This window comes from Haliotis rufescens, unplaced genomic scaffold (genome assembly GCF_023055435.1).
Source record: "Haliotis rufescens isolate VD_foot unplaced genomic scaffold, xgHalRufe1.0.p SCAF_4, whole genome shotgun sequence".
NCBI classification, from domain to species: domain Eukaryota; kingdom Metazoa; phylum Mollusca; class Gastropoda; order Lepetellida; family Haliotidae; genus Haliotis; species Haliotis rufescens.
In genome coordinates, this window is record NW_025964112.1 from 12,526,339 (window position 1) to 12,814,696 (window position 288,358).

General features: G+C 40.6%; 8 protein-coding genes across 15 annotated transcripts; 2 read left to right on the forward strand and 6 right to left on the reverse strand.

The window, feature by feature from the left end:
• Positions 1-18,765: 18,765 nt before the first annotated feature.
• Positions 18,766-20,260, reverse strand: LOC125372427 (carbohydrate sulfotransferase 11-like). Its single transcript, XM_048382446.1, has one exon. It carries the CDS (start codon positions 20,153-20,155, stop codon positions 19,076-19,078), a length of 1,080 nt encoding a protein of 359 aa, XP_048238403.1. The 5' UTR covers positions 20,156-20,260; the 3' UTR covers positions 18,766-19,075.
• A 16,911-nt stretch (positions 20,261-37,171) lies between these two features.
• LOC124111364 (adiponectin-like) lies at positions 37,172-39,210 on the reverse strand. Its single transcript, XM_046471030.2, has 2 exons — positions 38,993-39,210; positions 37,172-37,635 (listed from the first exon to the last, which is right to left on the reverse strand). The coding sequence occupies exons 1-2, from the start codon at positions 39,177-39,179 to the stop codon at positions 37,241-37,243; spliced, it is 582 nt and encodes a 193-aa protein (XP_046326986.1). The 5' UTR covers positions 39,180-39,210; the 3' UTR covers positions 37,172-37,240.
• A 9,855-nt stretch (positions 39,211-49,065) lies between these two features.
• Positions 49,066-72,997, reverse strand: LOC124111362 (heavy metal-binding protein HIP-like). Of its 2 annotated transcripts, XM_048382096.1 has the most exons (3): positions 72,693-72,992; positions 71,103-71,212; positions 49,066-49,416 (listed from the first exon to the last, which is right to left on the reverse strand). In XM_048382096.1, the coding sequence occupies exons 1-3, from the start codon at positions 72,952-72,954 to the stop codon at positions 49,132-49,134; spliced, it is 657 nt and encodes a 218-aa protein (XP_048238053.1). In that variant the 5' UTR covers positions 72,955-72,992; the 3' UTR covers positions 49,066-49,131. The 2 variants fall into 2 exon arrangements, with proteins under 2 accessions (XP_048238053.1, XP_046326984.2); XM_046471028.2 differs by lacking the exon at positions 49,066-49,416 and having other exon boundaries at positions 70,746-71,212; positions 72,693-72,997.
• LOC124111363 (heavy metal-binding protein HIP-like) lies at positions 50,815-52,507 on the reverse strand. Its single transcript, XM_046471029.2, has 2 exons — positions 52,205-52,507; positions 50,815-51,288 (listed from the first exon to the last, which is right to left on the reverse strand). The coding sequence occupies exons 1-2, from the start codon at positions 52,443-52,445 to the stop codon at positions 50,885-50,887; spliced, it is 645 nt and encodes a 214-aa protein (XP_046326985.2). The 5' UTR covers positions 52,446-52,507; the 3' UTR covers positions 50,815-50,884.
• Positions 72,998-79,446: 6,449 nt separating the features above from the next.
• LOC125372339 (adiponectin-like) lies at positions 79,447-118,283 on the reverse strand. 4 transcript variants are annotated; one of them, XM_048381976.1, is made up of 3 exons: positions 117,988-118,278; positions 100,287-100,378; positions 79,447-79,821 (listed from the first exon to the last, which is right to left on the reverse strand). In XM_048381976.1, exons 1-3 carry the CDS (start codon positions 118,247-118,249, stop codon positions 79,516-79,518), a joined length of 660 nt encoding a protein of 219 aa, XP_048237933.1. In that variant the 5' UTR covers positions 118,250-118,278; the 3' UTR covers positions 79,447-79,515. The 4 variants fall into 4 exon arrangements, with proteins under 4 accessions (XP_048237933.1, XP_048237935.1, XP_048237934.1 ...); XM_048381978.1 differs by lacking the exon at positions 117,988-118,278 and adding an exon at positions 101,698-101,999; XM_048381977.1 differs by lacking the exons at positions 100,287-100,378; positions 117,988-118,278 and adding exons at positions 81,637-81,728; positions 83,048-83,346.
• An 18,970-nt stretch (positions 118,284-137,253) lies between these two features.
• Positions 137,254-218,382, forward strand: LOC124111365 (cys-loop ligand-gated ion channel-like). Of its 4 annotated transcripts, XM_046471032.2 has the most exons (11): positions 137,254-138,436; positions 143,238-143,715; positions 147,436-147,489; positions 190,145-190,273; positions 195,576-195,773; positions 202,784-203,041; positions 204,839-204,994; positions 206,158-206,337; positions 207,224-207,271; positions 209,152-209,213; positions 214,544-218,382. In XM_046471032.2, exons 2-10 carry the CDS (start codon positions 143,527-143,529, stop codon positions 209,170-209,172), a joined length of 1,233 nt encoding a protein of 410 aa, XP_046326988.1. In that variant the 5' UTR covers positions 137,254-138,436; positions 143,238-143,526; the 3' UTR covers positions 209,173-209,213; positions 214,544-218,382. The 4 variants fall into 4 exon arrangements, with proteins under 4 accessions (XP_046326988.1, XP_046326987.1, XP_046326990.1 ...); XM_046471031.2 differs by lacking the exon at positions 209,152-209,213; XM_046471034.2 differs by lacking the exons at positions 147,436-147,489; positions 209,152-209,213.
• A 13,468-nt stretch (positions 218,383-231,850) lies between these two features.
• LOC124111366 (E3 ubiquitin-protein ligase TRIM71-like) lies at positions 231,851-243,667 on the forward strand. Its single transcript, XM_046471036.2, has 2 exons — positions 231,851-231,969; positions 239,251-243,667. Exon 2 carries the CDS (start codon positions 239,290-239,292, stop codon positions 241,249-241,251), a length of 1,962 nt encoding a protein of 653 aa, XP_046326992.2. The 5' UTR covers positions 231,851-231,969; positions 239,251-239,289; the 3' UTR covers positions 241,252-243,667.
• Positions 243,668-247,036: 3,369 nt separating this feature from the next.
• LOC124111367 lies at positions 247,037-260,959 on the reverse strand. The gene is made up of 5 exons (XM_046471037.2): positions 260,738-260,959; positions 256,602-257,393; positions 251,946-252,666; positions 249,774-250,429; positions 247,037-247,175 (listed from the first exon to the last, which is right to left on the reverse strand). The coding sequence occupies exons 2-5, from the start codon at positions 257,362-257,364 to the stop codon at positions 247,171-247,173; spliced, it is 2,145 nt and encodes a 714-aa protein (XP_046326993.2). The 5' UTR covers positions 257,365-257,393; positions 260,738-260,959; the 3' UTR covers positions 247,037-247,170.
• Between the last annotated feature and the right edge of the window lie 27,399 nt (positions 260,960-288,358).

Genomic DNA, 288,358 nt, shown 5'->3' on the forward strand with positions numbered 1-288,358 from the left:
AATTTGTTTTGTACATGTCTTGACACTGTAAATGCAGTCAGACAAATCAGTTTCTAGTCTCGATGTCTAGTCTCACAGTGAAAAGTCCATTCCCAAAAGATGTTAAAACATGGTAGTTGTTGTTACCCTCGTCATTAAAGGAATACAACCAGGATTGGTGTGCTCGGAATCAGTGTAATGTGTCTGAGTGGGGTATCCTTGTTAAACTGTATGGTATTTCAGGGGGCTAGCACTACAAACCGTATAGTACAAGCAGCCACACACACAAACGTGCATGCAGGTCGCTACAGAAGTGAAACCATCTTGGAGGCGCCGTTTAACCCCATTTCACCTCACAACAGCAAGTTGACTTTCATAGTTCGTGCATCGCGGTAATGTTTCCACTGATTTGTCTTCAGACTCAGTGTAATGTGTATGATTCAGGGTTTTACGCTTTATAGCGATGTTCTTACTATTCCTTGTGAGTTAAACCACGTTTATTTATGCATTTTGTGACAATTTTCAAATCAAAATGAGCTTGTTATTTTATTATGTCACTTATATACATTTTGAAAATGCATTTGATGAAGTGTCCGAGACTCCTTCAAGTTATTTTGATGATAAAATGGTTGGTGTGTTCAGTAGAAATCTCTATGTGTCATTACACAGACTTGAAAAGGACTGATTTCATGTAATGATGGATGTCCGTGTTATTTCACTTGAATTCATGTGGACAATTTGTATTCGTGACATAGCTTGTCATTTGAATTTAAAGTGTACAGTAAACTACGGTTATAACGAACACGCTTATAACGAACTGACGGATATAACGAACTTACTTTTTTTGTCCCTACTATTTGCTGTAGTTATGCTGTATATATGCTTATAACGAACTACGGTTATAACGAACCAAAATTAGTAGTCCTTTTGAGTTCGTTATAACCGTAGTTTACTGCATATGGAATTCGGGGATGTATGTATTCAAAACCGGCATCCCTGAAACAGAATTTGTAAACACTTTCCAAAATTGCGGAATGTTCACTTTGGCGTTCGTGTTTGCGTAACCACTAATCCAGTCTAAGCAATAGTAGGGGCATTAGCCACGTTGGTGTCTTGATTTCAAAACACTCATGATATAATGCTGGGAGTGATTTAGAGGAGATATTTACCGTTAAACTAATTTCCAGAGGTCGTTTCTAGAAATGTCCCTGTGCCTAAAATGACTGCGTACGATATGACATAATACACAATCTCCTGCTAAATCTATCACCGTGAACTGTTATAAGTGCGTGATGTAGTGTTAGAGTTATTCGACACAGACAATGTGCTGGTTGAAAAGCAATGTCATACATATATTTAGATGAGTTAAACGACGTTGTTGACGCTATGCAGACAATATTGTTGACGTTATGTAGGTATTATTTTTCTTACACACCTGTTGGTGAGAAACCCAAACATATGTGTGAGATCGCTTTCCAGGCCCGTGATTGGTTACTTCATGGTGATGACCTGAGGTCAGATGATGACGGACTACTTTCCTGAGTGTAAGTCATTCAATCGAATGTTCACCATCACCTGTATTGAAAAACAGGACCGTGTAATTAATAATTAAAATAAACAAACTCGTCCTCGTCTGCGAGTTTGTTTGTTATTATTATCAGTTACAGTATCTGTTGTTATGTCAACATTATCGTTTTTCAGAATGTAAACACCCTGGATGCCACAGCGACACATATGTCCCTCCTCTTCAACCCCCACTTCGAAGTCGACTAAAATTCAAAATACATCACGCAAACTAATACACTTAAGAGTTTTGAATTCCCCCTTCTGTTTATGATTAACTGTTATTTTAGGCAAAGCAAAATTACTAATAGTGACAATTACTGAAAATTAGGTACATTGTAAATCTCGCCAAATCACAATTCACGGCGTTATTTACTGTGTGTTAAGAAATCTAAATATCGGATATGTACTCGAATGATTAAAGTAAAAAATTAGCATATTAGTGATCACGGGTATCAAATCACTAATGATAATTCTGAAACGTCGCTGATAAGCCTAGAATAGTTTAGAATGTTTTGGAAAATACACATACACGAACGCCGAAGTGTACGTTCCGACATATTGGATTGCGTTTACAAAATGCCGGTTATTAGACGCCTATTCGATCAGGTATTTTTCAAACTCAGCTGCTATAAATGCATCATTTTAGAAACAAATGACAAGTGGTCTTTGTCACAAATGCAAATTATCTAGAAGAAATCATGCGAAATAAATTATGTATGGAAAGGAAAACTGTGCTCGGAAAACTGTACTTGCTGAAATGTAAACAAAGCAAAATTCAGATTTTATACTGTGTAGCATTTTTAGAGGTACTTTCGTCTAATTGTTGCATACATTGGCTCAATCACGCATTTGAGAATATTCATGGGAAGAGTATTGTTGCACTAATTATGGCATTACTCATATATACATTACAATGATGTGTGACGCCATGTCTGACGCTAAATCACGCACAACTATGACGGTAGTTATCTGCATTTCTGACTAATTCTCTTTGTTACATTGAAAAACATGGTAAACAAATAACAGTACACAGATTGTCAGAACGTTTCTGATTACTTACGTGACACATTTATGTATATACGATGCCTCAATCAACGAAAGTCATCCTCTGGAAATCCCGCGTACTGTTGTCAGTGAACACGCCATTTTGTAAAGGTCGGTCACCGGTAGTGATGTTATACGGAAGTAAACATTGTTGTACATATTTGGTAATTTCTTTGAGGTGTCAACTTTTAACTCCGCACCAAGCGTGTTCTTTGTTCTTGTCTAGTATGCATTATCATCACCTTCTTGATAATCCACAGATATGGCGGAAACCTTTTTGTGTAAGGTCACATTATTTATGATTAGTAAGCAGTACATAGAATGACGTCACTTATGACACTGGTGTTATGTGTTAATGCGCTACTGCAATCATGAGAATAGACAAAATGCATCGGTTCGATGCTAAAAAGGTGCGATTTTAGGGTGTGTAAGAAACAGATTACTGCACTCGTGCCTGTCAAATACCACTGATCTTTCAACTCGTTGTTACAAAGCGTATCTAAATCGCTTACACTCGTCAGATGCATGGTATCTGACAGACACTCGTGTACTAATCTCTATCGACGTGATATTTAATACCCCGTATCTGGTGAACTCACCAGTTTCATTCGGCAGAATTACCTCACAGTGCTTCGTTATGTTTCAAAATGACATTATTAGAATAACGCCATGACGTCACGTGAATTCTATCGAGAGCAGGTAAGGACGCTTGTAGACTTCTACCCCGTGAACATCCGGGTCTTGGTCTTGGTCTTCAGCAACCCATGCTAGTCGTAACGGGGTAGGATTCAAACATTGGTTCATGTCAAATAGGAATTTGCATCAGGCATAGTTTCTGTCACTGATGCCTCGAAAATGGCAATGTCCTCCATATGTCAAACATAAAACGTTTTGAAAATTGTACTAAAGCCTTGAATGTTGTAACCTGATCAAATAACGTTTATCGCCCTTTGAAATCTTCGCAGTGAGAGCGTTCGAGATTGTACCCCAAAAGTTGTGAAATATAGACAACAAAGGCTGGAGCCGCTGCAATATTGCTCGAAATATAGGGAAAGTTGACTATTGGAAAGTTGAAGTCATCCATCTTATCATACTGTCTCGTCGATAGTGTTTTGCCACCCTGAATCTTTATGCATAGAATTAAGTATGAAACATGTATATATGCGGTGGTTTCACTTGTAGCTTGTATTTCTGAGGTTGGAAATCAATGGAAGGGAATCGCCTATTTGACCATTATTGAAAGCTATCATATTATCTATGTACCTGAAGCTTCAGTTAAACAAATTCCCTTGTTTTATGTTTTCAATCCGAGAAACAATTCTGACTCGTATGCATAAAGAATCAGACCACGGTTGGTGCCCATAGGAATGTTTATCCTGGCTTATATGTCCTATCCTCACATTACACATAGAGATTATCAATGAGGATATACAGGATTTCATATACGTATTGTTTTCTCAGTGTGACTACAGCCGCGTCATACCAAAAGACGTTAAAAGATGGTAAACTTGTTGTAACAAAGACTGGTCGGCTCGGAGTCGGTATACTGATTCTAAGTGGGGTATTCATGTTAAACTGCCACACACACACACACACACACACACACACACACACACACACACGTGCATGCACGTCGCTATATAGGTGCAATAATCTTGGACCCCATTTCACCTCACCTCACCACATATGGTTACCAGGTTCAGTGACAAATGCCCCAATAATTTTTTTAGACGATAGTCGTGAGGGATAGTGGAGTACAAGGTTGAGAAATCAAATGTTTTGACATAATAGAACTTGATGTACTTTTCTGAAATTGCAGACAATCAACCAAATCCTCGAATTGTTTGTTCGGCATTACTTACAAGTTGGCGGATGACTAAGTAGAGATACTTAATGGATAACAACGTCTTTATGTACGTTTCGCCTTGCTTGACAACGGAATAAGGAGCTATACCGAAAAAGAAAATAAAGAAGTTGTTATCCATAAATTATCTCTACTTTGCAAATCATTGTAGCGCCTTGCATCTCATAAGTGTTATATTTACTTCTTGTTTACCTCACTTATATTATCTTTTTGTATGACTCATATCTTTTTTTCAAGTATAAGACAGAAAAAAACATTCAAGAAAATATCGAAATGCACGATAAACATTCCGTATGTCTCATATGAACTTCTCGCAGGTGTCATATCTTATATACCTATTATCTTCTGACACCAGTATGTTCCATGTTATCCCCTCTTGTGTTTCATAGCAAATTACGTATTCCTCATAGCATATACACGTTATACCATGTCTCATAGCATATTTGACCCATGACCATCCGGGTTAGAATTGGTCTTCAGCAATCCATTCTTCTCGTGCTCGTAAGAGGCGACTACCGGGATCGGATGGCCAGGCTCGCCTACTTGGTCGATGCATGTCATTGCAATACTATCTCCGAAGACGTGATATCGAGATTACACGTCAACTTACGCAGTAACTGAAACAACTACAGCCGGGAGTGCAACAACAACTACAGCCGAGAGTGCAGCAACAACTACAGCCGGGAGTGCAGCAACAACTACAGCCGGGAGTGCAGCAACACCTACAGCCGAGAGTGCAGCAACAACTACAGCCGAGAGTGCAGCAAAATAATCCATGAAACTGGTATTACAAGATGGGGCAACTGTGTTGTTGTATTTCTGAAATAAATTCAGTTTCTTATGTGTCTCCGTTTCATTTACCTCAGAGGACAGAAATCATGGTAGTTTTATAGTGTCAACACAAATAGAGGACGGTTCGTGTATTTGGGGTTTAGCGCCCTTTTCACAAACAGAATTTCAGTGATATCACGGCGGCATGTTCATTGCAAAAGAAAAGCCTGCAAAACCACTGTGGTTATGTGTTGCAGGGTAACGTGCGAACGTCGACTGGTACATGCAAGCCAATGGTGAGCGTTGTTCCTTAAATGATTGAGAGGGCGCGTTTCCAAGCACTGTCTATCAAAGATCACAAACACGGTTCGACTGACATGATCGGCTCTTGGAGGGTGAACATTAGTTGATAACTATTGGAGGGTGAACATTAGTTGTTAACTATATTGGAGAGTTTATCTGCAATACACCGACTACTGGAGGATTACAGCATGAATGCGCACGAACCAGTTCACACAAACATTCATGTGACTTCGTTTTAAAGTATATTTACTTTTAATTGTTAATGTCTCAAATCGTCTCCCTAATATTAGGGGTATGAGTGTCCAAGTGTCTAAAGTGCCGTATTCGGCTGTGCAGAGTTGCGTCTCTTGGATGTGCAAGCATCCTGTCATTCGCCCTGTATTGAACCAGAGTGGCAATCGTTTAGGACCTGAATCACCTCGCTCTTCGTCCAACATGATTCGGGGGTCACGGGGGGGCCAAGTCGTCTAAGACGCCGCGATTCGCTGCGCAGAGTTGCGTCCCTTGGGCACGCCAGAAACGTATGATTGTCGGTTCGAATCCCGGTTCGCCCCGATTATGTTTCTAGGTTTGTCAGCACCATACCCGTGCTCGCCGTGCCCGTGGGTTTCACCGAAGTGGTAAACGTCTAAGACCTGCATCACTTACGGCTTTCCTCCCACATTAAGCTGACACGCCGTCATATAACTGGAATACTGTTAAAAGCGGCGTTAAACCCAACTCACTCACTCACTCACTCCAACATGATTCTAGCTTGCCTTGATACAAGTGACGAAGATTTCTAAGCGGCGTAAAATCTAACTCAGTCACTGCTTCATGTAGCATCATTGGAATTAGTCTCTGAATATTTCTAATTTGGAAACCGCTTCCATTTACCCATGTGGTGTCAAGTAATATGCCTTTATCTTAAATGTTCAGTTCTTTTCTTGGCTACATTTGCAACCGTTGCTGCGGGGTTCGCCCTGATTATGACCCAAGATCTGCCAAGAAAACATCGGTATTCATGGACTTCACCACTGTTGTGACTCGCAGTAATAATACTGAAATGATGATCAAAGCAACGTTACACCCAACCCACCCATTCGCTTTCGGAATCACTTCTCATTTACAAGTCACCAAAAGTGAGTGAGTGAGTGACTATGGTTTTACGCCGCTTTTAGCAATTTTCAAGTTATATCAGGGCGGGGGACACCAGAAATGGGCTTCACACATTGTACCCATGTCTGGGATCGAACCCGGGTCTTCGGCGTGACGAGCGAACGCTTTGACCACTAAACCAAAAGACAAACCGAAGCATCGTTAAATCTGCTGATCATAGTTGACATGAACAAAGTCACACGATATTGATGTTGCCACCTAGTTGTTTGACCATGCGAACTGAAATATGTATCTGAATCTAGACCCCCATATGATTATTAAAGAACAGCTGTAAAACACTGACTACGTTCATAAGCGTCTATTTTTTTGCCGTTCATAGCCGTGCTACTCCCCACAAGGATCGAAAAAACATTGATCTAATCGTGTGCGCCACAGGCTTCTAGAGACTGTAAAAACCTGGCCACCACAACCTATCAATGGGAACATCTGTATTCCCACATCTCCTGATTTGGCTGTATCCCAATTCTCAAAACATTCAGACCGCCTCCGTGGTCTAATGGTAGAGCGTCCGCCCGGAGAGCGGAAGGTCCGGGTTTCGATCCCCGGCCGCGTCATACCAAAAGACGTTAAAAGATGGTACTTGTTGTTACCCTGTCTGACGCTCGGCATTTAGGGGCTAAAACAAGGAGTGCTCGGCTCGGTGTCAGTATACTGTGTCTGAGTGGGGTATTCATGTTAAACTGCGGCATGGTATCTCAGTGTGCTAGCACTATAAATCGGCATCAGTCTGGACTAGTACAAGCAGCCACACACACAGATACACGTGCATGCACGTCGCTATATAAGTGCAATAATCTTGGACGCGACGTTAAACCCCATTTTACCTCACCTCATCTCAAAACATTCACTGCACCCATTGACAAAGTATTCGTTGTAAGACGCACTTAATATTCGCCAACAACTGTAATTATTTGCATGATTTTCAAAAAGGTATCATTAACTTCTGTTATTTTTTTACAAAAATATGTGTTGTTTTTTTAATTGTTTTAACGACTTCGCTTAGTGAAGAATTGCAGGCTGGCAAAGAGTGTTGCATGGTTTATGCTGACAAAGGCCATGGAAAAATCAATGAAAAGGCAGTAAAATCGTCCATGTTTTTTATAAATATTTCTGTGCCATAGGCTGTAATACAAATAAAAAGATATTATCAATTGTTTAATAATTTTGCATAAAGCCAGCTTGTGATTCGTACAAAATATTGTTAGACTCATGCCATGTATTAATTCTATTGTTTACAATTGCTGTAAACAGTTTGCATATTGAGTTGATTAAAGATATTCCCCTGTAAATGTTGGGGTTATTGGTCACACCTCATTTGTGGATTGGACACATAATACTTTTTCCCCAGTCATCTTGGACAAAATATACTGAACCGCAAAAGAAACGTCACCATGAAAACCTTATTTGTCCGAACACTGTTAACATACTTTGAGACATATTAAAAAGATGAAACTCGGCAAAACTGATCATCAAGGTTGAAATTAAAGTGTCAAATGTTCTTCAAGTGAAACACAACACTAGTCTCTGAGAAAATGGCATCACAAGTCAGTATCTCGTATGTCCGCCATGTGCATTGATGACTGCCGTGCAACGTTGATACATGGAATGGATGAGGCGGTTGATGAAGGCCATAGGCACTTGAGCCCACACTCTGAGGAACGCCTGACGTAGTTCAGCTGCAGTTGTCGGCCTTGGTCGGACGTCATTCAGCCGTCTCTGAATCTCGTCCCACATGTGCTCAATGGAATTTAAATCGGGACTGAGGGCAGTCCACTGCATGGTTCTTATGCCATTCTGCTGGAGGAAGTCTCTTGCTGCTCTCGCAGTGTGGGCACGGGTGTTATCATGCTGAAACTCGTGGTTGCGGCGACGTGCCAAATGAGGTATGGCGTGTGGTCTCAAGACTTGATGAATGTACCGAGCTGCTGTGACACCATATTTGCCTCTCCCTGGACCGATGTTCTGGAAGACAACAGGGCGGACCCTCTGTGCATGACCAATTCGACCCCACAAAATGATACTCGGACCACCCAACGAGTCTCTCTCAACAACACAAGCATCCGAATAACGTTCCCCACGCCGTCGCCAGACTCTCTCTCTCTCTCTCTGCCATCTGCTGTTGAGATACAGTAACGGCTCTCATCTGACAAGAGGGCTCTTTTCCACTGCTGGTGGCGCCAATGCTAGTGCTGTGTTGCCCACTGAAGACGGTCCCGGCGATGACGTGTTTCAGAATGGGTCCTCGGTGTGGCCTGTGACAGTTGAGGTGTCTGCTCGTCAATCGTCGACCCACGGAGTCCGCACTAATGGGCCGCTAGTGTGTCCCCAGTGTCTGTCGAGCAGTTTCCGCAGCAGTAACAAAGCGATCTTGAAGATGCTGTCGCACAGTCTGACGATCCTGACGTCGGGTGGCTGCTTGGTCTTCCACTACGTTGTCGGTCATCTGTAGTGTTGGTGGTCTGGTACCGCTGCTGGAGCCTGTATATGGTCCTTACGTGGACTTGAAATGCATTGGCTACTCGCCGGGCAATTTGTCTAGCTTGCAATCGTCCAAGGGCTTGGTGTCGCTGATTTCTTGTCAATCTTGGCATGTGGTAGCAATTCAATATTCGAATGAATGTTATCCGATCTGTGTGGATTTTTCGAGCAAGAAATGGGGGTACGCATGTGCATTTCAGTTTGCACGGAACTCACGTGCATCGGGTTACCATGGCCGTTGCCGTGATGCGTTTGGGCGATCGGTTTTATTGTCATCTTCTTTGTTTTTTAATTATCAAGTTTCATTTTTTCGGACAAGGTAATGTTAAATTTTAGAAACTTTGACAAAAATTACCCGGATATCTAAATGACAACTTTTCATGCAATGTTACTTGGGGAGACGTTTCTTTTGCGGTTCAGTATAGTACAAGAGCACTGTCTGTTTCTCCAGATGGTCGCAAATAATGAGTCATATTTTGCAGAGAGGCAGAGTAACCTCTGTCTTTGAAGAATTCCTCTATTCATGCTTAGCCTGAGTTACAACTGACAAATGTTTATTATGTAAAAACTGATGATATCTTCTACCATGTTGATACTTAAATTAAAATGTGGGTAAAGTTTTTGTTTGTTTGCTTGTTGTTTAAAGCTGCACTCAGCAATATTCTAGCTACATGACGGCGGTCCGTAAATAATCGGGTCTGGATCAGACACTCCAGTGATTAACATCATGAGCCTCGATCCATGCAATTGGGATACGATAACATGCAGCGAGCCTATCCCCCGATCCCGTTGGTCGCCTCTTACGACAAGTGTAGTCGCCTTTTACAGCAAGTATGGGTTGCTGAAAACCTATTCTTATTTATACATATTTTTATTAAATGAATCTGCATCTTTAAACAAGCGAAAAGGCTTATGTTAATACCTCTCCAGTCCAAGTTATATTCATGAAGGCATTGAACAAACCAATACATGATGATAAACTAAATACGTTAACAAGAGCAAATGGTCATTGACAACAGTTTGGCGTAATGAGTAGAATAAATAATATGTACGCGGGATTTATAGTATCACGTCAGTTTAAACCTTTTGGAATGAGGTATGTATGAATGTACCGATTTAAAGATGTCTAGATTGGTATTCTTTTGTTAAATTAGTATTACCATTCAATATATTAACATCAACTCCCTCAGAGTAACTTGCTCGTAATCAGCCCATTGTGAAATATTATCTGGGTCATTATTAAGTACATTTGCAGTGGTATTTGGATCTTCTACTATTATACTAGTATAATCAGAGGTATCATCAGCAAAAAGAAGAATATTACTATCAATACCATCAACTATATTATTAATGTACACTAGGAATAGAAATGGTGCTAAAACTGACCCTTGAGGGACACCAGCCATTATAGATTTTGACCCAGATCTATTGCCCTGAATAGTTACTCCTTTTTCGAGGTAGCTGCTAAACCACGTTTATATATTTCTACCGATACCACATGATTTCAGCTTCAACAATATACCTTTAAGCCATACTTTTTCGAAAGCCTTGCGAACATCACAAAAGACAGCTCTTACTTCTTTGCCGCTATCTAAAGCATTAGAAATAAAACCACACAGATGTGTTAGCTGATAAACAGTAATGTCTCCAGGCCTGAATCCAGATTGTAAATTAGTCAAAACATTATTATCGTTGAAAAAGATAAACACCTACTAAAGAACACACTTTTCGGTGACTTTCGCCAAACAACTATTGAGAGAAACCGGTCAGTAGTCTGAACATTCATTAACACTCCCTTTTTTATAAATAGGTATTACAAAAGTTTCCTTCCATACAAGTGGAATAACTGAATAACTTAGGTCATATAAAAAAGTAGCGTAAGAGGGTAAGGGTAGCTTTAGTAGTATCGACTGACATAAGAACATCTTGGACTTCTTTCCTAGTTAATGTGATGTCACTGAGTGTAACATAATTATGGATAATATGGTGAGGTAGTTCTCTGTCTGGATGTAGAACTTGTGACTAGTCTGTGTTTAGTCATTAAGTACATCAGCTATAATTGATCCAGCTTCATTATGAAGTATACTACTGTAATGTATAGGTGGAAAGATGCAATTTGCATTTGTTTTAGTTTTCATATAATATATAATAAGCCGCCATGTTTAAGGATTACAGTTGATTATTTGTGCATCTATCCTAGATGAAAAATCTCTTTTTGCCTGCTGCAGTTACTGTTTCTTAGTGATCTGAACTTGGCCCAGTCTGTGATTAATTTTCTCATTTTAAACTTCTTATGTTGGCGATTGCTCTGCCGAAAAAGTCTACGGATGTTGGAAGTAATCCATGCTTCATTAGTGGATCTAATGTTACTAAGGTATTAGGTATGAAAGTATCACCTATAATCACCTATTTGAAGAAACAATCTTTTCGACCGAGTCTACATTAAAAATGATTATATTTATACTTTCAACTTTGGCTAAAGCACAGTAATCAGTAATGCACTTTTCTTTCATATGATAACATTGGGGGGATATTTTCTTTGATCGTTACACATACTGGGCTCTGGTCACGGCAAATGGGATCCAGCACACCTGATTCACGTACCAAATCAAATTTAGACACAAATATTACATCAATTAATGTGCTGGATGTTTGCGTGATTCTAGTTGGTTCAGTAATTATTTGTTAAAGTCCAAAAAGGGTTTCTAGATGTCTAATCTATCGACAAATCGACATACGTGTTCAATGGGTGCCATATCAGGAGAATATGCTGGCCATTCCATGCGAGTAACATTGTTTTGTCCCAGAAGGTCAGTGACTATGCGTGCACGATGAGGTCTAGCATTGTCATCCTTCGATGAAGACAAGGAATCACCATTGGTCTAAGAATCTCATCCCTGTAGCGAACAGCATTCAAATTCCCGTTGATAACGTACAGATTGGTTCTGTGATGAAATGAGAAGGCGGCCCACACCATGACACTACCACCACCAAAACGATTGTGCTCACGGACGTTGACGTCAGCACAACGTTCCCCGCGCCGTCTGTAGACAAGAACACGACCGTCATCATGCTGCAGTGAGAACCGAGATTCGTCAGAAAAAAGAACTGCTGACCACTGTTGTCTTGTCCACTGTCGGTGTTGCCGTGCCCATGCGTCTCTGGCTGCTCTGTGACGCGGAAGAAGAAGCTGTCTAACGGCTTGACATCGGGGCCTGATGTTTCTTTCCCTCATACGGTTTCTTATTGTTTGGTCACTGACATTTGTTCCTGTAGCAGCAATCAGATGCCTTTGAAGATGGTTTGCTGTGACTGTTCTCCTCCTCCATTCTTCAACAACGACGTACCGGTCTTCTCTTCCTGTTGTCACACGAGGGCGACTTGACCTTGGTCTATCACTACTATCTGTGTTTGTTGGAATCGCTGACGCTATCTGCAAATGACGGACGGACTAACATTTAACCTTCGAGCAGCTTCCCGCTGTGAAACATTCTCATTTAGCCACCCAATAGCTCTGGCTCGTTCTTCAAACGTGAGGAGTCGACGTTGTGGCATGTTGAACACAGTGATGCAGTTTCATAGCGACTAGCCTTTATCAACCCAAATTTCGCACAAAAATTCCTTCTGGCTCGTGCTACATGAGAATAAGTGAGCAAATGCACGATCTCCATTTTTGCGGCAGCTGTGAGGAGGAGATTACAACAAAGATTTCCAAAGATTTTTTGAAAATGAGTGCTGGTCAAAATGAACGTTGACGATTCAAATATGATTCAAATTCTTTGTTCTGGTCATGAAGTCACTTGAGTAAGGGAAGTCTTCAATATCAGTACATAAGCCGTCGATCAGGAGGCCATTTACCAAATTTAAAAGGAATCGAATGAACAGTGCTACAAAATATCAGTGTTCCCTAAATTGTTTTGACGAGCATACATTCGACTTGTACCCATATCGCCTCAAGCCCAGTTGAATGTAGCTGGTCAAGAACCTCAACATGAAGATATTATTTCGCAATATACGGCAACACCCTCGCCTCTTGTCCTATCTTTCATAAAAGGTAAATGGTAACCTTGGAGACTAATGTCGCTATCGACGATTCCGGTATGTAACCAGGTTTCTGTTTTACAAATATTATCATACGAACTGCTGCGCACATTAAGTGTATTATTTTCAGATCGGTAGGATACATACATGTAGGTCCTGAGTTAGAGTGAACATCCTCACAACAAAGAAGATAAGCTGATAAAAAAGATAGTGAATATAGTCAGGGCGTTCCAAAGAAGTGAGTAATGTAAATTATATTCCGCATATGGTGAGCGAGTAAACAAACTCAAAAGGACCCTCCGCCAGCCTGTACTAAATACTATCTATCGACATCGTCAATGTAAAATGTAAAGAGAATTGTTACATTAAGGCTGGCAATGAGACCTTGACAAGTACCATAGTCTTACTGAATAACACACACAAACCGTTGTTGGATATCAATGACTACACAGTGGGACGGAACATGAATAGACATGTGAATTTGGACATATTCCAATGCCCCAAAATACGGAAAATCGAAAAACACAAATGAGTCGCCAACAATACATGTGAAAAAGAGGGAGTAGATAATACCGAGCTGGAGCCTGTTGCAAGAGTTATTTGAATAACATATTGTATAAAGTGTACAGAATTAAATAAAATTGTCTGAAGTTTTAAGAAATAAATAAATGATTACAAGGACAAGCAAACAATGAGAGAGAAAATAAAGCGAAATACATACTACTTGAAATAAGAGAAGCCCTCATCCACAGTAGGGGCGGTCGGGTAGCCTAGTGGTTAAAGCGTTCGCTCGTCACGCCGAAGACCCGGGTTTGATTCCCGACATGGGTACAATGTGTGAAGCCCATTTCTGGTGTGCCCCGCCGTGATATTGCTGGAATATTGCTAAAAGCGGCGTAAAACCAAACTCACTCACTCACTCATCCTCACTAACCTAAGTGACCAGATTGTAGGCCGGTCACGGTGACATAGATGCCATAATACTGACGTAGCTACACGAGAGTATGCTGGCCTGGGATGCTGTTTCAGCTGACCAGGAAACAGTCGATTAGGAAGAAAATGTTCAGTATTTAACACAAGTAAAGTATATCTGAATATATTAACTATCTTTCAAATGAATTTAGATTAAAATAATATAAGTTGATTTGAACAATGCATTGTAGTGATAGGTTACAGTACCAGGACGTCCTCGTGCAAGGAGCGAGTGCAATGGTACATGTGCAATGGAGCGTGTGCAATGGGACGTGTGCAAGGAGCGTGGGCAATGGTACGTGTGCAAGGTGCGTGTGCAATGGTACGTGTGCAATGGAGCGTGTGCAATGGTACGTGTGCAATGGAGCGTGTGCAAAGGGGTGTGTGCAATGGTACGTGTGCAAGGAGCGTGTGCAATAGAGCGTGTGCAATGGTACGTGTGCAATGGAGCGTGTGCAATGGTACATGTGCAATGGTACATGTGCAATGGGACGTGTGCAAGGAGCGTGGGCAATGGTACGTGGGCAATGGTACGTGTGCAATGGTACGTGTGCAATGGAGCGTGTGCAATGGTACGTGTGCAATAGAGCGTGTGCAAAGGGATGTGTGCAATGGTACGTGTGCAAGGAGCGTGTGCAATAGAGCGTGTGCAATGGTACGTGTGCAATAGAGCGTGTGCAATAGAGCGTGTACAATGGTACGTGTGCAAGGAGCGTGTGCAATAGAGCGTGTGCAATGGTACGTGTGCAAGGAGCGTGTGCAATGGAGCGTGTGCAACAGAGCGTGAGCAATGGTACGTGTGAGAGGAGCGTGTGCAATGGTACGTGTGCAATGGAGCGTGTGCAATGGAGCGTGTGCAAGGAGCGTGTGCAATGGTACGTGTGCAATAGAGCGTGTGCAATGGAGCGTGTGCAAGGAGCGTGTGCAATGGAGCGTGTATAATGGTACGTGTGCAAGGCGCTTTTGCAATAGAGCGTGTGCAATGGTACATGTGCAAGGAGCGTGTGCAATGGTACGCGTGCAAGGAGCATGTGCAATGGAGCGTGTGAAATGGTACGTGTGCAATGGAGCGTGTGAAATGGTACGTGTGCAAGGAGCGTGTGCAATGGTACGTGTGCAAGGAGCGTGTGCAATGTAGCGTGTGCAATGGTACGTGTGCAAGGAGCGTGTGCAATGGAGCGTGTGTAATGGTACGTGTGCAATTGAGCGTGTGCAATGGAGCGTGTGCAAGGAGCGTGTGTAATGGTACGTGTGCAATGGAGCGTGTGCAATGGTACGTGTGCAAGGAGCGTGTGCAATGGTAAAACATGCATGTAAAGCCAAAAGTCAGTCACAATACATGTGAAAAGGAGAGAGTAAATAACCATGCGTTGGGGCCTGTTGCAATATATATGTTCATGACATATTATAGGAAGAGACGAGAAGTAAATCAAATAAATGTCTGAAGTTTAAGAAATAAATTGAGGTCAACTGACAGATAAACAAAGCAAACCCTTGTCAACAGTATCCTAAGTGACCCGGTTTCCCGTTTATGGCTTTAGGTGTGTCGGCCGGTCATGCTGACAGATAATATAATACTAACGCAGCTACATGAGAAGCACGCACTGACCAGTGACATTGGTTAAGTGAGTAAGTATGGTTTTACGCCGCTTTTAGCAATATTCCAGCAATATGACAGCTAACCCAAAAAACAGTCGATAAGGGGAGGCATGTTCAGCTTTTCGCACAAGTAAAACTATCTGAATATATCAACAACCTTTTTCATTACGCTGATAATGTGACAAAAGGACTGGGATATTAGGGTGAGAATGTTCAGTATTTAACACAAGTAAAGTATATCTGAATATATAAACAACCTTTCAAATGAATTTAGCTTCAAATAATATACGTATGATTTGAATAATGCAGTGTAGCGATAGGTAACATTACCGGGCTTCCTTGTGCAAGGAGCGTGTGCAATGGTACAGGTGCAATGGAGCGTGTACACGTATGCTGGGTCACACCCAAAAATACAGAAAATGGATAAATCAAAAGATGCTTGTGAAAAGGAGGAAGTAAACAGAGTTAAACCCTGTTGCAATGTACATGTGCATTATAGGAAGATATTGCAGGAATAAGTGTCTGAAGTTTAAGGAAATAAAATTAAGATCACACAAGCAAACAAACACATAAACAAAGCAAACCGTTATCTCCAGTAACCTAAGTGACCCGGATTCCCGTTAGGTGTGCAGGCGGTGTCCTCCCATTAGTTAGACAGCCAGTTGTTAGACACCTTAAAATAACAACTTTTCTGGTTGAGTGCACAACAAAGTGCAATGCTGTTACCTTGATTGATAATGGAATGACCCATAGCTAAACATCAAGATATAAGAAAACAAAAAGACGTGTTAAGTCAGATGTACTGATTTTATGAACGTTCATAAAATCAACATCAACAAGATCAACATCTGAGAGATTCCTGGGGAGAGCAGGCATGGTGTTGCGGTGCTGACTGTAAAGGGCACTGCTGACGCTGGAGAAGGAAGGCAGAAGGGGTATCTCGTTGTCATCTTCTTGTGCTAGCTAGTCATTGTAGAGGGAGTGCATCTTGGTTGTTTCTTCACGGGCGCGCTTTCGAAGTGTGCTGAGGAACTTTATTTTGTTGACATGTTCTGGTGGATGGTTGTGCTCAGTCTGGTTCCGGAGGAAGTCGTCACTTGTTGTGCATCTACCAGTGCAGGTCTTGATAACACACCTCCAATGGGTGCTGGTCTGTCTTTCTCGATTTCGGTTGTAGAGATATCCATCCAGAAGAATCTGAGGTGTGCCTCTCTGTGACATAATATATTCCACTTTCCTTAACCCAGCCATTCTGATAATGCTCCATGATCTGCCAGTAATGATATGTATATCACAGTTGGTTAAACTGAGTAGACTCTGACAAATTGATAGTAAAAGATTAGTTGTTTTATATTAAGAATGTTATTATCACAAGCAGCTAAGTGCAAGTGTAACTTGAGCAGTAGTCTAGTTGAGAAGTTCTTCATTTTCCACAAGTTTTAAAGATTAAACACTACATATTGGATTAACATAATAACTGATAATCAGAGTACAACATGCAACTGGAGCAGCAAATGGAGTAGCAATCTAGTAAATAACTATGATAATAAATAAGTAGAAAATAAGTAGAGAAAGATCAAACAATGAACCTTGAGACATGCCTAATAAGTTCACTGAGGACTGTACCAGTGTACCATTGTTGTGGGTACTGCCCTAATTAATGCCCTACTTCAGTGTCTGACAACTGGCTGTCTAACAACTGGCTGGATAACTAAGGGGAGATAACCGTGCAGGCGGGTCAAGGTGACATAGATTAGATTTGCTATCGTGGCTACACGAGAAACACTTGCTGGCCTGTGACGTTGATAATGTGTAAAAAAGGACTTGGATACTATAACAGCCAACCAAGAAACAGTTGACTGGGGAAAGAATGTTCGATATTAAGCACGATATCTGAATATATGAACAATCTTTCAAATGAATTTCGCTTCCAAACATTGTACGTTTAATTTGAACAATGCATTGTAGTGAAAGCAAACATTAGCGGGGGTTTCTCGTGCAATGGATTGTGTCCATGTATGCTGGGTCGTGGTGACATTGAGTGACATAGCGCATCACCTTCTAAAAAACCGATTTTAACGGAAACAAAATGTAAGATAAGACAATGCAGTTTGTTGCAGGTTGTTTATAATCAGTGCAAACGTATATGTCTTATACGACACTCTTCCTTCATGCAAATTCACATCATACAAGAACCTTTGTTTCGGATGCGACATTAATGGATCCAGTGATACACAGTGTCAATTGTTGAAAAGAAAATAACACATTTAACAAGATATATGAATCATTAAGCAGATATTTCGAGAGTACATAAGTCCGATACACAGGAACTGCATGACATCGTTCATTTTTAATTTCCCGATTACGTTTCTAGTTTTGTCAGCACCATATCCGTGTTCGATGGTTACACCGAAGTGGTAAACATCTGAGACCTGCATCACTTGGGCTTTCCTCCCACATTACGCTGACACGCCGTGATATAACTGGAAGATTGTTAAAAGCGGCGTTAAACCGAAGTTACTCATTTATAATTCCAGGCTGTGTCGTCGACGTGGTCGTTGTTGTCTTCGTTGATGTATCCCAGAAGGCCTGTAGTTCCCTGGGATAGGTTAATCCTCATCTTCAGATTCAGAGATTCTATCACTTTGATACATTGGGATCGTTTAGTGGTCAGTTTGACTCTGCCGTCGTGCGTCTTGACAAAGATGATCCCATCACGAGCCCAGGTACCAGCTAGCTATTCTATCATCTGCTGCCAGTTTCCGAGCCTCAGTTGCTTGTCTAGCTCGTTCCTTTGTCATATCGTCGTTGACGAAGATTCTCGATGTTCTGTTCTTTTATTTGGATAGGTTCATCATGACACCTCTCTCACTCCTGACACACACTTGAGGATATGATTGTGTATATTGATGAAGATATAGACGCAATAAAACAACAATACTCACTCGAGTTACATACGAGTTCAGTCCCTCACAGTTCAATTTGGCGTCATTAGTGATCCATCGAAAGTTTGTCACTAGATCCAATAGATAGTCCACAAATATCATCCCGACAATGCGTATTTTATTCCCCACAAGGGATTTATTTGACTAAGAAATTTTGAACTGGAGCTCATCAGCCCTACGTCTACTCGTTTTTCGCATCATTTTCCACTGCTATTCTACCCCGGATCTTCACAGGTCTCCTCTCATATTAGGCTCAAATGCGATGATATAGGTGAAACACTGTTCAAAGCAACCTTCATACCAACTCCTCTCCTTAATTTGAAATAACTCTCGCAAAATACGATTTCGAGACTAGTTATTCTCTCATTAGATCAAAAAAGTCAAAATTATATTTATCAGATCGGTTTTGTTCAAACAGTTCTCTGGGTCTATCATCATACCCAAAAAGCTTAATGTCATTAAGGTATACCATCCTTAAATGATCCAGATTCTCGATAGATAGTTGACTGTAAGCTTGCAGGTAGGCTTCGTGTTTATTTTCCTTTGCGTGGTGAGACGACCTCTGAAAGGCTTCAAGAGCCATATTAATATATTCTGCCACAGCAACCTTCTCACTCTCAGAGCTTGTAAGATAGTAACCATCATGTTTGTCAATAAGACCCGAAATTTGAAGTTGTCTCCACAGCCTTTTCATACCAGTGTGTTTAGTAAGACACCTACGCCATTCCTCATGGAGCATGAATGCTCTTTGCACTTGGTAGAGTATTGTATCGACAGCTGTTTCAATTTGAAAGTCCTTAAATTGTATTGCATTTCCCAAAGACCCAGTTTTTTGTAGTATATACCGGACGTCTTGTTCAAACGTTTCCACCTTCCCCACGATGTCGTACCGCACTTGGCAAACCTCACATAATGTTGAAATTGGTTTGAGATGTCTATCTTTTCGATAAATCAGGACCATTTTTATGAATTCATCAAATGTTATATCATGGCCACAGGTTGGATCTCCAGGGAATTGAGCTGAACCACGGGCATAACCTTCCCTAAATTTATATTTCGCAACTGCTCCGAAGTCCCAGAAAAAGGGATTTGGTGCGAGCAGTTTATCAACATAAACTGAGAAAACTCTGTGAAAAGGATTGCGTACAAAAAGAAATTTTAACGGTTCCTCTAAAATCTTATTTATATCCTTATACTTCGACGCGTTCATTAACATTTCGCTTGACCACAGATATTGTTTTTGTAATTCATAGTTATCAAAAACCTGAAAGGGAGAGCAGATATTCGGATCTTTCCTTCTCAAAACGTCCATTGTTTTTCCCCAGAAAGTAGTTCCGGTTTTGTAGGAAGGACAAAAGAACAGTGGCGGTTCCTGCAACATCCACATATTGTTCTTTGTAAGCAGCTGATTGACAACTTGGGATTTCTGTAGCATCTCCGTTTTGTTCTCTGTAAACAGTTGATTGGCGTATTTCTTTTCTTGTAACAAGCTGCATCCGTTCCTTAAGTGGCGTCGTCTTTCAGCATAAACCGAAGGGATTATTTCCTGGGAAAAGAAAACATGCGCAAACATGATTACTATCAGGTCATTCAACATTGAATGTTACTTTCGTTAAACGAAAAACCATATCTAATTTAATACCAGTAATGTTGCATTGACGTGAGCCAGATTATCTGGTCAGTGAGTTCACTCATTCCTGCAACAGTTTGTAAAAAGTAATCTGTTGCAGGGTTATTTTGTGTAAGTACACAATAGTTTAATGAAGATAGGAGTAAGAAATAAATGTGTATCCACATGACCCCTACCAATTTATTGATTTTCAAAGATGAGATGTCTAAAGACCCATCAGCATTTTTTTAGATATTTTTAAAATCAAAATATAAAACCTTGCAGAAGTATTCCCTGAGTGCAGACTAAGCGTCAGCACAGTTCATTTTTTGGATATAATTTTGCTGACGATATCAAACCTATGATACACTCAACTGAGAGGTATAGTTTCTTTTGCCCGTCCATTTACTATGATGACATATGCGTATATTATCTACTCCGTTCTTCTACGTTTAAGTCCCGACATGGGTACAATGCGTGAAGCTCATTTCTGGTGTCCCCCGCCGTGATATTGCTGGAATATTGCTAAAAGCAGCGTAAAACCATGCTCACTCACACTCACACTCACTCTACGTTTAAGCCTTCTCTGAGGACCGCCTCCGCGGTGTAGTGGATAGAGTGTCTGCCTGGAGAGCAAGCAGGTATATATCTTCTCGCAGCTGTAGGCTTAAAATGTATGCTTTCCCCAAACTGTTACAGGTATGCCTTCTACCAACTGATAAATATGTGCTTCTTCCAAATGTTATATGTATGTCTTCTACCAACTGATAAATATGTGCTTCTTCCAAATATTATATGTATGTCTTCTACCAACTGATAAATATGTGCTTCTTCCAAATGTTATATGTATGTCTTCTCTAACGGTGATATGCACAATGTATGTCCTCTCCATCTGTTATGGGGGCGGTCGGGTAGCCTAGTGGTTAAAGCGTTCGCTCGTCACGCCGAAGACCCGGGTTCGATTCCCGACATGGGTACATTGTGTGAAGCCCATTTCTGGTGTCCCCCGCCGTGATATTGCTGGAATATTGCTAAAAGCGGCGTAAAACAATACTCACTCACTCACTCCATCTGTTATGTGCGGGGCGGTCGGGTAGCCTAGTGGTAAAAGCGTTCGCTCGTCACGCTGAAGACCCGGGTTCGAATCCCGACATGGGTACATTGTGTGAAGCCCATTTCTGGTGTCCCCCGCCGTGATATTGGTGGAATAATGCTAAAAGCCGCGTAAAACAATACTCACTCACTCACTCCATCTGTTATGTGCATTCCTTCTACAAACTGTTGGACGTATACATTCTCCCAACTCCAAATCTGTTGATGTACATGTATGCCTTCCCTTTCGCTGACCACACCGAATGACCGGTTTTGATTCCCCTAAAGGGTACAATATGTGAAACCGTTTTCTGACCTGTTAACAGCCCATGGTGTCGTTGAAATATTGCTAAAAGCGGCATAAATCCATACTCACTCACAACAATTATATTACGTGTTTCAATTTTCTACTGTAAAATTTATGCCTACTCTTTACCATAATATATTCATTGTATGCCAACTACCTACCTTGTATTCTTTCTTTCTCAGCTGTTTTTGCAGCTGATGGATATACAGCCGCGTAAGGATATTCTTATCTGACAGTCCAACAGGCAAGTCAAGGGTCAAGGTCAAGGACCTGGAGGCATTGTCAGTCCGTAACAGTTCCGAAACAACTGAGCCATGAAACAGACAGTTTATGAAGTAGTTATCATATATGACATAATTATGAGTGAGTGAGTTGGGTTTTAACGCCGCTTTTAACTTTATTCCAGTTATATCACGGCGTGTCAGCTTAAAGTGGGAGATAAGCCCGAAATGATGCAGGTCTCAGACGTTTACCACTTCGGTGAAACCCACGAGCACGGGTATGGTGCTGACAAACCTAGAAACATATTTGGGGCGAACCGGGATTCGAACCCACAATCATAGGTTTCTGGCGTGCCCAAGGGATGCAACTCTGCACAGCGAATCGCGGCGCCTTAGACGACTGGGAGACCCGTGCGCCATATATGACATAACATGTGTAGGGATAACTGGAAAACATGAGGAAATGCTCAACTGAACGGATTGAATTTGCTTCGAGAATGTAATAGATAGATTCTTCTGTATACAGAATTCATATTTGCACACAAAATTATGGATTCGTTTGTGTACGTTCATGCTGTGAGTAAGGGAAGGTGAACGTCATCTTTATATGAATTCGAACTCTTACAGAAAAAAAACACCAGTTGTGTCATTTCCACTCAACAGAGGTGAGGTGAAATGGGGTTTAACGTCGCGTCCAAGATTATTGCACTTATATAGCGACGTGCATGCACGTGTGTGTGTGGTTGTGTGTGGCTGCTTGTACTAGTCCGGACTGATGCCGATATATAGTGCTAGCTCACTGAGATACCATGCCGAAGTTTAACATGAATACCCCTCTCAGACACAGTATACCGACTCCGAGCCGACCAGTCCTTGTTTTAGCCCCTTAATGCCGAGCACCAGACAGGGTAACAATAAGTACCATCTTTTAACGTCTTTTGGTATGACGCGCCCGGGGATCGAACCCTGGACCTTCCGCTCTCCAGGCGGACGCTCTTCCACGGAGGCGGTCCCACTCAACATTAGCTACATGACAAACCATTACATTGTCCAATGGATTTAATTTCACATAAAATGTTTGTGAAAACATAGAAAACTCAGTTTCATAGATTTTCAGAATAATCATTCCAGTGAATCGATTTTGCTGTAGTAATTGTGCCTGTATAGTTCTTTGATACTTAAAAAGAGGATTAAATGATTATTTTTAAAGGAGGGGTAACTATAGGTCCGGGTTGTTTGGCAATCACAACAGATCATATTTACGCCCTTACCATCCCGCGTTGTCCGTCTTCCGATTCATCTTTAATGATATGGAGAACTTTTTCTGTAAATAATTACTCCAACTACTCAGAGACTATTTCTTAATTTCACATATCGGACTTATTACAATATACCTACACGTTGATCTACACTGAAGATGGCCAAACATCCGTGGAGCGTATGTAGTCTCCCAGAAATAGAATATCTTACATAGGACAGCTAGCCCGAGAACCGTGACAACCAGAACGACGTGAAGGGAAGTCATCTTGATTCGTCCTTTGAAAGTTCTTCTTCTGGACGACAGGTTCATCAAACAGCGCATTTTCTCAGGTTTCTAAAAACATCAAGTACTTCAAATTTACATGTGAACCTGCATATACTGCTGATAATAATATTGAGTTGTTCGTTAATAACCGTACATTGACAGGCAAATCTAAACACTGTTCCATTTTGGGAAAGAAATGATATGTCATCATACTGCTGCATTGTTAAGAACAATGCTTTATGTGACCACATCCATTGGTCGTTATCACGTAATCATTATTGATAACATTACGTCAGTAGAATAACAGGTGGACTTCATTGAAACGTATTTGCAGGATTGATACTTCAATGTCTTTCTTGACTCTGGATAAAAGGGGTTATCTTGCCTTCGAAACTCATGGCGTATCCCAGCCATTGGCTGGGGACAGACAATCCGTTCTTCCTCAAAGTTCGAGGGGGTTACATTTATGTACCAGCCAGTCATTCACTCGGGACAGATTATCCGTACTTCCTTAACGTTCGTTGGGGAAATATGCCAGTCATTCACTAGAGCTCTAACATCGAGTCTCTTATGTTCGAGGGGGCACGGGTGGCCCAGTCGTCTAAGGCGCCGCGATTCGCTGTGCAGAGTTGCGTCCCTTGGGCACGCCAGAAAATGATTGTGGGTTCGAATCCCGGTTCGCCCCGATTATGTTTCTAGGTTTGTCAGCACCATACCCGTGCTCGTGGGTTTCACCGAAGTGGTAAACGTCTGAGACCTGCATCACTTCGGGCTTTCCTCCCACTTTAAGCTGACACGCTGCGATATAACTGGAATACTGTTAAAAGCGGCGTTAAACCCAACTCACTCACTCTTATGTTAGAAACTGTATGAAGAAGAAATAACTTGTTATCTGTTACGAGTCAATGACTGGTACGTCTCGAAATACATGAGTCAGGCTTTTGCTAGTCTTGTAAGTATTTGGAATTATTCTTTAGGCAAATCTGGATAAGTTTTCCTTACATGACAGATAGTTCCGGATGAATTACCCATAGATAATTATCTCTTCCAATGACACTTGCCCTCCTTGAGTTAATTTAAAGGACTCAGTTTGGCAGGCAAGTCCTTTACATCAGACACCGACTCGTATTGTACATTATATGGTGTATATAATATTAATTTGTTTTTACTCTGGAAATGATTTTGGCTTATACAGTGTTTAGTCAATACAAATTCGAGATCCCGTAACCAATGTTTAATAGGATATAAATATGAAAAAAACGTGTAAATTTAGCAGAAGAAAAATGTCACGTAAGGAACCACCATTTTCAACTTTGCAGAAGTCACACATGCACAATAACCATAATTTCACCAGCGATTTCTTCTGACCGGCGGGTCAGGATACGTAACCTTTTCTCGAACACCAGGCATCATCACTACTTGATAGTATTTCATAACCACATGCTCATGGAAATATCGGAATCGTACAATGGACTCGGCAATGTGCGGGGACTTCTTGTGATTATTGATTTTGTCGCTTCTATTTACAAACAAAAGCCCTTATTATCTGATAGAATAAAAGGAATATGACACTGCATCGTATGTAGATTCGCATTAAGTATACCCGCTCTACGTCAACGACGATTGTCAATGATTCACCCTATGTTTTGTCTCTGGCAAAATTGTTACGGGTGTCCGCGATTCGTTAACAACGACGTGCCATATGTTGTGTATGTGACAGCATTGTTGAGTATACTCACTCTACATTAACAAGGATGGCCAACGACGTGCCATATGTTGTGTATGTGACAGCATTGTTGAGTATACTCACTCTACATTAACAAGGATGGCCAATGACATACCCTATGTCGTGTCTGTAACAGCCTTGTTAAGTGTACCAGCGCTACGTTAACAAGGATGGTCAATGGCCTCCCCTATGTCGTGTCTGTGACAGCATTGTTAAGTATACCAGCTCTTCGTTAACAAGGATGGCCAATGACTGACCCTATATCGTGTCTGTGACAGCATTGTTAAGTATATCAGCTCTTCGTTAACAAGGATGGCCAATGACTGACCCTATGTCGTGTCTGTGACAGCCTTGTTAAGTATACCAGCTCTACGTTAACAAGGAGGGTCAATGACATACCCTATGTCGTGTCTTTGACAGCCTGTTAAGTATATCAGCTCTACGTTAACAAGGATGGCCAATAACATATCCTATGTCGTGTCAGTGACAGCTTTGTTAAGTATATCAGCTCTACGTTAACAAGGAGGGTCAATAACATATCCTGTGTCGTGTCTGTGACAGCCTTGTTAAGTATACCAGCTCTACGTTAACAAGGATGGCCAATGACTGCCCCTATATCGTGTCCGTGACAGCCTTGTTAAGTATACCAGCTCTTCGTTAACAAGGATGGCCAATGACATATCCTATGTCGGGTCTGTGGCAGCCTTGTTAAGTGTACCAGCTCGAGTGCACTGCGCAGATGCCTTCTGTTGTCGTTGACGTGGACGTTGTTCAGTCAATATATTGATGTTTGAGCGTAAGGGTCAATTAGTGGACCATGTCATGTCAGGTATTGTGATATACTAGTTCGTCTCCTTGGTAGCCATTTCACCTTTAATGTGACACATGTATGTGCAATTTGACTGGTGGATTTATTAATGATATTGCACTATACTGTTTTCGCGTTCTGACTTTCGGTGTTAAAAACCTGGTGTCACTATTGTAATACAGTTAATGCATTCATGCATTCATGTTTTCCTGTTTGAAATTGGCATATCATTTGTCATTACAATTACATATTTTGAGTACGAATACCCGAAAAGCGCAGATTTTATCTTTGATATCTGAAATCGCAAGGCCAAGGAAATATTTATTACAATAGTGTGTCATTAAAACGACAAACGGGAATCATCGTGTTTGTGAGGTTGTGTTGTACTCATTCCCCAAATGGAATTGCCTTAGCGGAGCGAGCGCCTCCGTGGTCTAGTGGTAGAGCGTCCGCCCGGAGAGCGGAAGGTCCGGGGCTCGATCCCCGACCGCGTCATACTAAAAGACGTTGAAACCTGGTATGTGTTGTTACCCTGTCTGGCGCTCGGCCAAAAGGGGCTAAAACAAAGACTGGTCGGCTCGGAGTCGGTATACTGTGTCTGAGTGGGGTCATGTTAAACTTCGGCATGGTATCTCAGTGAGCTAGCACTATTAATCGGGATCAGTCCGGATTAGTACAAGTAGCCACACAAACACACACACGTGCATGCACGTCGCTATATATATAAGTGCAATAATCTTGGACGCGACATTAAACCCAAACTCACCTCACCTCACCTCACCTCACCCCACCTCACCTCACCTCACCTCACCTCACCTCACCTCACCTCACCTCACCTCACCTCACCTCACTTCACCTCACCTCACCTCACCTCACCTCACCTCACCTCACCTCACCTCACCTCACCTCACCTCACCTCACCTCACCTCACCTCACCTCACCTCACCTCACCTCACCTCACCTCACCTCACCTCACCTCACCTCACCTCACCTCACCTCACCTCACCTCACCTGAGCGGAGCTTGGGTAATTATATAACGTGTACCCAGTCGGCGACACCCGTCAAAACAGCTGTCGCATCGAAAATGTATTTTGTATATGAAATATTTCTTAATCCAAAAATAAAATAACAATACTGGCCATGATAAAGAAAGGTAGATCTTCAAAGTAGCTGCTCTTATTGTTATCATTTGCACTTTCAATTGTCTCTCAATGGGTTTTATTACAAAATGCAATATAATCAACTTTGTTAAAATGCCATGCACAGATGATCTCATTACCGATGTTTACATTAACGTTGAAAAAGTATTTGAAGAGAATATCTCTCGTAGGAAAAGATCTATTGTCAGACAAAAGAAGAAGACACAGCAATTGACATAAATGTATATTTAAAGTATAAATACTCACTGTCGCTGTATATTAGGTCACAATAATATGATTGCTAATAATCCAAATGTTGAGAAAGCAATCCACTAAACTGCCCTGGTAAATGAAGGCACATGAATAAAATGAATGGTAATCAATATGATCTCTGAACAGTGTCAGACCAACCTCAATATCAACATCTACACAATGTGCAGCAGGTGCTGTCTGAAAGTGACTATTTCTATGCTAACAGAAGCAGGCTTATATATAGGCGAGACAATACATTGTGTTGAATACATTCCTTTGTGTACACGAACTACACACAGCAGCACAAAACCCAATTGTTCAAATTTACTTTGAAGCAAAATCAAGTGTTCGTGCCTTTCTGATGATGACAGTACCAGACTGCACTTTTCACTCCAAATCGCTTTGCCCTCCAGCCCGCATTTCAACAAAGTAATATTCTAAATGGCAAACATCAACTTTGTAGAACCAACAACACTCCCTATCCCAATGGATCTCGGATAATTTTTACATAAAGCATCAATTAATTAGCATACTTTCCATTTGTTGGCATGTATTAAGCATAGCTAATCTCATAATATAGGACCCGTGAAGATCCGGGGTAGAATAGCTCTTCAGGAACCCATGCTTGCCGTAAAAGGCGACTAACGGGATCGGGCGGTCAGGCTTCGCCGACTTGGTTGATGCATGCATCATATCCCAATTGCATGGATCGATTCTCATGATGTTCGGCATTAGTTCGGACAAGTACAAGCAGCCACACACATACACACTAAATAAGTGCAATAATCTTGAACGCAACGTCAGAACCCATTTCAACCTCCCTCACCTTCACTGCCGACCACTTAGTTGAGTAGTGAGCACGGGTGTCCCATTCGCTTAGAGCGTCTAAATTCGCTCTGCATAGTTGCGCCCCTTAGGCGTACCCGAATCCTATGATCGCGGCCTTGGAGCCCAGATTCGTCCAGATAACATGTCAAGGCTTGTCAGCACCACATTAAGATGACACGAGGTGATAGAATTAAAATACTGTTCAAACTTCCGTTAAACAAGTCTTTGACTAGTCGAGTCACACCATTATATTTTAATGTATGATCGACTTATATTGTACTTAAATTCGTTTGATTATCGAATTTCCGTTTCCCGTGAGCCACATGCAATTTTGGCAGTCGTATTTCTCTTAGAAATAGCCGCTTATGTAAACAGCAATCACAAAACAGTTAATACCGACGTGTAGAGCGCAAGGACTCTTAACGGGACGAGTAATTAATATTAATGGCAATAAGCTAAATAAGTTTATATTTCAAGGGAAGATAACTACAATCTGAAACAAAATTGGAAAAATTCGAATTATACCGTCCGTCTTTGTTTGATTCACCACATGTGTAAACAATGCAATATTTAACAAAATCGATTGAAACACTTGATGATTTGATGAAACTATCGGCTGTTCAGCAGGCGGTTCCTGGGCAGAAAGGTTATCGAGTGAACACATAATGTACATATTGTATACAATTCCAGTAATGTAACCATCTCTATACGAGTTGTCACCATGTTACCGAAACAGTTAAGAATCATGGCCTGGCGCGCTGAAATTATCTCTATTAAAAATCATGAGAATGACTACCAAAGTCATTGTCACAACTCGTGACTGGCACTAAGGAAAAACATCAGAACGAGTAACTTTCCAAAATTTTATTGCATATAAAACTACACGATGTTTATGGATTACTGGAACTGTGGCGACAGGCGCTGGAGATACCTGGAAATATGAAAACAGATATTTGTTTGCTAGCCGGGTGCTGTGCGTGCCATGCCTGCATCTGCAAGTGCGAGGTGAATATTAGTATGTATAAGTAATTATGGCAGCTGCCAATCAAATACTGAAGGTTGGTTTGTTGTTTAACGCCGAACTCAGCAATATTCCAGCTATATGACGGCGGTCTGTAAATAATCGAGTATGGACCAGACAATTCAGTGATTGATATAATGAGCATCGATCCACGCAATTTGGATCGATGATATGCATCAACCTAGTCAGCGAGCCTGACCACCCGATTCCGTTAGTCGCCTTTTACGACAAGCATGGGTTGCTGAAGACCTATTCTACCCCGGATCTTCACGGGTCAAATTCTGAAGCTGGCAACTTAAGAACACGAACCAAACACGCCTACGTCAGTACATGTCCGTTACGTAACCCATAATTTAGAAATACGTGTACAAATGTAAATTCAATAGAGTTTTGGAATTGTTCGGGAAATTATACACTACCAAACCATATGAGTTACAATATGATGAGGTTTTGTTTTACAAACTACTGAACCATGAATGTCATGTCTATTCCATTAGACGAATATGTCCTCTCGAGTCAAAAGAATAGAACGTAATCAAAACATTCTCACAGTAAAACGATTATGAATCACAACACATCTGGAGGGCACTGAACTAACTTTCAGACAAACATTAAACTTGTGACAGTCTCTGAATTAGCACGAACTTATTTTTGGACGCACATTAACTACCGGGCAAAAGAAAGTTTTCACTTTAAAAATAGTTGTATAAAAAGCAAAAAAGCTGGTACAGGTTTGAACCCCCGCAGAAAACATTCGCCCAAATGCAACATGACCACAACCCCATCGCAGATTTTCAAACGGAGCTTTCCAAATCATGCATTGTTGAAAACGTGCAAAAACGTGATTTTGAGACATTGGTCCAAATGCACGTGCGTGGTTGTGGCATAAATACCGACGTTGGACAGAGCAGGCATTCAGTAAGCAAAAAAACACCAAGAATATGCCCAGACTTACACAAGCGCAACGAGACAGAGCGATCGGTATGGCCAATATGGGGGCTACCAGATAGCCAGAACCTTCAACTGCTCCCAGACCACCATCAGCAAGTTGATAATCCGCTACCAACAGACAGGACAGACTCAAGACCGGCCAAGATCGGGAAGACCGAGAATGACAACACCGGCCGAAGACCGCTACATCCGGCAGATTCACCTCCGAAACAGATTTGTGACGGCGGCGTCAACAGCGGCAACAGCACTAGGGGATGCCATCAGCAGACGAACAGTCCTTCGACGTCTTCGTACGGCTGGTATATGAGCCTACCGACCCTTCCGTGGAATGGCCTTGACCCGTCTACACCGTCAACGCAGACTGCAATGGGCACGAACTGTACGTCGGTGGCAGCGACGTGACTGGGCGAGAGTGCTCTTTACAGATGAAAGTCTGTTCTGTCTGTTCAGGAACGATGGCAAAGTTCGAGTTTTTCGACGAAGGGGAGAGCGACTGGCGCCAACTTGCATTAGAGAAGTTCACCCGTTTGGAGGTGGAGGCGTCATGGTATGGGGTGGCATTTGTGGCCAGATTACAACACGGCTGGTTATCATCCGAGGAAAACTGAATGCTCAGCGATACAGGGATGAAGTGTTGAGACCTGTTGTGGTGCCCTTTATTCAACATCAGCCAAGAGGATCAATTTTGCAACAAGACAACGCAAGGCCTCACACCGCCCGAATTGTTCAAGACTACCTGAACAACGTTAACGTCAACGTATTGCCCTGGCGACCTTGTTCTCCAGACATGAACCCCATTGAACATCTCTTGGATCATCTTGATCGTCAGCTGAGACAACATGTACCGCCTCCAGCGAACCGACAGGAACTTGAACAGGCTCTATTGAATTTATGGAACAGGATTCCTGTTGACGTTATCCGCCGACTGACGACGTCAATGAGGAGGCTGTGTTGGCGTGCATGGATGCCCAGGGTGGTCAAACTCGCTATTGATGACGTGTTACTACTGTGTCATTAATGGACTCTTCATGCACTTTTTCAATGAACTCTGATTTGTGTAATTTTTAATTTGGACCCCTTGACTCTTTCTTTGTGTATTGCGGAGAATGCAATATCGGCATGACAATGCATGTTCATTCTAACTCATGGAAAATGATTTCTGTTTATAAATTAATCATCATAAATCTCACATATGCCTTTGTTTTTGGGTATTTGGTCAAGTGAAGTCGGTGAAAACTTTTTTTTGCCCGGTAGTTTAGAACTAAATGCCTTGCATGTCAAAGTACACATGAACTTACATCAATACAACCAGGAACAATGGCCTCACCACGTCACACAGACGTAAATACACACAAAACAATGTTCATTCCGAACAACAGGAGCAATATCTCCAAAACACCGGGATTCAGTCCCGAACACCAGCAGTTCACATCCAAGCAAACACCAGCTCTGAACGTAACTTCCGTATTCACAGGAAATGGGCGTTTCTCTAATAGAAACCAACGAACAAAACACCAAATATCATTGAATACCACAAACCAACGCCAGCTCAAGCGTACACCCACACGCGACTTAAAAACCATAACTACACTTTCGCTGTGCAGAGTTGCGTCCCTTGGGCACGCCAGAAACCTATGATTGTGAGTTCGAATCCAGGTTCGCCCCGGTTTGTCAGCCCCATACCCGTGCTCGTGGGTTTCACCGAAGTGGTAAACGTCTGAGACCTGCATCACTTCGGGCTTTCCTCCCACATTAAGCTGACACGCTGCGATATAACTGGAATACTGACGTGTGAAAAGCGGCGTTAAACACAACTCACTCATTCACTCTTATGTTAGAAACTGTATGAAGGAGAAATAACTTATTATCTGTTACGAGTCAATGACTGGTACGTCTCGAAATACATGAGTCAGGCTTTTGCTAGTCTTATAAGTATTTGGAATTATTCTTCACTCACTTCAATATCATGCAATCGTTTTGCGTCATCAGTCACTAAACAATCATAGCAACGTATGTAACATTGCCCAGGGTGGTTATCTCTTTATTCAACAGTGTATTGAGATGATTCGTCAGTGAAAATAAATTCAGCCATTGCATAGAGCAACAACCAAAGGTCCCATGTGTCCGATGCATTTATAACTATGACACTGATTTGGAAGGATAGCACTGTTTTGCACACTTGTGGTCGAGGAGAACACCAGGTTACAGTTGAATTTGCTATCTGACTTGTTTGTCTCCATATCAAACCAGTAAATAATTTGTATTTCTGAACAGTTCCATATTTTTATGCCATTTCCACAAAAATCAGATCCCGGTTTAATGTATGTACAATGTTTTATATTTTAGCTAGAGAGAATTTAGGAAACAATATATGCTGTTGTTGTTGTTTTTTTCAGGCGAGCACTGACTTTAGGATGAGAGTATTTCAAACAATCTTGGAATAAAGTAATTAATTCCAAACCAAAGCAATGTTTCGTCAAAGGAATAAAACAATAGAATTTTCTGTGATCTTTGACAATTTCATAAGTTAAATTTTTTTTTTTTCAATATCAGTACCCCACCTTTTCTCCTAGCTGATATTCCACTGTTACATATTGTCTCTGCAATTTTAAATATGTTTTCATAATCTAGTAATGCATCATTTCAGTTACCAGCCCATGTTTCAGTAATACCAGACATATTCCAAAAGGTGAAATTCTTGTTATGGTCTCTATCACTGACATCGATTGGAAGCGTCCTTCTGTTGTTATTTCGTCTGGCTCCTTCGAGATAGGCGGGCGTGAACTCGACCCAGCTGGTTAACGTGGGACATCATTCCACAGACGATCCCCTCCGTTATTGTCATGATCATGTGTCCTGTGACTTTGAGGCGATAGAGTGTCTGCTTCTGGCTCATATCCAAGTATGTTACCTTCGTAGCTGAACTGTGCCCAATTTGCTCCTGTTTCGGGGTAACTGTGAACTTATTTGTTATGTCCACTTTAAGTGAGTGAGTATGGTTTTACGCCGCTTTTTGAAATATTCCAGCAATATCACGGCGGGGCACACCAGAAATGGGCTTCACACATTGTACCCATGTCGGGAATCGAACCCGGGGTTTCGGCGTGACGAGCGAATGCTTTAACCATTAGACTCACCACCGCCCGTCAAGTTTAAGGATATCTTTCATCTTAACTGAATTCCGTTTGTCCTCACAGAGACTTGTTCTAACAAGAACAGGCCCAGCTGTCTATCGAACGGTATGCAGCCTCTATTTCTGCTGGTTGTAATTAAATGAACACTCGCGTATGCATATGGTTGTGTATATACGAATCAGATCAGCCGTGTTATGTTCAGTTTTATGATGTGGAACTGGTTGAGATGATAAATTTTGAACATATTAATTGACTTATATTTCATTTGCCTACCCATGAGGATTCAGGGGAGAATAGGCCTCCAGTTCCCCATACTTGTCGTACTGGACATCTAAAGGGGACCAGACTCTGGGCCGGGATGATGATGTGTTATCCTGCCCAGATGCTGATGATCGTTGCTCGTGTTTCCAGTCACTGGATTATTTGGTCCAGGTAATGACTTTGTATAGGCCGCCATAGTATGGCAGGAATACTGCTGATTGCGGCACTGAACGTCACTCAATCATTTAATCAGTTAGGCTTCGACAGTGTAGTTTAGATTTCTAATAGACATGTGTTCATTGATCTACTGATCTGTAAGATTTAAGGCAAACACTTCTCAGTGTTCACTAATACCCCCATTCCGCTAGGCGGCGATCCACGGCGCTCCGTGAGAGCGCCATAGAGCGCCATACAGAGCGCCAAGATCGCCAAAAGCGCTAACGGATCGCTAACAGATCTCCATGATCGCCAAGGTCGCCGCCGGTTGACTCCCCTGCACAAAGATCCGCGGCGCTCCGCCCAGAGCGCCATCAGATCGCTAATTAATCGCCTAGATCGCCATCGGAGCGCTACTTGATCGCCATAGAGCGCCGCCGATCGCCACAAAAGCTGGCCTACCGATCTTCGGCGCTCCATGGCGATCTGATGACGCTCCTCGGAGATGCATTGGCGCTCCGTTTGCGCTCCGATGGCGCTCTCATTGTGCTTCACTGTTTGGTTCACGATTTGGAGCGCCACCCTGTGGCGCTCTGTGGCGCTCCAATGGCGCTCTAGGGTTTCACCCAAAAAGCCTTCCTTCTCCTTCTTCTTCGAGGCTGCTGGGCCAGAATAGCAATCTGCTGGTTCACGATGGCATGGTTCACGAGATTGTAAATCACTTGTAATATGGCAGCATCTCTATGGTTCATTGTGATACCCGTCTGCTGCCAAGCACAGAACTTAAGAGCGCGGCTGAACGCCACAGGTTTTTATAGGATCGGGCCCCTTTGCGGCGATCAGGTCGCAATCGGTTCGCCTAGAGCGCTACTTGAGCTCTAACGGATCTTCATAGATCGAACTCGATCGCTATCGGATCAGAGAAGAGCGCCATAGATCACAATGATCGCCATCGGATCGCCAATAGAGCGCCATTGGAGCGCATCCTGATCACATCGGATCGCGAATGGAGCGGGAACTGATCGTGCAAGATCGACACATTTTGGGGTGGTAGGGTGGCGATCAAGCGCCATCAAGTCGCTATCGGATCACATAGATCGCTATTGGATCGCTATTGGATCGCTATTGGATCGCTCTCTGATCGCAATCGGATCACAAGTACCCCGATATCGGCTCATTATATGGCGATCTATGGCGCTCCTTCAGATCGCGTAGATCACCGTGGATCGCCGCCTAGTGGAATGGGGGTATAAATTTATTTGAAAAGCAAATGGAAACCATGAATCAAGTAGCACCCACGGCTTCTAAGTGCAAACTGAGCAGATAACGAACCAGGAACGATATGTAAACACTAAATATTGCTAGTTGATCTAACCGACTGATATAAGATTCTCAATTGTATTTTAAAATAAACGCGTTCAATTTAGTTTAATTATTGATTAGATGTATGGGTCGTGTCATTTCAATTCTACTTTGAAAGCAAAGTCACATAACTGTGTGTCATATGCTCGTTTTTTAAAGTGCGAAATCGATGTTGATGACCTTCACTGGTAAGTCAATGCGTCCTTTCGTCAAACACTCTTCAATACCTACTCAGCAATCACACTCCAACTATTGAGGAAGCGCACTAACACACCCATAAATGGAGAGAAATGTAGTGCACATGAATTATCTTGTATCAGTTGATTATTTCCATTTATTGTATACTGACAAAGATACTACATCAATTTTTTATTAAAGTCATTACGAATCATCAGAGTAACACGGGGAACTTTAACCCTGTCATTGATTAAGGCTCAAGTGCACCAACTGGATTGTATTAGTGGGTGACATCAAACATGAAAAATCAAACACACAAGCAGCTTTGAAAGAGTTAACGGAAGGATTTGAACGAGGATATATGTAAAGGGAAGCAACTCCGCAGTACTCTATACTGCCCGAAGTGACGTAAAAGCAGCTCTGCTGATGTAATATATAAACAGCCTTTTCATTCAGGTTTCTCGATGGCTGAAACTTGAATGAATAAAGTAATGTAATGGTGTGTAAGTGTAAATGCTTCCTGGTGTATTCGGCACTTGTACTGTCTTAAATTCGAGTTAGTTAAGTCTCAACTGCAATTTCGTTCTTCTCTTTTTTTTTCAGTTCGTTATAGCCAACTGGTCATGCGTCGGACGTGCTTTGATCAACAAGGTTTCATCTTTTGGAAATAGGTTACTCTGATGAAGGATATTTTACTCTACTCAACCAGCAACAAACTTTGTCTGGATGAACGAGCGACTTCCTGAAGTCACTACTAAAAAGTGTTAAACTGCAGTAAAGAAAGGTTATTTGGTGCAAGGAACTATCATCTAACGAAGAAATAGTTGTGAGTTGTGTCACTGTGTCAAATTCAAAGTTTTATGTGATGATGCTGACTGAATTAATTAAATCTGATATAAATGTAATGAGTGGCATAACAAATTATAGTACATACAAATTTCCATTGAAGTGACTCAGCCGTGGTTTTGACGAATCATAATCGGGACGAATATTATATTATATTTCACGCCCAGATCAGTGGACCTTGACAAGGAAGGGTCCAGCATTTTTACTAAAATATCAAAATCCTCACTCAATGAGGGGTGGGGGGATTGTCTACAACTTGCTACATTTGGTTTTCAAAAGAGGGGTGCTAGTCCACTCACTGAGATACCATGCCGCAGTTCAACATGGATACCCCACTCAGACACAGTATACTGACTCAGAGCCGACCAGTCCTCATTTTATCCCAGAGCCAGACAGGGTAACAACAAGTACCATCTTTTAACGTCTTTTTGGTATGACGCGTCCGGGGATTGATCCGGTGTAAGCAACGTTTAACCTGGCTGATTGTGTATCACTGTATCCTTACAACATGCACCTTGTCCGGGCTGTATTACTTACGTGCTGTACCCGTGAAGATCCGGGTTAGAAGACGTCTCCAAAATTATCGCGTTGTCGCACTGTCGCGCTTTGGTTAATTTTGACACATTTTGCTTGTTTTTGGAAGGTCGGCAAAAGGACAACGCGACAGTGTCCCTTCTAGTATTCCGAAGAAAAAGTTTTATTATTGACTTACTTTCCTCTTATGCCATAACAATATAACAATATTGTTTACTGAAGTACTGAGAAGAATAGGTGTTCAGCAACCAATGCTTGCCATAAAAGAAGACTATCCTTGTCGTAGGAGGTGACCAACGGGATCGGATGGCCACGTTCGCTGACTTGGTTGATGCATGTCATCACATCCCAATTGCGTGGATCGATGCTCATGATATCAATCACTGGATTGTCTGGTCCAGACCGCCGTTGTATTGCTGGAATATTGCTGAGTGCGGCAAACAAACAAACAAACCTCACTCACTCACTATTATTAATGATCAGAAGTCAGAAAAAAACACCTTCATGCGGTATGTTTATTCATGTTTGTGCATCAGTGTACACTGCAATGGCATTGGAATGCCACTTTCATTAATTGACGTGTGTGAGCATTCCTCCATAACTTGAACATGCTGCTCCTCTCATCGGAATGGTTGTTGCCCTGGCATAAGCATCCATCCAGACCTGGTCTCCTTGGTTCAAGTGTGTAGTAGTGGTGATGGATGCTACGCCATGTACCTGCCCAGTGATATAACCACGAGCAATCATCGAACGTCCTCTGAAAATGCGGAGACCCATGTAGGCGCTAGATCTTACCATCACATTTGCCCAGAAGAGGTATGTGCCAGACACGGGGGCCGTGAATATGCCAGTAGCCTTATTATAAGCATTCCCCTTGTTATATAAGACGGTGTCAAATTTCAAAGCCTTTCCTTTAATTTGGTTGATGTCTGACTGAAGGGAAACGCTGTACGCCACGTCGGTTGCTTTATTGGAAAACAAAAATTGAAAACGTATATGTATACATTTCGATGTAGGAGTACCCCTCTATCATTCAACTTTTGAAAAATGATTGAAATGATTCTGTCAATAGGATTTACTGGAGATTATGATAGGTACTTTTTGTTCAAAGGAGTCACCATCGCTGTGTTGAGAGAAGTCATTCACTGCCAGGTTTACATAACATGGGTTAATTATGTAAATGTGTGAATGTAATGTTCACTATTGGAGATGTACCGTAACGACATTTCATATTAGACATTTTCAAATTATCTTTCAGACCTATTTTGAATCAAACGGTTTAGTAAGAATGGTTATGATATGATTGATTCATGTACGAACGTTCACCATAGTATCACATGCATAATTACAAATATTTTAACAATTAGTGTGCAAAAGATAAGACAATTAATATGGCTATGTCTAAATCCAGAGGGGCCACGGGTGACCCAGTCGTCTGAGGCGCCGTGTTTCGCTGTGCAGAGTTGCGTCCCTTGGGCACGCCAGAAACCTGTGATTGTGGGTTCCAATCCCGGTTCACCACGATTGTCTTTCTAGGTTTGTCAGCACCATACCCGTGCTCGTGTGTTTCACCGAAGTGGTAAACGTCTGAGACCTGCATCACTTTGGGCTTTCCTCCCACATTAAGCTGAAACGCCGCGATATAACTGGATTACTGTTAAAAGCGGCGTTAAACCCAACTCACTCACCAAATCCAGAGACCGTTTCTTCGGATGTTATAAAACGTTTATCATCACAGTCCATATACCGTACATATTACAAACGACTCTCTTATAAACTGTGATTTGATGAGGAATATAATATAAGTTGTCAACCGATCTCGAGGGGCATATAGGGGACCCCTGACGGCTCGGGGTACATAGGGTACATCACACTATATGCCCCGAGAGATCGGTTGACAGTGAATATATCTCACCGACATTCATTCATACAGACCCTGAATATATGTCCGAAGTTTCACCGAGTAAAACGTTTTGATTCAGCCATTTTCACAGCTACCAGACGAGGCAAATCGAGTTACTTCCCTTTACCCAATGCATTCGGATAAACACTGGTTCATTTCAGGTCAGCGATATTTATGCGAGACAAGCAAGTTACCTTCGGTGTGTTCCAATTGATTTCTCAGGGGGTATATGAGCGGCCGACATGTTAATTAATTGCCCTCTCCTTAACCAATCAGAACCTAGCAGTTAAATGTATGATGAGACAAGTAGGGTTTTCTACCTCTCAAGAACGAGAGTATGGAATTTCCTCAGTTTATAAATTTTACGATGATGGGGGATAATTTCGGTGATTCTAACGGGTCAACATTTCAGTACTTACCAATCTTCCTTTCACTCTTTTGTTGACTAGATTCTATGGCCTTCAGTTTTGTTGACATCACATCTACGGTACGTTGAAGTCGAAGCAAACTATCAAAAACACTTCCCTGTCTGTTGTGTACTGCAGGGCTGCTGGAGGCAGAGGCAGCAACAACAAACAACGCCAGCACAAACATACAACGCATCATGATCACTGGGCTGGGTAAGCATGGTACAGTAGAAGCCCCGTGTGTTTTATACCCTAGCTTGACGGAAGTGTCAATGTAAATATTGATTATCATCCACCAGGCATCATGATCTCTTTCTGCATGGTCAGCATCAAAATATGAACAGCTGGCGGGCCGTCTATCAGGTACGGACTTTGTTTTTTCTCCTCCATGTGAGCGGATATTGGATCGTTCCAAACAACGAGTGTGAGAATAGTATTTAACGCCGCAGTCATCGACATACCAGCTGTGTTGGATCCGGGTAAGAATAGGTTTTCAGCAACCCATGCTTGCGGTAAAAGTGACTATGCTTGTCGTAAGAGGTGACTAACGGGATCGGGTGGTCAGGTTCGCTGACTTGGTTGTTATAATAATAAAACGTTTATCACCAATGTCCATATATGCGTCCCTCGTTAGGTTTTATACCTAACTCAGGAAGCATACAACCCACATGTACATGTACCCCTCGTGATACTGCTGAAACATATATTATTATCTGAGATTGTATGAGGAATATAAGAAGGAAATATACCCCAGTCTCAAGAACGAGAGTTTATGTAAGCCACATGTAATTTCCTCAGCTTATAAATTGAACTCTCATGGGAGATGAGTTTTGCGATTCTATCGGGTCAACATTTCTGTAATTAAGTGATCATGTAACATTGGCCAGCAGTGCATCTTTGTCCCGTAGAGCGAATTGCATTGATTCTTAACCTGATGCGACGGACAAGTTGTCTGTACTTACCGAGAGCTCGTGTAATATTGGCGAGCAGTGCGTCTTTGCCGTTTAGATTAGATGTCATTGATAACATCTTCCTTTCACTCCTCTGTTGACGTGATTCTATGGCCTTCAGTTCTGTTGACATCATAGCTACAGTGCGTTCCAGTCGAAGCATGGCGGTGAACAAACCATCTAAATTGCTACTCGGTCTGTTGTGTACCGCAGGGCTGCTGGAGGCAGAGGCAGCAACAACAAACAACGCCAGCACAAACATACAACGCATCATGATCACTGGGCTGGGTAAGCATAGTATAGTAGAAGCCCGGTGTGTTTTATACCCTAGCTTGATGGAAGTGTCAATGTTATCATCCGCTTGTTTTACAATTTGGTTCAGAATTTGAAGCATCGTTATCTCAATTTGAGTAGCCAGCAATAAAATATGAACCGCTGACGGGCCATATATCACTTCCGATAACATGTCCAATTCCTGACATAGCTTATGATTTTGGACGTCCACAGTATATCAAAAGCCAACCCTAATGGTAATCACTATAACTTATAAGTTGGAAACACAGCACTGATGTTTTATTTTACATTTGTGCATATGATTCTGAAAATGAGCGAGTGTGAGAATATTGTTCAACGCCACTGTCAGTTATACTACTTGCTCAACTCACCACATATTGTATGACATGTGACCAGTGAAGATCCGGGTTGGAATAGGTCTTCAGCAACCCATGCGTGCCGTTAAAGGCGACTATACTTGTCGATAGAGCGACTAACGGGATCGGATGGTCAGGTTCATTGACTTGGTTGATGCAATACATCGTATCCCAATTGCATGGATCGATGCTCAGATGTCAATCACTGTATTGTCGGATTCAGACTCAATTATTTACGGACTGCCGTCATATAGCTGGATTTTGCTGAGTGCGGCGTTTAACAACAAACAAACAAAGCGTGACATGTTTTAATAAACCGTATCCATAATCTTAAGAAATCACTGCTAGACGCGGAATCCGTTGTACTATTCTGACTATATCATAATCATGTGTTCATAAATAACATTCAAATAGTGACGATGCCAAATGTTGAAAAGGTGAGCGTATCCTGCCCAACTGATGGCATCAGTCACAAACACATGCAAAGGCGAAAACGAGAATATACGGTACAAGTCAAACCGGGAATTGCATCGGACATCGCCTTTGTCACTGATGCGTTAAATTTGGAAATGTCCTGCGCATGTCTACAATAAAACATTTTGAAAACTTCAACGGGGCCTTGGAAAGTTTAAATCACTCATATTGTCATACAGGGGTTAGTCACTCTGAATCTCTATGCGTACATCTAAATATCATTAGCTATTTGACCATTATTGAACATACAGGTATTGTTTTTGTACCATTAAATCACCAGTTGATTTATCCCACGGTCGTGTATGTACTGTAGACGTATGTAATAAATGTGTTGTGTCGTTTGTTTCCAATCAGAAAGTATAACCTGTGAAGGTTGGGGAACCTCATGTCTTTGATATCTTACACTTGCGCACTTGCACATGATCGGCGATACACAAATTATGTAATTGGTTATTGGTTTGTCAAATGCATATTGGGAGTCTGTGCTTCTCTATCTTTAGTCATATCTTTTATCTTTTTCATTTGTGTGTGTGTGTGTGTGACGGGGCGGTATCTGTATTAGTAAGCCTCAAGGATTATTTTTAAACATCACGTGGGGCACTATGGATCTGAGCATAGAGAATAGCGCATCAAAACACCTGAAAACATTTCTCATGCCACCCTGCAGGATATGTGGTATACCTTACACCTAGGTGTGTAGCACGTGGAGAAGCGATGTCAGACAGATACCAACTGTTTCAAATCGCCTACAATAATGACTACACACCTATATCATTGTGACAGATGGTGGGTGTTTATTTCCACTTGATCGCCAGAGATAATTACTTGACACCTTAACAATTGTGCATGTACTTGTATGGTAACACAAGTGATTGTTGCATATGTTCACCACACGATTTCATTTTAATGTACTGACGATTCTCCGTAGTACTGGTGGGGGCGGTCGGGTAGCCTAGTGGTTAAAGCGTTCGCTCGTCACGCCGAAGACCCGGATTCGATTCCCGACATGGGTACAATGTGTGAAGCCCATTTCTGGTGTCCCCCGCCCTGATATTGCTAAACTATTGCTAAAAGCGGCGTAAAACCATACTCACTCGCTCACTCACTGTAGTACTGGTCCGTCTGAGTTCGTACATTCGAACATATACTCCTCAACAAAAGAAGGAGATACGCGCAAATAACTTAAAATTTCAGAAAATGTAAGAGAGAAATTAGTTTCTAGTTATATTACAAACGGTAGGGAAGTGTGACAGCAGATGTTATGACAGCGAACGATCTTGACAAGTGAATAATTTCATTTTTTTCCGAAAACATGTGTCGCCAGCGGGATTCGAACCCGCATCGTTTGATTTGATAACGTGTAATTGTCAACCTCAGCTACGGCGGCACATGAAGGTATGGTGTGAAATTAACTATTAAATATTTTCATAATTTTGCATTTGCTCAACAGCTCAAAATAATATTATATATTTTGTGTTAGAGCAGGTTACCTACAACAATATTCCTATTTATAGCAATTATATAAACCTTTTGCGAGAAATAACAAATAAGGTAATATATATATATATATATATCCCTTCTTCGGGGCTCTATATTATGGCCCAACGAAATTATGAAGAGCCGTGTACCATGCATTGTAAATGTCAGCTCGCGACGGAGCTTGGCGCACTTGCAACAGCAGTAGAGAACACATTCCTCGTGCATCACGCAAGGGCGACTCGTGCAGTAGAAATACAGACAACAAAGAGTCCTGGTGTATTTTTCGAATATTTTCAACAAAAGAATATTTTGTCAAAGTGTAAAAGTAGGGATGAGTTTTATTCAGGGGATTGTACTAGTAACTCTCCATTCCTTAAAAATAATGGGCCTCTGCTTATTTTTAAAGAATGGAGAGTTACTCGGACATTCCCCTCTAAGTAACCCTTCCTTGCACAACATGGAGTGGGGTTCGGTCAGTAATAGTGATGCCACCCAGCACCATAACCGATCCCGTAGGCTACGCATGTTGCAGACGCCGCATCGCTAGTTCATACACAAATGTATTAGGCGCCCTCTAAAACCTGTAGAAAGGCGCCCAGTGACAGTAGAATTATAGATATATTTGACAAAAGGTCAGATGTTATACTACGGTATTTTGCGTTGTGTTCTCTTCTCCCTTGGAAGTATTCTTATGTCTCTACATTCTAGGAGGCTCCTGACCGGGTTATTAATTCTAGTTAGAAAGAAAACACAAAGAAAAGAGTTAGGTTTAAATTTTATTTGACAAAACAAAACAACAGGGGCAAAATCCTAACCTTTTCTATTCCCTACGTAATTTTCCCCCTTCCCTACCTACTTAAACCTATTCAACCGTATAACTTAAACTTGTACTATTAACCACCCGTCTAACTTAACTCCCAAAAGTAAAACGTCTATAAACAAACCTATTCAATCACTACTCTACTTTTCCCCCACCTATACATCTTAATCTAACACCTCAATGAAAGCCCTAAAATAATAATGAATGATCCTGATTCACGACGCTGGAGTCGACCGTGCTTACCAGGTACTGGTGAGTGACGACTGACGATTCCCTTACTTACTTATTTACTTATATTGGAGATTTTACGTGCGCTTTCCGACTGCAACGTATTTCGCACACGAGTCCGGCCAAGCCATTTAATGTGTTTCCGAAAAGGGGAAAAAGTTGTTTGGCAATCCAGTAGGGGTGTTTTAGTGGTTGCTTATATAGAATTTTGGAAATTTTGAAATTTTGAAAAAATGCCAAGAGGGTTTGGGGGACGAACTAAGGGACCTGAGTATGGAAGTTTGTTAGTTTGATTATGTGGTCTGGTTTTGGTAGTTTATTGGGGTTTCAATGCGATTTGACGATTCCCTACCCAGGGTAGGCTTATAAAGCCAACACGCGGACCATGTGACCAGGAAAACGGACACAACCAATGAACACGCTCCTTACATCTCAGCTCTCTCAATCATGGCTTCCGCCTAGCCGAGCATACAAGAAGCGTGCCATCGTCACGTCTTCCCAGCCACTACGCCCGCGTGGGCATAAGCCACTACGCGAGGACTACAAAGATAGGTACTACGTCAGCCATTCAACTCACCCTTAAACTAACCCACCCACTCCGTTCTTAAATATATATATTTACCCACAATAACCCCCGGTCGACTACACAAACAATGAATGAAATTAAATAAATTAAAACTGTATGACTCAAGACGATTGACAGAAATATCACACAGAGATTGATATACCTTCTTTGAAAGAGAAGAGGCGACTACCGGGTTCGAGTGGTCAGGCTCGCTGACTTGGTTAATGCATATCGTCGTATCCCAATTGCGTGGATTGATGGGCATGATGTCAATCAATGGATTGCCTGGTCCAGACTCGATTATTTACAGACCGCAGTCATATAGTTGGAATATTGCTGAGTGCGGCGTTAAACAAACAAACAAATGGCTACTAAGCAATCCCTGTACAGTTGAGCATGGAATGCACGTACACTTACATGGGATGTCCATGGATTACCACTATCCACACAATGATCTATGGTGAGTAATATGAAGGTTTGTCATCATGCATTCACATAACAGGTTTTAATATTCATATATCACAGACAGTCTCTTCTGTACCTGTTGTCTTGTGATATGCCTTGTTTCCGCTAGCACATGGCATTAATATTTTGAGGATTGTTCAGCCAATGTGCCTGAACTGCTTGGTCTGCTAATTGTGAATAAACAAGCATATTGGGCCGGCCGTAGGAGTGGATCCAGGATTTTTCAAAATGGGAACCTTTCAACATAATTATATTTACAGACATGTATGTTTAGCTCTATCTTACCGCATGACCTTTAAACATTGAAAACGAAACAATTTCACACTTAGGCCTTAACATTTCCCATCATTATTTTCAAATATTAGAATTGAAAATCAATCCGTTGTTTTAGGCTCGACCATGAATCCATCAACTGAAACCTTCATGTTTATTTCGGATGACGGATTTCCCAGTCGTTCAAACGCAGTTCGCTGGACAGAATGAGACTGCCTGGATACGATGATTGTGGGTTCGAATCTTAGATTACCCCTGATTATTATCCTTGGTTTGTTAAAACCATACCCGTCCTCCTGGTTTTCACCAATGGTGTAAACTACTAATGTCACTTTGGGCTTTCCTCCGATATCTAGCTGACACAAGCATATGTGGACATTGCTAATATGTCAAATTTGCAACCAACTTTTATGCAGGGCTAGGTTCCTTTGCCATGTCGGGATCCGCTGATTTTGAGTTCGAATCGTAGAGTCGTCCTGATTAAGATCATTTGCTGCAAACACCTTTACCCTTATCCTTGATTCTCCACTTTTACATTTCCATTGTATCACGTTAAATACCCAAGCCCATCACCTAACAAAACCTCGTCTGGATAGTGACGTCATCACCTCCATCTTCATCAGCATTTTCGTCATTTTCCGACGACTTTCTTTCGTACGTGATTGAATTTGATAAGACAGCTTTCGAGAGGCCTGTCACTTTGAATTCGACTTTGAAAGTAAAGGTGCATGTATGTATGGTCTATGCTCGTGTGTAATGGCCTACACATGTACGTCACCCTGTCTATTCGTCAACCATTAATGTGATATGCAGTGATAAAAACCGAAACACTTTAAAACTCACTCTTACTCAAACATATCAGCGCCCACACTCAACATATTGACGACATATTGTCGAGGAGACGCTAAATACTAATGCAAGCCACTGGTTTGGGAGATGAAGTGCACATGAATTTGTCAGTTGATTATGGAATACTGTAAGGGACATTCTCGTGACCTCGCATTCTCGCGATCTCGACCTTTGGAAACGAGGAAAATATGCCCAAACCACGAGAATGCGAGATCGCGAGAATGTCCCTTGGCCAAAATCTCGGGTTCTCGCGATCTCAACTTTAAGGATATCTTTCATCTTAACTGAATTCCGTTTGTCCTCACAGAGACTTGTTCTGACAAGAACAGGCCCAGCTGTCTATCGAACGGTATGCAGCCTCTATTTCTGCTGGTTGTAATTAAATGAACACTGGCGAATGGTTATGTATATACGAATCGGATCAGCCGTGTTATGTTCAGTTATATGATGTGGAACTGGTTGAGATGATAAATTTTGAACATATTAATTGACTTATATTTCATTTGCCTACCCATGAGGATACGGGGGAGAATAGGCCTCCAGTTCCCCATACTTGTCGTACTGGACATCTAAAGGGGACCAGACTCTGTGTCGGGATGATGATGTGTTATCCTGCCCGGATGCTGAAGATCGTTGCTCGTGTTTCCAGTCACTGGATTATCTTGTCCAGGTAATGACTTTGTATAGGCCGCCATAGTATGGCTGGAATACTGCTGATTGCGGAATTGAACGTCACTCAATCATTTAATCAGTTAGGCTTCGACAGTGTAGTTTAGATTTCTAATGGACAAGTGTTCTTTGATATACTGATCTGTAAGGCGAACACTGATCACTAAATATATTTGAAAATCAAATGGAAACCATGAATCAATGGCTTCTAAATGCAAACTTAGCATATAACGAACCGGGAACGATATGTAAACACTAAATATTGCTAGTTGATCTAACCGAATGATATATGATTCTCAATTGTATTTCAAAATAAACACGTTCAATTTTGGAGTTTAATTATTGAATATATGTATGGGTCGTGTCATTTTGCTGTGAAAGCAAAGTCACATACATGTGTGATATATGCTCGATTGTTTTAGTGCCAGTGCGTCCTTTCGTCAAACAATGCACTCTTCAATACTTACTCAGCAATCACACTCGAACTATTGAGGAAGCGACACCAAATACTAATACACCCATAAATGGAGAGAAATGTAGTGCACACGAATTATCTTGTATTAGTTGATGATTTCCTTTTATTGTATAGTGTTTGTTTGTTTGTTTGTTTCATAAGCTATATGACGGCGGTCTGTAAATAATCGAGTCTGGACCAGACAATCCAGTGATTGATATCATGAACATCGATCCACGCAACTGGGATCGATGACAGGCATCAACCAAGTCAACGAGTCTGACCACCTAACTTCGTTTGTCGCCTTACGGCAAGCATGGGTTGCTCATTGTATACTGACAAAGATACTGCATCATTTTTTTTATTATCACAAGATTATATTTTAAGTCATTATGAATCATTAGAGTAACACGGGGAACTTTAACCCTGTCTTTGATTAAGGCTCAAATGCACCAATTGGATTGTATTAGTGGGTGACATAAAACATGAAAAATCAAACACAGAAGCAGCTTTGCAAGAGTCAACAGAAGGATGTAAACGAGGGTGTATGTAAAGGGAAGCAACTCCGGTCGTACTCTATACTGCCCGAGGTGACGTAAAAGCAGCTCTGCTGATGTAATATATAAACAGCCTGTTTCATTCAGGTTTCTCGATGGCTGAAACTTGAATGACTAAAGTAATGTAATGGTGTGTAAGTGTAAATGCTTCCTGGTGTATTCGGCACTTGTACTGTCTTAAATTCGGGTTACTTAAGTCTCAACTGCAATTTCGCTCTTCTCTTTTTTCAGTTCGTTATAACCAACTGGTCATGCGTCGGACGTGTTTTGATCATCAAGGCTCCATCTTTATGGAAATAGGTTACTCTGATGAATGATATTTTACTCTACTCAACCAGCAACAAAGCTTTGTCTGGATCAACGAGCAACTTCCTTAAGTCACTACTTTAATAACTCATAAAAAGTGTTAAACTGCAGTAAAGAAAGGTTATTTGGTGCAAGGAACTATCATCTAACGAAGGAATAGTTGTGAGTTGTGTCACTGTGTCAAATTCAAAGTTTTATGTGATGATGCTGACAGAATAAATAACATACAAATTTCCATTGAAGTGACTCAGCCGTGGTTTTGACGAATCACAATCGGGACGAATATTATATTTCACGCCCAGATCAGTGGACCCTGACAAGGGCGGGTCCAGCATTTTTTTTTAAATATCTAAATCCTCACTCAGTGAGGGGTGGGGGATTGTCTAAAACTTACTACAAGAACCATCTTTTAACGTCGTTTGGTATGAGGCGTCCAGGTATTGATCTGGTGTAAGCAATGTTTAACCTGGCTGATTGTGTATCACTGTATACTTACACCCTGGACCATTATCCGGGCTGTATTACTTACGTGCTGTACCCGTGAAGATCCGGGTTAGAGGAGGTCTCCAAGCAAACCACATTGTCATTGCTACTTTGGTTTTAGAACGATTGGAACTGGACCATTAGACCACTGGAGTTTGAAAAGGAGTATAACCATTTCGGCGCATGCGTAGATGAATTCACTTACTTCGCATGCGCACCATTAATCGAAAAGGGCGACAACGCGACAATGCAACATTATGAAAATAGTCACGTTGTCGCGCATTTTAACGCCTTTTTTCACACATTTTTGATGGGGCGCCAATGTGATAACGCGACATATTTTGACCTTGAAAAATGTCGCGTTGTCGCATTGTCGTGCTTTGGTTTATTTTGACACTTTTTGCTTGTTTTTGGAAGGTCGACAAAACGACAATGCGACAACGTGACAATGTCCCTTCTGGTATTCCAAAGGAAACGTTTTATAACTGACTTACCTTCGTCTAATTCCATAACAATATAACAATACTGTTTACTGAAACGTTACTCACTCACTCTTTCCACTTTTGTGCTCAGTCATGAAGATCCGGGGTAGAATAGGTCTTCATCAACCAATGCTTGCCATAAAAGAAAACTACGCTTGTCGTAAGAGGTGACCAACGGAATCGGGTGGTCACGCTCGCTGACTTGGTTGATGTATGTCATCGCATCCCAGTTGTGTGGCTCGATGCTCATGATATCAATCACTGGATTGTCTGGTCCAGACCGCCGTAGTATTGCTGGAATATTGCTGAGTGCGGCAAACAAACAAACAAACCTCACTCACTCACTATTATTAATGATCAGAAGTCAGAAAAAACTCCTTTATGTGGTATGTTTATTCATGTTTGTGCATCAGTGTACACTGCAAGGGCATTGGAATCCCAGCTTCATTAATTGACGTGTGTGAGCATTCCTCCATAACTTGAACATGCTGCTCCTCTCATCGGAATGGTTGTTGCCCTGGCATAAGCATCCATCCAGACCTGGTCTCCTTGGTTCAAGTGTGTAGAAGTGGTGATGGATGCTACGCCATGTACCTGCCCAGTGATATAACCACGAGCAATCATCGTGCTTCCTCTGAAGATGCGGAGACCCATGTAGGCGCCAGATCTTACCATCACATTTGCCCAGAAGAGGTATGTGCCAGACACGGGGGCCGTGAATATGCCAGTAGCCTTATTATAAGCATTCCCCTTGTTATATAAGACGGTGTCAAATTTCAAAGGCTTTCCTCCAATTTGATTGATTCTGTCAATAGGATTTACTGGAGATTATGATACGTACTTTTTGTTCAAAGGAGACACCATCGCTGTGTTGAGAGAAGTCATTTACTGCCAGGTTGACATAACATGGAAATGGGTTAATTATGTGAATGTGTGAATGTGTGAATGTGTGAATGTAATGATCACTATTGGAGATGTACCGTAACGACAGTTCAGATTAGACATTTTCAGCTTATCTTGCAGACCTATTCGAAAAATAGAACTTTTGAATCAAACAGTTTAGTAACAATGGTTATGATATGATTGATACATGTAAGAACGTTCATTATAGTATCACATGCATAATTACAAATACTTTAACAATAAGGGTTCAAAAGATAACACAATTAATATGGCTATGTCTAAATCCAGAGGGGGCACGAGTGGCCCAATCGTCGGAGGCGCCGTGATTCGCTGTGCAGAGTTGCGTCCCTTTGGCACGCCAGAAAGCTATGATTGTGGGTTCGAATCCCGGTTCACCCCGATTGTGTTTCTAGGTTTGTCAGCACCATACCCGTGCTCGTTGGTTTCACCGAAGTGTAAACGTCTGAGACCTGCATCACTTTGGGCTTTCCTCCCACATTAAGCTGACACGCCGCGATATTACTGTAAAACTGTTAAAAGCGGCGTTAAACCAAGCTCACTCACTCACTCACTCACTCACTCACTCACACACTAAATAGAGACGAAACTTGTATAAATGGATCACTGAAAATCAGTGATGAAAAGGGGTGTGACGAAAAGGGTACGCAGTTCTGTCGATAGCACCCTCCAATAACACGACTTTCAGAATCACATTTTTTTCGAACAGCTGGTATTTTTACTCTTTTATAGTATTGCATGAACACGTACTATAGTTGGAATCGGACAATCGATTTCTCAAGCATATGGAAATAGTTTTGTCGCTTTTAATTACAACGTAACACAGACTCAGATTACCGTTTTGATTCTCACTTGTTTGCCGCCAATTGATACAACTTTATACAGTTTACAGGGGAGTTAAACCCACTCGCTCGCCCCACCTTTATCGCATTGTGCCACGAGCTGACGCACAATGACGTAACTGTGTTAAACACAACCTCACGCACTAATGGGATCGGGTGGTCAGGCTCGCTGACTTGGTTGATGCATGTTATCGTATCCCAATTGCGTTGATTGATGCTCATGATGTCAATCACAGGATTTCAGATCCAGACTCGATTATTTACAGACCGCTTGAAGTGCTTGTGTGCTGAGTGCGGCGTTAAACAACAAACACACATACAAACATGCAAACACTCACTAATGATAAGCAGAGAGAGAAAACAACAATTGAATAAAACATATGTATTCATGTACAGGTAACAGTGTACAACGCGCTGACACTGAAATCCCAGCTCCATTAATCAGCATGTATGAGCGTTCCTCCATAACCTGAAAGTGCGATTCCCCTCAGAGGAATGGTGTTTGAACCGATGTGAGCATGCATCCAGACCTGATCTCCTTGGTTCAGATGGGTAGTAGTTGTGGTGGATGCCACGCCATGCATCTTTCCCTCGATATAACCCTGACCAAACATCGTGTCTCCTTTAAAGATGCGGATAGCCATAAAGGCGCTAGATTTTACCATCACGTTTGCCCAGAAGACATATGTGCCAGACACGGGGGCTGTGAATATACCAGTAGCCTTGCTGTAAGCATCACCTTTGTTGTACAGCACGGTGTCAAATGTAAGAGGCTTTTTTACAATCTGGTCGATGTCTGTCTGTAGGGACACGCTGTATGCTACGTCAGTTGCTTGAGCCGCTGAAAACAAAGTATTTATGCAATTTAGCAGTCTAGTTCATCCTTGAATCTCAAAACTTGTTTGAGGCTCAAACGAATATTGTGAATTGGTTGAATGTATCTTATGTACATAGAATGTATCTGATACGAACTAAATATATATTTATTAATGTAATATTCATATTCATATCTACATTTACGTAAATTCCCCCAATGCTATAATAGTCAATGTTATGAGGAACGTGTTTGATGAATTCGTTGTTTAGATGTATCTGATGCGGACATCCGAACATGTCCTCAAGAACGATGGCATTACATCCATAAATATAAATGTGAAAGTTTGTCTGTCTACACTGATCAAGGAAACGGTCTGAGGTCTTGAGGCTGCTGCATAAGGACAGGCACACACCTTCCGCTCCCTGGGCAGACGCTCTATCCACCAGGCTGCCGCTGTACAAAGCGATCATAGCCCTGAGGTGATCATAACTCCCAGGCCTTAACACAGTGAGTGAGTTTGATTTTACGCCGCTTTTAGCAATATTCAAGCAATATCACGGCGGGGGAAATGGGCTTCTCACATTGTACCAATGTCGGGAATCGAACCCGGGTCTTCAGCGTGACGAGTGAACGCTTTTACCACCAGGCTAGCCGACCGCCCCACCTTAACATAGACTTACGATAGCTGTAGCACTAAGGTTGTTTTGCACAACGGCACCAAGACCACGGTTGCGAACCATGACTGCAATGATTACTATAAGAAATGTCACCGTATCACAAGTTAAGCTTCGACTTATGTACAGGTTTGCTTTATTGCATTACCGTTCATACCTGCAGACGATTCTATCCATTTCCAACAAATAGTACTTTCGGATAGTTCTCAGAACTTTCACCCTGGTCAGTTCATGCGATTCTAGCGGGTCAACATTTCTATACTTACCAAGTGATCGTGTAATATTGGCCAGCAATGCGTCTTTGTCCTGAAGAGCAGATTTCATTGATTCTTGCATTGATGCCATGTTCTTCAGTTCTGTTGACATGATTGCCACAGTGCGTTCCAGTCGTAGCATGTTGTTGAACAAACTGTCTACAATACTACTCGGTCTCTTGTCATCTTCAGGGATGCTGGTGGCACAGGCAGCAAAAACAAATAACCACGACACAAACAGACAACGCATCATGATCACTGCTCATGAAAAGTGTCACACTGCAGATAGACGTGGTTTATAACCTAGTTTGAACGCGTCAGTGTAATTGTGGATATCATTCTTCCGTTTTCACAATGACGTGCATCCGGCATTAGTGCCTCTTCCTCTTTAGAATTGAATAAACACTTGAAATATGTGTAAAGTGGAAGTGTCACTACTCAAACATATCTGATTACGTGACATACTTAACCCGACTTATCGTGGTCCACAGGGTAGCCACAGCTACAATCTGGTCGCAAAGTAAAATACTCTAGCACTGAAAGGACTTCTTGTTTCAAAGTTTCAGTTTACTGGTTTTGATCATAACTTATTTGAAGACAGGGTAGAGATACCTGATGCAATTCGGTTCTTTCACAGAAATATTGCCCTTTGCGGTAATGCAATGTGTTTCTTCGGATAATCAAGACTGGTTATTTCTCTTGTACTGGCGTTTTATATTTACAATGATTGTTTAGTTGTTATGAACTTGTTGCGGAGTGGACTGTTTCATTGCGATTCTTTAATATGGACACGCACATGTCAAACTCCTCTTTATGGTGGTGGAGTAGCCAGCCGTTTGTCATTCTGAAGGTCCAGGTTCGATTCCCAATATGGGTATATTGCATGAGACCAATTTCTGGTATCCGTCACACTGACACTGCTGGAATATTGCTAAACGCAGAGATAGAACATTCTCAATGTATATATATTTATATATATGATGACTATGGGTTGATGACCGAACATTTTGTAACGCGCTTAATTTATTTATCAACATTTTCCCATTGCAGTTCAGTACACTTGTTCCATCTATCAGGTCCGTTATTCCGTCAAATCCTGTCTGTCAACCAGCTCCCTAAAGCAGCAACAAATACCTAGTCTATCTTAATTATGTCTTAATTTGAAAAACAAGCGGCAGTCAATCGGAGCCAGATCTGCTTGATAGGTTGAAGCTCGTCACAGTGGATGAGTAGAAGCCCGTCAAGGTTCGTTGGGTAGAACCTCCTCAAGGTGGCTGAGTAGAAGCTCGACGAGGTGGATGGGGTAGAAGCTCGTCAAGATGGATAGAGTAGAAGCTCGTCAAGGGGGTTGGGATAGAAGCTCGACAAGATGGATAGAGTAGAATACCGACAAGGCACATGAGATAGAAACTCGTCAAGTCGGATGGGGTAGAATCTCGTCAAGCTGGATGGGGTAGAAGCTCGACGAGGGGGATGGGTTAGAAGATTGCCCAGGTGGATGGGAAGACGCTCGCCAAGATGGATGGGTTAGAAGATCGTCAAGGTAGATGGGAAGACGCTCGCCAAGGTGGATGGGTTAGAAGATCGTGAAGGTGGATGGGATTAGAAGCTTGTCAACGTGCATGAATAGACGCTCGACAAGGTCGATGGGTAGAAGCTCGACAAGGTGGATGTAGTAGAGGCTCGACAAGGTCGATGGGGTAGATGCTCGTCATGGTGGATGGGGTGAAAGCTCGTCAAGGTGGATGGGTAGAAGCTCGTCACTGTTGATGGGGTAGAAGGTTGTCACGACGGATGGGTAGAAGCTCGTCATGGTGGATGGGGTGGAAGCTCGACAAGGTCGATGGGGTAGAAGCTCGACAAGGTCGATGGGTAGAAGACCGTCAAGGTCGATGGGTAGAAGCTCGACAAGGTGGATGGGGTGGAAGCTCGACAAGGTCGATGGGGTAGAAGCTCGTCATTGTGGATGGGGTGGAAGCTCGACAAGGTCGATGGTGTAGAAGCTCGACAAGGTCGATGGGGTTGAAGCTCGTCATGGTGGATAGGGTGAAAGCTTGTCAAGGTGGATGGGGTAGAAGCTCGTCAAGGTTGATGGGTAGAAGCTCGACAAGGTCGATGGGGTAGAAGCTCGACAAGGTAGATGGGGTGGAACCTCGACAAGGTCGATGGGGTATAAGCTCGTCATGGTGGATTGGGTGGAAGCTCGTCAAGGTGGATGGGCAGAAGCTCGTCTCGGTTGATGGGTTAGAAGCTCGTCACGACGGATGGGTAGAAGCTCGACGAGGTGGATGAGTTAGAAGATCGTTAAGGTGGATGGGTAGCCGCTCGCCAAGGTTGATGGGGTAGAAGATCGTCGCGGTGGATGGAAAGAAGCTCGACAAGATGGATGGTGTAGAAGCTCAACAAGGTTCACGGGATAGAAGCTCGTCAAAGTGGACGGGATAAAAGCTCGTCATTGTTTGTGGGGTAGAAGCTCGTCAAGGTAGATGGGTAGAAGCTCCACAAGGTGAATTGGGTAGAAGCTCGACAAGGTTGATGAGTTAGATGCTCGATAAGGTGGATGGGTTAGAAGATCGTCACGGTGGATGGATAGAAGCTCGACAAGATGGATGGTGTAGAAGCGTGTGGTAGAAGCTCATCAAGGCGAATGAGTTCGATGCTCGAAGAGGTTGATGGGTTAGAAGATCGTCAAGGTGGATGGGTAGACGGTGGATAGGATAGAATCTCAAAAAGATGGATGGGGTAGAAGCTCGTCAAGGTGGATGACCTATGTTATGCGCATTTACCTGATTCTGCTCTTTCAATTATCCGAGATCTAAATATATGTTGGGACTGTTCCTGAAGTCTGGACACCTGCCATCATTGTTAAAGTTCCAAAACCAGGGAAAGACCCAACTATGCCTGCATCATACAGACCAGTTTAACTAACTTCAAATCCATGTAAAATTGGGGAAAGATTAGTCACAAATCGATTGAATTATTTTCTTGAAAAGAACAGGCTTATCTCAAGAATACAGTCACGCTTTAAACTGGGACGTTCATGTACTGACCATCATGTACGACTCCAGGCTGAAGCACAAAGAGCTTCATGCAATCAAGAGTATATGTTGTGCGTCTTCCTCGATGTTGAAAAAGCATTTCGTGACTTGTAAGGCCGGCGATTAGGAACCTTACTCTGGCAGTTAGGGTTCGAAACCCGGATGGGACTCAACCCCCAAAAGTATTAGAATCTGTACTTTACTCAGAAGTAACATGTGTTACCTTTGACCACTTTATAAATGGCATGTTCAGGTGGATTCGCTCGTCTAATAGGGCTATTCAAATTCGCACTGGTCAAGACTTTTCTGGTATGCATGGGACTGAAAATGGTACTCTACATGGTAGTGTTATTAACAATGTGATTTTAATATTATGATTACAGATTAACCATAAAATGTAGATGCAGCACTGTTCGCTGATGATGGTTCATTTTAGAGACCATTTTGAAAATTAAGTTTGCTATTGAATTGATTTAGAAATGCTTAGATATCATTACTGTGTGGTATTCTAAGTGAGTGATGATACGGAGGCGTGATATTCCTCAAACTATAGATCTAGCCCTTGATGACCACAAAATAGAAATTGTACGCGAGTTTTAATTTCATGGTGTTTATTTTCATCGGAGTCCAATATGGGGTTCTCGTAAATCTCATGTTGAGAGCAAATGTAATAAGTTTCTAAAATTGCTGAAATGCATTGCCAAAACGAAGTGGGGAGCTGATAAATCATTTATGGTATTGCTTCATAAAGCATTAATATTATCAAGCCTTGACTGTAGCTGCCAAGTATTTCAGTCTGCCTCAAAATGTCATCATTCCAAACCTGACCGCATTCAGTCAACGGCTTTGCGAATCTGCACGGGTGCCTTTGCAACTACACCAGATTACAGATTTTTACATCTGAATTAAGTGTGTCAGGCTAAATGACCATCTCTCAGTATTTTCGGCTGAAGCCCTAAGGTGGGTTAATGAATATGATTATGAGGCAGTTATATTTACTGACTCAATGGCAGCTGTTAAGGCAATGAAATCTGATATCAATGTTTCACAAAGTGACATTGTTTATGAAATGTTAAAGCTTGATACATTGTTTAACTCAAAGTATATTATCTGTGATATTGTGTGGATTCCAGCTCATGTTGGGCTGCATGGAAATAAGATGACCAACTTGCGAAATCTGGCTTTCAAATTCCTGAGGTAACGATATCAGAATTCAGACCTCAACCAAATGATTTCGACTCCATTTTAGTCAAATCATTCATTCACCTCAAGCTTGCAACAGTTGTAGGGTGCTGGGACTGCTGGTCGACACATGAACACAGTTTGTCCTTCTGTAAAATCAAATTGGACAATTCGTCGACGAAAGAAACGTGAGGAAGTCATAATTCCAGGACTTCGTCTTGGACACTGTGGGTAAAAAGCTTACCGCAATGTCATTGATAAAGAGGTCTCCCCTGAAGGTGTGCGCTGGGATAACCATACTCCCGAGACAGTGAAACATTATTTAATTTAATTCACAAGCCACAATCATATCATGTCAGACTAAATTTAAGAAGTAGAGTACAGGCCAAAACATATCTTATTGGTCATTTCAATAATTTTGGTCATATTAAATTTCGGGACTGCATCGGGAAAATTATATATATTATAAAAATATTCTCATTTCCGTTACTACTCACTTTGCTCGTGTTAGAAGACATGTGATGTGTTAGGCGCAAATAGACCTTTAATGGTCCAAGTCGCCCTAAAACCCAAATACCATTCCATACCAATATGCTCTTACTGCCCGAAGTGCCGTAAAATTAGCCGTGGTGACGTAATGAACAGCCCTGTTTTCTTTCAGTTTTCGCTGACTGAAACTTGAATGAATAAAGTAATGTAATGATGTGTAAGTATGAATGCTTTCTGGTGTATCCGGTACTTGTACCAAGTTTTAAGTAGGATACACAGGACCTCGTAATGATAGAAAGAGTTTCCTTCGGAGCAACTATTCAAAGCTTTAAAAATATTTCAATTCTTCAATTTTGCTGATTTGTTATTCTCTTTTTTAGGTTCGTTATTCGAAATGATCTTGGGTCGCACGTGTTTGGATTAACAAGGTTCTATTTTTAGGAAATACATTGTTCAGTTAAACGATATTTTACTCAATTTAACCACCAACAATGCTTTGTCTGAATGAACGAGTGACTCCCCTTAGTCACTTTTGAACAGCAACTCATAAATCGTGTTAAACTGCAATTAAGAAAGAATTTTATGTACAAGGAACTATCGGAAACTATCCTCCCAAGTAGACGTTCCCATTGTAGTGATTCCTCCGTGGTTTTGACGTGGTTTAAGGACGAATATTATATCCCACGCCATGATCAATGGACCACGACATGGTTAAGGGACACCACACTGTATTGTGAAATTAGGTACCTCAGACCAAGGTGCGGTCAATATTGAGATCCAGTGTAACTAGTATGTAACCTGGCTGATTGTGTGTCACGGTATCCTGACAGCATGGATCGTTGTCTGTGCTCTTCTATTTACTTGCTGACCCGTGAAGATCCGGGGTGAATAGGTCTTCAGCAGTCCCTGCGTGCCGCAAAAGGCGACTATGCTTGTCGATAGAGGCGACCAACGGGATCGGGTGGTCAGGCTCGCTGACTTGGTTGATGCATGTCATCGATCCCGATTGCGTGGATCGATGCTCATGTTGTCAATCACTGGATTGTCTGGTCCATACTCGATTATTTACAGACCGCCGGAATATTGCTGAGTGCGGCGTTAAACAACAAACAAACAAACAAAACTAACTTGCTGCCAACACAGTGTATACTGTCACGTGTAACAACACTCATACATATACTCAGTTTTATAAAGTTTTTAATTCCCATGCAATGCCCTTGTAAGACACAGCCATTTCTGGGGGGCACGGGTGGCCCAGTCGTCTAAGGCGCCGCGATTCGCTGTGCAGAGTTGCGTCCCTTTGGCACGCCAGAAACCTATGATTGTGGGTTCGAATCCCGGTTCGCCACGATTATGTTTCTAGGTTTGTCAGCACCATACCCGTGCTCGTGGGTTTCACCGAACTGGTAAACGTCTGAGACCTGCATCACTTCGGGCTTTCCTCCCACATTAAGCTGACACGCCGTGATATGACTGGAATACTGTTAAAAGCGGCGTTAAACCCAACTCACTCACTCACTCACTCACTCACTCACCCACAGTGTCTGGTGGTTGTTCCCGGTGAGAGACGGAACATAGATATTTGAAACAAATTATCTGTTTACCGTCATGTCAATGCCAGCGCCGTTTATGGGATCTAATATCTATTCCTGATTGTGTATCGCCTCGTAGCATATGAAATTGACTTAAATGGTCCTTTACACGTCTCATTGAAAATATCATGACAATACCATTTAGACCTGCTTTCCTCTAATGCTGTAACTATTCTGTGTACTGAAGCTTTACCACTCACTCACTAATTCCACTATTGTGGCATTCTACCTTGGGCTGACACACAGTGTCGTAACTGCGTTAAATATCTCACTCACTGTTGTCAATCAACCATAAAGATGTTAGAACAGGCCTTCAACAACCCATGCTTGCCGTAAAAGGCGACTGTGCTGGCGTAAGAGGCGACTAACGGGATCGGGTGGTCAGGTTCGCTGACTTGGTTGATGCATGTCATCGTATCAAAATTGCGTAGATCGATGCTCATGATGGCAATCGCTCGATTATTTACAGACCCCGGCCATACAGCTAAACAACAGTCAACATCAACACTATTTGTTAATCAAAAGCAGTGAGAACAGACAATAATTTGCTGTGATATTTTATTCATGCATGTACATCGGTGTACACTGCATGGACATTGGAATCCCAGTTTCAGTAATCGATATGTGTGATCGTTCCTCCATAACTTGAACTTGTTTCTCCTTGAATCGGAATGGTTGGTTGTCTGAAGGTACAATACGCATCCATCCAGACTTGGTCTCCTTTGTTCAGATGCGTAAGAGTGGTGATGGATGCTACACCATATTGCTGCCCAAGGATATAACCACGATCAATCAACGACCCTTCTCTGAAGATGCGGAGACCCATGTAGGCGCTAGATCTTACCATCACATTTGCCCAGAAGACATATGTGCAAGACACGGGGGCCGTGAATATGCCAGTAGACTTGTTATAAGCACCCCCTTGGTTATATAAGACGGTGTCAAATTTGAGGATATTATTTCTTGGGTGTTTGATATGTGACCGAAGGGATACGCTGTACGCCACGTTGGTTGCTTCATGTGAAAAGAAAGAAAAGAAAATAGCTGTGCATTTGTTACGTGTCGATTCCCAAATTGAAACAATATGTCAGCCCAAAAATCTGTATGTAAACAAATTTAGTCTGAAACCAACAAACAAACAACAAATGTTATATAATCAGCAAATGTATCACAACATTCACTAGATTTACGAATCAGTGCAAATTGCCATCAAATTACTACACAGCAGTTATAATGGCAGTGTACAAGTACACACAAGAGTGTAGTAGTACAATATTCAATGATAATAAATAATATGATGGCAGGGATCAGTTTCAAATACAAATATACAGTGGTTTCATTGTTTAACTGCCACACATTATACACATTATATTTCGATGTAGGCGGGGCGGTCGGGTAGCCTGGTGGTTAAAGCGTTCGCTCGTCACGCCGAAGACCCGGGTTCGATTCCCGACATGGGTACGATGTGTGAAGCCCATTTCTGGTGTGCCCCGCTGTGGGAATTTTGCTGGAATATTGCTAAAAGCGGCGTAAAATCATACTCACTCACTCGATGTAGGAGCTCATTTGTCATGCTTGTTCAAAATCGATTGAAATGATTCTGTCTGTAGGATTTATTGGAGAGTATGATACGTACTCTTTGTGCAACAGAGAAATCCTCACTGTGTTGAGAAGTCATTTACTACCAGGTTCATCATACATGTCATGGAATGAGTTAGCAGACAAAACAAATTGAAGTTTGAACGACTTGAATCAAACTCGAGGATTGACACTTTGTCAGAGCCCACTTGACTTATTTGCAGAATTAATTTATGCTCTGTATGTGAGCAGATTGTATTTACCTTTAATTGTCAACTTTTAGTACAATTAGTAGTTATTTAATATACCCGTGAACTCCCAGAGCTTACCTGACTCCTTGGTGTAGAACTCTGGTGTCAAAAATAGTTTAGACATATCGATTTATCGTTCTTTTTTATTCTATTTTTAAGTAAATATAATTATTATTTTCATACATGATCGATGTTCAGGGTTTGAGATCAAATGTCAACCGAAAGTGATGCACTGTAAAACATGTGTTTAGATATGTGTTAACATGTGTTAACATATACAAGACATGTTCAGATCTAAAAGGGGTTAGGAATCATAACTGAGCATGAAGTATCCGGAAGATACGTTCGGTGATTCTAACGGGTCAACATTTCTGTACTTACCATGTGATAACGTGTCACGGAGCTGTGCTCAAATGATCAGGGGTGTTATAAAACAAGAATAAAGTGAAAAAGAAAACTTTGTAATAGGTTCACAGGTTTATCATATAACTAGTAATTGTACTAATAGTGGACAATTAAAGACAAATCCAATCTCTGCTCACACAGATCGTAAATTTATTCTATCAGCGCAAATACACAACTAAGTTTTAGCCAAACAAGTGCGTTACAGCTTTAAAGGAGAGCTGCTCAAAACAACACTTTGACAAGGTACGGACAAGATGTGTAGACGGCAAATTAAGTCGGCTGTGACCAGTTAACAGACAGACAGACAGACAGATTGTTTATTTGAGTCTCACCTCACAGACATAAATACATAAATACATATAAAAGGACATAAAAGTGAGCCATCCGTTAAGGGTTACGAGAGACTTAAAATGTATCACAGTATGTACAGCATAAATATATTGGTGTGAAAGGGGTATGAAAATATACAACCCGTAACTAGCCATATAAAATATTTTTTCTTCGTTGGAGAATTAAAAAGCAGGTTTTGGCTGTAAAATATACATAGTATTTAAAAAGTACAATAAGTTTATCCGTATTGCATAACTGTAGAAAGTTGGGATAGCTAAAACTCACCTTTTGGTATAAACTTTCACGCAAAGCATCGTACACAGGGCAATCAAGTAATAAATGACATTCATCTTCAATACTTTCCTTACACTGAAAACATACTCTTTCATTCAAATTAATATTCGTATATCTGCCTGTTTCCAACTTCAGAGGAGCAGTACCTGATCAAAATTCACACCTGAGTCAATTAACTCCACACTCTAATGAGTGAATAGCCTCAGCTCAGAAACATAAGAGGAAATAAACACCGAGAGCTTATCCCTAAAATGAGTCTACAAAACAGACCATTGTGTCTGAATTTCAACTAGTCTTAATCGACTAAAGATTCTGTCACTTTGACTGAACAGGGAAATTCTAAAGTTCCCAATAGTTAGTTATCCACGGATTGCTAGAAAAAACTGAGTATTACAAACCCTAGTAACTAAGATTAGTTCAGTACAACCTGACTAAGTCAGAATCTAGATCGACATAGCCCCGAACCCAACTACTGACGAAACCTGAGTTTCGACCGTGACCACTCAAGTAGTGAGACAATCGTGAACGATTTAACGGAGCCTGGAAGGCCAAGACACCAGATTTTGCAAAGTTTGTAATAATTATATACACTGCGCGCGGTCGTTGGAGGGGAACATCCTCTCCTGGACCGTAGGAGAATACAACTGACGGGCACACCTAGCTATCGCGTGTTTCTAAACATGGGGAAATGACGAATAGCAAAATACTTAATCTACACTGAAGATGTGAGTCCTTTCACATCTCTCTTGACGTGATTTTATGGTCTTCAGTTCTGTTGACATAACAGCTACAGTGCGTTCCAGTCGAAGCATAGCGGTGAACACACTATTTAAAACACAGTTCGGTGTGTTGCCCGGTGCTGGGCTGCTGGAGGTAGAGGCAGCAACAACAAACAACGCCAGCGCAAACATACAACGCATCATGATCACTGGGAAGGGTAAACGCGATAAAGTAAAAGCTCGGTGTGTTCTATACCCTAGCTTGACAGAAGTGTCAATGTTAATATTGATTATCATCCACCAGGCATCATGATCTCATTGTGCATGGTCAGCATCAAAATATGAACAGCTGACGGACCATCTATCAGGTACGGATTTTGTTTTTTCTCCTCCATGTGAGCGGATATTGGATCGTTCCAAACAACGAGTGTGAGAATATTATTTCATGCCGAAGTCAGCGATGTTCAAGCTGTGTGAGATCGGCCTAAATATTCGAGTGTAGTTCCGGCAAACGAGTGATTGACAGCACGAGCATCGAGTCGAATATGATCACATGTAATATTCGACAATGACATTGAAGAAACAAGACATTGATTCTGATTGGTTGAAAAGAGATACCCGTTTTCCTACTTAAACTTATTTTAAATATAATAAGCCTTTTCTAAAAAAATCAGTGCATATGGATACATCGATAACCTACATATAAATCCATTTAAAAAATGGCTGTCCATCATGATCCGAATTGTAGACCGTACTTCCTCTATTAGACGCATCAATAATAAACGCTGGCCTCGAATACAGGACGGGTCAACGGCTCTCGCAGAAATTAAGTGAGTGAGTGAGTAAGTGAATATGGTTTTACACTGCTTTTCGCAATATTCCATCAATATTCCGGCGGGGGACACCAGAAATGGGCTTCACACATTGTACCCATGTCGGGAATCGAACTCGGGTCTTCGGCGTGACGAGCGAACGTTTTAACCACTAGGCCACCCGACCACCCCTAGAAATTAATAGAGCGCCTAATAGAGGAAATACGGTACGTTTGATATCGGATGTTTTCAGCAACGATCGTGACGTCCTAGGCCGTAACCCTGATTGGGTCGGGGATGAGATGACAACACTAAACAAATGCTAAATTTTATAACAGATGTATAGTTTTCTCGACTGCTTGTAAAATATTTGACAGTACAATCGCTCCAATATTGTTGTACCCCTTCCAAAGTTATGTGATGCTTAAAGTATTATATGAGAATGGAAACGCCAATTGGGCATCGTATGTGAGACAAATGTTATTTAATAGCGGTTTTGCATATGTGTGGTTATTCCAAGATGTTGATGATAGGAACATGTTTTTATCTGCATTTAGAAGCCCTTAAGAGATATACATTTCCAATCATGGTACCACAGTTTAGAGTCGTCTACGTTTTTAGTGCATTATGCTTATACAAAATCTCCCCTGCAACCCGAATTATACATAACAGTACTCAGAGACAAACGATTGGTTAGAGCATTGTGAAAATTTCGAATATCTCAACATGATTCGTAAAAGTTCATAGCTAAATATACCTCATACAGAAACTATATGTAAAGAATGTGACCTTCATTTAGTAGATGATGAATACCATGTCTTTTTTGTAGGTAAGAAATATATTCACTTGAGAAATACTTTTTTACCTCATTACAGAAATATTATAAAGGTAATAATACGTTTGCAAATTTATCTAAATCATGTGATATTAATTTACTACGCTTGATAGCTTTATATATATGTAAATTATTTAAAATGAGATCGACAGATGTAACACTCTTGGCATGTGACCTAAAATGTGGCCTGAAATACGAAATAAACTTGATTGATATATTGCTGTCAGTTTAAACACGAATAAGTGAGTATGGTTGTACGCCGCTTTAGCAATATTCCAGCAATATCATGGCGGGGGCACCAGAAATGGGCTTCACACATTGTACTCATGTCGGGAATCGAACCCGTGTCTTCGGCGTGACAAGCGAACGCTTAAACCGACCGCCCCAGTGTAAACATGAAGTCACACGTACTGAATATAATTGTCTTTAGAACTACATCATTCGTAAATAATCGCGATATAAAAAATTATAGAAATTGACTTTCACTTTTGTGAGTTCATCAAAGCATGAACCTTCATAGATTGAGGGCCAAACAGAACATATATTCATCCGGTTCCCGATAAAACTTGCTGAGCCAGGGTGCACTTTGGATTTGTGCATAAAAAGTAACGTGGAAAATATCTAAAATAACGTTTTCCTCATGCCACCCTTCAGGATACGGGGCGTACCTGACAGCGAGGTGTGCAGCTAAAGGTGTAGCGTTGTTGGGACAATGGATACTGGTCGAATGCTTCATCACCTGGCCTAAGTGCTTCACACGTTTCTTATTTTTACAAACACCCACTGCACGATCTAATTATTTATGCTGTTTCCCCATGGAGACAGATGTCATTATTTTCGTACATTTGTATACTTGCGGAATACACCTGAAATATTGACTTCACATTATGCACCATGGCTGATAAGATCTTTTGAAACAACGAGGTGTTCTAGGTGCATTAATGCTAAAAGCGCGGACAATCATGCAAATGTGACAGCTGGTTCTACGTGCAACTCTGGACATTTTAGTCTAGACTTTAAACGGGAAATACGTTAAATTGGATGTATTAAATTTCGTTGCCATGCCACACAATGCCAACAAAAAGAACATGTAAATCACGAAACTTCACGACAATTCATTGTCCAAACAAAAAGAAATCTCGCGAAACAGTATCGCGATTCATCAGTGAAAATGACTTGAGTCCAGTCCTGGTCTGTCAAATTGACGTGATCTGCAACCCATCCAAATATCTTTGTCTGTGATGTCTGGTCAGTGGGGTGCGAAGGCCTCCATGACAGGAGACTAGCCCAAAGAAGGCGATTACGCACAGTCTGAGTAGAAACGTCAACGCCACTGCATGGCGTTCCCCAGGTCATTTCTGAGTGAGATGGCAGTCTCGAAGTGATGACGTCTCGAAGTGATGACGTCTTGTTGCATTCAAGAGAAACCTGTCTCCCCGCTATGTGTTGGAACGCTGTCGACCCGCTGCATATCGCTGGGTACGTGATCCATACGTCTGGTATCGATTCCTGGTCCTGACCTTCCTGGTCACACTTTGGCTGACACAAAAAGACGTTTGCAACGTGACGTTGTGTTCATCCAGTTTCAAGCATTCCCAGGCATCTTCCTAATTCTTTGGTCGTCAAACGATGTCTTTGACGCTTAGGGGCCATAGGTGCATCCAGTTGTTGCAATCCTTAGCAGCCAATGTTGTGCTCTCTGATAATGATTTGCAACGATTCTGACAGGATACATCCAAGCACAGGTCTGCCTCTCTCCGTTCATCACGAAATTGAGGTCCTATAGGGTTTACCCAGTCTTTATGACCAGGATATTTCAATCTTTATTTGTTGGATGATTTTTTATATCATCAAAACTTGATCCTCAGCAAACTTTGGGTAGTATACCCCAGTCCTTTGGTCACATTTATCAACATCACAGGCCAGTAAATGTTTCTCGTGTAGCTACGATAGCAAATATAATCTATGTCACCATGACCGGCCTACAAAACTAACGGGAAACCGGGTCACTTAGGTTACTGGAGATAAGGATTTGCTTTGTTTATCTGTTTGTTTGCTTGTGTGATCTTAATATATACTGAACAACAAAAGTTCCTGTGACATTGAATAAGATTTAATGCGAAGTTATGTTTTTTACCAAATCTGAAACAATTTCGGTTTACAACAGATAAAAGACTCCTTTAAGTGTGCTAATGGTTTAATTTGCCATACTGACTTCAGAAAATGCGTGATTTCATTTTTAAAAAATATGAACATGAAAAATGTCAATTTACAAATCAATAGCGTGTGTGTCCAACTCTGGTTGCGATGCAAGCAACACATCTTCGTCTCATGGAATGGACCAGGCGTCGCACAAAGTCCTTTGGGACATCTGTCCATATCTGCTGGATCATGTTTCGAAGTTCATGGAGTGTCTGTGGAACAGGTGGTTGACGTCGAAGGCACCGATCCATCTCATCCCACATGTGCTCGATAAGTGAGCGATCAGGGGAGCGAGCCGACCAGGGGATGGCATTCACGTTGGTTTGTTGAAGAGAATCCTGAACAAGTCGAGCAATATGAGGCCGGGCGTTGTCATGTTGAAAGGTAATGCCTGGGGCATGACGACGCAAAAACGGTAGATAAACAGGGCCGATGATCTCGTCGCGGTGGCGCTGTCCATTGAGATTTCCCTCTACAACTATCAAACGGGTCCTCTGTCTTGCTGTAATCCCACCCCATACCATAACACTGCCGCCCCCGAACCGATCTTCTTCCATGACACACTGATTGACGTAACGTTCGCCTCGACGTCGGTACAGTCGAATCCGTCCTTCGCTGTGGCTGAGGTGAATAGAACTTGTCTCCACTGCATGGCCGTCCAGCGTAGATGCTGTCTGCACCACTGTAGACGTGCTTGACGGTGGTTTCCTGTCAAAAGAGGACTTCTGGGGGGTCTTCTGGCGACAATCCCTGCACATCTGAGGCGGCGACGTACAGTTTGTAAAGATATTCGTCGGAGGCCAGGAATACAGTCACTGTTGCTGGCTGGAATCGATTTCGTAGGTGTGTTGTTCGAATCCAGTTTTCTTGTCGATCATTGGTTACGCGTGGCCTTCCACTCCGAGGATGGTCTTTGACTGCTCCGTCTGTTGCCAACGTTGCCATAAGCACCAAATGGTGTTTCTGTGGACGTTAAATTGTCTTGCAACATACGTTGACTCGATCCTGCTTCAAGCATACCAATCACTAGCAGACGCTCATTTTCGGACAGGCGTGGCATTTCGTAATGTTGAATAATTGCGTAATTTTGTTGTTTTTCTGAGTGGTTGTTGTCAGCACGATGCTAAACAATGCACATGAAATCCCGTTAACGCACATGTTTTTATACCCATTCTTGGGTAGTGAAATACATGGGGCTTGCATAAAAGTCAACTTTTGCATGGAATGCACGCTTTTCTGTAGCAGTTGCGTTTTTGTGACTTGATTCCATACATGTACTACAGTATTGAAAACCAAACTTTACTTGTTTGAAAAATTCACTAAAATATTGGTGTCACCGAAACTTTTGTTGTTGAGTATAATATAAACGGCCTGTTTCATTCAGGTTTCTCGATGGCTGAAACTTGAATGAGTAAAATAATGTAATGGTGTGTAAGTGTTAATGCTTCCTGGTGTATTTGGCACTTGTACTGTCTTTTATTCGGGTTAGTTAAGTCTCAACTACAATTTCGTTCTTCACTTTTTCAGTTCGATATAGCCAACTGGTCTTGAATCGGACGTGTTTTGATCATCAAGGTCATTCGTCCCCACTCGCCCCTTTCCGTAACCTGCAAGAAGACTCGTCCCCCTAAATCCATGTGCGAAAATACGACAAACCAGAATGCGCGTATAATTTTAAGTTCTTTGTAAAAAAATCCCTCAGAAATAATTTTTGATTTTACATATGTCTTGCATCTCAGAATATACCAAAGACATGGTTAAATGTGTTCAATCATACTTTATAATTCCGCACGTCCCGACGTGCTTTAAATTGCATCTGAAATATATATAATATATGGGGAAAATGTGAGAACCATTACGCTAAGACGGAACCCGGCCATGAGAAGGGCACGATTCGCTATTCGGCTTGTCCCGGAATAACACGAGTTGGTCACGAATGCATCAAGGCTCCATCTTTTGGAAATAGGTTACTCTGATGAATGGTATTTTACTCCACTCAACCAGCGACAAAGCTTTGTCTGGATGAACGAGTGACTTCCTTGAGTCACAACTTTAATAACTCATAAAAAGTGTTAGACCGCAGTAAAGAAAGGTTATTTGGTGCAAGGAACTATCATCTAACGAAGGAACAGTTGTGAGTTGTGTCACTGTGTCAAATTCAAAGTTTTATGTGATGATGCTGACAGAATAAATTAAATCTGATATAAATGTAATGAGGTGGCATAACAAATTATAGTACATACAAATTTCCATTGAAGTGACTCCGCCGTGGTTTTGACGAATCATGATCGGGACGAATATTATATTATATTTCACGCCTAGATCAATGGACCCTGACAAGGGCGGGTCCAGCATATTTTTTTTTAAATATCTAAATCCTCACTCAGTGAGGGGTGGGGGGATTGTCTACAACTTACTACATTTCGTTTTCAAAAAGGATGCAAGCCCACTGATATACCATGCCGCAGATCAACATGAATACCCCACTCAGGCACAGTATACTGACTCAGAGCCGACCAGTCCTTATTTTATCCCAGACCCAGACAGGGTAACAACAAGTACCATCTTTTAACGTCTTTTAGTATGACGCGTCCAGGGATTCATCCGGTGTAAGCAATGTTTAACCTGGCTGATTGTGTATCACTGTATACTTACACCCTGCACCATTATCCGGGCTGTATCACTTACATGTTGTACCCGTGAAGATCCGGGTTAGAAGACGTCTCCAAGCTGTCAAAATAGTGTTGACTGTCACCTGTAGCAGCACTCATACACTTACTTAGTTTATATATAGGTTAGAGCACGGGAACCGGGTGACCAACAGTTTTAACGATAAGAAACCATGTTTCGAGTCCTCTAACCTATTTGAACCATGGCCAACATTCAGAGAACCCTGGTACAAAAATGCTGAAACAGCAGTGTTTTCATAGGCGTATTTCAAAACATATTCAAGAACTCTATGCTAAAACTCTGATGCACGTGAAGTATGTTCCCTGGGTCTTTCACACGTGCATCTCGCTCTTTGGCGATTCGGGTTATGAAATGCATGTCCCGGGGCTCGTAAACATTTCAGATAGGACCAACTCGAGAATATTTATCAATCAGTTAAATATTACTTGCCCGTCTAGCCTGGCCCATTATGAGCAAATACAGCCCTGATCAATATAAGAGTAGTTTCTTTCTATCTGTTTATTTATTTAGGGGAACAGCCACCAAATCACACGTACGTATGATGCATAGAATAACATTAAAACCTACTGCATAAAGCACATATTTCACGGTTCATGAACGTATAAACTATAAGTCCTGATGTAAGTAAATATATATTTAGTTGTTAATGTTATAACATTTCTTCCATGTCGCCGTGACAGACGACTACATTTGTGAGCCTTTCGTGCGGACTTCGCCGGCTCGAATACCGCTGGCGACACACTTTTTTCGTGAAATTGTTGTGTCATCAAGGGAAACGGTACGGAAAGAAAGAAACTCCGTCACTGCTAAGTGGTGTTTAACTATCGATGTACTCCGGTAGTTAATGCAGGGTCAAAGACAAAGGAAAAAAGTTTTATTTCCACCACAATGTGCTTGCCAGACAGAGCCAGTTGACATGACTCCACATTTTCCCTTTCTGAGGGGTATGCCAAACGTACCGTAACAGGTGGCTATTAACAGTGAGAGACGGCCTGCTTCGGGGAACATATATATTTGACATAAATTAGGTGTTTCGTCGTGTCAATTCCTGAGCCGTTGACGGAATCTAATATCTATTCCTAATTGTGTGTCGCCTCGTAGCATATGAAATTGACTTCACACATTGTCGCATTGTCGCCCTTAAAAAAACAAGCAAAAAGTGTCAAAACACGATCTTTTGGCCACAATGCGACAACCGACATATTTTGACCTTGAAAAAATGTCGCGTTGTCGTATTGTCGCGTTTTACATAATCTTTTTGATTTATCAAAACGCGACATTGCGACAAAGCGACATTTTTTCAAGGTCAAAATATTTAGCGTTGTCGCATTGTCGTCTCATTAAAAAAGTGTGAAGAAGGCGTTAAAATGCGCAACGATGCGACATTGCGACATTCCAGTGGTCTTTAGTTAGTTCCAATGGTTCTAAAACCAGAGTAGCAATGACAATATGGTTTGCATTTCTCAAACTGATAATGCGCATGCGCGCCATTAATCGAATAGGGCGACAACGTGACAATGCGACATTATCAAAATGTTGCAATGTCGTAGGTCGCGTTGTCGCGCATTTTAACGCCTTCTTCACACATTTTGTATGAGGCGACAATACGACAACGCGACATATTTTGACCTTGAAAAATGTCCCATTGTCGCATTGTCACAATAAATTGGCTAATTTTGACACCTTTTTGCTTGTTTTTGGAAGGTCGACAAAACGACAATGCGACAACGCGACAATGTCCCTTCTAGTATTCCACAGAAAACGTACTTTCCTCTAATACCATAAGAATATAACAATACTGTTTACTGAAACGTTAAAATCACTCTTTCCACTTCTGTGCTCAGCCATGAAGATCCGGGTTAGAATAGGTGTTCAGCAACCAATGCTTGCCATAAAAGAAGACTATGCTTGTCGTAAGAGGTGACCAACAGGATCGGGTGGTCACGCTCACTGACTTGGTTGATGCATGTCATCGCATCCCAATTGCGTGGATCGATGCTCATGATGTTAATCACTGGATTGTCTGGTCCAGACCGCCGTCGTATAGCTGCAAAATTGCTGAGTGCGGCAAACAAACAAACCTCACTCACTCACTATTATAATAGTATTAATGATCAGAAGTCAGAAAAAACACCTTCATGTGGTATGTTTATTCATGTTTGAGCATCAGTGTACACTGCAATGGCATTGGAATGCCAGCTTCATTAATTGACGTGTGTGAGCATTCCTCCATAACTTGAAAATGCCTGTCCTTTCAACGGAATGGTTGCTGTTGGGCTGTCATAAGCATCCATCCAGACCTGGTCTCCTTGGTTCAAGTGTGTGGTAGTGGTGATGGATGCTACGCCATATTGCTTCCAAGTGATATAACCACGAGCAATCACCGAGCTTCCTCTGTAGATGCGGAGAATCATGTGGGCGACAGATGTTACCATCACATTTGCCCAGAAGAGGTATGTGCCAGAAACGGGGGCCGTGAATATGCCAGTAGCCTTGTTATAAGCATTCCCCTTGTTATATGAGACGGTGTCAAATTTCAAAGGCTTTCCTCCAATTTGGTTGATGTCTGACGGAAGGGAAACGCTGTACGCCACGTCCGTTCCTTTAGTTTTTAAAAAAATTGAAAATATGTATGTATATATTGCGATGTAGTATTACCGCTCTATTATTATTAAATTGAATGAAATGATTCTGTCAATAGGATTTACTGGAGATTATGATAGGTACTATTTGTTCAAATGAGTCACCATCGCTGTGTTAAGAGAAGTCATTTACTGCCAGGTTGACATAACATGGGTTAATTATGTGAATGTGGGAATATAATGATCACTTTTGGAGATGTACCGTAACGACATTTCAGATCAGACATTTTCAGATTATCTTTCAGACCTATTCGAAAAAATGAACATTTGAATCAAACGGTTTAGTAACAATGGTTATGCTATGATTGATTCATGTACGAACGTTCACCATAGTATCACATGCGTAATAACAAATACTTTAACAATTAGTGTTCAAAAGATAACACAACTGATATGGCTATGTCTAAATCCAGAGGGGGCACGGGTGGCCCAGTCGTCTGAGGCGCCGTGATTCGCTGTGCAGAGTTGCGTCCCTTGGGCACGCCAAAAACCAATGATTGTGGGTTCTAATCCCGGTTCACCACGATTGTGTTTCTAGGTTTGTCAGCACCATACCCGTGCTCGTGGGTTTCACCGAAGTGGTAAACGTCTGAGACCTGCATCACTTCGGGCTTTCCTGTCACATTAAGCTGACACGCCGCGATATTACTGTAATACTGTTAAAAGCGGTGTTAAACCCAACTCACTCACTCACTCACTCACACACTAAATCCAGAGACCGTTTCTTCGGACGTTATAAAACGTTTATCACAGTCCATACACCGTACATATTAGAAAAGAACTGTGATTTGATGAGGAATATAATATACGTTGTCAACCGATCTTAAGCTTAAGGGGCATATAGGGCAACCCTGACGGCTCGGGGTACATCACACTATATGCCCCGAGTGATCGGTTGACAACTTATATTATATTTACCGAGTAAAACGTTTTGATTCAGCCATTTTCACAGCTAGCAGACGAGGCAAACCGAATCACTTCCTTTTACCCAATGCATTCGGATAAACGCCGGTTCATTTCAGGTCAACGATATTTATGCGAGACAAGCAAGTAACCTTAGGTGTGTTCTAAGTGACTTCTCAGGGGGTATATGAGCGGGCGACATGTTGATTAATTGCCCGTTCCTTAACCAATCAGAAGCTAGTAGTTTAATGTATGGTGAAACAAGTAGGGTTATCAACCTCTCAAGAACGAGGGTATGGAATTTCCTCAGTTTATAAATCTTACGATCATGGGAGATAAGTTCGGTGATTCTAACGGGTCAACATTCAGTACTTACCAATCTTCCTTTCACTCCTCTCTTGACGTGAGTCTATGGCCTTCAGTTTTATTGACATAACAGTTACGGAGCGTTCCAGTAGAAGCATGGCGGTTAACATACTATAAAAAACACTTTCCGATTCTTAACCTGATGCGACGGACTGGTAAGTCTATACTTACCGAGAGCTCTTGTAATTTTGGCGAGCAGTGCGTCTTTGCCTTGAAGATTAGATGTCATTGATAAAATCTTCCTTTCACTCCTCTGTTGACGTGATTCTAAGGCCTTCAGTTTTGTTGACATCACAGCTACAGTGCGTTCCAGTCGAAGCATGGCGGTGAACAAAACATGTAAATTGGTATTTGGTCTGTTGTGTACTGTAGGGCTGCTGGAGGCAGAGGCAGCAACAACAAACAACGCCAGCACAAACATACAACGCATCATGATCACTGGGCTGGGTAAGCGTGATAAAGTTAAAGCTCGGTGTGTTTTATACCCTAGCTTGACGGAAGTGTCAATGTAAATATTGATTATCATCCACCAGGCATCATGATCTCTTTCTGCGTGGTCAGCATCAAAATATGAACAGCTGGCGGGACATCTATCAGGTACGGATTTTTTTCTCCTCCATCTGAGCTGATATTGGATCTTTGCAATCAATGAGTGTGAGAATATTATTTAACGCCGCAATCATCGACATACCAGCTGTGTTGGATCCGTGTAAGAATAGGTTTTCAGCAACCCATGCTTGCTGTAAAAGCGACTATGCTTGTCGTAAGAGGCGACTAACGGGATCATGTGGTCAGGTTCGCTGACTTGGTTGATGCAATACATCGTATCCCAATTGCGTGGATCGATGCTCATGATGTCATAGTCACTGGATTGTCTGGTCCAGACTCGAGTATTTACAGACTGCTGCCATATAGCTGGAATATTGCTGAGGGCGGCGTTAAACAACAAACAAACATACATACATACATACATACATACATAACTAAATATGAATGAACAATGAATGTGCATAAGAAAAAACAGGATATATAGCCATGTTTTCGGCCGTGGTGTTATAATAAGTTAACGTTTATCACCAATGTCCATATATGCGTCCCTCGTTAGGTTTTATACCTAACTCAGGAAGCATACAACCCACATGTACCCGTCTTGATACTGCTACAACATATATTATTATCTGAGACTTTATGAGGAGTATAAGAAGGAAACATACCTCAGTCTCAAGAACGAGAGTTTATGTAAGCCACATGTAATTTCCTCAGCTTATAAATTGAACTCTCATTGGAGATGAGTTTTGTGATTCTATCGGGTCAACATTTCTGTAATTAAGTGATCATGTAACATTGGTCAGCAGTGCATCTTTGTCCCGTAGAGCGAATTTCATTGATTCTTAACCTGATGCGACTAGAGCTCTTGTAATGTTCGCGAGCAGTTCGTCTTTGCCTTGAAGATTAGATGTCATTGATAACATCTTCCTTTCACTCCTCTGTTGACGTGATTCTATGGCCTTCAGTTTTGTTGACATCATAGCTACAGTGCGTTCCAGTCGAAGCATGGCGGTGAACAAACCATCTAAATTGGTACTCGGTCTGTTGTGTACTGCAGGGCTACTGGAGGCAGAGGCAGCAACAACAAACAACGCCAGCACAAACATACAACGCATCATGATCACTGGGCTGGGTAAGCATGGTACAGTAGAAGCCTGGTGTGTTTTATACCCTAGCTTGACGGAAGTGTCAATGTTATCATCCGCTTGTTTTACAATTTGGTTCAAAACGTGAAGCATCATTCTCTCATTCTGAGTAGCCAGTAATAAAATATGAACCGCTGACGGGCCATATATCACTTCCGATAACATGTCCAATTCCTGACATAGCTTATGCCTTTGACGTCCACAGTATATCAATAGCCAACCTTAATGGTAATGACTATAACTTATACGTTGGAAACACAGCACTGATGTTTTATCTTACATTTGAGCATAGGATTCTGAAAATGAGCGAGTGTGAGAATATTGTTCAACGCTACTGTCAGTTATACTATTTGCTCTACTCACCACATATTGTATGACATGAAGACCCGGGGTAGAATAGGTCTTCAGCAACCCATGCTTGCCGTAAAAGGCGACTTTGCTTGTCGTAAAAGGCGACTAACGGGATCGGGTGGTCAGGCTCGCTGACTTGGTTGATGCATGTCATCGATCCCAATTGCGTGGATCGATGCTCATGATATTGATCACTGGATTTTCTGGTCCAGACTCGATTATTTACAGACCGCCGTCATATAGCTGGAATATTGCTTAGTGCGGCGTTTAACAACAAACCAACCAATACTGTAAGGGACATTCTCGCGATCTCGCATTTTCGCGATTTCGACCTTTGGAAACGAGGTAAATATGCCCAAAACACGAGAATGCGAGATCGCGAGAATGTCCCTTACAGTATTCCATAATTAACTGACAAAGTCATGCGCACTTTATCTCCCAAACCAGTGGGTGCGTTAGTATTTAGCGTCTCCTCGACAATATGTCGTCAATATGTTGGCCAAAATCTCGCGTTCTCGCGATCTCAACTTCAAGGATATCTTTCATCTTAACTGAATTCCGTTTGTCCTCATAGAGACTTGTTCTGACAAGAACGGCCCATCTGTCTATCGAACGGTATGCGGCCTCTATATCTGCTCGTTGTAATTAGAAGAACACCGGCGAATGGTTATGTATATACGAATCGGATCAGCCGTGTTATGTTCAGTGATATGATGTGGAACAGGTTGAGATGATAAATTTTGAACATATTAATTGACTTATATTTCATTTGCCTACCCATGAGGATACGGTGGAGAATAGGCCTCCAGATCCCCATACTTGTCGTACTGGACATCTAAAGGGGACCAGACTCTGTGCCGGGATGATGATGTGTTATCCTGCCCGGATGCTGATGATCGTTGCTCGTGTTTCCAGTCACTGGATTATCTGGCCCAGGTAATGACTTTGTATAGGCCGCCATAGTATGGCTGGAATACTGCTGATTGCGGAATTGAACGTCACTCAATCATTTAATCAGTTAGGCTTCGACAGTGTAGTTTAGATTTCTAATAGACACGTGTTCATTGATCTATTGATCTGTAAGATTTAAGGCGGACACTGATCACTAAATATATTTGAAAAGCAAATGGAAGCCATGAATCAATGGCTTCTAAATGCAAACTGAGCAGATAACGAACCGGGAACGATATGTAAACTCTAAATATTGCTAGTTGATCTAACCGAATGATATATGATTCTCAATTGTATTTCAAAATAAACACGTTCAATTTTGGAGTTTAATTATTGAATATATGTATGGGTCGTGTCATTTTGCTGTGAAAGCAAAGTCACATATATGTGTGATATATGCTCGGGTGTTTGTTAGTGCCAGTGCGTCCTTTCGTCAAACAATACACTCTTTAATACTTACTCGGCAATCACACTCGAACTATTGAGGAAGCGACACTAAATACTAATACACCCATAAATGGAGAGAAATGTAGTGCACACGAATTATCTTGTATTAGTTGATGATTTCCTTTTATTGTATACTGTTTGTTTGTTTGTTTGTTTGTTTCATAAGCTATATGACGGCGGTCTGTAAATAATCGAGTCTGGACCAGACAATCCAGTGCTGGATATCATGAACGTCGATCCACGCAATTGGGATCGATGACAAGCATCAACCAAGTCAACGGATCTGACCACCCAACCCCGTTAGTCGCCTTACGGCAAGCATGGGTTGTTCATTGTATACTGACAAAGATACTGCATGATTTTTATTATAACAAGATTGTATTTTAAATCGTTACGAATCATTAGCGTAACACGGGGAACTTTAACCCTGTCTTTTATTAAGGCTCAAATGCACCAATTTAAATGTATTAGTGGGTGACATCAAACATGAAAAATCAAACAGACAAGCAGCTTTGCAAGAGTCAACAGAAGGATGTAAACGAGGGTGTATGTAAAGGGAAGCAACTCCGGCCGTAATCTAGACTGCCCGAAGTGACGTAAAAGCAGCTCTGTTGATGTAATTTACAAACAGCCCGTTTTCATTCAGGTTTCTCTATGACTGAAACTTAAATGAATAAAGTAATGTAATGGTGTGTAAGTGTAAATGCTTCCTGGTGTATTTGGTACCTGTACTGTCTTTTATTCCGGTTAATTAAGTCTCAACTGCAATTCGTCCTTCTCTTTCTCAGTTCGTTATATCCAAGTGGTCCTGAGTCGGGCGTGTTTGATCATCAAGGCTCCATCTTTATGGAAATAGGTTACTCTGATGAATGATATTTTACTCTACTCAACAAGCAACAAAGCTTTGTTTGGATGAACGCGCGACTTCCTTAAGTCACTACTTTAGTGACTCATAAAAACTGCAGAAAAGAAAAGTTATTTGGTGCAAGGAAATATCATCTAACGAAGAAACATTTGTGAGTTGTGTCACTGTGTCAAATTTAAAGTTTTATGTGATGATTTGGACAAAATTAATTAAATCTGATATAAATGTAATGAGGTGGCATAACAAATTATAGTACATACAAATTTCCATTGAAGTGACTCCGCCGTGGTTTTGACGAATCATAATCGGGACGAATATTATATTATATTTCACGCCCAGATCAGTGGATCCTGACAAGAGGGGGCCCCTTTTTTTTGAAATATCTAAATCCTCACTCAGTGAGGGATTGGGGGATTGTCTACAACTTACTACATTTTGTTTTCAAAAGGGATGCTAGCCCACTGATATACCATGCCGCAGATCAACATACCCCTCTCAGGCACAGTATACTTGCTCAGAGCCGACCAGTCCTTATTTGATCCAAGACCTAGACAGGGTAACAACAAGTACCATCTTTTAACGTCTTTTGGTATGACGCGTCCGGGGATTGATCCGGTGTAAGCAATGTTTAACCTGGCTGATTGTGTATCACTGTATACTTTCACCCTGTACCATTATCCGGGCTGTATTACTTACATGTTGTACCCGTGAAGATCCGGGTTAGAGGAGGTCTCCAAGCTGTCAAAATAGTGTTGACTGTCACATGTAGCAGCACTCATACACTTACTTAGTTTATATATAGGTTAGAGCACGGGGACCGACAGTTTTAACGATAAGACATAAGAAATGCATGTCCCGGGGCTCGTAAACATTTCAGATAGAACCAACTCGAGAATATTTATCAATCAGTTAAATATTACTTGCCCGTGTAGCCGGGCCCATTATGAGCAAATACAGCCCTGATCAATATAAGAGTAGTTTTGAGTACGTATGATGCATAGAATAACATTAAAACCTACTGCATAAAGCACATATTTCAAGGTTCATGTACGTATAAACTGTTAGTCCTGATGTAAGTAAATATTTAGTTGTTAATGTCATAACATTTCTTCCATTTCGCCGTGACAGACGACTACATTTGTGAGCCTTTCGTGCGGACTTCGCCGGCTCGAATACCGCTGGTGACACACATTTTTTGTAAAATTGTTCTGTCGTCAAGGGAAACGGTATGGAAAGAAAGAAACTCCATCACTGCCAATTGGTGTTTAACTAACGATGTACTCCGGTAGTTAATGCAGGGTCAAAGACAAAGGAAAAAAAGATTTATTTCCATTACAACGTGCTTGCCAGACAGAGCCAGTTGACATGACTCCACATTTTCCCTTTCTGAGGGGTATGCCAAACGTACCGTAAAAGGTGCCTATAAACAGTGAGAGACGGCCTGCTTCGGGGAACATGGATATTTGACATAAATTAGGTGTGTCGTCGTGTCAATTCCTGAGCCGTTGACGGAATCTAATATCTATTCCTAATTGTGTGTCGCCTCGTAGCATGTGAAATTGACTTTACACATTGTCTCCTTGTCGCCCTTCCAAAAACAAGCAAAAAGTGTCAAAAGTAACCAAAGCGCGACATTGCGACACCACAATCTTTTTATCCACAATGCGACAACGCAACATATTTTGACCTTGAAAAAATGTCGCGTTGTCGCATTGTCGCGCTTTACATCTTCTTTTTTATTTTACCAAAGCGCGACAATGCAACAATGCGACATTTTTTCAAGGTCAAAATATGTTGCGTTGTCGCATTGTCTTCTCATAAAAAATGTGTGAAGAAGGCGTTAAAATGTGCGACGATGGGACATCGCGACATTCCAGGGGTCTTAAGTTAGTTCCAATGGTTCTAAAACCAGAGTAGCAATGACAATGTGGTTTGCATTTCTCAAACTGATAATGCGCATGCGCACCATTAATCGACTAGGGCGACAACGCGACAATGCGACATTATCAAAATGTTGCAATGTCGCATGGTCGCGTTGTCGCGCATTTTAACGCCTTCTTCACACATTTTGTATGAGGCGACAATACGACAACGCGACATATTTTCACCTTGAAAAATGTCACATTGTCACATTGTCGCAATAAATTGGCTAATTTTGACACTTTTTGCTTGTTTTTGGAAGGTCGACAAAACGACAATGCGACAACGCGACAATGTCCCTTCTAGTATTCCATAGAAAACGTACTTTCCTCTAATACCATAAGAATATAACAATACTGTTTACTGAAACGTTAAAATCACTCTTTCCACTTCTGTGCTCAGCCATGAAGATCCGGGTTAGAATAGGTGTTCAGCAACCAATGCTTGCCATAAAAGAAGACTATGCTTGTCGTAAGAGGTGACCAACAGGATCGGGTGGTCACGCTCACTGACTTGGTTGATGCATGTCATCGCATCACAATTGCGTGGATCGATGCTCATGATGTCAATCACTGGATTGTCTGGTCCAGACCGCCGTCGTATAGCTGCAATATTGCTGAGTGCGGCAAACAAACAAACAAACCTCACTCACTCACTATTATAATAGTATTAATGATCAGAAGTCAGAAAAAACACCTTCAAGTGGTATGTTTATTTATGTTTGTGCATCAGTGTACACTGCAATGGCATTGGAATGCCAGCTTCATTAATCTACGTGTGTAAGCATTCCTCCATAACTTGAAAATGTGTCTCCTCTCAGCGGAATGGTTGCTGTTGGGCTGTTATAAGCATCCATCCAGACCTGGTCTCCTTGGTTCAAGTGTGTAGTAGTGGTGATGGATGCTACACCATATTGCTGCCCAGTGATATAACCACGAGCAATCATCGAGCTTTCTCTGAAGATGCGGAGATCCATGTCGGCGCTAGATCTTACCATCACATTTGCCAAGAAGAGGTATGTGCCAGAAACGGGGGCCGTGAATATGCCAGTAGCCTTGTTATAAGCATTCCCCTTGTTATAATTATAGGGGTATTACACTTAGTGATGTATTGGGTAAAATATTTACTTTTATTCTTAATAAACGGCTTACTATGTTTTGTGACATTTACGATAAGATACCAGAGTCTCAGGCAGGTTTTAGGGCTGGATACAGCACCGTTGATAATATATTTGTGTTGCAAAGTCTAATACAGAAATACTTATCTAAAGCTAATGGCAGATTTTACTGTTTATTTGTTGATTTTAGAAAAGCCTTTGATTGTGTAAATAGGAAATTGTTGTGGTATGTCATGTTAAATAAGGGTATACATGGAAAGTTATTTTATGTCATTAAAGATATGTATTTAAAAGTGAAATCGGCTGTAAAGTTATCAAATAGCACAGCAACTTGCTACTTTGAAACGCTAAGTGGTGTACGCCAAGGCTGCACCCTTAGCCCTATATTGTTCTCTTTGCTTATTGTTGAATTAGAATCAATGTTGCACTCCTCCGGCGAGAGGGGAATATTTGTGAGTCAAGAATCTCTAGACATTCTGTTGTTACTATATGCCGATGATTTGTGCATAATTGATGATACTGTAGTTGGTCTCCAACGAAAACTTAATATCCTTAAATCTTTCTGTACTAAATGGGGTTTAGAAGTTAACCATAGTAAGACTGAAATTTTAGTTTTCAGAAATGGTGGAAAACTTAGGAGTACTGAGAAATGGAGGTTTGGAGATGTTAATGTTAAAGTATCTACCTATTATAATTATCTAGGTTTGTTATTTTCAAATCGGCTGTGTTGGACGACTGGTATCAACTCTCTTGTTCAGAAGGCAAATAAGGCTCTGTTCGTCGTTAAGAAATTACAGCATTGTTTAAAGAACATACCCGTACATATACTTTTTAAAATATTTGACATTCAAATTAAGCCTGTATTATTATACACTTCAGAAATATGGGGCTATTCAAAAATTGCAGCTATTGAAAAATTTCAGATTAAATTCTGTAAATTTACTATTGGAATTGGAAGTCATGTTACAAATGTTGCTGCCCTTGGCGAATGTGGTAGATATGGCTTATTTATTGATTATCACAAGAGATGTATTAAATATTGGTTGAAATTGTTATCTTTACCCAGTTATAGATACCCTAAGCAATGTTATTTAATGCTGAAATCTTTAGATGAAGTTAATCGCACTACATGGGTAACTTGTGTCAAAAGACTATTATTCAGTTATGGATTTGGCCACGTGTGGATTTCGCAGGAAGTTGGTAATGAGAACCTCTTTATTAATGCATTTATTCAAAGGTTAAAAGACTGTAACCAACAGGACTGGTATTGTAAAGTTTGTGAAATACGTAAATTATCAATGTATAAGGAATATAAGTCATTGCTAACAGTTGAAAAGTATCTCTGTGAAATCACAAGCCGTCATTATAGACGTATGTTTTGTTTGTTAAGAATTGGCGAGTTGCCATTGATGGTAAATTTAGGTAGAAGATGCGGTATAGAGTACTGTAATAGGCAGTGCAGATATTGTAATTTACAGGAAATTGAAGATGAGTTTCATTTTATGCTTGTCTGCCCATGTTACAGATATTTAAGAAATAAGTATTTACCTATTTATTACTCTTCCAATCCTACCTTATTTAAATATAATACTCTATTATCTTGTAACCGCACTAGTATTGTAACTAATTGTGTTAAGTATATACTGGAAGCACTTGCAATCCGAAATACTGTCACTTAATACCCTCTGTCATCTGCCTCATACTGTATTTTTCAATGAGTATTTGTACGTGGGCCTATGGCCTTTATACTGAAATAAAGAATTGAATCCCCTTGTTATATGAGACGGTGTCAAATTTCAAAGGCTTTCCTCCAATTTGGTTGATGTCTGACGGAAGGGAAACGCTGTACGCCACGTCGGTTGCTTTATTGGAAAACAAAAATTGAAAACGTATATGTATATATTTCGATGTAGGAGTACCACTCTATTATTCAACTTAAATCTTTTGAAAAATGATTGAAATGATTCTGTCAATAGGATTTACTGGAGATTATGATAGGTACTATTTGTGCAAAGGAGATACCATCGCTGTGTTGAGAGAAGTCATTCACTGCCAGGTTGACATAACATGGGTTAATTATGTGAATGTGTGAATGTAATGATTACTATTGGAGATGTACCGTAACGACATTTCAGATTAGACATTTTCAGATTATCTTTCAGACCTATTCGAAAAAAAGAACTTTTGATTCAAACGGTTTAGTAACAATGGTTATGCTAGGATTGATACATGTATGAACGTTCACCATAGTATCACATGCATAATTACAAATTTTAATACTTTAACAATTAGTGTTCAAAAGATAACACAATTATTATGGCAATGACTAAATCCAGAGGGGGCACGAGGGGCCTAGTCGTCTGAGGTGTCACGATTCGCTGTGCAGAGTTGCGTCCCTTGGGCACGCCAGTAAGCTATGATTGTGGGTTCTAATCCCGGTTCACCCCAATTGTGTTTCTAGGTTTGTCAGTACCCGTGCTCGTGGGTTTCACCGAAGTGGTAAACGTCTGAGACATGCATGACTTCGGGTGTTCCTCCCACATTAAGCCGACACGACGGCTCGGGGTACATAGGGTACATCTCACTATATGCCCCGAGAGATTAGTTGACAACGAATATATCTCACCGAAATTTATTCATACAGACCCGGAATACATGTCCGAGTAAAACGTTTTGATTCAGCCATTTTCACAGCGAGCAGACGAGGCAAACCGAATTACTTCCCTTTACCCAATGCATTCGGATAAACACCGGTTCGTTTCAGGTCAACGATATTTATGCGAGGCAAGCAAGTTACCTTAGGTGTGTTCCAATTGACTTCTCAGGGTATATGAGCGGGTTACATGTCAATTAATTGCCCGTTCCTTAACTAATCAGAAGCTAGTAGTTTAATGTATGATGCGACAAGTAGGGTTTTCTACCTCTCAAGAACGACAGTATGGAATTTCCTCAGTTTATAAATCTCACGATCATGGGAGATAAGTTCGGTGATTCTAACGGGTCAACATTTCAGTACTTACCAATCTTCCTTTCACTCCTCTCTTGACGTGAGTCTATGGCCTTCAGTTTTGTTGCCATGACAATTACAGTGCGTTCCAGTCGAAGCATGGCGGTTAACAAACTATCAAAAACTCTTTCCGATTCTTAACCTGATGCGACGGACTTGTAAGTCTATACTTACCGAGAGCTCTTGTAATGTTGGCGAGCAGTGCGTCTTTGCCTTGAAGATTAGATGTCATTGATAAAATCTTCCTTTCACTCCTCTGTTGACGTGATTCCATGGCCTTCAGTTTTGTTGACATCACAGCTACAGTGCGTTCCAGTCGAAGCATAGCGGTGAACACACTATTTATAACACAGCTCGATGTGTTACCCGACGCTGGGCTGCTGGAGGTAGAGGCAGCAACAACAAACAACGCCAGCACAAACATACAACGCATCATGATCATTGGGCTGGGTAAGCATGGTACAGTAAAAGCTCGGTGTGTTTTATACCCTAGCCTGACGGAAGTGTCAATGTTAATATTGATTATCATCCACCAGGCATCATGATCTCTTTCTGCGTGGTCAGCATCAAAATATGAACAGCTGGCGGGCCATCTATCAGGTACGGACTTTTTTTCTCCTCCATGTGAGCTGATATTGGATCTTTGCAATCAATGAGTGTGAGAATATTATTTAACGCCGCAATCATCGACATTCCAGCTGTGTTGGATCCGGGTAAGAATCGGTCTTCAGCAACCCATGCTTGCTGTAAAAGCGACTATGCTTGTCTTGTCGTAAAAGGCGACTAACGGAATCATGTGGTCAGGTTCGCTGACTTGGTTGATGCAATACATCGTATCCCAATTGCGTGGATCGATGCTCATGATGTCACAGTCACTGGATTGTCTGGTCCAGACTCGAGTATTAACAGACTGCCGTCATATAGCTGGACTATTGCTGAGGGCGGCGTTAAACAACAAACAAACATACATACATATGTATGCACCCTTAGCCCTATATTGTTCTCTTTGCTTATTGTTGAATTAGAATCAATGTTGCACTCCTCCGGCGAGAGGGGAATATTTGTGAGTCAAGAATCTCTAGACATTCTGTTGTTACTATATGCCGATGATTTGTGCATAATTGATGATACTGTAGTTGGTCTCCAACGAAAACTTAATATCCTTAAATCTTTCTGTACTAAATGGGGTTTAGAAGTTAACCATAGTAAGACTGAAATTTTAGTTTTCAGAAATGGTGGAAAACTTAGGAGTACTGAGAAATGGAGGTTTGGAGATGTTAATGTTAAAGTATCTACCTATTATAATTATCTAGGTTTGTTATTTTCAAATCGGCTGTGTTGGACGACTGGTATCAACTCTCTTGTTCAGAAGGCAAATAAGGCTCTGTTCGTCGTTAAGAAATTACAGCATTGTTTAAAGAACATACCCGTACATATACTTTTTAAAATATTTGACATTCAAATTAAGCCTGTATTATTATACACTTCAGAAATATGGGGCTATTCAAAAATTGCAGCTATTGAAAAATTTCAGATTAAATTCTGTAAATTTACTATTGGAATTGGAAGTCATGTTACAAATGTTGCTGCCCTTGGCGAATGTGGTAGATATGGCTTATTTATTGATTATCACAAGAGATGTATTAAGTATTGGTTGAAATTGTTATCTTTACCCAGTTATAGATACCCTAAGCAATGTTATTTAATGCTGAAATCTTTAGATGAAGTTAATCGCACTACATGGGTAACTTGTGTCAAAAGACTATTATTCAGTTATGGATTTGGCCACGTGTGGATTTCGCAGGAAGTTGGTAATGAGAACCTCTTTATTAATGCATTTATTCAAAGGTTAAAAGACTGTAACCAACAGGACTGGTATTGTAAAGTTTGTGAAATACGTAAATTATCAATGTATAAGGAATATAAGTCATTGCTAACAGTTGAAAAGTATCTCTGTGAAATCACAAGCCGTCATTATAGACGTATGTTTTGTTTGTTAAGAATTGGCGAGTTGCCATTGATGGTAAATTTAGGTAGAAGATGCGGTATAGAGTACTGTAATAGGCAGTGCAGATATTGTAATTTACAGGAAATTGAAGATGAGTTTCATTTTATGCTTGTCTGCCCATGTTACAGATATTTAAGAAATAAGTATTTACCTATTTATTACTCTTCCAATCCTACCTTATTTAAATATAATACTATATTATCTTGTAACCGCACTAGTATTGTAACTAATTGTGTTAAGTATATACTGGAAGCACTTGCAATCCGAAATACTGTCACTTAATACCCTCTGTCATCTGCCTCATACTGTATTTTTCAATGAGTATTTGTACGTGGGCCTATGGCCTTTATACTGAAATAAAGAATTGAATCCCCTTGTTATATGAGACGGTGTCAAATTTCAAAGGCTTTCCTCCAATTTGGTTGATGTCTGACGGAAGGGAAACGCTGTACGCCACGTCGGTTGCTTTATTGGAAAACAAAAATTGAAAACGTATATGTATATATTTCGATGTAGGAGTACCACTCTATTATTCAACTTAAATCTTTTGAAAAATGATTGAAATGATTCTGTCAATAGGATTTACTGGAGATTATGATAGGTACTATTTGTGCAAAGGAGATACCATCGCTGTGTTGAGAGAAGTCATTCACTGCCAGGTTGACATAACATGGGTTAATTATGTGAATGTGTGAATGTAATGATTACTATTGGAGATGTACCGTAACGACATTTCAGATTAGACATTTTCAGATTATCTTTCAGACCTATTCGAAAAAAAGAACTTTTGAATCAAACGGTTTAGTAACAATGGTTATGCTAGGATTGATACATGTATGAACGTTCACCATAGTATCACATGCATAATTACAAATTTTAATACTTTAACAATTAGTGTTCAAAAGATAACACAATTATTATGGCAATGACTAAATCCAGAGGGGGCACGAGGGGCCTAGTCGTCTGAGGTGTCACGATTCGCTGTGCAGAGTTGCGTCCCTTGGGCACGCCAGTAAGCTATGATTGTGGGTTCTAATCCCGGTTCACCCCAATTGTGTTTCTAGGTTTGTCAGTACCCGTGCTCGTGGGTTTCACCGAAGTGGTAAACGTCTGAGACATGCATGACTTCGGGTGTTCCTCCCACATTAAGCCGACACGACGGCTCGGGGTACATAGGGTACATCTCACTATATGCCCCGAGAGATTAGTTGACAACGAATATATCTCACCGACATTTATTCATACAGACCCGGAATACATGTCCGAGTAAAACGTTTTGATTCAGCCATTTTCACAGCGAGCAGACGAGGCAAACCGAATTACTTCCCTTTACCCAATGCATTCGGATAAACACCGGTTCGTTTCAGGTCAACGATATTTATGCGAGGCAAGCAAGTTACCTTAGGTGTGTTCCAATTGACTTCTCAGGGTATATGAGTGGGTTACATGTCAATTAATTGCCCGTTCCTTAACTAATCAGAAGCTAGTAGTTTAATGTATGATGCGACAAGTAGGGTTTTCTACCTCTCAAGAACGACAGTATGGAATTTCCTCAGTTTATAAATCTCACGATCATGGGAGATAAGTTCGGTGATTCTAACGGGTCAACATTTCAGTACTTACCAATCTTCCTTTCACTCCTCTCTTGACGTGAGTCTATGGCCTTCAGTTTTGTTGCCATGACAATTACAGTGCGTTCCAGTCGAAGCATGGCGGTTAACAAACTATCAAAAACTCTTTCCGATTCTTAACCTGATGCGACGGACTTGTAAGTCTATACTTACCGAGAGCTCTTGTAATGTTGGCGAGCAGTGCGTCTTTGCCTTGAAGATTAGATGTCATTGATAAAATCTTCCTTTCACTCCTCTGTTGACGTGATTCCATGGCCTTCAGTTTTGTTGACATCACAGCTACAGTGCGTTCCAGTCGAAGCATAGCGGTGAACACACTATTTAAAACACAGCTCGATGTGTTACCCGACGCTGGGCTGCTGGAGGTAGAGGCAGCAACAACAAACAACGCCAGCACAAACATACAACGCATCATGATCATTGGGCTGGGTAAGCATGGTACAGTAAAAGCTCGGTGTGTTTTATACCCTAGCCTGACGGAAGTGTCAATGTTAATATTGATTATCATCCACCAGGCATCATGATCTCTTTCTGCGTGGTCAGCATCAAAATATGAACAGCTGGCGGGCCATCTATCAGGTACGGACTTTTTTTCTCCTCCATGTGAGCTGATATTGGATCTTTGCAATCAATGAGTGTGAGAATATTATTTAACGCCGCAATCATCGACATACCAGCTGTGTTGGATCCGGGTAAGAATCGGTCTTCAGCAACCCATGCTTGCTGTAAAAGCGACTATGCTTGTCTTGTCGTAAAAGGCGACTAACGGAATCATGTGGTCAGGTTCGCTGACTTGGTTGATGCAATACATCGTATCCCAATTGCGTGGATCGATGCTCATGATGTCACAGTCACTGGATTGTCTGGTCCAGACTCGAGTATTAACAGACTGCCGTCATATAGCTGGACTATTGCTGAGGGCGGCATTAAACAACAAACAAACATACATACATATGTATGCACCCTTAGCCCTATATTGTTCTCTTTGCTTATTGTTGAATTAGAATCAATGTTGCACTCCTCCGGCGAGAGGGGAATATTTGTGAGTCAAGAATCTCTAGACATTCTGTTGTTACTATATGCCGATGATTTGTGCATAATTGATGATACTGTAGTTGGTCTCCAACGAAAACTTAATATCCTTAAATCTTTCTGTACTAAATGGGGTTTAGAAGTTAACCATAGTAAGACTGAAATTTTAGTTTTCAGAAATGGTGGAAAACTTAGGAGTACTGAGAAATGGAGGTTTGGAGATGTTAATGTTAAAGTATCTACCTATTATAATTATCTAGGTTTGTTATTTTCAAATCGGCTGTGTTGGACGACTGGTATCAACTCTCTTGTTCAGAAGGCAAATAAGGCTCTGTTCGTCGTTAAGAAATTACAGCATTGTTTAAAGAACATACCCGTACATATACTTTTTAAAATATTTGACATTCAAATTAAGCCTGTATTATTATACACTTCAGAAATATGGGGCTATTCAAAAATTGCAGCTATTGAAAAATTTCAGATTAAATTCTGTAAATTTACTATTGGAATTGGAAGTCATGTTACAAATGTTGCTGCCCTTGGCGAATGTGGTAGATATGGCTTATTTATTGATTATCACAAGAGATGTATTAAATATTGGTTGAAATTGTTATCTTTACCCAGTTATAGATACCCTAAGCAATGTTATTTAATGCTGAAATCTTTAGATGAAGTTAATCGCACTACATGGGTAACTTGTGTCAAAAGACTATTATTCAGTTATGGATTTGGCCACGTGTGGATTTCGCAGGAAGTTGGTAATGAGAACCTCTTTATTAATGCATTTATTCAAAGGTTAAAAGACTGTAACCAACAGGACTGGTATTGTAAAGTTTGTGAAATACGTAAATTATCAATGTATAAGGAATATAAGTCATTGCTAACAGTTGAAAAGTATCTCTGTGAAATCACAAGCCGTCATTATAGACGTATGTTTTGTTTGTTAAGAATTGGCGAGTTGCCATTGATGGTAAATTTAGGTAGAAGATGCGGTATAGAGTACTGTAATAGGCAGTGCAGATATTGTAATTTACAGGAAATTGAAGATGAGTTTCATTTTATGCTTGTCTGCCCATGTTACAGATATTTAAGAAATAAGTATTTACCTATTTATTACTCTTCCAATCCTACCTTATTTAAATATAATACTCTATTATCTTGTAACCGCACTAGTATTGTAACTAATTGTGTTAAGTATATACTGGAAGCACTTGCAATCCGAAATACTGTCACTTAATACCCTCTGTCATCTGCCTCATACTGTATTTTTCAATGAGTATTTGTACGTGGGCCTATGGCCTTTATACTGAAATAAAGAATTGAATCCCCTTGTTATATGAGACGGTGTCAAATTTCAAAGGCTTTCCTCCAATTTGGTTGATGTCTGACGGAAGGGAAACGCTGTACGCCACGTCGGTTGCTTTATTGGAAAACAAAAATTGAAAACGTATATGTATATATTTCGATGTAGGAGTACCACTCTATTATTCAACTTAAATCTTTTGAAAAATGATTGAAATGATTCTGTCAATAGGATTTACTGGAGATTATGATAGGTACTATTTGTGCAAAGGAGATACCATCGCTGTGTTGAGAGAAGTCATTCACTGCCAGGTTGACATAACATGGGTTAATTATGTGAATGTGTGAATGTAATGATTACTATTGGAGATGTACCGTAACGACATTTCAGATTAGACATTTTCAGATTATCTTTCAGACCTATTCGAAAAAAAGAACTTTTGAATCAAACGGTTTAGTAACAATGGTTATGCTAGGATTGATACATGTATGAACGTTCACCATAGTATCACATGCATAATTACAAATTTTAATACTTTAACAATTAGTGTTCAAAAGATAACACAATTATTATGGCAATGACTAAATCCAGAGGGGGCACGAGGGGCCTAGTCGTCTGAGGTGTCACGATTCGCTGTGCAGAGTTGCGTCCCTTGGGCACGCCAGTAAGCTATGATTGTGGGTTCTAATCCCGGTTCACCCCAATTGTGTTTCTAGGTTTGTCAGTACCCGTGCTCGTGGGTTTCACCGAAGTGGTAAACGTCTGAGACATGCATGACTTCGGGTGTTCCTCCCACATTAAGCCGACACGACGGCTCGGGGTACATAGGGTACATCTCACTATATGCCCCGAGAGATTAGTTGACAACGAATATATCTCACCGACATTTATTCATACAGACCCGGAATACATGTCCGAGTAAAACGTTTTGATTCAGCCATTTTCACAGCGAGCAGACGAGGCAAACCGAATTACTTCCCTTTACCCAATGCATTCGGATAAACACCGGTTCGTTTCAGGTCAACGATATTTATGCGAGGCAAGCAAGTTACCTTAGGTGTGTTCCAATTGACTTCTCAGGGTATATGAGTGGGTTACATGTCAATTAATTGCCCGTTCCTTAACTAATCAGAAGCTAGTAGTTTAATGTATGATGCGACAAGTAGGGTTTTCTACCTCTCAAGAACGACAGTATGGAATTTCCTCAGTTTATAAATCTCACGATCATGGGAGATAAGTTCGGTGATTCTAACGGGTCAACATTTCAGTACTTACCAATCTTCCTTTCACTCCTCTCTTGACGTGAGTCTATGGCCTTCAGTTTTGTTGCCATGACAATTACAGTGCGTTCCAGTCGAAGCATGGCGGTTAACAAACTATCAAAAACTCTTTCCGATTCTTAACCTGATGCGACGGACTTGTAAGTCTATACTTACCGAGAGCTCTTGTAATGTTGGCGAGCAGTGCGTCTTTGCCTTGAAGATTAGATGTCATTGATAAAATCTTCCTTTCACTCCTCTGTTGACGTGATTCCATGGCCTTCAGTTTTGTTGACATCACAGCTACAGTGCGTTCCAGTCGAAGCATAGCGGTGAACACACTATTTAAAACACAGCTCGATGTGTTACCCGACGCTGGGCTGCTGGAGGTAGAGGCAGCAACAACAAACAACGCCAGCACAAACATACAACGCATCATGATCATTGGGCTGGGTAAGCATGGTACAGTAAAAGCTCGGTGTGTTTTATACCCTAGCCTGACGGAAGTGTCAATGTTAATATTGATTATCATCCACCAGGCATCATGATCTCTTTCTGCGTGGTCAGCATCAAAATATGAACAGCTGGCGGGCCATCTATCAGGTACGGACTTTTTTTCTCCTCCATGTGAGCTGATATTGGATCTTTGCAATCAATGAGTGTGAGAATATTATTTAACGCCGCAATCATCGACATACCAGCTGTGTTGGATCCGGGTAAGAATCGGTCTTCAGCAACCCATGCTTGCTGTAAAAGCGACTATGCTTGTCTTGTCGTAAAAGGCGACTAACGGAATCATGTGGTCAGGTTCGCTGACTTGGTTGATGCAATACATCGTATCCCAATTGCGTGGATCGATGCTCATGATGTCACAGTCACTGGATTGTCTGGTCCAGACTCGAGTATTAACAGACTGCCGTCATATAGCTGGACTATTGCTGAGGGCGGCATTAAACAACAAACAAACATACATACATATGTATGCACCCTTAGCCCTATATTGTTCTCTTTGCTTATTGTTGAATTAGAATCAATGTTGCACTCCTCCGGCGAGAGGGGAATATTTGTGAGTCAAGAATCTCTAGACATTCTGTTGTTACTATATGCCGATGATTTGTGCATAATTGATGATACTGTAGTTGGTCTCCAACGAAAACTTAATATCCTTAAATCTTTCTGTACTAAATGGGGTTTAGAAGTTAACCATAGTAAGACTGAAATTTTAGTTTTCAGAAATGGTGGAAAACTTAGGAGTACTGAGAAATGGAGGTTTGGAGATGTTAATGTTAAAGTATCTACCTATTATAATTATCTAGGTTTGTTATTTTCAAATCGGCTGTGTTGGACGACTGGTATCAACTCTCTTGTTCAGAAGGCAAATAAGGCTCTGTTCGTCGTTAAGAAATTACAGCATTGTTTAAAGAACATACCCGTACATATACTTTTTAAAATATTTGACATTCAAATTAAGCCTGTATTATTATACACTTCAGAAATATGGGGCTATTCAAAAATTGCAGCTATTGAAAAATTTCAGATTAAATTCTGTAAATTTACTATTGGAATTGGAAGTCATGTTACAAATGTTGCTGCCCTTGGCGAATGTGGTAGATATGGCTTATTTATTGATTATCACAAGAGATGTATTAAATATTGGTTGAAATTGTTATCTTTACCCAGTTATAGATACCCTAAGCAATGTTATTTAATGCTGAAATCTTTAGATGAAGTTAATCGCACTACATGGGTAACTTGTGTCAAAAGACTATTATTCAGTTATGGATTTGGCCACGTGTGGATTTCGCAGGAAGTTGGTAATGAGAACCTCTTTATTAATGCATTTATTCAAAGGTTAAAAGACTGTAACCAACAGGACTGGTATTGTAAAGTTTGTGAAATACGTAAATTATCAATGTATAAGGAATATAAGTCATTGCTAACAGTTGAAAAGTATCTCTGTGAAATCACAAGCCGTCATTATAGACGTATGTTTTGTTTGTTAAGAATTGGCGAGTTGCCATTGATGGTAAATTTAGGTAGAAGATGCGGTATAGAGTACTGTAATAGGCAGTGCAGATATTGTAATTTACAGGAAATTGAAGATGAGTTTCATTTTATGCTTGTCTGCCCATGTTACAGATATTTAAGAAATAAGTATTTACCTATTTATTACTCTTCCAATCCTACCTTATTTAAATATAATACTCTATTATCTTGTAACCGCACTAGTATTGTAACTAATTGTGTTAAGTATATACTGGAAGCACTTGCAATCCGAAATACTGTCACTTAATACCCTCTGTCATCTGCCTCATACTGTATTTTTCAATGAGTATTTGTACGTGGGCCTATGGCCTTTATACTGAAATAAAGAATTGAATCCCCTTGTTATATGAGACGGTGTCAAATTTCAAAGGCTTTCCTCCAATTTGGTTGATGTCTGACGGAAGGGAAACGCTGTACGCCACGTCGGTTGCTTTATTGGAAAACAAAAATTGAAAACGTATATGTATATATTTCGATGTAGGAGTACCACTCTATTATTCAACTTAAATCTTTTGAAAAATGATTGAAATGATTCTGTCAATAGGATTTACTGGAGATTATGATAGGTACTATTTGTGCAAAGGAGATACCATCGCTGTGTTGAGAGAAGTCATTCACTGCCAGGTTGACATAACATGGGTTAATTATGTGAATGTGTGAATGTAATGATTACTATTGGAGATGTACCGTAACGACATTTCAGATTAGACATTTTCAGATTATCTTTCAGACCTATTCGAAAAAAAGAACTTTTGAATCAAACGGTTTAGTAACAATGGTTATGCTAGGATTGATACATGTATGAACGTTCACCATAGTATCACATGCATAATTACAAATTTTAATACTTTAACAATTAGTGTTCAAAAGATAACACAATTATTATGGCAATGACTAAATCCAGAGGGGGCACGAGGGGCCTAGTCGTCTGAGGTGTCACGATTCGCTGTGCAGAGTTGCGTCCCTTGGGCACGCCAGTAAGCTATGATTGTGGGTTCTAATCCCGGTTCACCCCAATTGTGTTTCTAGGTTTGTCAGTACCCGTGCTCGTGGGTTTCACCGAAGTGGTAAACGTCTGAGACATGCATGACTTCGGGTGTTCCTCCCACATTAAGCCGACACGACGGCTCGGGGTACATAGGGTACATCTCACTATATGCCCCGAGAGATTAGTTGACAACGAATATATCTCACCGACATTTATTCATACAGACCCGGAATACATGTCCGAGTAAAACGTTTTGATTCAGCCATTTTCACAGCGAGCAGACGAGGCAAACCGAATTACTTCCCTTTACCCAATGCATTCGGATAAACACCGGTTCGTTTCAGGTCAACGATATTTATGCGAGGCAAGCAAGTTACCTTAGGTGTGTTCCAATTGACTTCTCAGGGTATATGAGTGGGTTACATGTCAATTAATTGCCCGTTCCTTAACTAATCAGAAGCTAGTAGTTTAATGTATGATGCGACAAGTAGGGTTTTCTACCTCTCAAGAACGACAGTATGGAATTTCCTCAGTTTATAAATCTCACGATCATGGGAGATAAGTTCGGTGATTCTAACGGGTCAACATTTCAGTACTTACCAATCTTCCTTTCACTCCTCTCTTGACGTGAGTCTATGGCCTTCAGTTTTGTTGCCATGACAATTACAGTGCGTTCCAGTCGAAGCATGGCGGTTAACAAACTATCAAAAACTCTTTCCGATTCTTAACCTGATGCGACGGACTTGTAAGTCTATACTTACCGAGAGCTCTTGTAATGTTGGCGAGCAGTGCGTCTTTGCCTTGAAGATTAGATGTCATTGATAAAATCTTCCTTTCACTCCTCTGTTGACGTGATTCCATGGCCTTCAGTTTTGTTGACATCACAGCTACAGTGCGTTCCAGTCGAAGCATAGCGGTGAACACACTATTTAAAACACAGCTCGATGTGTTACCCGACGCTGGGCTGCTGGAGGTAGAGGCAGCAACAACAAACAACGCCAGCACAAACATACAACGCATCATGATCATTGGGCTGGGTAAGCATGGTACAGTAAAAGCTCGGTGTGTTTTATACCCTAGCCTGACGGAAGTGTCAATGTTAATATTGATTATCATCCACCAGGCATCATGATCTCTTTCTGCGTGGTCAGCATCAAAATATGAACAGCTGGCGGGCCATCTATCAGGTACGGACTTTTTTTCTCCTCCATGTGAGCTGATATTGGATCTTTGCAATCAATGAGTGTGAGAATATTATTTAACGCCGCAATCATCGACATACCAGCTGTGTTGGATCCGGGTAAGAATCGGTCTTCAGCAACCCATGCTTGCTGTAAAAGCGACTATGCTTGTCTTGTCGTAAAAGGCGACTAACGGAATCATGTGGTCAGGTTCGCTGACTTGGTTGATGCAATACATCGTATCCCAATTGCGTGGATCGATGCTCATGATGTCACAGTCACTGGATTGTCTGGTCCAGACTCGAGTATTAACAGACTGCCGTCATATAGCTGGACTATTGCTGAGGGCGGCGTTAAACAACAAACAAACATACATACATAATTACAAATAAATGAACAATGAATGTGCATAAGAAAAAAACCCAGTATATATAGCCATGTTTTCGGCCGTGGTGTTATAATAATTTAACGTTTATCACCAATGTCCATATATGCGTCCCTCATTAGGTTTTATACCATCATGATCACTGGGCTGGGTAAGCATGGTACAGTAGAAGCCTGGTGTGTTTTATACCCTAGCTTGACGGAAGTGTCAATGTTATCATCCGCTTGTTTTACAATTTGGTTCAAAACTTGAAGCATCATTATCTCATTCTGAGTAGCCAGCAATAAAATATGAACCGCTGACGGGCCATATATCACTTCCGATAACATGTCCAATTCCTGACATAGCTTATGATTTTGGACGTCCACAGTATATCAATAGCCAACCTTAATGGTTATCACTATAACTTATACGTTGGAAACACAGCGCTGATGTTTTATCTTACATTTGTGCATAGGATTCTGAAAATGAGCGAGTGTGAGAATATTGTTCAACGCCACTGTCAGTTATACTACTTGCTCAACTCACTCAATGTGACCAGTTAAGATCCGGGTTGGAATAGGTTTTCAGCAACCCATGCTTGTCGTAAAAGGCGACTATGCTTGTCGATAGAGGCGACTAACGGGATCGGATGGTCAGGTTCACTGACTTGGTTGATGCAATACATCGTATCCCAATTGCATGGATCGATGCTAAGATGTCAATCACTGAATTGTCGGATTCAGACTCAATTATTTACGGACTGCCGTCATATAGCTGGATTTTGCTGAGTGCGGCGTTAAACAACAAACAAACAAAGCGTGTCATGTTTTAATAAACCGTCTCCATAATCTTAAGAAATCACTGCTAGACGCGGAATCCGTTGTACGATTCTGACTATATCATAATCATGTGTTCATAAATAACATTCAAAAAGTGACGATGCCAAATGTTGAAAAGGTGAGCGTATCCTGCCCCACTGATGGCATCAGTCACAAACACATGCAAAGGCGAAAACGAGAATATATGGTACAAATCAAACCGGGAATTGCATCGGACATCGCCTTTGTCACTGATGCCTTAAATTTGGAAATGTCCTGCGCATGTCTGCAATAAAACATTTTGAAAACTTCACCGGGGCCTTGGAAAGTTTAAATCACTCATATTGTCATACAGGGGTTAGTCACTCTGAATCTCTATGCGTACATCTAAATATCATTAGCTATTTGACCATTATTGAACATACAGGTATTGTTTTTGTACCATTAAATCACTAGTTGATTTATCCCACGATCGTGTATGTACTGTAGACGTATGTAATAAATGTGTTGTGTCGTTTCTGTCCAATCAGAAAGTATAACCTGCGAAGGCGCAAGGTTGGGGAACCCCATGTCTTTGATATCTTACACTTGCACATTTGCACATGATCGGCGATACACAAATTATGTATTTTGTTATTGGTTTGTCAAATGCATATTGGGAATCTGTGCTTCTCTATCTTTAGTCATATCTTTTATAATTTTCATTTGTGTGTGTGTGTGTGTGTGTGTGTGTGTGTGTGTGTGTGTGTGTGTGTGTGTGTGTGTGTGTGTGTGTGAGGGGGCGGTTTCTGTATTAGTAAACCTCAAGGATTATTTTTAAACATCATGTTGGGCACTGTGGATCTGAGCATACAGAATAGCGCATCAAAACACCTCAAACATTTCTCATGCCACACTGCAGGATATGTGGTATACCTTAGACCTAGGTGTGTAGCACGTGGAAAAGCGATGTCAGACAGATATCAAATGTTTCAAATCGCCTGCAACAATCACTTAACACCTCTATCATTGTGACAGATGGTGGGTGTTTATTTCCAATTGATCGCCAGAGATAATTACTTGACACCTTTACAATTGTGCATGTACTTGTATGGTAACACAAGTGATTGTTGCATATGTTCACCACACGATTTCATTTTAATGTACTGACGATTCTCTTTAGTACTGGTGGGGGCGGTCGGGTAGCCTATTGGTTAAAGCGTTCGCTCGTCGCGCCGAAGACTCGGGTTCGATTCCCGACATGGGTACACTGTGTGAAGCCCATTTGTGGTGTCCCCCGCCCTGATATTGCTGGAATATTGCTAAAAGCGGCGTAAAACCGTACTCATACACTCACTCACTGTTGTACTGGTCCGTCTGAGTTCGTACATTCGAACATATACTCTTCAATAAAGGAAGGAGATACGCGCAAATAACTTAAAATTTCAGAAAATGTAAGAGAGAAATTAGTGTCTTGTAACATTACAAACGGTAGGGAAGTGTGACAGTAGATGTTATGACAGCGAACGACCTAGAAAGACGATAGGGGTAAGATGGGAAATGAAAAAATACGTTTTTTGATCAGTATTGGGTAAACCGCTTCGATTTGTCAAACATTAATTCACTCGACGAGACATACTCCATATGTGTCTCCTAATGGCGATTTAAGGGAATCTGCCCCACTCCTCTTGCAGCGCCTGCCAAGTTCAGCCAATGTGGTCGACCTCATATCTCCCATCATGTCCCAGGCGTGTTCAATGGGGGAAAGATTTGGGTTCATTAATGACCATGGCATTCTACGGATGTTGTTTTGTCGGAAGTGACGATTGACGATTCATGCACGGTGAGCACAGGCGTTGTCGCCCTGAAAGACAAACGTCGACCTACACGCATTGCAAATGGGACAACAAAAGCGTGTCAGTATGTTGTCCCGAGAGTACTGTCAATAAAAAAATAATCTGTGACGTCATTCTATTATTTCAAAGCTCCATTATTTTTCAGGAATGGAGAGTTGTTTGTCAACTGTACATTATCTTGAAGCAACATTTGAATTAATTTCCACTTGGAACAGACGGAAGTATTGTTTAGATTCATTGACAAGAGAATAATTTCATTTTTTCCGAAAACGTGTCGCCAGCGGGATTCGAACCCGCATCGTTTGTTTTGATAACGTGTAATTGTCAACCTCAGCTACGGCGGCACATGAAGGTGTGGTGTGAAATTAACTATTAAATATTTTCATAATTTTGCATAATGCTTAACAGCTCAAAATAATATTATATATTTTGTGTTAGAGCAGGTTACCCACAACAATGTTCCTATTTATAGCAATTAAATAAACCTTTTGCGAGAAAAAACAAATAAGGTAATATAAATATCCCTTCTTCGTGGCTCTATATTTCATATTATTCCCGTCAGCATGTATTAACAATGTGCAAGCGATAAATACTGGTTTATGGCCCAACGAAATTATGAAGAGCCGTGTACCATGCATTGTAAATGTCAGCTCGCGACGGAGCTTGGCGCACTTGCAACAGGAGTAGAGAACACATTCCTCGTGCATCACGCAAGGGCGACTCACGCAGTAGAAATACAGACAACAAAGAGTTCTGGTTTATTTTTCGAATATTTTCAACAAAAGAATATTTTGTCAAAGTGTAAAAGTAGGGATGAGTTTTAAGCAGGGGATTATACTCGTAACTCACCATTCCTTAAACATATTTGGCCGCAGCCCCTGCGGGGCCTCTGCTCCATTATTTTGAATGAGTGAGTATGGTTTTACGCCGCTTTTAGCAATATTCCAGCAATATCACGGCGGGGGACACCAGATATTGGGCTTCACACATTGTGCCCATGTCGGGAATCGAACCCGGGTCTTCGGCGTGACGAGCGAACGCTTTAACCACAAGGCTACCCGACCGCCCCCCATTATTTTGAAGGAATGGAGAGTTACTCGGACATTGCCCTCCTCGTTACCCTTCCTTGCACAACATGGAGTGGGGTTCGATCAGTGATAGTGATGCCACCCAGCACCATAACGTACGTTAACCGATCCCGTAGGCTACACATGTTGCAGACGCCGCATCGCTAGTTCATACACAAACAATGAATGAAATAAAGTAAATCAAAACTGTATGACTCGAGACGATTGACAGAAATAATATCACACAGAGATTAATATACCTTCCTTGAAAGTAAGAGGCGACTACCTGGATCGAGTGGTCAGGCTCGCTGACTTGGTTAATGCATATCGTCGTATCCAAATTGCGTGGATTGATGGGCATGATGTCAATCAACGGATTGTCTTGTCCAGACTCGAGTATTAACAGACTGCCGTCATATAGCTGGACTATTGCTGAGGGCGGCATTAAACAACAAACAAACATACATACATATGTATGCACCCTTAGCCCTATATTGTTCTCTTTGCTTATTGTTGAATTAGAATCAATGTTGCACTCCTCCGGCGAGAGGGGAATATTTGTGAGTCAAGAATCTCTAGACATTCTGTTGTTACTATATGCCGATGATTTGTGCATAATTGATGATACTGTAGTTGGTCTCCAACGAAAACTTAATATCCTTAAATCTTTCTGTACTAAATGGGGTTTAGAAGTTAACCATAGTAAGACTGAAATTTTAGTTTTCAGAAATGGTGGAAAACTTAGGAGTACTGAGAAATGGAGGTTTGGAGATGTTAATGTTAAAGTATCTACCTATTATAATTATCTAGGTTTGTTATTTTCAAATCGGCTGTGTTGGACGACTGGTATCAACTCTCTTGTTCAGAAGGCAAATAAGGCTCTGTTCGTCGTTAAGAAATTACAGCATTGTTTAAAGAACATACCCGTACATATACTTTTTAAAATATTTGACATTCAAATTAAGCCTGTATTATTATACACTTCAGAAATATGGGGCTATTCAAAAATTGCAGCTATTGAAAAATTTCAGATTAAATTCTGTAAATTTACTATTGGAATTGGAAGTCATGTTACAAATGTTGCTGCCCTTGGCGAATGTGGTAGATATGGCTTATTTATTGATTATCACAAGAGATGTATTAAATATTGGTTGAAATTGTTATCTTTACCCAGTTATAGATACCCTAAGCAATGTTATTTAATGCTGAAATCTTTAGATGAAGTTAATCGCACTACATGGGTAACTTGTGTCAAAAGACTATTATTCAGTTATGGATTTGGCCACGTGTGGATTTCGCAGGAAGTTGGTAATGAGAACCTCTTTATTAATGCATTTATTCAAAGGTTAAAAGACTGTAACCAACAGGACTGGTATTGTAAAGTTTGTGAAATACGTAAATTATCAATGTATAAGGAATATAAGTCATTGCTAACAGTTGAAAAGTATCTCTGTGAAATCACAAGCCGTCATTATAGACGTATGTTTTGTTTGTTAAGAATTGGCGAGTTGCCATTGATGGTAAATTTAGGTAGAAGATGCGGTATAGAGTACTGTAATAGGCAGTGCAGATATTGTAATTTACAGGAAATTGAAGATGAGTTTCATTTTATGCTTGTCTGCCCATGTTACAGATATTTAAGAAATAAGTATTTACCTATTTATTACTCTTCCAATCCTACCTTATTTAAATATAATACTCTATTATCTTGTAACCGCACTAGTATTGTAACTAATTGTGTTAAGTATATACTGGAAGCACTTGCAATCCGAAATACTGTCACTTAATACCCTCTGTCATCTGCCTCATACTGTATTTTTCAATGAGTATTTGTACGTGGGCCTATGGCCTTTATACTGAAATAAAGAATTGAATCCCCTTGTTATATGAGACGGTGTCAAATTTCAAAGGCTTTCCTCCAATTTGGTTGATGTCTGACGGAAGGGAAACGCTGTACGCCACGTCGGTTGCTTTATTGGAAAACAAAAATTGAAAACGTATATGTATATATTTCGATGTAGGAGTACCACTCTATTATTCAACTTAAATCTTTTGAAAAATGATTGAAATGATTCTGTCAATAGGATTTACTGGAGATTATGATAGGTACTATTTGTGCAAAGGAGATACCATCGCTGTGTTGAGAGAAGTCATTCACTGCCAGGTTGACATAACATGGGTTAATTATGTGAATGTGTGAATGTAATGATTACTATTGGAGATGTACCGTAACGACATTTCAGATTAGACATTTTCAGATTATCTTTCAGACCTATTCGAAAAAAAGAACTTTTGAATCAAACGGTTTAGTAACAATGGTTATGCTAGGATTGATACATGTATGAACGTTCACCATAGTATCACATGCATAATTACAAATTTTAATACTTTAACAATTAGTGTTCAAAAGATAACACAATTATTATGGCAATGACTAAATCCAGAGGGGGCACGAGGGGCCTAGTCGTCTGAGGTGTCACGATTCGCTGTGCAGAGTTGCGTCCCTTGGGCACGCCAGTAAGCTATGATTGTGGGTTCTAATCCCGGTTCACCCCAATTGTGTTTCTAGGTTTGTCAGTACCCGTGCTCGTGGGTTTCACCGAAGTGGTAAACGTCTGAGACATGCATGACTTCGGGTGTTCCTCCCACATTAAGCCGACACGACGGCTCGGGGTACATAGGGTACATCTCACTATATGCCCCGAGAGATTAGTTGACAACGAATATATCTCACCGACATTTATTCATACAGACCCGGAATACATGTCCGAGTAAAACGTTTTGATTCAGCCATTTTCACAGCGAGCAGACGAGGCAAACCGAATTACTTCCCTTTACCCAATGCATTCGGATAAACACCGGTTCGTTTCAGGTCAACGATATTTATGCGAGGCAAGCAAGTTACCTTAGGTGTGTTCCAATTGACTTCTCAGGGTATATGAGTGGGTTACATGTCAATTAATTGCCCGTTCCTTAACTAATCAGAAGCTAGTAGTTTAATGTATGATGCGACAAGTAGGGTTTTCTACCTCTCAAGAACGACAGTATGGAATTTCCTCAGTTTATAAATCTCACGATCATGGGAGATAAGTTCGGTGATTCTAACGGGTCAACATTTCAGTACTTACCAATCTTCCTTTCACTCCTCTCTTGACGTGAGTCTATGGCCTTCAGTTTTGTTGCCATGACAATTACAGTGCGTTCCAGTCGAAGCATGGCGGTTAACAAACTATCAAAAACTCTTTCCGATTCTTAACCTGATGCGACGGACTTGTAAGTCTATACTTACCGAGAGCTCTTGTAATGTTGGCGAGCAGTGCGTCTTTGCCTTGAAGATTAGATGTCATTGATAAAATCTTCCTTTCACTCCTCTGTTGACGTGATTCCATGGCCTTCAGTTTTGTTGACATCACAGCTACAGTGCGTTCCAGTCGAAGCATAGCGGTGAACACACTATTTAAAACACAGCTCGATGTGTTACCCGACGCTGGGCTGCTGGAGGTAGAGGCAGCAACAACAAACAACGCCAGCACAAACATACAACGCATCATGATCATTGGGCTGGGTAAGCATGGTACAGTAAAAGCTCGGTGTGTTTTATACCCTAGCCTGACGGAAGTGTCAATGTTAATATTGATTATCATCCACCAGGCATCATGATCTCTTTCTGCGTGGTCAGCATCAAAATATGAACAGCTGGCGGGCCATCTATCAGGTACGGACTTTTTTTCTCCTCCATGTGAGCTGATATTGGATCTTTGCAATCAATGAGTGTGAGAATATTATTTAACGCCGCAATCATCGACATACCAGCTGTGTTGGATCCGGGTAAGAATCGGTCTTCAGCAACCCATGCTTGCTGTAAAAGCGACTATGCTTGTCTTGTCGTAAAAGGCGACTAACGGAATCATGTGGTCAGGTTCGCTGACTTGGTTGATGCAATACATCGTATCCCAATTGCGTGGATCGATGCTCATGATGTCACAGTCACTGGATTGTCTGGTCCAGACTCGAGTATTAACAGACTGCCGTCATATAGCTGGACTATTGCTGAGGGCGGCGTTAAACAACAAACAAACATACATACATAATTACAAATAAATGAACAATGAATGTGCATAAGAAAAAAACCCAGTATATATAGCCATGTTTTCGGCCGTGGTGTTATAATAATTTAACGTTTATCACCAATGTCCATATATGCGTCCCTCATTAGGTTTTATACCATCATGATCACTGGGCTGGGTAAGCATGGTACAGTAGAAGCCTGGTGTGTTTTATACCCTAGCTTGACGGAAGTGTCAATGTTATCATCCGCTTGTTTTACAATTTGGTTCAAAACTTGAAGCATCATTATCTCATTCTGAGTAGCCAGCAATAAAATATGAACCGCTGACGGGCCATATATCACTTCCGATAACATGTCCAATTCCTGACATAGCTTATGATTTTGGACGTCCACAGTATATCAATAGCCAACCTTAATGGTTATCACTATAACTTATACGTTGGAAACACAGCGCTGATGTTTTATCTTACATTTGTGCATAGGATTCTGAAAATGAGCGAGTGTGAGAATATTGTTCAACGCCACTGTCAGTTATACTACTTGCTCAACTCACTCAATGTGACCAGTTAAGATCCGGGTTGGAATAGGTTTTCAGCAACCCATGCTTGTCGTAAAAGGCGACTATGCTTGTCGATAGAGGCGACTAACGGGATCGGATGGTCAGGTTCACTGACTTGGTTGATGCAATACATCGTATCCCAATTGCATGGATCGATGCTAAGATGTCAATCACTGAATTGTCGGATTCAGACTCAATTATTTACGGACTGCCGTCATATAGCTGGATTTTGCTGAGTGCGGCGTTAAACAACAAACAAACAAAGCGTGTCATGTTTTAATAAACCGTCTCCATAATCTTAAGAAATCACTGCTAGACGCGGAATCCGTTGTACGATTCTGACTATATCATAATCATGTGTTCATAAATAACATTCAAAAAGTGACGATGCCAAATGTTGAAAAGGTGAGCGTATCCTGCCCCACTGATGGCATCAGTCACAAACACATGCAAAGGCGAAAACGAGAATATATGGTACAAATCAAACCGGGAATTGCATCGGACATCGCCTTTGTCACTGATGCCTTAAATTTGGAAATGTCCTGCGCATGTCTGCAATAAAACATTTTGAAAACTTCACCGGGGCCTTGGAAAGTTTAAATCACTCATATTGTCATACAGGGGTTAGTCACTCTGAATCTCTATGCGTACATCTAAATATCATTAGCTATTTGACCATTATTGAACATACAGGTATTGTTTTTGTACCATTAAATCACTAGTTGATTTATCCCACGATCGTGTATGTACTGTAGACGTATGTAATAAATGTGTTGTGTCGTTTCTGTCCAATCAGAAAGTATAACCTGCGAAGGCGCAAGGTTGGGGAACCCCATGTCTTTGATATCTTACACTTGCACATTTGCACATGATCGGCGATACACAAATTATGTATTTTGTTATTGGTTTGTCAAATGCATATTGGGAATCTGTGCTTCTCTATCTTTAGTCATATCTTTTATAATTTTCATTTGTGTGTGTGTGTGTGTGTGTGTGTGTGTGTGTGTGTGTGTGTGTGTGTGTGTGTGTGTGTGTGTGTGTGAGGGGGCGGTTTCTGTATTAGTAAACCTCAAGGATTATTTTTAAACATCATGTTGGGCACTGTGGATCTGAGCATACAGAATAGCGCATCAAAACACCTCAAACATTTCTCATGCCACACTGCAGGATATGTGGTATACCTTAGACCTAGGTGTGTAGCACGTGGAAAAGCGATGTCAGACAGATATCAAATGTTTCAAATCGCCTGCAACAATCACTTAACACCTCTATCATTGTGACAGATGGTGGGTGTTTATTTCCAATTGATCGCCAGAGATAATTACTTGACACCTTTACAATTGTGCATGTACTTGTATGGTAACACAAGTGATTGTTGCATATGTTCACCACACGATTTCATTTTAATGTACTGACGATTCTCTTTAGTACTGGTGGGGGCGGTCGGGTAGCCTATTGGTTAAAGCGTTCGCTCGTCGCGCCGAAGACTCGGGTTCGATTCCCGACATGGGTACACTGTGTGAAGCCCATTTGTGGTGTCCCCCGCCCTGATATTGCTGGAATATTGCTAAAAGCGGCGTAAAACCGTACTCATACACTCACTCACTGTTGTACTGGTCCGTCTGAGTTCGTACATTCGAACATATACTCTTCAATAAAGGAAGGAGATACGCGCAAATAACTTAAAATTTCAGAAAATGTAAGAGAGAAATTAGTGTCTTGTAACATTACAAACGGTAGGGAAGTGTGACAGTAGATGTTATGACAGCGAACGACCTAGAAAGACGATAGGGGTAAGATGGGAAATGAAAAAATACGTTTTTTGATCAGTATTGGGTAAACCGCTTCGATTTGTCAAACATTAATTCACTCGACGAGACATACTCCATATGTGTCTCCTAATGGCGATTTAAGGGAATCTGCCCCACTCCTCTTGCAGCGCCTGCCAAGTTCAGCCAATGTGGTCGACCTCATATCTCCCATCATGTCCCAGGCGTGTTCAATGGGGGAAAGATTTGGGTTCATTAATGACCATGGCATTCTACGGATGTTGTTTTGTCGGAAGTGACGATTGACGATTCATGCACGGTGAGCACAGGCGTTGTCGCCCTGAAAGACAAACGTCGACCTACACGCATTGCAAATGGGACAACAAAAGCGTGTCAGTATGTTGTCCCGAGAGTACTGTCAATAAAAAAATAATCTGTGACGTCATTCTATTATTTCAAAGCTCCATTATTTTTCAGGAATGGAGAGTTGTTTGTCAACTGTACATTATCTTGAAGCAACATTTGAATTAATTTCCACTTGGAACAGACGGAAGTATTGTTTAGATTCATTGACAAGAGAATAATTTCATTTTTTCCGAAAACGTGTCGCCAGCGGGATTCGAACCCGCATCGTTTGTTTTGATAACGTGTAATTGTCAACCTCAGCTACGGCGGCACATGAAGGTGTGGTGTGAAATTAACTATTAAATATTTTCATAATTTTGCATAATGCTTAACAGCTCAAAATAATATTATATATTTTGTGTTAGAGCAGGTTACCCACAACAATGTTCCTATTTATAGCAATTAAATAAACCTTTTGCGAGAAAAAACAAATAAGGTAATATAAATATCCCTTCTTCGTGGCTCTATATTTCATATTATTCCCGTCAGCATGTATTAACAATGTGCAAGCGATAAATACTGGTTTATGGCCCAACGAAATTATGAAGAGCCGTGTACCATGCATTGTAAATGTCAGCTCGCGACGGAGCTTGGCGCACTTGCAACAGGAGTAGAGAACACATTCCTCGTGCATCACGCAAGGGCGACTCACGCAGTAGAAATACAGACAACAAAGAGTTCTGGTTTATTTTTCGAATATTTTCAACAAAAGAATATTTTGTCAAAGTGTAAAAGTAGGGATGAGTTTTAAGCAGGGGATTATACTCGTAACTCACCATTCCTTAAACATATTTGGCCGCAGCCCCTGCGGGGCCTCTGCTCCATTATTTTGAATGAGTGAGTATGGTTTTACGCCGCTTTTAGCAATATTCCAGCAATATCACGGCGGGGGACACCAGATATTGGGCTTCACACATTGTGCCCATGTCGGGAATCGAACCCGGGTCTTCGGCGTGACGAGCGAACGCTTTAACCACAAGGCTACCCGACCGCCCCCCATTATTTTGAAGGAATGGAGAGTTACTCGGACATTGCCCTCCTCGTTACCCTTCCTTGCACAACATGGAGTGGGGTTCGATCAGTGATAGTGATGCCACCCAGCACCATAACGTACGTTAACCGATCCCGTAGGCTACACATGTTGCAGACGCCGCATCGCTAGTTCATACACAAACAATGAATGAAATAAAGTAAATCAAAACTGTATGACTCGAGACGATTGACAGAAATAATATCACACAGAGATTAATATACCTTCCTTGAAAGTAAGAGGCGACTACCTGGATCGAGTGGTCAGGCTCGCTGACTTGGTTAATGCATATCGTCGTATCCAAATTGCGTGGATTGATGGGCATGATGTCAATCAACGGATTGTCTGGTCCAGACTCGATTATTTACAGACCGCAGTCATATAGTTGGAATATTGCTGGGTGTGGCGTTAAACAACAAACAAACAAACAAATGGCTACTCAGCCATCCCTGTACAGTGGAGCATGTAATGCACGTGCACTTACATGTAGTCGAGGTCAGAATGTTTGTGCTCCTGAACTGATACGAGATGTACTTGATGCGAGCAGTTTGGGTCGGAAGTATCACTGTTCCCTTAATCTCGGGATTACCGCGGCCCCTACTTATAGACATTGCTAAGGTTTCCACTGTCCCCACCTGTCAGGATTACCATGGCTTACCACTGTCCATACATACCGGGATAACTATGGATTACAACTGTTCCAACACAAAATGGATTACCATCGATAAACACTGTGCCTACAGACCCGTGAAGATCCGGGTTAGAATAGGTCTTCAGCAACCCATGCTTGCCGTAAAAGGCGCCTAACGGAATTGGGTGGTCAGGCTCGCTGACTTGGTTGATGCATGTCATCGATCCCAATTGCGTGGATCGATGCTCATTATGTCAATCACTGGATTGTCTGGTCCATACTCGATTATTTACAGACTGCCGTCATATAGCTGGATTATTGCTGAGTGCAATGGCCTTTAAACATTGAAAACGAAACAATTTCACACTTAATCCTTAACATTTCCCATCTTTATTTTCAAAGATTAGAATAGAAAACCAATCCGTTGTTTTAGGCTCGTCCATGAATCCATCAACTGAAACCTTCATGTTTATTTCGGATGACGGATTTCCCAGTCGTTCAAACGCAATTGGCTGTGCAGACTTAGACCACCTGAATATGATGATCGTGGGTTCAAATCATAGATTACCCCTGATTATTATCCTTGGTTTGTTAAAACCATACCCGTCCTCCTGGTTTTCACCAATGGTGTAAACTACTAATGTCACTTTGGGCTCTCCTCCGATATCAAGCTGACACAAGCATATGTGGACATTGCTAATAGACCCGTGAAGGTTCCGGGGTAGAATAGGTCTTCAGCAACCCATACTTGCCGTAAAAGGCGACTAGGCTGGTCGTAAAAGGCGACTAACGGGATCGGGGGGTCAGGCTCGCTGACTTAGTTGATACATGTCATCGATCCCAATTGCGTAGATCGATGCTCATGATGTCAATCACTGGATTGTCTGGTCCAGACTCGATTATTTTACAGACCGCCGTCATATAGCTGGAATATTGCTGAGTACGGCGTTAAACAACAAACAAACAAACAACATTGCTAATAGGTCAAATTTGCAACCAAGTTTTTTAAGAGCTGCAATACCTCTACAGGGTTAGCTTCCTTTGCCATGTCGGGATCCGCTGATTTTGGGTTCCAATCGTAGAGTCGTCCTGATTAAGATCATATGCTGCAAACACCTTTACCCTTATCCTTGATTCTCCACTTTTACATTTCCATTGTATGATGCTAAATACCTAAGCCCATTATCTAACAAAACTTCGTCTGGAAAGTGACGTCATCATCTCCATCTCCATCAGCGTTTTAGTAACTTTCCGACGACTTTCTTTCGTACGTGATTGAATTTGATAAGACAGCTTTCGAGAGGCGTGTCAATTTGAATTCGACTTTGAGAGCAAAGGTACATGTATGTATGGTCTATCCTCTCGGTAATGGCCTACACATGTACGTCACCTTGTCCATTCGTCAACCATTAAAGTGATATGCAGTGATAAAAACACTTTAAAACTCACTCTTACTCAAACATATCAGCGACCATCTCAACATATTGACGACATATTGTCGAGGAGACGCTAAATACTAACGCACCCACTGGTTTGGGAGATGAAGTGCACATGAATTTGTCAGTTGATTACTTCCATTCATTGTGTAATGATCAAGAAGTTTCATCAAGTCCTTGAGATAACACCATTGTCACTGATTAAGGCGCAAATGAACCGAAGGAATGCATTACTGGGTGACATCAAATATGAAAAATTTAGACACATAAACAATCTGGCTGGAGCCAACGGTGACAATGTGAACAAGAATATACACAAAGGGAAGCAACTCCGACCGATCGAAGTGTCATAAAATCGGCTATGTTGACGACATTTACGGACAGGGATCGATGAATGTAATATGAAAATAGGAATGTTTCCCATCGAATACGGGATTTGTCTTTTATTCAGGGAAGCTATGGCTGAACGCACCAAGGTTAATGCTTGTTTTGTTTTTTTTAAAAGGCGATTTCGAAAACCTTTGTCAAAAGATATCAACTAACGCCGTTTTCAAACATATGCAGATCCAAGTAAGGTTGGTGTTTCCTTGGGGCAACTGTTAACGTCTTTATTAAAACAATATTTATTTACGGATGATCCTAGTCATTTCGTCACCGACATTTTGTTGACTGTCACGTATAACAAAATTCACCCACTCACTCAGTTAAACTCGTCAAGATGGAAATGGGATAGAAGCTCGTCAAGGTTGTCAGGGTATAAGCTCGTCAAAGTATCTGGATAGAAGCTCGTCACGGTGGATGAGTTAGAAACCCATGAAGGTGGGTAGAAGCTTAACAAGGCGAATGGGCTAGAAGCTCGTCACAGTGGCGCAGGTGGATGTTTGTCATGGTGGATGGGTTGAAGATCGACAAGGTAGATGAGGTAGAAGCTCGTCATGGTGGATAGGTAGAAGATCGACAAGGTAGATGAGCTAGTAGCTCGTCAAGGTGGATGGGCAGAAGTTCGTCAAAGTGGATAAGGTAGAAGCTCGTCAAGGTGGCTAGATAGAAGCTCAACAAGGTGAATTGGGTAGAAGCTCGTCACGGTGGATGAGGTAGAGGCTCGTCAAGGTGGATTGGGTAGAAACTCGTCAAGCTGGATTGGGTAGAAACTCTTCAAGGTTGGTCGGGTAGAAGCTCGACAAGGTGGATGGGGTAGAAACTCGTCACGGTGGATGAGGTAGAAGCTCGTCACGGTGGATGAGGTAGAAACTCGTCACGGTGGATGAGGTAGAAGCTCGTCACGATGGATGAGGTAGAAGCTCGTCAAGGTGGTTGAGGTAGAAACTCGTCAAGCTGGATTGGGTAGAAACTCTTCAAGGGTGGTCGCGTAGAAGCTCGTCACGGTGGATGGGGTAGAAACTCGTCAAGCTGGATTGGGTAGAAACTCTTCAAGGGTGGTCGCGTAGAAGCTCGTCACGGTGGATGGGGTAGAAGCTTGTCAAAGTGGATGGAGTAGAATCTCGTCAAGGTTTATCAGGTAGAAGCTAGATGGGATAGACGCTCAATGAGTTGGATGGACAGAAGCTCGTCACAGTGGATGTGGTAGAAGCTCTTCAAACTAGATGGGGTAGAAGCTTGTCATGGTTCGTCGGGTAGAAACTCGCCCAGACGGATGTGGTAGAAGCTCGTCAAGGTGGATGGGGTAGAAGCTCGTCAAGGTTGTCGGGGTAGAAGCTCGTCAAGGTTGTCGGGGTAGAAGCTCGTGAAGGTGGATGGGGTAGAAGCTCGTCAAGGTGGATGGGGTAGAAGCTCGTCAAGGTGGATGGGGTAGAAGCTCGTCAAGGTGGATGGGGTAGAAGCTCGACAAGGTCGATGGGGTAGAAGCTCGTCAAGGTTGCCGGGGTAGAAGCTCGTCAAGGTGGATGGGGTAGAAGCTCGTCAAGGTAAATGAGATAGAAGCTCGTCAAGGTTGTCGGGGTAGAAGCTCGTCAAGGTGGATGGGGTAGAGGCTCGTCAAGGTGGATGGGGTAGAAGCTCGTCACGGTGGATGGGGTAGAAGCTCGACAAGGTCGATGGGGTAGAAGCTCGTCAAGGTTGTCGGGGTAGAAGCTCGTCAAGGTGGATGGGGTAGAAGCTCGTCAAGGTAAATGAGATAGAAGCTCGACAAGGTGAATGGGTAAAAGATCGACAAGGTAGATCAAATAGAAGCTCAACAAGATGAACAGGTGTGGTTCAAGCTCGTATCCACACTCAATTACATCAGCCAATGCAACCTGACTGGAATAGTGAATAGTAGCTGTTTCCTGGTGGAAATGAACACAACGTCAGAGTTTGCCGCGATGTTTTCGCCTAATGTTTTCAATAAGTTGGCTTAGTATTTACCATTCATACATATCCCCTGTGGTAGATAATCTGTGTATATTTCCTTTGTCGTCCCAAAGTAAGTAGGCCAGAACGTTCTCAGTGGCTCTGGTTGCTTTATACTTCTTGTGGACGGCATCAATGTCTTTTGAGATGCTGATGCAGAAACCTATGATCGTGGTTTCTGGGTTTGCCGGGTTTCTAGATGCACTATGCGTTATTTCTGGACTAAAGCCGGGCGATGTGTTGTTCGCGACTATTCAAGAGTACCTCCGTAATTCCCATACTTGTAGCACGATTACGACATTCCCACGGCCGTTATAGCATTTTGATTCACCAAAGTGGTGAACCTCTGAGATCTGCATCACTTCGGGATTTCCTCCCACATTAAGCTGACACGCCGTGATATGACTGGAACACTGTTAAAAAAGGCGCAAAACTCAACTCACTCATCCACTCAAACAGAAGTGTAAACTGTAAATGAATTAGTAGCAAACACACAAAATGGTAAACATGTATCAAGAAAAGCTATCAAAGAAAGATTTAAAGATATGGAAACACTATATATTATTAGTTGAGGGATTTTAACTTACAGATATAAGATTGTCAATTAATTAAACATAAAGACATGAGAATACCTATGTACCTAATTAACTTGTGACTTATATACTGAACTTGCCCAGTGCGACCGGGATGCCTATCTGAAAACGCCGACCTTTCTGCTCCTAGCACTGTTTGCAGTGTTTCCCGGGTTCAAGAACGGAGGGCGTGCATCATTCAACTGTGACAAAATTCTGGACGTCCTTGATTGCACTAACGTATCCACATGAGGCATGTTATGTATTGCTGCTGCTGCAACATATTTGACCCATTGTATTGCCTCTTGTGAGTGTAAACCTCATCTGTGTGTTTCAATATAATTTGTTTTTTATTCATTGATCTTGCATGGTTATTAAGTCCTGTAAATACCGCTTCTGTGTTAACCTTCGCGTTACAACTTGGGAATCAACTCAACCACTTTACACATATTCCAGTATCATCAGTTAGGGATTATTTTGTATTAAAGATCCTTTATATATAGATTTTTTTTAAATAGTGAGTTTGATTTTACGCCGCTTTTAGCAACATTCCAGCAATATCACGGCGGGAGACACCAGAAATGGGCTTCACACATTGTACCCATGTCGGGAATCGAACCCGGGTCTTTTGCGTGACGATCGAACGCTTTAACCACTGGGCTACCCGACCGCCTCTTTAAAAAATAGAACCATGTAGAAGTATTCTTTGAGTGCTGAATTAGCTCCAGTACATTTCATTTTTGTAAATTACATATCGCTTACTTAAGATATTTTCAATTGAAAATCACACTTAATATGTTAAAATCAATTTAGAGGTATGGTTTCCATTGCTACTCAGCTTAAATGGTAAGAAGTAAGAAGTCGGATTTACTGATCATATAACACGGCCAAAGTACTGATAGATATATTGCTAGTAGGATACGTGAGTCATTAAAAGGAATGAATTATAAAACGTCGCTTTATTTTATCTAATTTCAAGTCGTCAATATTCGTTTATCTTGGGAGAGAATGTGAACGAGGAAATAAAACCTAAAGGGAAGCAACTCCTGTAATACTATTTACACGTACTGAACAAAGTGCCATTCAATCATCTAGGGAGACGAAATGAGCAGCCCTGTTTTTATTGTTTTCTTTAATTGGAAAAAAGGAGTAATGTATAAGTGTAGGATTACCATTATAGCTGGAAGAATTATGCAATGTAGTAGAAGTGTAGATTTGTCCTGCTGAGATTATCTTGTCTTTATCCCGGATGGAAATGTCTGAACTGCACCCGGTGCTCGCTATCAACACGGGTCTTTCGAACTCTCTTGACAGCTAAACCTGACACAAACCTTAAAACAAGTTGCATAGAACCCCGCAATGCTGGAAGTGTTTCCTTGGGGCCGCTGTACGAATCATGTACAGGACGAATATTATATTCCACGCCATGATCAATGGACCACGACATGGTTAAGGGACACCACACTGTATTGTGAAATTAGGTACCTCAGACCAAGGTGCGGTCAATATTGAGATCCACTGTAACTAGTATGTAATGTGGCTGATTGTGTGTCACGGTATCCTTTCAGCATGGATCGTTATCTGTGCTCTATTATTTACTTGTTGATCCGTGAAGATCCGGGGTAGAATAGGTCTTCAGCAACCCATGCGTGCCGTAAAAGGCGACTTTGCTTGTCGTTAGAGGCGACCAACGGGATTGGGTGGTCAGGCTCGCTTACTTGGTTGATGCATGTCATCGATCCCGATTGCGTGGATCGATGCTCATGTTGTCAATCACCGGAATGTCTGCAACAACACTCATACACATACTCAGTTTTGTAAAGTTTTTAATGTAAGACACAGCCATTTCTATATTATTCCACTGTTACGGGTGGCTGTTCAGTGAGGGTCCGTCTTCTCGAGGGAACATAGGTATTTGAAACAAATTATCTGTTCATTGTCATGTCAATTCCTGCGCCGTTTATGGGATCTCATATCTATTCCTTATTGTGTATCGTCTAGTAGCATATGAAACTGACTTGAAGGGTCTTTTACACGTATGAATGAAAACGGCATGACAGTACCGTTTAAACTTGCTTTCCTCTAATGCTAGAACTATAGCAGCCTTGTTCCCTGGGTGTGCTGCGCTGGCGCTAAACTGACCAAGGCAATGACTGCACAATGGCCGCCTCCACAAGACACGCGGACACGCCATGTTTGTACTATAGAAAACTCTAGAACGGGTGGTTAAATTTTTTTCTTAGCATTTTCATGAATGCTCTTGCAATGTATATGTCATTATTTAAGCTGTTTCGAGACTCGAATGTGGCCGTCACATCGGTGAAATGTAAACAATGACATACACCATTTTCAACAGTGATATGTTCGTTAATATTTCGTGTCAGCTCACTGTTATCACGAAATCGTATACATAATACATGGAATTAAACGACCACGTCAATGAAGTACCATTGGCATCTTTATTTCAGCAAATTTGATGAAGTAAATGTCGCCGATTATGTGCCGTTTTCTCCCATTGTGAAATGGTGGTTTATTGAACGCCCAGTAACCTCAATAATGGTGTTTAATGATAGGGTCTGTCATTGGTTCCGATATTTGGCCTCTGGATTTTATTCACACGAAAAGCCATTTAATTTTCATTTGTTTTCTTATTACACAATGAAATTAATCATAAATATATCTAATAATTTTGGATCCATGTGTGTGCTTATTAAAATGTCGGGTCTGAAAGGGATAATAAGAAAGAATATGATCATAATTAATTTGGTACTGTCATACGTGATACACATCCATGGGCATTCTATATAATGCAATATAGCCACTGGGGAATCCATGTACAGAACAACATAAAGAAGAGTGCTTACCATTATTATTGAAAAATAGTTATGATTATATAATCATCATGTTAGATGAAATATCTGTGTACGAAATTATCTACAAATAAACAACTCAATAAAAGTAGTTAAGTTCCATTATTGTTCAAGCAAAGGAAAAAAACAGTATATCATGACGGTAATATATTACATTAAAAGCGCACATAAATTGTAATATTTGAGGATGAAAGCTGGCGACACATGTATACATGCCACTATTTATTTGTGAACAGTTTAACTAGGGGTGATGATTACCGGTACCAATGAAACCTGTCTTGACTATGAGTACCATAGTTTTGGGGGCTTATAATTAAAGCCAGTAACAAAGCATATACTGACATCATTCAGAGCATGATATACATGTAGATCTGACAGAAGTAATAAATCACATACATGTAATATGATATCATTTATTCAGCCAGTGGATAAAATGATGCATTGGTTCACTTTCTTATGCTTTAACAGTAGTGCTTCCATACCAAGATCAACACACAATCAGTGATGTTGCTTTGAATTCAGGAGAATTCAAACTGAACTTGTTGACCGATTTTGCTTTGTAAATTACATACTAACAAGTTCCAAACTGATTATGTCAATTTTTGTTTTTGCTTTTATTCAGGACATCATGTTCATCAGCTTTGCAAGTTTTAAGATTGTTTAATCTGTAATTAAAAAAACAAGAAGGAATTTTCTCAGATGTCTGATTGTTGAAAACCCTTTGGAGTTAATGTTGATTGGTCAGTAGATACATGTTAAATTACAATTATTTTTAATCTGCTTAAAAGGTATGGTTATTTCTTGCTTGCATGTGTCTTCCTTAGAATGCATCATTTGAAATTTGATAATAAATAATATGTATCATCATAACTTGGTGACAACCCCCCTCTCCACGGTATTTCATTGACGTTGTCGTTTAATTCCATGTATTATGTATACGATTTCGTGATAACAGTGAGCTGACACGAAATATTAACACACATATCACTGTTGAAAATGGTGTGCGTGTCATTGTTTACATTTCACCGATGTGACGGCCACTTTCGAGTATCGAAATAATGTTTTCCTTCACTAAAAGTAACAACGGACGTTATTCTCGTGACATTTACATTGCAAGAGCATTCATGAAAATGCTAAGAAAACATTTTTAACCACCCGTTCTAGAGTTTTTCTATAGTAAATACATGGCGTGTCCGCCATGTTTGTTCGTGTAGTGGAGGCGGCCATTGTGCAGTCATTGCCTGGGTCAGTGTAGCGCCAGCGCAGCATACCCAGGGAACCAGGCTGTAACTATAGTAATTACTGAAGCGTTAAAACCACACACTCGCTCACTCATTCCACTATTGTGGCATTCTACTTTAAGCTGACACCCAATGTCTTAACTGCGTTAAATAGAACCTCACTCGCTCACTGCTGTTAGTCACCCGTGAAGATCCGGGTTAGAATAAGACTTCAGCAAACGTATGTTTGCCGTAAATGTCACTATGCTGTCGTTAGTGGCGACTAAGGGATCGGGTGGTCAGGCTCGCTGAATCGGTTAATGCATGTCATCGTATCCCAGTTCTGCAGATCGATGCTCATGATGTAATCACTTGATTATTTACCGACCGCCGTCATATAGCTGGAATATTGCTGAGTGCGACGTTAAACAACAAACAACATCAACACTATTGGTAATCATAAGAGAACAACTTTATGTGATCTTTTTATTCATGTGCGTAAATCAGTGTACGCTGCACGGACATTGGAATCCCAGTTTCAGTAATCGACATGTGTGATCGTTCCTCCATAACTTGAACATGCTACTCCTCTAATCGGAATGGTTGGTTGGCTTGAGGTAGAATACGCATCCATCCAGGCCTGCTCTCCTTTGTTCAGATGCGTCGTTGTGGTGATGGATGCTACACCACCTACTTGCCCAACGATATAACCACGACCAATCAACGACCCTTCTCTGAAGATGCGCAAACCCATGTAGGCAGTCGATTTTACCATTACATTTGCCCAGAAGATATATGTGCCAGACACGGGGGCCGTGAATCTGCCAGTGGCCTTGTTATAAGCACCCCCTTGGTTATATAAGACGGTGTCAAATTTGAGGATCCTCAGTCTATTGTGGTTGATATCTGACTGAAGGGATACGCTGTACGCCACGTTGGTTGCTTCATGTGAAAAGAAATGAAAATATGTATGTATATATTTCGCTGTGGTCGATTGAAATGATTCTGTCAATAGGATTTACTGGAGATCAGGTACTATTTATGCAGCGAAGACATCATCAATGTGTTGAGAGAAGTCATTTACTGCTTGGTTGATATATATCATGGCAATGAGTTTGGAATTTAAACACATCCAAGACATGTTTAGATCTAAAAGGGTTATGGAATTTGTTGACATCATAAACGGAATGCAAAATAAGTGGGGAAATCTACCTCATGGAACAGCCACATGGAACTTCCTCGGGGCTCTCACGAGAGATAGGTTTGGTGATTCTAACGGGTCAACATTTCTGTACTTACCATGTGATAACGTGTCACGGAGCTGTGCTCCAATGATCAGGGGTGTTATAAAATAAGAATAAAGTGAAAAAGAAAACGTAGTAAAAGGTTTTCAGGCTTCTCAAATAACTAGTAATTGTACTAATAGTTGACACTTAAAGATAAATCCAATCTGCGCCCACGCATCGTAAATTATTTCTATCAGCGCAAATATACAACCAAGTTTTAGCCAAACAAGTGCATTACAGCTATAAAAAGGAGAACAGCTTAAACAACACTTTGACAAAGTACGGACCAGATGCTTAGACTGCCAATTTAGTCAGCTGCAACCAGTTAACACCTGCGTCAATTAACTCCACACTCTAATGAGTGAATAGCCTCGGCTCATTAAAATAAGAGGAAATAAACACCGAGAGCTTATCCCTAAAATGAGTCGCTTAGACTACAAAACAGACCATTGTGTCTGAAATTCAACTAGTCTTAATCGAATAAAAATTCTGTCACTTTGACTGAACAGGGAAATACTAAAGTTCCTAACAGTTAGTTAATCATGGGAAAGTTGGTTATCCACGGATTACTAGAAAAACTGAGTATTACAAAGCCTAGTAACTAAGATTAGTTCAGTACAACCAGACTAAGTCAGAATCTAGATCGACATGGCCCTGAACCCACTTACTGGCGAAACCTGAGTTTCGACCATGACCAACGATTTAACGGAGCCTGGAGGGTCAAAACACAAGTTAATTTATACATGTACACTGCGCGCGGACGTTGGAGGTGAACATCCTCTCCTGGGCCGCCGGGGAATACAACTGATGGGCACACCTAGCTATCGCGTGTTTCTAAAAATGGGAAAATCACGAACTACATCTACACTGACGATGTGAGTACCAACATAAAGTGCTGAACATAAGCTATCCAACGGTACCGTTAAAGATTTACAACAAGCTACGTAAATCATTGATGAGGCAAAAATGACCATAAATACATGAGAAATATCTGAACGTATATATAAATTCCCCTAATGTTTGCAAATCATAATTACCCCCACAAAATATTTTCAATGCAAGAATATGGTAGCGAACAAATAAGAGATAACAGACGTCCAATCAATACATGGTTTGAGAGGGACATTAGATCACAAAAGAATGAAATAGTCCGGCCATTAATTCTGTAACACAAATGATTTGACGCAGTAAGATTGCAACCGCGCGAGTTTGCCGAGCGGTACCGGAAATAAAGACAGCGAACGGAGTGGCACGAGACCGTGACATGGGAAAACACGAACTACGGTGGCATAATGTAATATTAGCATGCAATGCATCTTTGTTCCGAAGAGACAATGTCATTGATTCTTGGCATCATGCAACCAACTGGTTGTCTATACTTACCAAGAGTTCGTGTAATGTTGGCGAGCAGTGCGTCGTTGCCTTGAGGATTATTACATGACATCTTCCTTTCACATCTCTCTTGACGTGATTTTATGGCCTTCAGTTCTGTTGACATCACAGCTACAGTGCGTTCCAGTCGAAGCATAGCGGTGAACACACTATTTAAAACACAGCTCGGTGCGTTGCCCGGTGCTGGGCTGCTGGAGGTAGAGGCAGCAACAACAAACAACGCCAGCACAAACATACAACGCATCATGATCATTGGGCTGGGTAAGAGTGATAAAGTAAAAGCTCGGTGTGTTTTATACCCTAGCTTGACGGAAGTGTCAATGTAAATATTGATTATCATCCACCAGGCATCATGATCTCTTTCTGCGTGGTCAGCATCAAAATATGAACAGCTGGCGGGCCATCTATCAGGTACGGATTTTTTCTTCTCCATGTGAGCTGATATTGGATCTTTGCAATCAATGAGTGTGAGAATATTATTAAACGCCGCAACCATCGACATACCAGCTGTGTTGGATCCGGGTAAGAATAGGTCATCAGCAACCCATGCTTGCTGTAAAAGCGACTATGCTTGTCGTAAGAGGCGACTAACGGGATCATGTGGTCAGGTTCGCTGACTTGGTTGATGCAATACATCGTATCCCAATTGCGTGGATCGATGCTCATGATGTCACAGTCACTGGATTGTCTGGTCCAGACTCGAGTATTTACAGACTGCCGCCATATAGCTGGAATATTGCTGAGGGCGGCGTTAAACAACAAACATACATACATACATACATACATACATACATACATACATACATACATACATACATACATACATACATACATACATACATACATACATACCTACATACATACATACATACATACATACATACATACATACATACATAATTACAAATAAATGAACAATGAATGTGCATAAGAAAAAAACCCAGTATATATAGCCATGTTTTCGGCCGTGGTGTTATAATAAGTTGACGTTTATCACCAATGTCCATATATGCGTCCCTCGTTAGGTTTTATACCTAACTCAGGAAGCATACAACCCACATGTACATGTACCCCTCGTGATACTGCTGCAACATATATTATTATCTGAGATTTTTATGAGGAATATAAGAAGGAAATATACCTTAGTCTCAAGAACGAGAGTTTATGTAAGCCACATGTAATTTCCTCAGCTTATGAATTGAAGTCTCATGGGAGATGAGTTTTGCGGTTCTATCGGGTCAATATTTCTGCAATAAAGTAATCATGTAAAATTGACCAGCAGTGTAACTTTGTCCCGTAGAACGGATTTAATTGATTCTTGACCTGATGCGACGAGAGCTCTTGTAATGTTGGCGAGAAGTGCGTCTTTGCCGTTTAGATAAGATGTCATTGATAACATCTACCTTTCACTCCTCTGTTGACGTGATCCTATGGCCTTCAATTTTGTTGATATCACAGCTACAGTGCGTTCCAGTCGAAACAGCGGTGAACAAACCATCTAAATTGCTACTCGGTTTTTTGTGTACTGTAGGGCTACTGGAGGCAACAACAAACAACGCCAGCACAAACATACAACGCATCATGATCACTGGGCGGGGTAAGCATGGTACAGTAGAAGCCCGCTGTGTTTTATACCCTAGCCTGACGGAAGTGTCAGTGTTATCATCCGCTTGTTTTACAATTTCGGTTCAAAACTTGAACCATCATTATCTCATTCTGAGTAGCCAGCAATAAAATATGAACCGCTGACGGGCCATATATCACTTCCGATAACATGTCCAATTCGTGACATAGCTTATGATTTTGGACGTCCACAGTATATCAATAGCCAACCTCAATGGTAATCACTATAACTTATACGTTGGAAACACAGTACTGATGTTTTATCTTACATTTGTGCATAGGATTCTGAAAATGAGCGAGTGTGAGAATATTGTTCAACGCCACTGTCAGTTATACTACTTGCTCAACTCACCAGATATTGTATGACATGTGACCAGTGAAGATCCGGGTTGGAATAGGTCTTCAGCAACCCATGCGTGCCGTAAAAGGCGACTATACTTGTCGATAGAGCGACTAACGGGATTGGATGGTCAGGTTCACTGACTTGGTTGATGCAATACATCGTATCCCAATTGCATGGATCGATGCTCAGATGTCAATCACTGGATTGTCGGATTCAGATTCAATTATTTACGGACTGCCGTCATATAGCTGGATTTTGCTGAGAGCGGCGTTTGTCACTGATGCCTTAAATTTGGAAATGTCCTGCGCATGTCTACAATGAAACATTTTGAAAACTTCAACGGGGCCTTGGAAAGTTTAAATCACTCATATTGTCATACAGGGGTTAGTCACTCTGAATCTCTATGCGTACATCTAAATATCATTAGCTATTTGACCATTATTGAACATACAGGTATTGTTTTTGTACCATTAAATCACTAGTTGATTTATCCCACGATCGTGTATGTACTGTAGACGTATGTAATAAATGTGTTGTGTCCAATCAGAAAGTATAACCTGTGAAGGCGCAAGGTTGGGAAAACTCATGTCTTTGATATCGTACACTTGCACGTTTGCACATGTTTTTGGTTATTAGTTTATCGAATGCACATTGGGAGTCTGTGCTTCTCTATCTTAAGCATATCTTTTATCATTTTCATTTTTGTGTGTGTGTGTGAGGGGGCGGTATCTGTATTAGTAAACCTCAAGGATTATTTTTAAACATCATGTGGGGCACTATGGATCTGAGCATACAGAATAGCGTATCAAAACACCTCAAACATTTCTCATGCCACCCTGCAGGATATCTTACACCTAGGTGTGTAGCACGTGGAAAAGCGATGTCAGACAGATATCAAATGTTTCAAATCGACTGCAATAATTACTTCACACCTCTATCATTGTGACAGATGGTGGATGTTTATTTCCACTTGATCGCCAGAGATAATTACTTGACACCTTTACAATTGTGCATGTACATGTATGGTAACACAAGTGATTGTTGCATATGTTCACCACACGATTTCATTTTAATGTACTGACGATTCTCTTTAGTACTGGTGGAGGCTGTCGGGTAGCCTAGTGGTTAAAGCGTTCGCTCGTCACGCCGAAGACCCGGATTCGATTCCCGACATGGGTACACTGTGTGAAGCCCATGTGTGTGTCCCCCGCCCTGATATTGCTGGACTATTGCTAAAAGCGGCGTAAAACCGTACTCATACACTCACTCACTGTTGTACTGGTCCTTCTTAGTTCGTACATTCGAACATATACTCTTCAATAAAGGAAGGAGATACGCGCAAATAACTTAAAATTTCAGAAAATGTAAGAGAGAAATTAGTGTCTTGTAACATTACAAACGGTAGGGAAGTGTGACAGTAGATGTTATGACAGCGAACGACCTTGAAAGACGATAGGGGTAAGATGGGAAATGAAAAAAAAAGTCTTTTGATCAGTATTGGGTATACCGCTTCGATTTGTCAAACATTCATTCACTCGACGAGACATACTCCGTATGTGTCTCGCAATGGGGATTTAAGGGAATCTGCCCCACTCCTCTTGCAGCACCTGCCAAGTTCAGCCAATGTGGTCGACCTCATATCTCCCATCATGTCCCTGACGTGTTCAATGGGGGAAAGATTTGGGTTCATTAATGACCATGGCATTCTACGGATGTTGTTTTGTCGGAAGTGACGATTGACGATTCATGCACGGTGAGCACAGGCGTTGTCGCCCTGAAAGACAAACGTCGACCCACACGCATTGCAAACGGGACAACAAAAGCGTGTCAGTATGTTGTCCCGGGAGTACTGTCCATAAAAAAATAAAATCTGTGACGTCATTCTATTATTTCAAAGCTCCATTATTTTTCAGGAATGGAGAGTTGTTTGTCAACTGTACATTATCTTGAAGCAACATTGAATTAATTTCCACTTGGAACAGACGGAAGTATTTTTTAGATTCATTGACAAGAGAATAATTTCATTTTTTTCCGAAAACGTGTCCCCAGCGGGATTCGAACCCGCATCGTTTGTTTTGATAACTTGTAATTGTCAACCTCAGCTACGGCGGCACATGAAGGTATGGTGTGAAATTTACTATTAAATATTTTCATAATTTTGCATAATGCTTAACAGCTCAAAATAATATTATATATTTTGTGTTAGAGCAGGTTACCTACAACAATGTTCCTATTTATAGCAATTAAATAAACCTTTTGCGAGAAAAAACAAATAAGGTAATATAAATATCCCTTCTTCGGGGCTCTATATTTCCTATTATTTCCGTCAGCATGTATGAACAATGTACAAGCGATAAATACTGGTTTATGGCCCAACGAAATTATGAAGAGCCGTGTACCATGCATTGTAAATGTCAGCTCGCGACGGAGCTTGGCGCACTTGCAACAGCAGTCGAGAACACATTCCTCGTGCATCACGCAAGGGCGACTCACGCAGTAAAAATACAGACAACAAAGAGTTCTGGTTTATTTTTCTAATATTTTCAACAAAAGAATATTTTGTCAAAGTGTAAAAGTAGGGACGAGTTTTAAGCAGGGGATTATACTCGTAACTCACCATTCCTTAAAAATATTGGGCCCCTGCGGCGCCTCTGCTCCATTATTTTGAATGAGTGAATATGGTTTTACGCCGCTTTTAGCATTATTCCAGCAATATCACGGCGGGGGACACCAGAAAATGGGCTTCACATATTGTGCCCATGTAGGGAATCGAACCCGGGTCTTCGGCGTGACGAGCGAACGCTTTAACCACAAGGCTACCCGACCGCCCCCCATTATTTTGAAGGAATGGAGAGTTACTCGGACATTGCCCTCCTCGTTACCCTTCCTTGCACAACATGGAGTGGGGTTCGGTCAGTGATAGTGATGCCACCCAGCACCATAACCGATCCCGTAGGCTACACATGTTGCAGACGCCGCATCGCTAGTTCATACACAAACAATGAATGAAATAAAGTAAATCAAAACTGTATGACTCAAGACGATTGACAGAAATAATATCACATAGAGATTAATATAACTTCCTTAAAAGTAAGAGGCGACTACCTGGATCGGGTGGTCAGGCTCGCTGACTTGGTTAATGCATATCGTCGTATCCAAATTGCGTGAATTGATGGGCATGATGTCAATCAACGGATTGTCTTGTCCAGACTCGATTATTTACAGACCGCAGTCATATAGTTGGAATATTGCTGAGTGTGGCGTTAAACAACAATCAAACAAACAAATGGCTACTCAGCCATCCCTGTACAGTGGAGCATGTAATGCACGTGCACTTACATGTAGTCGAGGTCAGAATGTTTGTGCTCCTGAACTGATACGAGATGTACTTGATGCGAGCAGTTTGGGTCGGAAGTATCACTGTTCCCTTAATCTCGGGATTACCGCGGCCCCTACTTATAGACATTGCTAAGGATTTCCACTGTCCCCACCTGTCAGGATTACCATGGCTTACTACTGTCCATACATACCGGGATAACTAAGGATTACAACTGTTCCAACACAAAATGGATTACCATCGATAAACACTGTGCCTACAGACCCGTGAAGATCCGGGTTAGAATAGGTCTTCAGCAACCCATGCTTGCCGTAAAAGGCGCCTAACGGAATTGGGTGGTCAGGCTCGCTGACTTGGTTGATGCATGTCATCGATCCCAATTGCGTGGATCGATGCTCATTATGTCAATCACTGGATTGTCTGGTCCATACTCGATTATTTACAGACTGCCGTCATATAGCTGGATTATTGCTGAGTGCAATGGCCTTTAAACATTGAAAGCGAAACAATTTCACACTTAATCCTTAACATTTCCCATCTTTATTTTCAAAGATTAGAATAGAAAACCAATCCGTTGTTTTAGGCTCGTCCATGAATCCATCAACTGAAACTTTCATGTTTATTTCGGATGACGGATTTCCCAGTCGTTCAAACGCAATTGGCTGTGCAGACTTAGACCACCTGAATATGATGATCGTGGGTTCAAATCATAGATTACCCCTGATTATTATCCTTGGTTTGTTAAAACCATACCCGTCCTCCTGGTTTTCACCAATGGTGTAAACTACTAATGTCACTTTGGGCTCTCCTCCGATATCAAGCTGACACAAGCATATGTGGACATTGCTAATAGACCCGTGAAGGTTCCGGGGTAGAATAGGTCTTCAGCAACCCATACTTGCCGTAAAAGGCGACTAGGCTGGTCGTAAAAGGCGACTAACGGGATCGGGGGGTCAGGCTCGCTGACTTAGTTGATACATGTCATCGATCCCAATTGCGTAGATCGATGCTCATGATGTCAATCACTGGATTGTCTGGTCCAGACTCGATTATTTTACAGACCGCCGTCATATAGCTGGAATATTGCTGAGTACGGCGTTAAACAACAAACAAACAAACAACATTGCTAATAGGTCAAATTTGCAACCAAGTTTTTTAAGAGCTGCAATACCTCTACAGGGTTAGCTTCCTTTGCCATGTCGGGATCCGCTGATTTTGGGTTCCAATCGTAGAGTCGTCCTGATTAAGATCATATGCTGCAAACACCTTTACCCTTATCCTTGATTCTCCACTTTTACATTTCCATTGTATGATGCTAAATACCTAAGCCCATTATCTAACAAAACTTCGTCTGGAAAGTGACGTCATCATCTCCATCTCAATCAGCGTTTTAGTAACTTTCCGACGACTTTCTTTCGTACGTGATTGAATTTGATAAGACAGCTTTCGAGAGGCGTGTCAATTTGAATTCGACTTTGAGAGCAAAGGTACATGTATGTATGGTCTATCCTCTCGGTAATGGCCTACACATGTACGTCACCTTGTCCATTCGTCAACCATTAAAGTGATATGCAGTGATAAAAACACTTTAAAACTCACTCTTACTCAAACATATCAGCGACCATCTCAACATATTGACGACATATTGTCGAGGAGACGCTAAATACTAACGCACCCACTGGTTTGGGAGATGAAGTGCACATGAATTTGTCAGTTGATTACTTCCATTCATTGTGTAATGATCAAGAAGTTTCATCAAGTCCTTGAGATAACACCATTGTCACTGATTAAGGCGCAAATGAACCGAAGGAATGCATTACTGGGTGACATCAAATATGAAAAATTTAGACACATAAACAATCTGGCTGGAGCCAACGGTGACAATGTGAACAAGAATATACACAAAGGGAAGCAACTCCGACCGATCGAAGTGTCATAAAATCGGCTATGTTGACGACATTTACGGACAGGGATCGATGAATGTAATATGAAAATAGGAATGTTTCCCATCGAATACGGGATTTGTCTTTTATTCAGGGAAGCTATGGCTGAACGCACCAAGGTTAATGCTTGTTTTGTTTTTTTTAAAAGGCGATTTCGAAAACCTTTGTCAAAAGATATCAACTAACGCCGTTTTCAAACATATGCAGATCCAAGTAAGGTTGGTGTTTCCTTGGGGCAACTGTTAACGTCTTTATTAAAACAATATTTATTTACGGATGATCCTAGTCATTTCGTCACCGACATTTTGTTGACTGTCACGTATAACAAAATTCACCCACTCACTCAGTTAAACTCATCAAGACGGAAATAGGGTAGAAGCTCGTCAAGGTTGTCAGGGTATAAGCTCGTCAAAGTATATGGATAGAAGCTCGTCACGGTGGATGAGTTAGAAACCCATCAAGGTAGGTAGAAGCTTAACAAGGCGAATGGGCTAGAAGCTCGTCACAGTGGAGCAGGTGGAAGTTCGTCATGGTGGATGGGTTGAAGATCGACAAGGTAGATGAGGTAGAAGCTCGTCATGGTGGATAGGTAGAAGATCAACAAGGTAGATGAGCTAGTAGCTCGTCAAGGTGGATGGGTAGAAGTTCGTCAAAGTGGATAAGGTAGAAGCTCGTCAAGGTGGCTAGATAGAAGCTCAACAAGGTGAATTGGGTAGAAGCTCGTCACGGTGGATGAGGTAGAGGCTCGTCACGGTGGATGAGGTAGAGGCTCGTCAAGGTGGATGAGGTAGAGGCTCGTCAAGGTGGATTGGGTAGACACTCGTCAAGCTGGATTGGGTAGAAACTCTTCAAGGTTGGTCGGGTAGAAGCTCGACAAGGTGGACGGGGTAGAAACTCGTCACGGTTGATGAGGTAGAAGCTCGTCACGGTGGATGAGGTAGAAACTCGTCACGGTGGATGAGGTAGAAGCTCGTCACGATGGATGAGGTAGAAGCTCGTCAAGGTGGATGAGGTAGAAACTCGTCAAGCTGGATTGGGTAGAAACTCTTCAAGGGTGGTCGTGTAGAAGCTCGTCACGGTGGATGGGGTAGAAGCTTGTCAAAGTGGATGGGGTAGAATTTTGTCAAAGTGGATGGAGTAGAATCTCGTCAAGGTTTATGAGGTAGAAGCTAGATGGGATAGACGCTCAATGAGGTGGATGGACAGAAGCTCGTCACAGTGGATGAGGTAGAAGCTCTGCAAACTAGATGAGGTAGAAACTTTTCAAGGTTCGTCGGGTAGAAACTCGCACAGGCGGATGTGGTAGAAGCTCGTCAAGGTGGATGGGGTAGAAGCTCGTCACGATGGATGAGATAGAAGCTCGTCAAGGTTGTCGGGGTAGAACCTCGTGAAGGTGGATGGGGTAGAACCTCGTGAAGGTGGATGGGGTAGAAGCTCGTCAAGGTGGATGGGGTAGAAGCTCGTGAAGGTGGATGTAGTAGAAGCTGGACAAGGTGGACGGGGTAGAAGCTCGTCAAGGTTGTCGGGGTAGAAGCTCGTCAAGGTGGATGGGGTAGAAGCTCGTCAAGGTGGATGGGGTAGAAGCTCGTCAAGGTGGATGGGGTAGAAGCTCGTGAAGGTGGACGGGGTAGAAGCTGGACAAGGTGGACGGGGTAGAAGCTCGTCAAGGTTGTCGGGGTAGAAGCTCGTCAAGGTGGATGGGGTAGAAGCTCGTCAAGGTGGATGGGGTAGAAGCTCGACAAGGTGGATGGGGTAGAAGCTCGTCAAGGTTGTCGGGGTAGAAGCTCGTCAAGGTGGATGGGGTAGAAGCTCGTCAAGGTTGTCGGGGTAGAAGCTCGTCAAGGTGGATGGGGTAGAAGCTCGTCAAGGTTGTCGGGGTAGAACCTCGTGAAGGTGGATGGGGTAGAAGCTCGTCAAGGTGGATGGGGTAGAAGCTCGACAAGGTGGATGGGGTAGAAGCTCGTCAAGGTTGTCGGGGTAGAAGCTCGTCAAGGTGGATGGGGTAGAAGCTCGTCAAGGTTGTCGGGGTAGAAGCTCGTCAAGGTGGATGGGGTAGAAGCTCGTCAAGGTTGTCGGGGTAGAACCTCGTGAAGGTGGATGTAGTAGAAGCTCGTCAAGGTGGATGGGGTAGAACCTCGTCAAGGTAAATGAGATAGAAGCTCGACAAGGTGAATGGGTAAAAGATCGACAAGGTAGATGAAATAGAAGCTCAACAAGATGAACAGGTGTGGTTCAAGCTCGTATCCACACTCAATTACATCAGCCAATGCAACCTGACTGGAGTGAATAGTAGCTTTTTCCTGGTGGAAATGAACACAACGTCAGAGTTTGCCGCGATGTTTTCGCCTAATGTTTTCAATAAGTTGGCTTAGTATTTACCATTCATAACATCCCCTGTGGTAGATAATCTGTGTATATTCCTTTGTCGTCCCAAAGTAAGTAGGCCAGAACGTTCTCAGTGGCTCTGGTTGCTTTATACTTCTTGTGGACGGCATCAATGTCTTTTGAGATGCTGATGCAGAAACCTGTGATCGTGATTTCTGGGTTTGCCGGGTTTCTAGATGCACTATGGGTTATTTCTGGACTAAAGCCGGGCGATGTGTTGTTCGCGACTATTCAAGAGTACCTTCGTAATTCCCATACTTGTAGCACGAATACGACATTCCCACGGCCGTTATAGCATTTTGATTCACGAAAGTGGTGAACTTCTGAGATCTGCATCACTTCGGGATTTCCTCCCACATTAAGCTGACACGCCATGATATAACTGGAACACTGTTAAAAAAGGCGCAAAACTCAACTCACTCATCATCTCAAACAGAAGTGTAAACTGTAAATGAATTAGTAGCAAACACAGAAAATGGTAAACATGTATCAAGAAAAGCTATCAAAGAAAGATTTAAAGATATGGAAACACTATATATTATTAGTTGAGGGATTTTAACTTACAGATATAAGATTGTCAATTATTAAACATAAAGACATGAGAATACCTATGTACCTAACTTGTGACTTATATACTGAACTTGCCCAGTGCGACCGGGATGCCTATCTGAAAACGCCGACCTTTCTGCTCCTAGCACTGTTTGCAGTGTTTCCCGGGTTCAAGAACGGAGGGCGTGCATCATTCAACTGTGACAAAATTCTGGACGTCCTTGATTGCACTAACGTATCCACATGAGGCATGTTATGTATTGCTGCTGCTGCAACATATTTGACCCATTGTATTGCCTCTTGTGAGTGTAAACCTCATCTGTGTGTTTCAATATAATTTGTTTTTTATTCATTGATCTTGCATGCTTATTAAGTCCTGTACATACCGCTTCTGTGTTAACCTTCGCGTTACAACTTGGGAATCAACTCAACCACTTTACACATATTCCAGTATCATCAGTTAGGGACTATTTTGTATTAAAGATCCTTTATATATAGATTTTTTTTCAAATAGTGAGTTTGATTTTACGCCGCTTTTAGCAACATTCCAGCAATATCACGGCGGGAGACACCAGAAATGGGCTTCACACATTGTACCCATGTCGGGAATCGAACCCGGGTCTTCGGCGTGACGATCGAACGCTTTAACCACTGGGCTACCCGACCGCCTCTTTAAAAAATAGAACCATGTAGAAGTATTCTTTGAGTGCTGACTTAGCTCCAGTACATTTCATTTTTGTAAATAACATATCGCTTACTTAAGATATTTTCAATTGAAAATCAAACTTAATATGTTAAAATCAATTTAGAGGTATGGTTTCCATTGCTACTCAGCTTAAATGGTAAGAAGTAAGAAGTGGGATTTACTGATCATATAACACAGACAAAGTACTGATAGATATATTGCTAGTAGGATACGTGAGTCATTTGAAGGAATGAATTATAAAACGACGCTTTATTTTATCTAATTTCAAGTCGTCAATATTCGTTTATCTTGGGAGAGAATGTGAACGAGGAAATAAAACATAAAGGGAAGCAACTCCTGTAATACTCTTTACACGTACTGAACAAAGTGCCATTAAATCATCTAGGGAGACGAAATGAGCAGCCCTGTTTTTAGTGTTTTCTTTAATTGGAAAAAAGGAGTAATGTATAAGTGTAGGATTACCATTATAGCTGGAAGAATTATGCAATGTAGTAGAAGTGTAGATTCGTCCTGCTGAGATTATCTTGCCTTTATCCCGGATGGAAATGTCTGAACTGCACCCGGTGCTCGCTATCAACACGGGTCTTTCGAACTCTCTTGACAGCTAAACCTGACACTTCCAAGTTTAAAACAGGTTGCATAGAACCCCGTAATGCTGGAAGTGTTAAACTTTCCTTGGGGCCGCTGTTTACAGCTTCATAAATAATTCTTTTCTCCTTTATTATCAATTTTTCTGAATAATGTCAAATGTTCTTTAATCCAAATGCTAGTGTTTGGATTAACAAGGTTCCTTCATTCGGAAATACGATGTTCTGATTTACGAGATTTTACTCAAATTAACTACCAGACATGCTTTATCTCGACTAATGAGCTTCTTATGTCATTCCGAATGGAAACTAAATAGTCAATAAAGCAGCCTCAAGTGCAAACAAGACATGAATATGTATAGGTAGCTGACGTCTGCCAGGGTAATTGTTCATTCACTTGTAGCATACCAACGTGTATAGGCTTCTATTTGACTTTTCAGTATTGATTATATTTGATAACCTGACGACGAACTGTGGAATAACATAGTATAGAGCATGGAAATACAGTGCATGAAACATTACACTATGAGGTTTCGAAAACTATCCTCTTTTAAAGACATTTGTGGGGAATCATACGAACAAGGGCGAGGTTCACACAGATCGAAGTCAGTCGAACTCGCCTCGAATGTTGGATACCATTGCTAGACGCGGCATCTTTTTCAGACATGTTGGTCACTCGTGTCTGGTTATTATATTGTGTGTCTGTTTGTTGTTTAACGCCGCACTCAGAAATATTACAGCTATATGACGGCGGTAAATAATCGATCCTGGACCAGACAGTCCAGTGATTGATATAATGAGCATCGATCTACCCACATGGGATACCATGACATGCATCAACCAAGTCAGAGAGCCTGACAATTCGATCCGGTCAGTTGCCTCTTACGAGAAGCATAGTCGCCTTTTACGGTAAGCATAGGTTGCTGAAGACCCATTCTAACCAGGATCTTCACGGGTTCTGGTCATTATAGATCTGTGAGGCTACAATGTGTGACCTGCCTTGTTCTGTGCCTTCGTATCCATACGGCGTAGATAGTTGCTCACCTTATCAACCTCTGGCCTGCCTGGTCTAGCCGCCGTTACTTTAATGCCGCTTGAATATATATATATATATATATATATATATATATATATATATATATATATATATAGATATATAGATATATAGATATATATATTAACATATATATATATAGATAGATATATATATATATAGATATATATATATATATATATATATATTTCAAAGCAATGTCATTGTTCCACGCTGTTAAGTGCACATGATTCCAAATTTTCTTTTCGGCAGAGCATGCCAAAACACCAGGTGACAGACCGCCTTTAAAAGTGACAGACGAAGGCAGATGGACATTTGATACATATTTTGTGTCTGCCGTCAACTCAGCTATCTCAGACATACATAATCTATCGCAAGCTGTCATATTGGCGCATGGTAACATCGTATTACGTCATCCTACATTTGTTTCCATGGCAACGCAGCTATCTACTGAAAAAGAACGTTTTAATTATATGGAAGTTCATCTATTAATATCTGTTTACATAGTTCTGACGATATTGCATGCAATTCCTCTGTCTTATGTCTCTGTTAAAACTCTGGGTTTCGCTGATAGTGATGTCTGAAGTCCTGCAAGTATCCTAATCAATATATTTTTGCATTGACTTTTTACCGTCATTGTGAGCACCAGACCCCGGTTCCCTTGCTCTTTGGAATAGCTTTAATAATGTACCCTTGGTCAGTTAAAGTAGCTTCTATAATGCATCACTGTCCGCGAAAGTAGCTTCCATAATGTGCGACTGGCCGTGATAGTAGCTTCCATAATGCGCCGATGCCCGTGATAGTAGCTTCCATAATGTACAACTAGCCGTGATAGTAGCTTCCATAATGTGCCGATGCCCGTGATAGTAGCTTCACTAATGTGTCACTGGCTGCGATAGTAGCTTCCATGTTTCACTGCCCGTGATAGTAGCTTCGATAATATTCCACTGCCCGTGATAGTAGCTTACATAATGTGTCACTGGCTGCGATAGTAGCTTCAATAATGTTTCACTGCCCGTGATAGTAGCTTCACTAATGTGTCACTGGCGACGAAAGTAGCTTCCATAATGTTTCACTGCCCGTGACAGTAGCGTCGCTAGTGTACAACTGGCCGTGATAGTAGCTTCCATAATGTTCCACTGCCCTGGATAGTAGCTTCACTAATGTGTCAATGGCTGCGATAGTAGCTTCTATAATGTTTCACTGCCCGTGATAGTAGCTTTCATAATGTTCCACTGCCGGTTATAGTAGCTTCACTAATGTGTCACTGGCTGCGATAGTGGCATCCATAATGTTTCACTGCCCTTGATAGTAGCTTCCATTATGTTCCACTGCCCGTGATAGTAGCTTCACTAAAGTGTCACTGGCTGCGATAGTAGCTTCCATAATGTTTCACTGCCCTTCATAGTAGCTTCCATAATGTTTCACTGCCCGTGATAGTAGCACCCATAATGTTCCACTGCCCGTGATTGTAGCTTCCATAATGTTCCACTGCCCGTGATAGTAGCTTCATTAATGTTCCACTGCCCGTGATAGTAGCTTCACTAATGTGCCGATGCCCGTGATAGTAGTTTCACTAATGTGTCACCTGATGCGATAGTAGCTTCCATAATGTTTCACTGCCCGTGATAGTAGCTTCGATAATATTCCACTGCCCGTGATAGTAGCTTTCATAATGTGTCACTGGCTGCGATAGTAGCTTCACTAATGTTTCACTGCCCGTGATAGTAGCTTCGATAATATTCCACTGCCCTTGATAGTAGCTTCACTAATGTGTCACTGGCTGCGATAGTAGCTTCTATAATGTTTCACTACCCGTGATAGTAGCTTTCTTAATGTTCCACTGCCCGTGATAGTAGCTTCACTAATGTGTCACTGGCTGCGATAGTAGCTTCCATAATGTTTCACTGCCCTTGATAGTAGCTTCCATAATGTTCCACTGCCCGTGATAGTAGCTTCACTAATGTGTCACTGGCTGCGATAGTGGCTTCCATAATGTTTCACTGCCCTTGATAGTAGCTTCCATAATGTTTTACTGCCCGTGATAGTAGCACCCATAATGTTCCACTGCCCTGGATAGTATCTTCAATAATGTGTCACTGACAGCGAAAGTAGCTTCCATAATGTTTTACTGCCCGTGATAGTAGCTTCCATAATGTTCCACTGCCCGTGATAGTAGCGTCGCTAGTGTACAACTGCCCGTGATAGTAGCTTCCATAATATTCCACTGCCCGTGATAGTAGCTTCACTAATGTGTCACTGGCTGCGATAGTAGCTTCCATAATGTTTCACTGCCCGTGATAGTAGCTTCCATAATGTTTCACTGCCCGTGATAGTAGAACCCATAATGTTCCACTGCCCGTGATAGTAGCTTCAATAATGTTTCACTGCCCGTGATAGTAGCTTCACTAGTGTTCCACTGCGCGTGATGGTAGCTTCCATAATGTTCCACTGCCCGTGATAGTAGCTTCAATAATGTGTCACTGGCTGCGATAGTAGCTTCCATAATGTTTCACTGCCCTTGATAGTAGCTTCCATAATGTTCCACTGCCCTAGAATGTAGCTTCACTAATGTGTCACTGGCTGCGATAGTAGCTTCTATAATGTTTTACTGCCCTTGATAGTAGCTTCACTAATGTTCCACTGCCTGTGATAGTAGCTTACATAATGTTCCACTGCCCGTGATAGTAGCTTCCATAATGTTCCACTGCATGTGATAGTAGCTTCACTAATGTTCCACTGCCCGTGATGGTAGCTTCCATAATGTTCCACTGCCCGTGATAGTAGCTTCCATAATGTTCCACTGCCCTTGATAGTAGCTTCACTAATGTGTCACTGGCTGCGATAGTAGCTTCCATAATGTTTCACTGCCCGTGATAGTAGCTTCGATAATATTCCACTGCCCGTGATAGTAGCTTTCATAATGTGTCAATGGCTGCGATAGTAGCTTCTATAATGTTTCACTGCCTGTGATAGTAGCTTTCATAATGTTCCACTGCCGGTTATAGTAGCTTCACTAATGTGTCACTGGCTGCGATAGTGGCTTCCATAATGTTTCACTGCCCTTGATAGTAGCTTCCATTATGTTCCACTGCCCGTGATAGTAGCTTCACTAAAGTGTCACTGGCTGCGATAGTAGCTTCCATAATGTTTCACTGCCCTTCATAGTAGCTTCCATAATGTTTCACTGCCCGTGATAGTAGCACCCATAATGTTCCACTGCCCGTGATTGTAGCTTCAATAATGTTTCACTGCCCGTGATAGTAGCTTCCATAATGTTCCACTGCTCGTGATAGTAGCTTCATTAATGTTCCACTGCCCGTGATAGTAGCTTCACTAATGTGACGATGCCCGTGATAGTAGCTTCACTAATGTGTCACCTGATGCGATAGTAGCTTCCATAATGTTTCACTGCCCGTGATAGTAGCTTCGATAATATTCCACTGCCCGTGATAGTAGCTTTCATAATGTGTCACTGGCTGCGATAGTAGCTACACTAATGTTTCACTGGCTGCGATAGTAGCTACACTAATGTTCCACTGCCCGTGATAGTAGCTTCCATAATGTTCCACTGCCCGTGATAGTAGCTTTACTAATGTGTCACTGGCTGCGATAGTAGCTTCCATAATGTACCCTTGGAGTCTTTTAGAAGTTGGAAGAACATGAATGCATGACACTTTTTATGGACAACAACCTCTTTATTACATAACAATATATCCTTAAATAATTTCGAAAGTAGAATAAAATAAGTTATACATACAAAGTGTCATGTATTAATGTACCCTTGGCCAGTGAAAGTGGCTCCAATAGCGTACCACAGCCTGTGATTATTGCTTCAATAATTACATCATTCCTGGGAATTTGGCATTACAGGTAATATGTTTTACCAAACGTCTGTTCAGTGTGTTTTTTCGGGTTTTTGCTTTGTTCAACTAATAATAGCTTTTATTTCTATAATATAATAGCTTTTTTCGATACTAAAACAGTTAAGCAAAAATCAATATGTTTTCCCCATTCACATCATATTGAGGAATAATGAGTTTGCACTTACAAGCTCTGCACGGAAAGGCGAACATGAACTAATTATCCCAAATTTGCCCAAACGAGAAATTTACGTTCGCATCGCAATGATGCATATTATCCCTGTCAGGTCATCCACGCATGTACAGTTATTCGTATGATCATTTCAAAGCACATCAGCAAAACTGGACATAACAACTGACTTAAATTAACGTAGAAACCTAAAGTAATTGACCTAAGTTGATCCAAAGTTCAATTCTGAATCTCCCCTACATGTATAATGGAAATTGCTTCAGGGGAAATAGGCTTCTATTTTAGATACACTGACACTGTGTTTCAGAGGTTATATTAGACTAAATATACATTCCTTTTCAACTGAGGAATATATATTTATTCCGATAGCTGTCGGAAGCTCTGTAAAGGGCAGGGTGCCGAGGTGTTGGCACAGCATTCGGCATCAGTTCCCTGGACAGTTACCACTATACATTTTACTGTTTCATTTATCGTCCCAAACGTTTTAAACGGACAAAACAACTTATTTTCATCCACATCGATTTTGCCATTTTCCAGTCTAGCAACTAATTAGTGAGGTGTAGACTTCATATCAATCACTAAAACAATATATGTTCAGCTACTGTTTGGGGGCTGCTGGGGATTGGATTGTAGTAACGATCTTAACTGATGCATTCTTGGGTCAAAGGTGCTTTATGCAAGGCTGGCTTTTGGAGTTGGTTTATATCCCCATGTACACGGTCACGTGATGAATACGTTCGCGGTCAGCAGGAGATGGCCTGTCTGGTACTGATACATCAGACGCTCCCCTGACACTGTCTCACTTAGGTTGAGCGAATGAATGGTGGTGAAATATATATTCTTCGAGTCTTGGTCATGCAAACTAGTGGTTGATAATCTGAGCATGTACTCCAGTGGTGGGTAACGATGACACGGCAGCAGCAATGTCATCCAGTTTAACCATTTGGAATCCACAATGGAAGGTTACAAAAAAACGGCACACTCACGCTCACTCACTCACTCACTCACCCACTCACTCCAGCTGCAAACCATACAGAATGACATACTGTATGTATGTCATAAGCCATTACAATTAGGACATGAGTGAGTGAGGTTATACTTCGTTTTTAACAAATTCACCAAGACGTGGAACAGATTGGGCTCCAGACTTTGAACATATGTGGGGATTCTAAACTTGGAAACAGATTAACCCGTTAGTCCGGATTTGGATATTATTCACCACGTTACCAGTTTATTCGACTAAGACCTTAATCGTTTCCAAGAAAATAACAACCATTAAATTCAAATCTACTTTAAACAGAGAGGCCCGTGAAGATTCCGGGTTAGAATTGGTCTTCAGCAACCAAAGCTTGTTGTAAGAGGTGACTAATTATAACGGGATCGGGTGGTCAGGCTCACTGACTTGGTTGATACATGTCATCGTATCCTAATTGTGTAGATCGATGCTCATGATGTCAATCAATGGATTGTCTGGTCAAGACTCGATAATTTACAGACCGCCGTCATTTTGCTGGTATATTGCTGAGAGGGGGGCTAAACAACAAAATAAAGAATAAAAAGTTAATGTTCATACCGTTTCTAAAAAATAAATATAACATTGCAGACTATAATATACATTTGTCTATACTGTCCATTATTGTCTGCATCATATGGTATCTAATTCCACAGTAGACACTGCTATAAAATATGTCTGTATTACGGTCTACAGTTATCTAGATAGGATTAATGACATGCGGATGGTACCAGGGGATAATGCGTGTTCCTGCTTGGAATCGAAGAGATGAGGTTTCCCCGCGACAGTTCCAAGCTTGCAGCTCTTGTAGATTTGTGTAACGACAGTCGTAGACTGGTATCGATCTGCAGAACGGGCCCGGATCAAGCAGTTTCGATTCAGATGGGCCAGACATTCAATCCTTTCTATTTCCAATTTTGTCTATTTTAGTCATTCTGCTGGAACAACTTGTGCGACATTGATTGAGGTATTTGGGGTGAAAAGGAGCACTCGGACCCCTGTGTCGGAATTGATAAATCCGAGTAAAATATTTACTTAATCAGTTCACAGAATGTCGGCTTGTCCTGAGCAGTGGAAGACAGTCCAATATTTCAAGGAGCACTCACGCCAGTCTCTCTCATCGTAGATCTTCACACTGAAAGAAGGAAATTCATTCAATTCATTTGAAAACAATCACGTCCCAAGGATCCCTGAAGGCACAATGTGGACTTGAAAAATCTGAAAGTAAATAAATTCTTAACCGATTTTCAGTCCAATTTACCAAACTATTTCAAATCTAAATATGTGGTTAAGACATCTTGTACTGAACAAATACCAGTATGATAGATTCTATTTATCTGTAACTGTATTCCCTGTAAATGTAATCTCCAGTAACAAATGAGCAATCTTGTGTTACACATATAGCAAGAAACATCACTTGTTTAATGCAGCTCATTTGCAGCTTCTAATGCTATTGTTGTTTCCATTATATTCTGTGATGTTGATAAACAAAGCCTGTATCAGCTGGGCGTCAACCAAAAACGATCTGAGATATAATTATGAGTAAAATGTCACGGAGAATTAGCGCCAGTTGCCGCCAGTCCTATTCCTCTCAATGACCTTGGTATTTGCATAATTGGAGCGTCCTGAATGCCACAGACATTTTCTCGGATTTAGAAACAGTAACAACCCACGTGATGTGTTCGTGCCTTAAAATGTTTCGAAGTTTTCAAGTCTCTACTCACTGAAACATTTAGTTTAAAACTTCACAAACTACATGACGTCATATGTCACCGGAACCAGTGAACCACATCAATCATGTCACGTGATCAAAGAGTCGTCTGCTACACAGATCAAAATGGCGGCAGAGCGGTGGTGAAGAGTGTGGAGCGACACAGAGCAGCTTGCAAATTAGGATCCCGTTGTCTTATTTTTGGCATATCTTTTCCTGGCTTTGCTTGGCTCGTGTCAGGTTTCCAAGTGTAGTTGCATCTCGCAAGCGATGCATGTGGGCCTTGACACAAGCATCTAAAGTGAGGAAGCGGAGTGAAATGGAGTTAAGGCTGTATATTACGGACTCTCCGTCACCTGAATAGCAATTACTGGTCTTTTACACCAGTGGTGCCGATTTCCTCTTCTTGATTGTTTAATCAATGATGCATGTGAGACTCATACAAACCGTGAGTATATGGGTGCAGTGTTGTCGGAGCCATCTCTTCCCCGTTTCCGGATTACAACTTCCTAGGCCTTTTTCATTAAGCAACAACTATACATGACTTTGGGACGCGGCTTAACAGATGTACGATGTTTTATGTTCACACTACCGCTGTAACCATTTGCATTCTTCACGCAATGAAGAATATATCAACCACTTAACATATGTTTCAAGTGATCAGTTCTTAGGTCTTGGATTCTGTGTGCCGCTTTGATTTTTCAAATGACGTGAGATGTAATTGAAATCATTACTGACTCAATAATCGTTGAACAGTTGTGAGGAATAGTTCTACACTGTTTCAAGGTTGCATCAAAAGTGTCAATCCATTGACGAAACTGTGACCAGAAGATCAATCCTTTGAGTTGATCGGCATATGTCAGTTGTTTGAGCTGTCTCAGGAGTCTATAGGATAGCACCCGCGCCCAAACATCTCCCAAACACACCATCACAGATAAGTATTGAGAAAACAGAAGAGTTTAGCGTATGCGGAATATTTTGGAAGCACTTATCTAAAGGTAGAAGGCCCTTGGAACAAGGCCAAGGATGTTGATGGATTCGTACTCTTCTTGTTGAAATTTGCATTTGATACTTCAATCCATGCTGGACGTGCATTAAGAGCTGAACACGACGACATCAAGATTTCAAGGATTAAAGGTAGGACGTGTTTAGAGTGTTTCCTGGAATAAGATGTAGGGGGCAACCGACTGTCTAGCGAGTGGTAGTTATGTACATAAATGTTGCTATGATACATGTCGGGTAGTCAGACGCTTCTGATTTCATACAAAACACAGCGAGGATGTTGTATGTGTGCTTTTTATAGCATGCACCATGTCCTACTAGGATTAACATAACGTATTCGTAATTTATTCGACGCCTGAAGAGCTTCCACATTAAAAAGTTCAATATATGCACTACTTTTTATGAATCTAGTTGATTTCGTTTAAGAATTTGCTATATTTTAAGTCTGGTTATTGGTTTACGTAAATACCGCAATATTTGATGAATGCGTAATATTATATGACTTCCGACAATTCACTGTGCTTATGTGCGAAATTTGTTATATGTAGTTTGTTTACTTCTTTTAATCTACTTGTTTTATGGTTGCGAAATTCATTTACTATTATTCATTTTTGTTTCATTATCTTAAACCTGGTGAGTGTAATTAATCTGTATGATTTATATGTAAATAAACGTTCATACAGATATGATTCAGTCAGAATGCCTTGATAAAAATTGCAAAACGTGTATCTTATAAATTGCGAAGCGCTTCTCAATCCATCTATTATTGCTACAAATATCAAAAGTACTTCCTACATTGCACAGGGTTCAAATAATTACGAAAATATACCCTTTGATTTCCATTGACATATTAATTTCTTAAGTATGTGTCGTTAAGGAAAATCAGTTTTTCCTTGAATCATCAAAATATCCATTTCACATCTATAATTGATAATATTACAAACGAAGCTTAACGAGAGAAAATTGATAATTTTCCAAAACAAAACCCGTAATGTGGCTAATTTACTTGCAGTAAGGAAAGGGCCAAGTGAGGAAATATTTAGCACCACCTGCATTTAATTACCTCCTTTGGCCAAGGAAGAATAATAATCCCCTCTGACCCAGCTCGTGAAGTGGCTGTTACGTGCCGTCAGGGCTTCGGAGATATATGGCAGGATACTATCTATATTCTCGCTGTGAGGATCATTAGATGTTAAGATTGTAGTCATGGGGTCTTTGGCGTTGAGGGACACCTGCTATAAGTTACTTTGATGCATATCTTACCTTTTTAACCACCACTCCATGATTTGATGTAAGCTCGATCAATATCTCACCACTCACTATTTGCCAGCATTGTTCGTAGTCACTAACCTCCACCGAGTCAATCTGCTTCAGTAGCTGTTGTATATTACATGTACAGTTAGTATGTCAGATAAGCTTGGTATTAGTCTTGTTACTTTTTAGTTCATATCTGTGATCCTTCTAACACTGTACCTTCCTTTGTTGACATATTTACCTTTTCCTGATTTATTATACTCTCGTTGTTGCAGATATTTCTGATGAATATGGAAAGGGTTTTGGCGCTTTTATTTGAACTCTGTCACTTACTCAATGATCCACAGCAAGATTTCCAACTTTCGTTGTTTATTGCCCATGACCTCTGATCATAATGGGTTATCACGTTTGCTTAAATGCCTTAATTACATTTTTATGATGTAATATCTTTAATTCAATCTGTGGTGCTTCGCTAACCATCATTTCCTAACTTTTATGTCGGAAGTTGTCGACGCCGGAATTAGGCCACGTTTATTGTTCTAGCATGTTAGCTAACACCATCCTGAGAAACACTCTTATATTATGCCAGCATGAAACTATGAAATCACCTTGCTAACATAGCACTATAACACTATGAAAGTCCATGTTTCGTGAGACCACGCCGACAATTGTTTACACTAAGTCATGAAAACACCAAGCAAGGATGAGATATTGAATTCACTTTGAACTTCCTGCCCGATTGACATAACCTACGCCAGCATGAAAAACGAAGACAAAAAAGGAAACTTACAGTACCGTGACAGAAGCATGATATATTGACAAAACATAGATAACGGCTTGTCAGTATGAAATCGCCTTTACAACTGGGTGGTAGTATAAGGCGTCAGATGTATTAAAACTTAACAGTACCTGGACAATAACATTGCAAGACAGATTGACGTTGCATTGACAAAGGCATGGCAGACTGACAACAGCATGACAGATTGACAGTACATCGACAAAGGTAAGGCAGATTGATAACAGAATGACGGATTGACATACATTGACAAAGGTATCACAGATTGATAACAGCATGCCAGATTGACAGTACATTTTCAATGGTATCACAGATTGATGACAGCATGACATTACATTGACAATCGCCTGGTAGATTGGTGAGGGATTGACAGTACCTTAGTCACAGCATGGCAGACTGACAACACCAAGGCTGATTGACAGTACATTGACAATGGTATCACAGATTGATAAAAGCAAGACATTACATTGAGTTGCCTGGTAGATTCGTGAGGGATTGACAGTACCTTAGTCACAGCATGGCAGACTGACAACACCAAGGCTGATTGACAGTACATTGACAATGGCACGGCAGTTTGACAACAGCATGATAGTACAGTGAGAATGTCATGGCAGCTTGATAACCACATGACAGATAACAGTACCTAGGTAATAACATGGCAGACGGGCAACATCAAGACAGATTGACAGTACACTGACATCAGCATGACAGATTGACAGTGATTGATAACGGCATGGCAGATTGACAACATCATGAATAATTGATAGAACACAGACAACCGCCTTAAAGCATCCACAAATCCGTTGCTTGCTGGAAAAATTCAAATCTACCTACACTAGTTGTGTAAAACAGTAAGCCAAATATTACATATGTAATAATCGTTTGAATGTTATACACAAAAACAACAGCCAAATAATTTTAGGGAGTGAGCTTAGTTTCAAGTCGTAACTACCAGTACTCAAGCCAAGTGATGGCGATGGACACACATTGTTCCATTTCACACTATGGCGTATATTGATCATGATGTTAATAAATGTCTTCGAGATTCTGTAAAATTAGTCTTGGCTTCGTTTTCCATAATTCACAATGCTCACATGTTTTATTCAACAATCATATATTAAGGACCTATTTTGCCCGATGAACTTCATGGAATAAATATTCCACGGAAATAGTAATAAGAGCTTGCCTCCTTCACAATTTAAGTATGCAACTGAGAATTAGTTCCTTTGTAGTAGTGTATTAAGGTCTCTTAATTTTGAATTAAAGTTAATTTATGATTGCATAACAAACTCAAATGTTAATGTATTATTTGTGACACGGTAATGAAATTAACGTTGAATTTAAGCTACATAATAATTGTATAACGTGTTGAACGTCCTTTGAAACGTTAACCAAAAAAAATATAACAAAGACCTTGTACGTGAGCAATTATGAATTTTGAATGAGAATTACCAACAAGGAAAATAAAAATTTGAATAGGATGAAAACCCAGTTTCAAATTGCCTCAATGGTTGTAATGTAATTACAGAAAGCACTTACATAATAGCCTTACACAGGCCATCACTAGGCTGTCTGTAACCTGCGTCTGGAGAGCCATATGGCCGGCAGACCTTCTTTACTTTTTGTTAAAGAGGCACTGTTGTTGCGTGTGATGAAAGCTGGTAAGGACTCTTATGTCTTCCAGGTGTGTAACACACACACTGCTTTCTCCAACACTATACAATGTGTACAAACACACACCATTCGAGATATCTCAGGAATCCCCCCTCCCATCTCCCTCTGTTTAGTCTAACCCCATCTTCATCCCTGCCGAGCAATGCACGTTTCATTATGCAGCATGATATGAAAATAGGTATTCGATCCGATCGAAAAGATAATGGGATGAACGCATTGTTGTTTACATACTGAAGCAATGTAAGGACGCAACATTTTGATTTATTTGGATGTCTATATTTTATTAATCAGGGGATTGCTTTAGTTTCACATTATCACAAAACAAGATTGTGGTGATTTCATGTTGTGACTGTTTACATTCACCTTTACAGCTACATTTATTATTTTAATATTTTGGATCCTTTTTGTTAAGGCCAACATTTTTTGGCTTCAGTGTCATTTCATCAATATTTCCATTTTTTTCGGTACGTGCGTTCGATATCAGTCAAATCAGTAGAAATTGACATGAACAACCGGATACAATTACCTCTCAGTATCCATACTCAAACCTACGTTTATATTGTGATGTCTTACAGTCGTATTGAGAAAATAAATTTTCCTTATAATCTGTATTTCACTTATTTTCAGCCACCAAACCATATAAATGAGAAAAATGGTGTTTACCCTTTTGCGAACACTGATTTTAAAGTGATCCATTCATTTAATTTCCACCATTGTGTTGCCTTTTACGCAAAATGGAATCTGTTTGGGCAGGAAATCGAGACTGGTTGTTCCCTGGCTTTGACGTGTTACATTAGTGTTTGTTTCAGATGCAAGATATAAAGAACCTAGAAAATGCAGTCTGCTATTAAACATTCATACTCAGCCGGTGTATGACATTTGAAAACGAATTTTACTGTAAAATAAAATGTCACATGTAACACAATACGCAAACCTTCCCTTTGGGTCATAACGTACACGTAGTTGTGTCGCCGTCTGGATTACCGGGAGGCTCTTTCTTGAAATGTGCAGTTGTACAGTTTTTAACACAAGAGGAGAGATATGAAAACAGATGTTGATCTGTATTGAACAATTGATGGCTACTATGTATGCATCCTGTAGATATATGTCTATGATCACAAATGTCGACTGCATGGGTATTTATAGATATAAATATTGATATTTCACACACAAACACTGTATTCTTGATGTTAATTATATCGCATTTTTCAGATAGTACTCAAAACCTTGGTGATGTGAAAATGTCACTGGGAACGGGAATACCTTGACGACGAAACGAATAATATTCCATTTATCTGTGAATAAGTGTATATTCATTATATGGATACCAGGGATACAGGCTTTTTATTCGACGTTGACATTCGGATTTGTCCTTGAGCGGAAACTCGAATCAAAGCTGGCGACCATTGTGCAACGACACTATAAGTCAGACGGTCACGTGACATCTCCTGACATCCAAATCGCCCGTGTATGTACGGCGTTGTACTTAGTAAGCACAGTCATGGCAAGTGTTGCCTATAACTTTATGACAGTGGATTCAAACGCCCACCACCGTCGATACAGCAACGCCGGCCGTGACACCGGCGTGAGCGTCGACGTTTTAAGTGAGACGTCATCAATTCCAAGGTCTGCCAAGAAACGAGGCCGTAAGAAGTCTTCTGCTTCTGTTGTTCAGTCCAACCACAAAAAGGTAAGCACGATTGCATGTTAATAATATAGTTTTTCTCTTAACAGCTTACTTTGTAAATGCCTTTTCAGCACTTATACAACGTCATCGACGTCATGTTAGGAGCTATTTTACGACGTTTGAAAGCTTCTAACGAGGAAATACTGGTGAATTATATACATTGAAAAGTTTCCAAGTATTTCGGATAGGGTTCCAATAATTTTAGTCACTAAGGCTAATATAGGTAGGTTTACAATTTCATTTTGAATAAGAAACAGTACTGTCTTGATTGGGTACAATTATCAACGTTATCTGTGGTATTTGTGAAATGAAATATAGATATTGTGTATGTGACTTTCTGACAGTAAGCAATGCGACGACCAAGGACCATACACTCTAAGACCAATATCATATCATAAGTAGATCACCATCTCCGAAAGTAAAGCTTGATGATACATAAAACTGTGAATGCAATAGCTACTAATAAATTAATATAATGTTAACTTTGAAAGTGGGGTGCAACGATTTTGTACGATAACGACTTTCCCAGTAACTCCCTGCTGTGGGCAACCTATTCAGTATTCTTCAGTATGCATCCTTAACCCCTCGTGTGCCCTGCTATGTCCAACTGTGCCTCAGATTGCCCAAGTATTCTTCCAAAAGCATCAGTTACCCCTTGTGTGTCCTTTTTGTGTCCACCTATGTCCCAAAATGCCCAGTATTATTCCTTATTACACCCCCCCCCCCCCTTGTGCCCTGCTATGTCCAATTGTGTCTCAAATTGCCCCAGTATTCTTCAGTATGCATCTGTTACACACGTGGGCCCTTCCATGTCTGATTACAGGTAACATTGCTCCAATATTCTTCAGTATGAATATTTAACCATCGTGTACCCTGCTATGTCCAACTATATACCAAATTGCTCCAATATTCTTCAATATGAATATTTAACCATCGTGTACCCTGCTATGTCCAACTATATACCAAATTGCTCCAATATTCTTCAATATGAATATTTAACCATCGTGTACCCTGCTATGTCCGACTATATACCAAATTGCTCTAATATTCTTCAATATGCATATTTAACCATTGTGTACCTTGCTATGTCCAACTATGTACCAAATTGCTCTAATATTCTTCAATTTGAATATTTAACCATCGTGTACCCTGCTATGTCCAACTATATACCAAATTGCTCCAATATTCTTCAATATGAATATTTAACCATCGTGTACCCTGCTATGTCCGACTATATACCAAATTGCTCTAATATTCTTCAATATGCATATTTAACCATTGAGTACCTTGCTATGTCCAACTATGTACCAAATTGCTCTAATATTCTTCAATATGAATATTTAACCATCGTGTACCCTGCTATGTCCAACTATATACCAAATTGCTCCAATATTCTTCAATATGAATATTTAACCATCGTGTACCCTGCTATGTCCGACTATATACCAAATTGCTCTAATATTCTTCAATATGCATATTTAACCATTGTGTACCTTGCTATGTCCAACTATGTACCAAATTGCTCTAATATTCTTCAATATGAATATTTAACCATCGTGTACCCTGCTATGTCCAACTATATACCAAATTGCTCCAATATTCTACAATATGAATATTTAACCATCGTGTACCCTGCTATGTCCGACTATATACCAAATTGCTCCAATATTCTCAATATGCATATTTAACCATTGTGTACCTTGCTATGTCCAACTATGTACCAAATTGCTCCAATATTCTTCAATATGAATATTTAACCATTGTGTACCTTGCTATGTCCAACTATATACCAAATTGCTCCAATATTCTTCAATATGAATATTTAACCATTGTGTACCCTGCTATGTCCAACTGTATACCAAATTGCACCAATATTCTTTAATATGAATATTTAACCATCGTGTACCCTGCTATGTCCAACTATATACCAAATTGCTCCAATATTCTTCAATATGCATATTTAACCCCCGCGTGCCCTGCTATGTTCAACTGTGCCTCAGATTGCCCCTGTATTCTTCAATATGCATCTGTTACCCCTCCCACAACCCCCCCCCCCCCCCTTCCCCCCGTGTACCCTGTTATGTCCAGATATGCCTCAAATTGTCCAGCATTCTTCATATACATCTATTACCCCCATGTGCTCTTTTCTGTTCTAATATTCCTCAAATTGCCCAAGTATTCTACAGTATGTATCTGTTACCCCCAGTGTGCCCTGCTATGTCCAACTGTGCCTCAAAATTGCCCAGTATTCTTCAGTATGCATCTGTTACCTACGTGTGTCCTTCCATGTCCAATTACATCTAAAATTGCTCCAATATTCTTCAGTATGCATCACTTACGCCTGCGTCCCTTGCTATGTCTTTATCAAATTGCCCCAATATTCTTCAATATGCATATTTAACCCTAGTGTGACCTGCCATGTCTAACCACGTATATCTTATCTGTCTCGCTTTTCTTCAGTATACATATTTGACACCTATGTCTCGTGTTATGTCTCAAAATATCGTAGTCTATCAGTCTATGAAATATTTTATTCTCTTAGAAATTTGCTTGGAAATTATTTTTTTCCTCTGCTCGGAAAGACATATATTAAATATTTAAACCCTTTTCTTAATGCTGATTTTATGAAATACAGTTTTTCTAGACTTGCACATTTAGTCATCTGAAGTTGATAAGAGAACTAGAATTACAAACAATGCTTATATGTGAATGTCATTGTATAAAACTATGCCCTACTATGCCCAACTGTATTCAGTCATTCTAATCTATGGAAACACCTGACATATAGGACTGTGGTTAACCTGACAGGACGGGACGTAACTGTATAATACATAACACTGATGCATAGGGCAGCCGTTCTCCATTATAATCATATATATCAATTTCTGACATTGATCTGTCTGTTATACTATATGCATACCTGTTGAAGAGAGGGACACGAGTGAACCAGTGGTCTAAGGTACCGCAAATCACTGTGCACAGTTGCGTCCCTTGGGCGTGCCGGGATCCGTGGTTGTATGTTTGAATCGCAGATTCGCCCTGATTATGATCCTTGGTTTGCTCCATCCACGTGATCGAGGTTTCACTAAAGTAAGAAATGTCGACCTACATGTGTTTGGGTTTCCCCAAACATTAAGCTGACACGCCTTGGTATAACTGAAATACTGTTCTAAGCGGCGATAAACATGACTCACTCACTCTGTTCAGAGATCGTTTGTAATTATTCTCGATTTAGGAAGAACTTGTGGATTCTTAAAGTTGAGAGTCAATTCCACATATGTATTACTACTTGTATATAGTTTTGTTCCTTTACTTCGTAGGTTCAGTCACCAGAAATTCCTGTTAACTAATAATTATACACTGATGACCTTGAGTCAGGCTTAGCATTTGTACACGTTTTATAAGATTGTTTTCTCCACCCGTTCATGCATATTTAACGGTGGGACAAATCGTCTAAGGGACCAAAATTCGCGTCCCTTAGTCGTGTAAGGATCCGCTTATTTAGGTCGAATCTCATATTCGACCTGATAATGATCCTTGGTGTGTCAGCATCAAAACCGTGCTCGTGGGTTTTACCAAAGTTGGTAATGTCTACGACCGCGATAACTTGGCGCTTGTCTGACGTGCCCTGATATGACTGAAATATTGTTCACAGCGGCATTAAACCAAAATCACTCACTCACTCACATATATATATTAACGCAATCCTTTGAATAATTTCAGTTCTACGGTTTCTGCAGTTGTTGCCAAAATCGTCCCCTCACATGTTGTGTCAAGGTGTGTCACTAGTGATATTCCTTTATCTTAAATGTTCAGTTGCGTCCCTTGGTCGTGCCAGGATCCGCTACTCGTGGGTTCGATTCGCCCTGAATATGATCCCTGGTCTGTAAGGACAACACCCGTAGTCGTGGGTTTAACCAATGTTGTAAACGTCTAATTCCAGATAACACTCAGAAATAATGTTGTTCAAAGCAGCGTTGAACCCCGACTCACTCACTCACTGATATCTCGATATGTTACTTGTTTCCTGGTACGGGGGAACTCTAAGAATAACCAACTCTCATGTGTTGAGATAAACAGATCAGTTATCTTGTACACAGGATGATATGAAAAATTATTAAGTGCAAGTTACAGCTATTTTCGTTCCAGAGCATTAAAACACACAATGCTCTTGTTTCACCTCAGAAAAATACCTGGCATGCTTAGTTTGTTTTTGTATGTAGGTTCTTCCTGTTAGAATCAAAATGACATTCATCTAACATTGCACCAACTTCGAACGTAGTTCTGAATTAATGTTTCGTGTACTTCATCATACCATGATTTAACATATATTGCCACGCCACGCCACGCCACGCCACGCCACGCCACGTCACGCAACGCAACGCAACGCAACGCCACGCAACGCAACGCAACGCCACGCAACGCCACGCAACGCCACGCCACGCTAGTACCGTACTATACCGGATTGCATCGTTTCCGTATCGTTTCGTATCGTTTTCGCGTCGCGTCGCGTCGCATCGCATCGCATCGCATCGCATCGCATCGCATCGCATCGCATCGCATCGTATCACGATTCAGTTTATCATTATTATTAATGTGTGTTTGTTCCATTGAAAAAATATTACCCCGTGCTAGCAAGCTACAAACACAACCTACACACTGAATGACGCCTTATTGTTTGGGGAGGGCCGAGTTTGTGCTGGCATACCACTAGGCACGTGTGAAGGCCAGTTCAAGGTATTTGTAGCTGCCTCACGGTAAATATTCGTGCCACGAAAATGCTCATGAGCTTGTCCTAGCTTTGTTTGGCACAGTGAATGTGCTTTCGATTGTATAAGGATGATCTTCATGTCATTGATTAAACCATATATTTATTCATTGAAGGCAACACAAATTGACACGCATTCAAAATTCAAATTGGCCTGAATTCATCGACCGTAAAACAAATCGACATTCATTCAAAATTATAATTAGACTGATTCACGGAATTATTCTCGTTTCTTATTTGAGCCCAGGCTTTTCTGTTTATTCTATGAATGTTTGACACGTTTTGGCAGCTTTACATTCCATTTCTCAAAGGAGTTCTTCGAAGCCAAGTTAATTGATAAGTGGGTCTATTTATACTTAGCCTAGATGTGTAAGCCTTCACAGAAGCGGCAATGGGTGCCGCTCGCCGTTCACCTATAAACTCTGGTACCTCCCGGGGGATTCGCGCACACATCCACGCGTCTGTGCAACGAGGCGTGCGTCTGATCTATCACACATGTAGGAAAGTCTACGATAGAGAAGAGCTTCAATAAAATATATGCAAAAGATACCATCAGTAAAAAAATATGCATCTAAAGTTGATTACATCGTTAAACAGCTGAAATGACAGTATGTTTATATTGCTTTGTAAAAAGTAATATTGAGGAGTTATATTTTGTTTGTGTACCGTGGTATCACTCATTATATCAATTCTAGGGAGCGTTCAAGTAGGTTTGAGCAGTTCATTATTGAAGCCCTTTCATGTAATAATTTGTTTTTGATATTTATAAAAGGTATACAACCATACATACCGCTGAAGAATATGGTTTGCTAGCCCCAACTTACTCAAGCACATATCATTCCTTTGAACTAGAACACCAAATTAAAGAAGTTCGTTTTTAATTGAGGGCAGAGTTTGTATTGAGGCGGTGGAGAGTACATCAGACTTTGTAACCTTATGAGAAAATAACCACGAGCATCTGATCAGGGAAAACACTTACTGACATTAAACTGTGCTCAAGATAAAACGGACCCTTGTAAAAGTGGTGTAAAATTAGGCGGAACTGACGGCTGAGCATGATAGGAATATATCTGGTAGTGTGAGGAGCCAAGTCAGGGAGTCGACATCAACAGGAAACTCAAGTCTTCTGCGCTGCCACATTATCGTTTCGAAATTCACTGTGTTAAAAATGTACACTTATTTCTTTTGCATTTGTTTCTTTAATATTATTTTACACAGTTTAACTGCGATCGATGAGGATTAAATTCCAGTGTGGAATTGGACGTCCTCGATGAGTATCTGTTCTAACGCATTAGCGTTAGTCCGTGGCTATTTTAAAAGGGCTAGTGGAGTGAAGAAGCCCTGCTGACCATTGCCTAGTCCTGCACCATGACCGTGGAATATATATATATTTTATGAAAAAATAATAATCTAGAAATGCATTCAAAAGCAAGGCTAGCCAGCTCAAGCTGAAATCAGCATAGGGAATTTTATTATTTTTAGAGTCAAGAAGGATATTGTGTAATATAAGATTTCAGAGACTAAATGTTAGTCTAACCATTGCCCAGAAAGTTATGTTATGTCAATTTGGTGTTGTTTGGAATTTCTCCTGTCCAGAAAAGCTACTCTTCGAACTATGGGCTAGTTAATGTTCATCACGAATATGACTCACTGCTAACTATTTCTGACAACTCATCCGTGTGGCTAATAAAGTGCAATTGTTGACTTCACTCTACTTTTCATGATTGTCAGAGTTGATGAAACGGGGAATGGGATGGCTATCATAAGTTCTTCTTCTGTATGTAAACATAACTTGTGTTGGTAACCAGTGAAGAAGACCAAATCGTTTTGACCACCGGACTGTCCTCCTGGGCCAGCATGTGTTACCAACACATGCAGCACACACTGGCGACTGCTATGTCTTGTTCAGGGTCGATAGCTTTAGACAGTTGTTATGGTTGCAATATTACTGACTGGGGCTCACATCTTCTTACTCCCTCTGTATGTTCTCAATGTGTAAGAGATGGCATTGACGTCCAGTGTGATATGCAACTGTCATAACAGACACTATGCAGTCGATACAATGTGTACGTCTGAATATATAGAATATTATATCTATAAACATTCTCTGCTTCTGGGTCACTTGCGTTAAAATACACAGAACTGCGTCTTAGCATTCATGTTATAAATACGGCAGTCGCCTTTGAGATCTCTGTATATATTCCTATATTGTGTTTGTACCGTTAAGTCTCGTTTTCAAAATAAAGCCGGAAAACTACAAATAAGACATTCAATATTAAGAAATTATATAGAAATTAACAATCAGGCGGTTCTTTTGTCTTGGCCTGTTATTTATCCGCATTTATTCACATTCTCACATGAATCTTCCTCTACCCTTTTATCTCTTATTCTCTTACCAAACAATTTTTGTATTAACAAGTCAATAATATATAATTGTAAATGTATTTTAACCATGTAGATTTCTTGTATTTTCCATCTTGATACAGATTTCCTGTTTATGAACAGTAAATTCCGGTTATAACGAACTCATGGACCACTGACTTGAGTTCGTTATAACCGTAGTTCGTTATAAGCATATATACTGTTGCACAGCAAACGGACGGGACCAGAAACCGTTTGTTGTATCCGTCAGTTCATTTTTAACGTGTAGTAGTTTGCTGTTTTTTTATATGAATGGTACACTTTTGATAAGAACACGTGAAATTGAGATGAACCTAATGTTTTGTTTGTTGTGTAACGCCGCACTCAGCAATATTTCAGCTATATGAGTTTCCCTCCTTAAAATTAAAAATGTATCCGATGAACTTAATGGATACATTTGAAATACCCGTTTTAATCAGGGAAACTTTTTAGTCGCATTTGACGCGACAATATCCAAGGGAATGTAACTGAAATTTGTGGGTTGCCTTTTTCCCATTATTATGTGTTTTAATTAATAGAATATCCATAAAGTTATTTCATGGTATCAATATAGTTAAGTTCAACTCATGCATGAATCTCTAAATGTTGATCAATATTCTCAGAAAATGAGTCATGGTGACTCAAATGTTACCAAGTGAAGCCCGGCGTGGTATTGAACCAGAGTGAGTGAGTGACTGAGTTAGGTTTAAGGCCGCTTTCAACAGTATTCCAGTTATATCGCGGCGTGTCAGCTTAATGTAGGAGGAAAGCCCCAAGTGATGCAGGTCTCAGACGTTAACCACTTCGGTGAAACCCACGACCAAACCTGGAAACATAATCGGGGCGAAACGGGATTCGAACCCATAATCATAGGTTTGTGGCGTGCCCAAGGGACGCAACTCTGCACAACGAATCGCGGCGCCTTAGACGACCGGGGCAACCGTGCCCCTATTGAACATAGAACATACTGACATCACAAACTGCTGCTGCTTAAGAGGAGTACAGTGACGCGTGTGATATCCAGGTTGATGGAAGGTATTGTGTCTAGCATAAAGCTAGGATAAAGTAACATATTGGGACGTCGATATTGAAACTTATATTTGTTACTTGGGATAACAGTGATGACACCCGGTGTTGCTAGCACACATACCAGACACATGATCAGGGCCCAGTTACTACTAAGTCTTGTTCACGGAGTCATAACGTATGCATCATAAAGCTTGTTACGCTCTAACACAACCTCTGTACGCACCATATACCATATATACGCGTCTCATAGCCTCAATACGCATCATGTAGCCAATGCACGCATCGCACGGACTCACAACGCTTTGCAATTGGGTTTCAGCTGTTGCTTACAGATAACCTATAATTCAAGGTTATGCTCACATATGTCGGCTGCAGTGATTCACAACCACTGTACGCACCATATACCATATATACGCGTCTCATAGCCTCAATACGCATCATGTAGCCAATGCACGCATCGCACGGACTCACAACGCTTTGCAATTGGGTTTCAGCTGTTGCTTACAGATAACCTATAATTCAAGGTTATGCTCACATGTGTCGGCTGCAGTGATTCATAAATGCAAACACTTATCTTCTTGTCTTTTCAACTTCTCATGCAGGAATGCGGTATACACCTAACGTTCCAGTTGGTTAGGCGATCGTAATTCCTGAAATCGATGAGCCCATGAGCCATATTTATGAGCCCAAGTCAGGGGTTGCTTTCCGATGTCGATGTTCGCAGGAAGAATTCTGCATTCAATTGCTATCTCCCGCGACCGACGTCTGAAGTAATAACTGTCTCGCGTCTTCATGTTCAAGATATTTACGATTGCCTCTAACACACATCAGTCTGGGATGGTGACGTAGTGTAATACCAAGGGATCTATTGACGTGTGCGTCCATTAAGCTATGTATCAGATGTGTTTCATCATGTACAAGTTATAACTTACCATGGATATACGTAGCTATATTGTACCATGCATATACATAGATATATTGATAGGAATTATGCCCTTGTTTTCAATGTAACATATACTCTAAGAAATTCCAGAAAAGCATTTTCTTAACACCAATCATTTATCAATTCCTCGAAGAAATGTAGATACACTGTCTAAATTCTTGAAATGATTTTAAAATTAACATGGAACTTCTATATTATTCTCAATATGGTACAAGGAGATACACTATTATTAACTGATACACTATTATATTATTATGCTGATAGGGGATAGTGATGGACTACTGGAAGCTAGGACTTCAATTATCACTGATTAGTAATAGGATAATGGCCAATGGCCAAACGGGAGGCACGGGGTGATTAGCACTGATAGATAATAGCAATGGAAAGGGCAATGAACAAATGGATGAATAGAACCCGGCTGGATAATTAGCATATACAATAGTCAAAGCAATAAGTCCCAAGCACTGGGCAGATAGGTTCCCTGGTCACGGTTCATGGCTGGCTGGTGTTTCCTGATGTCAATGGCTTCTTGTTGTGTTGTGTAAAAAAGAAGTAAATTCTCTTCCCATGGTGGATCACTTCTAAATGCCATTCAAAGACTTCACTGTTCATTGATGTAATTATATTCGTTGGAAATGTATATTTATAGGATTTTCCTAAGATGAGATAACTTGATGATAATAAAATATGTTTAAACTAAAATGACAGACGCAAAGAAACTGACTAAAAAGTACAAATTAGCGTCTACTCTATAATAAGCAGGACCCATCGACTATATTGTACACATAAGACTACCATATAGTGTACCAACCTCTGTGAGACACCTGCATGGTTTTCAGTCATTTACTATAGGCAAACGTCATTAAGTAAGCTATGTTCTGTACGCCAAAGAACGTTTTCCATTGTCCTATGCTGAATACGCATGGCTCGTAAAGACCACAGGAGATGACATAGTATATCACGTGATATACTCATCACGCGCATCCTAAACAACCAATCAGAGTGATGGACGATTTTTCTCGGTGTAGATGCAAAGCAGATGTTTCTTGCTGTAGTCGTCTAGAGGTTAAAGGTCGCCTGACAACGATGTTACTTAAGCTCTTGTCATCATCCCCATGAATATAACACTGATGAAGCAACAGACTGTTTTAAAGCAGTTAGTTTTCGAACAGCCAATAAGCGTCGCCCTTATCATTATACATACCCTTAATCATATCGTAACTCGTATATGATTTGATAAAAGTGCGAATACCGAAACTATTAACCAGAGAGTATTTCAGGGGACGGGCCGCCAGAGGATTTATACGGATTTTTTATAACGCGACTCTATTGACCAGGCACTATTTCCATCTCTTCGTATGTTATAGGAACACGAACACCGACACTTTTCATCAGATGTTATTACATTCGCGAAATTATATCTTTGGCTTAAATAAAATCGTGAATACCGACATCACGAACTCTAACAGCATTTCAAAACACGACACAAAGGGAAGTCTCGGGATTCAATAATACCGTGAATACCAACACCATGAACCCACACTGTATTTCCAGACAAAAGTCTCAGAAGGATGCCTTTTCATTTGATAATAACGTGGGTACCGATTCTATGAACCCAAACAGTATTTCCAGACGAAGGTCTGAAAAGGATGCCTTTTGATTTTATAATAATGTGAATACCGATGCAATGAACCCGACCAGTTTTTTTCTAGACGTAAGTCTCAAAATGAAGGATGCCTTTGGATTCTATAATGACGTGAATACCGACCATGAACCCAAACAGTATTTCTAGACACAGTTCTCGAGAAGATATCTTCTAATGTTTTAGGATTCAATATATCCACTGGGAATAAGAGCATGGTAAAATCGTTTGCGTGTTTTGCCACATAAAACATGCATATATATCTCGACGCCTACAGCAGCTATATTCTCCTTACAATTGTTAAAGTCGTTATGTTCTGTATTTAAAAAAGTGCTGATGTTCTTACATTGAAGCGTTACTCTGACTCCCATTCACTTCTGCCAGTTACACAACGTTACAACACAGGGGAAAGGAACAAGATGCGACAGAAGAACAGTTGACATCATGATAGTAGTGCTTCGTATATTACACATCACGATCGCGACTGCTTCATGCATGTAACGATGCTGGCGCCTCAGCACATATAATGACGTCACGTACAAACATGATATGCATTTTAGTCTTATCTCGTTTATATAAGTCTATTTATTTTGGAACTGCTGCGTTGAGTGGTTTCACACAAGGTGTTACGTGTTGCAATGGATGAAACTGTGTTTATGTAACAAGTAAATGCAGAATGTTTGTTTGACTGAATAGGTTCCAAGGCAATCTGTATTCGTTCCAATCAGATGCCTTTGTGGGCAATGTGATGATACACGGTTCACATATGCATGTATACATTTGCTATTTGCTGAATGTTATTCACATTGGTCAGAAAATAGAGTATCTACATGGACCCATCCAGATAATTCTGGATAAATACGGCGTATAAATCTGAACTCCAACTTTGGTATTATAATGACTGAGCTTGGTCAAAACACCTTTGCTAACATATGTCAAAACAATAACAATTACCTGAACACTTCATGGGCCAACACAATAGCATAGGCCTAACACGATGGCATAGGCCTACACGGCAACATTGATCTAACACTGTCATTGACTCAAGCTCTAAATATTGGCCCGAAATAATAATACAGGCCTAAGCATTAACATTGGCCTAAACACCACCATGGGCCTAAACGCTGACAGAGGACCAATCACTAGCATTGGCGTAAACGCTGACAAAGGTTTCACCTTCAGAATATATACTGGGGTTTTCTTGAACGTTTTACATTGCGTTTGCTACAAACAAGTGCACGTGTGCATATGTTAAATATTTCTAACCATTCACTGGTGGTTTCATCCAATACATTCCAATTGATAACCATAGACAGCTGCTATATTCATTTCACTCTGAAATCGTCGACTGCACTTTCAAACGACTAAGCAAACTGTCATAATCCATTACCGCCAATCTGACCAATATAAAAAGATAACGAACCACTTGACTGCCAATAGAACTGGCTAGACTACCCCCAATTACCAACCATCTTCAGAATAAGAATACGGGTTAACAAGCAGAATAGGTCCAAACGTGCAGTGTACTTAGGAATTTTCTGACTTCAACCGTTTCAGTTTTTCTCATACCAGTAGGACCATCATATAAAATACGCCCTATGATAACACAGCTTTAGCTTATAGTACTTTTCAAAGCTTCGATGTCTCTTTCATGTACATTCTGAAGGAGCGTGGTTGTCGTGGATAGTTTCTAAGGACCGCTTCTCGTACCTTTAACTGTTTCCACGTGTGTTGACATCAATAACTTTGAGATCAATCCGTTCCCCTCTGTGCTCTTTGCGGCCATGTGGGGCACACATTTACGAATGATTGGTTTCATTGAAAATGTACAAATTCAGTATCGGCTGTGACATCGTGGTGTGCAAACCCAAATACATATACATGTTTAGACGCTAGAAATTGTGTGCAAACGGGGCTTAAAGCTCATTATTATCGTCTTAATGAACGACCGATTTAACTATTGTATTGCCCTGCAATCATGGGGATTGTAGAGACTGCCTTAGGTTTATTATATATTTGCAAGTAAATAACATTTTACAACATGTCTGATTGATAAACAAAGCGATATAAACCTGTAAACGGATAATTGGTTAGGTAATTGATATCTAATTGGATAGACGGTACAGAGAATTAACAAACCTTGCTGAAGTGCACCATTCAATTGTTCATTGCGCATAAAAAATTATATATCTGTGATACAGTATAATGTGTTCGATTGTAGTCGCTCAGATGCAAAGGTTTGTCCATGATCAACATATGCTAAAGACATTTTAGATTCAACATATTATAAACTACATAATATTCCAACAAATATATAACAGTGACATATGTACAGGATATACGTGCATGTCATATCTACATTACACACCTTCAGGATATGCCTACTTTACGGTATGATATACCTTCAGGGAATTCTCAAATATATGCATGATGGTATACTAGTATCCATGTTGTACACGTGCATGGTATATCTACACAAAACCTAAATGATATGGCAAAGATCTTCATTTCATATCTTCGTGATATACCTAGATATTATACCTCCTCTTTGTTCATAATGATATCATGTCTTGCAGCCATACGTTCATTCCAGACTGTTTGCTTCAGCGTGTAGATGCACATAGGTATTTTCGTACATTGTAACATCTAGAAACAATAAGGCAAGATGACGGAATGCACTCCTGTAACCTGTGTAATATGACCTGCTATTGTAAATAATTCCCATGTGTCGTCGGACATTATTGCGTGTGTCATTTGACTGCAAATGGATAAATGTATTTAGAGCATGACATTGAATCTACCCTCAACATGTATTACACACAGCTCCGTAACATGCATTACACACAGTTCCGTAACATGCATTACACACAGGTCTACTACATCACAGGAACTGATCATTGTCAGGTGGTTCGCTTTTGCATAAGCTCTCGCCAGAACGTGCCTCTCTGTTTTAGGAAGAACAGATGTCATATCTGTGTTAAATAATTTATCAACATAAATGACTTCAAGCATCCCATTTCATAGATTTTGTTTCAATCCATAAGTGGCTTTGCCATGGTAGGCTATGTCAAGAAATGGCACAGATATAAGACGATGTTTCCTGGGAATCTCCACAGAGTTACCTACTGTACTAGCAGGGGGACCTAGCTACATATGGGATGCATTACTGTGTCACCATGTCACTGCGAGAAACGTACATGACAGCAGCTATTAGGGGAAGAGGGGAGGAGGAAGGGGGAGCAGCAGTATTCAGGTGTATATCGCTAGAGGCTGGAATGTTACCGATTCTCAAACAACATAGGCAACTGTTAGTCTGTCATACAGACCCTGATACAAATATATCCAATACAGCCCATGCAAGTCTATAATGTGTGGCAAGTCTAGATTACTGCAGTATCTGAAAATGAAGGGAGTCTCTTGGCCCTTTTTCATCATATTTTTATTAAAATAATTTAACCACTGTATTTTTCTGTAAGATATGTTCATTTCAGCGACTAGATGTGAGTCAAAGGCAACTGCCTACGCCGTACCTCATGTATTATGATGGTTTATAGGGTGATATTTAGCCAAAGGACATTCCATATGTTGAATATACTTACTACTTGGCCAACTTAGAAATTGAACGTGTTCAGTGTTACCTTTGCATTTAACACACGGTATTAATCATGTTAAAGGATTATATTCTGTAATATTCTGTAACATTTGATATTAAAACGAATCCATCAATCGTAAAATTGCATCAAATGGAACTTGTTTCAGAAAGGACAAATCATGGATTCCAGCGAGGAATATTTGTTGACTTCCTGTGCGTTCATCTGTTTTAGATCCACGACCAACTTGATTTGAATGTGTGCCAGGTAGAGCTTAATATACACACTTAATTGAATTTATCTGCTTTAGGCTTGTAGGTAAACAGCAACTTAACATCTGTATGGTCAAGGAGCTTGGATCTGCTCAATACACGAACACGTGGCGAACCTGTAAAAAGTATTATGGGTCTGGGAAGACTCAGAAAGATAAATAATGTCTCTTTCGATTCACGATAACGCCGTTTTCAATTCTCTTTTGACTGGGCCACATACCAAGCTAAATATGCATATCATATTTATCTTGATGAAAAGTTTGTAAGCCATGATTCTTTTCAAACATGTCTCTCACTGAGACTTCATGCATATATACCAGCAGCATATCTTAGAACAGTTGTTATATACCATCAGCATATCTTGGAACAGTTGCATATATACCAGCAGCATATCTTAGAACAGTTGTTATATACCAGCAGCATATCTTGGAACAGTTGCATATATACCAGCAGCATATCTTAGAACAGTTGTTATATACCAGCAGCATATCTTGGAACAGTTGCATATATACCAGCAGCATATCTTAGAACAGTTGTTATATACCAGCAGCATATCTTAGAACAGTTGTTATATACCAGCAGCATATCTTGGAACAGTTGCATATATACCAGCAGCATATCTTAGAACAGTTGCATATATACCAGCAGTATATCTTGGAACAGTTGTTATATACCAGCAGCATATCTTAGAACAGTTGTTATATACCAGCAGCATATCTCAGAACAGTTGTTATATACCATCAGCATATCTTGGAACAGTTGCATATATACCAGCAGCATCTCTTAGAACAGTTGTTATATACGAGCAGCCTATCTTGGAACAGTTGCATATATACCAGCAACATATCTTAGAACAGTTGTTATATACCATCAGCATATCTTAGAACAGTTGTTATATACCATCAGCATATCTTAGAACAGTTGTTATATACCATCAGCATATCTTAGAACAGTTGTTATATACCATCAGCATATCTTGGAACAGTTGCGTATATACCAGCAGTATATCTTGGAACAGTTGCATATATACCAGCAGCATATCTTAGAACAGTTGTTATACACTCTTAGAACAGTTGTTTTATACGAACAGTATGTCTTGGAACAATTGTTATATACCTCTTGGGAGAGTTGTTATATACGAACAACATATCACGGAACAGATGTTATATATCTCTTGAAACAGTTGTCATATACGAGCAGCATATCGTAGAAAAGTTGTTATATACAAGCAGCATATCTTGGAACAGTTGTCATATACGAGCAGCATATCGTAGAACAGTTGTTATATACGAGCAGCATATCTTAGAACAGTTCTTTTATACGAGCAGCATATCTTAGAACAGTTGTTATATACGAGCAGCCTATCTTGGAACAGTTGTTATATTCGAGCAGCATATCTTAGAACAGTTGTTATATACGAGCAGCATATCTTGGAACAGTTGTTATATACGAGCAGCATATCTTGGAATACAGTAGTGGTTATATGCAAGCAGTATATCTTTGAAAAGTTGTAATATACAATATATCTTGGAATAGTTATTACATGCCAGGAGCATCTCTTCGAATATATATAAGCATGATATCTTGTGAAATTGTTGAATGCAAGCATCATATCTGCGAACAGTTGAAATATATAAGAAGCATTTCTTGAAGTAGTTGTTATATACAAGCAGCTTAGCTTGGATTAGTTGTTATATACCAGCATCATATCTTGGAAGTTGTTTTATACCAGTAGCAAACCTTGGAATAGTTTTTATATACCAGCAGCATATCTTGGAATAGTTTTTATATACCAGTAGCATATCTTGGAATAGTTTTATATACCAGCAGCATCTCTTTGAATAGTTTTTATATACCAGTAGCATATCTTGGAATAGTTGTTATCATCCCCATGTCCATTGCCCCTTCCTAGCCATCGCAGACCAGCATCGTTATCGTGACCTGTTTTAACAGTAAAGTATTTAATGGGGACATGGTGTAATGCTCTAGAACCCGCCGTTCAAGGTCCCGAGTCACAACCATCAGTCATTGGTCGGACAATCATGATCCTTTGTTTGTCAGCACCAAACCCTTGGGTTCAGCAATGGAGAAAACTCCGAAGACCTGTGTCACTTAGGGCTTCCCACCCATATTGTAATGCCACGCCGTGATTTACTGAACTATACTGCGCACCAAAAGAAACTGTGTGGTTTTTATCATATGCACCGTTTCTTTTGGTGGATAGTATATATACCTCACTTAGCACCAGAAGAAACTGTGATAAACTCATGATGTACAGGTATTTTTCCACCTTGTCGACAATGTACTGTTCAAACCGGCGTTAAACTTAACGTATTTGCTTCAGAGGAGCTTCGAAGGTGCGTAGATGTGACGGACTATGCTGTTTTTTTATTTAATAAGCATGGTTAATTGTGTAATAAAGAAAAGAAAAGCAATATTTAACAATGAATACATATCGATGTATATTTCACAAAATGTCTGGAACTTCATTGTTTATTGTTCCTGCCAGTGAAAAATGCGATACTGCTGAAATACAGGGTTTGTAAATGTAGGAATACCGAGACTGTTTTGAAAGGGAAGCTAGACTTCTACTTATAAACAGGGAAACCCCGTTAAACCGGATGGTACCATGCCAAACTGAATCGTCCATATTAGTAAATTAGCAAACTATCTGGTAAATCTCACCCTCGTGTCTTTTGCTGTCAAATTAAATATATCAATTCGTGTGTTATCAGTTTACAACTTTTTTTATAGTAAACGACTGGAAGGTGAGATTCTATTAACATCCGAAATTATTCTTCCAACGTTATCAGTTTGTAAACAGTCATAAGCAGTGTCTTGAGCCTAAACGATACAGCTAACAATCTTCGGTGGCAGAGAAATGGGTGATGTCATTTGATGGTTTGCAAAGCATTGTAATGGAGTTGCATTGAAGCGATATCTAAGAGGAGACATCGATTGATCTCATCCAAGCGATATTTCCAGTGGAAGCCAGTTTGGGAGGATAAAATGTGTTTTTATACATTGTAGATGTGTTCTTATACATTAATAATGTGAATGTATACGTGTATCATGTCTCGTTTACATCAACAGCCAACCTCGTTGCGGGGACCTTAGAATAGGTTATAGGCCATGCTGTATTTTGTGGTGCTTGCGAAAGAGGTGGATCATGTATTTACGCTTGTGTGTCATCGTACCTCCAAAGCGTGGGACGATACTCATAAGGTCCACATCGTGTATGTCTGGTCCAAATTCGCTTATTTACAGGCCTCCGTAAAATATAAGTGCATTGTCGCTTCCTGCGGCGTTAAACTACATGATCAGACTCAATCTCGCTCTGACAATTAAACTTAAATCCAAATTGAATTTAAACCGAATTGAAATGTTAAAATCAAATACGAAACAGATTGACGCGCTTTCATATCCGTTTTCATTTTATTTCATCATGACTTAACATGAATAATTTGCTGGAACAAATCATATGCTTTTGAACTTGCAGGAAGGTGTACTACCACTCTTAGTTTGTACACTTAGTTAACGAAACTGGTAAAATATATCTGTCATTCTGAATCTTACACACACACACACACACACACACACACACACACACACACACACACACACACACACACACACACACACACACACACACACACACACACACACACACACACACACACACACACACACACACACACACACACACACACACACACACTCACTCTAGATAGGCGGCTTCAGAGCCCGGTCTCTTGAATCCAGTAATGTTGTTGTGAGCGAAGACATTCGCATCTCTACCGGTCGCTCCACACATGAACAATGTAGAATGAGCGTTCATCCCATGTTCTCTCCCGCCCAAGACATTGGTTGTTGGTGTACATTGTTTTAACCACTGGTTTTTCTTGTACATAGGTTGATTACAGGCCGACGTAATGTTACTGTAATAGTTACTGACGGTGTAAGAAAGCATTCCCTACATGTATCTCTCACACGGTCGCTGAAACTAGAAGAGATGAGTTTAAATATGTTTTAAAATTTGACAATACGATAACAATGAAAAGTGCGGTACTATATTGATTATAGATTATTTTGGGGATGCCATCATAAAAAGTATTATAGCGTACTTGACATTTATTACTGTGGAACGTTAACGACTAATTTTGGGATTGCCTATATGTATAGTACTACCTTCGTGGTCAAGTGGATAGGCGTCTGACCGGAAAATTGAAAGGTCGGTGGTTCGATACCCTGTCTAAGAGAGGTTACAAGATAGAACTTGTTGATAACCTTCCTGGCGCTCGGCATTATACAACGCGGACAGGTAGCTCGGAATCAGCATTAGTTGTCTGAGTAGGGAATTCATGCTAAACAGCGGCATGGTTTCTCAAAGGGCTAAAAAGCCTGGACAAGTACAAAAACAAAAAACACACACAAACACACACACACAGACACGCACACACACAAACACACACATACACAAACACATAAGCACCCACGCACGCACGCACGCACGCACACACACCACACACACACACACACACACACACACACACACACACACACACACACACACACACACACACACACACACACACACACACACACACACACGCAAACACACAAACACAAACACACACAAACACATAAGCACCAAAAAAAAAAGTGAAATAATCTGGAACACTCATGTCACCTCACCGAAGTGTATAGAAACGACATTACTTTGCACTCATGATTATTTTAATCCGGAAATCTTCCACCGGAACAAATGTAATAAACCTTAACGGTTTACTATTACAAGTTTACTAAATAATTGAACAAGAAATAGCATACCCCAGTACGATGTGTAATAAATGTTTAAGCGCAAGACAAGATAACACACACTTGGTTAACTGAGTTTCTTAATCACATTTACGCATCTATCCGTGAAGCCCAATTGCACAAGACAATTGAAAACGTGTAATTAAAAGCAGGTGAGGTAATTATACCCTGACCATTAATGCTTAACCGTAAGTTCATACAAATTGTGCGTCAATACAATACAATTACACACCACAGGGAATTAAAGGATCTGTTTTATTGTTTACTGATACTTATCATTTGCATCTTCATCAGTGATGCTGCACAAGAAATGTGATATCAATTCTTAGATTCGTGCTAGACAGAAAGGAAATTTAGTATTCCCAGGACATCCCGTGGAAACATGAGCCACGTTGATCCAGCGTAGAGCCAGTGAGTGAGTCGAGTTTAACGACGCTCTTAGCATTATTACATTATTACCACGACAAGGGACAATCAAAGGCTTCTGATATAATATCCATGAGGAGAATGAAACCAAGGTATTCAGCGTTTCGAGCGAACGCGTTAAAAACTGGGCTGCACCTTCGCTACTTGTAGTTCTCAGACAACTTTGGATTAAATTTGACACTCCTTTTATACCTCATAAAATATGAGAGACTATGACTGTGGTAATGGACAGAGCAATATGAAATGTAATTGCTTGCTCATACTTATGGAACTACGTTTATTTATCTAATAACCAGTTTGATTCATTCTGATTTGAAAATATTCACATCCATATTCTTCTGTCATATTTAATGGTTGATAAGTTAATACATTTTACTCTGGAAATTCACACATCACCAAATTCCGTAGGAATATGCTATTGAAATCTTTTCTGTCAACTCAGGCGCTTCCAACAGATCCGGATGTAGCTAACAGACGCTAAAAACATTTAAACCTAATCTCGACATTAAAGGATGCCAGTCCCCATTACGTAGGTAAACACCTGAAAATATGCCAATTAGGATCAATTTAACCTGTGTCAGGCGCAGGCTGCATACATTCTAGCTAATTCAGATCTCTTATCTGTGAAATGTAATTATATTTCCACTCTACGTTCCTGCAGAACGTGTTTTGACGTGTAAAGGCGTTTGTACTGGATGTATCTTCCCAACTTCTGTGGCGTAACATACAAGTCGGTGTTTTGGGGATTTAATCATATCAAATATAAAAGATAGTCAGTTTGTATGAGAACGTTCTATTCCATCCTGCGTTCTGGGTACGTTCTGTTTTACCCTGTCTCCTGAGTCCCTTCCTTCTGTACTTCCGTGCCTACTGAGAACCTTCTGTTCTACCCTGTCTTATGAGTACGTTCTCTTCTACCATGTCTTCTGAGTACGTTCTGTTCTACCATGTCTTCTGAGTACGTTCTGTTCTACCATGTCTTCTGAGTCCCTTCCTTCTGTACGTCCGTGCCTTCTGAGAACCTTCTGTTCTACCATGTCTTCTGAGTATGTTTTGTTCTACCATGTCTTCTGAATACGTTCTGTTCTACCCTGTCTTCTGACTACGTTCTGTTCTACCCTGTCTTCTGAATACGTTCTGTTCTACCATGTCTTCTGAATACGTTCTGTTCTACCCTGTCTTCTGAGTATGCTCTGTTCTCCCATGTCTTCTTGGTATGTTCTGTTCTACCCTGTCTTCTGAGCATTTTCCTCCTCTACCATGTCTTATGAGTACGTTCTGTTCTACCCTGTCTTATGAGTACGTTCTGTTCTATCCTGTCTCCTGAGTCCCTTCCTTCTGTACTTCCGTGCCTACTGAGAACCTTCTGTTCTACCCTGTCTTCTGAGTATGTTTTGTTCTACCCTGTCTTCTGAATACGTTCTGTTCTACCCTGTCTTACGAGTACGTTCTGTTCTACCCTGTCTTATGAGTACGTTCTGTTCTACCCTGTCTTCGGCTATGTTCTGTTCTACCCTGTCTTCTGAATACGTTCTGTTCTACCCTGTCGTCTGAATACGTTCTGTTCTACCCTGTCTTATGAGTACGTTCTGTTCTACCCTGTCTTATGAGTACGTTCTGTTCTACCCTGTCTTCTGAGTATGTTCTCTTCTACCCTGTCTTCTGGGTATGTTCTGTTCTACCATGTCTTCTGAGTACGATGTATTATGTTTGAACGTAGGATCTCCCGCATATCACCCGTAGAATACATCAGATTGATAATGTAGGATAGTGACATTGCTTGCTACCCAGTTGTATAAGGAAGACGATGAGTGTTTGTATTTAGACTGGAACCAGATAATGTGACATTTTGAAAATATTTTGCATCAATAGCAATTGACAGAGGCAACAATTTTAGAAATACTTCATGTCTTAGGATATTTCTGTATTCATGAATAGCTAATGACGAAAATATGCCCATGATAACACCCCAGGTGTACACAACTGCTTTCCCTAGCCTTAAAGTGTAGGAAGATAGATTAATCTGATGGGTTTTTCTGATGTTATTGTTATGTTGGGAGCGATTTCCTCCGACACAATGTATATATTATAATTTGATAACACACCCATAATATAGATGTTCTGTTTATTTTGGAGAACACATGTGATGATCATTCCCTATGAAAACTGGTACACTGATGTGTAAAAGAGCAAGTTTTGATTTTCCTTCTCCGACGTGTCTATGTAGTCTGGATATTATTATGCAAAAGAAAAGCAGGGGATATTTTGTTTTGAGGTGTAATTACAGAAAATACACCAATACAAGTGATTTATGTGGCATGAACATTTGCGAAGAAATCAAGCTCCCAAACACAATATTGTGACAGTCATGAAATACGTGACCTGTGACAGCCCGTGCAAGGGGTGGTATGCCAGAGTTACCATTGTCACTCGGTTGTGAGCAGACTCATATTTGTTGTTTTAGAAACCAAACGCTCAAAGACACTTAATTTTAACATGTTGATCATGCGACGTTTGAATGCGCTGAACAATTATGCGTTATAGGCATGTTGCAGGTGGGCACACGTTTGTTGCCCAAACGCTGCATGTTTCTAGATGTGTCATCAGAAGGTTGTGGGCCCGATACCAACAACAAAAAGTAACTTTCATGATCGACGCCGCTCTGGACGCCCTAGGGCAACAACTCCAGACCAGGACAGATTATTCAGACAGATGGCATTAAGAAAAAGGTTGCAAACTGCATACTCAAATAAGGTACCGGTTGCAACAGGCAAGTGATGTTAGAGTACAGCCCATACGGTGCGAAATCGTCTACACAGATGGAATTTGCGTGCACGACGTCCACATGTCACCCCACAACTTCCTGCACGTCATTTGAATCAGAAGTGTCAGTGGTGTAGGGAACGTCAGCACTCGGATAATCGACGTTGGGCTAATGTCATGCATTCTGACAAATCGTGGTTCAATCTCGACTTCCATGACCGAAGGAATCGAGTTTTGAGACGCCCTCAAGAGCGTTTAATGGACGTTAACGTCATACGTCATGATCGCTTTGGGGGTGGGTCCATAATGGTATGGGGTGGTATCACATCGACTGACCGAACTGCGCTCCATATTGTCCATAGAATCACAGGTCAGTAGTATCGGGATAACATCATTGCACCACAACGTATTGGGCAACGTTTCATCTTTCATGATGATAATGCACGTGCTCATCGTGCCAGAATTATGACCTGTACGTCACCATTCTCAATGACCTCGGTGTTACTCTCACTGATGAGTGGGCAAACATGACATTGGTTGACTCACCAGAAGCATGCCACGAAGACTTGGTACATGTCTGGCCAGGTGGTTTTACCCTATACTGATGACGATGGCTGCAAAATGCAAATTTTGAATTTAAAACCCGATCAAATTTATGACCTAGTGCGCCACCATCTCATCACACCAACGATTAGAACCCATTAACTCTGATCGCCTGCTCTCCGACAGATACGATCGTATCATTTCCATTTGCAATACAATATAGAGCAGAAGATATGACTTGATGATTCTCACTATCCCCTGCATTTTTAGGGCAGTATATTTCGTACATTGTTTTATAAGTTTTTCTACAACTGCGATGTGGCTGTATTTTAAAACTAAACATCTCATTCAATACCAAATACTTCCCTCAAGCTCTGGGGCGGTCGGGTGGCCATGTGGTTAAAGCGTTCGCTCGTCACGCCGAGGACCCGGGTTCGATTCCCGACATGGGTACAATGTGTGAAGCCCATTTCTGGTGTCCCCCGCCGTGATATTGCTGGAATATTGCTAAAAGTGCCGTAAAACCAAACTCACTCACTCACTCCCTCAAGCTCTGCGAGGCGAGACGGTGCAGTAACTGGTTCCGGGCAGTATTTTGCTGTGCTTCATTTACATTTACACTTTTCGAAATCTACTCTAAGGAATCGGACAATCCAGATAGGATCTTCCTGTTATTCAGCTGTAAGATTGGATTTGTTTTCTAACAATAAATTTAACTCAGATAAAAAGAAAACCATGATATCTAATCATGCACTATGAAAGTATTGTATCAGAATCTGGTTTAAGCCCATGTCTTTACAGAACTGGTTTGGTTAGGTTTGTTGTTTAACGCTGCACTCAGCAAGCAATATTCCAGCTATATGACGGCGGTCTGTAAATAATCGAATCTGGACCAGACAATCCAGTGATTAATATCATGAGCATCGATCCATGCATTTGGGATCGATGACATGCATCAACCAAGTCAGCGAGCCTGACCATCCGATCCCGTTAGTCGCCTTTTACGACAAGCATAGTCACCTTTTACGGCAAGCATGGGTTGCTGGAGACCTATTCTACCCCGGAATCTTCACGGGTATTACAGAAATGGTAACGTCAGTCCTGTCATGATGTGCAAGCTGGCACTAACACCGGAACAGAATGAAGGCAAACGACAAGAAGTCCTTGATTTCACAACTGACCGAATGTTAGTTGACCAAAATTATAAACTGACCAGTTGGCGCCAAAGAATCCACACAACAAGAACTAATGCTGACGAGGCATTGCCCCAAGTACTACAATTTTAACCATTGTTATGACCTTACACCGGGTCAGAAGCTGCACACTGACAATAGTCCTATGACCCCAACCCAAAATACTGTAGGATTACTAATGGAAGGCTTTTCTATAATATATATCACCACCGTACAAGTGACTGCAATCATCCACATATTACTTAGGCCTAAACAATCAAGATCGCTTTACAACGTATCTTGCCATGGCACCACATCATGACGTCATGGTTACGTCATGTCCTGCTATATTTCATACGACAGTGAGTCCTTATCGAATCTCTCTATGACGTTTCTCTCGTGTTTCTCCGAAGCATGATGAGGTAGAATAATTACACGTCTCAACTTAGTGTCATAAGAACATGGAAACAAAGGTAATGATGTATGTAGTTTCTGCCCCTTTACGTACAAGCCTGCGTAAAGGATATTAATGGAATCACTAAGGTAAATAACCTGTTTTATTTCAGGCAGTCTCTGCTTGCCAGCGTTAAAATAGACATGGAACTGTAATCGATGTGCAGAATGGTTGGAAAAAGGCCATTTGTAATATGACGCAGGAAACTGTTTTGTCGTATGTACGCTTAGCTCTGATTGGTGGAAATAACCCTTGCTTCTCTCGGATTCGATGAACATAATAGTGACGTCATCGCGATTTACTAGGACGTGCTCGTGCGCAGTAAATTTCGACGCGAAAGTCTTCGCCTCGTGTAGTGTAATTCATTTTCCATTTGCATGGTCGCTTTTCGTTTTTAGCGTGTGCTCGATTTTTGTGACACTTAATCTGCTTTCCTTGGGGTTCTTCGAGAACAGAATTAGAAGTCTGCAAGTTGCACGCCCTTGCACATTGAGAAAGACACATCTTGACGAGGTTAAACCATTGATTTCTGTCAATGGAGGCATTTGGCTCTGATTCATCGTCTTCAGGGAGCAGGCAGAGGTCATTTGCCGTTAACACGGTACATTGTTTTTTGTGCAAAGTAATGCAAACGCCGTATAGTTGGCTGTGACTATAATGTTTAAAAACATTATTTACTCTTCTTCGTCAAGAAATCCAGTGGCTTATTTGTCGATTATTTAAATAATTCAATGTACATAATGTGTCAGCTTCTTGACAGTTGAATCATGACAATATCTAATACAAAGTGTTTTACCATGGCTTCCGAAAAACATCTTTTGGATCAATATAACCGACAAAACCATTTCCATAATTCAGGTGGGACAAGATACGCTCACGTTTTCGCTGACACCTGTTATCATTACTCTTCCATTATGATTCATAAACTTATGAAAAAGGAAAGAGTTGTCGATTTGATTTTATAACCACTAAATAGATACCAGGTGCTCGCAAAAAGGTGAGTGCATCCCGCACCAACGATGGCGCTCATCACAAAAACATGCAAATGCAAGTCAATTGCTCACCTGATAAAACGGAAACATATGGTTAAAATAGGGAATTGCATTTGACATCATGTCATTGATGCGTCAAATTGTGAAACTTCCTTTACATGTCTGAAAGATTTGAATGATTTACAGGTTGTATAACAGTAACTAAACCATGCTTGACTAATTTACTCAGTTTGTTACTGATTTGTTTGTCTATTTACCCTTTCGACGCGAAATTCACCTTCGTTCCAATCTCCCTACGTACAGGTTTGTTTGTACAGAAAGTTTCAGTTTCTTAAATAGACCGGGTTGTCGTCAACATTGATCTGGGTTTTTTCTCCTAGTCAATCTTTTGTAACAACAGGAAGCTGAAGCATTGATTGATTGCTTTTACATTGACATTTTCACGTAAAACAAACACAGGCCTCGATATAGATCTTCTAACACCCATCGCCACGTCCATAGAGTTTACTTTTTAAACATTTAACCGTTTCTGAGATTTTGGAACCCGTCATGCCAAAGAGCCTCGTCACCTAATGAAATTCGCTGTGCTTTTTCTACATATCTTGGAGTAAGCGAGACCTGTACCGTGATCCCTGTTTAACTACCCACTCTGACAGCAGTGAAGAACGCCAAGTCTGCCAGCTTCTCACCCAAACTACAGATATTGGCTCGCCTACATTTCGATAAGGGATGAGAAAGATGGATGGTGGGAAATTGATGGACGACACAGGCATTTGCTTATCGAACCAGATAGGAGTCAAAAGATGCACTATGCTGATTTCTGGACTGGTGCAGGACGATGTGTTGTTTGCGCCCATCCTGGAGTCCCTTTGTCGTTTCCATACACGTAGCACCATTGCGACATTCGCAGGGGCGTTATAGCATATAGTTTCACCAAAGTGGTGAACTTCTGAGACCTGCATCACTTCGGGCTTTCCTCCCACATAAAGCTGACGCGCCGTGATATAACTGGAAACTGCTAAAAGCGGCGTTAAACCAAACTCTCTCAATAACTCAATCTAGCATATTGTTTTTAATAAACATAATATTACTCTCCAAATGGTGATATTGTATCATTGTACACCGCCTTTACCAGTATTTATGCAGTATACCGGCGGGGGCATTGCCACTTTATTCTTTTCTGTTGAAGATGCAACTTTTTAAGCCTCCAGCTGTGTTATTCATTATGTAAAAACTTTACCTACTGACAGTAATACATTTAGTCGAGAAAAGAGGTAGCACTGTGCAAGCTGTACACAAGGTCTACTTTGTGCCAAGAAAGATTAGCTTCTCCCGATACTGCTTAACTTGCATGAAAATATCACACATGCAGCTCAATAACCATTTAAAGCCCCGAATTATTACAACTGTGATTTGATTGTTTGCAATAATCCAACAGCTAGAACAGTTGGAACAAACAGTTTCGGACAGAAATTAACCTGTTTGTTGCGCAAGGTAACAAAGATTCTGACTTTCAGATATCAAAACAGATTATTAATCTGCATATTATAATTCAACAACATCAAGTTCATCGCCACAGTGCTTACGATCTTCAGCTTCGTTTTGCAAATGTGACCTCCCTTCGACAAATCAATAGACATTACGCAAGTTGCCCTCTTTAACGTCACTCGCTACAACCACGTGTTTGGTGTTCTGCAGTTAGCGTCTACTGCAACTAATTTTTGCATGTTGAGTAAATATAAACACATGTAGTTTATGATACATAACTTGTCTACGGAGTTATCTCCCTGCCTACATTGAACGAGTTTAAATTTATGACCTAGATGTGACCTTTAACTGCAGCTGTTTCTTCAATAAGGACACTTGTCTTTCTGATGATTTGAAACTGCATAGTTTTCGTTTTTTATCGATCTCAGAGAAAGCGGTGCACAAGAGATGAGCAGCTACAAATATTGTATTTCTACGCCTTTTTTACCAGTGTTGAGCGTTCAATGAGAAAATGTGCGTCGTTACGTGAGTAATAAATAAACTACTAACCCTTCCTCGTTATACCACCTTTTCTATTCAGCTCTTTAAGTGAACACCTTTTAAATACGAAACAGTTTATATTTATTGCAGCGGGAAGAATCTCCTTCGTCATAGGAAGGTGTGCGTCGGCTTCATTTGAAAATTAATTTACGTTATACTCCCCTTCTGAAATGTAAGTCACGATTTCGAGGTTGCCTGGTTTTTGCCTGTTCTTCGCAGACATGCTTTTTGGACGGTTCTCACACATGTACAGGTTCTGCACAAAATGTAATTGTTTGACAATGATCGTCATCTTATTTGGTGGGAGACCGCCTCCGTGGTCTAATGGTAGAGGGTCCGCCCGGAGAGCGGAAGGTCCGGGGTTCGACCCCCGGCCGCGTCATACCAAAAGACGTTAAAAGATGGTACTTGTTGTTACCCTGTCTGGCGCTCGGCACAAAGGGGCTAAAACAAGGACTGGTCGGCTCGGAGTCGGTATACTGTGTCTGAGTGGGGTATTCAGGTTAAACTGCGGCATGGTATCTCAGTGAGCTAGCACTTTAAATCGGCATCAGTCCGGACTAGTACAAGCAGCCATACAAACACACACACGTACATGCACGTCGCTATATAAGTGCAATAATCTTGGACGCGACGTTAAACCCCATTTCACCTCACTACTTTGCTGAGCACAGTGATCTTAGGGAACCTCAATTAAGATTGGCGTCCCTTAGCTGCTAGTACCAGCTGATCGAGGGGTTCGAGTCCCGAATGCGAGAACATTATGATCCTTGTTTCTTAAGTTCTAAACCCGTTGTAAATTAAGCGGCATTGGGTCTGTCTACCACATTACACTGACACGCCGTGAGACGACTGAAATACTCTGGATCACTCATACAAATTAAATCGATATGACTTGCGAAATACTGACGCCTAGGGTTCGGCGGTACTTAATAAATCAATATAACAGTCCAAAATCAAGAGATTTTGGAGAAATCAAGAGATGTTTTTTGGTCGAAAATTCGTTGCCCAAAATAGATGAGGTGTTGATGTGTTCACCTCGACCGACCTTGATGATGCAATATATTTGCCCTGTTAAGTTGGGTCAGAGTGGTGTGTTTAACTCCTAACATTATGTTTACGAAGGAACACAAATATTTTCCTGATTACAGACGATAGTAAATCTGGCAGATGCATGTCAGCAAACTATCTAAATGCTAAGAAAACAAAAAGCTGGTGCTTGACTTGAATTTTCGACGGTTCCACCATTAAACTCCACAACTGTGGAATAACAGGCATCTTGGAAACATCATTTCAGTATTATGAAGTTGGGATGATGGATCGTTGAGTTCCACCAGGACGGTTTTAATACAGACATGTATCTTTATTGTAATAATAATTATTGGAAGCAAGTTCGAAAGTCAAATAAAGTGCTTCTGAGTAACAGACTAATTGTTTACATTTTCTATTGTCAACAATATTTTTCAACATTAATGGCGTTGTTGTGATCAGAAAGTTACTCTATTAAACTTCTTAAAAGTCTCTCCAACATAATCTGTATAAGTTTTTTTGTTCTTTGGGGTGCCAGCCTTCTTATCTAGTTTTCTACGCAGCTAAACATTTAAGAGCAATATAAATATCACACACACACACACACACACACACACACACACACACACACACACACACACACACACACACACACACACACACACACACCATACATACAAACAAACAAAAACACACACACACACACACACCATACATACACACCTCTCACATTACACACATACACAGACAATACTCAAACACAAACACACACACACTAAACACAACTGCACGCAACTCAATGATCTTCAACGTTGTAAACCCCTATTTACCTCACTTTACAACAATACACAAAGATACATTTCTGAAACGGTTTATACCTGCAGAATATGGAGAAGCAAGATGCACAGGAGATCAAAGTCCACATTCCATCTGATGAAGCACACACTTACTGTGACTACAGACAAATTACGGAACACCATGTGTGAGCATGCGTGCGAACATGTTGTGGGTACACCCAGTTGTAAACGGGCTGACCTATGCGTAGTAATTCTAAAGGTCAAGTTCAGAAGGGGATACGTTCTCAACAAATACATCTTTGTAGTGTCTTCGAAGCATGGTATTGCAAAGGTTGCCTGTAAACTGAGAACCACTGTTGATCCAACTGTATAATCGGTCACGGAGCAGCTCAGCAGAGTTGTAGGGGTACACCTCTGTCTGTCTGTCTGTGTATTGGTTGGAGAGAGAGAGAGAGTGTGTGTGTGTGTGTGTGTGTGTGTGTGTGTGTGTGTGTGTGTGTGTGTGTGTGTGTGTGTGTGTGTGTGTGTGTGTGTGTGTGTGTGTGTGCGTGCGTGCCCGCGCGCGTGCGTGCGTGCGTGCGTGTGTGTGTGTGCAGAATAATTATGAGGACAGACTATTGTTTTCTGTGTGAAATATCCTCGTAAGAAAAGTAAAAGACAATATGAACAAAATTTCTGATGGTGGATCTGTAAGTTTTCACAAACATCAATATTCACTTTTCATAGTTTTAAAGGGTCGATGTGTCCGTAAGACAACTGAAAACGATTTCACCTGAAGAATATTGATACCAAATATTGATATTGAATGTTTCAAATGTCACTTTTAAAACCATGTTAATTTGTAACGTCATGTTCATGTGCAATAGTCAAGGTCAGACTCATAAGCATTATAGATTGGATACAAACATCACAGTCTACCTCTGTAGTTTGTTTAGGTATTTTGAAATGTAGGCACTTCCGATTTGAAGCATATTAGTGGCAAATGCGTCGTTGTGAGCATGTTTGCAATTCCATTGTTTTCCATTTATCTTATCTCACTCCCCAAAGGATATTGAAAGATCGGTAATGGACACGTTTAGAGACCATCGCCACTTTCACAATCAACTGCAAGTTTTTTTTAAATCAATATATCGTTTTTCGTTTCAACCATATCAGTAAACGCGCTATCGTGTCACTAGATTGTCTGGTTCAACATCACTGGATTATCTGATCAAGACCTGTTTACAGGCTGCTGTTGTATGTCAGGAGTACTGCTATGCGGCGTTAACTGACACTTACATTTTATGCAACTTTCGTTTGTAGCGGGTGCTACCGGTAGAGCAGGAAATGATTACCCATTTTCGCGGACACCTTATGTCATCACTGATTGTGAAGTGATCTTTTCCATATAATTTTCACCACGATTTTGACTTTAAAGCCCAGTGTAATCTGTTCTGGCAGATAATCGAGCCTGATTCTCTGGTGTTATATTTAGAGCTTACTTGAAGCAGCAAGTCAATAAGGAAATGCCACACACACACACACACACACACACACACACACACACACATATATATATATATATATATATATATATATATATATATATATATATATGTGTGTGTGTGTGTGTGTGTGTGTGTGTGTGTGTGTGTGTGTGTGTGTGTGTACATGTTCATGTGCGCATCTGTCCCATCAGATTAGCGCGGCGAAAGAGGAAAGGGCTCACAGCAGTTAGACAGAATATTAATATATTGATTATTCGTTCTTGGGATCAAAACAGATTTTTCTTTTAACAGAATATAAAGCATCAACGCCTGAGAATAATAACTCTCGATCATCTGCCGAAAGGTACTTCGAAGATTTTGGATTGGCACATAATAATATCTCAAAATCTGATAGTGTACTAAATGTTATGTTATTGATTAAAAGTTTTCATTCGAATCACTTTAAGGATACATTTATCATAAATACACAATACATTCATTCTTCTATTATCGTCAAATAATCAAATTTAGCGTATCGAAATATACTTAATCAATAGAGCCTTTTATCCTCAAACAAAATTGTGTTTGGCAAATTGTCTTCATTCCTTAAATATCGAAATATATTGTTTGTATTAGAATTCTGTCTTTCATAAATGTTCAAATAATGTATATTACTATACTAAAACAAACACACTAAATCAAAAAAATAATCATTTTGTTCCACAATAGTTTGCACTGTAGTAATCTACATACTAATATGTGTTGCCACTGGGGTATTGTGGTGTTCTCGCCCATATTGTCGTACTCACTTTTCATTTATAAAGAAACATGTATTCATGTTACCGTCCAAACTATCATTTACTAATAAGATGACATGTAATTACACAGGACACACGAATCCTTTTGCTGAGACCTTGGAATCTTTAGCATTTTCTCTTGATATATGCTAACATTCCAGCTTCGAATGCTGCCAGATCTTCCCTGGAAGGTAGATTTGGTGACCATATGTTCATCAAAGTCACTGGAACTAGGTTGCAGTGTTCCTCGCTTGGCGTTACTTTACGTGAGCTTGCGAGATGATCACCAGCAAGTGTGAACCTTGTCTAACAGATTCTGGAACGTACCAGGAAATTGCTTCAGTCTCTGAAGTCATATATTTTCCAAGTGGTCTTGTTAGCCTGAAGTTGATTTGTAGGTTGTGAAAGTCCCACTTGTGGGCAGTGACTGAGTGTATGGGACAATCCTTTCTCTGGATACTCGCTGATGGAGTAGTATACATGGTAGGTATCCATTCGCTGCTTCACATACTTGCAGTATGTTTCCGCAAAGGTCATCATGACTTGCTGAGTATATAAGGTATTTGGGGTCTATTATCGACCGGCGTTATGTTTCTATATATATTGTCATAATGACACCGTCAGCAGATACTAGGAGTATAGAATTATTGTTTTGCCGCCACGAGGAAATGCCATATAACATTGTATCTAACAGTTCGTTGATTAGCAAGCTTCGGGGCTATGTCTGGTCTCTGATTTTACAATGTGATTGCTATATTAATGGGACGAATATACAGTTGTTTCTATCTTGAAACTGTCAGCCTTACACAGTTGTTCCAGTTATTTAAACAGTCATGTTGCTATTTAGACGTAAGTAATCCAATACATCTCATAGTGATTGGCATCTGTTAATGAACAATACAGCTGTGTGCTCTTCAGGCAGAGGCCTCACTTCTGTATATACTCATACATACATATACTCAGGAGGTCAAGGACACGTTGAAGATAATCTTAAGAAAGCATAATTGTGTTCAAATTTCATCAAGTGTGCATTGCCCCAATGACAAGGCCTCAAATAACATTCCTTTATATGTAAGCATCACTACATTAATTGTTTGTCCAAAGAACATGGTATAAGTGACAAATAAAACAATGCCACGTGTAAGGCCAGTATGTTAACTCAGGAAGAAATGTACCAAAATCACGTTTCAGTACTATCAACTTTTGGCTTGACTGAAAAACCTGAAGATACGTCCATTCAACTTGTGTAGTGAATTTCGAGGCTCTACAAAAACCAGTAAAAAGTTCCTCGCACATTAACCATAATCCTTAATACAAACAAGGGAGGATTCATTTATATTCAAAGAAAATGTTTAATGCAAGTGGAACTAATACCATGTGGATTCTCAAAAACACAAAAGTGATTCGTTAATTATTGCCAGTCTCGGAAAAGAGCGAAGTCAATTATATCAAAACATTTGATTTTTCAACTTTACGCACATCATTCCCAAACTTCATTCCTTGATGCAAGGGGCATTTGCCACTAAACGTGGTGACACTACATATAGTTACATCTCTTTATTCAAAGGTTCACGACAATTTGTCAAAAATGAAAGCAAATGCCATCTGAAGTTTACTGAGAAAGCAAATGTAAAATGCTGGTCTTCCCCGCAGATAACATCTGTGAAATTTGGTGTAGGACATTTGACAAGAAGTAGGTATGCCCATGGGCCCCAATTGGGCTCCCATTCTTGTTTATTTTTATGCATTCGAGTTTCTCCTTGGATCGGCAAAATCAAAAGGATGGAATTTGTCCAAGAAGTTAAACTTAAGCTTCGGATATATCGATGATCTCATATTATTTAATAATGGTCGAATAGCCAATCATCTTACACTGATTTACCCACCTGAACTCGAAATAAAAGAGACTACCTTCAGCGTGTTAAATAATATCCCAAAGACAACTTTCCCTTTATTTCCAGCTCTATTCCAGCAGTTCTAGTGTCTACATTTTACAGCTTTTCACGGGTACAATCGGGCATGCTCTTTGTATGAAATCTTCAAAAAGCATCATTACGACTCTTGCTCAAAAGTTGTTTGATCAGGGCTACAACACTAAAGCCTTTAAGTACACCTTTTTTTTCCAGATGAACAATTGACTTGCTTTTGCATGTGTGTGTGACGGTGCCACTGTTGGGGCAGGATATGCTCACCTTTTGGGTATGGTCACTAAATGACAGTGATTCATAAACACATGCTCGTGATAAACTAGGAATCGTACAACATACACGTAACATGTCTTAAGTCTGTATCATGCTAATCTGATAATTATTAAATTTCGTAAATACTCACACGAAAAGGCCTAAATATGTAATGATTCCCTGATGAAAAATGGCATTCCACGTCAGATATTGTCCTAAAATCAATATATTTGGTAACATAGCATTGGATGCATGCGATACCACTAGATACATAGCATTTCTTATCCAGAAATGCATCCCCAAAAACATAAATAAATAAGAAAGGAATCGTATCAAGATGATGAAAATGCTTCACGCAAAAACCTTTCTTGTTGTGTTTTAATTCAAAATGTAATTGGAATTTGGGATAATATAAAAATAAAGTGAATGATAACAATTGAATACAAGTTATTGTGTTTGTTTAATAATACATTTTCCAGATAGATTAAGTTGAATCTCCTTCCCAAAAACATGTAATATTCAAGGAAAAAGTTAAACTCCTGTATTTGTATATTGATTTGTACGTTCATATTAGGAACTGCTTAACCAGGCATCGTTATTATTATGTTATTGCGATTTTTTTGTTCTGGTTGAATTATAGTTTGAGAAATTATTGTTCCATGGACTATTTTGTGAAGAGATTTTGAAGTATTCTCTCTTGTTTCATTCCGATTCTCTCATCAAATCATTTCTTTGCGGACAATATCCCCTCAACATGAAATTAGTATTATGTATGTAATGACAAATGCACATGGATTGGGCACCAGGAACAAATTGTACAACATTGCTTGTTATCTACACCTTTGGAGCTCCATCCATGACTACAACTGCATCTATGATTTATAAATACGAAAAGCGGTTGCCATGGTAATGAACTTGTTTTATTGTCCATACACGTTTATCTCAAATCAATATAAAATGTGCAAGAAATATATTTTATGTTTTTATAATTATGCATTGGTTTCTGTCTCGGCGTTTTAATATTGTTTTATATTGTTATGTCCTTTGGGGTCTGCTCTCATATTCTGTTCAAGGCTACCATGTCTTCAGTGAATATAGACGTTCTTTATGAAATTTGATTTTCCAATTCCCAACACGTTTCTCATATAATGACTACTCCCTTTCGATATCCCGAAATGTTCTTTAAGCGTTTATCAACACACAAGCAAGCTTAGTTGCATAGTTAACTGAGGTATGTTGACCATCAAGCAAATCTAATGCATACCCGTCGAATTGTGTCTGCCTTAAAAGTTCGGATTCAGGCGGTTCCGATGGACCAGATAGAAATCATATTTTGAGGCGTCCGGATTAATAGGGATCAGTAGTTGATTACAATACAATCAAAGATGCCCTCCGAATGAAAATTTAAAACACCAGAGAATAACCATACTTGGTTATCCGCCGAAATATATTTCATTGGGTTTTAGGGCAAAATAGCAGTGATAGTTTATATTAATGGATAACTGGAAACAAATGATGACACAAAAGAGTAAGCATGAATCAAAGAGATATTATACCCGTTAGATCCGGGTTAGAATAGGTCTTCAGCAACCCATGCATGCGTAAGAGGCGACTAACGGGATCGGGTGGTCAGGATCGCTGACTTGGTTGATGCATTTCATGTATTCCAAATGTCTGGTCCAGAAGTGATTATTTACAGATAGTCATAGAACTGGAATGTTGCTGAGTGCGGCATTAAACATCAAACAAAGAGATATTTATTATATAAACCGTCATCCTTCCACATCCACTGATAAACATGAAGCATACATTTCATTTATTTATATTATTTCATTTAAAACCTTTTCACATCAACATAGATTCCGTGCTAGTTTTCACTCTTAAGAAGGGCATTTTGATTTTAAAAAAGGTACAAGTTCTACACATAAAATAGAAAAGACATATCATGGGTAATGGACGTACATGTACCACTTTCGATGTATCGGTCGATGTCAAGTTGAAGAATGACAAGCAATATATACTATGAAACATTGAAAGCAATCCCTGTCGATCAATATTTAACACTTTCCGTTTGCTACTTCCAAATAACGTAGAAAACTACCATCTTGGCAATTTAAGAACAAAGTGCCAATATCTTGCCTCTGGTTGTTACAGGCAACATGCCGTCCCATCAACCGTTTCTCTACCATTGTGATGACCGAATCCGGTGCTAGATAGTGCAGGTTGTACATGTTCTGGTTAAAATACTTACGTAAGTACAGCGTTCTAAAATAGACCACCTAACAGTTGGACAGATATTCTGTGATGTCAAATCAGCGGAAGATGTTGGAATATTTCCAGAATATTTTGGCATCGGTCATGTTGTACCAGGGACACTTTCCAACAGGCAGACTGAGAACATCCGCTTAATGTATATCTGAAGATGATGATACGTATAACGATTATGTACTCTCAGTAGTATCAAAAATCACTGGAATCAAAATGATGGCTATCCAAAACATCGACGCGAAACAATGTAGATAAGAAGCAATGAGATAAGTTTGAAACCTTGGAAGTATTATCGCGGTCATGTTACAGACATATCTGCTTTCTTTAAGCCTACTTAAGTGTGATACTGTCCGTGTTTGCTATGACCATCACCTGGAACATGCAACCTGGGTTATTATTCAAGTTAGCAATGGCAAAATAACAGAATTATGTTAATTCTGTTTATCCTGCGATGTTGATAAATTCATGATCGAAGTTCCACGAAACCTTTCAGACATAAGCTGTCGGAAGCGTTAACATCATCCCTCTCGATAAAAACAATGGAATAATAATAATAATAACTGACATAAAATATTGTAATTAATAGGACGTGTACTAAGCACAAGGCTTAGAAGGCATCTGCTCCCCGCACTATAAACAGACTTTTTCACTATTAGCTGATTGGTACAGTTGCACCAACATGTCAGCAGCAGTCACTGGTAGAGCAGGGGAGAACAGGATGAATTGTGTAACCTGCTTCAAATGGAATGACTGCGTTGTAGCAGTTCTGCAATTTGGAAAATCACCAAGAGACCTACGGTCGTATCAAGTAAGTAGGTTGCGATAATTGAGACCGAACGTCATTTATGAATAACGGGTGCATAAATCACATACAATAGCAATACTTTTTCCCTGTGAATACCTGGACATAGCAATATGTGGGGTGATGCGTCAATTATTGAGCAACATATGAAAATGAGAAAAACAAAAGAAACACCTCAAGATTATGGTTCGTCTATCAAACAATGCAAACATCAATTTATCTCACTCCAATCTCCAACTTCAGCAAACCCCGATCCACCATTGTTCATAATAATTATCTCTACGAGATGCCACCCACATGAGCTGCACCCCAAACTGCCCTTGTCAGTAACTAATCTCAGGCACGTCTAGTTGTGTAGTGGTAAATGTTCGAACTATTGGAACCTGCAGACGAGAAAGGAAATAAACTTCTACTGGAATTCCACAGTATATGCCATCACGAATTTTACAATATCCATCGGTTACCCTGTCTGTGTGTTGTCGCATGATAGGGAGACATTTGAAGACCCGGGTAAGAATAGGTCTTCAGCAACCCATGATTGTCGTAAGAGGCGACTAACGGGACCGGGTGGTCAGGCTCGCTGATTTGGTTGATACATGTCATCGTATCCAAATTCCGTGGATCGATGCTCATGATAAGAATCACTGGATTGTACGGTCCAGACTCGATTATTTACAGACCGCCGTCATATAGCTGGAATATTGTTAAACAACAAACAAAGCATGATAGTGCATTAGACACAGATGAGTGCCATGATTAGGATGAAGGAATTCTTCTAATTGGTTGATATTCCCTGCTTGTCATTCCTTGAGTGTCATACGACTCCTGCTCAAAAGTTGATTGATCAGGATTACAACATTCAAAGCCTTTGTAAAGCTTTCAAAGGGTTTTCCAAAACTCATCGGTGACAAAAATCATGTCTGATGCAATTTCATATTTTTTATGTTCCCGTATTTGTTCAAGTGAGTACTTTGCTTGCCTTTGCATGTGTTTGTGGCGAATGCCACCGATGGGGCCGGATATGCTCACCTGGCGTTATCACTAATCGATAGTGATTCATAACACATGATTAGGATATACCAGTAGTCGGGATCGTACAATGTACTCTGTGTGTAGCGGAAAAATGGTTGTGTCTCTTTTATTTATGAAAGTAACATATACAAACACTGTATGTTCTATCGATCGCAAATGGTATTATTGTTTGACAAAAATAATATTATGAACTTATTAACACACATAACTGTCAACTCTATGATTCATGGTGAAGTTAAATGGACGATCTTTTTCAATTTATCTTCCCTTCACTAACCCGCTAGGTGCGCTGGGTCAGACGGTCCAAACTTACGCTGACAGCGCATGTGGTATATTCGCGATACGAGCGGTACATGTTGCCATCACATCTAGAGACAGTTAACCAGGATAGCATTCACCTCTATCTGTAACGTTCACGCTGGTTTATGGACAGTCTTTTATTGATAACTATTTTTGGCATTTTTTAAATTTTAATTCTTATAAAATTATTCAAAAGAGCCTATATATTAGTGATGATGATATTATAATGATGATTGTATTAACATTGCCGTGCCTACATCCAGTTTGCTTTGACATGATGAGATGATTGTAATAGATAAAGCTCATGCTTAATTTCATCAGACCTTGCTTTTTATGTTTTATTATTCTTAACTGATATTTCAAATTCCCACGCACAAAAAATAGATAATGTTATTCTTTTTTCTCTTTACATCAAAAGATATCTGCATTGCACATTAATGTCATAATTTTCTTTGGTATCTTTGTATACTTGTGCATGTGTACTAGTATTAGACCTTTTAGCAGTTATCACATGTAAGTATAATCTGTTTTGTGTTTAAAAAATAACATAAATAAATGCTTTAGACAGATCAACATGGAATGACTGTGGGGTAAAGTTTGCATTTTTGTCAAAATAAAAAAACTTTTTTAAAATCATATTTGCTATATCATAATATCTAATAAATATACTCAATACTACATGTGTCTTGAAGTACTGTTGAATGAAAATCAGGATAAATAGCTATAGTAGGATATATGTATGCCAAAATGTATGCCACAAATATAAGTTGCCAAACAAGAAGATACAACTATTATTCACATCTATTTATGTATCATATACATCTTGCAGCGTACTCAGTAAGATTGGTTGTAATGTCTGTAATTTACTACTATTGTAAGAACACGAGTATCAGAATATTGTAAGAAATAATGGATCAACGAATTAACACCCGTAATGACTCAAAGCATTAATTATAAATGATGGGACACATTTGACAAAGGGCAGAATAATTTGGGTAAATCTTTTATTTCAATGAGTGACAGGTATGTACATTGCAACTGAGTAACTGATTGGTTGTTGGATGCATGGTAGATTTTCATTTGGTATATTTCTAAAAATATTGTCAGAATTAAAAAAGACATGAAATCAGATGTAAGGGGAAATATTGATAAAAAAGTAGAATATGAAATCTGAACGTTATTTATTCTTCAATTATAAATAAGGCACGGATGTATAAAAATAAAAAAAAACGTGGTGAAGGCTTGTCAAAGATGTCCATGTGATGCAAATGTAGGCTCCAGTTTTATTACATTGAAGTCCACGGTAGTATGAAAAGTATGTGTTATATTTGAATGATGCAGTAGTTGAGGACTTGTCGTGGGAAATAACGCAAAGGCTAATAAATAGGGCGAGTTTGCATCATTTCACCGATACGGCGATGTTACCTCAGACTGTCAGAATGTCTCGCTGTTACCTTACATAGAAAATGAGGTGGCAATATACCGTTTTTCATGGCGCTTTTCCAGCTTCCATCCTGTCAATTCGTGTTTAAGTTGAAGACTGAACAAATGTTGACATTCTTCGTTGAATAACCACGTTTTTGGAAGACGGCGCAACAGGGTAGCGGTTTAGCTTGGCTCCATCTCTAAATGTCACCAGTTGTCGCAGCGCACATTGATCCGGGAACCAGACCGGAAGCGACAGTTTGGACCGTCGCTTATATCGTTTCAAAAAGAGAGCTATTGCCCTTATGAACAAAAAGATCGCCCATTAGTACTCACCTACTCTTGGATTCATGAGAAACATATATTTATATATATTTATATATAGTTTTGCCTCTTGAATATTTTGAGATATTATTCCCTACCAGCAGAATTTGTTTGGCAATCATCAGAATGAATATTGATAGTTTCAGCCAAAGCTCCTTCTACCCTTTGCATCTTAAACCTCCTCATTGGGCCCAGTGTTATTCTTCTTGAGCAAAGGAGTCCCATCGGCTCCATAGTTCCTATGTCTTTAAGCAAGACACATGCAGGTATTCTCATAGTACCGCTTCTCCGATGCGGTTGTCCGCCTTGCATGTTTCGTCCTTTTGTGTATTCAGTCTTATACCGAAGACAGAGAATCATTCAACAACATGTCAGTGAACTCTTCCTCAACATATAGCCAAATTTCCTTTCCTTTGTTTTTTACCACCAACCGACTGTTTCCTGATTTGAGCGTCATACAGTTTGCTTGGGGCATATGGAAATAGGTTACGGTGCCGATGTTATACTGAAACTGCTTCTTCAAAAAGGTGAAGACTGCACCAGGAGCCCCTCATTACATAATCGTCGATCACACTCTCTGCTCAGTTTGCCACCTTGTAATGTATCTGCCTCGTGGTGTTTTACCATAGCTGCAGTGTATCCGGGCAGAGGCACTATCTGTATCCATGTGGGATGTGATGCTATAGTCCTCCTCCTTTAAGGTCTGCATTTTGTCGTACCATTCATTGAATATCAGGTTTCCTTGTCATCTCTGATGCAGGGAACGTGAACATTGAAGCGATGTAACTATATCCACTTACATGAGATGATATATACAGTAAACTACGGATATAACGAACTTACTTTTTAGGTCCCGACTAGTTGTTGAAGTTATGCTGTATATATGCTTATAACGAACTACGGTTATAACGAACTACAATAAGTGGTCCCTTTGAGTTCGTTATAACCGTACTTAACTGTAATATGATACACACGATGGCCATATGCAAACACTAGATACACGTGTTTTGTCCAGTTCTAGTTTCAGTTTCTTCCTCTTTCCATTTCTCGCTGATACATTTTGTCACATTACTTTTTTCACCACCGTAATGGAATTTTCTTCCTTATCTGATCGTGTATCTTAACGACTATAACGCGGCCACTATATCACCTCTATCACAGCCTCCGTGGTGTAGTGGATAGAGAGTCTGCCCGGAGAGCGGAAAGTCGGAGGTTCGAACCTCTGGCCGCATCATACCAAAATACGTTAAAATATACCTGTTACGATGTCCTTTCGGCATTAAAGGGATAAAACAAGGACTCATTGGTTCGGAATCAGAATGTTGTGTCCATGTTAAACTGCGGCATGGTATCTCTGGGCTTGCACTATAAAGGTGAGGTGAAATGGGGTTTTACGTCGCGTCTAAGATTATTGCACTTATATAGCGACGTGCATGTACGTGTGTGTGTTTGTGTGGCTGCTTGTACAAGTCCGGACTGATGCCGATTTATAGTGCTAGCTCACTGAGATACCATGCCGTAGTTTAACATGAATACCCTACTCAGACACAGTATACTGACTCCGAGCCGACCAATCCTTGTTTTAGCCCCTTAATGCCGAGCGCCAGACAGGGTAACAACAAGTACCATCTTTTAACGTCTTTTGGTATGACGCGGTCGGTGATCGAACCCCGGACCTTCCGCTCTCCGGGCGGACACTCTACCACTAGACCACGGAGGCGGTCTTGCACTATAAAGCCGGTATAAGTATGGTCTATCGACTATATACTTAAGTATAAGCAGCCACATGCACACGTGCATGCGGGTCGCTATATTTGTGCAATAATCCAGAACACCATGTTCCTCTATTATGGTTGGTTGGTTGGTTTGTTGTTTAACGCCGCACTCAGCAATATTCAAGCTATATGACGGCGGTCTGTAAATAATCGAATCTGGACCAGACAATCCAGTGAGTAATATCATGAGCATCGATTCACACAATTGGAATCGATGACATGCATCAACCAAGTCAGTGAGCCTGACCACCGATCATTTTACGACAAGCAAAGTCACCTATTACGACAAGCATGGGTTGCTGAAGACCTATTCTAACCCGGAATCTTCACGGGTCTCCTCTATTATGAGTTACCCTACGTCATCCTGAGAGTCGTTACACATGTTGCCAATACTCGACTGTTTCTCTGGTATTTCAAATCAATAAGAATCGTGATGTTAACGACATCACTGGGTACTCATGTCTGAGCAAGCCAAGCTATCATCTCACCTCCTGATTGCAAGACAACTCGATACAGACGTTGTGACTCCTTATTGTGAACATTCACAGCACCTTATCACTCTCCCAGCTTGTGCTGTCTGGCATCATGTGGTGGTGCTTTTGGCACAAAAATAACCTATTTTGTTATACTACATGTGTTACGATGTGTGCTTTGATGATAGGCCAATGTTTGGTATTCTTTATCAGTAAAAAGAAACTGTATTGATGCATCAAACTGTTGGATGTACTATAGCTATTCTGTTCGGGACAAAAAACTTCATTATACATTTTCTTGAAAATCATTACCATATATACCGTATTCGACGTAATAAGCCCCCCGCTCTAATAAGCGCCCACGGCGATATTTGCTAATATATTGGCTAGGGAACAATCCCAATTAGCACCACTTCCAATTGTTCAATGTACACAAGACTTATTTATTCGTGTATAATACGTGTGTTATATGCATCCTTAATTATGGGAAATTAAATTCTGGAAAAACATATCTGTCGTATATTTACATTTCAGGCTGTCTGCATAAACCACGAAATTTACGATCTTTCAATTGTTTTTCACCAAAATAATATTCTAATAGGAGCCCCCTATTTCTAATTTTGAGAGCGCCCCGGGCGCTTATTATGTCGAGTACGGTATTATGTGTTCTTGATACGTGTCAGTGTATTGCGTCAGTACACTTGCCTGTATACATCATAACCTATATTTGACCCGTAAAAAATTCCAGGGTGGAATAGGTCTTCAGCAACCCATGCTTGCCGTAAAAGGTGACTATGCTTGTCGCAAAAGGCGACTAACGGGATCGGGTGGTCAGGCTCGCTGACTTGGTTGATGCATGTCATCGATCCCAATTGCGTGGATCGATGCTCATGATATCAATCACTGGATTGTCTGGTCCATACTCGATTATTTACAGACCGCAGTCATATAGCTGGAATATTGCTGAGTGCGGCGTTAAACAACAAACCAAAACAAAACATAACCTATATTTAATACATTTTGCAATATCACCAATTTAAATGGAATAGAAGTGACTGGATGAACGGAAGATGAAGTTAAGTCATTTTACTGTGAATGGGTATTCACCTTAAACAGTATTCAGTTACAACACGGCGTGTCAGGATAAGATAGGAAAAACTATACCCGGACTTAATGGGTTCAACTTGCGGAAAACCAACGTGCACGTTAATGGGCTGTCAGCAGAAGATATGGGCACATTTTGAATTCGAAAATACCGTCAGCGGACCCTTACAGCTTTGAGACGCTACTCTGTGAGTTGGTGTTATGAGTGTCTGGATGTTATGTCATTCATCGACCTATTGCAAGCAATGGCATATGGATCGAAGTGATCGTGTTTGCTGCCATCATCCACGCTGTATGTAAATGAGTTGGGTCTATTGCTTCAGTACTTATGACAATACTGATACAGCTTCCATTGAAGTACAAAGTCTCAGTTTCAAAAACAAAACAGTTTGGCTACTAAAACCAAAATCAAAAACAGGTATGAATATAACAAAAATAAGTCAACATGTTCAAAGGTAGGATTGTGAATATAAGCGCAAGAAATCTCTTCTATAGAAATCAAATAGTGATGACACTAGGTTTTGTGATAAGGTGAGCATATCCTGACCCACCTGTGGTACCCATCACATACACGTGGGAAGGCAAGTCAAATGTTCACCTGAACACGTTGTACAGTGAAAAAGATTATGTCTGATGCAATTCCTTATTTTGACTTGTACAGTATGTTTTTTTTCAAATTAACGTTTGACATGCCTTTGCATGTATTTGTGATAGGTGCCAGCGGTGAGGCAGGATAAGCTAACCATTTCGCAAACATTTGCTATCTGTTTCCATTAGTAATTAATAACGATTCATAAACAAATGTTTATGAGTGAGTGACTGAGTTGGCCTTAACGCCGCTTTTGACAGTATTCCAGTTATATCGCGGCGTGTCGGCTTAATGTGGGAGGAAAGCCCAAAGTGATTCAGGTCTCAGACGTTTACCACTTCAGTGAAACCCACGAGCACGGGTATGACATGTTTATGATATAGTCGGAATCGTACAACGGAATTTATTGGTTTTGTCGTTTTTATGTACACATTTGTAGTTTTAATCCTTTGGGAGTACTATGAATATATGGGCACATGAGCTATATGCTTTATGTATGTATGTGTATATATATATATATATATATATATATATATATATATATATATATATAATGTATATTTTTCATGCCGCTCTTTAACATATTGCTGAATATAAGAATATATTATGTATTCTGTGTTTGGTGTGCTAAATGCAGAAAATATATCCATGCAACAGAGAGTAATCTATTATTACACGATGCTCCCAGACGTGTTCTTCTGCCATGTCTGGCAGCCACATGACAGTTATGCCTGTCACAACCTGTTTAGAGAGTAGATGCGATCTACGTCAGCAGAATATGTGAAAAATGTGGTGATCTATGCACCATTCACTGCACACACACACTCACCGCTATCTAGCTCAAGAACTCCCCACACTGACAGAAAGAAGCGCTTCTGCACTATTTCATATGATGTGGCACGACTGAATATAAATACATGATATGGCCTTGTACTTGTTCTGGGACCAAATGAAATGACGCCCAGTCAAGAAGCACTTGTGCTTTTCATATCAACCTGATGATATCTGTTAATTACAAGGTAAAGTTGTATAATTAATTAATCAAATATTCTATATTCAATGTTATCTACAATTTATGGTTCATTTATGTTGGTTCTCTGTACATTTATTGATTTGGATACATTACCTAAAGCTAAAACGGTGCGGTGCGTGTATTATTCATATTCAGACGCAGAGATATAGCGAGAGAACATTAACAAAGAGCATACTTTTGGCAAGAGAATCGGTGTGAAACGCTGTTATCGGATTTTGTTAATGACAATAATAGTTATCTAGTTATTTCTCAACTATGAACTTCAAGGGATCAGTTATCTGATACTTGAGATTCATGAGGGCGTGGGAAGCCTAGTCGAATACGATGTGTTATACCAGTAGCTATTGATGCTGATTTAATTGTTATTTAAAATATACAGTAAAATACGTCCATACGTACTTTAATATAATACATAAATGCAACGAGTTCTAATTGTTTAAAATTTGACATTAGCCAATAATATATTGTGTCGGATGATACGGTGTCTAATTAAATACATACGATTTAGTGTTGACATTTGATATATTTGCTTCACATTGGTATTTAGCTCATATTTAATCGCCCTACTCCAGTAGCCTAGTATTGTTCAGATGACCATTAAGCAGGCAGAATTCATACTTGCAACATTAGAAGTGAATAAACTGTATATATCAATAAAGTCGAAAATTAGCTCTTGACATCGGGTCGCGAAGGTAGCTCAGTTGTTAATGCCATCGATTTTCACGCTGAAGTTCTTGGTTCGATTTTCCATATGGGCTGTTTTCTATGCCCGCTCTTGATGTTCCCGTCGTGATGTGACGGTGGCAACACTGCTACATCAGAGCTGTAAACCGGCTTCAACATGACTGAAAAACGGCCGCAGCATGGCCGAACGCCGCCTCACTGTTGCAAATCGGCTGAAGCCTGATTGCTACACTTCTCCAACATGACTGCAAGTTGGCCGCAGCATTGGTTCTGAACGGCTGAGACATGGCTGAAAAACAGCTACTACACAGTTGCGTCACCATTGATGCTGCAACATTATAGCGTAACGTCTACAATATGGCTGATGCATACGCTGCTGCAACATGATTGTAATATGGCTGCAAAATACTGCAAAACGGCTGCAAAACGGCTGCAATATTGCTACGAGCGGCGAGCACCTTATTCCCTCAACTAATCAATTTTCAGGTAACCGAAACATCTTGTTTGTTTGCAGGTGAAAGTACAAGTGTGCGTGCAGTTCTTTAAAGTCGGCGAGATCGACACGCTGAAGGAACAGTACACAGCTGACGTCATCGTGCGGGCAAGATGGCGGGAGCCCAGTTTGGATGGACAAATTCAGTCGGTGAGTGAGGTTTGGCGAAAAGCATCATGCGCGGACAAGCGAAAACACGCTGCGAAGATTGAACCAGTCGATCTTTTCTAAGCTCACACTTTCTTAGCTCACACTTTCTTGACACTCACACAGACATAGAGACGTAATGCTGTAAAATACATATAAATGGCATAGTATAGTGCATTATTAAGTTTTAAACAGTTTTTCCACACAATCGTGTTTCTTTGTTTGTTTGTTTAACGCCGCACTCAGCAATATGCCAGCCATATGACGGCGGTCTATAAATAATCGAGTCTGGACAGGACAATCCAGTGATTGACATCAATAGCATCGATCTACGCAATCGGGATACGATGACTGCGTCAACCAAGTCAGCGAGCCTGACCACCCGATCCCGTCACCTCTTACGGCAAGCATGGGTTGCTAAAGACCTATTCTAACCCGGATCTCCACGGGTCTTCCACACGGTAAAACAATAAGCAAACGGTTCATTATGAATTTGCAAAATAGAGAAAAGTTAGTAAGTTAATTGTAGGGTATTTTAATATTTTAAATCAAAAGTGATATTTTCTATGAAAAAGAAAACTAGTTCAAAAACATTCTTTGAATGCCTTCTATTCGAAACCCAACCTTTATTGCGGTTAGATAGTATATTGGTGGTTTATGGGTCCGCCGTGCCAAATGTCACGTCATGAAATGAAACCTTCTACCCTCTGGTCTCCTAAAACACGTCAGAAATTTATAAACCTCCAAAGTACATCGTTATCAGAAGGAAGTGACTCCATGGCCTGTCATTCAAAGTAAAAATCCAGGCACCTTTTTTCTATCCTTTCATTTTTATTTTATGCCACCCTGTTGACTTATGTTAAGAGATCACTTTGAGGAAATCTGTTTTCGCAATTTCAAATTTGTTTATTCCGACTATATACCTATGGTTTTCGAAGCAAAATCCGTAAACCCAGTAGTAAAACCAATATGTTATGGTAATGTTTTAAACATCAAGCTGGGTATGTGCAAAGGCAGTAACATTCTATAACACACCCCTTACTATTCCTGTATTCTCTGGTGTATATTATATATATTATCCACGTTTATAAAGATTTGATTATGGTTATTTTATGTAATTATTTATGTTAATTACAACGATTAAACATGATTCATAACTTGGAAGGATCTCGTTTCATCTTCAAGTACGACTTCAAATACAACTTCAAGAATAATTTAAAAACAGCTTTAGATACAGATACGTCCATTAACGTAAGTATATCCGCACCTACAGTTTCACACACTGGTAACATACATGTATATATAAAATCATTCACAACTGTATTCAAAGCTTATCATACAGCTTCACGTACACAAACACAACACAATAAACACACGACATTTAAGTTTCGGCGATCTACTTTGAACCTGGAAAAGTCCTCACAATATCACATTTGTACTTAAAACTCCGCATACCACCAAAGTGCCTAGATAATGTTTTAAACACACTCGCTGATAATAAGCAAGGGCAGTAACATTGTGTAACAACTCTCCCTGTCAGCACGATAGTCTCTGGTGTATGTATCTTACCACGTTGACAAAAATACGTGTATGGTTATTGTAAACTAATTGTTTGTTTACAAAGGTTTTAGAAACTGCTTCATACACCAGCCTCCATCTCTAGGGAGGAACCTTTCCCATCTGCATCCCTTAGTAATTCCTTCAAAACCTGTATTTCAGCAGCGTTGCTCTCATTACAGGTACTCGTGTTGCCAAGTTTTGTCTGCTTCTCAACATACTGGAATACCTAGAACATGATACAGGTCCCACTCTATAACAAGTACTAACAGGTGGTTGCACCATATATCACCAGCTATCACACAAACACCTCACCGTTCCTCCCACTCGTTGAAATAACAAACCCTCTCTACTGTTCTCTGACGGAGAGGATTAGATTGTGTTCATCAGGATTGAGATACAATGTAATATTGACACGCCCAAAGGAATCCATTAAAGTATGTTCGACCGTGCTCAGTTTACACGTGTTGGGTTTGGACGGTACATGTAGATGGGAATGCAGCTAACTGTCTCTTCTACTTACCAACATCATTGTTTCAGGTTACTCACAACCAAATGTTTTCCCATAGACTTCTATAGTAACGTTATGATTTTTTTTTAAATAACTAAGCATTCAACAGGTATTACCTGTACGTGTGTGCACAGTTTGGCCTTAGAGCAGCAATAAAAAAAATAAAAATGACTAGCTTAGCCAGCTCCTTTTCCGAGTACCGGAAGCTAAACACACCACCCCCAGTTTCGCACCAAATGTCACCTACTTAAAAATAGCTGTGGTCACATTCAGCATAAGTCATCATGTTGAAAAAGACAGTACTAAATATAGAAAAACATGGTCAGTTTTAATAACTGGATGGATGTACATTTGAAAGACATAAATAACCTTACAGAATATCCTCCAATCACAGCCTGCAGATATCTCTCGATCTGCACTGAAGGCTCCCTACGAAAACCGCACTCTCCAAACTGGTACTGATTTGGTGTAGTAGAACCTGTACAACTCATCCTTATCTACTTTGGATCTCCGATCAGTACCGAGGAGCTACCGTGAACCGCGTTGACCCACATTGCTCGAGTATCCGAGTCATTAAGCTGCCACAGCTAATTGAAATTCAAGATAACGGTTACAACATACGTATTGTAAACATGCATTAATCTTTATGAGTTCTTTAACACATTTTGCATATTATCTACAGCTATTCGCCCACGCTGTTTGGTTCACTATTATGATAATGTTACACAGTCCATATAGACTGAATGGGGAGGTTTTATTCACAATTGTAAAAGGAATTGGCGAGTGTGTGTGTGTGTGTGTGTGTGTGTGTGTGTGTGTGTGTGTGTGTGTGTGTGTGTGTGTGTGTGTGTGTGTGTGTGTGTGTGTGTGTGTGTGTGTGTGTGTGTGTGTTTTGCAATCTGATTGGTTAAAAAACGTTGTTTCTGACTATTCAATGCGTATGAAAACTTTTCTTGATAAGTGTCTTTTTCTCAATGCCAAATTTGAAGAAAGTGTAATTCGGCTTGGCGAAACGGATACGTGAATTAAATATTCGATATGATCAATATTTATCAGAACAACGTCGATTTGGTTGTTTTTCCCCACATTCCGCTAGATCAATAATCACGGAAGCATATGACGTTATTCATTGTATCATGACATCATCGCATTGCACGTCGGCGTCAGGCCTCTCTTGCAAGACCGTCGGGTCTAAATGTAAATATCCGGGCATCGAATACACAGTATAATCCGCATAAAATGAAAACACATATTTTCTAATGCATGCAACTGATTACATAATAGGAAAATCCTCAAATACGGTTTCACGCCGACTTTGTAATAGTCTACTGCGCGATACACCAAGAATGGGCATTGTACATTATATAGCTGGAATTGAACCCGGGGGAGCAAACACTTGAACCAATAGGATATCAGGCGCAAGAAAGGATGAAAATAGGGTCCGGCAAAAACATAGCCACACTAAAACTAGCACGAAACGCTAGAGACGTGCTAACTTTAATCTTTTTGCAAAGCACAACCCAACACGGGGTGTTTTCCGTCACGCTTCAGCAGTGTTGATCATTAAAACAATTTACTTCTACCTAACCAGTCTACACCATACATCGTTCAACAGACATGGTGATATGCATGCAGTGATGGATGCCAGCAGTTTAGAGTAGGTAAGAGGGCTTAAAAGCATTTTCTGAACGTTTAAGTAGGGCAGGGCGCATATTCCGAATGTTTCAGTCTCATCGAAACAATTTCCACATTTCATAAATAGTTTCAAGATGTGCGACCTTTTGTGAATAATCAGGTCTGCAGTTGGTAAGTTTACACATTGTCTGTATTGTATAACGACTACAAAAATACGACCATTATCATACAACAACAAAATAGGGTTTAGGAAATTGAGGATTGTGACAAAATAAACACCATATAGCAATAATTCATACTCGATTAACCATATAAGGGTATATCAGATCATGAGATGTTTTGTTTATACGTCGAAAGTGGGAAATCAAACTCATATATTTTAATGACCGCAAAGCACTGAGTTCATTTGGGTTTCTCGGTTGACACACGATGTCAAGGAAAGTGAAGGAGTTTGTCATACATTTGGCATGTTGAGAGCAACCAAGTTGTCTCAATTCTTCTACGGAAGCGAAAGGCGAATATGGATATCAATTGTTTGATTATGTCATTGCTCTATGACGTCACGGTCCTATTGAATAATTAGCATATAGTAACAACTGTTCAGGCTCCGACACATGTTATAAATGAATATCACACACATAAAGCTACACACATTGGAACAAATATGTGTCAAAGGATCTCCTCTGTGGCGCTTCGTACGAATTCTTTTTATCAAGCACACGCATAGAAATGTTTCCCGTAATATGAAAATAATCACAAATCTATTTTCTATCGTAACATGTGCTGATCCTTTTGCCTCGATACCGGAAGTCCCAAAGCGTGTGGTCTGGGCCGAAGTACATCTATACACCAAGCCTTATGCACGTGGCTGAATACTTTATACGATCAATGAAACAGCCACACGATATGACCTGACCTTTGCATACATACGTGTTTGAATGGACATTTATAGTACTGGGAAGGAGCTAGAAGCTTATTCGTTATCGCTATGAAGTAAAACATGTCATACACAACACAAATATTGTAAAAGTCTTAATCGTGTCAATATCATATAGGTTCCATTCATATAGGTGGAACGTATTACATGATAAAAAAGAAGCCATTATGTATACATTATTCATGTCTTCAAATTATATTTCATTTTCATAAAGTTCTAACGATCAACGTCTAACTTTGATTTTATATTTCTCTATTGTCTCACTGACTCATATTCCACGTGATTCTACATTTGAACTAAATATATATTCTAATTTCATTTTGATTTATTAATGTAATATGGCTGATATTGCAAATACATTTAGAATTTTGATTATGTTGTCTTTTAAACTCTGATTTATTATTATAAAAGGAAGCTGTTTTGTCGCTTAAATTTATATTCAGAGGCACATGTGGCCCTGTTGCTCTGTGTTGCTCAACCAGGATCCGCTGATTGTGGATTCGAATCCAAAGGTTTGACCCGATTAGGATCTATAGTCTGTCAGTACCATTCCATGCATTCAATACGGTTTTTCAGTTGACTAAGCCGATACGCCGTAATATAACAGAAGTCAAAACAATATCAGGTCATAGTTTGCTAATGCATCTGATTCTTTAATATTTCAGGCAGGAGACATCCAGGACTTTCAGAAGTACTGGAACCCCAAACTGTACATCGAAAACACGATAGGAGACCCTAAGGAGATCTTGCGTCACCGCCTTACGTTCAACAACAGGGGGGAATGCTTTGTGTCGGAGAAAAGAATCATAAAGGGGACGTTCATGGAGAACCTGGAACTCGATAACTTTCCATTTGATGTACAGGTAAATTATGTATATATTTTCAAGTACTATCTGCTAACTTTCCATTTGATGTACAGGTAAATTTGGTGTCTATTTTCAAGAGTCTGCTAACTTTCCATTTGATGTACAGATCAATTTGGTGTAGATTTTCAAGAACCTTATAACTTTCAATTTGATATACAGGTAAATTAGGTGTATATTTTCAAGTATCTGCTAACTTTCCATTTGATGTACATGTAAATTAAGTGTTTGTTTACGAGGACCTGATAACTTTACATTTAATGTACAGGTAAATATTAGGTGTCTATTTTCAAGAACCTTATAACTTTCCATGTGATATACAGGTAAATTAGGTGTATATTTTCAAATATCTGCTAACTTTCCATTTGATGTAGGAGATAAATTAAGTGTTTGTTTTCAAGGACCTGATAACTTTCCATTTGAAGTACAGGTAAATTAGGTGTCTATATTCAAGAACCTGATAGCTTTCCATGTCATGTACAAGTAAATTAGGTGTCTATTTTCAAGAACCTGATAACTTTCCATTTGATATACAGATAAATTAGGTGTCTACCTTTAAAAGCTGAGAACATATTGAGAATATATTGTCAAGAACTCGATATTTATCATTTTGTGCGTGTGTAATATATATTTTCACGAACTCCAAACTTACATTAAATGTGCAGGTAAATTAGGTGTCCATATTCACAAGAACTCGATAATTTCCCATTTGATGTAGAGGTTAACTAGGTGTTTGTATTCACAAAAATGTGATACCTTGCTATCTGGCACCGTTCTCGTGGGTTTCACCTCAAAGAGGGTCACTTTAGGCTGATACACGTGTTATAATTAAAAACGTGTTCAGAGCACTGATACACTCAAACGCATTCACTCTTAATTCGAGATATTAGACGTCAGTTCACAAACCTTAATGACAAAAGAGATTACCCCTTTTGCGAACTGATTTTCAGTGATCCATTCGTATGATTGTCACCGCTATTTTGCCTTTTTCTTGCAATGTAATCAGATTCGGCGGATAATCGAGACTGATTATACTTCTCCGTGGACGTTTGATATACATTTATGCAGTTGACAATTCCCTTTTATGTCATGTACCATCAAAGTGAAAGGCTGGCAGTTACCGAGTTACGTGAGAGGAAATACTTATGATCAGGTTCGATTCCCCACATGGGTACACTGTGTGAAGCCCATTTCTCGTGCCCCCCGTTGTTATATTGCTTGAATATTGCTAAGAGCGGCGTAAAACCATACACACTCAATCTAGTCATTGCATGTTGGATTCACCTTTGCCAATGTCATGTCAAACCACGGACACTGTGGTGTCTCCGGGAATTATCTCTGTGGGCAATGAAAGACAAGATCGGCAACGTTCCGGAAATATTCATACTTAGACAATACACAAACAAATAAACAATCTGACCTCGCAAACACAATGATGAGTGGCTTTCCAGCACAGATATACACGCAGCACGAGACCTACATCTCTTGGGGTTTTCCTCCCACATTAAGCTGACACGCTGTGATATAACTGGAATACTGTTAAAACTGATTGAGTTCCTTGGTTGGTTGGTTTGTTGTTTAACGCCGCACTCAGCAATATTCCAGCTATGACGGCGGTCTGTAAATAATAGAGTCTTGACTAGACAACATAGTGATTGATACCATGAGCATCGATCCATGCAATTGGGATCGATGACATGCATCAACCAAGTCAGCGAGCCTGACCACCCGATCCCGTTAGTCGCCTCTTACGACAGACTGATTGAGAAGGAAGTTTTAAACGAACAAACAAATACAACAGCTGCAAATAAAATATATCAAACATTAAAACATATAATACCAATAATGTATAAATGTCAAACGGTGACCAGATATTAATATATGTAATCCTTAAAACGGTGTGGTTTGTCTGATAAGATTAGCTATTTTTGCTCAAAACTTCTGCTGAACTTACAAGTAACGTGTAAAGCGTCACACGACATGTATATTTCTTTCAGGGCAGTCATTTGGTTTCAGTTTTAGTAGGTATAGTACAAATTCCACAATACTCATTGTATGGAACTTTGTGTAATTCAGATATCAGCAAGACAGATTATACATGCGCTTGGTGTGTAACTATTGTAACAAACTAGATCGTAAGCACCGGGCGACACTGTCTTAATATTTTACAAGTCCCTCCATCTCTACATCCTCCAAATACCCGTCTCTGACCGGATTTAGTGCAGTGTTAATGGTAAATCCATCCTCATCAAGAGGAGTGGTAATTATGTCGGACACCTGGTTCTTTACTGTACTGACCTACTGCTAACAAAAAATAAATAGCCAGAAAGTGTGGTTAGGTGCGTCAATCGGGTTGGTTGAAAACGGTGATTAAATGAGACTTGAAGACCGGGGAACATTGGATTGTTTTCGGAGAATTTATTTTTTTGTTAAATATCTTCTATTTCTCAGCAAATATATTTTACTTCCGAACCGGCGCTGTGTAAAATGGCGTCCTGGGTATTGTGACACGGAAAATATTACCCATAAGGGCACTAGAGTTATCGTGTGTAACAACTTTCCGATATTTCATTTCAGCGATTCTCAATATTGATCGGTCATTTGAAGCCACAGTGCTTAATTGTGAGGGGCTGCCTTTTGTAGGGTTGATATTTCATACGGTGTTTTCTTCATTGTGTCTCTTTAAAAGTCGATGAGAAATATAATTTTTTAACAATAACCTACCCGGAAGTCGGCATTACGGATTATATGTCCCTCGTGAATGAATATAGTTAGTCCCTCCCCAGACTGGGGATTAACATTATTCATTCACTTAGGACAGATCATTCATAATTCTTCGTAGCCCGTTGGTTATACTCAAATTATTCACTATATTTATAGTTTGGTTAATATTTTATTATATTTTATATTAACTTTGCTTTTATTCATTGTTTGCTTAATTTGACTAATGTAGTATGCTCGCAATCTGGATTTCGACTGTCGTAACTCCCGAACTTTGACACAGACTGACCAATATATTCCAGCGTGAATTCATTTCAATCTCACAGCCGTTTGAATACCTGCCAAAAATTATTGCCATGGGAATTTTCCAATGCCTCTTGTATGTACAATGTCGTAAAACAATATGCGGATTTGCACTTGTTGTTGAGTATTTGATGACGGAATTCGTATATGATTCCAAGGAACACTTGCAAATCTGAGAACATATCATGTTTATCTTTTATCTGTCAACTGTTTACCTATCCTCAGCTAGTTACATCCTTTATCCCTTTAACTCTGTATTATCTTTTTATGAGGCGTAATTGTGTAGGTTAATGAGAGGATATCCAACGACCTACGAAGAAATATTGACGATCTAACTGAATTAATAATGTGCTTTGGAGAACGTCAACACGTTCAGACGCGAGGAACAAATAATACGGTTATTCTGTATATCGCCCATTGCTATTATAAGAAATCAACCAATTGTTCTGATAACGAGACGTTATTGATTCTTCACAATACATCGTACTGTTCTTAGCAACTGTTGGGTGGTATAACTTACTCAATGATTAATGTTGAGAATTTCCAAGACTCACACGGAAATACCGGAACATAGGGCACTCTATTTTGCAACCTGTAGGCCATGATAAAACATTTTTTTAGATTTTCGTCCCCGTCCGCCTCTCAGCCATATATCCCGCCTCACAACATATTAATGTACCCAAATAACTACAGACGAAAAAAAATATCTATGCAGATGAAACACATCATATGTAGTCCAACCAAACTGTCGTGCTTCACGTGAATCTCCTCTGCCTCCCATCTGTATGTATGGAATTCTAATAATTAATTTATTGTGGCCATAGATAATGAAGGTGACGCATCAATTATATACACACGTTTATCCACAGTCAGTCAAATACTACTCCTGCCGTGACAATCCATCCTTTTTACCTGAACATAGCTAAACGACACCTGCCTCGGAGCCCGAACGGGGATAGGAGATTTCTTCTTAAACTGGGTGTCGATGTCAACCATAATAATTAAAATCGTCAACGCCAGAGAAAACCAGCCTCGATTATCTGCCGCAATAGATTCCATTGAGCGTAAAAGGCAAAATAGTGGTGAAAATTATATGAATCGATCACTGAAAATCAGGGATGGCACTATGTGTTTGGTAACATGTCATGCACCGCGGGACCACCTGTCACTCACACAATTTCCAAGGAATGACTCACCAGTCACACACGTTTTGGAAGCTTGACGAAGGCAAATGTTCGCCTAAACATACTGTACAAGTCACAATTACATCTTACATTGATGTGTCAAATTTGGAATGCCCTCTACATGTCTACCATATTTGTTTCAAAGTCACAAGGCCTTGAATGCTGTAACCCTGATTAAACAACCTTCGAGCTAAAGTAGAATGACACCCTGAAATCTTCGAACAAAGAGTATGCTCCATAATACCTAAAACACGTGAAATGTAATTGGATAAATGGAGCTGGAGTTGCTGGAATACAGCTGGACATACAGCGAATGTTGACCATTGGAAAGTTGAATTCATCTCTCTTGTCATACAGTCTTGTGGATACTATTTTGCCACTCTGAATCTTGTTTCCTCATCTCGGGTATTTGTAGAGAGGTTAATCCCTCGTTTGTTTCCCAACATCGAAGACTCTGCCGCGATCGTGTTCAAAGCATTCTATTTAAAATACATATCTTCAGTGACTCCACAGAAAAACGTCCAGCATACTACATTATAAGAAAAAAATATGCAGCACCTCCTGGGCGGAATCCTTGCACTTGAGAATAGAACTGCAAGACAATTAAACGAATTAAAATTCTACCAAGAGCGTGAAATTGTTGTACTTTACGTTGATAGCAAGTAAACGACTTCTCTTAATGTGTATTTGTATTAACGACACACGGAGAAATACAAATGATCTCTCCCTAGTGAACTAATTTTGTATGTTCTGTGCCTTTGTGTAGGGCAGTCTTCGTTATTTTCGAAGTACGATTACGTTATTCCACGCATACAGTTGTGATATGTGAGATGTACATGTATGTTGGTGGTGATTGCCAACAAATGGAGAACAGATGCCTTACAGTATCACGCGGAAAGCGAACAGTTAATGTTTCCATTCTTTCTCTTCAGTGTACTGATATGACGTCAAGTTGCTAAGGGGCGTCCTTACAGAAATTCAAAACAATTCGCCAGTCAATCTGCTCGAAGCATTGTCCAGTAATAAAGTTGACACACATATAATAAGTAACGTCAATGATTTGTGCCAGCCTTTGATATTGGGGTTCGGTAAGTGGGACTCCATATGTGTTTAGTGTGAAAGGTGGAGCCGAACAATTCAATACCCAGCGAACATTTTATTAATTTAGTTGATTCTGGAACAATTTGAAAAAAGCCCCAGCACCTATTTTGATATATTTTTGTGGAACGTCTCTCACAACAGTCTTCATCCCGCGTATCCTCTTGCGGGCAACGCTGGAACGTCAAAGGTTCGCATTACCTGTTTGCAAAAACAACATTGGCAAAAGATTAGATGTTTTAAGACTGTGTCTACTTGTAAATTGGCGAGCAGGAGTTGTTTTTAAGATAACGCAGAAGTTATTTAAGCACAAAAACAACATCCACTTGCATTCCTTCGATTACAACCCAACCCAAAGTACAAGGTCATGGACAATGACCCGTATTCATCAGGGATCTACATAGTTGAACAATAAACAACGGTCGGTATTATTTAGTGAGCTACATAGACCAAAAGAGACATGTTATAATAAAACTGTCGCAAAATAAATATAAATAACCAATAATATATGAACTCGTCTCGTCAGTGCATTTCTTTGTCAAGGTGAGGTGAGGTGAAATTGGGTTTAACGTCGCGTCCAAGATTATTGCACTTATATAGCGACGTCTTTGTCAAGGAACCCTGTTGGGCAAAAAAAGGTATACGGCCATGTTTGATGGTGGTTGAAAATGAAACAAACAAAACATGGTCATTCGATGGTGATGTATTTGATACGGGTATAATAGTTGTGTTTTGGGCCTTAAGTTCATAGAGATTCGGCGACTTCTTTGAGGCAAGTAACGTTTTGATAACGTTTGTATATTTTTCAAATCCAATTTTCAAATGTATACCTTCTTTTGCCGATTGGTTTAATGTAATCTTTGTTAGCATGAAGCGTATCTTATTCAACGTTTAGTTCTCTTGGATTTGCGGAAACATCGTTTATGCACCAGTCATAATGACACTTTCACTTATTTACAGAGTGACAACAAAACTCTCCACAAAACTGTAAAACAAGAGAGCTGACTTTAGCAATTATCCAACAGCTTCATCCCCTGTTGTCTACATTTAGTTTTAGGGTACAATCGAGCATGCTCTTTCTATGACGATTTTCAAGGTTACACCATTCCAGGCTTCGGCAAAGCCTTCAAAAACTTCTTTTGTAAACATTGAGAGGAATGTCCAAATTTGACGCTTCGGTGACAAAAAGGATATCCGATGCAATTCCCTAATTTGACTTATACTATTTGTTTCCTTGTTTGTTCATGTGAATGAACTCTTGACTTGCCGTTGCATGTGTTTGTGACGGGTGCCACCGGGGGTCACCTTTTCGCGAACCCCTGATACCATTACTATTTGATATGATATGGTCGGAATCGTACAATGTACACTGATTTTGGCAGAGTGATTATGAAAAGGGTTTTGTTTAGGGGTGTTTCACAATTACAAGTGTGCCATCGTACAGTCGATGTTCATATACTACTGATGCATTGTCCAAAATCCTATATTTATATTTGTCAAAAAACTACAGGGTTAAAGAACAGCCACTAAATCATTATTAGCTGATATATTTGGTTGTTGACGAGATATCATAGCCAAAATACTCAACTGTTTACGAAGGCTGTGTTTATAGGAATGAGCAACATTGCACCGTCTCTGTTGATGACAATGTTTCATTGATGTGGCGTTTACAATTGAAACTGGTTTGTTTGTTTTTTTCCAAAGGATTTGACTGTTACTGTGGCTTCTGAGTTTCCCTCCTACGAGGTGGAGATTGTTGAGGATTCTGAGAACAGACATATGGTGAATAGACAAAGCTTCGTGGACGAGCAAGAGTGGCATCTATATGTACACACGGAGTGTGAGAAGAAAGCCATTGTCATTGACCAAGCGGACAATAGTGTTAAGAGATCGGCAGTTTCCGTCAAGTGCCGAGCAGCGAGAAGGCCCGGTTACTTTGTATGGAATATATTCATGGTGACGGTAAGGTTGTTGTGTGCTTTATTCTTGGATCAGGTATTAGAGTCGTGATTATCTTGTCATTTCTATGTTGCTGTGGGGAGTCCGGATTAGAAAAGGTCTTTAGGGACCTAAGCTGGTCGCAAGAGGCGACCACGTGGACGAGGAGGTCATGCTTGGTGACTTGGGTGACAGCTGTTCTCGTACCCCGACGGTGTGGATCGTTGCTCACAATATCAATCACTGGATTATCTGGTCTGGTCTGGTCTGGTATTTACCAAACATCCAAAGCCATGACTACGACTATAATGTTAAAGTATTGGAGTTTTGACTGACTTACCGCATCAGTAATCTTGTCAGATGGCGTAATGTAAACGTTTCGATAAATATCATGGCGTGAAAAAATGCAAATTGTTAAACGACATTATTCGGAACCGAATATCTACTAAAAGTTTTTGTATCATAATTCATTTAAAAAATTAACCTAAATTATTCACACCAACTAAATGCCCAGTCGTGTTCTTTAAGGACAATGATCCTCGCTATTGCCATTTGTTTATTTGTTTGGTATTATGTGAGTCAAATATCAAAATCATGTGTCACTAGAATTTGAACATGTGTGACACTGTCAATCTCATTAAAATCATATCTTAGTTCTCGTTTCCGCTAAACAAAGATCCGAGGACATCCCACCACGTCTTGAACGACCTTTCATCCGGCCAATCAGCGCGTCGCTTATCAGAACCGGAAAGCGACAGTGACGGAATGTGTTTTCTAATCATGCTACCTTGAATATGTTGACACGGGGTATTCCGAACGACAGTTGTAGCCTGTACTACTGATTCCGTCCAACTCACCGTCAATCTCTCGCTTCAGTGGGATAAGCATTCAAACGGAAGGGACGTTGCATAGCACGTGCGAAGTACTGCCATACAATCTCGACCATATACTATTATTATATTATATGTCAATAAAATAGATAAACAAAATATATTTTAATCGAGAACTTTGTCAACATATTTTTAAGCTAGTCTGAAACGGAAGTCGCCAGTTTGATACTAGTGTCGTAAAGCTCGAGAAAGCTGCTCTCTGATTGACATTTCGTCTTTTTGTTAGTCATTTCACTGGTCGGTCAAAGTTCGCTGAAGGTCGTTCTGACGTGACCCGTAATTGGATGTCCTCAGATCTTTATATATCGGTAACGAGAACTGAGATCTGGTTCTAATGAGATTGTTGACATTGTGGGCTTGTTGTTCCTTTTCTTGAAAATTCCAATACATTGAAACCTCGTTTTCTCGACATATAGTTTCAGGCGATGTAACTTTCTGGCTGCGACAGAAGTCTTATCGATACAATTGTATATCTGCACTCCGCTTGTATTGAACGACGACATATTTCCGATGGTCCCTTTGATATCGTGCTTAATATGTTTCACTACAGATATACAAATTTCTGATTCAGTTTAAAATATTTATAAGCACTCGTGTTTCTGTAACATTTGCGCAAGGGACACTCGTGTCTCTTGAGATACATCAATTCGCTTTAGGCCTGACAGGACCCTGTGATCGTGGGTTCCATTCCCAGATTCGCCCTTCTTATGCTTCTTGGTTTGTCAGCACCAGCCCTCCTCGGTTCACCAAAGACACCTAGGACGTGCACAGCACTGGGCTTCCCACCAAGGGCGGATTCAGTATTTGTAATAGGGAGGGTTCCAAAATATCAAAATCCTCCCTCAGTCGATATTCAATTTTATTCTCTACAGCATACTACATTTGGTCAAGGATTCCTACTTCCGCCTCATGTGTTTCCCCCTTCTTTCAGTTCCTCATCTGCAGTCTGGCATTCGCCACGTTCAGTGTAGAGAAGGATTTACCCCAGAACCGGCTTCAGCTCTCCTTCACGCTTGTCCTCACTGCCGTTGCCTTCAAGTCGGTCGTCAACCAGAGTCTACCGAGGATATCCTACCTTACCTATATGGTACGTGTCATCATGTACATACATGCATGTCGTCAGATGAGCGTCTAAGGTGTTCACATGTCTATATTATGATGAATGCCCTGGACCCATTCGCCACCGCAGCCTCACTTTCACCTCGATGGAACGAATACAAAAAATGCCCCCAATCAAATTACTCTTTTGAGCGTGAGGAAAGCTTGACGTCAGTTCCAAATGAAGCCATGGTGGCGAATGTGTCCAGGGTTTATGATAGCAATATATGTATAATCGAAGATGGACGCAGAGGGCCACTCTCGGACACAAACAGATTGTGTTGACGGGTGTCGTCGTGAACAAGGAAGGTAACCGTCCGTCCATGGAACACTCTGCAGTTGGCTGTGCCGCAATTCGCCCTTCGACACATCGATTGTTCTTTAGTTCAGGCCTGATTCTGATCTTTACTTTGTCAGAACCATACCCGTGATCACGCATTTCACCAAAGATATTAAGGTCAACGACCTGACCCATTTGAGTATTCATCACACAATGTGCTGCAATATTACAATATGGCTGAAATACTCTTTAAAGATCAACCTCTTCTTACCGGATTTTGTAGTTTCCACAATATAGACCACAATATGCACCCGCAGAATAACTTCGGGATAACCGAATCCCAAAGCTCAAAGTGTCCTGCGTACAGTACAGGTCAATCTCTATAGTAGGCCCCGACAGTATTCTAATTGGCATTACAAGTTAAATAGTTAGATGTCTTTAACTGATGTACCACTGTGGAAAACTTTGCTAGCTTCATTTTCAAAGCAAAGCGATTACGATTTGTGTATACGCTGTAATGTAGAATTGGTATATTGCCTACACTACTTGATGAATAAATTATTATTATAATCGGCATTGTAATCCTAACTCCGTTTGTCCCGAACGACGGATATGTCGAGAAAGATAAAGATTTCGAAAGTCCTCAGGCCTCCAACTAAACGAAGGTTGACTGTACCCGAGAGGTAAAGTTCATGCACACTAGATAACCTCTCCTTTAACAATGGCACATTTTCAGGATAAATATTCACTTATCTTATCAACGGTCTTAACAACGTGCTTTATTTCCTAATGATACGCATCGCACTAAACAGCCGATATTTCAGCAACGCATTCCAAATGTCCTTTTGTTCTTGACAATTGTATGTTTTCAGGATAAATATTTACTAACGTCAATGGTGATGCTGTCGACGGTGTGTGCGTGGCACGGCATTGTGACGACGTTGCTGAAGGACCGCGAGCACGCCGACAAGGTGGAGGTTATAGTCCTGTCTGTACTCGTAGCCCTGTACATCCTCTACAACGCCGGATTCATGCTGGCAATATATATAGTAGTAAGTAAAATTACACAATACTACTATGAAGAAACGATTTATTGTAAGTTGTAGGTCTAAGGCGCCGCAATCCGATGTACAGAGTTACGTCCCCTAACCGTTCCAGAAGCCGCTTGTAGATTATATTCGAGGTTCTCCCATTATTACCGTCGGGCTGTCAGCACTATACCCGTGCTCTTGTCATCATGGGTCACTTGGGGTTTTTTTCTCCCGTATTAAACTGATATGACTGAATTACTGTTCAAAGCGATATAGTCGACATACTCACTGGCAAACTTATAATTGAGATAGAACTCGATATTCATGATGAAAACGTTAACTATGAAGTACAACAACATCCACAGTGTATTTGTATACAGATCAGTTAACAGAGTAACTGCTATGAGATTGTAGACTAAACATGATAATGTTAAATCGATGTACAACCATACCTCGGACCAAACTTCCCTCTATGTGCTAACATGAGGAACCACCCCCCTGGACTTGTGGATACAGCGTCTGCTATAAGAGCTGAATGTCAGCGGTTCGATCCCCTGACCGCCTCAGATCAATAGACTTTAAAAGATGGTACTTGTCGTTATCCTGGCTGGCACTCGGCATTAAAGAGATGAAAAAGACTAGTCGGCTTGGAGTCAGTATTATGTGTCTGATTTGGGTATCCATGTTGAACGGCAGCATGATATATCAGTGTGCTTGCAAGAAAAACCAGGCATTAGTCCGGGGAGGAAAAGCAGCCACACAAACACGTGCATGCACTTCGCTATATTAGTGAAATTATCTTTAACGCGACGTTAAAACCCACTTTGGGGCATGTAGCAGATACGAACGTGTATTAACATGGCCCAGTAGTTTTGAGATATCTGCATTTTCTCTTATTCTGTTCCAGCCTTACAAGAAACGACGAATAATGGCCCAGAAAGATAGGGAGTATAAAGTATGTATGTCACCTTTATGTCCAGAGCTTTCTGATTCCGTTATACACTAACTAAAATAGGTTACAATCAGTGTGACATATCTTAGCATAATCTAATAGAAAGAAGCATGAGTGTATCTTCTTATCATCCCGGATCCTCCGATTCTGGGTTCGAATCCCAGTCTCGGACCGATTATGAATCTTGGTTTTCTCAGAACAGAGCTCTTGGATTCAACCAAAGTGGTAAAATTCTACGACCAGTGTCAGATTCCTCACACACTGACGTGACACGCTGTGATATAACTGTAATACTGTAATGCGGCGTAAAACCTAACTCAATCACTCATTATCATACCATGCTTTGCTATACTGGATTATATAGTCTTCGTACACCGTGCAGCTAGTATGATTAATTGCACTCCTAACTTTTTATGTTATCTTTATAGTGCTTGTTTATCACGTTTCAGTCACCTCTGCACTTGGATATTTGTACATTCCATATGCTCGTCTGGTTATCAAACAACATTCTAGAGTACATTGTATCTGGCTGGGGGTGTATTACTAGCATCTGATGTAGTGGTAGTGTTAGCATCAGACGTGAACCTTCTTCTTCTTAATCTGACGGTTTTACGACCGCTTCCAGCGGAACCGATCTCGCACTCGGGGCACTCTGGCCAGTTGTTTCATTTGTTTTCCAACGTGCAGCCAGTTTAGCAACCAAATAAAACCCAAATTGTTAAGAGTCGTCCAATATTGGTTTTAATGAAATATCCTGTAATTTGTATATTTAAGTATACACGGGTGTGTATTCTAGTTTAGATAAACTTTTACTTATGACATGCACATGTGAAGACCAGTTTAATCATTTATACGAACCATTAGCTAGTTGTTATTATTCCGGGGAATCAATTATAAATAATACAATATAACTTTTTACCTGGCGCCTCTGAGTAGCAGTCCTGTTGGTCAGATATGTTGGATGATTCTGTGTATAACGTCCTTTGAAACGGAATCCTTGCATTTCAGCATGTCTCTAAAACACACCCGAGTGTTCCACGACAATCCACTATCTATCCATATCTGTCAGTCTCTATGCATATCTATTACATACATAACAACATCTGAGCTCATAAGGACACTTATCTATGTTTTCAATAATTCTGTTTTTCTACGGTTTTATTTTCTATTCATATTTCTAGTATTAAGATAATTACTTTTTCGTCGGAGTCTCTTGTGTGACATATAAGCATGGAGGAGGATATTGAAAAATGTAAAAAAAATTGTAACTTTTATCTGAAAATCTGAAATCATTTGTTGTGGAGATTATATGATTACAAGTTATCTCGCTGTGACACGTCTGTAAATTTGGCAGGGGTTTGTGACATTTGGAATATGGACAAACTTGAGTAACATGAAGTGATTAAGTCACAACAACAGATTTCGCAATTTCTCCTATGTGAGGCTTTGAACTAATTAATCAACCCTAGTATTAGTGTGTAACACTTAAACTGTATTTGGAAAATAAGTTAATTGACCTTATTCATTTTAGTTTATGAGTTGCGATTCCGACGAACAAGTAGTTAAGCTGATGTGGCCTGCGCATTGTACGTCTCAAATCTATTTGAAATTTACAAAAATATATACAATATTAATCCATACAATGTTTTTAAACAAATAAATACTGATATTAAGGTTATGGTTTCAATACCAAATGTTTTATTTATATGCATAATTGTTGTTAACTGATTTATCCTGTATTACTTTTCACGTACATTGATTACTAACTGCACACTAACACTAAGCATCCTATTTATCCTTTGTGACATCATGAATCAGGGGAGATAACCACGATAGGTTGGAGGAAACTCTAGTCACGTGGATAATCCTTATTTTCCTTTTAGATACTCCATAAGTCTCCGTAAGTGAAGGAATCCCACAGAAATCTGCGAAACACGGAAAATGGGTCAGTCTCATACTTAAAGATTCGAAACCCAGCTTATGCTTCAGTGACTTAGTGAAGTAGTGACCCTGTGTAATTCCTCATCAACCGCCTGAATAGACTCGCTTACTTAAAACCGTTTACTAACAACCGTGTGTACATATTTGGACTTCTCTGAATGGTAGTCGTACCTTTTCGCCATTGCTTTATCCCATGCTTTCGTTTATTTTCGTCTGTGTCCTTCTTCTTCGGAAATTGTCGAGTTGTGCACAGTGTTGTTGTTTTTTTACGTTGTTGTATTCATTCGTCTCCTCTCGTTTAATTCTGGAACCTATGTGATGAATTGTTATGTTGACGGAAACGAACGAGACGTGATGGGTATTTTTTATGTTAGTAGTCCATCTGAAATTTGTATGCAATTTTGTAACATTAGAATATAGATGTGTTTGGTTCGCGTCTCTAATTTTCCTTCTTAAATAGTTTCGCTTTTTCCGGAATGCTTCGCCAATGTTTATTCACAAGACCAGAGATTTGCGAGTGCGTGTATCACTAATCCCTTCGGTTTATAAGGTTCATGATCCATTCAGCTGACAACTTTTATATTTTGCTATTTTTATTTATCATTCTTAACTTAATGATTGCTTAAGGGATACGAGCAAAAACTATTTTTATTTTGTGCGAACAAGTTGGTGGTGAGTACGACGTACTATGTTGTGTGTACTCTTTGTTGCATAATGTTGTACGCACGAGCTATGTACTGATGCACAAGTGTCATTCGAGCGCACACTCTATCCATTCGAAACAGGTTTTGGGTTAAAGATAAAGAGGGTGATGGGTAGCCTAGTGGTTAAACGTTCGTTTTTCACGCCGAAGGCCAGGGTTCGACTTCCCACATTGGTACAATGTATGAAGCGCTTTTCTGGTGTCCCCCGACGAGATATTGCTGGCGTAAAACCCAACTGACTCACTGACTCACAACACAATGTGCAGTTCTTTTCTTAATTTGTCAGGATCTATTGGTAATTGGTTCGATTCCCAGATCATCGCCCCGATAATGCTCAGTCGTCTTTCATTCCATTGACGAGCATATTTGGATGCACCAAAGTGATAAACGTATTTGTCACGGCGTGATATAACTGAATTAAGGTGGTACTATACCCATCTCACTCACTCACTCGAATACTATGTGGGTCAGGTGTAATCCTTGGGTTGCCTGAACACATCAGCACCCGTATGTAACACGAACCGTTACTTACATCCTCAACAAGAAATAGGTAAAGTGTGCTAACGGAAACACTAATTCTTGCGTCCATAATTCAGTAATTCAGTTGTGCACAAAATAGCATTCTGTGCGTACAACATGACAATTGATGCGCACAGCGTAGTATCTCGTGCTCACGACATAGAACGTAGTAAATACAAGATTGAAAATATTTTATCTCATGTTAAGGGACCATCTTTCTTCATGAAAGAGTGTATATTTTATTTGACCCTGAAAGTATAAGGTTAAAACAATATTAAGAACATTAATGAAGTATCCAGACACTGCCACCCTCACTCAACACAACCAACTGTAAATTATAACACGACCTACCACATACACAAGCCATCAATCACCGTTAAGACTTGCTACCATCCGCACAACAATCCCTCTGACATCCCCAGTTCCAGGATCAGACCACGCATAATCCGTCTTCCGGACAACTCTCAATCCTACGTCATATAATGTACAATCCCTCTCCCAGACAAGTCACAATCCATCTTCCAGACGACGCGCAACCACCGGCCAGACAACGCACAATCAATCTCCAAGACAACTGTCAATCTCTCTCCTAGACAAGTTATAATCCTCTTCCGGACAACGCACAAGACCACGTCACAATCCCTCGGTTAGACACACGTACCAGACAGCGCACAGTCCCGTGTCAAACAACGTACAATACTTAGTAATGAAACGCACAACCCTCGGTCACACAACGAACAACCCTCAGTCACACCACGCACAATCCCTCAGTCAGACTACGTCACAATCCTTCGGTCAGACCACGTCACAATCCCTCGGTCAGACCACGTCACAATCCCTCGGTCACACCACGTCACACTCCCTCGGTCACACCACGTCACAATCCCTCGGTCATTCCACGTCACAATCCCTCGGTCATTCCACGTCACAATCCCTCGGTCACACCACGTCACAATCCCTCGGTCACACCTCGTCACAATCCCTCGGTCACACCACGTCACAATCCCTCAGTCATTCCACGTCACAATCCCTCGGTCACACCACGTCACAATCCCTCGGTCATTCCACGTCACAATCCCTCGGTCACACCACGTCACACTCCGTCGGTCACACCACGTCACAATCCCTCGGTCATTCCACGTCACAATCCCTCGGTCACATCACGTCACAATCCCTCGGTCAGACCACGTCACAATCCCTCGGTCACACCACGTCACAATCCCTCGGTCATTCCACGTCACAATCCCTCGGTCACACCACGTCACACTCCCTCGGTCACACCACGTCACAATCCCTCGGTCACACCACGTCACAATCCCTCGGTCACACCACGTCACAATCCCTCGGTCATTCCACGTCACAATCCCTCGGTCACACCACGTCACAATCCCTGGGTCAGACCACGTCACAATCCCTCGGTCACACCACGTCACAATACCTCGGTCATTCCACGTCACAATCCCTCGGTCATTCCACGTCACAATCCCTGGGTCAGACCACGTCACAATCCCTCGGTCACACCACGTCACAATCCCTCGGTCACAATCCCTCGGTCACACCACGTCACAATCCCTCGGTCACACCACGTCACAATCCCTCGGTCACACCACGTCACAATCCCTCGGTCACACCACGTCACAATCCCTCGGTCACACCACGTCACAATCCCTCGGTCAAACCACGTCACAATCCCTCGGTCACTCCACGTCACAATACCTCGGTCATTCCACGTCACAATCCCTCGGTCAGACCACGTCACAACCCTTCGGTCAGATCACGTCACAATCCCTCGGTCACACCATACACAACCTCTCGGTTAGACCACGCACAAATCCTCGGTCAGACCACCCACAACCAATCTGTCATACAACGCACACTCCTCAATCAGATGACTCACACAGCCCTCGATCATACATATCTTATCCTAATGCCCCCTTGCGAACAACCTGCGGCCACTGAAGACTCATCTACAGACTCATTGGCAGCAATCTTCCCCAAAAGGATGCAAGGATATAAGTTAAATTCTTTAGGTATTCATTTCTGATAAACATTCAGTCTTCTAAAGAGCCCCACCCTCAACTTGTCAAATCACTTTTGTCAACAACAAAATTAACTAATCTACATATCTCCCATTTAACAATTGCTCTGTAACAATTCAGCAGAAACAAAACGCGGTCAAAGATACATTGCCGGTGGTCTGTATATTTTTATAAATTTACAACGTCTTCATAATTTACAGAATGGATCTCGCCCACTCAAACTAGGATTAAACATCTAAGATAAATCAAGGGCACATAAATAGAATGTAAGGTCTACGGAACATGCCGAAAGGAATTCTGACAAAGGTGGATAAATGATTTAATGACAGTGGTATCAATTGCAGCCAGACACGGCTCACATGCGACACTCCTTGTGAATATTGTGATGTTGTCTTGTTATGTTCTCATATATTGTGAGGTAAGTATTGTACAAAATGTCAGAACAATTACACAGTGACATTAATGTGTTGTAATTACATCGGTGTTGTGGTAGTGGAGCGTGTCACACATTTAGCTTAAGGACACAACAAATTAATTGTTTGTTCGTCGGAATTGCGTGGTTCTATTAAACTCACGGTCTGATTCCGGATTAGCATTGGTCCCCAGCACCCTATGCTGGTCGTTATAGGCGACTTAACTGATAAGGTAGTCATGTTCGGAGACTTGGTTGATTGCGAGTCATCGTACCCCGACGCCGTGGATACTCATAATATCAGTCACTGGATTGCCTGGTCCAGACTCGATTTTTTTTTACATACCGTCGTCATAGAGCTGGAAAATTGTTCAGTGCGTCATTTAGCAAATAAAAAATTAAACGTTAACATGTAACTACAATGTAACATCCGTGGGAAGATCACTCGAACCAAGGTTCTGAAAAAGATATAAAGAAAAACCCTTGAATCCCTCAATATATGTCTGTGGATTATGATTTATTGAGTAGTTTGGACAAGTCTTATGCGATTTATACAACGGGCAACAGCCCTTTTGACGTTTGGGCTTTTTGGTATTGTATTTGGAATTTGATTCAGTTAAATAAATAAAATCTTCAATTTTAATCAAACATCCGACGACCAAATAATGGCATTGTTGTGGCCTAACAACAGCAAACTAGCTTATGGTGATTGCTTATTGTGATTGAAGCGATGAGTCATGTTTATGTGTACATATATCGTAGCCAGTGTTTCCACAAATGATCAGTAGTTTATGTATGCTCTTGTTTCAACCAATTCATTTTGAATGATAGTGATTGTACCTTTAACAAATTCCACAATGCGAGGTAATGTTCCGACTCATCACATCCAACAATAGACGTCATACGTGTTGCAATGACACCGATCAACGAAAAAGACCATGGCAAGACTTTAAGATGTTTCTCAGCACCATGTGGATCTTTCCAAACTTAAATATTCAGAACAATCGATGATATTTGGTTACATTTAGTAAAACATCCGGTTTCATTATTTGTTATTTGAATGTCAAGTTACCCCAGATTTAAGGGAACAGCTACTTTTCTTTGTCTGATCTATGACTTGGTTTGTAACGAATTGAAATGTTTTTCTTCCAACTGAGCCGAACAGTCTGGTGATCTGGTCGTTTAAAAAATACTCATATTTTGAGAAATATCTTTTTCATTGCCTAACATAGAATACAATGGTTTCGAAGTTATCCCTGTCATTGGACATACATAGACCACACACCAAGACTCTCAAATACATCTTTCAGTAGAACATCAAAATAGCCACATACCCCACGCTTGTAAGCAGAATATTACAACCTACATAGACAAATTACAATGGAACCAAATTATCGTTTGTTTCGGGATTTACACTGCTGTTGCCATGGGTACCTCTTAAATCCAACATTAGAAGTCTCATTCATTTTACACATGTATGCTTTATTGCATCACTCTAAGAACATAACACAAACGCCGTACATGCACACGTAAGCAGGATACAGATCTCCATCAATTACCAGAACACTATGCTGGCAATTTGCAATTGGTTTGGGGGGATTGTCATGTTTTGTACGTATCTGCAAATTTCAATCATAAAGTATCTTACGTTTCTTTGCAGGAAGGTTGGCAAAATAGAGTGAAGTCAAAATACTAACATCTACATGCCTCTACCCGAGTTCCTCAATTCTTAACAAGAACTGAAGATGACCTTACCGAAAACGTTCCCGAAGCGTTCTAGAAACGGTACAGCTGACCTTCGCATGACCTGTAAGTCTCTACTCCTGCTCAGCAGAGGGTCACAGTAGGTCAAGTCAGAGAACAAGGTTGCAGAAAAAGGTCGAATTATGAAGACCAAGGTCATCAAACGCCATTGAACAGTCGGCATGTCCTTCGCAGATGTCGGACTTGCACAGAGATCCGCAACCTAGTCAAGCGCAAGATTTGGACAACGTGCCCGACGAATCACTCGTGTCTGAAATCTACTCTGTGAATACCACTCTTTGTGAACTTCCCACAGTGAAAAGACTCCTCCTTGACAATGTCAGAGGTTGTCCAGACACATCCGGCATCTGGAGGACACACACGTAACACAGGTGCTCCGGAGGATGAAACTCTTCTAGGCATCCACTTCGAACGCTGATGCCACTATCTACTATCCATCTTCAGTATAAGACACGGTAGGACCATCACCGCCATGTTTATCTAGTAGAGGTTCGTCCTTCAAGCACACAAGCCAACCCCTATTCCGTGTTGGGAAAGCGAGGGCCACGGGACTCTCCTGTCCCAAAGACAACATCATCCTTTATAGTTACTGTACACAGTCCTGCCCCTCGATGCTCACCTGTACACCGGGGCGCGAGATCCCTTCTCTCCTGAAGCTTACTATGATGTGCACATGTGCACGTTGATGGAGACATTTGTTATTAATAAGACACGAGAGATGTATTATACTATCAGAACACCGACTCGACTCAAGGGAGTTTGTCCATATATGCACCTAGAACTTTGCACCTGATGATATACAGTGTAACAACTTGTGATATATCCACCACAAGCAATAATTTCACATAATACGATTTGCACCAACATATATTTCATACCTCTTGTCTCGAATAGTCATGATAATATAGAGAAAAACTAGATTTGGTGTAGATGTATGTTTAAACTACTCATCAAAAGACAGGTTGTTAGCTTTACGATTGACATTTCATCTCGAGTTCCATACCTTACAACTCGCCACCTATCGGCAAACAGAGGAAGAATCTGTGTACCATTCCGAAAAAAACCGATCTCCGCGCTACGACTGACGTAAATCTATGTTTAAGAATTGGAGTTATGACAGTCTTAGAACTAAGATCGCTTTGTGGAACTGGGCCCAGGTCTTAAGTGTGTTTCGTGTATATCGTTGTTGATTTCAGCGAAAACTCCTTAACTCGAACTTCTTTAACTCGAAATTTATTACCTCGACATGTCGCTGAAGACGATATCATTACGATATGTCGAATAAGATTATTTGTTTATATGAACTTGTTAGGTGCATCAAGTTACATAGGTTCAACCCCACTGTTCCGGAGTATCAATATTGATAGAACAGCGACTCATTGAATGCACACACTGTTTAAATAATGAACAAGATAGATTCGGTTACAAAAGCAAGGCAAATGGTATGCGCCTGTCAAGTCAAATATCGGTACTGCTTGTCTCGAAATCCGTCTGATTGTATGGATTTCCAAAGATTTCGAGTTAATGAGATTTCATGTATTTCTGTGTTACATCACCGATAATTCCTTCAATTTATGTTTTGTGTACTGTCACAACCAAAGTAAATAATAGATTGGCTCATTATATATACACTCAGTAAACAATCTTGAATGTTGATATATAACTATTCCTCTTCAGATGTTGTGAAATGTTATCCGGTACGGGCAATTAGACTTCCCGTGTAATATTGTCAGTACAAACGCTGCTCAAACGTATTGGTCTAATCTGACTCATATAACAACACAAAACGTCTATTGGAATAAATGGTAGTACGCTTTAACTTTTTAGTGATACGCCCAGACAAAGATACAGTACGTCTTTGTAAGCAGCGCGTATTCTTAATGTAGTGAAACCTATCCTCGCTTATCCAGTGTACCACATCTTCATTTTATATTATGAGATATTGATCATAATTGAATGGATATATAATGCACTGAATAATCGAGGATGGGTCAAACCACTGGGGATGTTGTTTGAGACATGTGATTGTATAGGTTAGGAAGAATCCTTATTTGCTGAATCATCTAATATCGACACACCTCTTGTCTCGAACTAGTCTGCCGTCAAAAGAAAGTACACATTTGAAAACTGGATCTGACCAACAAAAACACAAACGTTACTAGACTGAAAACAGTCGCCGAAACACTGCAAACTTAAGGTCCAAAACACTACTATGGTACCCGTATCAAATACATCACCATCGAATAACCATTTTTTTTTTTTTTTTCATTTTAGCCACCATCAATAATGAGTGAATACTTTCTTTATATAATAATTCCTCGATATATTTCGGTTGTTTCAAGGGCTTCGAGTTACCACGGTTTTTAAATACTGTCTCTCATACTTAGTCTTCTCATTATTAAGACCCAAAGCCCCGTTATACGAAACTATAGTAGTTCTCCCAACTGCTGATATCTATGTGAAAAGCATGACATTTTAGTTAACTTTCAGTTTAATTCCAAAGTTACATGAGGCAGCAATTTCTAATCGTTCCTAACATAAACTTTGCACTTGCGAAATGCAAGTTTGAGGATTTCATGACGGAAAGGAAATCAAACCCCCAAAAAGCGAACAAAACAATTTATGTGCTAAAAGATACAAGTACCCAATCGTGGACCGGGCATATGCCATTCATTGAGAATTCCTTCATTTCACTGAAAGGTAGTTGTTGTAACACGTACGAAAGTGGAATTGTGTACACAATGGAGGTAAATATTTATCAAAATTGAAACCTTTGAAACCTTAAAGGATCCTTCTGAAGTTGCCTCTTTCAGACATGCCAGGATCCACTGGTAATTAGGCGGAGACTGTCAGCATCATTCTCATCCCGTGCTCAGGGGTGACACCACTCTAGTACACGTCTACGATGAAGCTGACACGGCATGGTTTGACTGAGATGCTTTTGGACCATCTTTTTCACACACCCTTTCCACTTGAGATACCGAGATTTCACTTTGCCTGTAGTCATACTAGGTACCAATCGCCTTAGCTGGCAACATCTTTTGCTGTGAATAAACATCTACCCGTCCTTAAAGGTGGTCTTGTCACCACCAACAATGGTTTAACCACAATGTTTTCAAAAAACACTTTTTCTTAAAAAGTTGATGATCAGAGATTAACTAAACTAGGCACTAATGGTTGTTCTTACTTTTTTAAATCATTGGAGCACCATTTGGTTTGTCTGCTATATTTATGATGTCAGTTAATGAGACAACAGAAGCCTCCGTGAAATTAGGCACCAGAACCACAATCGGGCATTAATTCATCAACCACAATTACCGTGTTTTACACACTATTGATACTAGCTAAACTATGGAATAAACACTGGAGGAAAGCATTAAAATATGGCGACAAGACCATCTTTATTCAAACCATCATCAATTTGCGTGTGCGAAATGAGCAATAACTGGAACTGGAACTGGAACTACTATCTCCAATAGTCATCATGATATTAGAAACAATTCATTTGTATGAGTTTCCATTACAATTGATCCTGTTGTGTATTATAAAATGCCCCAGTCTCTTTAACCTCTACTTCTTTAGTTTGATTTACCTTAACCCTGTCTTAGAGGGGAGTGAATAGTTTCTATCTGAACACTGCTCAATGCATGACAGAATGACGTTATCTGTCAAATACCGTTGTTTTAGAGGAGGATGCAAAGATGCTATCTTGACAAATAAAGTCCTCATCATGTTTGTATGTCTTTGTTGTTATGTTTTTTTCCCGCGATGTGATGTGCACGTTATGATTATGATGTTGACATGTTTTTCTAAAAGCCAATCGACCTTTCCGAATACCGCCATGCGGCCCGCACCGAAGTGACAGTGAATTCGAGATTATAAGTGTCGATCCAGCTTGATTTGATGTACGACTTCAGAATACAAATTTTCTACTCTACCTTGAATTGGCAGGCATAATGGTTAATTTTATCGATCTTACGTTTCCCGTTGGATGCTGAGATTTACATCCGTCATCACGGGCGAGTAACGAAGAATGCTAACAGCTGCCATAAAGATTGGTTCGGTAAGAAGGAATGGACCCCCGCTATACGCTCATCCCATATACATTGTACATCCTTGGATTAGCTCTTGACACAAGTCATGCTTGCCGTAAAAGGCGACTGTGCTTGTCGTAAGAGGCGACTAACAGGATAGGGTGTTGAGGTTCGCTGACTTGGTTGATGAATGTCATTTTGTCCCAATTGCGTAGAACGATGCTCATGATGTCAAACACTGGGTTGTCTGGTCCAGACTCGATTATTTTACAGACCGCCGTCATATAGCTGGAATACTGCTGAGTGCGGCGTTAAACAACAAACAAACAAACAAAACAAACAAACTTCTGCCTCAAGGGTGATTTCGTGACAGTCAATTGCCACTGAATATCTTTTTAACGTGAAATGTCTCAACATGTCTTCTTGTTAAGTAACTTCATCCAGGATATCTTCGTCACAGTCTATTGTCATTAAATATCTTCTTTGCATGAATTGCCTACATTGGTCTTCTTGGCCCTCTCCCACCTTCAACGTGTCTTCGTGAAAGTTTTATTCGCACTGAATATCTTCTTGGCATGAATTGCCCGCATTGGTTTTCTTGAGACTCTTCTGCGTCCAGGGTATCTGCATGTTAATCAATTTCCACTGATTATCTTCCTGGTATGATATGCCAAAATTTGTCTTCTTGGCACGCTTCTGCCTTCAAGATGTCTTCGTGACAAAACAATTGTAGCTGAATATCTTCTGAACATGAAATGACTGGATTGGTCTTCTTGAAACTCTTCTGCCTGCAGGGTGTCTTCGTGTCAATCAATTGCTGCTGAATATCTTCCTGGCATGAATTGCCTTCTATGGGTCTTTTTTGCACGCTTCTGCCTCAAGCGTTTATTTAGTGACAGTCAATCATGATATGACCAAATTGGTCTTTTTCTCACGCCTCTGACTCAAGGGTATTTTGTGTCAATCAATTGCCACTGAATATCTTTGTGGCATGAATTGCCTACATTGGTCTTCTTGAGACTCTCCTGCGTCCAGGGTGTCTTCGTGTTGATCAATTGCCACTGAATATCTTTCTGGCATAAATTGCCTACATTGGTCTTCTTCGCATGTTCCTGCCTCCTTCATGTTTTTGTGACAGTCACTTGCCACTGAACATCTTCCTGGCATGAATTGACTGCATTGGTCTTTTGGCCACGCTTCTGCCTCAAGGGTTATTTCGTGCCAATCAATTGCCACTGAATATCTTCTCGGCATGAATTGCCTACATTGGTCTTCTTAAGACACTTCTGCGTCCCGGCTGTCTTCGTGTTAATCAATTGCCACTGAATATATTCCTGGCATGAATTGACCACATTGGTCTTTAAGGCACGCTTCTGCCCTCCGTGTCTTTTTGTGACAGTTAATTGTCACTGAATATCTTCTTGGCATGAATTGCCTACATTGGCCTTTATGGCTCGCATCTGCCAATTGATTTCGTGACAGTCAATTGCCACTGAATATTGTCATGACATGAAAAGACTACATTGGGCTTCTTGAAACATTTCTGCATCCATAATGTCTTCGTGATAGTCTTTTGTCACTGAATATCTTCTTGGCATGCATTGCCTACATTGGTCTTCATGGCACGCTTCTGCCTCAAGGGTGATTTCGTAAGAATTAATTGACACTGATTATCTTCCTGGCACGAATTGCCTACATTGGTCGTCCTTGCACGCTTCTGACTTCAGGATGTCTTCATGACAAAACAATTATCACTGAATATCTTCTTAGCATGGAAAAACTACATTGGTCTTCTTGAAACTTTTCTGCCTTCAGGGTGTCTTCATGTCAATCAATTGCCACTAAATATCTCCTTGGCATTAATTGCCTACATTAGTCTTTTTGGCACGCTATTGCCTCAATGGTGATTTCGTGACAGTCAATTGTCACTGAATATCTTCTTGGCATGAATTGCCTTCATCGGTCTTTTTGGCATGCTCCTGCCTACTGCATGTCCTTGTGACAAGACAATTCTCTTCTTAGCATGACTTCTTGAAACTTTTCTGCCTACAGGGTGTCTTCGTATCAATCAATTGCAACTGAATATCTTCTCGGTATGAATTGCTTACATTGGTCTTCGTGGCATGCTCCTCCCTTCCGTGTCTTTTTGTGACAGTTAGTTGTCACTGAATATCTTCTTGGCATGAATTGCCTACATTGGTCTTCTTGGCAGGCTTCTGCCTTCAGGATGTCTTCGTGACAAGACAATTATCACTGAATATCTTCTTAACATGGAAAAACTACATTGGTCTTCTTGAAACTTTTCATGAATTGCCTTCATCGGTCTTTTTGGCATGCTCCTGCCTACTGCATGTCCTTGTGACAAGACAATTCTCTTCTTAGCATGACTTCTTGAAACTTTTCTGCCTACAGGGTGTCTTCGTATCAATCAATTGCAACTGAATATCTTCTCGGCATGAATTGCTTACATTGGTCTTCGTGGCATGCTCCTCCCTTCCGTGTCTTTTTGTGACAGTTAGTTGTCACTGAATATCTTCTTGGCATGAAATGACTACATTGGTCTTCTTGAAACATTTCTACATCTATGATGTCTTCGTGACAGTCTTTTTGTCAATGAATATCTTCTTGGCATGATTTGCCTTCACTGGTCTTCATGACACGCTGTCAATTAATTGCAACTGAATATCTGCGTGCCATGAAATTACTACATTGGTCTTCTTGAGACGCTTCTGCGTCCAGGGTGATTTCGTGACAGTCAATTGCCACTGAATATCTTCTTGACATGAATTGCCTCCATTGGTCTTCTTGAGACGCTTCTGCGTCCATGGTGTCTTCATCTTAATCAATTGCCACTGAATATCTTCCTGACATGAATTGTCTACACTGGTCTCCATGGCACGCTTCTGCCTCAAGGGTGACGCACTGAATATTTTTTTGGCATGAATTGCCTCCATTGGTCTGCTTGGCATGCTCCTGCTTTCTGCGTGTTTAAGTGACAGTTTATTGCCAAATCACTAGTTTATTGTTAAATCACTAAACCTAACTTGTCTTAGAAGCATACCCGACCCTCGAATCGACGTATCCAGAGATCTTCTGTGGGTACCATTGGCCATGGTGGGAGGTTGGATGCCTGGTCCTCGGGAATTTCCTGATGATTCCTTGTGCCTCCAGGAAGTGTTTGTGACAGTCAATTGCCACTGCAAATCCTCTTGGCATGAATTGCTTACATTTCTCTTCTTGGCACGTTCCTGCCTTCAACGTTTCTTCGTAACAGTCTCATTGTCACTGAATATCTTCTAGGCATGAATTGCCTACATTGGTCTTCTTGAAACTATTCTGCCTTCAGGATGTCGTCGTGACATGACAATTGTCACTGAATATCTTCTTAGCATGAAATGACTTCATTGGTCTTCATGGCACGCTTCTGCCTTCTGCGTATTTTGGTGACAGTTAATTGCCACTGAATATCCCTTGGCATGAAGTGCCTACATTGGTCTTCATTGCACTCTTCTGACTGGAAGGTGGTTTCGTGACAGTTAATTGCCACTAAATATCTTCTTGGCATGAATTGCCTACATTAGTCTTCTTGGCACGCTCCTGCCTTCATCGTTTCTTAGTGACAGTCTCATTGCCACTGAATATCTTCTTTTCATGAATTCCCTACATTGGTCTTCTTGAGACGATTCTGCGTCCAGTGTGTCTTCGTGTCAATCAATTGCAACTGATTACCTTCTTCGCATGAATTCGCATGCCTACATTGGTCTTCATGGCACTCTTCTGACTCGAAGGTGATTTCGTGACAGTCAATTGTCACTGACAATTTTCTTCGCATGAATTCCCTACATTGCTCATCTTGAAAACCTTCTGCGTGTAGGTTGTCTTCGTGTCAATTAATTGCAACTGAATATCTTCCCTACATTGGTCTTCATGGCACGCCTCTGACTTCAGGATCTACTCGTGACAGTCTATTTCCACTAATTATCTCCTTCGCATAAAATTCCTGCATTGGTCTTCTTTGCACGCTCCTGCCTTCAACGTTTCTTAGTCTGGTCATTTTGGTCGAAATAAATGGCCAACCTCAAGAAAATTGCAACAGAATTAATTCATACTTTATGTTATTTGGTAGCAAGTCAGATTTTAGGGAAAAAAAGTCTACCAAAATCAACTCATGGGTATGACCTTTCTCAAGGTCACAAGATATAGGCCTATATATTTAGTATTTTCGGATTCTTGGATATTTGTAGGAAGGAAGAGATTCAAATTTATTATAGTTTTCTTTCTAATATAACTAAATTAAAGAACAATCTGGGTATACAACTTTTATTTACTTTCTAAAAAATATCAGAGGGACAATTTAATTCATTATAATAGTTCAAGGTCAAATAGAGGACATATACGAAGAGTGGCCGAGAAGTTAAATGTTGCCATAGATTTTCAAATATTGGAATGAAGTCATACATATTATATTCAAATGTAAGATAATCACACTTCATATATCATTTTAAGAACTTAATGTACTAATTGTTGAAGAAATAACCTAATTGTGTGCGGGGGGGGGGGGGGGGCAGTCATACATAGCCATTGATAATTGTAGCCGGTGACAGTCTGAGGTAACAATGAGCAAGCCTCCAAGCCTCCGACTGAAATATTTGCTATAATGCAAGTTTTGACGTTTATATAATTCCAAAGACAATGGAGGATTTTGATAAGTCAAGTGTCCTTCAATACAAGTTTTACAACTTCGTACAAGTAATACTATTTTGTCCGTAGAAACGGGTCGTGGCAGAATGTTCCTTTGATTGAGACTCTGCCCGATTTGTGACTCGCGTACAAGGGGAAATGAATATCATATGTTCCAGTATACTTGTTTTAGATTTGAAAGAAAATTATTACCAAACTATTGTCGTATAAATCCCAACTTTTATAAACTACGATGCGTATTCACAACTACTGATAGTTGAACACTCATTCGTTTAAGTAAGTATATTGGTTGAATATTTCAGAAGTTAATTTTGTTGTTGTTGTATAATGTCGCACTCAGCAATATTGCAGCTATATGACGGCGGCCAGTAAATAATCGAGTCTGGACCAGACAATCCAGTGATTGACATCATGAGCAGCGATCCACGCAATTGGGATCGATGACATGCATCAACGAAGTCAGCGAGTCTGACCACCCGATCCCGTTGGTAGTCGCCTTTAACGACAAGCACAGTCGCCTTTTACGGCAAGTATATATGATACTGTGATGTTGTTGTGCTAGATGTAACTAATATAACGTAGCTGTAGTTTCGAAAGATAATCCAGTAATAAAACACTTACAGAACAATAATCATCTTTAATGTGAATTATATCATGTACGCTATTTCTCATATCACTTTAATTCATTGTAATTTGTATGTGTATCATCTTTGGAAGAGGCATTCAGATAAGCAAAATTTGCTTGTTTGCCAATCCCTCCACTTTATGGAAATAAATATGTTAATATTATAAAGAACTGAAACTTGGTAACGCATGGGTAGTTGGCCGACTATAGTCTATTCTGGTGAAAGGTGCCTCGGCGAAACTCATGTCAGCCGGTTATCTATTACTGTCGCTGATACGCTGAGTGAACACAGGCTATACTGACTATAGATTCATTTATTTTAGTGAGCGAATCTATTCAATTTGAGTATAAGTACAAGATAATTATAGACTATTGCATAGCATAGCAATATGGCAAACGCTCAAGTGAGTGAGTGAGTATGGTTTTACGCCGCTTTTAGCAATATTCCAGTTATATCAAGGCGGGGGGCACCTGAGTGAGTGAGTTGGGTTTAACGCCGCTTTTGACATTATTCCAGTTATATCACGGTGTGTCAGCTTAATGTGGAAGGAAAGCCCGAAGTGATGCAGGTCCTAGACGTTTACCTCTTCGGTGAAACCCACGAGCACGGGTATGGTGCTGACAAACCTAGAAACGTTATCGGGGCGAACCGGGATTCGAACCCACAATCAAAGATGGCCTAGATTGTATGGATATAATCATAAAACCCGTTACTGTCGTTCGGAATATCCCGTGTCAAATATTTCGTGGTTGCATGATTAGAAAACACGTTCCTACTGTCACTTTCATGATCTGGTAAGCGACGCTCTGATTGGTCGGATGAAAGGTCGTTCTGACGCGACCCCTAATGGGATGTCCTCAGATCTTTGTTTGGCCGTAGCCAGTACAAAGATTTGATTTTAATGAGATTGCCCCGAGGGACACCAGAAATGGGCTTCACGCATTGCACCCATGTGGGGAATCGAACCCGGGCCTTCGGCAAATAAACACACAAGTGCCTCGCTGTATTCCAAACAATCTTTGGGGACAGTATTTGGTCTACTCCTGCTACAAGACAGAATCCACTGGCGCTGTTGTCTGAGATCATGCCGTTCCAGAATGGTGGCCGTAATTCTGAAAGAAGAAATATGTCTTACAGCATCGTGCCAAAAGAGAGTAAAGTTTAAATTCCTATATATTTCAAGTAATTACATCTGCATTTGCTGAATTTTCCTGGTTCCGTTTTTCACCAATTTCCCAGACAAAGAAAAGTTACAAGCCGGTTAAAAGAGTTCATTTTGTGACTTTAAACAGTAAAACAAATGCACTCAAGACGAGAAATGTCAATATCGGGTGTTTTAGAAATAGGTAACTTGTTCCGATATCAATATTGTCAAGATTGGTTGTAAAACGTAATGAATTTAATGAATTGCAAATTACGTACGCATTACGCAAATGATTATACATCATGTCACTCATGGGCTTCCATACATTTTTTATTTTATCAAAGAGGGTCCATTTTTCGATATAATGTTTCACATATTTATGTTTCTGATAATTGTAACAATGTTGGATGAATTTATAAAAGACAGGAATATGGTTATCGGTCGTGTTTGACACACATGTTCTCTGCTGGTGCAGCCGTAGTTACATAGCAGAAGACGCTGCACAATTTATGGTTGATGGGCATGTTAGAAGTATATTGGAAGCCAACTGCTATTTTTTTCATCATTATTAACTACATTTTTAAATAAATGTGTATTTGTCAACTTACCATGAAATGATACGGCTCCGTTAGCGTTGTTTTTTTCTGAATATTTTCCAAGGCACTAGCAGGATCACTACGAATTATCTCCCTTTGCGAGCTCTTCTTGATGTACGGCGGCCCGTAGATGCTATATTCTCCTCGTTGGTTTTTATCTTTTTTGATGCGGGAATTAACCATTTTGATTTGATTGATTTTGGTAGACTTTTTAATACAAACTCAAATACATTCATTTAAAGGAAACAGTCGTAGAATATTCTGGGTCCTTTTGTGACAGTTAATTGCCACTGAATATCTTCTTACCATGACTTGCCTTCATTGTTCTTCATGGCACTCTTCTGACTCGAGGGTGATTTCGTGACATTCAATTGTCTTATTGCCACTGAATATCTTCTTACCATGACTTGCCTTCATTGGTCTTCATGGCACTCTTCTGCCTGAAGAGTGATTTCGTGTCAATCAATTGCCACTGAATATCTTCTTGGAATGTGAATTGCCTACATTGGTCTTCTTGGCATGCCCCTGCTTTCTGCGTGTTTTAGTGACAGTTAATTGCCACTGAATATCTTCTTGGCATGAATTGTCTGCATTGGTCTTCTTGAGTCGCTTATGCGTCCAGGGTGATTTCGTGGCAGTCAATTCCCACTGACTATCTTCTTGGCATGAATTGCCTACATTGGTCTCCATGGCACGCTTCTGCCTCAAGGGTGATTTCGTGACAGTCAATTGTCACTGAATATCTTCTTGGCATGAATTGCCTTCATTGGTCTTCTTGGCATGCTCCTGCCTTCTGCATATTTTTGTGACAGTTAATTGCCACTGAATATCTTCTTGGCATGAATTGCCTACATTGGTCTTCATGGCACGCTTCTGGCTCAAGGGTTATTTCGTGACAGTCAATTGCCACTGAATATCTTCTTGGCAGGAAATGACTACATTGGTCTTGTTGAAGCTCTTCTGCTTTCGAGACTGCCTTCATTGGTCTTCTTCCCATGCTCCTGCCTTCTGCGTTTTTTTCTGAAAGTTAATTGCCACTGAATATCTTCTTGGCATGAAATGACTACATTGGTCTCTATGGCACGCTTCTGCCTCAAGGATGATTTTGTGACAGTCAGTTGCCACTGAATATCTTCTTAGTATGAATGGCCTACATTGGTCTTATTGGGACGCTTCTGCGTTTAGGTTGCCTTCGTGTCAATCAATTGCCACTGAATATCTTCTTGGCATGAATTGCCTACATTGGTTCCCTTCACACGCTTTTGCCTTAAGAGTGATTTCGTGACAGTCAATCTTCGTCTCATGAATTGCCTACATTGGTCTTCTTGAGACGCTTCTGCGTCCAGGGTGTGTTAGTGTCAATCAATTGCCACTGAATATCTTCTTGGCATGAATTCCCTACATTGGTCTTCTTGAGGCGCTTCTGCAACCATGATGTTTTTGTGACAGTTAATTGTCACTGAATATCTTCTTGGCATGATTTGCCTACATTGGTCTTCTTGAAACTATTCGGCCTTCAGGTTGTCTTCGTGACATGACAATTGTCACTGAATATCTTCTTGGCATGAAATGACTACATTGGCCTTCTTGAAACTCTTCTGCCTCAAGGATGTCTTCGTGACATGACAATTGTCACTGAATATCTTCTTGGCATGAATTACCTTCTTTGGTCTTCATGACACACTTCTGCCTCAAGGGTGATTTCGTGACAGTCAGTTGCTACTGAATATCTTCTTAGTATGAATTCCCTACATTGGTCTTCTTGAGACGCTTCTGCGTCCAGGGTGTCTTCGTGTCAAGGGTGACTTCGTGACAGTCAATTGCCACTGAATATCTTCTTGGCATGAATTGCCTACATTGGTCTTCTTGAAGCTTTTCTGCTTTCAGGATGTCTTCGTGACAGTCTATTGCCACGGAATACCTTTTTGGCAATTATTACCTTCAGAGGTTTTCGTGTACATCTACTGTCTCCGGGGTGTCTTAAGGGTGTGTTATTCAAATGCCACTGAATATCTTCGTGACATGAATGACCAGATTGTCTTCGTGACAGACAAGTGCCACTGAATATCCTCTTAGCAAATATTGCCTTCAGAAGTCTTCTGCCTCCTGGGTGTTACCCTTGTGATCCATCAGTCGGGCATGCTTCAGGCAGATAAATCGAGGCTGACACTGCCCCAGACAGCCAAACAATCCCATGTTTTGGACCTAACGCTACAGAATTTGGAAGTGTCTTTGTATAAATTAATGCGCCTATTTGCAGGTTGTTAGTGCGGATAAGTGCAGGTTAGTGCAGAGTTAAATCACTAAACCTAACTTGATCGACGTATCCAGGGGTCTTCTGTGGAAACCATTGGCCATGTTGGGGGGTTGGATGCCTGGTCCTCGGGAATTTCCTGATGATTCCTTGTGCATCCAGGAATTGTTCGTGAAAGTCAATTGCCACTGCAAATCTTCTTGGCATGAATTGCCTGCATTGGTCTTCTTAGCACGCTTCTGCCTTCAGGATGTCGTCGTGACATGACAATTGTCACTGAATATCTTCTAGGCATGAATTGCCTTCATTGATCTTCATGACACGCTTCTGCCTCAAGGGTGATTTCGTGTCAATTAATTGCCACTGAATATCTTCTTGGCATGAAATAACTACATTGGTCTTCTTAAGACGCTTCTGTGTCCAGGGTGTCTTCGTGACAGTTAATTGCCACTGGATATCTACTTGGCATGAATTGCCTTCATTGGTCTTTATAGCACTCTTCTGACACAAGGGTGATTTCGTGTCAATTAATTGCAACTGAATATCTGCGTGCCATGAAATTACTACATTTGTCTTCTTGAGACGCTTCTGCGTCCAGAGTGTCTTCGTGTCAATCAAATGCCACTGAATATCTTCTTGGCATGAATTACCTACATTGATCTTCATAGCACTCTTCAGACACAAGGGTGATTTCGTGTCAATTAATTGCAACTGAATATCTGCGTGCCATGAAATGACTACATTGGTCTTCTTTGAGACGCTTCTGCGTCCAGAGTGTCTGCGTGTCAATCAAATGCCACTGAATATCTTCTTGGCATGAATTGCCTACATTGATCTTCATAGCACTCTTCTGACAAAAGGGTGATTTCGTAACAGTCAATTGCCACTGAATATCTTCTTAGCATGAAATGACTACATTGGTCTTCTTGAAACTTTTCTGCATCCAGGATGTCTTCGTGACAGTCTTTTGTCACTGAATATCTTCTAGGCATGAATTGCCTTCATTGGTCTTCATGACACGCTTCTGCCTCAAGGTTGATTTCGTGACAATCAATTGCCACTGAACATCTTCTTGGCAGGAATTGCCTTCATTGGTCTTCTTGGCATGCTCCTGCCTTCTGCGTGTTTTTGTGACAGTAAAATTGCCACTGAATATCTTCTTGGCATGAATTGCCTACATTGGTCTTCTTGAGACGCTTCTGCGTCCAGGGTGTCTTTGTGTCAACCAATTGCCACTGAATATCTTCTTGGCATGAATTGCCTACATTGGTCTTCTTGAAACTATTCTGCCTTCAGGATGTCTTCGTGACATGACAATTGTCACTGAATATCTTCTTGGCATGAATTGCATTTGATATGTTGCATGTGCAATGTGTATGTGGAATATGTGGTGTGTGTCATTTGATATGCAATACATGTCATATGTCATGGGATATGGGATATGCACCATTTTATTTGTATTACATGTCATGTGACATGTGTGAGATGTGATGTGTCATGGGATGTGTCATTTGATATGTGGGATGTGGCATTTGATATGCGATATGTGGCATGTGGCATTTGATATGTAACATGTAGGATGTGGCATTTGATATGTGACATGTTGAATGTGGCATCTGATATGTGGCAGTGCCATTTGATGTGTGATATGTGGCATGTTGCATGTGGCATGTGTGATTTAATATGTGATATCTGGAATATGTCATTTGATATGTGATATGTGGCATGTGGCATTTGATATGTGACATGTGGAATGTGGCATTTGATATGCGATATGTGGCAGTGGCATTTGATGTGTGATATGTGACATGTGGTATGTGGAATGTGACGGGTGGCATTTAACATGTGGAATGTGGCATTTGATATGTGATAAGTGATATGTGATAGTGATATGTAATATGTGATATTGGACATGGGTCATTTGATATGTGATATGTGACATGTGGCATGTGGCATGTGACATTTGATTTGTGATATGTGGCATGTGGCATGTGGCATTTGATATGTGACATGTGATATGTGACATGTGTCATTTGATATGTGACATGTGGAATGTCATTTGATATGTGATATGTGGCATGTGGCATTTGATATGTGGCTCCACGTACGTACATACATTGTATACTGAAACCCTGTATGTACGAGTATCAATATACACAGCTACGTTGCATACTGACACCCTCCCTATGTGTAGATGCACCAACATATACAGCTTCATTGTATACAGACACCCTGTGTGTAAATGTACCAGTATATACAGCTACGTTGTATACTGACACCCTGTGTGTACAAGCATCAATATATACAGCTACGTTGTATACAGACACCCTGTGTCTACATGTACCAATATATACAGCTACCTAGTATACAGACACCCTGTGTGTACATGCACCAATATATACAGCTTCGTTGTATACAGACACCTTGTGTGTAAATGTACCAATATATACAGCTACCTTGTATACAGACACCCTGTGTCTACATGCACCAGTATATACAGCTACGTTGTATACAGACCCCCTTTGTGTACATGTACCAATATATACAGCTACCTTGTATACAGACACCCTGTGTGTACATGTACCAATATTTACAGCTACCTTGTATACAGACACCCTGTGTGTACATGTACCAATATATACGGCTACCTTGTATACAGACACCTTGTGTGTACATGTACCAATATATACAGCTACGTTGTATACAGACACCCTGTGTGTACATGTACCAATATATACAGCTACCTTGTATACAGACACCCTGTGTCTACATGCACCAATATATACAGCTACCTTGTATACAGACACCCTGTGTGTACATTCACCAATATATACAGCTACGTTATATACAGACACTCTGTGTGTACATGCACCAATATATACAGCTACGTTGTATACTGACACCCTGTGTGTACATGCACCACTATTTACAGCTACATATATATCTGTGCATAAATTGCCGCCCCAAAAAAGGGAAGTCAAGTCTTTATTGCAGTATTTTAGGCCTCCGGCCACAAGTACATGTTATAAGCATGAATATGAATTATATGAAACATCGCTATTTAGTATTTACATAGGGATGTATAGAGCATCAATCAAAATATACAAGGCGCAACGCATTAGTTCAGTTATTTCCCTTTGACTGTTAGCATAGTTGAGACAGGTTTCCTGAATGGTGTACAGCTTTCAATAAATAATCCCCCTTTAACTGTTCACACAACCTAACTAGTGTACCAAAGCCCCTTTTTAAAGCATGCAGTTACCAGTCAATATGTTTTTTAATATGTCCACATTACATGGATGGTTGGACGATAAGGATGGCAAAAACTATTTGTCTCGCTATTGTTTATACAATGGACATGCAGTAATAAAATGCACTCCATCCTCAACAACAGATACATATAGATTTTCATGACAAAATTTACAAATCCGGGTATTTTGGTCTATTCCACAGCCAGAGGTATCAGTGGAAACCATAGAAATGGCCTGGGGTCAGTTCCACAAAGCGGTCTTAGCGCTAAGATGATCGTAACTCCCATACTTTAACACAGGCTTACGACAATCCTAGCACTAAGATCGCTTTGTGGAACAGGCCCATGGTCCCCAAACCATGTATCTACGTACATTTAAATTCCGAGAGAAAACGTATTTTGTCAAAAGTATTGAACCTGTAAAACAAAGGGGTTTCACTGTCGCTGTGTTCTGAATATACAGTAACCGAGTATTTTCACAGTGGGGAGTTTTGACTGGTGGCAGCGATAGTATATAAAAGAGCCCCGCGAACGGGATATCGCTGGGAGGAGCCTGCTACTTCGACCAAGACTTTAACGAAGGTGTCACGCGCTGGCAGGAGTTTGTACTTTGACGGGCAAGGGGAGGTCACTCTAAAATCAAACTGACCACGGAACCGAAAGTAAGGCGCGAAGTTAACAAGGTGTTAGGTTCCAGCTGGACGAATCTTGTCGAAAGTAAGTACAAATTGACATATGTAACCAGAAACCATAAAATACACTTGTTTGCAATCACGTGTGACAGATTTAAAGAAACTATTGGGACTGTCAAACGTTCAGTAAGTGGTGCCAATGTCCCACTTCTTCTCACACGTGATCCACCGCTCGAGTCGAGGTGGTTACGCCGTATCACTTTCTGCTTCATGGACTGTGCCCTAGTGTGTGATTCAGTATTGAGATAACGAATGGCGTTCAGTCACTGACAGTTCTATGGATGTTAACCTGGACCATGTTTATGCAAGTGGTGTATGAATTGAGCGAGTTACTAGCAATGCTCAGTCAAATTTAGAATTTTGCATATTGTGTTAACAAATCACTGATTTAGCTTCAGAAATCAATATATACAATATACAGCTACGTTGTATACAAACACCCTGTGTCTACATGCACCAATATATACAGCTACGTTGTATGTTTGCACACACAAACCTTTCACACTTCACACATGCATTTCTCACAAGCACTTCACACATGCATTTCATACATGCACTTCACACATGCATTTCCCACATGCATTTCATACATGCATTTCACACATGTACTTCACACATGCACTTCACACATGCATTTAATACATGCACTTCACACATGCATTTCACACAAGCACTTCACACATGCACTTCATACATGCACTTCACACATGCACTTCATACATGCATTTCATACATACAACTCACACATGCATTTCATACATGCACTTCGCACATGCATTTCATACATACACTTCACACATGCATTTCTCACATGCATTTCATACATGCACTTCACACATGCATTTCATACATGCACTTCACACATGCATTTCATACATGCATTTCATACATGCATTTCAAACATACACTTCCCACATGCATTTCCCACAAGCACTTCACACATGCATTTCATACATGCACTTCACACATGCATTTCACACATGCATTTCACACATGCATTTCATACATGCATTTCACACATGTACTTCACACATGCACTTCACACATGCATTTCATACATGCACTTCACACATGCATTTCATACATGCACTTCACACATGCACTTCATACATGCACTTCACACATGCATTTCATACATGCACTTCACACATGCATTTCATACATGCACTTCACACATGCATTTCATACATGCATTTCCCACAAGCACTTCACACATGCATTTCATACATGCACTTCACACATGCATTTCATACATGCACTTCACACATGCATTTCATACATGCACTTCACACATGCATTTCATACATGGACTTCATACATGCATTTCCCACAAGCACTTCACACATGCATTTCATACATGCACTTCACACATCATTTCACACAAGCACTTCATACATGCACTTCGCACATGCATTTCATACATGCACTTCACACATGCATTTCATACATGCACTTCACACATGCATTTCACACAAGCACTTCACACATGCACTTCACACATGCACCTTATACATGCATTTCATACATGCACTTCGCACATGCATTTCATACATGCTCTTCGCACATGCATTTCATACATGCACTTCAACATGCATTTCATACATGCACTTCACACATGCATTTCATACATGCACTTCGCACATGCATTTCATACAAACACTTCACACATGCATTTCACACATGCATTTCATACATGCACTTCACACATGCATTTCATACATGCACTTCACACATGCACCTTATACATGCATTTCATACATGCACTTCGCACATGCCTTTCATACATGCACTTCGCACATGCATTTCATACATGCACTTCGCACATGCATTTCATACATGCACTTCACACATGCATTTCATACAATAACATGCACTTCACACATGCATTGCATACATGGGGTGGTCGGGTAGCCTAGTGGTTAAAGCATTCGCTCGTCACACCGAAGACCCGGGTTCAATTCCCAACATGGGTACAATGTGTGAAGCCCATTTCTGGTGTCCCCTGCCATGATATTGCTGGAATATTGCTAAAAGCGGCGTAAAACCATACTCACCCACTCACTCACTCATTTCTTACATGCACTTCACACATCATACATACACTAACACGCACAGTTAACACAGTCCACATATTTACACTTCACACATCATACATACACTAACACGCACAGTTAACACAGTCCACATATTTACACTTCACACATCATACATACACTAACACGCACAGTTAACACAGTCCACATATTTACACTTCACACATCATATATACACTAACACGCACAGTTAACACAGTCCACATATTTACACTTCACTCATCATACATACACTAACACGCACAGTTAACACAGTCCACATATTTACACTTCACACATCATACATACACTAACACGCACAGTTAACACAGTCCACATATTTACACTTCACACATCATACATACACTAACACGCACAGTTAACACAGTCCACATATTTACACTTCACACATCATACATACACTAACATGCACAGTTAACACAGTCCACATATTTACACTTCACACATCATACATACACTAACACGCACAGTTAACACAGTCCACATATTTACACTTCACACATCATACATACACTAACACGCACAGTTAACACAGTCCACATATTTACACTTCACACATCATACATACACTAACATGCACAGTTAACACAGTCCACATATTTACACTTCACACATCATACATACACTACCACGCACAGTTAACACAGTCCACATATTTACACTTCACTCATCATACATACACTAACACGCACAGTTAACACAGTCCACATATTTACACTTCACTCGTCATACATACACTAACACGCACAGTTAACACAGTCCACATATTTACACTTCACACATCATACATACACTAACACACACAGTTAACACAGTCCACATATTTACACTTCACACATCATACATACACTACCACGCATAGTTAACACAGTCCACATATTTACACTTCACTCATCATACATACACTAACACGCACAGTTAACACAGTCCACATATTTACACTTCACTCATCATACATACACTAACACGCACAGTTAACACAGTCCACATATTTACACTTCACTCATCATACATACACTAACACGCATAGTTAACACAGTCCACATATTTACACTTCACTCGTCATACATACACTAACACGCACAGTTAACACAGTCCACATATTTACACTTCACTCATCATACATACACTAACATGCACAGTTAACACAGTCCACATATTTACACTTCACTCATCAAGCACTGCAAGCCTTCACGCCATTCATACACACCGCACACACTAAAAATAAATACACTTCACGCAGTCACACACACTTCACCAACACTAGATTTCAAAGATTATTGTTTTACCGCAAAGATAATAATGGGGATAATTCCATGCATAAAAACTAACCAGTGTTTATTTGATACCCCAGCATTTAATTAGGACCCCGTCCTGTATTCAAGGCCCGGCTTTTAATGAAGGAAATCAAGATTTTATTACATTTAACAAAATGTACAAAAGTTACCTCAGGGTTACTTTCCTTGCCTTGTTATTACACAAGCTCCTTCCCAGCGCGTGACACCTTCGTTACACTCTCAGTAACATCACTGCCACCAGTGTCGGTGCGACCATCACAAGAATCTTGAAATTTGCTGACCAACCCCAAATGTAGTATCGCTTACACTCTTGTTTATGTCTTTGCGAATGCCAACTCAGTTAATTTTGAAAAGGTTTACGACTGACCATATTTCAAAGATGAATTTACCTTTTTGTTTCTTTGATCGGATTGGTTCAGCATGTTCAGAATCGAATAGGAAATAATCCATCTTCTGCCTCACATTCTTATTATACCAATTATATGATAGTATTAATGAAACAGAAATTCAAATTGACAAAGATAGTAGTTTAGCAGGGGTAAAAGTATCGACAGTCATCGCTTGTTTGTAAACATAACGGTCAGTCATTTGCGAGTTTAACTCCAAACATGGTTGTAGCCACGTATTACAGTGGGGAGCTTTCTCTGGTTGCAGCGATATTATAGTGAGCTCTGCGAACAGGATATCAGTGTGAGGAGCTTGGTAGTATTTTCCAGAGGCAGAGAGTTTACTGACTATGAAAGTCCAGTTTCCACCCTTGCGACCTAGGCTGGTATTATGGAGTTACATTTTGGCTGGACTAACGAGTCTATGCATCGTCCAATCAAAATCTTGCAACGAAATTGAAATCTGTCATGCCAATTTTGGTCGAATGCAGGTTTTGTAAAGCATATGCCCCGCCAACTCGTCGTCAACAGATATTTGCCAAATCTTTTCATGTTTGTAATCAAGGTGCTGACGTGATTTGATGCATTTCGCGATGTAAGACCCGTTTTATCACAATATGGATATTGATTATCGATCAGATCGTCTTGACTGGACGCCGCCATTTTGTTTGAAACAAATGCAAGTGTTACAAGAGGTGGCATCTGATTGGTCCATAGGAGAGGCATAGAAGGGACATAATCATAATAGCCACTGGTGGCGCTACAATCGAGCCCAGGAATTCAAGCCTAGTTCAGCAAGGGTGGAAACTGGACTTTTAAAGTCAGTTAACTTCCTTGTCTCAGGAAGATGCTTGCTAATTACAAGGTGTAAAGTGTACATTTTGTAGTACCAACCTTGTATGTTGGCATCACTGAAATCTCAGGGCAAAACAGACAATGAAGAATTATATTCCTTTAATATGAAGAGTTACTGTTCTTTTCATCCATGTCAAATAAACTTCCAGACACCTAGGAATGTGAGTGCAGCATTGAAATTTGTGTAGGCCTGTTGTGTTGGTCGTTTGCACACACAGCCTTGATACTGACTGGATGATGACCAGACAGTTCATCTGATGTTACCTGTGATATCAATCACTGGATTGTCTGGCCCAGACTCCAATTATTTACAGAACGCTGTCATGTACCTGGAATATTTTGATGTGCTGCCTTAAGCCACAAACAAAAGTTATGTGTTCCTATGAATATGATCAAGCTTCCTGCTTTAACATATTGTTAACATGTTTAATGGATATAAAATATTCCTGACTTTGCTACTGGTATCCATTATCACCATGCATGGAGTGTGCCCTATCATATGTTAGTGGAGTTTAACACAGCTTCTAACAGTATTCCAGTGCTATCACGATGTGTCAGCTAAATGTGAGAAGAAAGCCCAAAGTGATGAATATCTGAGATATTTACCATTTTTGTATGGTGCCGACAAACCTAGATACATATCTGGGGCTAACCAGGATTCAAACCCAGGATCATAGGTTTCTGGCATGCCCAAGGGATGCCACCTGTGCCCCCCAGCAATTGTTGTGTATAATTTATGTTACATTCAATGAGTAAAATCAGTCAATCAGTAAAAATGACTGAAATATTCACTTCAAATGGCAACTGACAAAATTCCAAAATATTTCAGTCATTTTAGAATTATTATTCCATCCGATTGACTGAAATTTTTTAAGAAGTTCAAAAAATCACAAAAGACAGGGAAGCCAAATTATTTATTGACTTTTGTTTTCTTTTAATCCTATCAGGTTCCAAAACTGGGTGATGAAATAGAGCATAACAACATTTGGAAAGAATCAATGGAAAAGTAATTTAAAATGACTTAAGTATTTGGGCTTTTTCAGAGCTCTAGATTTTATTATTTTACCCATGGGTTTGATTTTTGGGTGGTATTCACAAATTTAAGTGGGTATTCAAATTATTTTTACCCACGTTTCTTTACATTTTTGGTATTTTAACTTGAAAATCTGTTTTGTAACAGTTCCTATTAATCATTTAAAACCAATTGAATAGTAGTATACAAATGTTTAACTGAATGTAACTGTTGGTTAATAATAGGGCTGCAACAAATACACTATGAGGTGGATACGATTCGTATCACGAATATAGGGTAACGAACATAAATATTAATTCAAGAGTACAATAACAAGACCAGTGACCCCAATACTGTTAAATCAAATATTATAAGAGTGTTGTCTTTGAAGAAATCTATGCATATAATATGTTCTTATGGATATTTTTAGGTACAGGGTATGTAAATGCACATACTTGCATATTCATAAATATTCGATTCTAATGGCAACGAATAACGAATTCAATTCATGAATGGATACGGTTCGATTCACCGAATACGCGAGTGAATCGTAACAGCCCTAGTAAATAAATTTTGTAATCGGCTGATATGCAATCATTTATCTAACAGTTGTAATATATGCATTAGCATGATTAGTTTTGTTTCAATTGTGTGTTTTTTATAGTTTTTGTTCCAGTATTGGGTACATCAGATAGGAGGAGAGGGAGCGGGTATGAATCATAGTGCCCATCCCTCTTACATATTGTAAATATAAAATATAATAGTATACATGTCAGATTATATCCAATTTAATATAAGTCGTAGGGTAATGTCCGTCCAGGGTATTGGCATGTGGGGTATTGTCTGTGTGGGAAATGTCCATATGGTGTACTACTCCCTTTTCATTGGGATTGATTTTCTTTTTCAACTTCTGAATACTCATGTCTGTTTAGTGAATCACACTATTCATGAATTGTGTTCATATGGTATTAATTTTTTTGCATTTGTCTAATATAGTTTTTTAAAGGTACCTTTGTCATGAGTTTCATATAATAAGCACTGTCGTGGGGTATTTAGAACCCTGTATCTGCATTGAAATTGCCAGAAACTGTGGGGCTGTAAGCAGGGAAATCTTTAGCAATTCCATTTGTGTCCTGTGGTAAACTCAAGTCAGAGCATAGTTTACTCAGGAGGCTGAGTGGGCTGGAGGCAGAAGCATGGTGATGTCAGTGGATCATATATATAAATAAATATATAAATTGAAGCTCTCATAAAATCATTTGTTCAACCAATGAAATGAGTCCTAAATATTAAGATCAGATGTTTAACTCTGACACCTCTCTGCATGAAGATTTGAGGAGATCTCCATGGGTTGCATCAGGTGAACTTTCTCTTCAGACAATCAGCATCCAGGCTTCTAAATTCTCGTAATGAGTGAACAAAGCATTCAAACAAGCCTAGCTGATGATCTCGAAAAAGAGGGTAATTGAGTTCAGAATGTAAAAAGAATGAAATTGTTCTGTTATGATGTTGTGCATATTTTTAACATCCTGTATTTTCTGAGCATAATGGCATCTATTCCCAAATGGGCGTACTGTATATTTGTGTTCAGTGGCAGTTTTTATTTTTTGCTAAGATAGAAATATGTTACAGTATTTGATGTATTTATTCTGTCACTTTCAGGATCAGGTGTGTCCTTCAGTAGTGGCTCTTTGAGAGAAGATGGCAGCAGGAGGCGACACCGACAGCCGTGACCAGGCCGTCATCTGCAGCATCTGTCTGGAGGAGTACATTGACCCTAAGCTGCTGCCTTGTTTTCACACCTTCTGTGTGGAATGCCTGGAGCAGCATGCTGGCAGGACAACCACCAATGGACATTTCCCCTGCCCACAGTGTAGGCAAAGTGTCAAGATACCAGGAAAAGGTGTCCAAGGATTTCAGACTAATTTCTACATCACCAATATCAGGGAAATGGGTAAAACCAACTCATCTGAAACTAAAAAGAATATCATCCCAAAGTCACAGAGTGTATGTAACATCTGCAAGAATGGTGTAGCTAAATTTGAATGCAGGACGTGTCGCAAGAATCTCTGCAATGGCTGTAAGAAGAGTCATAAGAAGCCAAAGTCTCACAGGAACCATCACGTGGTTCTCATCCAAGAAGAATCAGCTGCTGCAGAAGCTGGTGAGTACCTGCTGTGCCCGAAGCATCATGCCAGGGGAGAGATCCTCGTCTACTTCTGTCTCCGTTGCAATGTCCCTATATGTATGTCTTGCAAGCTGACTGCCCATGAAGGACATAGGTCAGAGGATCTGGAGGACAGAATCAACACAATCAAGAAAGATCTTCGTGAATGCAACTTTGAGGCTCAGAGAATGTGTCATAGTCTGGAGGATTTGAAGGATAAAGGTGTGAAGATGGAGGTGAGATGCCAGGGGAAGGTAGACGAAGTGATGGAACAGATCAGTAATGACTGGGAGACTGTCCTGAAGATAGTCACTGTCCGTTCCAAGTGTTTGGAGGGCAAACTGCAGAGGAGAGCAATGTCCAGTTTTGAAACCATCTCCACACATCTTGAAACAATTGACATGGGTCTCAAGCAGCTGGATGAAGTGAAGAACAAAATTACAAATACTCTGGAGAAGGGTTCCTACCAGGAGATGCAGGATAATCGCAGAGAACTAAAGAAAAGACTTGATAGCCTGAAGAAAGATCTTCCTGGCCCACTTGAGGTTAGTTCTGACTTTGCTTATGAAACATCCAGATCTGATAGATCACGAGTCACACAGATCGATGCAGTGCTAGGCAGGCTCAACACTTATGTTGCTGAATCTGACAGAGGTCTTGTGCCAAGAGGAACTAAACTTTTAGCCACATTTAGAGTACCAAAAGGGAATTTGAAAGCAAGATCTCTTGCTTCATCTAAAACAGGAATAATAGTATGTTATGATCCTTGTTTGAGTGAGTTAGATATTGTGAGCACCACTGGTTCTATGATAAATACACTCAGTATTAACTTTGAAGTGAGCTCGGTTACTGTCAGTGAATCAGGATCAGTGTTTCTTGCCTCAGGGTCAAAGAAGCTCATCCAGATACTGATGGTAGATCTATATCATATGCATCTGTTGCCACTGGCTGAGGATCTCCCGATAGCTCCTTCAGCAATCACTACAACAGAGGAAACCATTGTCGCCATTGGCTCATCCAAAGCATCAAAGGCTGGTATCATCAACATTCAGAGAGATGGAGGCCATGTATCGTGGGTGTTCAACGACGAGAAGGGAACCGTGTTCAAGAAACCGGCAGATGTCGCCTTATGGAGCAAAGGCAATCGGTCCATGGTAATAGTAACAGACCCCAATGCTCACAGGGTTGTATTTCTGTCCAAGCAGGGATGCAGTTACCACATCACCAAGATCTACAGTGGTGAAGGTCTGCACCATGATGAAGAACAGTTCTGCCCTCACGGAGTCTGTGTGGACAAACTAGGCAACATCTTGGTGGCCGACACGTCCAGTCAGGCTGTCATTCAGCTCAGCTGGAAGGGGAAACTGATGGATGACCACACTCTCATGTTTGACCAAGGATTCATACCCAAGTCTCTTGCATCCACACCAGAGTGTAACCTCATCGTGGGTAGTAGTGGCGGTATGGTCAAGGTGATCAAACGGGCTAACCCATGACCACTGTTTATTCACAACTCAAATTCCCTGAAAATGTGTTACTTTGACAACCAGTTATTCTGGTTTTATGAATGCTTATATTCATTTTGCATGGTTCTCTATGGCCCTCTTGTCTGAGACTGGCGGAAACTCAAAATGTATTAAGGCCATTTTTTTATGTTTCTTGGTTTATTGATAAACAGTTGAAAGTAGTGGTAAACCCAACTTGCTCATCTTGGTGGTCTGAATGTCAGTGTACCTCAGTAGCATATTGATTCTTCCTCAGTATTAGTTAAAAACATGCCATCCTGATCCACCAGATACATTACTGTTCAGGATGTGAGAAGTATTTCTAGAATGGTTATCCTGCGAATGTTGAAATTAAATGCATACTTTTTAATAAGGCTTACTATCCAGTTTCGTAAACTTAGGAGTATCCCTGAATATTGGTGACCTTTGGACACAGTTTTGAGTTTGGAGTGTTTCGTTTCTCACTACCTTGGGTATTTTGGGTGAGAATAGGTTCCTTGTAACCTAGACTTGTAAGAGGCGACTAAATGGATCCTATGGTCAGGCTCAGTGGCATCAGTTGCAGAGCATGGTACTTTGCTCATATGGTAATTACAGGTAACCATGGTAACTGTTTGTCTGACAGTTGATTATGTACGGGCTGCTTTGAGCTGGAATATTGCTGACAGAAACGTAAAACAACACACACATCTTTCTTACATCAATGTTGTTTGCAAAGCATATGTTGCTGCAATGTTACTTTGGGCTGAAAACCTGGGTCCTCGAAGTCACTCGTGTCCTGACACTGTTTGTAGTTCCACTTATGCAAATATTGTTGGATTGTGAAATTATTTTACAAAATCGTTTTTGATACAGACAGGTCAGATCATGTCACCTGAATCCTTGTCAAATGTTTATTGTTTTGATTTTATTTATGTATGACCAGCTCTTAGACCTCAAATCTAATAACCTGCCAAAGCAGTGTGTATAGTCTGAACAAATGTTATGTTAAAGTGACTAAAACGGCTGAGGGGGTTGTTCCCAGATTATTGATTGTAAACTTGTAACATGTAAATCATGTTATCTGATCATGGTCAGGGCTCAAACTATTATTAAAAAATGCAACCTAACATTTATGTCTTTGTGCATGTGAACGAAATTATTTTGTTTTTGTTTGACTCACCCTTACTTGTTCACCCTTTGTTGTTCACGCTTTATTTACCAAACTACATCATTAGTCCTTGTGATATGAGACTTTCTAGTTTATGTATCTGTGTTTCAGCTTTAATAAATTTATGGGACCTGGGTGCCACCTTGTTTTTTCTGGTACAACTAGCTTTTTTCACCTTGTGCAAGTTAAATTAAGCTCCCTAAATCGAGATATGTTTGTAAATAATCAATTACTAGTCATTGGTCAGTGTTAGGATGATCAGAAGCCACACACATTTCCATTGTTCCGAACCCAAATGATTTTTTTTAGCAGTGACATCACAAATTGTAAAGACAGGACATATTCAATAGCCACTTATTATTCCCCGCCACCAAGTGAGAGGGGGGTATAGGAATGAGTGCTGTCAATTCATCTGTCCATCTCATTTCATTTCCAGAGCATCACTCGGCAACTGTTTAATATTGTATTATGATATTTTGAAATCAGTCACTTGCTGAACTGGTGCCTTTTGATATATCTTAAAATGATATTTTTGTGTTTCCTTGACAAAAATCCGGACTTAGACACAAATATGTGAAGCATTAATTTCATTTCTGGAGCATAACTCATAACTACATTTGTATCAAACTCTTGGCAACTAGTTGGACAGGTTGCTTTCACTACCAAAGCATGGCTCAAAATCCAGATAGGATGTTGTGTTCATTTCTGGATCATATATCCATTTATTTTTTTACTATATTTTTCATGAACCTTTATACCCATAGTAACACAGTGCTGTAATTGTATTGCTTTATAGAATTTTCTACTAAAAGATTAGTAGGGTTGTCTGAGAGCCGTTACCATTATTATCTGCTTGTGCTGTATACCACTTGACAAAGGAACTTGTTAAGGTATATAGTGAATTATTGTGAAGAAAAACAACTTACAAGTGGCACCGAACCGGCCTGCTTTCTGGTAGTGGGTTTAATAAAAGAATTTAGAGCTTGCAATTAGGCCATTTACAAAAGAATCCAGTGAACTTTTCAAGATTGCGTTTAAAAATTTATGCCATAATCATTTTTTCTGGAGTTAATCCTCCCTTTCTCTTGTAAATTCAGTACAACATGAACAAACCAAATTCTTTGTAATGTACAGACATTAGGTGTGATGAAGTATGATTTGTGTATTGGTTGTCATACTTGAGGAGTTTCAGAACTATGTTTATGTACAGCTATTTCAACTTTAATTGTTTGTTCATTAAACGTGTTATTTACCAAATAAGTGTGTGTTTTGTTTATTTTCAACCCAGTTTTGCAACTATTGACCTATTCGGATATATGACGTATATTCAATGGACGTACTGAATCCCCTCCAAGTCTATCCATCCACTTGTCTTCAGACACAGTAACTCTGTGTACCAGCCGTTATCACCTGTAGGGGTGCAGGCTAAAACGGCACCTCAGCAAAACGTTAACGATTTCTCTGGCGAAAACGGCACCGCATTTGGCGAAAACGGCACCTCTATTTTTAATAATGATAAGAACGATTTTTGTAGTAATATATATGGTTTATTTACATGGTATTTGATGTATTTACATGTTATTGGATGTATATGATATGTGATGTCTTTACACGGACATGTAAGAAGTCTGAAGGTAAGAAGGTATGAATAAAAGTTAAAATTCAATATTCGTTATGTTACAACAATGCGGTTATTCTGAGAATTTATACAATAGCATTATGTAGTTTATTTTATTATTATTTGTACCTCCAAGTCCAATGTCCTCGGCTCTTTGGGGCGCAACAGTTCCCGGGTTCAGTTCGCCATGCGAATGAGGGTTGAATGGTTTTGGCGTCAACCAATTCCTACACACGGTTTGTATTTCGGGTTAGAATAGGTCCCCACCAAACAATTCTTGTCGTAAGAGGCGACTTAAGGATCAGATGGTCAGGTCGACGGCGTGGATCGATGCGCACTGGATTGTTTGGTCCAGACTCGATTGTTTACAGGCACCGTCACATAACTGGAATATTGCTGGGTGCGGCGTTAAACAACAAACACACCGCATTTGTTTTCAAACAATCTCGTTCTAAATATACCAACCGATATCATCTGTAGCATTCAACAAAACTGCCAGTGATCAAAATGTGTCCCCAGTACATCATGCTATAGTGGACCCGTGAAGATCCGGGGTAGAATAGGTCTTCAGCAACCCTTGCTTGCTGTAACATGCCACTGTGCTTGTCTTAAGAGGCGACTAACGGGATCGGTTGGTCAGGCGCGCTGACGTGGTTGATGCATGTCATCGAATCCCAATTGTGTAGATCGAGGATCGGGTGGTCATGCTCGCTGACTTGGATGATGCATGTCGATCCCAATTGCGTTGATCGATGCCCATATGTCAAACACTGGATTGTCTGGTCCAGACCGATTATTTACAGACAGCCGTCATATAGAAGGAATATTGCTGAGTGCGGCGATAAACAACAAACAAACAAATGCAAAGTGGTCGGACCCGTGGAGATTCTGGGAATGAATATGGGAGCCCGGCAACCTATGCTTTTTGTAAGTGGCGACTTTATGGATCGGGCGGTAAGACTGTGGCTTGCACTATTGATTGTCATGTATTCAATTTGCTCGAATCGATGCTCATGAAGTCAAATACAGACCGGCGTCATGTCTGGAGTATTGCCGAGGGCGGCGTTAAACAAGGAACAAAAAATGTGTATTGGTAGATTAGTTACACTATTGCTGTTCTCGGCGTTTAACTTTAGTTTCAGATTTGTTAAGCTTCTTACTGGACACATTGCTTGATGCAAGTCATCGTGTCCCTATTGTGTAGGTCGATGCTCATGATGTCAGTCACTGGATTGTCTGGCCCAGTCCCGTCGAAGGCAGTGCGTGAAGCCAAACACGTGTGTCCCCCGCCGTGATACTACTGAAATATTGCTGAAAGCCCCTTCATTCCAAGCGCCGCTTGTCCCACAAGGCTTATACTATCGTGCTACTGGAAACTGGAATTATATGGACAGTTAAGTCCCTAGTCTCGGGGAGATAACTACATTCCAGCGTCGACGTTGTTTTCCACACCAAAGTCCAACCACGTAGTTACAACAGTGCTGTGGAGAAACGGAATCACGAGATATCGCGATGATTAATTAACGTAGACAGCTACATGTTTGCTGATTCTTATTAAGTGAAAACAAACCATTCTGCCGATAAGGAATATTACAGAAAAAAAAAAAATAGCATGGAGCGCTTTTCAAGAAATGTCTATTTTTCTTTGCGATAAAGATCATGAACGTTTGATCACGTGGTTGGAATCCGACTGAGGGTCGGCAGTCCATAGTTAACGTGTTACGTTTGGACTTCCTGACCCTGGATATCGTTCGATGCTTTAAGTGAACAGATCGACAGAAAAATATGGTAATGGTGTTCAAAGTGTGTCGGGCCAGGTGATTGACACACTGATTTGCGAACCATTACCTGGGTACAATGCGTGAAGCCTCTGTCACCTCCACCCCACCGACGTTATATGACCGGAATAATTATCAAAATTGCATAAACTCTCTTCAGTCAAAAAAAGCAGATCTATAAATCTATTTTATGGTCACTGCTAAAAGTACGTGACCGAAGGCATATCAACATATTTGTATGGTATCAGGTAAACGAAATTTCAAAACACGCATTTTCATTTTTAATGTTTATTGAACAAACCTTTTCGGATAACGCGTAAACACTTTTCTTAACAAATATTCACACATCTACATGTACATGGGTTTAACAGAAGTAGACTGAATAACTTAAAATAATGTGTGCGTATAAGATAAACCCTGAAATACAACAACTTTATTTATATTCATTACAGATGTGAGGGGGTCCATAGCGACAAAAAAAAAGGTGACAGAGTGAGTGAGACTGATGTTTGGTCATAAGCTCAACATTCTCGAAATGTTGCAATGCTACACCCAACTGGGACCTGATGCTACTGGTTAATAGAGAATCATATATAATATTTAATAAATATTCCCTGATTTCAAACTAAAACAAAAGTCGAGAGACACGCTTCTGCGAAAATACCTATGATAAATTAGCATTTGAGGAGTAGTAATTTGTTAAGGTGGTATTTTCAACACCGTTTGAAAAAGAATTTTTTTTTAAATGAACTTTACTTAAAACTCTAATGGCGAAGGTGAAGGTAGAATGTTTTTTTATTGCTACCGTCTAGGTACATATCAGTCAGGGGAGGTGGGCAACTGATGAAAGATTCAGTAAGGAATGTTAGTAAATAGGATCTATTTGAGCAAGGGAAATGAACCACGAAGAACATGGACTGGAAGAAGGGACAATCGATATCAATTGGCTTTGGATTCAGATTCCAATAAGTGTCAAATCGTCATTATTTCATCAAGCTCACAAACTTCTCTAGTCATGGTGGACGATACATGCAGGGTGAAAAAACCAATCTCTATGGCAACGGGGAGGAAAAAACTGTGGCATAGGTGGTTTGTTTCACACTTGTAGGTCAAGATGAAGGTCATCTGTTGGGGGGTCACACGTGCTCGGGTCACACCAGGGATGGCTCTCTCCGGTCACTTCCGGTTGGGAAGTTATTGGACGCAATACATACATTTTCACCGAAAAATACGAATCCTGAATCCCCAAAAGAACTCAAGATTTTCTATTTTTTTAAGCAAGATATAAAAGGGAATTTCAAACGACGGCGATGTATATATTACGTCAAATAAAACTACAGAAACACACAGGGAGTTGTAGATCGTCACTCTGGAATGAAAACAACATGGGAAGTTAAAACAGGTGGTTTACGACTACGCTGAGATATGTCACGGGGAGGAACACGCCTCTACAGGTAATCGCTTTCACCATGAGTTGGACACCGCTTGGCGCGCCATCATGACTTCCACTGTTACGTATACTCACCACTGCTACTACTACAGCTTCTGTTTACATGAATCAGTAAAACTACAGTTGTTGATACTATTGACCATTAATATAACAGCTACTATAACTGTTACTGCAGCTTCTATCACACTTTCTACTTGTACTACTACTACTACTACTCCTGCAACTACTACTACTTCTACAGCTACTTCTAATTCTACTACACAGTTACTAATACGGCTACTTATGTTGATGCAACTACGACTACTACTATGACTTCTACTACTACTACTACTACTACTACTACTACTACTACTACTACTACTGCTGCTGCTGTTACTAAAATACCACAATGGTTATTACTTTTTGGGGAAAGCACTGATATTTCCTAAATAGAAAATACTTCTACGACTAATAACTAATATAAAGTGAACGAAATTATTATTTCCTTTGTTGTTGGGACTTATATTTTCTGAATATGGTCAGTGAGCAAGTTACGGAACGGACTTGGGTATATGTGGAGTCTAGCCTGCCAGTGAAGGCCTAGCAGGTGGCTAGTGCATGGACCAGGTGAACACTCACATACAACATCAGGTATATGCTTTACATTATCACAGGTTAATACTCAGGGCTACATCCTCCGATCCATGTACACATTATCTTCATGAAAAATAATACATTACATGCATTTGATAAATACATAAAAACTGCCAAACATAAATATCCATCACACAAGCACACAATGCTCACAACAAAAGACAAGTCAGTCAGCTTAAAATATCACAATCCAACACATACATATAAGTAATATACATTTCTAAAGATGCATTCTATGCAGAAGTTCCATCACAATGTAAGGGAGAGTTAGTTTACAAGACAATGTTATCTATACGTATGGAAACAATGTGTTCATGTCAATGTCATGTATGAGTGAGTGACGGACAGTCAGTTTCATGATAAAGACTATAAGCCTCTTCTAGATTGTCTATCAACCATCTGTATACACAACAATATACTTGTCAAAATGTATCTTGGGTACCTTTACCTCGTCATACTGGCTCGAACCATTCTGTCCTATTGAAGCTGCTTGACATCAGTAATGGGAATGTAATATTGCCAAACCTTATACAGTTATAAGACATTGTGAGTCGTTTATGCTTTTTTGAACTGACTTGTGATGCAGAAAACATTCTTGTCAATGTTCAGCGCACCATAACACCAGTATGGGTTAAAACAAATTTAAAAACTTCTTCTACTACTACTACTACTACTACTAAAAAACTACTACTACTACTACTACTACTACTACTACTACTACTGCTGCTGCTGCTGCTGCTGCTGCTGCTACGTAAGGTTGGACTATACTCCTTGTGATAAATAGGCACATATGCATAATTTCTTTCTACCGTGAATATACACAGAATATGTTTGCTATCTACAATTCTGAAGTTAGGAAGCCCACTTTAAATCATAGGTAAACAGGCTGGCAACGTGGAGAGTTGGAATCGCGTACACATTATTATCACAATGCCCCGTTATGGAATATAACAGTCGTCCTTGACGTTCCAAATCGCCACTGTATCAAATCTGGGCTGAGCGCCCAAGCTGTCTAAGCACTGCAATCATATGTGTGTCATGTTACATAATAACTGAAACCAATATCTGCAGGCAGTTTCATACTATTGCTGTGTCATGCAAACATTCGACTTTCCAGCCTGAATTGAACGGCTGTTCACACGAATGCTTCTACTGTTAAGAAACCTGTTATATAATCTATTATAGCTAAAATGGATAGAATTATCATTAAAACGCCCGCATGTATATCAGAAATCAGCGGGCCATTGTAATGGGCTTGACGATGGGCCATTATCACGCCCGTTGTTAGATGACGTCATAGGGTAGGGATAGGTGACGTCTCGTTCAATAGTGACGTTATCTGGTTTGTTCTATGACGTTTCCATATTTGTAAAAGTGGGTCAGTGACATTTGTGTTGACTGCAGTAAATGTTTCAAAACCGACGTTGCTGTTTCTTTTTATTTGATAACAAATTCCATCCATTTTAGCTATAATAACGGTAACGCTCTTTTTCAGGGCATTATCATTTGCAGAAGCCCTCGGTCTTTTCAACTTCCCTACTTCGTCGGGCAGTTAACGGAAGACCTCGGGCTTCTGCAAATGATAATGCCCTGGAAATAGCGTTACCCTTATAATAGGTAATACTATTGAAACGAAGATGGAGCATGCGTTTCAAAGAGATGAGCAGGAATAGCACTATGATGCCGTCGTTTTAGAATATGATTGTCAAGGAAACATTCGTTATCATTAATGATCTCTGCATGCATTGCAATGCATATATTAGAGCGCAAGACGCTAAACTATCATCACAATACAACCATAGCTGCAACACTGACAACACACAAAGCACTATATTTTCAAAACATACTGATCAGAAGAGGAGCTAGTGTCAGAATGACCCATACTACATATTTTCTTGTGTCCTTTCTTCCATGCCTGCTTCTGACACGCCGTTGAACAGTACCACGCCTTCTTGCACTTGGAACACTGGGGAAACTTCTTGCCTTCATCGGCAGACTTCCCGCACTGTGTACACGCCATGGGCCCCTCCCCCTCGAAGTTACACCTGATACACCTGCACCAGAAGTTGTAGGAGCGGTACAGCCAGGCTCGGCGCTGTCGTCGAGGCATGGTTGTATTTATATAGGTGATACACACGTCTTCGCCCTTCTTCATCCCTCCGCGGACCCGTACTCCTACGCCAGGTTTACCGTCGACAACGTAGTCCATCACTTCCGCGTTGTTTGCGCACGAGTGGTTCATGCAAGCGTGAAGAGGAAACATACCAGCGAACTCTCCTTCCGGGGGCTCAGCTGGTATGAATTTGGCGATGGCGTGCCATTTGGGTTTGTCTCTGAATCGCTCGATGAAAATTCGTAGCGGGTTTCTGGAGTCAGAAAATGCTTGGACGTTGCACGTGGCTTGGAAGTATCTCCCGTCAAACTCTCGTTTTGTGATGTCGTATTTCAGTCCGTCGCCAAGATCTTGAAAGATCTCGATCATAAGTTGAAACATCTTGGGGATGACATCAGCGTTACTTGAAGAGCCATACGCAATGAATCTGAAATGTGTGTCTTACATGAAGTACTATGAACAAGACAAAAATTGAGCAGTGCTCACTAATACCCCCGACTTCCACATATTTCCAACAAGTTCAAAACATGAAAAAAGCAATATTTTCTCAGAAAATCCATTTAGCGAAATCAAACTTTGCACTGCACCTCTCCTAACTGTAGCCCCAATTGAAAAAGAATCCATGAAGTAGTTTTTAAGTTATAGGTCCTAAAAAAGAAATGTCCTCGGAATGACGGACGGAATTCCTTGGTATAATTACATAACCCTGCATTCGTGTTCAAAAGTAAATTCCCATGTTTCTGTTCATCTAAATAGAAAATTAATGCCCTTGGCGTTATTTTTATAATCCCAATTCTCAGCCAAGCGATTCACGATCATGTAATATTTTTTTTTAAAGATAATATTACGATCAATACATATGCTTTGTAGAATGTATATTATATCAAGAATGAAAATCCGAGTAAAAAACATTATCCAAATTTTTTTAATGTGCGTGTAAAAAAAAGATCTGTGGGACTGAATAAAACTATGTTAATATATATATAAGGCCAATCTACTGGTTAGTTATTTATACTGGTGGCAGTATGAGAACTGTGAGGGAAGATCACAGGTGTACCAAAGGTGCAGGGGCTTCCTTCTATAACGTGGAAAGGCAACATTGGCTGGGAGCTACATATATCATATCCTGACATGCACTATGTGTGAGATTATCTATGGGGCACTATATTGCTAAAACAGACTGGAGCACCAGGTTGCTGAAACAGACTGGAGCACTATATTGCTGAAACAGACTGGTGCGCCGTGTTGCTGAAACAGACTGGTGCGCCGTGTTGCTGAAACAGACTGGTGCGCCATGTTGCTGAAACAGACTGGTGCGCCGTGTTGCTGAAACAGATTGGTGCGCCATGTTGCTGAAACAGACTGGTGCGCCGTGTTGCTGAAACAGACTGGTGCGACATGTTGCTGAAACAGACTGGTGCGCCATGTTGCTGAAACAGACTGGTGCGCCATGTTGCTGAAACAGACTGGTGCACTATGTTGATTTCTATGAAGAGTCATACATCACTGAGGGAGGAGGATAGCGTTACTGTGGAAGTGGTATAACAGTGAACGTAGGGACGATATGGGGAGGGGGCGAGAGACGGGTGAGTGAGGTTGTGTGCAGGGTAAAGAGGAAAACACAAACTTTTTTGTCACAATTTTTGTTTATTTAAAAGCGTAATAGGGCTTAGAAAGTTCAACATATATCTTTATAAAAACGCATGAAGTTACGTTATGATTTTATATCAAATTCAGCATAAAGTTCAAAAGGGTTTTAAATTTATGATGTTATTGATTGCGTTGTACATCTTATATATTTTTTTCTAGTCACTGATAATTTCGAGAATCAATACTAATAATTTATAGTAAATGCAACAAAAAAAGGAAGAAGTATACCTGTTAGTACCATGCTCCAGGAAAATAGAGTTAGAAGTGGAGAGGAAATATAATTCTTAAATCACCGCCGTAGAGGAGCTTGGGCCATGCTCCAATCAGACATTATTGGGATGGGTCTTCCAGCCTTCTCAGCCAATCGCTTTGCTTGACAGGCAATAGTTGCCCACATTTTGACGAGAACAAAGGGAGAGAATGATGCGTTCCACCAACCCTTCCAGCACTGGCCGTCGCCATCCTTCAATGTTTTGTAATCGTCACAGATTTTATACAGCTTCTGAATGGACTTGTTGACTGAAGGACACACTACTCTGTGATAGGTGGTCCACGCTTCGTCCCGACATTCTATACTACAATATATCTCCCTGGAACAACCCTGACACGGGTGAATTTTTCGTTTCGGCCAGCATTGCGCGATGGCTTTTTTGAGTTCCTCATTTTTAAGATCTGTGGGACTGAATACCCCTTCCGGTTTCAACATGGAAACGGCGCACTGGCAACATGCCGGGACATCCTGGGTTGCTAGAGTCTGGGCCAGAACCATTGGTTTGTCAGTCAAAATAATATCGTGATTTCTCATATCTTTCTTCGCCTTCACAGTGCGGCCATATTTGCTGAAGGCCACCTCGGCGTTGGTTTTGCTAGCTAAGGGGCCATACAACCTGGCAACGCGGATCGTCTGGAACAAGATGGCCGCCTCCTTGTTTTCCTTTTCCGTGTTGAGTTGTGTAGACCGCCTCAACCACGTCTCCGCCATCAACGGTAACTCCAGCCCGTAAAGAATCTTGCCTGTTAATCAACATAGTATGAACATACTAGAGTCACCAGAAGTCAATTTGTATGAGTGGGTGAGTTAAAATTTAACGTCGCATCGGCATCATGTCAGCCATATAGCGACCAACTTGTATGAATAAACAGTTATTGAGAACATAACTCCCTGATTTTACATAGAGACACTGCCTCGTCATCACATAGATGAATATATAGTGAATGTGATTGAATGAGTGAAAGCATCCAGTTCGTCGCCTCTTACGACAAGCATTGGTTGCTGAGGACCAACAATAACCCGGATCTTCTCAGGGACGCGTGAGTGAATGACCACTTTGTGAACGGACACAGGGCGACACCACCACCGACTAATAATACACAATTCTAGAACTAAAGTGGAAACGAGCAACAAATCCGGAGATAACTATTTCTTAGCATATTATTAACATATATTTTTCTGTTATTAATGATACTAAGTGATACCATTTTCTTACTTTATCGAAATTGTATTTCAGATGTTTTCTCCGGTTAACAGGCCTCAAATGTTGCGACTAAAACGGTCGCCAATGCGACCTAAATTTCAATTTGTTTACTGTCTAAAATTCAGTGGTAGCCAAATGACTACCTACAGAAATATCTTGTGGCGACTACATTTTATTGCTACACATATGAAGACACAAAAATAAACATGTCTGCTACTAATTGTACTCGCAAATAATTCCTCCTAAAGTCGACAATGAACCGAATAACATAAGTATTTCATTTTAGTTGATAATTTATTGGATAAGGAAAATAACAAAACTCAAGTACAGTTTCCACTAATATACAATTCCAAGACTAGTGCTATGACTTGTACATATAGTAATTTGAAAAAAGATCATTTCAAATGCGTTTGGCTACCTACAATTTTGCCTTGACTTCTTTACCACTGGCTACCTGGAAATAAATACTTGGAGGCAATATGGCTACTTGGTAAAATATTAAAACTTTGAGCCCTGGTTAATTTCTCCAACTTCCATGATCGGAATCAGAGCTGTATTATAATTACCACTTCTCAAACCAAATCCGTACTCAATCTTTCAGTCTTTCACTCTAACTCTGACACATACAAGCACTTACAAGCGCATACAACTTACACTAGACGAAGCAGATGCCCAAACATCTTTATGAACAATCTTCTCAGACTTCCTCACACTTACTGGCACTAACCATTTACACAATTTTCTTATAAACTCACAAGTACTGAGTGTACATGCAATCATTTACCCCTTGATCTGAGCTTTTTTACAGGTCCCTGCGTTCCTGACATTGCGCGCCATTACAGCGCAGTCCCGCCCTTCTGTGCCAGCCAGGCCATGCAGCCTGCGTCAATATTAACCTGACCGTTAACCTTCTCCCGTTCCAAGACAGGTGCTTCATGTTTATATCAAACGATAAGCAATTATCCATCGGGGAATACAAGCAAAGCGTCTCTGCCACGACGTGAGCTGAATATCACAATTTCACTTCAAGCGCGAATAGACCCGTGAAGATTCCTGGGTAGAATAGATCTTCAGCAACCCATGCTTGCCGTAAAAGGTGACTATGCTTGTCGTAAAAGGCGATTAACGGGATCAGGTGGGCAGGCTCGCTGAGTTGGTTGATGCATGTCATCGATCCCAATTGCGTGGATCGATGCTCATGATATTAATCACTGGATTGTCTTGTCCAGTCTCGATTATTTACAGACTGCCGTCATATAGCTGGAATAATGCTGAGTGCAGCGTTAAACAGCAAACAAACAAACAAATCAAGCGCGAATACAGCTTTTTGAAATTTGGCAAGGAGGAAGTCAAAATGTGTGTGTGGGGGGGGGGGGGGGGGAGCGGGGTGCATTTAGAATTCAAAATATGCCTGGAATAATTCGGGAAGCATTTTGCGTTTGTTAACCAAAACCTATCCAATAACCGGCATAATTTCCTTGATGTTTGCAAGGAAATAAATGCCATACTCGAACGACATTTCGCGAACTTTGACCGACCAATGAAATGACTAACAAGAAGACGATATAAGCCAATCACAAAGCAGTTTTCTGGAGCTTATCTGCACTAGTTTCAAGCCCACGACTTCCATTCAAGCACACGCATTAAATATTTTGACAGACAATTTCGATTAAAAATTTGAAAACGAAACAATAGAACATTCTCTAATGTCCAATAGATGGCCGAGATTGTAGGACAGAGCTTTCCACTTGCTTTGTAAAGTATCTTCTGTCTTATAAATGTTTATTTCATTGAAGCGAGATATTGACGATGATCTTTACGGAATCAGTCGCACAGCCTGTAACCGTCGTTCGGAATACCCCGTGTTTACATTTTCGAGGTTGCAATTATTAAAAAAACACATCCTGACTGCCACTTTCCTGATCTGTAAGCTACGCTCTAATTGGTCATTCTGACCTGACCTGTAATGGGATGTCCTCAGGTTTGTGTTTAGCGGTAGCGTGAGCTAAGGTCTCATTTTAATGAGATTGTGTAACTACATCAAACGAAATCAGGAGGAATAGTGTAGTGTAGTGTAGTGTAGTGTAGTGTAGTGTAGTGTAGTGTAGTGTAGTATTAAACTGTAGAACAATGTTGACACAAAGAGGTACTGACATCGTGATCTGATTAAAAAAGGTCTGGCCCCTTACCTGTAAGACATTATGAAATATTGAATAAGATTCCGCGTCAGAAAGATTTCGAGTCACTCAGGGTCAAGCTCGAGGGCCTTTGGATGAAACAACTACACAGATTGACGCTCGACAGTGTATACAAAATATCAAGGAGCCATCGCACAACAGCTCGCTGATGTTTTGTATACAGGCTCGTGTCAACATGTAACTACGTGAAAATCCAGGTTACAATGGGTATTCAGCAACCCGTGTTTAGGTGACTATGCTTGTCGTAACAGGCGACTGACGAGTTGGGGTGGGCAGGCTCGCTGACTTAGTTGATGCATGTCATCGTATCACAATTACGTTGATCGATGTTCATGATGTCAGGCACTGGACTGTCTGGTCCAGACTCGGAATTTTATCGTGAAAAATCAATTGTTACCGAAAGGTCCTTGTCCCAAAGTGTTGTTTTTTTCAAATTATATTCTACGTATGCAAAATGGCCGTTGGCAAAATTGGGTGTCCGCATTTTGAAGGCAAGCAACGACAACTCTTCCATTAACATCCTGACAATCAGTCGAAGAGCTAATATTTAAACCGGACGTTGTACCGGACAAAAACATGTGCACCCGTTGCTCAAACGACGCGTACGGTGACTGAAATAATTATAGCTTTTGCTTAATATTAATAATTGCTAAAATAAGCGTGTAATATACAGGAAATCAGGAACAAAAGATATCCCTACAGACCGTTTCACCGTGGGTATACATGCCACAGGGATACTTCACAAAAGAACAAATACACTTGAAAATTGGATTTGACCATACAATTACAAACGCTATCAAAACGTTACTAGGATGAAAACTGTCGTCGAAACACTGCAAACTTAAGGTCTAAAAGACAACTATGATACCCGTATCAATTACATCATCATTGAATAACCATTTCATTTTTAGCCACCATCAAACATGGGTGTATACTTTCTTTTGCCCGGCAGTTTATGTTCAGAATACACGTCCTCCTATTTGAAATCGACTATATCATTGCAGAGTTGCGTCTCTTGGGTGTACCAGTTACCCATGACAGTGGGCCTGAATTCCATATTAGCCCTTATTATGTTTCTTGGTTATCATGCCATGCCCGTGATCCTGGCATGGGTTTCCTCAAAGTGTTTAAAATGTCTCAGACCTTCATTATATCGCCGACGGTCTTTCCTCCCACATCAAACTGACACGCCGTGATATAACCCAAAGGCTGTTGAAGTCTGCATTAAACCTTTACTCACCCACAAAGATAACATGATTTATTTCTCAACTCTTACCTCCAAGAAGCCACACTTCCGCTGACCGCACAGATTCAGGGAACGAGTTGACGGTTCTGAAGGCCTCTCTGTAACCCTTCTGTTCGTATAGAACCTCAATCCTCCCCTTCCAGGTCTCAAAGTTGGTAGCATCATGCTCCAGCGCTGCGGTGAACTCTTCCAGAGCTTCACTCAAGGCACCTTTGGCCTTCGCCCTCAGTCCTTGGATGAGATGCACGCGAGACCGTTCGGGATTTGGCATCAATGGAGTTATTTGCGGCGCATCAAACAACTTCCAAGTCTCCATTATTTCCTTCTCTAGACTCTCCACATCATCGTCTCCCGGGTAACGCTCCTGGGAACACATTTTCAAGGCATCGTAGTTGGACTCCGACTCTTTATCCGCAGCCTCGTACTGATTGATAATGGCGTGCTGAAGATGTCGAAGTCCGGCGGCGATGGCTTTGTCGTTAGCGTTAACGTCCAAACCATTCTTGTAGGCCCTGTATGCGTCTTCAAACATTCCCCTCATGGTCAGGGCCTGTCCCTGCACAACATAGCCCGCCACGCACAGAGGGTCTCTGGCTGTGCATTTCTCTGCCTCTGTCACTGCGTCCTCGTATCTTTCCAGACCAAGCAAACACTGGGATTTCTTCAGGTAAACTTCAGTCTTGCACTCGACGTCACTGCTTTTATCTATCTTATTGTAATGAGACAATGCCACCTCAAAGTCATTTGCACCAAAGGCGTCCTCCGCACTCCTTAAACAGTCTGCCAAAGACATTGTACGGTATTTGCCTTTTAGCCTTGGCCCTACAAAGAAATAAAACGTGATGAAAAGTTAAACATAACTACAGTCAACTACGGTTATAACGAACTCGCTTATAACGAACTGACGGATATAACGAACTTACTATTTGGTCCCGACTATTTGCTGTAGTTATGCTGTATATATGCTTATAACGAACTACGGTTATAACGAACTAAAATTAGAAGTCCCTTTGAGTTCGTTATAACCGAGGTTTACTGTATTTGAATGACGTTGCACTTATAGTTCATCTCATATCATAAAAACATCGCAAACTAGTTCTTGTAGGATATGGTTTTACACCGCTTTTAGCAACATTTCAGCAATATCACGACGGGGGGCCCATAGATTGGAATCACACTTTGTAGCCATGTGGGATATCGAATCCAGGCCTACGGCTTTAACCACTAGAATGCCCAGTTCCCATTGTCTAATAGTTTGGTATTTTTAGGTTTGACTGTATTCATCCAATAAACGGGCATCGTGTGGGTACAGTCTGTGATCATGATAAGAATATGTCAACTTCCCTCTTTGCATCGATTCTCAAGCTAGTAATTACAACCATTCATGCCTCTGGGTTAAGTTCAGTCGCTGACCGACTATCGCCATACAGCTGGCATAAGGTGTGGCCTAAAACAATATTCACTCATTGATTCACTCAATACAGCAACGTGTTTGCTCGCTGCTTGCTCGTTGCTGAAAGCATTTTTCGATCACTAAGGTTTAAGAGTAATAACAACAAGATCGGTCTAGATGTCGTTTTCCATGGCTTAATCATTAGGTAAATAAAAGCGACAAGGCCATATCCATAATGATAAGAAATATCCATTTCAGTCCATTTTCGATTCCGACTTTATCATAAGATTGTTTTTATGAATCACTGACTTATAGTGATGATACCAGGGGTGTTCGCTAAATGCATACAAAGAAAAGTGAATTGTTTGCATGAAAAAACACAGGAACATAGATTACGGTACAAGTCAAAATAGGGAATTGCATCCGACATCATTTTTGTCACTGATGTGTCAAATTTGGAAATCTCCACGTACATGTTTGTCATAAAACTTCTTGAAAGGTTTGCTGAGGAAGACACCTTTTTAGCTGGAGCTGTATGACGTTCAGTGAAATATTGCTGTTTGGAAAGTTAAGGTCATCTTCTTGTCATACAGTCTTGAGGAGAGCGTATTGTCACTGTGAATCTTTAGTGAGTGAGTGAGTATGGTTTTACGCCGCTTTTAGCAATATTCCAGCAATATCACGGCGGGGGACACCAGAAATGGGCTTCACACATTGCACCCATGTCGGGAATCGAACCCGGGTCTTCAGCTTGACGAGCTAACGCTTTAACCACTAGGCTACCCGACCGCCCCTATGAATCTTTAAGCATAGATATAAATGTGAATGAGATAAAGCGGTTTCACTTCTCTTTCTATTCAGGTTGGAAAATCTTTGGGAAGGAATGGGTATTGTACCATATCAGATCGTCGATATACCTGAAGCTATAAAAATCCCTATATTTTGACTTTTCCAATCCGATCAGATATTCCTATTCATATGTATAACAAAAGAGTCAGCAAGACGGGGAGCACAATTCGGATGCCTACTTCTCGTCTAAACATCTTAATCCGAAATTTGACATCAATGAGGAATGCCTTCATTTCATATATTGTTTTCTCAGTAGACTTCAGATGATATTTGCCTGATGTAACTATATCTATGGACACCACCATGTATAATAATGATATAAAGGCCCAAACCGAGAGTTGGTGCATCGTATTGTGTTCTGCCTTGAGTTAGTGTCGTACCTGTTGGTGTCAGGGGGCCTCAATATATGATAAATACTGGGTATGTAAATCTTGCTGCGCCAGTCCACGGCACCACATTGTAAATATAGTTTATAGGTCGAGACTTGGTCTTAGAGAGCACACGTGGTGAGGCGAAATCAAAATTCACGGAACTGTCTGGGATTGTGATTATCGCGTCTGGGATATGTAGGTGAGATTGCAAGAAAATAGATTTGTAACGTGAGTGTGTTGGCGCCATCTTGTAGCCGATAAAGGGGAATAACTGCGCATAAATGTAAAGTCATCTGGCATTAACTACCCCCCATTCGCGGCAACGTGATTAAACTGCCACAATCACTGTCATAACACAATCTCTGTGTATCTCTGTAAAGCCTTTACTCTGGTCTTTTATCTTTCTTTTATTACTTTACACAGACGAAACAAATACATCGCAATTACCTTATAACTGAAAATAATACAAAATACCATCTGATCAAGTGAACCGAAGTAAAGTTTCACATTACCTGCCCAGCAGACACAGAGTGTATGTAGATTATCCTAAATGTAGCACCGACATTCCAGCCTAGTTCGGCAAGGGTGGAAACTGAACTTTTATAGCCAGTCAACTCCCTTGCCTCTGGAAAGCGTATTATGAACCATGATACACGCCATCGGGGTACGATGATAGGCAATCCACCAATTACAGAGCCTGACCAGTCTTACGTCTAGTAAAGGTGGACTGAGAAGCCCCCACGGGTACATCAACACATATGTTGCTATTGTGTAGCAGAACATACGGACTAATGTGAAAAACAATAAAGATTATACATGTTTGTACTAGGGGTCTACCTAGTCCTGCACCATGACCGTGGAATATATTTATTTTATGAAAAAATAATAATCTAGAAATGCATACAAAAGCAATTCTAGCCAGCTCAAGCTAGCTCTATTCCACATTCTATTCTGAAATAAGCATAGGGATTTGTTTTTATTTTTAGAGTCAAGAAGGATATTGTGTAATATAAGATTTCAGAGACTAAATGTTAGTCTAGGGGTCTACCCTGCTGAACCAATTAAACGGATCTCCGGTAGAAGGGGGGCAATAACAAAGAAAAAGTGACCCAGAACGAAAGGAACAGTGACGTAAGCATTCGCTCTTCGTCTGATAACAGTCCCCTGAAATCGTTACAAGGGAGGACAGGTCTTCCAATTTACTTCAGTACGCCATGGACGGCTGCCAAAGTCCTCCTTTCCCTCGGAATTGCAAAAAATACGAACCCCTATCTTAGCGCTGTCTGTTGACAAAGCTAAATAAACGGCTGCACATGCCAATCAGTTCCAGGGCAACGTCACCATGGTAATTACATCTCTGCGAGAGATGCTTCAGTGGATGCTAGAACTCTACCACAACGTTCTCTGACGCATTCAACATGCGAACCACGCCAGAAGAAGCAAATTAAATAAATGTAATATACAGAACCTACAATGATTAGAACCATATACCGTCGTTTTTGTTTCAAAACCTGGTACACTTTGTAAGCCTACATGATAGAAACGGTACTTACCATTAAGTTGACGCGTGGTATGTGCGGTCTCTACCAGTTCGCTACCATGTTACGTCTCGGGGATCTAGCGAGGTTATAAAGGTACTACCGAGACCATGCGCACTCACTTACTGACACTACGCTAGATCAAATATCCCCCTTCCTCTCGCTAACGCTCTCTCCCTCCCCCAATGCCAGCTGGTGGAAGATAATCGTGCCACGCTTCCAACACATGCGGCCGACATGCAGGGATGGGGTATCTATTACACATTCATATCGCAGGGGGCAGGGTCTGGTGAACTCTCTGTATCTGTGGGAGAACAAGGCGCCCGGGGGTCGAGATGGGTCTCGGGTTGTCAGAACCTGTGTGTTCATGGGCTTTGTGTTATGAAAACTGTGCTGAAAGCTCTCTGACGGAGATCAGAGGCGCTTGGGAAATTCTGCATCTGTGAATTTCAATGTTTGTGTGATCTTCTCTTCAGGCAATATTTTAGTAACTGCATGTTTCTGAAGTCTGTCTGAAAGTCCCTGAACCCTATTATTTTCTATTTCGCCCATCTCTTTTTGATTTTTCGCCGGGTTCAGATAGGACTTCTTTCGAGGAGTTACTTGTTTCTATCAAAATTATATGTTTTCAGAGACTAAGCATAAGTATAATGTTTGGGTGGTTACACAGTCTAACGAATCAACCGACGGTGTCACCCATTATCACATTGTCTCATTGTCTTACTTACACCCACAGTCCATGTAATTGTTATACGATAATAATAACGGGGGAGCAACGAGATCTAGGATCATTTTCCGACAAGAGATTTGGTTCCATGCTTGACCGCCGCCATTAGTTACGTGCGTCAGATTTTATCTAAATCTATCTAACTATGATGTAAACTGACACTAACGACCGCACCCCTCTTTGCAGTATATACTCAAACCCCACCCCCTAATTAAGCCTAATTATGACACTACCTACCACAGATGCAATTTCCATCTACCTACCGTTATCCCAGCCCCAAACTCGTCTCAAGTTCAAAAGACAATCCACAAGAACATTCACATACACACATTCCCGCACTCTGTGATCTCTAGACTTGCACAAGTCTAAGGCAACAACTGGACTAAGTATTTAATTCATAATTTCGAGATTATATAAATAATAAGAAAAGGCGTACCTATAAAAGATTGTACTGTCCGCTTGTCTAGACTTGTCTATTATAGGTATAGAATTACTACACATCCATGGACTTATCTTTCAGTATAGCCTTATAGCAAGACTATGATCGCCTACGCCGGAGTCTGCTGTCTGCAGAAATCATGTATTTGTGTCTTTACCCTCACCCTTTAACCCCACTATCCCCATGCCGTCCCTAACCTCTCGTCCTAGACTAACGCTCAGTCTCTGAAAATATATAATAAACAAATAACTCAATTTTAAAGGAGACACATTGACAGGGGAGGGGATGGGGGATTCAGAATCTAGACTTGCTTCATTTAGAGCCTTTCCATATACAGAAAGGGCTGGGCTGAAGAGAAAATAATATGGTTCAGGGATTATGAGACAGTCTACTCTCGACCTAGCCTGTCGTCCAGACCCAGGCGACAAGGTTATATCCCAATAGTTAGACGTCCCATTAGTTAGACGTCCCAATTGTTAGACATGTTTATTCGGGCAAAGAGGGAATATACCTACAGGTGTAATGGATCGGTCCTAATTAGATTAAAGTACTGGGTAGGGATAGGGGACTCACAGTTTAGGGAGTAATATATGTTATAATTTCGTTTAATTAACCTAAATTACCTTACTCTCAGCACAGGTTCAATAGGCATGAGATTTCCTATGTAAACTATGGAGTAGCTTAATTGTCTTACTGTATGATTAGTTGAAGGAGTCGAGTTTAGATTATCTACTCATCAAACAAATAAAAATGATCTTGGGGTACGTATCATTATCAGTATCGATATGGTTGGTTAAAGGTAAGTAGAGTACCTCACCTCTCGGCTCGGAAGTGAGCAGTTGATATTAGATGGATATATTTACAACAGAAACCGCGAGAGGCAAACCTGCACACATTGGAGATGTGTCGTCAAGACGTGCAATGGGAAATGTACGACTGTCGGTGACTTTCTTTGCAATCAGTCGGAACATAACCATCCGCCTGAAGATGAAACCAGAGTGAACTTTGTCTGCAATCTTCGTAAAAGAGCGCGAGAAGAAACCAAACAGATGCAGGCATTGTACGAGGAGCAAGTCACTCAAGTACATGTAGATGAAGCCAACATGCCAGCGATGCCGTCATTTCAGAGCGTGAAAGGTGCACTTTACAGGTAAATATCATCCCGTATTTTTGACTTGGTTAGAATTTACTCTTTTTTTAGGTCCCACATAACTTGTTTCGCTCTTAAACATTTCAAGTTAATGAAATCATTATCAATATTTCATGTAACATATGTGTAACTGTTCCTTTGCTCTTGTTCAGGCGTTACATTCCAGCGTTACCCAGGTCGCGGTCAGCAGTAGACATTGAAGACAAATGGTCAGAGACAACAGATGGACGTCCGTTTCTACTGTTCAGCGACGGCGACGATGACAAGATCCTGGCGTTCTCCACTGCAGAACAGATACAAGCACGCCAGGAAGCTGACACCCTTTACATGGATGGTACCTTCACAGCATGTCAAGGTTTATGGGATCAAGTATACATCATTCAGATCATGCCAGAGTTGGTCCCAACACCTTCCCTCTTGTGTTCGCCCTTTTGCCAGATCGCCAAGCAACAACCTATGGCCGGCTTTTTCGACAACTGAAGACAGAAGTTCAAGAGCGATTCAACAGACCTCTGTCACATAGCACACTTGCTTCGTCTGGGATAAATAAACTGTAAAAGTTATTAAATGTAAAGTGTACATTACCAAAAACTGTCACAAAGTGTTGTTACAAACTGTATAAAATTTATCAAATGTAAAAGTGTCATTAAATGTTAAGTATAATATTAAAGTATCTATTTAAAGCTGCTTTCCTTTGTTTGTCAGATCTTATCTGGACTATTCCATTTTAAAGTCTGAGGTAACAAGCATAAGGATTAGTGTGCACTCAACCGTTTAAAGTGTTGTTATAAGCTGTCTAACTATTGGGACGTCTAACTAATGGGAGGACACCGGCGACAAGCATAGTCGCCTTTTACGGCAAGCATGGGTTGCTGAAGACCTATTCTACCCCGGATCGATCAGATTTGCATGTCACTTAGCAATTACTGAATGATATCGTGTTATACGTGTAGTTATTGTATACAAATATTTCTCCGGTTCTAATCAGCTTTCTACACTTCCTATCTAGAACTAGTTTAGCACAGAAATTCCAATTCTGGAAAAATAAACTGTTAACGAATATTTTTTTTAAAACTATATGAAACAGTTTGGGATTACCATACAACACCAAAACTAAACCCAAACGAAGGAAAACAATTAATATTAATTACATGAAATAATTGCACAACATGTTGTTTATTTGTTTGTTTGTTTGTTGTTTAACGCTGCACTCAGCAATATTCCAGCTTTATGACGGCGGTCTGTAATAATCGAGTCTGGACCAGACAATCCAGTGGTTGGCATCATGAGCATCGTTCCACGAAATTGGGATCGATTACATGTATCAACCAAGTCAGCGAGCCTGACCACCCGATCCCGTTTTTCGCCTTTTACGGCAAGTATGGGTTGCTGAAGATCTATTCTACCCCTGAATCGCACAGCATGTAGCAAAGACATAAATTCAGGACAAATATAGCAAATGTCTGTCACTCATGCAGAACACAATATCACTTTAGAATATATATGACACCAAGTCTTGAAGCTTAATTAAACTGAAATTGGGATCCTGGGTTAGACTTGTCCCCAGCAACTTATGCTAGTCAGTAGAGGCGACTAACGGGATCGGGTGGTCAGACTCGCTGACGCGGTTGATGCATGTCATCGTATCCCAATTGTGTGGATCAATGCTCATGGCGTCAATCACTGAATTGTCTAGGCTAGACGCGATTATTTACGGACCGCCATCATATAGCCGGAATATTGCCGAGTGCGGCGTTAAACAACATACAAACTAGCTTTTCGTGACGACACACACCTCTACATTTCCCAGGTGACGACAGTTCGCTGACATTTCTCTCCATGTACACTTACTTGACTGAAGACTAACATTTAGCCCCAGAAATAAAGATGTCTTATTTAAAAATATATAATTATCTACAAAACATAAAGTAAATACAAAAGGATCCAAGAACAATGCTTGATTCCTAGAGCCGAGGCAATCTAGACTTGCCAAGACTTTGTAGACTTGAATTGGGTTCAATTTTAAACGCCAACCCATGGAACGGAATCCGATTGAAGCGTCCGTTATATCCGCTGTATTTCCTTGTTTAATCTGTACAGCACTCGTCGAAAGGGAGGTGAAGGTTTTTGTTTGAACACATTTACCTGACTGCATTTAATTGGGCGTGTGATTGAAATTGAGCTTGACTGATTGATACAATACTTCAGTTAGACCACGGCGTTTCAGGGATGAAACTTGGGATACTTGGCTGCCGTGCTCTAGCTCTATTCCGCTGTGGTGTTGCCCCGCTCCGTGTTGAGACGGGTCGCTACAATAATATACCATTGAATGAACGGGTGTGTTTTAACTGTCATGAATGCGTGGTTGATGAAAGCCATGTTTTATTTCATTATCCTTCTTATAAAAACATTACTGATAGTCTTTTAACTACATGTGCGAATCTCTGTGATACTTTTCAAGTTTTATCTGATGTTGATAAGTTCTCTTTTATTATGTCCAATGATGATTCGTTGTTTCTAACGGCCCAAACCTGCAAACTTTTACTTGAAAAACGCAAGAATATTTTATATAATGCTGAGATTTACCTTCTTGATATATTTTACCACTTATATTATCTACTTGTATTTATTTTTATGTGACCTCGTCTCTCATAACTCATATTGAGTGGTTCTGTACGTTTATCTATGTTCTATGTATATATGTATGTAGTATGTTGTACAGAAGTGAGACGTTAATAAACAATTGTCTGGCTGTCCCTGCAAACTTGATTCAAAATTGTATTTTATCAATTCATCAGTTAGTTATTACCCTAATTGCACAGGGACAATGATCGCAAACGCCGTAGTTTTATCCGTTATCGGAGAGCGGAAGGTCCGGGGTTCGATCCCCGGCCGCGTCATACCAAAAGACGTTAAAAGATGGTACTTGTTGTTACCCTGTCTGGCGCTCGGCATTAAGGGGCTAAAATAAGGACTGGTCGGCTCGGAGTCAGTATACTGTGTCTGAGTGGGGTATTCATGTTAAACTGCGGCATGGTATCTCAGTGAGCTAGCACTATAAATCGGCATCAGTCCGGACTAGTACAAGCAGCCACACACACACATACACGTGCATGCACGTCGCTATATAAGTGCAATAATCTTGGACGCGACGTTAAACCCAACTTCACCTCACCTCACCTCACCTCACCTCACCTCACCTCACCTCACCTCACCTCACCTTATCCGTTATCAAGGGAGTAAGACACGTGCCACTCCCGCAATTAAAACTTCATCGTATTGCCTGGTTCCTGGTTGATTATGCGTTGTGTCATCTTTATGATGAGAATAAACGAGTTCACCACGCTATCTGTGTTGGTCAACTAATTTAAGCTGTTTTTAATGTTTAACAATAATCATTATACAAACAGGAGCCTGGAGAAACACCCAGAAAATGTTTTCAAATCGAGCCTGGTGGCGGTTCATTCCAACAGTATGGCCTGTTATGTCATAATTCACAGTTGAAACGCAACATTTATTGCCGTAATAAAACCTTATGTATACACCCTCCAGATGGTTTGTGCTCAAGGGGATTATAACACATCCATTATCTATCTAATGTATTTCTCATTTCAGGGTAGCCTCTATGGGACACACCGTCATTACTTTAAAATCACAACAACTCCCCCACCCCTCCCGATCCCCATAAAAGCAAAATATGTGAAGGAACTTGACCAAATTATCAAGAACATATATACTGCTTAAGTTTAGATTCTTTATCCTAGTTTCTTTCTTTGTACGGTTTGGAATAGTGATCTGATCAAACACCCAAGTATGGCTAAATCTATAAAAAGGCCTATATCCTTTGTTCTGGTGAGCCGATTATTTAAAAGATTTAAAAGAAGCGAAATTGTTATGTAAACAAATGAAAAATCGGAAAGAATATGATGATATTTTTTTTAGGAAAAAGGCTATAAATACTTGTGGCCCATTATAATGTTGGTATAAGTATTGAACGATAGTAGTGCTGAGATAGGTTGTTGTCCCGATTCATTATGTAACGCGCCGAGCAGGGATGCGTCCGTTAGGCGTGCATGCCAGAAACGTAATATGAGGGTGGGTTCGAATCCCAGATTCGACTTGAGTATGTTTCTTGGTTTGTCAGCACCATCCATTTGCCCGTGGGTTTCCCAAATTTGTAAAAATCTAAGACCTGTATCGCTTCGTGATTTCCTCCCACATCAAGCTGACACGCCTTGATATAAATAAAATACTCGTTCCCGTGATGATTCAGGGGTAGAATAGATCTTCAGCAACCCATGTTTGTCGTAAGAGGCGACTAATGGGATCGGGTGGTCAGACTCGCTGACTTTGTTGATGCATGTCATTGTATCCCAATTGCGTAGATCGATGCTCATAATGTCAATCACTGGATTGTCTGGTCCAGATTCGATTAATTACAGACCGCCGTCATATAGTTGGAATATTTTTGACTCAATCACTCACTATGTCTAAAATCTCCGCTGAAAATTAGCATGAAAACGGATATATGTCTTATGTGTATCCAGGATTGCGCTAACCACACGGCATAGTGTTAACACGGGAGATATACCTTTCTTGTCACGTCACTCCTTAATCAGCCAAATTCGTCAGTTATCATTTCGAAAAAAGTTACCTTTTTCTAATAATGCCGATGCGACGTTAAATTTTAACTCACTCACTTGAAACGAATCTACGCCATAACGAGCGATCTACGTGACAGTCCCGTGACTGTAAATGCGAACTGTCCCGCGACGACCTTGTTACATAGTAAATCGAAACAGAACGTGTCTTCATGCACACTTGATTGTTCACCACTCCTCCCACCCCTACCCCCTCCTCCAACCCCCACCCCTCGTCAAACACTGCACCCCCTACACTTTCCCTCTCTCGCGTCTGTAACCCACACCTGAACGCAAGCGGAGAAAGTGATGGTTGCCACGGTAACCATTTGCCCCAACCAGCTTATTAATCGCTCAACGTACTTCGTGTACTTACCGCTCTAATGCCGAGGAACGAAAACATTAACGTACATTGCTGTCAGATCGCTGCAGCAGGCTATGTGTATATTTAGATCGGTTTACAATTACATTACTAATAAATACTAATTAAGAAAAGAGTCATTCCTATCTTTACCATTCGACAAGGAAGTTGTATTAAGCTGCACAAACAATCTTGCGACATAACGCTCGCCTGTAGCACAAAACGCCTACAATCGTTTCGCATTCGGCAAAATCCGGTCTCGCTCGCAGGCCCCGCCCATTTGAACCAGCTTCACGTAGACAAGCAGGCAGAAAGACGGCCGAAGCAGTCAGCACGAGAAGTTCGTCAAGTTTGGAAATATCTCAAAATGACCGGCGACTGGCAGCACGGATTGTGTGGATGTTTTGACAACATCGGGATCTGTATTGTAGCATACTTTGTACCTTGCTACACGTTCGGCAAAAATGCTGAGGCTGTTGGTGAAAACTGCTTGACGTGCGGAATAGCCTCGCTGGTACCTCTCCTCAACATATTTGCTTGGGTACAAATTCGAGGTAAAATCCGAGAGCAACGGTCTATCGCCGGTTCAACAATTAACGACTTGTTAATGATCTGTTGCTGTCCGTTATGTTCCTTGGTTCAAGAAGCACAGGAGGTTCAGGGTACTCCGGGCGGGATGGCCATTGCTCGCGAGTAGAGGAGGATGTTGGTGAGGGAAATACCTGATGCGTTGATGTGACTGCGGCAGAGATAAAGCGGCCTTCTCCTCCCTTCCAACAACAAGCGGCAACATGGCGACAAGCAACTGCTCAATGATAGTTATTGCCCACGACTTTGACATGTGAACTCGTTCGTGGATAAACTTTCAAGGTACTGCACAGGTAGTTTTATTTCGTTTTTCAAACTTTCGGGTTAAAGGGACAACTCTGATCTCCTAAATGTTTCATTTGATCGTCATGTCAGCAAAATCTTCCAATTTCCATGAACATTTCTTGAAGTTTTTACATTGGACATGTTTGTTATGGATACGGTCATTCACATGCACTGATGGAATTCTCGTCAAGCTGCAAGAATAATGTTCAAAAGTTCGCATTCGTTAGATGTACAAGATGAAGCTGGAATATCATTCAGTGGATGTGGTTTATACAAAACTTGGATCGGGACTGTGGTAAAGACGAGAAGACAGGAAGCACTAAAACAAACGCTCATTGTTTCCCGTTGAAGTGATTGTTTAAATTGGGAGGTCTTATTTGTAGAGATTGACCTTTGACCTTGTTGCGTGACAACCACAAGATTTTGGGATGCTAGATGCAGTCATGGCCGCCTGTCGTCTGCTTTGGAGTTGACATCACACTTTATTTTGTTAACTGTAATTTGACTATTGTAGTTGATATAACTCTTTTTATATACCCTATATATCATCAAATGATTGTTACGCTATTTTACCAGCGCCGTAACGGAACTCGTGGCCTTCACGTTGTCTTACTGTGAAAAGAACAATCTGTACATGTTTTGTTATTTTTTTCACATGTCAGTAAATAATCATTTCTTAATAAATTCTTTTGGTTATATTTTCAATCCAGTCTTTCTTGGAAATATGCACCAGGAACTAATACGTTACCGATATACAGATAATTGTTATAGGTATTTATGTCTCTACGTTTATGTTGAGAAACGTTCTATATCGACGACTGAAGTCAGCACCGCGGTGTTCGAGTTTTCCTGCTAAAAGCTTAGTTCTAAGTATAGGTAGTTATTTATAGAAAACCCTTGCACCCATGTTGGAGGATTTTAAGACGACCGATTTCCCGTGGTGTTTCATGACTCGGGCCAGACCGTTAATAATTTCAGGTTTCTGTCTTTAAACGTAAGTATACATGGTTGTGTATATAAGTCCTTAAGAACACACTAAGGCTGATGTTGTTCATCTGCTAATCTCCTCCCATCCCTCGAACCACTACACACAAACCAAACCGACACTTTGAAATCTCGTCCCCCCCCCCCCCCCCCCCCCCCCCGGACAGTTTTCAGTTTGCATTGCTTGTGTATCATTTTATATTATCATTATGATGTTATGTAATTGTTATATGTAAGTCGTCCGTTACGCTATGGGGCACCAATGTTGAAAAATGCTAAGTTGAGCACACCGCTCTGGCGATGTGGAGCAACCTGTTTTTCTCAGTGCATTGCGCAAAACTTGTTGAGGGTTGTCATGGCCTAGTCAGCGTCAATTGCACGTGTGGGCGGGGGGTGCGTCTCGCGTGCCTCGGAGGGGGCGTTATGGACGCTAACTACCACAGCAAGTATGTCACATCAGTTACAGAATGTGTACCGGCTTCAACCTAGCTATTTCGAAATCAACAGCCTTGGATCATCCACTGTGACCTTTAACCCCTGATGATTATTGTGAAAGGTTACTTGTTTAACCTGTTCCACCGAGAGGTCAAGCTTCACGATAAGGCCTTCGCCAATTCATCAGCTAATTTCAATTTGCAAAATGATTCCTTCCTTAATAAAAATTCAACACTGACAGCCTCCTGATAGATACTTTATACAGATATTAACATAAGTACATTGATTGTATGAAGTTAGTGGCTTACAACATTGAGGTATTAATTTGAAATGAGCTAATGGGGCTGTCACTGGCCTAGGCATTCCTATCTATCGGTTGGAGCAGTGTTGTAGGCCCATGTTCAGGACGAAATCTGGGTTCGATTCCGACATGACTATAGTTAGGAAGCCCCATTGCTGATATTGCGAGTCGGGATATTGTGAACTGTGTGTTATTCTCAACACCTGGTGAAGAGTGGGTCTTTACTGAACGTATTAGTTTGCCCGCGCTTTACTTCTCTGCAAGGTCAGGGGCGGCCGGGTAGCCTAGTGGTTAAAGCGTTCGCTCGTCACGCCGAAGACCCGGGTTCGGTTCCCGACATGGGTACAATGTGTGAATCCCATTTGTGGTGACCCCCCGCCGTGATATTGCTGGAATATTGCTAAAAGCGGCGTAAAACCATACTCACTCACTCACTCACTCTGCAAGGTCAAAACAATACCCGTTTCCGACAGTGTGACCGTTTCGGAAAATCGGTGGGTCAAAGGGCAGATTGGTGGGTAGATATGGAGATACGGTTGGTAGAGATACTAATGGGTAGAGTGTTAGGGATGTTAGTGTGGAACCAACGTCAAGAGCTCCAGATAAGCTGCGTATCTGCGTGAAATACGCATCAGAAATGCAGAAATACACAGTAAAATATAATCCAAGCGTATCAAATACGCAACGAACATTACAGATACGCTACAAAAATAAAACTTGTACGTATCATCAAAATTTGTGAAGTAACCCTGCGTATTCGATTAGCAAATCAGCAACTTATTTTGAAATTATAAAGGGGCATTCCGTCAACCTTGCCAAACTCCATGATGACAGTTACATCATGATCATTTGCCATCTCACTTTCTTGTGGAAGTATCGTGGTATTTTTGAGACCTATAAAGCTCTCGAACCCACACGACACCAGTTTGCAGGGACTAGATGAATAGTGTTTTTAAATATTTAACTTACAATACCCACATGTGTAAACACTAGTGGGTAACAGAAATTTGAATACGCAGGTAGAATTACTGATACCCAATGATTTTAAAATGCATGGGTAAAATATCCACAACACCAAAAGCTTATCTGGAGCTCTGACCGTCATATAGCTGGAATATTGCCGAGGGTGGCCTTTAACAACAAACAAACCAAAATTAGTGTGGAAATAGGGAAATTCGACGGGGAGACTGGATGATAGACGGAGGCATTGGGGATAGAGATAGGGAGATTGATTGGTGGGGAGTTGGGTAGGTAGGTCGGTTGTTTGGCTTATTTTTACAATTTACGTGACGTAAGTTATACTGATGCCTGTATGTGATACGGGTGTGATAACAAGATCGGGGTGGTCGAGCTACCAGGAATACTATTGGTGCGGGTAGGTATTCTATTTTACTTCCTTGTGTTCAATTTTCACTTTCACGACACGGAAGTTGAGTAACACGCACAACCCAACAAGGAGACAACGGAAATTGACGCGGTTGGAGGAAAACAAATTGCATATGCATATGCATACACACAGATACTATGTATCATGTTGCTAGATGTGTCGCCATAGACTGAGTGACTCACTTGTAGAACATGACAGTCTGTGTATTGATATCCTCACTGGCCTGAATTTGATTGGACGGCTGTCCAGCTGGGTTGTTCTGCACCAATTTCCTTTGACTGATCCCAACCGTCACTTTGATATATGAATATATGAAATGTGGCCTATTTTATTGTTCAATTTTGTATACTTTAACTGCCTTTGAAATGGTTTTTCCCCACCACCCGCTTTAATTAATCCACGTGAAAACCTGAATGAGATACTTGTATCTGCTCAAGGACACGCGACAGGTGGGCAGAATCAATATGCTAGCCATGTGTGTTTCAGTGTCGTTCTTTAACGGGACACTCACACGTGGCATTTGTTAGGCATACAAACTAGCTCGGGCATCCGGTGTGAGTGAGATCATTTGGATTTAACGATCACCCACTTCAAATTGGCACTGAAATGCTTGTCAACCCTAAACAAGCTCCACACAGTTGTCCTCGTGAGTGGCGGAGGTGTTCAGAGTTTGTATCCCCAGGCAATGACCCGCCATGCTTCTCGACATGACATGACTGTTATCCATTGCATCCATAAATGCAAGACTTGGCTTAGAAACAGTTTTATGTCCAAGCGATATTACAATTACGACCACACCGTACGCCGTGCTTCTAAAGTTGAAATCTCGTTGACTAACACTTAGTTTATGAAACATTTCAAACAATGAATAGTAATTGTGAAATCAGGAACTAGACAACTCGACTTAGCTTAGCTTCATCAATACTTGCCTTTGCTTTTAGTGTGTGTGTGTGTGTGTGTGTGTGTGTGTGTGTTCCACAGAAAAGGACTAGAAATCTCGGAATCTTGTACCAGCCGTGACTGCAATAAACTCGAAACATATGAATTCATTTTCAAAATGTGGTCATGTCGCAGAAAACTGACGCATAAAAATACCTAGACTTGCATACGTCTCTTAAGCAATGATTATTAGTTTTAAGTCATACATTCTAGATTATATAAATAATAAGAAAAGTTGTCCATATCAAAGATCAAGACTTGCCTAGTATACGGATAGAATTGCTATACATGCATGGACCAAAGACGCATATACATCTATACATGTCTTTGCATGGATTCAGTACAGACTTGGATCATGGCTGAGGGATGCACTCACTGAGTTTCATTTTGTCATTTTGTCAACTTTAAGATGCAAGATTTTATAAAGTGAATTAAATGTATTTTCAGCAACTGTATGTCTGTTAGAATACATAAAATATGATGTGATACACTTCTTGCCCTGGGCACAGGATCCCGCGCATATTTAGGACATTGAGTACAATGGGCACTGTATATGACCCCGGCATAGGATGTTTATATCATTTCGCGATAGCTCGAACCGATCCCTATTCCGCAAATCCTCTCAACACGGATGCACTGATTGTTCTTGCAACATCTATAGAATAAACAAAGGTAGCCCGGATGTAACGCTGACAGGTCATGCGTTTTGACGTCACTGGTTTGACCTGATTTTCATGAGTTTCAAATCGACACATATTGTGATATGGCAGTAAACGTATTCCTGAATAATACTCGAGTTTTTTCCATGTTCAGATCTAACCTATGTAACTTTTCAAAAATCTGAAAATAGAATGTGGAATTTACAACGATGAGGGATAATATTCCCATTGATTACGGCAGATTGTCCGCTGCGGATCTTATATCAATATATCACGAAATGCATTCGGAGTTTATCGGAGAAAAACTAACGAACAGCAGCTGTTGACGGCAGAAATAAATTAGGTCACGGTGACCTTGCACGTTGCAGAGATGCCTGCAACGCTGTTTATTATCAGGTTTCAGCAGAGATAAATTTAGACGCTATTAAAAGAACTTTGAACCCATCAAATTCATCTTGAGGCATCACTTTCCCGTTACCTGATGTGTCTATGCAAAGTATGCTTCATGCTGGGAACACACATCACAGGAACGTTCCCCGGACAACCTGAGCTTACATGGAGTCAATAATATGCTTCGCCATTGCTTTATGACGTCATACCCGTCAAGCGTAAAACACAGATGTGGTTTCTTGTATATATGTGTACATGACTTACACGTGGGTACTTTATATGAATATGTATACATGTACACACTTACTATTTTCAATGTAGGCAAATATATATTTTAATGAGTCACAAACATTCACGTCAGTGACTGGCATAGGTAGGCAGATTCATATGTAGGCTTACAGGTAGGCAGATTCATATGTAGGCTTATAGATTGGCAGATTTATATGTAGGCTTACAGGTAGGCAGATTCATATGTAGGCTTATAGATTGGCAGATTTATATGTAGGCTTACAGGTAGGCAGATTCATATACATGTGTAGGCTTACGGGTAGACATTCATATATAGGGTTACAGGTAGGCACATTCATATGTTGGCATTTTTTAATGTAGGCAAATATATATTTTAATGAGTCACAAACATTCACGTCAGTGACTGGCATAGGTAAGCAGATTCATATATAGGCTTACAGGTAGGCAGATTCATATGTAGACTTATAGATTGGCAGATTTATATGTAGGCTTACAGGTAGGCAGATTCATATGTAGGCTTATAGATTGGCAGATTTATATGTAGGCTTACAGGTAGGCAGATTCATGTACATGTGTAGGCTTACGGGTAGACATTCATATATAGGGTTACGGGTAGGCTAATTCATATATAGGTTTACAGGTAAGCACATTCATATGTTGGCATTTTTTAATGTAGGCAAAAATATATTTTAATGAGTCACAAACATTCACGTCAGTGACTGGCATAGGTAAGCAGATTCATATATATAGGCTTACAGGTAGGCAGATTCATATGTAGGCTTATAGATTGGCAGATTTATATGTAGGCTTACAGGTAGGCAGATTCATATGTAGGCTTATAGATTGGCAGATTTATATGTAGGCTTACAGGTAGGCAGATTCATATACATGTGTAGGCTTACGGGTAGACTTTCATATATAGGGTTACGGGTAGGCTAATTCATATATAGGTTTACAGGTAAGCACATTCATATGTTGGCATTTTTTAATGTAGGCAAATATATATTTTAATGAGTCACAAACATTGTCAGTGACTGTCATAGGTAAGCAGATTCATATACATAGGCTTACAGGTAGGCAAATTCATATGTAGGCTTATAGATAGGCAGATTTATATGTAGGCTTACAGGTAGGCAGATTCATATGTAGGCTTATAGATTGGCAGATTTATATGAAGGCTTACAGGTAGGCAGATTCATATGTAGGCTTATAGATTGGCAGATTCATATGTAGGCTTATAGATTGGCAGATTTATATGTAGGCTTACAGGTAGGCAGATTCATATACATGTGTAGGCTTACGGGTAGACATTCATATATAGGGTTACGGGTAGGCGCATTCATATGTTGGCGTACAGATAGGTGGATTCATATGTAGGCTTACAGGTAGCCAGATTCATATGTAGGCTTACAGGTAGCCAGATTCATATGTAGGCTTACAGGTAGGCAGATTCATACGTAGGCTTAGAGATTGGCAGATTCATATGTAGGCTTACAGGTTGGTAGATTCAGATACAGGGTTATAGGTAGGTAGTTTTTATATATCGGTTAGCAAGTAGGCAGATTCATATGTAGGTTTTAAGTGGTGGACATATTCAGACATAGGCTTACTAGAAGGCATATTATTATTAAGGCATATATTTAAATAACCTCCAATTAAAATACTAGCTTCTGATTGGCTGAGGACCAGGTAACTATTTTCCATGCAGCCAGCTCATGCAGCCCGATGAGAAATCAATCGGAAAACACCTTAGGAAACTTGCTTATCTCGCATAAGTATCGTTGAGCTGAAATGAACCGATGTTTATCCGAAAGCATTGGGTGTATGGTAGTAACTCGGTTCGTTTGCGTCGTCTGCTAGGTGTCAAAACGTCTGAATCAAAGTATTTTACCCAGTGAAACCTCGGACAATTATTCCAGGTCTGTGTAAAGAGTGTCGGTGAGATACATTGGTTGTCAACCGATCCCTCGGGGCATATGGTGTGATGTACCCTGTGACGCTTCGGGGTACATGGGCTCACCCAGGTTACAATAGACCAGGGGGCACGGGTGGCCCAGTCGTCCAAGGCGCCGCGATTCGCTGTGCAGAGTTGCGTCCCTTGGGCACGCCAGAAACCTATGATTGTGGGTTCGAATCCCGGTTCGCCCTGATTATGTTTCTAGGTTTGTCAGCACAATACCCGTGCTCGTGGGTTTCATCGAAGTGGTAAACGTCTGGGACCTGCATCACTTCGGGCTTTCCTCCCACATTAAGCTGACACGCCGCGATATAACTGGAATACTGTTAAAAGCAGCGTTAAACCCAACTCACTCACTCACTACACCAGACCATATACCCCTCGCGATCGGGGTAAGTACTAAGCCAAGAAGGCTGGTAAATGGTACGTAATGGTACGTAATGGTACGCAATTTGGTTACGTTTCAAAACACATGGCCTAAGCAGTAAAATTAGGAAGTTAACGTGCTATATGTATCAGAATGTAAAGGTCTGTGTGCGAAATAACGGTACAATAACTGTATTGGATCTGACACCTTTGAAAGCAAACTGCATATAGGCGTTAAACAAGGGTACAGTGACAAAACCCTTTCCATGATCATAGGAAATATCTGCCGAAAGCAGAGTCGATTTTACGATTCTGACGATGATATGAGCATGTGTTTATGAATCACAGTCAAATAGTAATGATACCGGGTGTTCGCGAAAAGGTGAGCGTATCCTGCCCCACCGGTGGCACCTGTCACAAACACATGCAAAGGCAAGTCAATTGTTCACCTGAAATTTCGAAGTATATTTTTGTTCTTCTTTATCAACGAAATGGCTCAACAAACAATTGTAAACAATAGAACACATCTGTCAACATGAATAAGACAAAAGCCATAATATTGTTTTCCAAAACGGTAATACACAAGCAAGAAGTGAGAAATGGTTTTATCAAGGGCCTTCATTAGATGCCGAATCATTTTATAAGTACTTAGGTGTAAAGTTTACAAGAGATTGTCATGGAAGCTGAAGAGATCTTATTTAGAATTCTTCAAAATATGAAAGTCCTTGGAAATATATCTTATAATACATTCTTTAGGGGCGGTCGGGTAGCCTAGTGGTTAAAGCGTTCGCTCGTCACGCCGAAGATCCGGGTTCGAATCCCGACATGGGTACAATGTGTGAAGCCCTTTTCTGGTGTCCCCCGCCGTGATATTGCTGGAATATTGCTAAAAGCGGCGTAAAACCATACTCACTCACTCAAATTCTTTAAGATTTTCAATACAAAACAAAGTTCATTTTGTACATGGAACGGGAATTTCGGAATTTCAAATTTTCATGTTATGGAAAACGCATGCAAAAGTTTCCTTGGTGTAGAACCTAGTACATCTAATTTAATGGTTTACGGAGAATTGGACGACACCCATTAACTATATTTGCAAAGGTATAAACGATAACATACAGGATTGAATTATTAAGTTAATGCATATACCAAGATATCCAAAGTCCCGGGTCTTCAGCAGCCCATGCTTGCAGTAATAGGCGACTTGGTGACTTGGTTCATGCATGTCATTGCATCCCAATTGCGTGGGTCGATGCTCATGATATTAATCGTTGGATTGTCTGGTCCAGACTCGATTATTTACAGACCGCCGTCATATAGCTGGAATATTGCTGAGTTCGGCGTTTAACAACAAACCAACCAACCAACCAGACACCCAAAGACATGTTATTACATGCTATTACTCTATGATCACGCCAGAAATCTATGATTGTGGGTTCGAATCCCGGTTCGCCCCGATTATGTTTCTAGGTTTGTCAGCACCATACCCGTGCTCGTGGGTTTCACCGAAGTGGTAAACGTCCGAGACCTGCATCACTTCGGGTTTTCCTCCCACATTAAGCTGACACGCCGTGTTATAACTGGAATACTGTTCAAAGCGGCGTTTAACCCAACTCACTCACTCTATGATCAACAAGGACAGACTAACTGGACATCTGTTTAGCATCATCCTTACTCATGTGGCTATGGTAATATATAGACAGAACAGGACACGGATTTTCCAGACCGTTTCATTGATGGTTTTACTCAGACCTTAAAATATATGTACATTCAAACTATCAAGTTATTGCCTCTTTAAAAAACATTTTCTGAAGCGAGCAACAATCTGTTTATCTGTAAGGATACAAACACTTATTGTAACTCATAAACACATTATGCTTCAGAACATAAAAGAAGCAGCAGATTAATATTTTTTAATTTGAGACAAAATTATTATTTGAGAATGTTTCCCTCATAACGTGTATGAGAAATTAAGAGTGTATATTATGTGCTCGCAACTGTGATGACTCAGGCGTTACGGGATAAACAATTCCGATTTAACGACAAAATACAAAATACATTTAAAGGCAAGTTCAGGATCTGTGTCCCACTGAATTTATTGCCGTGCCTCCTCATGCGTGGAAGACATGTTTACCTCGGGGCATTACAGATGGGCACTTGTCATCGTGCATCCTGTTTGCTTAAGTATCTGTGCTGCATGCTTTACACGAGTACTTTCGGGACATCAGCTGCAGGCCCCAACCACTCTAAACAGGCAACTTCCACGTGGAGTTGGATGTCACAGATCAGAGACCTTATAATAGATATGTGGAGACAGAAACAAGTAACTCCATATAAATTGAAAAGGAGCCCCACTGAGATGGAAGATTCAGAGGAAAATCTAGACTTGCTTCATGTAGGACTTTTGCATGCCATTAATAGCTAGGCGGGAGGGAAAATATACAACAGGCAACTTCCATGGGTTGACTTAAGATGGTAATAATCGTCATTTGTAATTGAGTGAGTGCATTTTAGGAAACGTGGTATTTTTTGCGTGACGTTTATGTCAGGGTTCGATTTCCAACCTAGACACTACGTTAACTGTGTCGTCCAACCTCAATATTGCTGTAATCTAGGGGCTCACTCAATCACTCACTCACTCCCACCCATTCACTCACTTTTAAGACGTATGGGTTTTCACATAATTTTGCAAGGATTCTGTCCATGTGATTCGTTTGTTTGTATGTGAAACAGCGATTGTTGAAACAGGATGAAATGAAAATATAATCCAGGTGTTTTCCGATAACCCGGGAATTGACTGCTTCCTGGTAGGCATTACCGACCGATGTTTTAGCTAGGGGCAGTGCGCACGTGGACAGGGTAACACTCGCACGCCTATGCTCTCTTTCTCGGCCTAATAATGCGTGACGTATTCTAAACGGAGCATCGAGAGTATGTGGCTAGGAGTGCCTTCGGGACTATGGTGATTGGTTTATCTAATAAATGGAACGCATGTGGCGATATATATACTCATGCAATCTCTATAATACATGTACAAAGAATTATAATATTATTTCCGTGTCGCGATTCATCTTTTTAGTGTTCCAAGTACAAACATCATGGATGTATAAGGTTTCAGATGTATATTTTAATATTAAACACAAGAAATAAAGTGATTCGTGAATCTTTCAGTCATGTGATATATATGAGTTCAAATATTGAGCCACAACCCATGAATGTAGTTTGCCAATACGATTACATTTCCGGGTCGCTTTTATTTTAATTCAATTGTTGTCATGGACTGACGTGACACCGCTGACGTATATAGCTGTCACGTCGGTTACAAACCGCACCTATGTACTTTTTTTTTTCCTTTCCGACATCTACAGTGAGTGAGTGAGTGAGTATGGTTTTACGCCGCTTTTAGCAATATTCCAGCAATATCACGGCGGGGGACACCAGAAATGGGCTTCACACATTGTACCCATGTCGGGAATCGAACCCGGGTCTTCGGCGTGACGAGCGAAGGGTTTAACCACTAGGCTACCCGACCGCCCCTCCGACATCTACAGAGTTCTACTGATCACGAACGTATACGAATCACTGACACTGTCAGTCAGGTGCTGATTTTGTGCCGGCCTTCACAAGAGTACTCATCAAAGTCCACAATGAACTATACTGAACCAAAAACGTTTAAAAAAAATGTTTTTGGGGATGTCTTTTTGAAATTGAGTGTTCAGCCTTCACATATCCCCAAAATAATTCACGATCCCCAACTCTTTTCTTCAGTGGGCACGGGTGGCCCAGTCGTCTGAGGCGCCGCGATTCGCTTTGCAGAGTTGCGTCCCTTGGGCACGCCAGGAACCTATGATTGTGGGTTCGAATCCCGATTCGCCCCGGTTTTATGTTTCTAGGTTTGTCAGCACCATACCTGTGCTAGTGGGTTTCACCGAATTGGTAAATGTCCGAGACCTGCATCACTTCGGGCTTTCCTCCAAAATTAAGCTGACACGCCGTGATATAACTTGAATACTGTTCAAAGCGGCGTAAAACCCAACTCACTCACTCTATGATCAACAAGGACAGGCTAACTGGACATCTGTTTACCATCATAATACTCATGTGGCTTTGGTAATACATACCTGTATAAAGACAGAACAGGACATGGATATACCAGACCGTTTCATTGATGGTTTTACTCAAGCGGCGTTAAACACAACTCACTCACTTTCGTTCAGTATATGCATGAACATTTGTATAGACCCTATCTGTTTCCGAAGGATTTACCTTACATGCATTTTCGACAACGAAGGAGTCAAATCCTTCCCTGTCGTTTTATTCTAGAAATAGCCAAATGAATAGCTGAAGCCGACAGACTCTACGTTAGTGTCCAGCTGTTTTGTTGTTTATCTCGCGTGGCTCTAATCTGCATTCACTTTACAACCTCTTACCGACGACCCAGACGCCCTTTCATGTGATGATCGAGTGTCATTACCCTACAGAAGAGTACAGTGTGGCTGTAATGGAGGAACCGTTTCGTTGTTTCTGCTGTGCTCAGTAAACATTGCTATGGTCTTAATTATGCTGAGGCCTACTTTGCGGCTTATTTTAGACGTTCTTCAACACTCTTTTCTTATATCCTTAATGCAAATAACGCCTTCTGATGTTCCGTTACGTCACAATTACGTCATGACAATAGCATGACGTCATGTGATACAATGCTGTTGCCATGGTGTCAACGTGTTAGAAAGAAGGTTGAGGTATGATAATTAAGATCCCAAGTGTAGGTCAAATGGGAATTTTAATGTGTTCTGGTGGATTCTATCAATAATGATTTTTTTCAGGAAACATGTTTTGGCTCTTTGGTCAAATATAATTATTGTAAAAGAATTAAATCAGTAATATATTTTAGATGGAAAACCCACCCCTTGAAAATGAAATGGTTGCTCCCTAACTCCTGTACTCGACCCCGGACGGAGCACTAGAAGCGAGTAACTGGCGCAAGGATGTTTGTACAATGTGGAGGAACACACAAGGTCACAACGCCTAGACTCCGCCATTGTTTAAATGCCATTCACGCCACATTTGCCCTCCCCACCCAGACGCTCACGTTAGGGGGACTTCAAACAGACTAAACTCATCGAAACCAGGACGCGATGCCTTGCAAACTGTCCAAGAATAGTTTCTAAGCTGTATACTACAACGACATGTCATTATTTGTCTAAGCTATTCCATTTGACTTCATTTCGAAGGTTTTATTCTCTCAACATTTCGTCTTGCTGTCAAGCGAGGGACGACTGTGCATCTCTCTCTGCTTAACAAGGGCGTGAGTTTACAACTTACGAGCCCCCATGATGGATATCTAGGCTTGTGAAATCCGCCTGCTTTAATATGGGCGTGTCATGACTCAGATGACTGTGTCAGATGCCAGTATTAACTTACAAATATTAAGGACTTCATATGCGTGGGAGAAAACAGCTGACCCCGATGCTAGTTAGGCCGGTTGGTGCGTGATTGTACGTTCATGGTGGTGAATGTTGTTGACATAGTTGTCGCAGTCAGGCAGTCATGTGGAGAATCCCATGTGAATCTTCTCACACAGATATCTGGGAATACAACACAAAGAGTCGTAAACCGCCGGGCAAAAGAAAGTATACACCCATACGTGATGGTGGCTACAAATGAAACAGACATGAAAGGGATATTCGATGGTGATGTAATGAGTAGAGTGAAGCAGGTATTGTCGTGATCAGTTAGAGCTGGTTCACAGATGCCAGACATTCCACCTTGTAAAGTTTTGATACGTTTGTAATATTTTGTCAAAATAAAATTCATAGTCGTGATCCAGTATCCTAAACAAGGTTCCTCCTACACGCCTACAAAGGTGTTGACGGGGTAGTCTGGTGGTTAAAGTGTTAGCTCGTCACGCCAAAGTCCGGGGTTCGATTGCCCACATTGGTATAAACCACCGGCAAAAGAAAGTACACACCCATGTGTGATGGTGGCTTCAAATGAAACAAACATGAAAGGGATTTTCGATGGTGTTGTAATGAGTAGAGTGAAGCAGGTATTGTCGTGATCAGTTAGAGCTGGTTCACAGATGCCAGACATTCCACCTTGTAAAGTTTTGATACGTTTGTAATATTTTGTTAAAATAAAATTCATAGTCGTGATCCAGTATCCGAAAAACAAGGTTCCTCCTACACGCCTACTAAGGTGGTAACGGGGTAGTCTGGTGGTTAAAGTGTTAGCTCGTCACGCCAAAGTCCGGGTTTCGATTGCCCACATTTGTATAAACCACCGAGTGAGTGAGTGAGTTGGGTTTAACGCCGCTTTTACAATATTCAAGTTATATTTCGGCGTGTCAGCTTAATGTGGGAGGAAAGCCCGAACTGATGCAGGTCTCAGACGTTTACCACTTTGGTGAAACCTACGAGCACGGGTATGGTGCTGACAAACCTAGAAACTTAATCGGGGCAAACCGGGATTCGAACCCACAATCATAGGATTCTGGTGTGCCCAAGGGACGCAACTCTGCACAGCGAATCGCGGCGCCTTAGACGACTGGGCCACCCGTGCCCCCACCGAGCAAAAGAACGTATACTCCCATGTGTCATGGTGGCTACAAATGAAACGGACATGAAAAGGATATTCGATGGTGATGTAATGAGAAGAGTGAAGCGGGAATTGTCATGATCAGTTAGAGCTGGTTCACATGTGCCAGACATTTAGCCTAGTAACATTTGATAACTTTTGTAAGTGTATAGTTTCTTTTACCTGGCTGTTTAGTATGTTCAAAATCATTTATCTGCAATAGTTACCAGTATCTTCTTCATAACTTCAAAAATATGAATATTTATCAAAGTAACTACATGTTAAAAGGATATCAGAGGATTACGGCTTAGAAATGTAGTCCCTGCATGCCAGCTTTTTGTTCTTGTGTTCTCAGGCATATACGACCGTCAGAGATGTGACACACAGTGAAGGTTGTCTGTAGGTATTGCCGCCAGCCACTCCTGTGAAATGTACAATAAAGGAAGTCAAATTAACCACTGTAAACTGTCACACATACACAATATATACCGCCCGACCAGCTGTCGGCGAGATCCTCTGATACCATAGATTGGTTGCGGCTTACGCAAAATAAATCCGGGCAAGGCCTAAAGCCGCCTACAGCTAAACTCCGACTTACCTAGCGGATGACTAGCTGTTTTCTCGTAGTGTGATAACTGTTTTCTTTAACAAGAGTGAGTGAGTGGGGTTTGACGCCGCTTTTAACAATATTCCAGTTCCATCGCGGCGTGTGAGCTTAATGTGGGAGGAAAGCCCGAAGTGATGCAGGTCTCAGACGTTTACCACTTCGGTGAAACCCACGAGCACAGGTATGGTGCTGACAAACCTAGAAACATAATCGGAGCGGACCGGGATTCGAACCCACAATCATATGTTTCTGGTGTGCCCAAGGGTCGCAACTCTGCGCAGCGAATCGCAGCGCCTTAGACGACTGGGCCACCCGTGCCCCTTCTTTAACTAGACACGGATATCATGTTTGATGTATGTGCTAAAGTGTCCAAATTCATCAACACAATTTGTTGACATTCAAACCGAAAGAAACACGAATCGTCACTCTGACACTCTGGCATCATCAAAGTGATAAACCTGTCCGATCTGTGTCACTTTCGTCTGCGTCTACTTCCCTCCACATCAAGCGGACACGTTTTGATATCACTGAAATACTGTTCAAAGTGACGGTTAAATAACTCACTCACTCACTCATGTTTGCTCACTGACATGGTTCAATGAGAAGTATAGTGAGTGAGTGAGTGAGTATGGCTTTACGCCGCTTTTAGCAATATTCGAGCAATATCACGGCGGGGAACGCCAGATAAAGGCTTCACACATTGTACCCACTGTACACGGGTTAGCGTAGTGACGAGCGAACGCTTTAACCACTAGGCTATCCCACCGCCAAAAGGAGTATATCCGGGGTAGAAGAGGTCTTCAGCAACCCATGCTTGCCGTAAAAGGCGACTATGCTTGCCGTAAGAGGCGACTAACGGGATCGGGTGGTCAGGCTCGCTGACTTGGTTGATGCATGTCATCGATCCCAATTGCGTGGATCGATCCTCATGATATCAATCAATGCATTGTCTGATCCGGATTATTTACAGACCGACGCCACATAGCTGGAATATTGCTGAGTGCGGCGTTAAACAACAAACCAACTAAACAACCAACCAACCGTCTATTGCTCATTGACTCATCATACCTTTAATAATGATTTCTGAACAGTTTCCTCACGTGTTGATAAGAACGGGTCCTTATCACATCTCACCCTTCATGCCCATGGTTCTATACAGTATTCTAACAGTACTGATCGCACCTGATATCCCTCAGAGCGATGTCTAAATCATTTCCTCATTTCCAGATAAAATAGGCCCTTGTCATATCTCACCTTTCTCCCCACCCTGATTTGAACACACTGGTCAGTATTTATTCATCGTTTGTAAGTTTATAACCGTTTTCAGCCATGCGTAGACAAATGAGTGTTTGTTAATTTTTATCTATTATTATCAATATTCTTTGGACAGTTATCATAAAGTCAAACCTAGATATCTTTCCCAGTTGAAAACGTACAAAATAACTAAAGCAAATCAAATGAATGTTTCCCTGTCCATGAATTGGTAAAGTGTATATATATATATATATATATATATATATATATATATATATATATATATAATATATGATAAACTGAACGTCCTTGACCTCAATGTTTATTGTTAATGTCTATTCTTTCCTTGTTGGCGTGAACAAATCATGCGATAACATTGTAATAACATATTTCACTGTGCCCATGTCATATGCAGGTGTTGCAGGAGTAATAATGTTCCAATCAATCAGATTTATGATCTAAAGCTATGGCATTGTGTCCGTGTAATCATTAACTATTAGTGTGATAACATTGAAATAGTTCCGTTTCTATACAAGGACAATTAGGTTTGGACAACATGAATCGTGGTTGCTAGGAGTGCTGATATACACGAGGTTAGTTACCACCGATTGTTGGTATATGTGCTTGTTTCGTGATTTGGGATAAGTGAATAATAAGTATTATATATGATTTCAAATACCTACATTGTATATGGCTTTCTAACACAGATGACATAAGTTAGTTGATGGGACGTCTTTTTAATGTGGGTGCTGTCACACAGGCAAAGGTTTCATTTAATCAGCTGGTAGTTGTGTCTACTAATATTGGTCGCCTCGGTGGTCTAGTGGGAGAGGGTCTGGCCGGAGAGTTGAAAGTCGGTTGTTCGATCCCCTAGCCATGTCATACCAAAAGACGTTAAATATGCTATTTGTTGTTGCCCTGCCTGGCGCTCGACATGAAGGGGATAAAAGGGGACTGGTCAGTAAACTGAATGGGGTATCCATGTTAAACTGAGGCATGAAAATTCACTAGTCTAACGCTATAAAACCTGTAAGTGTAACAATCTCGAACGCGAGTGTACATTTATGTATTGGAAACACAAGAAAGTATCCATGACGTTTCTTGAATAGGAACTAGAAGAATAATATACTATCAATATTAGGTAATTGTATTTTCGTGTAGATATGTGTAACCAAATAGGAAAATGTTGATCGTTATAAAAACTAGAAATGGAGTATTCAAGGTGATGTTAAAAATGTCGATACTTCTCGCATTATATTTCCTAATAGTGACCCGATTTTCATTACGAGTAAATTAAGTATTGGATATGTTGCAGTTTGTTCAATAAATATGAAACTCTTTGAAATAACCACTACACAACACCGTCACAGTTTGTGCGACCTTAATACGTTAAGAGCAAGTAAGGAAAACGTTTTTCATTGTCAACATTTGGGTTTTAGAAAAATTGATGCTAGAAATGGAGTTTTCAAGGTGATGTTAAATATGTCGATACATCTCGCATTATATTCCCTAATATTGACCCGATTTTCATTACGAGGAAGGTAAATATTGGATATGTTGCAATTTGATCAATAAATATGAAACTCTTTTGAAATAACCACTACACAACACCGTCACAGTTTGTGCAACCTTAATCCGTTAAGAGCAAATAAGGAAAACGTTTTTCATTGTTAACATTCGGGTTTTAGATAAGCAGATGCTACGTTTTGGTTACAGATGCGATGTACATAAACATGTTTCATTGATAGCGTGATCGCGTGCCATTAACAGTTTGTCCACATGCAATCAATGGCTGCGTCTGTATGATGTCAAAAGAAAATAGGTCAACAACAACATAAACCAAGTCAGATATTAAATAAAAGCAAGATTTGGTTCATAATGATAAGTAATCTCTGCTAAAAGCAGAGTCTGGTATACGATTCCGACTACTGTAAATCTGCAAAGTGTTGCGACATAAACGTGTTGCGACTACAAACTAAGTATGGTCGTTATCGATCATCTAAGAGTAATATTTCTTCATTGTATGAATGTAAGTACCCTGGACTAGGGCGGGGACGGGTAACTCGGGTACTCGGGTCGGGTGGGTACTGAGAAGGATCCGGGTACCCACAGAACTACCCGGGCCCGTGGTTTGTCATGTGACATATTGTTTAATGACAAAAATGATCTTGAACTAGATGGTTACACTACAAGTCACTAATGTTTGCATTTCTTTCTGACTATGCACCTAGACTTTTATATACTTGAATAAAGATAAAACAACTTCAGTGTATACATGACCAGATCGTTTTATACGTGTATCTAAATACATTTTGTCCAGGGCTACAGTTAAAGTATTCCCAATCGGACATTTTGTACCTATCTCTTGATACCTACAGCGGGTACCTGGTTAAGGTCGGGTAATAGGTGGATGGGTACCCGGGTAGTAAATTTGGACTCGTCCCAGCCCTGCCCTGGACCCGTTAACGTTATAATCTTCATTTGTCGTATCCCAAACTTATCGCAGGAATACTCAAGCATGTATTAATGTCATTAAAGTGGAGGTATTCCGTGGATAGATGTGTTTAAAAGTTTTGACTCCTGGAAGTAACTATGGTTTGGTATGGTTCGGAAATATAGGAAGTTAATTATTGCAAAAAGAATTGAATGCGCACAAGTAAAAATACGGAAGTTGGGCTCTTTTGGGAGTTACCAGAAGTACGAGGGATGACTGATAAGTTTTGAAACTCACATAAAAGGCATTGCGTAAAAACGATTTTTGTTGTTGTGGATATTACATGGTCTCAAAGAGGCATATATACTAACACTTGAGTCATTTGAACAAATTTTTATCTCTGAAAAGTCAGTAAAATAAGCAGGGGTCTGTGACCTTTGCAAAATGAACAATCTTGAGCAACGAGTAGTGACACCAAGAAGCAACCATGAAGATATGAGTACAGCACTAGCGAAGGATGCCCCTTCATGTGCCACTGTAAAGACGTGGACAGAAGAGTTAAAGCGTGGCAGGGACAGCCATGAAGACGACCCCGGTCCCGGAAAACCCGTCATGTCAGCAACACCAGAAAGTATCCATGCAGAGAATCCACGATATGGTAAGGACCGACCAGGGACTGACGGAGTGACATATTACTAGTTCAGTAGGCATTTCCCATTGGGGAATACATTCCATTATCAAAGAGAAATTGGCAATTAAGACTGTTTAGGCTAATTGGATTCCAAAGCTTCAGACATTTGATTAAATCATAATCTAGCTCTGACCCAGAAAGAACCTTGCAACGATTTGTGACTTTGGACGAAACCTGTGTTAATCAATTCCAAAACAAAAAACAAAACAGTGGAAGCATT

Excerpts from the sequence above, each read along its gene's own strand:
- LOC125372427 (XM_048382446.1), bottom strand. The coding sequence starts at position 20,155 with ATGCTACAGAAATCCCAAGTTGTCAATCAGCTGCTTACAAAGAACAAT.
- LOC124111364 (XM_046471030.2), bottom strand. The coding sequence starts at position 39,179 with ATGATGCGTTGTATGTTTGTGCTGGCGTTGTTTGTTGTTGCTGCCTCT. Across the intron at positions 37,636-38,992 it reads AAAGAGTGAAAGGAAGATTG|CAACCGACGTGGCGTACAGC; the intron begins GTAAGTACTGAA and ends TTTCCAATAAAG.
- LOC124111363 (XM_046471029.2), bottom strand. The coding sequence starts at position 52,445 with ATGATGCGTTGTCTGTTTGTGTCGTGGTTATTTGTTTTTGCTGCCTGT. Across the intron at positions 51,289-52,204 it reads CAATATTACACGATCACTTG|CGGCTCAAGCAACTGACGTA; the intron begins GTAAGTATAGAA and ends CTTTGTTTTCAG.
- LOC124111362 (XM_046471028.2), bottom strand. The coding sequence starts at position 72,954 with ATGATGCGTTGTATGTTTGTGCTGGCGTTGTTTGTTGTTGCTGCCTCT. Across the intron at positions 71,213-72,692 it reads CAAAATTACAAGAGCTCTCG|GAACGGACGTGGCGTACAGC; the intron begins GTAAGTATAGAC and ends TAAAAACTAAAG.
- LOC125372339 (XM_048381978.1), bottom strand. The coding sequence starts at position 101,965 with ATGATCATGATGCGTTGTATGTTTGTGCTGGCGTTGTTTGTTGTTGCT. Across the intron at positions 100,379-101,697 it reads CAACATTACAAGAGCTCTCG|CAACCGACGTGGCGTACAGC; the intron begins GTAAGTATAGAC and ends TTTCCAATAAAG. Across the intron at positions 79,822-100,286 it reads ACACCGTCTCATATAACAAG|GGGAATGCTTATAACAAGGC; the intron begins GGGATTCAATTC and ends AATTATAACAAG.
- LOC124111365 (XM_046471031.2), top strand. The coding sequence starts at position 143,527 with ATGGCAAGTGTTGCCTATAACTTTATGACAGTGGATTCAAACGCCCAC. Across the intron at positions 190,274-195,575 it reads TGGATGGACAAATTCAGTCG|GCAGGAGACATCCAGGACTT; the intron begins GTGAGTGAGGTT and ends TTAATATTTCAG. Across the intron at positions 204,995-206,157 it reads TATCCTACCTTACCTATATG|GATAAATATTTACTAACGTC; the intron begins GTACGTGTCATC and ends GTATGTTTTCAG.
- LOC124111366 (XM_046471036.2), top strand. The coding sequence starts at position 239,290 with ATGGCAGCAGGAGGCGACACCGACAGCCGTGACCAGGCCGTCATCTGC.
- LOC124111367 (XM_046471037.2), bottom strand. The coding sequence starts at position 257,364 with ATGTCTTTGGCAGACTGTTTAAGGAGTGCGGAGGACGCCTTTGGTGCA. Across the intron at positions 252,667-256,601 it reads GGAAGTGTGGCTTCTTGGAG|GCAAGATTCTTTACGGGCTG; the intron begins GTAAGAGTTGAG and ends GTTGATTAACAG. Across the intron at positions 250,430-251,945 it reads GCCCAAGCTCCTCTACGGCG|ATTCATTGCGTATGGCTCTT; the intron begins GTGATTTAAGAA and ends CACACATTTCAG.